This window comes from Oreochromis aureus, linkage group 7 (genome assembly GCF_013358895.1).
Source record: "Oreochromis aureus strain Israel breed Guangdong linkage group 7, ZZ_aureus, whole genome shotgun sequence".
Lineage (NCBI taxonomy): Eukaryota > Metazoa > Chordata > Actinopteri > Cichliformes > Cichlidae > Oreochromis > Oreochromis aureus.
In genome coordinates this window covers 24389850-24625355 of record NC_052948.1, presented here as the reverse complement: position 1 = coordinate 24625355, position 235506 = coordinate 24389850, and the positions used below count along the sequence as shown (strand labels likewise).

At 39.7% G+C, this 235506-nt stretch overlaps 5 protein-coding genes and 1 long non-coding RNA gene across 12 annotated transcripts; 2 read left to right on the top strand and 4 right to left on the bottom strand.

Moving 5' to 3' along the window:
• The first annotated feature begins 1341 nt into the window (after nucleotides 1-1341).
• Nucleotides 1342-42264, top strand: asz1 (ankyrin repeat, SAM and basic leucine zipper domain containing 1). Of its 2 annotated transcripts, none has more exons than XM_031736271.2 (13): nucleotides 1342-1545; nucleotides 2674-2776; nucleotides 2947-3069; nucleotides 15005-15116; nucleotides 23558-23669; nucleotides 23840-23974; nucleotides 24253-24371; nucleotides 28088-28160; nucleotides 28698-28754; nucleotides 30438-30550; nucleotides 36641-36746; nucleotides 36998-37111; nucleotides 41620-42264. In XM_031736271.2, the coding sequence occupies exons 1-13, from the start codon at nucleotides 1429-1431 to the stop codon at nucleotides 41791-41793; spliced, it is 1458 nt and encodes a 485-aa protein (XP_031592131.1). In that variant the 5' UTR covers nucleotides 1342-1428; the 3' UTR covers nucleotides 41794-42264. The 2 variants fall into 2 exon arrangements, with proteins under 2 accessions (XP_031592131.1, XP_031592132.1); XM_031736272.2 differs by having other exon boundaries at nucleotides 1342-1536; nucleotides 41620-42259.
• Nucleotides 42265-43860: 1596 nt separating this feature from the next.
• On the top strand, nucleotides 43861-70658 carry wnt2 (wingless-type MMTV integration site family member 2). The gene is made up of 5 exons (XM_031736274.2): nucleotides 43861-44338; nucleotides 45081-45301; nucleotides 49247-49524; nucleotides 49789-50053; nucleotides 67193-70658. The coding sequence occupies exons 1-5, from the start codon at nucleotides 44256-44258 to the stop codon at nucleotides 67396-67398; spliced, it is 1053 nt and encodes a 350-aa protein (XP_031592134.1). The 5' UTR covers nucleotides 43861-44255; the 3' UTR covers nucleotides 67399-70658.
• Nucleotides 49827-64195, bottom strand: LOC120441106. Its single transcript, XR_005613775.1, has 3 exons — nucleotides 63760-64195; nucleotides 50024-50125; nucleotides 49827-49899 (listed from the first exon to the last, which is right to left on the bottom strand). It is a non-coding gene; the product is annotated as an uncharacterized LOC120441106 (long non-coding RNA).
• A 110-nt stretch (nucleotides 70659-70768) lies between the features above and the next one.
• On the bottom strand, nucleotides 70769-127258 carry LOC116317485 (suppressor of tumorigenicity 7 protein homolog). Of its 5 annotated transcripts, none has more exons than XM_031736266.2 (16): nucleotides 126871-127257; nucleotides 108321-108356; nucleotides 85945-86027; nucleotides 84104-84263; nucleotides 82102-82156; nucleotides 81466-81581; nucleotides 81265-81340; nucleotides 78951-79105; nucleotides 78680-78777; nucleotides 78358-78487; nucleotides 77633-77705; nucleotides 77152-77254; nucleotides 76190-76340; nucleotides 75887-75979; nucleotides 74719-74861; nucleotides 70769-71232 (listed from the first exon to the last, which is right to left on the bottom strand). In XM_031736266.2, exons 2-16 carry the CDS (start codon nucleotides 108340-108342, stop codon nucleotides 71137-71139), a joined length of 1554 nt encoding a protein of 517 aa, XP_031592126.1. In that variant the 5' UTR covers nucleotides 108343-108356; nucleotides 126871-127257; the 3' UTR covers nucleotides 70769-71136. The 5 variants fall into 5 exon arrangements, with proteins under 5 accessions (XP_031592126.1, XP_031592127.1, XP_031592128.1 ...); XM_031736267.2 differs by having other exon boundaries at nucleotides 74719-74858; XM_031736268.2 differs by having other exon boundaries at nucleotides 78358-78472; nucleotides 126871-127254.
• Nucleotides 127259-128032: 774 nt separating this feature from the next.
• LOC116317490 (F-actin-capping protein subunit alpha-2) lies at nucleotides 128033-147205 on the bottom strand. The gene is made up of 10 exons (XM_031736278.2): nucleotides 147065-147205; nucleotides 135772-135835; nucleotides 134110-134161; nucleotides 133688-133751; nucleotides 132496-132702; nucleotides 131639-131718; nucleotides 130357-130435; nucleotides 129898-129969; nucleotides 129603-129665; nucleotides 128033-129165 (listed from the first exon to the last, which is right to left on the bottom strand). Exons 1-10 carry the CDS (start codon nucleotides 147101-147103, stop codon nucleotides 129025-129027), a joined length of 861 nt encoding a protein of 286 aa, XP_031592138.1. The 5' UTR covers nucleotides 147104-147205; the 3' UTR covers nucleotides 128033-129024.
• Nucleotides 147206-160554: 13349 nt separating this feature from the next.
• Nucleotides 160555-226611, bottom strand: met (MET proto-oncogene, receptor tyrosine kinase). Of its 2 annotated transcripts, XR_005613847.1 has the most exons (22): nucleotides 226322-226611; nucleotides 223579-224785; nucleotides 202689-202892; nucleotides 194821-194949; nucleotides 194537-194710; nucleotides 193443-193600; nucleotides 192713-192827; nucleotides 191260-191396; nucleotides 190621-190785; nucleotides 188619-188718; nucleotides 179441-179650; nucleotides 177075-177224; nucleotides 173302-173455; nucleotides 172621-172755; nucleotides 171312-171590; nucleotides 168686-168766; nucleotides 166429-166610; nucleotides 166202-166311; nucleotides 165790-165955; nucleotides 165565-165701; nucleotides 163310-163645; nucleotides 160555-163097 (listed from the first exon to the last, which is right to left on the bottom strand). XR_005613847.1 is itself a non-coding variant. In XM_031736253.2 (21 exons), the coding sequence occupies exons 2-21, from the start codon at nucleotides 224782-224784 to the stop codon at nucleotides 163366-163368; spliced, it is 4272 nt and encodes a 1423-aa protein (XP_031592113.1). In that variant the 5' UTR covers nucleotide 224785; nucleotides 226322-226611; the 3' UTR covers nucleotides 160555-163365. The 2 variants fall into 2 exon arrangements, 1 of the variants encoding a protein (XP_031592113.1); XM_031736253.2 differs by having other exon boundaries at nucleotides 160555-163645.
• Between the last annotated feature and the right edge of the window lie 8895 nt (nucleotides 226612-235506).

Genomic DNA, 235506 nt, shown 5'->3' with positions numbered 1-235506 from the left:
ACAAACGTAGCACTGTAGAATTCGACCCACTTCACAGTTAGGATTTCACGTGAAAACCTAAAATTTAAACTTTTTGTTTAAACATAAATAACATAATAAAAACTTCCGAATCAACAGGTTTTGCAGTCAGGTTAGTCCGGCTGCTGCAGGTCTACTAAGCTGCCTCTGATTGTCAAGCTGTGGCTTTTTATTTATTAGCAGGTACAGTTCCTGCATAATTCGACAAATTTCAAACATTTTTCTTAAATAAAGGTTAAGCACCGTTTCACTTTAGGGAGGGTTAAAACCTAGACATTCCTGAAGGGAACAGAGATAAAGTGTGTAGATCACTTGTTGAAATTACCCTGTGCTGACAGGTAATGTGGTTTAAAGGGGAGAAAATATTAGTGGAGTTTGTGTTTGGAACATGGAAGCAGGGAATTGTTCAAAAGTGCAGGTTTCGTTTCAGGTTTAAAGTAGAAACACAGCTCCAAAACTCCGCACAGAAAACGATGCTGGCATTGATTTCCATAAACCATAATCATATAACTGAAAACAACAAACCAGGGTGTGAGGAAGACCACGGGGAAGAGCAATTTGTTTCACAATAAATAACTAAAGGATTCACTACGAAAAGAAGTAAGTAAATCAGAAAAAAGGTGCTTAGTTACATCATATTTGAAGAAGTAAAGAATTTTGACTCATTTATCACCTGTTTAAAGATTATTTCAGTGTGATTTTTAACCCAGAGCATGATAGAAAATATAAAAGGTAGTAAGGGAGCTGAGGAAAAATACGGAGAGACGCACTGTTGGATGCTTGTAGTTGGCTACAACCGGTGTTGACTTGCCCAGAAGAAAGAGTGACCTCTTCTGGACGATGACTGTCCCTTGCAGCTGTTGTCAATAAATCCTACCTTCATGCAGATTCGGTGATTAGGTGACATTAAAAGAGCCGAGGTTCACACCTGTTTTAATTTAATTCAGTTGTATTTTATTTATACACCACTCGAGGTTCTTTATATTGTAAGGTAAAGACCCTACAATAATATAGAGAAAATCCCAACAATGGAATGACCTCTATGCGCAAACGCATAGTGATAGTGGAAAGGAAAAACTCAGTTTTAACAGGAACCCTCGGGCAGAAGCAGGTTAGGGATGAGGGCGGGAGACATGACAAAAACAAGGCCTTATGTAGCAACAAGACCAGAAAAATTCCTGTTGTAAGACACATTTTTAATTACGTGTACATCGTAACTTTATGAAAACATTGTACTGCTATTTATATTATTTGTATTTTCCTATTCAACTACTACCGGACTCTTTAAATTGGCTTGGTGTCAAACTCCGCCCAACACCGGGTCGCCATGGTGCGCAGCCTCAAACGTCTCTGCAGTGTGACCTGTAGAGTCCACTTGGACCGATGCTTAGCGAGCTATTGCGCTAAATCATGGCGAACTTCATGGATTATGCCTTTGCGGCTGGAGAAGAAAGCGACGGCAGCGATGCTGAGTGGCACATCTCGCCTTATTCGGATAAAAACTCTGGTTGCATTAAGGTTCTCAACGTCAGCGCCCTCCATCTTTTCTCATTTGCCTTTATGCTGCTAATGATAGCATTAACTAGCAACAGCTGCAACCTCTGTGTCTAACATGAGCTAACTTAACAAACCTCGTATTTTCTTTCTTCTTGTTATTTTTTTTGTAGTAGAAAGCTAATTTAACATACAAAGAAAACATATTTGCTGTTTTCTTTAATTATTGTTAAGAGTTCAGTTTTAGTTTTAGTTTGTGCAACTGCCGCTCTTTCTCACCCTTGGTGTTCTTGAATTGCTGTTCGGAGGCTGCTTAAAAATGAACATGGCTGTAACTTGGGCAGGGTTCCTACATGCATAAATATATGGGATAAATGCTGATTACCAGCTAGTTTAAGTGTGGTTTAAGTTACACAGGGTTAAGTGTTTTTAGTCAAATGGATGAAAAAAAAATAGCAGGAAATGGCTGCACTTACCATTTTGAGCCATATAAAAATCGCTACATTTGCTAAAAAAATAGATAAAACTTGAGGCGTGTGTCAGCAGTCAACAGGACACAGACATACATGTCAGGTGTTACAGAGCCTTTTCACATACACTTACAGTTGCTGAAAAAAGTATCATCTCTAGAAGACAAATGGCTGAAATAAAGTAGAGTAGCCCAAAAAAGCAGAATTTACAATAATGGCTAAATAAGGTTACAAAAATGAAAGTTCGATAAGTCAAAATAAAATATTGAGCTTTACAGCTTAATATATACAGCTTTATATCTAGTAGTTCTTTATAATAGATAAATACAGTAAAACACATTGAGTAAAGCAAAGACTGTAATTAAAAATGACTTTTTACATGTACACAATGCCGTTAACATAAATTGAGATTTTTCATTGCTTAAAACGGGTCATCTGAGTTGATTATGCATTACAATTATCCTGATGAGTCAGAAGAGACTTTGTAACCTAACTTTAAAAAAGTGTTCCTGTTATATTTGACTTGAATTTTACCCCACATGAAAGAAGGAAAAAAAACAATATACACACATTACTATATTCTTGTTGATTTTCCTTTAGTGCAAGGCCACAAACTCTTTTGTAGGCACTAACATTTTTTTATATGAAGGAATCAGGTTTTATTGATTATGGTTGTTCCATATTTTTACAGGAGCTGGATGCTGTTCAACAACAAGGAGAGGATAGTGTGTCATTTTTGAAAAAAGCCATCAGTAACGGAGACACAGACACTGTTAAACAGCTGTTGGACAATGGCAAGGACTTGCTTCATTTTTTTGTATCACACATTATAGTTGTCTCTAAATAATGCATTAATACTCTAACAATTCTTCAATTATATATGATTTTTTGTTTAATGTTGCTATTAATCCATATAAAATAATATAATTTGATTGTCTTGCTTGCTGTGGCTTTTTGTGGACAGGCGTGGATGTGGAGACCAGGCTTGGATTTGAATGGACTCCACTTATGTGTGCTGTCAGCGTGGCCAACTATGACCTGGCCAAACTGCTTCTGGATAAAGGGGCCAGTGCCAATTTCAGCAAAGGTCAGAACAATTTGTTCAACATAGCCAGAATTTCTTTGTATTTGCTATATCAGTGGTTCTCAAACTTTTCGCACTGAGCACCACCTCATAAAAAATATGGCTCGTGAAGTACCACGTTATGACCAACAATGAAGTACAGAAGTATAGCCCTTTTTAACGCCACATACAGTTTACACGAGACAATTTTATTTCTTATATGAATGTTATTTATTTTAATTGTCATAAACAGGATGTGACAAGTGATAATAATAATAACAACCGTACTGCATTAAAACATTCACAGCAGGTGAAATATCCGATCTTGAAGTGATGACCTGATGAAACCTGCTTCCGAGTCCAAACTACTCTGCTGTTGTGTTTTTAACATGTTTTAATGCTTTGTATCTTGTTCTATTTAATCTGAACAAGCCCCTAAAAAAGGCAGTTATAACTGTTGGCCTCTCTTGGTTTTTATCATCACTATTCATTTTAAAGCTCCGTTTTTAAAACCTTGCGATGTAACTACAGCCCAGCCCATGCAGCAGTATATTAATGACTAACCTTATATTGCAGTTGTTCTCCTGACTGAAGTTTGGTCCGTTTACAGCATCCTGCCATGCGATTGCATTTGTCCCTAACCTTTGGGAACTCTCACGCTAACTTTTATTGAGTGGAAAAAAGTTAGCGTTCATCCTCCAGCTTCACTGTGTTTATATTATGCTAACCATAGCTGTGTAGCTAGCCACCACATCATTATATACCAGCTAGCCCAACTTCAGTAACCCTACAAACGCCATTGCTGTTTAGTTTTCTGTCTTCGTTTATGTCGGACAGCAGAGCTGTACGTTTGAATTTTTGCTGTGGCGTTTCAGCAGTCGACATTAAATACCATGCAAATAAGTTTATGTGGTGGCCTCGCTGGATCCACTGTCCACCCGCCCTGTGATGACCCTCTTCCGGGATCCTCCCACCCAAGGGAAATAAACCGCTCTCAAGGGGCTGCTGCTGTGGTGCTACTCCCCCTCTGATGCAAAGCGGGCTGAGAAACTCCTCTCTCTCTCCCGGGCCTGGGTGATGGTACCGCTCTCGAGTTTATGGAGAGCATTAGGGCTGCCATGATTAGTCGACTAGTCACGATTACGTCGACTATTAAAATCGTCGACGACTAATTTAATAGTCGACGCGTCGTTTGAAGCTTTGTAAGATCCCAAAAGACGCAGGAATAAGTAGGATTTAAGAGTGTAACGACGGACTGAAACAGAAGATGGCAGCACTGCATGTACAAGGATGCCAGCTGCCGTTAAACCCCGAAGAAGAAGAATCTGTGTCCCAGAATTCATAGCGCGGCCCTGCTCAGTTTCCAACAATGGCGGCAGCTAGTTAGTTTTAATATCACTCTTATTATTCTTTCTGGGTCACAAAATAAACTTTTAACATATTTTCAGGCGAGAATGTAGCTGTGTAAACCTCAAATATCTGCTCAGTTTATCAAGACATCACATATTTTCAAAAGCGCTCCGACGTTTTCCAAGAGCACCTGGCTGCAGCCACTGGGGAGCGCCATATTGTGACCTCCACACTAACCGGAAACACGTGACCTCCACACTAACCGGAAACACGTAACTTCAGTTAAATCGACTTTGACAGCGAAAACTAAATTGTGTTTTTGTTACTATTGATGCTGATAAATAAATTTGATTCTAAGTGTTTTTTTAACACTCTGGGTTCATAAAAAAAATCACCATCCCTTCAGCTTTTTTTTTTTTTTTTTAGAGCACATTGTGTTGTGCGATTGCTGTAGGCCATTGTCAATCAATCTAGTGCCGTGTCTCCTGTACAGCAGCGGTCCCCAACACCCGGGCTCGTTTGGTACCGGGCCGCGAGAGTTGAGGCTCGGGTGTGAAGTGTATGGTTTTCAGGGTTTTTAATCGTTAAGTTGGTTTCCCTGGGTCTTTTCCCGTGTTGTAGTCGAGTGTCTTATTTTGAAAGAACTACTTATGCGTTACCATAGCGACCAGAGAGCGTTAAGGGGCAGAGAGGAGGATGTTACTCTCAATATTGTTGGTGCATTTCAGGAGTACGCTGCTAATAAAGTTACACAATTACACAGTGAATTCAAGTTTATTATTATATTTACAAAATACCACAGTTTTTGTCTTTGTCTGTATCATTTTATTTTGTTGTGCGACACCTTAAAGACCGGTCCGTGAAAATATTGTTTGACATTGGTGCAAAAAAGGATGGGGACAGCTGCTGTACAGTACAGAATGCGTTTAGCTTGTCGAATTTATATAAATCTTCAATCGCTAGCAGTGTGACTCTGTGCTGTACTGTATGTTTGTAAGTTTTCTCCTCAACAAACACAACAATGTCGACGAAACGTGCACGGTTTCATTCCATAATACTGGACTTATGTTTCTATAAAGGTTTGAACTTCATGAGTGTTTAAACAAAAGAGAAAAGTGTGAAAATGTTCATGCATGTCTGAGAAAAGTGTATAAAGCATGTCGTGAGGGGTTTTACAGTCTTAAAACATCTATAAAACATAGATAGATACATATAATAATTGTAAAAAATGAAGTTGGCTACTTCGCGTAGTGAACGTAACTCCTGCGATAAACGAGGGACCGCTGTATCATTAATAGTAGAGTCTGGGACATCTAATTGATTAACAACAACACTGATTATCATGCACTATTATTTTTGTTCAAGGAGAGCAAAAACTATTAAACTCTCTCTCAGCTTGTTTGTTGCCAAAAATGGCCACCTTTTGTGTATGTTCACAAAATGCTGTAAAATGTATATTTATTAAAACATTTATCTACTTTTACCGACTTGACTCTTTAAATTAGCAACAGTCCTTTTCATCAAAACCCAAATTTTATGTTGGCTACATTCTTTTTTTTACTCTTTAAATGCCAGTTAGGTTATATATAGTACCAGTAACGTTTCAGATAAAAAGGTGATAAAGTCCTAATGGTTTCATAAATCTTCCTATTTAATTTTTTTTTTCATATAAGCATAGGGGACAAGGCTGTCTTGCAATTGTTGAGGTTCACTAGTGTGCGCCCTGTTTCTTCCAGGATCACTCTTCATTTGTAGGTTTTAGTGGACTCTTAGGACTGTGAAGTGGTTTTCATGGGACAAAGGCATTGTATTCCAAGATCTGGGAGATTGTAGAAATGCCCTTCTCCCCATCTTTCCAGAAAAATAAGTGATCTGGAAGCTGTTAGGCTTACTTACAGCAGCAGCACTTTCAGCACCTGCATAAAGTCCAGGACACATTTACTAACAGTATGTGTTGGTGTATGTGCTGCAGCTTTGAATCTTTTATTAATATATATTTTGTTAATATTTTGGCTATGGTGTCTTGTTATGAAATATAGAAGAGTAAAAGTGTTAGCATGCGGTCAAAGCTAAGTTTGACTGGGAAACTCAAAGCTCAATAGTCTGTATCAACAAAAATTCACTGCAGCCTGTGTAATATTTGATGCATCATAATTTATTCCAGTCTATCTTGCAAATACATATTTGCTTTGCAATGTCATGTACAAACACACACAACTATTAGATCCTTAAGATCAAACCTGCGTCATTCTTTTGATCCACTGCAGTGTAGTAGTCCAAAAAAAAAAAAAAAGAAGTGAAGTGGCCATAAATGGCCAGGATAGAGCCCAGAGGGTTAATTTGTAAAATGTATAAAAATGTTATTGATTACAGGGTAATACATTAATGTTAATAGCAACTGTAAGCTTTTTACTTTGAAGTTACAAGTATAAACAATGCTGTTACATTTACACTAAAATTTTTTACTATAAGTATGGACATAAAACAAGTGAACAACCTTTTATAATAAGCTTAATTGGAATTCTGTACACTGAAAAAAAACCCAACAACACATAAAAAACACAAACAAACAGCCATTGCCTTCATCTGTCCGTTAAGTGTCAAACATTGCATTGACCTGTAGTCCCTGCTCGTCAGCACATTTAAAAAGAGCTCCATGTCCTCTGCAAACTGAAAAACAAAGAAGAAGCCCCTCTACGCAAAAACACTGCAGATGACAGGCCAGGCAAACATCTATTGACCTGTTTGAATGCCTCCTCATCGTGTGAGCCTTGTTTTTTTTGTAAGAAGAGTAAGACCACAGTGAGGGCATTTCATTTTCATGGACTTTCCAGAAGCCGCAGTTTCATTTACCACAGAGGGTAGAACACATGAATGTTCTACTGAACATTCAGAAAATGGTTTAGATGCTGGAGACAAGACATCGAGAGGGAGATGGGGCTCCACGAGAGTGCAGCGGGAGAGAGGCGGGGCTCCATGGAGAGTGCAGCGGGAGAGAGGCGGGGCTCCATGGAGAGTGCAGCGGGAGAGAGGCGGGGCTCCATGGAGAGTGCAGCGGGAGAGAGGCGGGGCTCCATGGAGAGTGCAGCGGGAGAGAGGCGGGGCTCCATGGAGAGTGCAGCGGGAGAAAGGTGGGGCTCCACGGAGAGTGCAGCGGGGAGCAATCCTGAATGCTGACATGACAATAATCGCCTTGCCATATCCCCACGCTGTATGACTGTCATGTTGCAGAGAGGGCAGTGAAAGTGCACCGGCATATCATTTTGTCTGTAAGAGAGAAAAAAAAAAGAACAACAACAACATGTAATTTAAATTGTAATTTGTATAGAATGCAATCAGTTTATCTAACAATCAGATTATACATATTAACAAAAATATCCAAGCCATGCTCAATAATGAAAGCAAAATGGTGTGGATCACAAGAGCTGTCAAAAAATGTGGTGAACAGGAAAAAATATTTAATGAAAACACACTTTTTTTCTCTTGCTGATGAATGCACTGAACTGTACAATGTGAAAAGCAACTTTTAAGTCAACAGAGAGACTGCAGAAGTGCTGAAAAGAAGGGCATATTTATAACTTTAACTATGAGGTATATTTAATACCAACATACCTTAGAAAGCAAATAATTTTTAACGCGTCCATTTATATGCTCCTCAATCTTTGCCCTGACAGTAGAGCTGAAAGTGGGGCACAGAGGGCAGTGAAAGAGTCTTCTGTAACATGTTGTGCATTCCTGCAATTCTGGCTTGATGGCAGAATTCCAATTTGATATGTGCATCTAAAACAGAGAAAAACAGATAAACACCATATACACATTTAAGTTCAGGTTTTAGCAGAAATAACACGTTACAGTTAGCATGTAAGAGATTTGGGGAGAAAATTCTTTACAAAAACATAATTTTCAAGGCACTTTTATTTGTGACATACATATCTATTGACATATGACAGACAATTTAACAAAGGCTAACTAACATCTGGGCAATAAAAAAGCAGAACAGAATGGAATAGAGAATATTAGTATTTATAAATGTATAAATCTCTTTGTGACAAACTTTACAATGTTGATGCAGGTGGAATGAGAGACATGAATAAAGCGCAATATGCAGCAAATGGAACAACGTGCATTGATGTCAGATAGTGAAAAGCAGTGAAGTGAATTTGTTCATAACAAGCAAAAATCAAATACGTCCGAAACTGACCACTAAATGCTAACCAGAGGTATCAAAAGTACACACATTCCTTACTTAAGTTTAGATACCTCGGGGGTATGACAGTTGTAACGCTAACAAAGTGCCAACGTAATCAGTGTAAGCAAAGTAGATGATTCCTAGAATTATATAATTATTAACGGCAAGTTTATACATAGAAGACTCTGTACCAACCTTTACGATCGATTTGCAAGGTTAATGATCCATGCAGGAACGAGACAAAAAAAAAAAAAAATCCATGCAGGAACGTATTTCCGCCTACTATGGAGGTCACGTGTTTCCGGTTACTGTGGAGGGCCCAATATGGCGCTCCCCAGTGGCTGCAGCCAGACCCTTCTCACGTTTTCGGAGACGTCTGTTACCCACCAGCTCGATAGCTAGCTGGGGTTGACGGCTCACTAGAACCGGTGAGAACACCGGACTCCCGGCAAATCGTTTTCAAACCCACCGCCGTCTTTCGCTACTCAGGTTAAACATATATAAGTCACTTAGATAACTTAAAAATGATATTGTTTGGCTTTTTTTTAGTATTTTATTTGTTCCTGAGTAAATCGGGTTGGCTGAGATTAAAGTATAGTTTTTACACAGCTGAATAAACGTCAAGCAGACAACTGATTATCAGAAGTGTGAGATAATAATAATAATGCATTGGATTTATATAGCGCTTTTCATTTATATAGCGCTTTAAGCTGTAAGCTAATGATAGTTATAGAAGAGCAGATGCATGCTGGTGAAATAAGCTGTATGTTTTACATCCAATGGATGCATGATCTGATTAGTCGACTAATCGCAAAAATAATCGGTGACTAGTCGACTATCAAAATAATTGTTTGTGGCAGCCCTAGAGAACATGCTGTCCTTGCTAGGAACGGATGACAGCGGATTCCTCTTCACTCACATCTTCCTCTGACAGATGCTGGTGCGAGCTGGCCTCGCCAACTCCCCGCTGCTGGCCACGAAGGATTACCCCTCACTCGCAGAAGAAGCAGATCGCATTCTCCTGGCTATCAGAAGGTTTGGCATCCAGGCAATAGTTCCTGACTTACTGACGGCATCTCCCGCGCCCCCACCGATTCTCCTGGGGACCTCCGACTCATCGATGGTGGCTGGGATTGCAGCATGGCGGCATTGCGTAAAAGGGCTGTGTTTTTGCCATCAGTGTGACAGCGCCGTGCCGCCTTTGCAGTTTTAAGGCCCAGAGAAACGAGCTCGCTGGCGCTCTGTAGCGGCTCCGACCGCTGGCAATAAGGAAAGGCTGCTCTTCACGGAGGTCTTGCGCCAAGGGAGATGTTTTCTGGTTGACTTCGGCTCCGAGAAGAGCCTTGGGAACTCTCGTGTCGTCTTTGCATACCTCCACAATGGTATATTATTCAATCTTAAAAAACATTGGAGATTTCCCGCGTACCACCAGAGAGAGCCCAGGTACCACTAGTAGTACGTGTACCACAGTTTGAGAACCACTGTGCTATATTAACAAAACCTAAAACCTTAGTCAGAGAGAATTGGTACAACAGTGGTGGTTATCAACTGTCTTTGTTAATGAAGGCTCTATGTTTCAGCTTCTGTGCACGCCCACTTAAAAAGGGCTTTTTACATGTCATTTGACTCTTCTTCTGCACACAATCTAAATTCAGTTTAAGAAACACCTACTCCGATCAGAGACATAATCAAAAGAACAGGAGATGAAGATGTATAAAATGTTACAAAAAACCCAATAGAATGCAATACTGTGGTTGCAAATAAGTTTAAACAGTAATGTTGCAGAAAATTGTTGATCTGGGCATTTGATCATGACAAGCACACAGAGCTGTGAAATGACTGTATTAACATATTTATTTTATTCCTCAGTGCTCTGGGTTACTGATTATTTCTGATGTGACGGCTCGACATAGCTCTTTAAACTGCATGACATAGACACTTAGTAAAAACATGAGTGCGCATTTAGTGTGCACTAGTGTTAACGGTCTCATTGTCTGCAAATGGAGATGTGAGAGTCATTTCAATTTGTCACCAGATCAAATGGAAATTGACTTTTTTGATGGAATGGGTATTCTTAGTGATAAATAACCCACAATTGTAGATTATTTATGGGTCTGGGTTGGATGGGTACCAGTCTAAGTAGAGATACCCAGGCGTCTCTTTCCGCCGCCACCTTCTCCAGCTTTTCTGGTAGAAAACCAAGGCAACCCCCAACTATTCGAGAGATGTAATCTCTCCAGCATGTCCTGGGCCTGCCATGGTCAAATATCCAAACCACCTCAAATGGCTTCTTTCGACATGGAGGAGTAGCAGCTCTACCTTTGAGCTCCTCCCAAGTGACAAAAGTCCCATTTTTGTTTTTTAGGGTGACCCCAGCCAATTTTCAGAGGAAACTCATTTCTGTTGCTTGTAATGTCACTATTATTCCTTTGCTAACTACCCAGAGCCTGTAACTACAGGTGAGGATAATGACATAGATCGACTGTTAAATCAACAGCTTTGCTTTCGTGCTTGGCTTTACCACAACATTGGCACTGCAAATATGCAAATCACCTATATATATATATATATATATATATATATGTATATATATATATATATATATATATATATATATATATATATATATATATATATATATATATATATATATATATACATATGTGTATATACACTGCATTTCTGTCCATGCAAAGAGCCATTCTGTGTCAAAGTTCTGCGAAAAATGTACCTGTATCATCATAAAAGTGGTGAGATCTCATTAAATGCATCTGGTTCAGCACTTTCATAGCTATACCAAAGGAAATTTAAAACTTAAACTCATGATAACAGCCTTTTATTTTATAATATGTAGTACTTGTAAACTTTTTACACAGTCTTTTAAGAGTCTTAAAATTACATAGATAAAAAAAACAAAAAACAGTTTGGGCAGACTACTTTTTACTGATGGTCAACATTAATATTAACACCCGTAGGGCCCACTGACCCCTGTGCAATCTTTTACCCACTGCTTTTCAGGAAGGGCAGATGGTGTGATTAGACAATAGTCCTTCATTTTGCCTTGCAGACTTGAATATTAAACACCCTGGCCTAATTCCCCCCCCCAACAGTCTCTGTTGCGTTGGTGTCGAGCTATTTTTCCCCCATGGCACGTTTTATCAATTTCCTCACCTGCTGAAGCCAAAGACCAGGAAACCAATCAGACCTATGCACCGCTATGCTTCATCTGACATTATTTAATGGCTGTGACGCCAGTGAGAAACTCTTGCAGAAACACACTGCTGATCCTTTGAGTTCTTTTTAGCTCATCCCAAAGCAAGAAAAATTGAAGGCATCTGTTGGCTCGAGATCAGTCTGGGTGAAACAACCAAGGAAGCAGAACTCCTCCATGTTAAGAGGTTTCCAGTTTTACACTCATAAAACCACGTATCCTCTTGCAGTTCTGTAGCTGGAGCACACACCACAAACACATTTTGTTAAAGAGTTCAAAGAGTGCCGTGTGGTAGTATATATGTATGGTTTTCAGTGGAGAATATGAAAGTTGAGCCTACTTTATTCAGATAGTAATGAATCTGTATTAAGTTTTTGGCAAAAATGTTTTTTCTAGTTGTTTTCCTACTGAATCACATGGAATATAACTTTGTGATAAAGGAACAAAGCTACACTAATTGGGACCTCTGAAAATTGGACTATTTTTAGAATCAAAGCTGCCGCTTAGCATTGACTATGATCTGCTTTTGTGAAGTTTGCTTGTATTGATGAAAGATTTTGGAATAGATTCAACTCTCCCCACAGTTTGAACCATCGTCTTTATAGGAAAAGATGGATGTAGTCATCATTCCTAAATAGTTCCCTGCTTTTTTTGCTTGGGCCTTAAGTCGAATCATCCACAATATAAAGTCATCAGATCTCTCGTGTCTGTTTACTTGGAAATAAATTGTGTTACTCACCTAAAGGCATTATCACTAGCCAGAAATATTAAGCATAGTATCCAGCATACTTGGTTTATCTTATTTTACGTACGGTACATTTTGCCCAAACCCCAAAAATTTCACTCCAGAATTGTCTTATTCTGATCAGCATTCACAAATACCAGCAGACATGTTTTCAGTTTAAAAATACCAAAATTAATAATTACTCAGGTTAAGATAAAAACAGCTACTTTTTTTTTCTCTCCATCCCTGTCAGTTTGACTATAAAATATTTGAAATCACTTCATTCTTAATTTCCCAGAGTGTCCACCAAAAAAACCCTCATCTGTATGCTAAAAGTCCCCAGACCCAAGACCAACGGCACTCGTCAGTGTGTTGATATCTGATATCAATTAATTCTCAGTCCAGAATGCTGAGTTGGACTGTGTGTGACTGATTTCACACAGTTTTCTTGGCAATCACTGCTTCAGGCAGGTGAAGGAAACAATTAAATGGAGTAGATGAGGGCTGACGTGTGGTCGGATCCTGATAGCGTTTGTCCAAGCAGTGATGCTGAGCAGAGGAATGCATTAGTGATTGATAAAGCTCACCATGCTGCTGTCATGCCCTCTCACTTATTCTCAGGGCTCAGATTTATTTACTCCAGGCCTCTGTAGACGCAAACCAGGCAGTCTGGTTTACACCCACACGAACATAATATAAACACACACAGATATGGAGCCAAACATGCACAGCCACAAAGACACAGAAACCCATATACAGATGTAGAGACCTAGGTATTTGCGCACAAACACACATACAGGGAAACATCTAAACGCATTTAGAAGCACACAAGTTAGAGAGTCACTCATTACTGGAACAAACCAGGAATTGAGAGCATTGCCACAGGTCTCAGACTGCTTTTATCAGTTTAAGATAAGGAGACAAATCCTCCAAGTCAAACAGTCCATAAAAGCAGCCACACTTCCTGATGCCAGATAAAACCGCTATCAGTCTCCATTGCTCCATCCAGGTTCAGATATTTTATCCTTTTCTATATAACTGCAAATCATCATAGCTAAGTAATGTAATTATACATTAGAAGCATAGCATAACATTTTTTCCATGAGGTAAATACAGAATTGTGAGATTTAACTACACAATTCTTCAAAAACAAACATGAGACAGAAAAAACACTTGTCTGGTGCAAAAACATGAGCTTCACTGCTACTGGCCAGAAGAAACCATTCAGTAAACAGGTAGGGTACTTTTAAATTCAAGTATTGCAGTTTTCATTACAGCAAAAATGTTGGCAGTAGTTGAGAGAACACAGACTGAAAACTAAGTTTAATTTTAAGGGACTCGATTAGGGTTTTTTATTTACTTATGTGAAAATACCCAAAGTGTTGCACAGCGGTGGCAAGGGGGAAAAGCATTTCAAATACGCAAATAAGATGACCTGACAGATTGAAGGAATGGACACAGATTTAAAGGATGTAAGGAACAGATGAACTTAATCAGAAGTTAGCATGAGTGGGAAGAAGAACGGCGGGAAAGGAGGGAAGTTACCTTCAAAATATAAAAGGAAGAAATCTAAAAGAGTGAACAGGCTCAAAATCGCACACAAAGTGAGAAATGGACAAAAGGGAACACAGGAGGAACCATCATGAACAGCAGCTGGTGACAGTAGTTGTTAAGTCTAGGCTAGGTGATCTCTGCATCCATATGTTGCAGGTTCTGGTTAGCAGTACTATGTTCTCGAGACAGTGGAGGGACTAACTGAAGGAGCAGCTGAATGTTATCATAGATTGCCACAAGAGGAACATGACCAAGCAAACATGCTGGAAGGACCATTCTGGCTGGATACTGGCATTTGGCCTTTTAAAATAAGAGTGAGGGCAAAAGTAAATCAAGGGCCGATAGCGACATTCATTCAGACATTTAAAAACCTAGTAGTAGTAGACATCGGCTATTAATGTAGCCATTAATGTGCCTGGGCAACTGGCCATGTAATAATCACACGAAAATGATTTTGTCAATGCAATAACGTAGTATTTGAGATCTCTAAAATTGGACTATTCTGAAACTGATTTGTTTCTTTGATATCTTTTCATTGTGTTATGGGCATCAGCCAGACATGAATCAGCTTTCAAACCCAGTTAGTATAGTTCTTAATGCTTCCTCTAAAGCTTTACTAGACTCAAACAAGGATGTGTTTTTTGGATGCATGTCCAAGCAGCTGCACCTACACCAGACAACAATGTGCTTGGCATGAGTTTCACACACAGGTGGATTTTGTCAGCTGCAGTCTGTCTGCATCTTCTCTACCCAAGAGCAGGACACAAAATAAGCGAAAAATGTTGTCTTCATTGTCAGTGGCAATCTTTATATGTGTATAATTGGTGCCAGCTTGATATGGTTTTAATGTATTTTTTTAATAGTCCGAGCTAAACTAAATGTTTATTAAAATAGAAGTGACTCTTAAAATTGTTGTTATTCTTTTCCACAGATCACTGGACGGTGCTCATGGCCAGCTGCACAGCATCTGCCAGTGAGGACAAAATTGCACGTTGCGTGGAGCTCCTGCTGTCCAGAAATGCTGACCCCAACATGGTGGACAGGTGAGAGAGGGTGCAGATGTGTTTTAGGTCAAAATATTTATGGGATTTTCAACATAGTACGCACAGTCACACCCGTTTTGATGTAGGCCAAATAAAAACACTTCATACTTTTCTAGAACAGGGGAGGAAAAAAACGAGGTGCTGGATCACATTTCCTTTGATGGTTCTCGTATGTTTAGCTGCCATGTGGTAGCATTATGCACCACTGTGCTCCATACAGTGTGTGTATATTTGTGTGTTTTGTTTGGAATGTCCTGTTATGGCATGTACATGTACAGACGGGTATCAGACAGACAGACAAACAAACATAGAGTGTAAAGGGTGGGCAAGAGACTAGAAACTTTTTTACACACTTTGTTGAATTAAACCCAGTCAGTGTGGTGTTGGTAGTTTGTTGGTCCAAAGCCTTGAAGTGTAGGTGAAAAAACAACGCACAACAGAGCCGGCTTTTAAGCACTGTAGCACAACTGAAATGCTCCAATTTTGGATGCTACCGCCTCTTAGTTACTTTAGATAATTAGAAAATTTGCTGTTGTCTGGGGGTGTTTTTGAAAAATTATTAAGGTCTATGTAAAGTTGACTGAGTTGCCTGGTTTCCCAGAGGTTTAGCATACAGCACCTTCAACCTCTGGATAGCCACTTATGGTCCCAAGGAGATTGCACAGGTCTCCTGGGGGAGACCTGTGCAAGGTGGTCTAAAGTTAATTGCTAACATATTGTAATTTTTGCAGTCATGGAGTATGTGGTGATGAGTGTATCTTGTCTGCTCCATCAAATAATGAAAAACAAAACTAAGTTACCAAGGTTTATGGTATGCAGTTGACTGTAACTTACACAAAATTTAACACCAAAACGCACGTCTTATTTTGTGGCGATGTGTGACAGTTGCCACTAGAAGTGTTTATTTGGAATGAGAGGAAGAGATGTTATCAGAAAGAGTGCATAATTGGCATGGTTGGATTGCTCAAAGCTGTGAGGCCAGTGCCAAAACTTTGGTTTTGTTCTGATGCTCTGAGTTTTTGGTGTCAAGCCCCATGTATTCCAGCTCTGCAATAATACCAGGAGTCTGATGAAATTGAACTGAATAAAAATGCATCATGTTTTCCTTTTTACAATGAGCAGAGCAGGTTCAGTGTTTTAGGCTTTCCCTGTCTTTTCTCAGCAGTGTGCACACACAGAGCAACATTCATGCTTCTTTCTTTTACTTCCCTCATTAGGTATTAATGGAGCCTTTTTAGTGTGTAACATTAGTATGTAAATGTTATAATGAGTCACGATTATTTAAATTAATATTCACAATATTACCAGTCTTGTGCTTTCCTCTTCAGTTACTTACAGTCAAATGCAACTGTATGAATGGATCAACATGCCAGAATTAAATCCCCGGTCTACTGATCAGTATTTCACCAGCTTTGCCACTTAACTTCAATATTTAATATGAAATAATGTCAAAATTCAGTTTAAAGGAAAAATTAATATTACACTAAAGGATATTACTAAGAAAACATTGTTTTGATGACAGATGTTTTTCAGCCTTCCTGCAGTGCATCATCTGCAGTGCATCACCCTATTTTCTTTTTTTCCCTAAACCGACATCTGTAAATCTCTGAACAAGGGAAGGATGCATCTTCTTCCATTTACTGAGATCAACAGCAGACTTTGTGAAAATAATTTGGTTCTGTAATGTAATTTGCAGCATGTTGGGCTGCAAGTTCTAACTGTGAAAGATGCAGTGAATGACCGTCAGGTAAGGGTTGAGATTTCACTCAGAATTGAGGCTGTTCCTCTATTGCAGGGGTAGGCAACTCTAGGCCTCGAGTGTCGGTGTCCTGCAGGTTTTAGATGCGTCCTTGATCCAACACAGCTGATTCAAACTGCTAAATTACCTCCTCAACATGTCTTGAAGTTCTCCAGAGGCCTGGTAATGAACTAATCATTTGATTCAGGTGTGTTGACCCAGGGTGATATCTAAAACCTGCAGGACACCAGCACTCGAGGCCTGGAGTCGCCGACCCCTGCTCTATTCGCTCATCATAGCAACTCAGCTCATTTGCAAAGCTAACAAACTGTGTGTTTAACGTTACTTCAGAGATGCCCTCATAGCAAGGCTTTCTAACTGCAAGATGAGAGATGGCAGCCTTGGTGCACAATTATGGTTTAGTTTCACATAGTGTAGAAAAACCCACATCATTCACACATGCTGCAGAGTAACACTATCTACTGCCAGATCTACTGTGATCTGATACACACATCACACTAGATCTGAAAGTAAATAATGTTTTATGTTACACACAGATTTCAGGCTGCCACAAAAACTCTGTTTGCACTGAATTGTTAGTATATTACTCCCTACATTAACTAGCTGTGTCTTTTTGTTTCTGAATGATACATTTGCTCAATTAGACAGCAAGAGATTTGCAATAGATGGCAACAGATATGACATTTGTCATTGTTATTCATGGACTGTTGCTGTCCAAAGTCATCATTGCAGTTGAAAACAAATTTTGCTTTTCATTTAAAAAATAAAGGTCCTAGATTATGGAGGAGTGGAGAAGCACAGAATCCTAGATGTTTGAAGTGTGAAGTTTGTGCACTCTTTGATGATTCGTGGTGCCATGTCATCTGCTGGTGTTGGAGCTCCTTGGTCCATTGTGTTTTATCAAGTGCAGGATCAACGCAGACAAAAACACAATAGTATCAAATAAATAGATTCTTGAATTGTAAATTATACAAATATAGGCGTGTAGAGCTACAGAACAACAGACGGACCTGGAAGTTAATTAATGTTATAACAATAATCATGGAAACACCTCTGAAAAAAAAAAAGTGTCTTAATTGACCCTAAGGACTTAAGCAGCTACTTTTGTAATTTGACTTTTATATTCTGATATATTGATGGTTGTATGTATTAATACAAGTCCCGTACCCAAGCTGGGTAAGTTTGGTATCCATCAGTCTCTGCAGTGATTGGATATAAACTCTGGTTTCCTGCCTCAGAAAAGAACTTGAAAAATGTCCTCTCATGGAAAAGAATGAGGACAGACCATTCTTGAAGCACTTTTACTGTTACCATCTGTGGAATTTTGCTGTGTCAAAGTGTGGGTGCAGCCCCCCAGTGGCCTTGTTTAGCTTTCCCTAATCCTCTGCCACACTGTCACAGCCAGAATGTCATTACATGCACGACACATGCCACCTGAAACCCCCTGTTGATACAAAAAGACAGGCTGTAGCATTAGGAAATTGATTGGTTCCTTCCCAGACAAAATATTTGAAGTTAAGTAACAAGACACAGAAGGATGTAGATGAAGGGAGGGGGTGAGGAGAGGGGCCAATAGCCCCCAACATTAAAAAAAAAAGAAAAAGAATGTGAGGTTCATGTGGGTGCAGAGGATAAACCTTCCCCTCCTTCTCATCGCCTCTTACGTCTGAATATCAAACCAATGATTAACACCAGCTGCTCATTCCTCCATTTTAGGGTAAACAAGAATTCTCTGTCATCTCTCACAGTCCTGCAGGAGCACAATGTGGGGTCCATTGCCTCCATGTGTCCCCTGTTTTTGTTTTTTTTCCACCTTCACTGTGCTGATCTTTGCTAAACGCATTAAAGGTAATGTACACACCGGATAGGGCTCATTCAGAGACATTTTAGTGGCTTTTTCCTTGCAGTCATTCAAAAAGTTTGGAAAACATGAGGGGTTTGCAAACTTTGATGGAGCAAAAATATTTACTTTGTATTAGTATTTATTTTAATTAGAAAGGAGGCTGCAGAATGTCTGCTGACATTGAAAGCTTTATGAATGGTGTTATACCCTTCTCTGCTTCTCAACAAAAAAATTTTCTACAGAAAGTCAAAATCGAGATTCTTCATTGAGATAGAAGAAAGAAAAGCTCTTACTTATTTCCCAAAAGGTTGATTCTGTTCATCTGGACGTAGCGTTTTTGATGGGGGAACTGGAGCATAAACTGGGTGTCATCAGGACACCACAACATAGAGCGAAAATCATCCCCACAGACACAGCGCCCAGGGAAACAGAAGAACATCACATCAAGAAGGCCCTGAGTAAATGTGGTTATCCTAGCTGGACATTTGTCAAAGTTTGGAAGGCACCTAGAGGAAGCTTCAGCTGATCCAGGAGAGAAGGACAACTGCTGCCTAAGCGAAAACCCTTAGTGATCCTGTATGTGTCAGGAGACCTCAAAGTCAGAGGTCAAGTTTTCTGAAAATCTTGTGAATGCAATAATTTTGAAATTGATACCATAGGTATATTTACTAGGATGCTGAGGGTAACCACTGGACGCCTCCGGTATTTTTTTTAAATTTTTTTTTTTTTTTAATAGTACCAAACCACAACATCACTTTGGTCAGTGACTCCCTGGAAACCAAATCCTTGCAACCTCCAGCAAGCACTAAATGACTGAAACCGAAATTTTCATTTGCTAGGCTAGGTAGTTGCATTGGAGTTTCCTTAGTAACAGTTTTTTTTTGCAGACTGACCTGCAGGCCTGTCTAACTGGAACGTTGCCTAAAATTAGAGTTCATTTTGGGAAAAAAAGAAAAAAGTAGACTGCCATAAGCCTGAAATGTCACATATTCACATAGAGCTCAAATCTGTAGTACTGCAGCTGTGAAAGGCAAAATGTTTGCATGTCATTTAACTTGAAACGTTACCATTCAGACCCCTGAAGACTTAAAATACTTGACTTGGACTCTTTAAGAAAGCACAATTGCAGTAACATCCATTGTCAATATAAACTTTAGGTACAGAAAGTATTAGTGCACTAAAGCTGAGACATGCTTTTGTACCCCGATTTCAATAGATGGGCTTATATATAATGATATATATTCAATACAAGCTGAGAATCTGAAGTCTGGAAAGTCTGCTCATTATTCCCACAAATACATTCAATATATTATCACATTATTGCAATTCCTGAAAATTCCAGCTTGTGGAAGACCTATGGTATTTTGTTTAGGTCTTATCAGTCTTACAAATGTGATTGTTTCTGTTCTTTCTTCCTGTCTGTATTTAAAAGTTGAATCATACCTCTCCAGCTGCCCAAAACAGCCACAATAGGCTTATCTGTGAGTTTTTGTGATTTTCAGTACATGCAGAAGAATCCACAGTCTGGGAGAACCTCAGCTGAGAGGCTTTCTCAGCAGAACATCAGATTCATTTTTTCATCTTTTCCTCTGTTCACATCACCGGCACAAATTTCGGTTGGTTTGCATCACTCAACAGTGATGTGCTTTGAGTTTGTTATAGACATAACATTGGAGATGTTTGTATGACTGCTTCTTTACCTTTATGTAAATCTTAGTGTTCCTTTTTTGTTTTAAACTTTTTTGTTTTGCACTTTGGCTCGCCTGTCCTCACAGGTACCCAAACTATCTATCTATGTGTAGGTTGGGAGCAACAATGAGATACTTTTCCCTTTACTGTCATTTATAGGCTGGAAAGGTGTTGCTCAAGATTCATTATTTGGCAATTTTGTCACTAAAGAGAAGATATCTTTCCAGGTGCTTATGTAAATTCATTCATTGGAAAATCTTAAGATTAAATTGTGGAATCGATTTGAGAGAGCTGACCAAGGTGCAGTGAGTCAGATATTTCTGGAAGTCATTGTTCTTTCTCATAGGAGGAATCATTTTTATACTGAATTGTCTGCATATTGATCAGCCCGCTCTTTGGGAACGGTCCAGAGCTCACAGTGTGAAGGACACACATACAGAGAACACACAGAAGTGGTCTGTGATGGACCTTGAGGCCTGTCTCACACCATAACAACCCTTGGGAAAATAAAATAGGAGAGGTGGAAGCAGAAACTTTATGACCCTCCCTATCTTGTTTTCTTGCCACTCTAGCCACTGATTAGTGAGCACAGAGGCATGTTACTAAAGATGTTGTCATAGCCATTGTCACATTTGTTTGAGTTCACATGGAACATTAACTTGTGATTTCTGGGAATTTGTTAAATGAAGATGTTGATGCGTTTACTGCTTATCATCGTCTGTGTTCAGCAAAAACCTCTGACGTGCTGCATAGATTTAGACTCGTTTCACAAACATCACCTCTGTCTAGGGGCACTTCTAAGTTCAAGATGATTTGCTGGCAGTGATGTAAACACCTTTCCTGACCACAGTTTTACCTTTTAGGCTTACTCACATATCGTGTTGAACTTAAATAAGTAAACTTTTAAGGATTAACTAAGTTTTTGACCTGTGAATCAACTGAAGCATGATTGCATGTGAATTGTGAATTATGGATTATTCCTCAAAATGCCTCCTATTTACTTCCTTATGTTTTTTTTTTTAAATATCTGACTGACGCACGCACGCACACAGACAGACAGACACACAGTTCTCCATAAAAGAATTAAGTGAAGTGATAAATTGGCCCCTAAACTTTCCCAGCCTTTGGATTGATGTATTTTTCTCGCCTGTTATGTTTGAGTCACAGGTGATAAGACAGAGGACATACTTTACTTTAGCAGAAGTTATTTGATATAAGGCCGTGTTTAAGTGGAAGCAAACACATGGAGGCAATAGACTAATAACTAACTATAACTAATAATAATTAACAAGAAAGGTTAAAGTTGTTAAAACCAGAGCACTGTTTTAAGACTCCCTGGAATTTGACGGACATGTTTATAAGTGATCTTCACTTATCACTATAGTGTTTTCCTTTTTCCTGGCTGTTTTTAGTGTGAGTTCTATTGATCAGTCAAGTTTAAGCGGATTTGAAGGTAAATGGCCCAAATGGAGATCAGAAGATGAATTTGCTGATTTGCATTTGCTGAAATGAAATGTCAGCTGCCATATGATTATATATCTATTTTAATGATCATTTTTCAAATCTATCTTCATTCATAAAGCTGATGGATGAGAGAGACATGCGATTCAAACAATCTCAAACTGAAATCTAAGGGTGAACGAACAAAGATGGTAGGAAATTTAACACATTTCTTTGGAACAAGCCAGAAAGCTTTTCAAGCACATTATATCACATTTGTATCCAAATCTGAGCATATAATTTTCAATTTCTGTGCCCACTAAAACATTTTTAACTTAAATAATACTTAAAAATATTTGCCTTTATGCATTTCAAGATGGTTGATTAGAGACGAGACTTGCTTCTAGAAGGACTTTGGTTGATTATACTGCTTTTTTTTTTTTTTTAACTGAGCTTTGTAGCTTTCACTTGGAACGGATGGTTAGTCAGCTGGTTAAGCTATAGGGTTCTGAAATTCTGAAAACTGTGTAGTGATTGTGACTCGGTAGGTAGCACTCAAGACTGATGGCTCTTTTAGCCTGCATGTCATCAGATGACTCTTTAACTTTTTATTATCTTTTAAAACTTTATCTGCATTCATAAATGTTGTCGAACAGACAGAACAGCAAGTCCACTAGCTATACTGCAAGCACTAAAACACTGGCCGTTGTCCAGAGGCTGATTCAGCAGGGTGCTGTTTTAGTGCAGAGTGCAAGGATCCAGACTGTAGTTGTGGTCTTAATATTTCAGTATTATTTCAACTTTTCGATTATCACTGAATTCATTACTTTTATACTTCAGTGATAGTGGTGTTTTAGATGTATTTTGTTGAAATATAAAGCTGAAAAAGTGGCAGTACAAGTACCTGCAGACATTTTGAAGATGTTTGGGCTTAGCTGTGACTCTGGAATCTCTACCTGTTCCCACTGTACTATCAATCAAAAATACTCAGTGTAGGTAGCATACCTATAACAATTCCCCAGTTCTATGATGCCATAGAACTGCTTATCTTGTCTGAATTATAGTACCAAAACATCTAGTTTCTTATGGGTCATCAGCTGTGACTCAGGAGTTTGAGCAGGTCACCTTAATCAACAGGGGGTCCAATCTCTGGGTCTCGATCTCTTGGGAAGATAAGGAATGCATCTGTAGGTGTGTTAGTAGAGAATAAAAGGTATAGAATAAATCACTTTATTGGTAGGTGTGTGTGTCTGTGTGTGAGAATGTAGCTTGTAGTGTAGAAAGCCGGGGAGTGTTCAGTAAAAACAGAAAAGTGCAATATAAATGTGTCTATTAACAAAGACATAAGATCAAAGTAGAAAATCATCAATCTTCATCAAACACTTGTTGAAATGGTGAATGTGCTTGCTCAGTCATGTAGTAGTACAGGCTTCACTGTGGCTCCAACCTGAAGGACTATCTATAACATGGTATCTACTGCACCCTGGTGGTTTTTCCATATACTATTATTACATGTACCCATTTTCATTGGTCACTGTACTTGCCGTGTCCTCATTCAAAAGACCAATGTCCATTTCACTTTTTCTGCTGCTTCCATATATTCTCTCCACCCCCAGAATGGTTACTGGCCCATCTAAATTATTTTCTTAAAATTGTCCTTTTCCTTTGTCCTTATCTTCTCTCTATTTTCTTGCCTGGTATTCTTTTCAGGTCCCAAATGACCTGCTTGATGCTGGCAGCCAGGGACAACTACAGTAAAGTCATCAACCTCCTGGTGTCCCATGGGGCTGAAATCAACGTCCAGGAACGCAATGGATACACAGTGTGTTACTTATGTTTGTCAAGTCAAAGTTCTTATGTGGGAGCCTTCAGTTTAACTGTTGCAGACCCTGTAACAGAGGGCACAGTGTAATATATAATGCATAATGTTTATCATGATAACATTTGTACTTTGACATTATGTATGTAACTAATGTTTTTTGTTGTTGTTAGGCTTTGGCTATAGCAGTGCAGTATGGAAGGGAGGAGGCAGTGCTGAAACTCCTCCAGCTGGGAGCAGACAAAACCATCAGGACAAAGACTGGCAAAAGCCCTGCTGATCTGGCTGAGATCTTCAAACACAGACAGGTACCTAAAGTACTTAGATGCTTTTACATGCCACCTATATGCTTTAGCATGTCAGAATTGCAGTATTATAATGCTTATAAGCATTAATTGAAACAAGGGTTTGGGGGCATGAATCCATCCACTAAAGGGTCTAGTTTGACTCATTGGATGGGCTTATGCAACTTTTAAGGTATTTTAAAGTTACAGTGATGCACTTGTGGTATGCTGTACTATCAAAAACATTTTCTACCATCAGCTGCTTAATCTTACAGAGTTCATGAATATGCGTTTGTTCACAGATTTCCAGGATCTTGGCCTCTTCCTCAAACATCTCTAAGGTCCAGGCCTTTGGATCCATGGAGGACACGCTATCTAAATTCTTCAAGACTAACTCTGAATTTCCATCTCCTAAGGAGAGGTAAGATAACTCTGAATGCCCTAAAAACATTCACTTGCATGCATTTAGGGCTTTTTTTTTTTTTTTACGCAGCAATAGGTAACATTCTTAAAAGGTTTGTCTCGATTCTGAACCCATCATCACAGAAGCCTCAGATTTCTAAAGTGTTTTATCAATATTGTAGTATTATTTTAACTTGTTTGTCTTCTTTTTTTGCTGTTGTTTAATTCCTGTCAGTGAAAAGTTGTGGTTGTACAGGGCTGTGAGTTTACAGCAGGTAAAAACAATATGTGTTCAGACTTGATTGTCAGTGCTTGAGTGATGATGGGCTCTGTTCATACAACTCCTCTTTACACCAATCATCTCTTGTCATTACAAAACTCTATTCCAGTCGTCTCTGTAGCTTAATGCCCCCTGTTGGATTCTTAGTGAACCAGTGTCTGTGTGGCAGGTGTTGTTGAACCATTGTCGAACCAGACATAAACAATAATAAACCTTCTGCATGAATGTTTAGTCCATTCAGGCACTGCTTGGCAATTATCATCAGCCAGAAACGTAATTTTAGACCACGTCTGGCACTGTGAATTAGAGGCTGTAAACATTTTAGCTGCCTTTCTCTCTTGTCGGCTACAAAGACGTTAAAACCCATTTTACACATTAAACATGTTATGAACATCATGAGAAGAGAAGCTAATTTCTGAAGCGCGTCATGCCAGCAGTGAGACTGGAACTGCGAGTACTCTGTGGTTACTCTAATGTGTGTGTACTCCTTGTTGCTCTCTTCTGATCCTGAAAGTAGAAAATGATGTCTTTACCCCTTTGACCTCCACGTCAAATGCTGATTTAGAAAGAATGAAAATGTAAAAAATGCAGATCGATCCTCAAAAGCATTCAGGAGCTTCAGCTTTTTAGCATTGTTATTTTTTGTTGTTGTTGTTGTTGTTGTTTTTTCTTCTTTTAATAAACAGTAGAGTAGTCAGAAAATCTAATACTTTTAGACTCCCGTCCTGTCCCAACAAGTACCGTCCTTGGTAGGGATTCTCTGGTAACAAATTTTTTTATGGTGTCGAATGGGAAATCAAAAAAATTTCACTACCTTTCAAAAACCTTCTGAAAATGAATCACCACGTAAAGTGCTAGTAGTATTTAAACAAAAAAATGTGCAAATAGTTCAGATAGTTCCATAAGTTTGAGTAAAAGCTTGAAATTAAATCAAAAAGCTTTTTTTCCAGTCCAAAATAACAAATTTCCAAAGTTTACAGATGATCGTTCATGGATTCACGACTACAGTGGTTGTGCTCTGGAGTGAGGCTTGCTCTTATCTTTGAGATGATGTTCTCAGCTGCCGATAACCATGGTGAAGGTGCTCTCTTCCATGACTTCAGCAATTTGAGAGGTGCATAAGCCTCTTTTCAGGACAAACTCATCTATACGCCTTTGCTTAATGCAGAACAAAACAGAAATAGAAAAGACTGTTACTAATTACAAATTTGGTTATATACATATAGACTGCCGGGCCAGAAAAAAAAGTCGCCACCTGGATTTAACTAAGCAAATAGGTACAAGCCTCCTATTGGACAATTACTTCATGCGCGATTATTTTTCAGCTGGCAACAAGTTATTTATCCCCGACTGGTGCAATTAGTTGCTTCTCATTTTGTGAACAACCATGTCGAAAGACACATCTCGTCGTCGTGGAAAAGATGTTAGTGTGTTTGAGAGGGGTCGAATCATTGGCGTGCTTCAAGCAGAGAAAACATTTAAGGAGATTGCAGAAACTACTAAAATTGGGTAAAGAACTGTCCAGCGCATTATTAAAAAGTGGAAGGATAGTGGGGACCCATCGTCTTCGAGGAAGAAATGTGGCCGGAACAAAATCCTGAATGATTGTGATCGGCGATGAAATCAAATTGAAGAAAAACAACAGTAGAACTCAGGGCTATGTTTACTACTGCAAGTAAAAGCATTTCCACACACACAATGCGAAGGGAACTCTAGGCATTGGGACTGAACAGCTGTGTAGAAACCAGTAATCAGTGAGGCAAACTGGGAAAAAAAGGCTTCAATTTGCTATGGAGCAATGGAAGAAGGTCATGCGGTCTGAGTCCAGATTTACCCTGTTCCAGAGTGATGGGCGCATCAGGGTAAGAAGAGAGGCAGATGAAGTGATGCACCCATAATGCCGAGTGCCTAGTGTACAAGCCTGTGTAGGCAGTACTATGATCTGGGGTTGCTGCAGTTGGTCAGGTCTAGGTTCAGCAACAGTTCAGCAACCTGACTATACTGAATGACTAGGTTATTCCACCAATGGGTTTTTTCTTCCCTGATGGCACAGGCATATTCCAAGATGACAATGCCAGGATTCATTGGGCTCAAATTGTGAAAGAGTGGTTCTGGGAGCATGAGACATCATTTTCACACATGGATTGGCCACAACAGAGTCCAGACCTTAACCCCATTGAGAATCTTTGGGATGCGTTGGAGGAAGCTTTGCGCAGCATCAATAGAAGCTCTTGGTGACAAATTAATGCAACACTGGATGAAAATAAATCTTGTGACATTGCAGAAGCTTATTGAAACAATGCCACAGAGAATGCTTGCCGTAATCAAAGCTAAAGGCGGTCCAATGAAATATTAGAGTGTGTGACCTTTGTTTTTTTTGGTCAGGCAGTGTATTTATTATTGTTTCTCAGATGGTCAATGCCATTTAATCTGTTTTAACTGACTTAAAAAAAAAGAAAAATTCCCCTGTGGGCAGTTTATACTTTATGCCCCAGTCCTTGGCCTGGGAGCTTGAGGGGTGCTGTCTCGGCAGACAGTATAGGTGATACTGCCCCCATAGCTTCCTGTAGTGTATTGCAATTACAAAAACACATTTAAGTAGTTTTAGTATATGACATGTTGATAACCAAATACAGCGTTGATGAATTTTATAATCCATTATTCAATTCAATTCAGTTTTATTTATATAGCAGCAAATCACAACAACAGTTGCCTCAAGGCGCTTTATATGCCACCGAGTCATTGCAGCCCTCATGTAGACAGGGAGTTCTTCTGGAACTTTAGCATAAATGCTAAAGAAAAATAAGTACACTTATAAGCACAGGAAAACTTAGACATGGCATAGCAAAATTTTGATAAGCACAAAATATAGTGCAAATTCACCAGAATCACAGTGCTACCACAGACAACCTAAAAATATTCTTTTTTTTTAAAAATCTGCTACCAAAGATGTGTTTTATTTTTGAAAAAAAGTGTCCCCCACTAAGCTAACTGGTCATTGCTGTTGAGAAATCAGTTCTTTCTCATAGACTTAATATTTGCAGTAGCTAACATTATACATATGCTTTACAATATATCTGGTAACTTGGCAACCATCTTAACATTTCATTGTGTCCGGTCAACAGAGTACAATGTTAACGTTAAAAAAAACTGTCTGCTAGCATTATGCCAGCGATTTAAAATTAGGTTTTAATAAAGGAGTTTATGTTTAAGGACATTTTTTTTTCTATGGTATCAGATTGAGGATAGCATCTTAGATTAAACAGTAAAATGTGAAGTTTATTAAAAATCTATTAAAAGCAATGAATATTTGGTTGAGAAAGTTGTTTGTGTTGTAAACTGGCCAGTGCAGAAGTGTTTAGTTGACTAGTTGTCCACACTCATAGCCACATGGGTTAATATTGTGTAATAACTCAGTTAGCTGTAAGTCACAGTGAACTTTCTGCCCTGTTCAGTGTAAGCAAGCTTGATGACCTGGAGCTCCTCCTGCATGGCCTTAACCTGGGCTACCTCACTGACATTATGACTGTAAGTACTCTAGTCCACCATGCAATAGGATATCTCTGTATGTTGGTGTGTTTTGCTCTGCTCAAAAATGTATATTTTGAATGCATAGTACTTTTTTTTTTTTTTTTTTTTTTTTTAATATGAAAGATTTCTCTTATCTCATTAATTCCAGGATATTGAGCAGATATGGTGTGTTATTGGACACAATGTAATATATTATTAATGTAATAGGTGAGGTACAATGAATTGAGCACAGCTGCCTTATTGACACAGATACATATAGGCTTATGAATGTGTCTTGTAGTTTACATATTTTACTTGGTACTCAATATAGATGTAATGTTCTGGATTAGCTTGGCCTGAATTAAACTCAGGGCCTAAAACCAAAGCTCACTCTATCTGATTTATGAGGACCAGCTTTGACAGCTGCAGGTGGCTTTCTGTTACTGTATGGAAAAGCGTTATGCAGGTACATCTGCTTCAGGTTGTGAAGTTTTGATTTGGTAAATGGTGAGTGATCTTTTCTGTTTTTGGCTTTCCACATACACACATGCACAGGAAAATGATATCACCTGGAGTTACCTGTTGACCATGGAGGAGGAGGACCTTAAGAAGGTAGAGGATGTCTGTAACATCTGTGTGTCTGTCATCTCTCTTTTCTGGCTGCCAGATTTGATAATGACCCAGAAAGAGAGAGGAGTAGCTGCTGATGTCACCCTTTAAGAAGAGATTAAACTGATTGTACTACACTTACTTCTGCAGTATGGGAGAGAAATCAAAAATGTGTACAAGGTGAATGTATGCAAAATGTTTGCATACACAGTAAACTAGAGGCAATCAGAGAAGAAAAACTGATCAAATTAAATGGAAGCATGATTAAACTTCAGAAAAGTTTACTTTATATAGCATCGTTCAAGCACCGGGTATTCAAAGTGCTTCACAAAAAAAATAAATAAAACTAAAAGAGAGAATAGGGGAGAATGATAGAACATTTAATAATAATTCTATGGTGTAGCTACATCAGTTAACAGCAGTTCTGAGTAATACTGTTTTGAAATTTCTTTTTAAACAATAGCTTCGGTTGAAGAAGATCTCACTTTAGTAGTATAAATGGAATGGTTCTTATATAGAGCTTTTCTACTTTACCTGAGCACTCAAAGTGCTTTATACAACTACTCGCCCCAATTCACACAAGCACTTTCTTTGCTTTTTCTATACAAGTGCTTTCTATCTAACATTCACACACACATAGAGAGCAACTTGGGGTTGATATCTTGCCCAGGGATATTTGGCATGAAGACTGGGGCAGCAAGGGATCAATCCACCAGATTTCTAATTAGTAGACCTGTTCCACCCCCTGAGCTACAGGGGTCCAAGGTTCTTCATACTGTATAATTACAGTATTATTAGTATTTTTCGGACCATAAGGCACACCGAATTAAAGGTGCACTGTCGATTTTTGAGAAAATTAACGGATTTTAAGTGTGCCTTATAGTGCGGAAAATACGGTATACTATACTATATTGTGTGAATGGGGTCTGTAAGGCATATTGATGGTTTAGAAGAAGAAACTGCATTTGCATTACATTTTTGGTGAAGAAATTCATAAAGTCATTGCTAATTAAGTGAATACTTGGCTTAACAGAGGTCTGGCTCTCTGTCAGTCTGGCTCCAATGTGGAAAAGAAACCTGGGGTTGTTCCTGTTTTACTTAATTAGTGATGACTAGTAAGGTCTCCTAGCTTTACAGATGGCATTTTTTTATAATAGAGTAACAACCTATTTTTTCAGACTATATGAAGATCTTCTAAATGAGTGGAATGCCATTTCCTCTTCAGTTTCAGTTTGTATGTTGTCTACCAAGATGTGCATTTGTATGTTATACAAGGAAGTCAAGCATGTGCGATATGTTGCATTCTTCTTTTGAGGTTGTACGCAGTGAGGGTGTAAGAATATTTCCTGGGACTCGCCAAATATTGTGTGTATTCACTAGTATCTTATGATCTACAGCAGGGGTGGGGAACTCCAGGCCTCGAGTGCCGGTGTCCTGCAGGTTTTCGATATCACCCTGGGTCAACACACCTGAATCACATGATTAGTTCGTTACCAAGCCTCTGGAGAACAGGGAGGTCATTTAGCCATTTGAATCAGCTGTGTTGGATCAAGGACACATCTAAAACCTACAGGACACCGGCCCTTGAGGTCTGGAGCTCCCCACCCCCGATCTACAGTATCAAATGCTGCGCTAAGACAAAACCAGTGTAATCACTGTCAGTCAGACTGTCAGTCTGTTTTCCAGATTGGTGTCACAGACCCAGAGGACCAGAAGAAGGTGCTGACTGCTTTGCAGCAGATGCACCTGGACAAAGTGGACCTGGAAACAATCAGGCAACTGGGACCTGCAGACAGTGGGTAAGGTGACAGATCTTAACATTCAGCAAGCATGTTTAAGAAAACAAAAGTTCAACAAATGGAAAAAAAAACCCCCCCCAAAACAACCCAACATCCTGGCACCCAGGATCGGCTCAGGGTAAACATGAGATTTGTGGCCCGCTAGTCCTAAGTTTACCCTGAGGCCTTCCTGGGTGCCAGGATGTTGTTTTTTTTGTTTTTTGTTTTTTTGTTTTTTTGTTTTTAAATATTTTATTTATCAATTTATTTACTTTTTGCTCTGTAAAAACAAAAAAAGTTAGCATTTTATTATTGTATTGTTCTCAACAGTGTATTTAACACCAGAACCAAGTGTGAACTAAGTAAACTGAGAGCCTTCAGTTTTCTGGCCCCTCTACTGTGGAACCAGCTCTCAGTTTGAATTTGGGAGACAGACACATTCTGTACTTTTAAAATTATGCTAATAGTTTTCTGTTTCTCAAAGTTTATAGTTAGGGCTTGATCTGATGACCCTGAACTAGAGCTGGGCGATATAAGATTTTTTCATATCACGATATGTTTTTTTCATTTCAGGCGATAACGATATATATCACGATATAAGCCAAATAACTATATTTGTAAGATTTAAATGTGCCGTTGCTCACAAGTAAAATGTGAAATAATTAGCAGCTTGTTTTAATTAAAATATTTATTTCCCATAATAAGTTCAACAGGGCAGATGTACTTAAGGAACATGAGACTTCAGTTTCAGATAAATAAAGGCAAATATTGCAAACTACACAAAAGGCAGCCGCTAAAGCGTTTAAGTTTCAAAATAGAACAAACAAAACAGACCACTAAATTGTCAATTCCACTTAGAAACAAAATATTACTTCTAAAAACAAATCTTAGGTCGTTTTACAGAAGAACAGACAAAATTGACTAACTTTTGTCAATATCAAATAAACTGAGAACTAAAAGGAAATTCTCAATCTCTCCTTGTTGTATAGCTTAGCTTTTCAAACAGTTTTAACAGTTACTTTAGTCTGACAAAAGCCGAATGACGAATTAGCGCTTTCAGTCAGAGATTGAGCATGCACCGCTTTATTGTATTTCAGACTTGCTTTCAGCACAATTTACAGTCGCGCTACTCTGTTTTTTTGTCAGACTTGAAATAGCGAAATACCTTCACACTCACGGAACTTCTGTGGCCCTTCCGTTCGACAATCTCTCCGGCATTGGAACCATCATCTGTGTTTTCTTCGGTAACCTTCGCTCACGCTCTCGGTTGATTTTTCTCTAGTTGGCAAACTCCTTTCCTTCATTACCCGGGCAGAAAAACAAACAAAAACAAATACACATGTGCACCTTGGCGCTTGTGCTGTACGTAACAAGTCACGTGACGTGACGCTGCGGCTGTGATTGGTTCGGCTCTGCGCTACTTAATTTGGATTGGCTGTTCTTTTTTTTCTTTTTTTTTTTAAGAGGACAAGAGAGATGAGGCCTATCGCAATAGTTTAATTTTTCTATCGAGATAAAGTTATTTCGCAGTACATATCGTTATCGTTTTATCGCCCAGCTCTACCCTGAACCATTCCTTAGCTACACTGCGGTAGGCTGAGGGTGCCGGCGGTTTTATTCCGTGATGCACTGAACCTTTTTTTCTTCACTTCTTCACTATTTTCTGTGTTTATACACCACTCCTCTGTTTTTTGCCTCCTATGGCAAAGAGAGACATTTTGTCCTGTCTCTCTTTGTTCTCCCCTCCCCCCACAACCAGTTGCAGTTGCTGCGCCTTGTTGAACCAGGTTCTGTCCAAGGTTCCTGTTAAAAGGGAGTTTTCCTTCCCACTGTCATCAAGTGCTTGCTCACATAGTTTTTTTCTAATATTTTAAGGTGTTTACCTTGTAATAAAGTATCTTTAGGTGACTGGTGCTGGGAATAGATACTGTATAAATGAAATTGATTTAAATGGAACTGAACTGAATTTGTTAAGAGTTTTTTTGTGATTATTTTTCAGGAAGAGGGTCTTCAACTTAGAGTGAAAATTAATTGAATCAGGGCTTTCTTCACGGTACATAAAAATCATTGTAGAATTTGGTGTCAGAAAACTTCCTGAAAGAATTTGAAAACCTCAGTCTGCCAAGAATATTTGATAAGGAGCAAGACAAAAAAAACATTCACAAACACTCTGCATGAAGACAGAAACAAAGTTGACAGTAGTAGCAAAATTTTAAACACTTGTCAGCCCCACACCTTAAACCCTCCCCCACATTCAGCCCACCTCCATCTTTTTGTGATGCTCCATTTGTCCTCCTCCACTGGAAGTCGTCCATCAACCCTATAAGCATCTCACTGTCCTGGCTCTATCTCCCTCCCCCTTATCTCCATAGCCGTGCCCGAGCTGGGACTTAATGGTTTAAGCGGAGCTGTAATGATTTGTAAGGTGAAGGCGATGGGTGGTTGCAATGAACACAGCGTCAGAGGCCAGACAGTCATCACGCCGCACCCCATCACTTCATGAATCCTCTGCTGAACAGGACTGATTTTCTTTGCCTGTCTCACCTGCAGGATGAGAGACACCCCAGTCAGTCGGTTGATTACTGGGATGAAAATGTTTATCAGGGCTAGAACTCTGTAAAAGCTCCTTCAGGATCTAAACACTGAAAAAAGTTGGATACATAGTTGGCAGCAGTGGTAAAGTGCTTGGAAAGGACTATTAGGAACAAATACTGAAGTAAACTATACACCATAGGTTACAATCTTACAGATGTTTTATTGCCAAGTGGATGCATTTATCACATTTGTGGGTCTCGAGAGTTTTTGTTCACATGTACAGATTCTATTTTCAGCAGAATCTAGCTAAGTAGTTGTAACAAGTCTGAAATGGGGGGAAAAAGAGGTCTTTATATGTCTTTTTTCTTGAATATGTGGTGTAGGTGTTAAGCCATAAAAGGGTTGAGTGCCTACAAAACGTTTGGAAGGAGTTGCTACTCCAAGTAGAGCTGGGCGATAAAACGATAACGATATGTATTGCGAAATAACTTTTTCTCGATAGAAAAATGAAACTATTGCGATAGACCTCATCTCTCTCTTCCTCTCTTATAAAAAAAATCAATAGCCAATACAAATTAAGTAGCGCAGAGCCGAACCAATCACAGCCGCAGCGTCACGTCACGTAACTTGTTACGTACAGCTCAAGTGCTAAGCCGCACATGTGTATTTGTTTGGGAAGCAGCCAGCCGCCGTGCCGGGCCGGGTAATGGAGGAAATGAGTGCCGACTAGAGAAAAATCAACCGAGAGTTTGGGTGACCAGGTTACCGAAGAGAACACAGATGACGGTTCCAATGCCGGAGAGATTGTCGAAAGGAAAGGCCAGAGAAGTTCCGTAGTGTGGAGGTATTTCGACTATTTGAAGTCTGACAAAAACAGAGTAACGCAGCGACTGTAAAATTGTGCTGAAAGCATGTTCCCACAAAGTCTGGAAATACAACAAACCTTTTTTATCACCTGAAGCAGTGCCACCCACTAGAGCACGCTCAATCTCTGACTGAAAGCGCTAATTCGTCATCGAAAACAACCAGGGGAATCCCTGTGAAGCAGCAACAGTCAATTGAGTCGGCTTTCGCCAGCGTCTTACCATATGACAAAATAGGTAAGAGACATAGCAACATAACGAATGCCATAGCTTACTGTCTTGCTAAAGACATGCAACCAATAAACACGGTCGAAAATGAAGGATTCAAGCAGCTAATTAAGGTAATGGATCCTCGTTACCGACTCCCTGGACATAAACATTTCTCTCAGACAGCGCTTCCAAAGCAATATTATATAAGTTGGTCAATTGTGTCTCTTTTTCTGTAAAATAAACTAAGATTTATTTTTAGAATTAATATTTAGAATTAATATTTTGTGGAACTGACAATTTAGTGGTCTGTTTTGTTTGTTCTATTTTGAAACTTAAATGCTTTAGCGGCTGCCTTTTGTGTAGTTTGCAATATTTGCCTTTATTTTGCGTAAAACTGAAGCCTCATTTTAAGTACATCTGCCCTGTTGAACTTATTATGGGAAATAAATATTTAAATCAAAACAAGCTGATGATTATTTCACATTTTACTTGTGAGCGACATCACATTTAAATCTTACATATATAGTTATTTGGCTTATATCGTGATATATATCGTTATCGCCTGAAATGAAAAAAACATATCGTGATATGAAAAAATCTTATATCGCCCAGCTCTAACTTAAAGTATCTCGGGGTCTTGTTCGCAAGTCAAGGGATAAGAAGCTCAGTCATACAATCTTTTTCATTGGCAGTTTTTGAATTTGTCACAGATTGGTATCCTTTGCTTAACCATGCTCATCTATGATTAACATTTTCTTTGATTATTTATTGGTCATACATGTATATGTATGACCAAAAATATTTTCAGTTCCAAAAATCAAATCATAATCCTAGAAAAGTTTAATAATATGTTTTAAGGGTTGTAGTTTATTTCGGAGCCAGATATATTTAAAAGTGCCCCAATGTTTTGGCATGACAATCGGTGACTGAAGACCTGCTGGGCCCGGTTGCTTGCACTACATAAGCCACCTCCACCTCTAAACAAAAAATTGTAAAACCCAGACTGTTCAAATGTAGGCAAGTAAAGTAAAGCACCAGATGTGTTGTTTTTCATGATTATTGTACTGTCCTGAAGTTGTAAATCTAGCTTATATTTCATTATTCATTTATTAACATCTTACTATAACCTTAAAAATAATTGACTTTGATGATATATAATAATTGACTTTTAAAATGATGATAAACATTACCTATGGCAAAGTAAAAGTCTTGTAAGGAAGGAGTGCATTGCTGTTCCGCTGGAAGTTAAACAGCAAACATAAAACAATATAAAAATAATAATTGCTGGTCTAAATCTGCCTGAATATGTTTTAAGTGTGAGCGAAAGCAATTTGGTCCATGTCTCAGTGGTAAGGCTATGTTTTTGTTCAGCTGCTTGAATCAAAGCTGAGTCTGTGCTTCGATTATGATATTGTAGTGGTATATGAAATTGTAAAAATAGTTTCACTGGCCAAACAGCGTATCACTTCACTCCCAGCAGCTACCGCTGAGCAAGGCATTTGCTGGGTTCGGTTTGAAAAAGACAAGGAAGCTTAATGGCTTCCCAACCCTCCCAAAAATCCCCAGATAAATAATTTTCAGTGGCTCTCATGCATCCTCTGTCAGCACTCAAACATAACGTCTGTTATGCCTTCAACGACCTGCCCACCCAGGCCCATCATCACTCTCTTCCCCCTAGATAAACTAACAGGAGGAAGAAGGGAGGAGAGGGTGCAGCACAGGCTGACTGACAGTGTTTACTCGCCCCTGTGACAGAGTGTGAGGAGGGCCGGAGTGGCTGGCTGCCCAGTCCCCTCAACGAGGGAAATGTACCATTAAGATAAGAGCTATCAATATTCCACAGGTCCAGAGGATGGGAATAGAGAGGGACGGCGTTTGATTAATCTAAATAACTAGTCATTTAAGGTGCATGTTTTCAGAGAGGGATGACAGCATTGGGTTAGTGCGAAGAGGAGGTGTGAACAAGGCTTGGCCACCTGCTCGGTTTGCTATAGCGTGCTAAGGTTATCTCGTAGAAAATGCATGGAGCTCGTTAATGTAAAGTTTCATCCAAACTACCAATTAGTCTGCACTATCATAGCAGAGCATCTTCAGCTAATTCTGCCTTCCTTTTTTCATGTGGACCTTCCTTTCAGCTTTAGTTTTTAGACAAGTAAACCACTTGACCTTATTTTTAAATGTCAGAGAGTTATTCATCTGTCTAAAAATTAAGTAGGATTCTTTTTCAGGTTAATAAGTAACCAACCAGCTGGTTAGTATACAACCTTGTTGTTTTTGTTTGTTTGTTTTTAAAATGGAAGGTTTGTTTACAGTCAAATCTGGGACCAATTTTTTTTGATAAATGTCTTGACAATTATTTTCTGACTAATAATAATTGCCATACAATTAAAATGCATTAAACAGCATAACCTGAAAGATATGTACCCTATGTATGAAAAGATTGTTGATAGAAAATTTGTGATCATTTTATCAGGCCTTTCTCATAAGTTCCACATGTTTGCAGGAGTGAGGAGCTGCAAAATTTCCTCATAAGTATCAGTCAGCAGTGCTGCTACCTGACAGAGACCATTCAAGACGTCTTAAATCGATTCCCTCGCCAACCCGCTCAGGTGCAGCACATATCCTCTTTACCTGTCCAGTTATTAGGATTTTACCAACCAGGAGATAAACAACTATGACTGGCCAAATTCTGTGTCTATTAAAAATTTCATAAAATGTACAACAGATCTAATGGAAAATGTTTTCCAGCGAAAAGTTTTCAATTCAGTATTTTTTGCACATGACTTCCTTTTATCTTGTCTTTCGTCCCACTACATTTGTGAAATAAAAATCATCACCATCTCTCTCTGCCTCTGAGAAGCTGGTTTTCTCCCTGGACCCAAAGAAGGAGGCCCGGACCATCTGCAACCAGCTAGTGGTCCAGACAAAAGATCTCCAAAAGGAAGTCACCTGCCTCCGCAATCTGCTTTGCCAGGTTGACACACACACTCATGTACATTTTGACATTATTTATCTTATAAATCACTGAAATGATAAACTTACAAAATGATAATAAATTACGAAATGTATACACAATATATTTGTTTTGAGGCAGTGGTAATTTTGGCCTCTACACACAGCGATACCAACATTGGAGAAAAAATTCTTAGTATTATATGGCTGTATTATTATAGAGTACTACAATATATTACAATATAAGTGACTGTTGTTGTGGATTGGTGCTATGTAAATACAATAAAATTACATTTTTGTTGATTGTAACAGTAAATACAAAATGTGTTAATGCACTGGTAACAAGATAAAAGTATGAATAAGAGTAAAATCTGTCAGACTTGACACTAATACTGATATATATATATATATATATATATATATATATATATATATATATATATATATATATATATATATATATATATATATATATATATATATATATATATATATATATATATATATATATATATATATATATATATATATATATATATATATATATATATATATATATATATATATATATATATATATATATATATATATATATATATATGTATGTATATGTATATGTGATTAAATGATTGTGGCCAGGTTTGAGCACATCCAAGTCAATTTAAATTGCTTCCATACAATGCTCACTGTTATTCTTCATACTACTGAGGATTAAAAGCAGCTTGGAAAAGCCATAGTTAGATGTTGCGTTATATGTATTCTGGCGAGCTCCAACAGGTATGTACAGGAGTGTTTACATATGTGCACCTGACTCTATGTGTGTGTGTGCGTGTTTGCATTTGTATTCCAAGAGGAGAGAGTTGTTCCTGACAGAGCAGAATCCTCACAGCCCATAAGTCAGCGCTGCTGTGACATCGACCTGTCAGCATGCAGACGATGAGGTGGAGGGAAGGCAAGGGTGGGGGCAGAGGGAAGCAAGGAAAGGATTCAGGTTGGCGGGGTGAGGGAGTTTAAAAAGGGAGAAAAGAGCTGACGGGTAGAAGTGTGGGCACGTTGTGAAAAAGGAGGTGGGATAGTAGTAGGTCCAGAACTGGCTTACTAAAAGGTGCCAGTCTACGCCACTGAAAAGCTTTAGCAAGTTTTACAGTGGCAGGAAGAAGGCTTTATTTCTCGACACTTTATTTTGCACCTAGAAGCATTGTGTTGCAATTCAGACCTTGAGGCCTGTGAAGTTAAGTACACTCATGTCAAACTCCAGCCATTTGCGCATTGCCTGCATATCAATTTAGAGTCTTATTATATTTGGGATCCTCTAATTTAGTTGTGGTCTTCAGAGCGACATGCTAAACTAGACAGGCACAGCTACACTGTATTTGGTAGCAGAAATTTAAAGTTAATGCTGAAGGTAGAGGGAAGTGTATGCTTTTACGGTGAGGAGAGGCTTGTGTGTCTTTGCTATGAGACAATCTCAAATATTTTGCATTGCATTTTAAAACACATAGCAACAGAGATATGGAAACGTGCGTGGAACCTTTAGAAAACTACTGAACTGAAAAGAGGTATGAAGCTACATTTTTCTCTGTGCCAATTCTCAAAGTGATGGAAAATTTAATCATAGCAGAGAAACAGATGAGTTAGGCTTTTTGAAATACAAAAGTCATTTGAAATTTTGTTTTGTTTTTTTCCTTCTTTTTTTTTATATGCATCAAATGTTACACCAGAACATACCACGCTAGACTTTATGTCACATGTAAAATACATGATCACAAAGACACTGCATTCATTTTATTTTGAAAATTTCCACACAGCAAGCGAGATGTAATTTTGAAGCATGTGAAACAGGCTGTGTGAGACTTTAGGATTCATTTACCAGGATTACTTGTGGGTCCTAGAATTTCTGAAAGTAGAATGGGAGGCAGAGCTTTCAGGCTCCTCTACTATGGATCCAGCTCTCAGTTTGGATTCCAGAGACAGACACCCTCTCTACTTTTAAGATTAGGCCTAAAAATTACCTTTTTGGTTAAGATTTATAGTTGGGGCTTGATTTTGTGAACCATTTGTATCTTTTGTGTCTGGTTGGTGTCCTATGTCCATCTGCCCTCTTCTCTTAGCCCTCATCCCCAACCAGTCACAGCAGATTGCTGCCCCTCCCTGAGCGTGGACCTGCTGGAGGTTTCTTCCTGTTAAAAAGGAGTTTTCCCCTTCAATTGTTGCCAGATACTTTTGTCATAGTTGGTTGTCTGATTGTCGGGGTTTTCTCTCTAATTATGTAGGGTCTTTACCCTATAGTATGAAGCACCTTGAGGCGAGAGTTGTGATTTCGTTCTTTATAGCTTGAAAACCACTAAACTAGTTTATCCAATTGGAATATGCAGAGCTCTACACCTTCAGCTGTTTTTTTTTTTTCTTGGTGATTTGATCTGTCAGGTGTGAACATGCTGGTTGTCGGCATAAAGGAGTGTTGAGGGTCTACATCAGTTAGTGCAACAGTGTGTACTGTGATATTTTTTTGCTAAAAGCCCGAATAAGAAAGACAAACGACAGAGGCTCGGTACTGTAAAATATCTGAGCGTTCAGTATGTACAATGATGGTACTTTAGTTGTTGAAATATCTTTTTTTTTTTTTAGATGAGCAGTTGAAATCCTTGGTGGTGTATTTATTTTTTGATGAAACGCATCCAGATCTTGTCTAACAGAAGTGCTGAGCGGTTTTGATTTTAAAATCATCAGTTGTTCTGACTAGGGGTGGGTTTAAAAAATCATTTCCTGATTTAAATCGATTTGAGTATAAATAATGTGATATCGATTCATTAAATCCTGACACAAAGGCATCTGCTGTGATGCTTACAAGTCTCACAAGTGTTGGCTTTGTTTTTATACATAGATATAAAATATGGATATGTACTGATAAATGATCAGAATTATGATATTTCTGGCTGAGTCAAAATTGAATCGAATTCAATTGAATTGAAACTTTGTGAATTGGAATCGAATCGATCATTTTCTACATTTTGTTTCCTCCTGCTATTGGACAAGAAATGTTTTAGAACCTTTTTGTTCTTTCTCCTTCTCTGAATTTCTGCTTTATTGTGTGTGTCCCAGTGATCCCAGGACCTATGTTGTCTGGGGTTTTGTGAAATTAGTATATTCTCCGATGGCAAATTGGTCCTGGGTGAAGGCGCAAACAAAGAGCGATTCAGGGGACCCCTGTGTTGGAGAAGAAAGGCACCAGTTAATTCTGCCCAGGATAAGATTCCTTGGGCCACTCACCCTGTTGGTTGAGCCTTAGCCCATGGGCCCTGGTGGATGCAGCCAAAGAGGAGACATGGCCTGGCTCATGTGGGCCCACCACTCGCAGGAAGAAGCATAGGGGTCGGTGCCATAGGGGTTACAGAAGTACTGTAGGGGTCTTGCCATCAGAGAGGGGACATAAAAGCCTGAGCTAGTTTGTGAGATTGAGAAATACTGGCTAGACATAGGTGGGCTAAGCTCAGTGCACAGTTGGGGTCTGTAACCAGTCTCCTGGAGAGGGGCTGGACTCATCCAAGTGTGACTTGGAGGAACGTGACTCGGGAGAACAGTGCCTGATCTGAACCCATCCGGTTTTATTATTGCACCTGTGTGCAAATCAAGTTTATCCTTAACACCATTTTAAAACATAAGTGTATTCAAAAGTGCACATAGCAACAGGACACTCTAGTTTTGAAAATTTATCATCAGATCATGAGATCTGTAATTCCCACCTCTAGCAGAACTTGGACTGCATTCAGAGGTCAGTTATTTGAAAATCATGTTAATCATGATACTGTTGAAAATCATTTATCAAACTGTATTTGTTACGAAGAAAAGTACAAAGATTAAAATTACCATACCCTAAGCTATAGTGTTGTAACATTACCACAAACAGACTGTGCTCCTCTGTTTAAAGAACAGTAATTATGATGTAAATGAGTGGAAAAAACTGTGTATACCTCCTGTTGGAAATAATATCCACTTACCACACGCATTTCCTTCTTGGTCAAACCACAGGTTCCTAAGTCATATTTTCTGGTATTAAACAGAATTTAAGCCCTTTGTATCCTCCAACTTTCTCACATGACTGGGATTTAGTGTGACACAGTGTCACCCTGTAGCTTGAAAAATCAGAGGCAGCATAATTCCTCTGTGACTTGACTTTAACTGATGAATCCCTGAGGATTTGGCACAGGAAGTTTTGGTGACTCAGGTCTGAGTCATGCTGTGGTGGTGAGATGGGACCAGACATGCTCTCACTCTCACATCGAGCTGGTCTCAATTTGATTCCCACCCAACAGTGACTGAGCAGCTGTTTCCCACCCATTCAAGCCTTCCACTGGTCTGACTAGTGCAACTGCCATAATCCGGACTGGATTAGGTTAAACTGACCTGTGACCCTTGTACTTCCTGCATTAGTTCAGATTGGCCCTACCTCAGGGTCTGATGTGTGTTTTTATGTTTACATTCGTATTTATGTGCGTGTCCCATGTTAATCTGACTTTGTCCTCTCTTTAGATGGAAGAATTCAAAGATTCCTGTCAGCCTCCTCAGCCTGGTTTCCATAACAACAGGAGGATGTGGTCTCTGACCGCCAGATTTGCTCTGAGCACTCTCGGAGTCACCTTCCTTGTACTGCTCTACAAAGCTTCCAGTGGCAAGGTTTCCCTACAGTGCAGGGATACTTTTTGATCGCCTCACAGATCTGTGAGGTCTTTTGTGTTTGTTGACTGTAGCTGAAAAGTTGGATAAGTATTGTGTTTATATGTGTTACAAGTGTTTGACAGGCATTCAGTTTTAATTTTGCTGCAGTGTTTTTTTCCCAGTTAGTTTTGACTTGTCACTGAGTTTAATTCTTATTCTTTTTAAGTTATTTTATATTTTAATGGTTTGAACAATTAAAGTTTTTCTTTTGAGAGTAAGTTTCTTGTATGCTCAATTTAAGGTTGAAATCGGGATGTTTTCTATATTGGTGCCTGCCAGTTTTGAAAATAAAGACAAGCAAGTGGTGTATCTGATTGAGAAACCAAGGACACTGCACATTCAACTTGTGGTGACATGCATGCCTATTTGTTTTCCATTTTACACTAAATGTGACAAAAAACTTAAAATGACAGACTGAGACCATAAATTTATCAGGAAAGTTTTTATTGAAGTTACAAGTTTTCGGGGTAGTGGGCTCATTTTTTTTCAAAGGGCTTATTTTTGCCCCCTGCTGATCATCTTAAAGACTGCAGGTGTAAGGCATTGCAGAGTGGCTGTCCTTAGACCCACTGCTTGATCCTTTGTAATATACAGTCTATAAGAAAACCTAGAGGCATGTGGAAATGTGAAGCCTGCTCTCCCAAATATACAGAAGGATGCAATGCCAAGTTTATCAGAGTAGCTAATCAGAGTTTTGTTTTTTGCTCTGGGTTATTTTGTAAGAGGAAATCATCACATTTAAAGGAGCCATAGGTGAATTTTCTAACAATAGAAGGGGCAGAGTTTTTTTTCATTCATTCTGGTAGCTAAACTGACTCTGGGAAACAAGCCATAGATGTGAAAGTGATATCAGTTTTCTCCTTAAATCACAGAAAGAAATCCAATCTGTATTTCAAAAATTATTCAAGTGGAATCCTGATGGTAATGGCCAGATTTTGCTTTTGCTGATTGAATATTTTCAAATATCAAGCTGATACATTTAAAAATCACAAACTCTTTAAAGTTCTTATTGTCTGATTTTGTGCTATTTCCATATTTAGTGTTCATAAACTTTATTGTGCGCGAGTATTATCAAAAAATAGCTTTCTGTCTGTAAAACATGCAATGCAGTGACCTTAATGCGATTTGGTGAGGAAGTGAACAAATTACTCCCATAAAATTGGATTTATATCACAGGCTTATTACAACTACCGCTGCTGCAAAAATAAAGTCGTGTTCAAAGTCCTGATGAGAGCAGTGAGAACGCTCTAAATCTTCTTGTTTTTTTTTTTACGGGTTTCTTCCACGGGGATCATGGGAAAAATCCCAATTTGCCCATTAATCTCATCTGGTCAGGGTCTCTAGACCTCCAGATACACCCCGGGCTAGATCAAAGATGGAGGAAACGCTGTGTGGCAGTGGTACAGACTTCACCGGGACACATCAAAAAGACTGACATGGATAATCCAATTGAAATGGACACATCACCTTTAGGTGCTGCTCTGGGAGAATCGGTGCCCAGTTTTTTCCTTCTTTTTTTAGGCCATCATTCCTGAGTTATTAGAGTGATAGTTTGTATAAGGCTGTAAAAATAACAGTGCGTCATGCGCGAGGAATCTGAGATATTATTCACCTGTGTGGGATATGGCTATGGCAATGGGCGCTCAACATAAACAAAACACTAGTTGGATTTATTTTCTTAAAGGGTCTTTATGATTATCAATTACACCACTGCACCATATGCCAGAGTTTTCCTCTGCTGAGCTGTGCGGAGTCCTGTGAGAAAAACGTTTAAAAATCATCATCTTTATCTTTTGTGCGTAAAAGTTTTTTTTTTTGTTTTTTTTTGTAGCCTGTTTTTTCGGACTGGCACATCACCTCCATTCATCATCCTGTCCCCCGATTTTGAATCTAAGCGGGTTTGGGCATTTTCCCTCTGGTGACTGACATTGGTTAAGCGTGGAGTGTGAATCCTCCCACAGCTAGCTCCTCTGCGCGCGTCTCATCGGTGCGATTTGAATGAAGAGCCCATCAACTTGGACCACATCTCAGAGGTGCGGAGCTCCGGTCTGGACACGGGCCAAACCCGTCTGATGTCAAACCAGCCTGAACAGATACTCTCAGACATCTCGTTTCTTCGCCTCATTCCTGAGACGGGACTCTGCCCACTCCTTGTGTAAAGCAATCTGAACCTGATAGCACAGCATCCGCGTATCTCCCCTGAGAATCTGCGCTGGACTATTAAGACAGTCGCTCTTAACCTTTTCTTCAGAAGCGCTTTGCCGCTGTGCAGAATCCCAGCCAGCCATGACTTTTACGAGCAAACCGTCTGTCCTCCGACTGTCTTGTAATACATTTTTAAAGCGAGTTTAACTCGGCGATTCAACTTTCAGCTGCTGTTTTATTAATTTTTTCCTGTCATCTTTGGAAATGCTCCGTCCAGACCCATAAAGAAACAGAGTTTGGTTAATATGCACTTATTGCCAAGCGGAATATGTTTTTATTTATCTGTAGCAATCTGCTGGCTCACAGCTGAGATCGATGCGTCCTGGTGGTAAGTATTATTATTATTTAAAATTTACATATTTGTTTAAATGAAAACGCTAGTGTAAGACTTTGTGCACTTTGGTTATGTGCTATTATAATAATCTTTCAAATGCGTTGTCTTATTCTGTCATCGGTAAATTATTGGTTAAAAAAAACCGTTCCATATGCACCCTTTTATCTTAACAAAAATGTTCCCACACTGAGTGACTAAATTTCCCCCATGGCTTGCATAATTATTTTTGCAGCTTGTTGAATATTTGGACAGATTAGTTTCCAGGCTGAAGTCATGTGATATAATTTAATTTCTCTTTATTTGCTATCCTTCTCTTGAATCTCTAATTAATATTTGCAAAGCTCCTGTTTCCAAATTCCTCACTTTGTACCCTGTGATACTGAGATGGTATTTGGAGAGAGAATTCCTTTTTTGTTGCTGGTGCTTTGTGTCTTTAATCTTCAGTACAGCCCATCAGTCTTTCATCATCTTGTTCTGCAGGTGAAAGGGAGTGTGGACTTGTTAGGAGTGATTCCAACAGATACCTCTGAAGAATACACCCTCTAGCATTCTTATTTTATGCATTAATATAAAGTAAATGTCTTCAATTACCTTACAAAGCTCTAATATAGCCATAGCTGCCTTTACACATGTTGGGTTACATACAAAATTATTCGATTTTATCCTTTACTAAATTGATCCAGAAACATTCCTGCAAGTGCTCACCTGTCTTGACATTTACCCTCCCTCTCTACAGGTACATGGGCACCCTGGGCTCCCAGGTGATGTGCGACAACATCCCTGGACTGGTGAATAAGCAGCGCCAGCTGTGCCGCCAGTACCCCAAAATGATGCAGGCCATCGGGGCCGGGATGAAGGACTGGATCTCAGAGTGCCAGTACCAGTTCCGCAACCACCGCTGGAACTGCAACACCACAGCCAGGGACCACAATCTGTTTGGACGTCTGCTGCTACGCAGTGAGTTTCAGGAGTGTAAAAGCCAAAATACAGTAGGACCTTCATTCTACCGTAACATGAAAAAAGTAACATTTAAAAAAAGTTTAGATATGAAGTTGAAAGAAGGTCCAGGGGTTCTGCCATGAAAGTGAAGGTTACATATGTTGAGAAATTAAAAATAAACTCACACTTTAGCTGTTTGGACCCACTTTAAAAAAAAAAAAAAAAAAAAAGGTCTTGTCTGTTTCTCTTTGTGCTACTGAATCCAATCTGCAACCATCAGGTGAAAGTTAAATAAAGCTGTGACTAAATAGTTTATCAAATGTAGATAAAAGCATAATTTGACTGTTGGTCACAGATATGCTTTTTTGAATAATTATTTCTTCTTTTTTTTTTAAATATTATCTTCTTGCTATATGTATGTATATATATCTACATATATGCTCATCCTTGTATTAATTATTATAAGATACAGTGAAGAGGGTTCAGTGTTGTTTGTAGAATGTAGAATGTTTATAAAGTATCAGTCTCACGGGCTGTCATTCCCGTAATTGCTGCATAGGTAAGAACACTGAAGCAGACTGCCTGCTATAGCACATGCTGGCTTAGATTACCAGGTCTGCTGGCAATCCCTGAAGATGAACTGCAGCATGATCAAGTGTGTTACCACACATCGAAAACATGTTTGATCATATGTCTTTAAATTAAAGTGACAAATCTGCACAAACAAAAGTTTTTAGAGTGCCGGGCAGATTTACTGCCACTCAGAAGATTTCTGGAAAACTGATAGTTGCTCGGCAGACATGCTCCTTTTTTGTCGACAGAGGTGGATTGCATTCCACACCTCGTCTCACTTTACAATCGCGCATTTCTCACGTCATTGCAGCCAACTGGTTTCTCCCTCATTTTCTTGTGTTGGGTTGCTATCATGTTACTCAGTATTTTGTTTAAGGCCGGTGGACAAATGTCCTACTAAAACAATTTGCCATGGCTGGAGAAATGTATCCGTAATAATTCTGAAATAATAATTCAAATAATTTATTCAACAAAAATGTCACTCAGTAACTGATGAGAGAGAAACTCCAGATTTTATGTCATTTTATTGGAATTTTAATTGTTAGGGTTTTTTTTTAAACTATTGAACAGTTGATTGTAAGTGTATATAAGATTAATCAGTAATAACTAATTAACTTGTTACATCGTTATGCAGATTTCAGTGTCTGTAGAATCAGTGACTGTTAAATTAAACTTTATGACTGATTTGGTTTCATCACAGTGTTTTGGTGTCCCTTCGATTCCCTTCGGCTGCTGTCTGAGCAGAGCTAATTACTCTCCGCTCAGCTCGTTCAAATGACAAACTGCAGAAAATTTAGACTTTTTTGAATTAAAAGTAATCCCACCACTTTCAAGAGCCATGTCAGTTTATTAGCACTGTTTATCCTCTCTGGTGATTTGCAGGAGAAGACATTTGATTTATTGAGAGTTTCAGAAATCCAGAGAGGGCACAGGCGCAGTTTTTCCTCTTCATTTATTTCTGGTCTTTCTGGTGAGAGTGGTGGGTGTGGGGAGTGTTACAAATGACTCTTCCAAAGCGGTAAAGTGTGAACAGCGTCTGAAACCAAGCAGTGAGTAGCAATAAGCTGCCTGTCACTGTTTGTTACAGATTGGAGTCTGAACAGAAGCGTCCCGTCCAATTTGTCATGTGATGGCAAATCTCAGCAGCTAAAATCAGTCTGTACCTCTGACGAGGACAAGTTGAAACATCTTCTTTCTTGTTTTGTTTTTTTTTTTTAAATATATTGCCTGTGGAGGATCATCAGGACCTGGCGACCTGATGTTCCTCTCCCATGCCCCGAGATTTAACCTGTGATGCGGATCCTTCGACTTAGTACGTTTCATGTCTGGGCCTCTAATCAGCCATGTGGTATTTGGACCTCCCAGCCAGGCCCCGGCCGTGTCACACAGCATTATCATGGCACACTGAGGCCCCGTCTGAAGCGCCTTCTTGTCAGTGTCAGTGGGCTAATTTCAAACAATTACACAGGAGCTCTCCCTCCCTGTTGTCATGTTCTCTCAGCGTCCTCCTTATTAACTTTGTTAGGCATGCTCAACTTATCTGCTGGACCCAGACACCCACATACTGATATCACTGTGTGTGCTTGGCAGAGCTGGGAGCTTCTTTTTTTTTCTAGTGCTACTGTGATACTTGAGTTTCATTAGTCTTACTGACTTTGTTTTAACAAATTTAACGTGTTTAGTGGCATCCCTTATAAGTTAAATTAAATGTATTATTTATCTATTTAAATTTATAAGTGAATGAATTAATTCATTGCCATCAATGATATAATATATAATATGATAATATATCTAACATTGTGTTGTTAACCTGCTGTTAAAATAAATTGTCTTTATTTTAACAGCAGTGTACCTGAATGCTGTTTCCTATATTTATTTCTCTTACATAGCAGAAATTTACTATCTTAGATGGAGCTTGAAGGCTGTTTATAAATATTTATTTGAAGTGCACACTGATGGCTCTAAATTATTATACATTGTAAGTGGCTTGTTCTTGTAAAAATAGGCTTTTCATATATTTAGTTTGGCCCTGATTTCTGTCTGCAGGTGTTCCTCTCAGCTGTGATGCTGAGATCATCCTGCATTTAATCCAGCAGGTGAAAACTAAGTGTTTCTTTTGACTTTGAGGTAAAAGCATCAGGGTTGGCTTGTCTTGACATTTAGGAAACTTAAGCTTATGGATGTGATCAGTAGTTGCAGTTCGAAACATGTCACGAGTCCTTCTTCTATTAGCATCACTGTGAGAGCATTCATGTGTGTTACAAGTCCTTGGCAGAGGTTAGATGCAACACACACCCTTTCCCCACCTGAGCCTTTGATCCTGCTCGGATCTTTCATCAGATACATGCAGAAGGAGATAAGAGCTCTTTATCAGGGCACTGCTGGTAAATGTTAGCTGTTTATCCATCTTGGAGATAGGTGAAGTATTTTTTTCATGCTTTGAATAAAAGCTTCTAGCAGACAGCAACAAACACGGGTGCTACAGGTAGCAGTGGCAGCCAAACATTTGAAGGGTTTTTAGGTTTGTTACTGTAACTGTGCCATCAGTGAGCTTCTATTTTAGGATGGAGAGAAGCATATCTGCAACTTTTTTTTTAATGCTGGTCTTTTGACCCTGTCTGGATTGATTGATATCCTAACATCTGCAGTTTCTGGGAAAACATAGAAATTTTGGTGCATGTGGATTGATCATGTATCGTATATAGGCGGCTGACTGATCCACTCTCAACAATGGGGAAAAAATAACAATTCTGAATTATAAATGATGCTACTGAATACATTTGTGGCAGATGTGTAAATGTCAATCATTTTAGGGGGTAAAAAATAAAGCTGATGCAGAAGTGACAAAAAATGCAGTCTGCTGAGTCCCCACAGACTATAATATGAAAATGCCAAGATTTAAAGAATAAACATATTTATAGCCCAGTGCAAAAAAATAAGCAAATTTAATTAAAGATATGCACGGAGGAATTTTTAAATTAAACTCAACTCATCAAATTGTATTGAGAATAAAATTTGTGCATGATTAAGGGCATTTCCAGTATTACTTATCTTTGACAGGTGTTTACTTGTTTGTGTTGAGCATTTGATTATATTAAAGGAAACTCTAAGGACATTTTCATTTTCTCCAATCAGTAATTTTTATTTAATAGTAAGCCTGTTTTTTTCCACTAGCCAATATTGGCGTCTTATTTGTTATTACAGTGAATTACAGCTGTGCCTTGCTAAACTAGCTAGTTTATCAGCACTAGTGTTAACTGACAAATGAAAGACGCCCACAAACAGCTGAAATCAACAAGTTTTTAGCTCCTGTTTACCGATATTTGCGTAAAACCTGAATAATTAAACTTTATTTCTTTGCATAATAAAAATATAATCCTCTCTGTGAAGGTAGCCGTGAGGTGGCCTTTGTCTACGCTATCTCCTCAGCTGGAGTGGTTTACACACTGGCTCAAGCCTGCAGCCAAGGCGAGCTGGATTCCTGCTCCTGTGATCCCACCAAGAAGGGCTCATCACAGGATGCCAAGGGCTCCTTCAACTGGGGAGGCTGTAGTGACCATGTGGAGCATGCCATACGCTTCAGCCAAGCCTTCGTGGACGCCAAGGAGAGGAAGGAGAGGGATGCCCGTGCACTCATGAACCTGCACAACAACAGAGCTGGCAGGAAGGTGAGAAAGCACTGAACGGATAACTGACTTTAAAGTCCTTCAGTTTGGCCTGAGACACTAAAATGACTCCATAATAACTTTTACATTTTCATCCAACATTTTAAGAATCTCAGAAATAGAAACACATTGATAAAACATTCAAAATAAATTTAAATGTTTTTAGATACATAACATCATTACATTTGTATCTTGGGCTTTAAAATCTTAAACTAGTACCATTCACTCACCATTTCTACTAAATCTGTTTACTGTTGTGCTCCCCAGGCTGTGAAGCGCTTCATGACACTGGAGTGTAAATGTCATGGTGTCAGTGGGTCATGTAGCGTCAGGACCTGCTGGTTGGCCATGGCTGACTTCCGCCGCACAGGTGACCATCTACGGAAAAGGTACAACGGTGCTGTGCAGGTTGCAGTGAATCAGTACGGCACTGGCTTTACGGCCGCTCACACACACTTCAAACGTCCCAGCAAGAATGACCTTGTCTACTTGGAGGACTCACCAGACTACTGCATACGGGACCACGAGTCAGGTAAACACTGACCTTTACCACTTTACCACTTGGATCTGTTGGATCCCAGTAAGCAGTGAGTGGAAAACGTACCTGTCAAAAGACACATAAACATCCAGTTCAGACCATTTAGAGGTTTGTTTAATCACTTACAAACTACATGCTGAAGAAATATTGATTTCTAATTGAGTCAAATAAGCCTAAATTCTCTCATTTACTCAATGTAATAAACCAGACCAAAACCAGGGTAAATACCCTAGAATTTAAGTGCATCACTTGAACAGCACAGCTGGTCGGTATCCTTAAAAGAGGAGGTGGTGTGAACAGATTTTCATATGCTTGATTTCAAGTAGCTGGTTGAACTGCATCTCTAAAACACTTTAAATTTGCTGGAATTTCAGACTTGTCCATCTTCTACTTTTACTGTCACCATTGTGTACCAGAGCCTGTTAAAGTGTTTTGTTTTTTGTTTTCATTTTTTTTCCATGACTTTTCTGGGACCAAAGCGAGAACACCTAAAAAACCCACCTCCACCCACACCTGTAGTCCCAGTAGACCGCTGTTCACACCATCACACTGATATTTAATGGTGCATTCGATCCAGTTTGGAAGTTAGAAATTTGAAAGTTGGCAATTCCAGCTTTCAGAATGCGTGAAACATCCATTACTCACACTGCCAAGTCTAAACAATCCACACTGGTGAGTGTGAAAAAGCACTCTTGTTTTGGCAGGCAGCTTCTTGCCATGTCAGCAGAACCATAGATGTTCTGACAAACAAACACTTTGAGTCCTTCATACACAATACAGTCGAGGACTGTTAGCATTATGTGTTTCACAGACCCACTGTCTGTGACAAGCAGTCACTGTGATGTCAACCATTGGTTTCGAAGTCTGCTTCAGTGTTAGGCTTTTGGCTACTGCCATGTTAACTGCTCACTCTAATTAGTACACTGAGTAACAGACTTGCAGTTTTCTATCATTTTAATGTAACTCACTACAACTGAAAACAAATTTCTTGGGTGGGCTGCACCACATGGCAGGCCTTATTATTTCTCAGATAATTCCATTACAAATACTCCAGAATGAGCCTCTTCACCATGTTCCTGCTCCAAAGGCACAAACAGGCTGTAAACATTGTCATTTTAACAAGGGGAGTCTATGGGCACTGATTACTTTTGTAGCCAGATTCAGAGGAGCTTCCGTTTTTTGCAGCTTGGGCATATTTTTCAGCCACCAAAGCTGTTCATGTTCACCTCTACTGATCAAAGTTAGAACAGGTTTTTTCGTGTGTTCAAAAATGTTATTTTGCTGTCCTGTTTCTCAAAACCTCAAGGAAACAAACAAAGTTTTTTTTCCTCTGTCATTCAGATTTGAGGAAGCATCCACACTAAAAACTGATCTTTAACTTTAGATGACATAAGTTGTAATTGTGTTTCAGCAGTTGTTACCATGCTCTTGTTTCTGTGACGATAATTACGGTGGCTCCGGATGTCTGTGTCAGGACATACGCGTGTCCGTGTGGGGGCAATCTGTGTTCGTGTATATGTAAAGCTACAATAGCAGAGCAAGTGTGAGAAAGAAAATGTTTGTGTTTGAAAAGCTTATGAGAGAATGAAGATGAAGAGGAGGCCATGAGAGAGTGTCTTGAGGAGGTGGATGCCTGACAGGAGGCAGATGATCCGTGGCGATCGGGTGTCAGCCAGTTTAAGACCCATTACACACTTCTGTAGGCTGAAATCTTAGAGGACTACACATCATTATAAATCACCAGTGCTGGAGAAACACACACACAGACACACACACACCTGAGGGCATGACTGGCCTGCAAAAAGGGACAGATTTCAGTGGCAGAATACCAAACACACACATTTTAGAGGTGTGTGTGTACAGAAATACTCCACCCAGACATCATTTCTTTCTTTTTTACAATTTAATCATTCATTGAGAAATTTAGAAGTGAAAGACTTGCTGGGAGGTAGAAGCAGTGAATGTACTCTCATGAGCAAAAACATAATTTTTTAATCTCACTAAATCGCAAAAGGTTTTTTTCTGTTATTTTTGTTGTGTTCTTTGTTTTTTTGTTTTCTGTTAGTGACTGATGATAGCTGTAACTTTCACCACCATGTGGCACTGTTTTGGAATGAGTGCTGTTGTTTTATCCTGTGACGCCTCTTATTATGACCCCACTTCCTCAGAAAGCTCGCCCTTTTTCATTACTGCTGCTGTAAATAAGAGTGTTTTTATTAACTTGGCTGGCTGAATCTCTCCAATATTGGTGGACAAATTAATGTTACACAAAAAGTTCAACCGTGCTGTAATTACTATTGAAAAAATGTAAAACAGCTTGGTACATCTGTGTGCTGTACTTCAACCCAGTGCATAGATGTTTGTACATGAAGTCAGGCAGGTTGATTCCTGACATTGTGTTGGTAGTTTTGAAAGTTTGAAACTATTTTTAAACACAAGAATTTCTAATAAGTACCCTTATTCGAAGTCGAAAACACCCAGAAAAATGAAACAATAGTAACTGAAACGGTTCAAGGAGTTTTGTGAAGCTTTAGCACAGTGACATACCTTTTGCCAGTTTTTTGCCAGTTCCGAAGAACTATAATTGACAGCATATACTAAGAAAAATGAACTTTTATCATAAAAATATAATTTCCACACTCAAAGAAATTATTCAACTGCTGAACATCACATGATCTTCTCTCTTAAATAACTGAAAATAAAGAATAATGAGTTTTACCTCAGCAAACAAAAGCAGGTGCAGCAGATTTAGAGAATAAAACAAATGCAAGTGGATGGATGTGACAAACATCTTATTTGAATACATATATGCACAAAAACGTTATGAATGAATTATTATCGCATTCTGTCAGTACTTTATATGCATCTGTTATCACTGAAAATCATTCAAAAACTGCTGTCAGGTCGCACAGTTGTTGGCTGGTGGGAATTCAGAGAACATGGCAAACGTGCGGTTAATTTCTTGTGTGGCTCAAACTAGGGCTGCCTACCACTGCAGGCAACCGACCACCAAAGAAAGCAATTAAATGAAAATTGTCAGTCGACAGTATCCACATTCGCAGCCTCATTGAACCTGGTGACTGGAGAAGCCAAACTTTCCTTCTGACAGAAACTTTCAGAAGAGCTTTGAATGTGAACCAGTGGCAGCAGGTTTATTTACTGCTACTGGAGAGGCAACACAAAAATAACTGCAGCTCATTAACAGCTCCTGCAGTTTATAAAATTTTAAGTTCAGTTTTGGCTTCAGGGCGATTAATAATACAAGGTAACTGAGCTTTGTATCTCAGTGATGCTTTTGTTTTGGTTTTCAGCTCCTGCTTTACGTCTGCCTCTCTAAAAGATCAAATTCACCCCCAAGTGGGCTGTGATAGTTTTTGTTCACAAGAAGTAAAAAATGAAAACTTTAAAGTTGCTCTTCAGAAGATTAGATTTCCTATTGATGCTCATATGAAACGGACAAAAACCTTAGACAACAACTGTAGATCCTCTGACTGCTTGTGCACAGGATCTTCTAGGAATGGTGATTTTGTTTTCCAGAGAATTGATGGGTCAGCGGTTTTAAACATGTTCATCTTTTCTGTCAAATATAAGCTACTCTTATTAGATCTGTAGTAAAAGTTACAATGGCAGGGTACCCAGATAAGGCATGAACCACTTTCCTGACATTGAAAACTCAGGGTTAAATCTGAAGTTATTGCACTAAGCACCTAATCCTGCTTTGTCTAAAGGCCCCTGGAGGTCTTAGGCCCTGCTTTTGGGAACAAGTTGAGGCATTACAGCAGACATGGAAGTTTTATGGGATGTGTACATGTAAGCAGGGTGAGGTTACACACACACACACACACACACACACACACACACACACACACACACACACACACACACACACACACACACACAGTGGGCCTCTCATGAGAACGTAACATACGCCTTCTTTAAAGACCAACTCCCATGAGACAACCACAGACTCACAAACTTGCTCTCAATCATAACATGTACTGTATGCAGACTCACCTGCTCCCTCTTTTTGGTTGCACAACCATGGAAAGTAATCAGCCTTTCTCCCAACACACACACACACACAGACACACACACACACGCGCGCGCACGCGCTCTGAAAGACATGCAAACTCGCCTTCAATCATGGAAAGAAACAGACTAAATCTGTTCTCACACACAAACCACAAACAGGCTCGGGGCCCACAGAGATAGCGAGACGGCCCCTCTGTGCCTCTTTAAAGTGTGAAATCAATTTCCCTCAGCCCTGAGGCTCAGGTGCTAAACTCATCTCTCGGCGCCCCCTCATCTTAATTCAATAAGCAGACGCAGGGCGATCGAGGGCTGTGAGGAAGACTCTGGCCGTGATGTCACCCCTAGCAGCGCTGCATACTTTGGATGACGGGCGGGCACGCTGCCAGGGAGGGGAGGGCTTCGGGTCATGTCCAGACATATTACCTGGCGAGGGAATGGTGCAGAAGGAGCGTACACGCAGAGCGAAGCAGAATGTAAACATGAGCGAATTCCAGAACAATGTTCGAGATGGTACTTGAAGCCAATTTTTTCTAAACCTTTATTTATACAGGAGAAGTCAGCAGAACACACACATGCATTCTTCTTCAGTAACACTTGTGCTTTACAGTCAGACAGTAACAGTCACACCTGCCCAGCAGAGCAGCAGTCCTCTGCTGGCTCAACATCTGCAGCTCAACAGCGCTAAAGTTCAGACGTTTCACAGCAGCTTTATCAAGATGTTGGCATGAAAAGGCTGCGAGATTAAAAGCTACAAAAGACTGCAGCGTTATCGGTTACACTAGAACTACTTTGATCATAAAAAGCTTTTTCAAGCTTCACATCAACAAAATCGAAATTGTGGAAACGATCTTTTTTTTTTTTAAACCACCAGTAAATGGGCCAAACATAAACAATTTCAAAAACAAAAAAAAGCAAAATAAATAAAGACTTAAATGCGAGCTGTTTGAACTAGTAAATATATGAGCACCATTTTCTTCAAGGAGTTAGTCATCAGTTTGTCACTCTGGCAGACGAGGGTCTTCAGCATGATGTTACTGGAGTGCAAAGGTGCACATCCCCTAATGGCTGTGGCCTCTTTCAGCACATCTTATTGTTATAACAGTCTTTTCTACTGTAATTTGATCCATCAGGCCAATTATCAACGTGGTGCATGTGTAGAAGTAACCAGTCCAAGAGATCTAATATCCCCAGGGTCACCTCCTGACAGGACATGGCTCATTCCATATAAAATCAGTCAAATCTGAAAATGACTCCCTCAGAATATGCTCTTCATTCTTATAATAGTTAGAATAATCGGCACATTTGATGAAGTCACGCAATATTTTACCCTCTGTCCTGCAGACCTCTGTCAACCTGCATAGGGCTGGGTTGAAATTTGGTACTTTCCCCACTTTATTTTTTCCAGCTTTTTTTCAATTTTTTTATATTCTCAAGTAGTGTGTCTTTTGTGCTGTCTCCATCCCTTTTAGTTTATTCCAAGGGGGGTCAGGTGGGGGGCAGGCAGTGATTTTCCATGAAATGACCTGCATGTCCAAGAAGACTCAACTAAGAGGCATCTGGGAGGCATCATAGTTAGATGGCCAAACAACCTCAGCGGGCTCCTTTAGATGCTTTGACGCTGAGGAGCAGCAGCTTGACTCAGTCTCTCCTGAATGACAGTCATTCAACTCATAAAAGGAAGAAAAGATGTGAATGAGAATTCAGAAGGAAAGGCTGATTGCACTTTCACCAATGTATGTAATTATGCAACAAGATATTGAACAGAATTACAGAGAAGCGTTGTAAACTATCCAAAAAACAATTTTGTTACACAGAAACATAAATATCTCAGTCAAGAAGAGAGATGAAGTCTTTCTCTCAATACTGTGCTGTCCTGAACTCCGCAAATCCTAAATCATGTCATTTGGATATTTTGAATAACATTAGCAGGTCACAGCGGTGATCACTTGTTAAAAAGGTGATAATTTATAAAAGCCAGGCAGTGAGAACCTTGTTACAATTTAGCGCTCTAAAGGCTTCCTGGATGTCTGCAAAGCATGAAATCAAAACCGTGAAAGAGTATGACTTCAGCGTTGATTGTGTCAGAAAAGCGTCCATTCCCATGTGTTTTATTTTGGCTGAAATCATAGGGATGAACCTTTCCCACACCCGGCGCATCGATGTTTGTTGTGCTGCTATCAAAGAGAAGTTATCTGAAGATCTAGACACAATAACCCAAACGCTCTGTTAGATAGAAATGTGTGAGATTCTGTTGGGTTTGATCATCTAAAGCAGACTGAAAACACTCCTGTTGCTCATGTTTAACATCAGTGGATCAAAGCTGCTGATACTGCTAAAAAAGTCCCTCTAAAAACTCCTGTGGATGGTTTTCAGTAGAATCTGCAGGCCTACACAGTTTCATCATAAATTAAGCTCCAGCTATTCCCTCTGCATACAAAGCCTGGTACGTTAACTGTGTTTGTGGAGATGTAAAGTGTGTGTGTGTGTGTGTGTGTGTGTGGGCAGCTGGAGTTGGGATTCAGGAGAAAGTGAGTGTGTACAGTATCAGTGAGGAGATGGGGCTCTGTGTGTGTGTGTGGGCGATGGATGTCTCCTGTAAAATGAACAGCTGATGAAGTGTGGGAGTGCAGGCTGATGGCGCCTATCATCAATCTCTCATCTCACTTTCGTTCATCTTACTTACCCCCCCCACCAGCTCATCTCATCTTCACCGTACTGGCATTATACTCTGCTCCTATTGGCTTCTAAAAACTAATAGAACTGTTCTAATTGGCCAAATTGTGGCTCAACTGCTGCCAAGTCACATTCCACAATGCTATAGCCCATTTTTTTAAGCATCAGTACCATTACCTTCATGAACACTTTTCCTTTATTCCTTTAGGACGTCCCAGTTATTTCCCAGCAGGGTTGTCACTTCTTTAACTAGAAATCGTGGGCAGTGTAGGTGTTAAACTGTTCCATCAGTAAATCTCCTTTTGGAAGGAAACTACTGAAACATGCTTTTGCTTTTAGGGAGTATAATAGTCATTCAGTGGAAAACTGCAGTAGGAAGTGATCAGGAAGGCAGATCCTTCTGCTGTAGCATGATAAAGTCATTTTTAGTTACTGAAGTAAGTGGAAGCCATTTTTCAAAAGGAGGATTCTTGAAGAACCTTTAATTACCAAGTAGACTTAAACTTGGCATTTTACACTATGTAGCAATAAAGCAGAATAATGTTTGCATCTAATGATTATCATTTTGATTATGTCCATGTTTGTAGTTTCATCACTCGCTGCCTGCTAGCAGCCTCTGTGCAGTAGGGTGAGGAAATCATGTTTATTGGCACTGCAGGTCTTTACTTTGATTACACAAAGATTATGTATGTAATGGATAATGAGGTATTGATTTGTAAAAAAGTGAATAACTTGAGCTTTTAATATAACATTATACTACAGTAGTTTTCTATTTAACTAGGCAGCTAGTTGTCTTTCTCTTGACTTATAAGATCATATTTTGTGGTCAACTTGAAAGAAAGGCAGATGTGAAATGTAAAAGTGAGGTCAGAAGTCTAATGTGACATTTTAAATCTTTATGCCATTCTCTCTATACGTTGAGAATACACAGCACACTTGTAAGAATCATAGTTTCTAAGGCTTTTTGTCAGTTTTCTTCCAATAAATCATTAAGTTCACCTTGAAGACCTTGGTGGAACTATTGTTAACATGTCCCCACTCCACATCCCTAAAAAGTATTCATTCAGAAGTTTTGGAGCTTTCGTGTTTACAGAGTGACACGCACACACTACGCATGCTGTCAGAACATCCTGTCCATCGAGGCGTGGACTCCACTCTTGCCAGTCGGGGCCTCCATGTATCAGACTTGGGTGTCCAGATGAGATCTGAGAAATTTGGAGGCCAAGTCAACACCTCAAACTCATTGTTGTGCTCCCCAAACCATTCCTGAAACACTGTTAAATGGTTGCATTATCCTGCTGAAAGAAGTCACAGCGATTAGGGGAATACCATGGTCTGCAACCATGCTTAGGTAGGTGGTATATGTCAAAGTAAGACCCAGATGGATGGCAGGACCCAAGGTTTTCCAGCAGAACATTGCCCAGAGCGTCACACTGCTGCCATAAGCTTGCCTTCTTCCCATAGTGCATCCTAGAGATGGACCGATCCGATATTACGCATCGGTATCGGTCCGATACTGACCTAAATTACTGGATCGGATGTTGGAGAAAAATAAAGAAAGGAATCCGATCCATTAAATATCACAAAAGCACCTCACAAAACATGGCGCAACTCAGCTCATAACCTTAGCACATCGGAGGAATATGCGTCATGTGATAGAGCGGCTGTGGCGTGGGAGACCTGTCGGAGGTCTGTTTGACCATTTGGAGCCTTGCTACTTGCTTCCAAACCGGCATTTCGTCTCCGAGAAAGTTATCCCAGAGAAGTAAAGCAAGTGTGTAAGTTCATCTCTGAATGTTTGTAAAGCATTCCCACGTTAAGCTTAACAACCGATATATGGAGCGACTGCCTCTCTCTCCCTCTCCTGCTGCTACTTCAATCATGAAACTGATCAATGATCAGCTGATCGGCTTTTCTGTCGCGAGTCTGTCTCTCTTGTTTGTTTATCGCCCACTTTGCGCCAGAAAGAAGAAACCAGCGGCTGAACAACAGCAGCACGTTTAAGCTTGATAAGCTGTTGTTAGAATTTATTTAATATTAGTTTCTACACCAGGATCCTTTTCTATGTAGCTGACAGCTGGTAACTGTGCAGGGGCGGGTCTAGCAAAGTTTAGCCAGGGGGCCAGGTAGGGCATTGACAGGGAAAGGGGGGCACAAAGGCATACTTTTCTTTCTTATTCTCATGTCTAGCTTTTAATAAATAAATATCTGAATCTTACACAAGTTTCCATCTGATGTAAAATGTATAGAAATCCATTATTGTATATAGGAACTATTAAGTCAAATTTATAACCTAGTAAGCTGTAGTACTTTTTCCTTTGGGAAGATACCATGTGTGCAGTCTGCAATTCTGTTGAAGAAAGATGTTGAATCTGTAGCATCCAGTCGAACTGAGAAGGCCAGAACTGATGGTTGTTGAATGACCTTTATTATTCCTTGCCGTGTATCAGACAACGAACCAACGTAAGAGCTAAACAAACAAATAAAACAATTACCATGTTATTCATGTAACACCATTTTAACCGCTCATTACGCTGGTCTAACCATTTTCTATTAAACTATACAATACATATCATGCGTTTCACATTACTCAAATTAAATCATGTACATTACAAACCTTGTTCCCCTGTCGACTGTAGCTAGAACCATTCATTTTATACAATTTAACCGTGTCTTTCTCTCCCTTTTCTCCGTTAGCATTAGTTTTCCGTTTTCTTCCATCTTTTTTTGTACATCAAGCTAGTTACCGTTAGCAACATTCACTTCCGGTCACACAGGAAGTTACCAAAATAAAAGCACAAACGTTATATTACGTGTACATGAGCTAGCTTTACACATCCGCCGTTACACTCCCACCAAATTATTTGCTGTTCTAAACAAAATAAAACAAATAATTTCTAAACAGGTAACTTAACAATGATAATACCTTTTTATATGCAACAACTACTTTTCATTGCACTTTAACTTCTTACAACATTTTGCTCTTCACAACTTCACAACAGCAGAACCAACTTATGAACTGGGCGTTCTACTGTAGACATCTTATGTAAACGTTCACCCTTTTTACTAAGGTTTCTGTCTGCAAAGGTTACTTTGACCTTTCTCACAAGTCCATCTTCATCTGTTATGGTGTCCACAACTCTACCAAGTCTCCATTGGGATCGTGGCAGTATTTCATCCTTGTCCATCACTATGTCACCTACTTGCATATTCCTTTTAGCAGCATGCCATCTCTGCCGAATCCTGATGTTGTGAAGATATTCTCTCTTCCATTTGCTCCAAAATTGCTCTGTTAGGTATTGTACCTGGCGCCACTGCTTTCGAGCATACAGATCCTCTTTAACAAACTGTCCTGGAGGAGGCAAAGCTGTTGTGGTTTTCATAGTTAGGAGATGATTTGGAGTTATTGGTTTCAAACTGTTTGGATGATTGAGATTGTCTGTCGTCAACGGGCGGCTGTTTACTATTGCAGCTGCTTCATAGAGAAAGGTTCTGAGCGATGAATCAGTGAGTCGTCTCTTTGCGAGAGCAAGTGTGGCGTTGAGGACGTTTCTCACAGTCCGAATTTGTCGTTCCCATACTCCACCTGCGTGACTAGCATGGGGTGTGTTAAACACAAAATCACATTGTTTTTCAGATAGAAAGGTTGTCAGTTTTTCAGTGTCTATTTCATTCAGTGCTGCACACAGTTCATTTTTGGCACCTACAAAGTTAGTACCTCGATCACATTTTATTTGTCTGACAGAGCCTCTCAGAGCTATAAAGCACCTTAGTCCATTAATGAAAGCGTCCGTAGTCAGGTCTTCTAACATTTCTACATGTACCGCTCGTAAATAGAAACAAGTGAAAAGGAGAGCGTACCTTTTGTTTTCTTTTCTTGCTTGTTTGGTTAGGAATGGGCGAAAACATCCATACCACAGTATGTGAAAGGCGGAGAGTGTTCGACTCTTTCTGTGGGGGGAGATCTTTCATCCTTTGTCCTTCCACAGCTCTCCTTAGTCTCCGACATGTCACACACTGACGGATGTAGTCTGATACTGTTTGACTTAGCTTGGGAATCCAATAACCGCTGGACCGTATTTCGTTCATTGTGAAGCTCTTTCCTTGATGATTTGTTTTTTCGTGACAGTGAGCGATTATGAGTTTTGTAATATGATGGTTTCTTGGAATGATAGTTGGATGTTTGAATGTGTTAGGAAGCGATGAGTGTTGTAGCCTTCCTCCCACCTTGAGCACACTGTCTTCATCCAAGAAAGGATCCAAGTTGTACATTTTGTTGCTCCCAGGTAATGCCTTTCCTTTGCTTAATGTCTTTATCTCATCTGAAAATGTTAGTCTTTGTAAGTCTTTGATAATCACCGTTTCAGCGTTTTGTCTTTCAGTTACAGTGCTGAGTGACTTTGATTTGTCTCCGAGTAGGAACCGTTTGAGACGTGCTATGGCACTGACAGCGTGTGGCCAGGATGAGAACCTTGTGAGACGGTCACAGAGACTTCTGTGTTCTGTAGTTTGGCTGTTGAGTGTTTGCACTTTTCTCACCTCTGGATCTCCCACCGAAAGTTCAATAGACTCTTTAGTTGGAAGATTTAACTTCTTTTCCCATAAGAATTGAGGGCCTGTGAGCCAGTTTGATGATAGCAGTTCCGCTACTGATGTGCCCCTTGATGCTATGTCAGCGGGGTTTTCACTCGTCGGTACATAGAACCATTGCTGTGGTGCAGTATTGTTACGTATTTTTTGCACTCTATTGGCAACGAATGTGTGGAAGCGTCTTGCTTCATTGCCAATGTACCCCAGTGTGACCTTTGAATCTGTCCAAAAGAACTCCTTCACATTGTCATAGAGTAGCTCTTCCTTTAGCATGCTGCTTACTGTGATTGATACTGCAGCTGCGGACAACTCTAGCCTCAGAATCGTGGTAACCTTTGTTGGAGAGACTCGAGCTTTGCCCATTACAAAACTACAGTGTACCTCTTTGTTTTTGTTTATCAGTCTCAGGTAAGTGCATTGTCCATATCCTGTCGTACTTGCATCAGAAAAGTGGTGCAGTTCTCTTTGTACCACATCTCCAAACGATGCAGGAACATAACATCTGTTTATTTGTAACCTTTTCAAGTTGTGCAGATCTTCTTTCCAGCACTGCCATTGCGGGTTGAGATGTTCAGGGAGTGGATCATCCCAGTCTGTACCTTGGCGGCACATTTCCTGTAGGATTCTTTTGCCGTTGAGAACGTACGGAGCAATGAAACCCAGGGGGTCAAATATTGCTGCGACTGTGGACAGGATGCTGCGTCTGGTCGGGGGTTGGTCCTTTACAGCTATGTTGAATGTAAAACAATCCTTTTCTATGTTCCAATACATACCGAGTGCTCTTTCTGTTTGTGATTCACTGAATGTCAAGTCCTTTGCTTTTGTGTCTGTTGCATGTTCTGAAGTAGGAATGTCTTTGAGTGCAACACTGTTGTTAGACACAAACTTATGTAACCTTAGTCCACCCTTGGCACATAGCTCACGTGCTTCTCTTGTGAGTTGTACAGCGTCCTTCACTGTCTCAACGCTTGTTACCCCGTCATCGACATAGAAGTCTCTGGTTATAAACTGTGCCGCTCACGGGTACTTGGAGCTGTTCTCTTTGGCTAAACGTTTAAATCCGTAATTTGCACAACCAGGTGACGAAACAGCGCCAAAGAGATGTACAGTCATTCGATAAGCTTGAGGTGGTTTGCTCATGTCTCCTCCTTTCCACCATAAAAAGCGCAAGTAGTCGCGATCGTTTGTATTGACTTTGAATTGGTGGAACATTTTTCAATGTCACACATTAGCGCCACCTGATGTTGTCGGAAACGGACAAGCACGCCAGTCAAGTTGTTTATCATGTCAGGGCCATTTAGTAAATGGTCATTAAGGCATGTGCCCTTGTGTCTGGCTGAACAATCGAACACCACGCGTAGCCGTTCTGGTTTCTTTGGGTGATAGATGCCGTGGTGCGGTATGTACCATGTCTCACCTTCAGGTCCATTATCATCAGTCTCTTCGCATCACCCTTTGTATAATGTCATTCATATATGTGACATAGTCCCTCTTGTATTTTTCATCGCGCATTAGTTTGCGTTTGAGCTGATTGAGTCTGCTCTCGGCAAGTTGTCTGTTATCTGGCATTTGTGGCCTTTCTTTAAATGGCAATGGCATTTCATAATGTCCCTTCTCTGTTTGTGTTATGCCTTGTTCAAGTTTCTCAAGAAACCTAAGGTCGTCTTGAGACACCATCTTTTCGCTTTATTTCGTTTTCTTTAAAGTCCTTTTCTAGTGCACGTATTGCATCTGCGGGGAGTACATGGAGGCATTTCTTTAACAGTTATTCTGTGACAGAGACTCCTTGTTGTCTCTAATGCATTGCATGGCACTGAGTTGCCAACTATGCTCCATCCTAAATCAGTTTGGATGGCATATGGCTCATTGTCTTTACCTAAGAGTACTTGTCTGGGTGCCAGAGCTTGGGGACAAGTATAACCAATCAGGAGACTCACCTCACAACTGAGGAGCGGTGGGATCTCATCTACAATGGGCGACAAATGACTCCACAGTTTTGCCGTGTCACATGTTGGTATGTGTTCTCTATTTGCGGGTATGTACTCCTTTGTGTAAGCAGTTGGGAGCCTTAGCACTGTTGCTGAATTGTAACCTCTCACTAGAAGATCACACACCTTTCCGCTGCTTACTACTGCATTTTTACCCATCATTGTGGTTAGTCTGAGTTTTACAGGGCACACATTTGCTTGCAGTTTCTGCGTTACATCCTGATCTATAAAAACAGTGTCACTCTGTGTGTCTAGTAGCGCATAGACTAGTTTTTCCCTTTGTGGATTAGCAGCCGTTGAGACCCATACTGGGACTATCATGGAGGTACTGACTGTGTGTTCTGCTCTAGCGACATTTAACGCCATGGCTGTTGCACTTTCGGGTGAGTTCCCTTGTGTTGCGTTGTCCATACTTACTTGATCTTGCCTTTCTCTTTGCAGACTAGTGCTGTAGTTCTCATCGTGAAGACAGGTCGGGTGTCTCTTGGTGCATGTTTCACAAGTGAGGCGCCGTTTGCAGTCCTTAGCACTATGACCTTGCTTTAAACAACCATAACAATGTTTATTATCCTTTACATGTTTCCTTTTCATTTCCAGGGTCATTTGCAGGAAGTTTGGGCATTTTATAAGTGGATGCAACTCTTGGCACAGTGTGCATGAAGAACTGTTGTGTATTTTAGTCTTTGCATCTCGTTCAGTTGTGTTAATGTTGAATACACTTGCCTTGTTTCTTTTGACTTCTCTTGTGTTTCTTTTGTCATCATTCGTTTCCGTAGAGCGAAGTGCATGTATGGAAGTGACTGGGTTGCATGCTACTTCTGCTTCAAGTGAGAGAAAGGAGGCAAATTCACTGAAGCTGGGAATTCACCACCGTCCATGAGTATCTTTGTTACATGCCTGTTCCATCTTGTGTTTATCCAGTCTGGCAGTTTATGCAACAGTTTCTGATTTTCTTCACAGTCATTGAGTATTTGTAGTCCTTTCACATGAGGCATGGCAAGTGTGCATGCATTCACAAAATCAGCAAAGTTCCTTAGCCCATCAGCATCTCTCGACTGTATTTTAGGCCAACCAGATAACTTCTCTCTAAATGCCCTTTGTAGCACAAATGGCTGGCCATACCTTTGGTTTAACTTTGTCCAAGCGTCGTTATATGCTTCTTCATCATTTCTGAAGAAAGTCCCTTCAAGGCACTTATGAGCTGAGCCAGTTACATACCTTTTAGATAGTACAGTTTATCTGCTGCTGACATGCCAGTTTGTTCAATAAGTGACATGAAAGTGGATTTCCATTCAATAAATTTTATTGGCTCACCACTAAACATTGTTGGTTCTGGCGTGGGGAGTCTATTTATTCTTATGCTGTCTTGTACCGCCTGCGCAAGCTGGCTGACGCTAGGAGGGGCTGTTGGCGCCGGTATGGTGCATGATGGTACAGTGTGTTTGGGTGTATGCTCTGGGTTCACCCTTTCCGTCTTTACTGAATATGCATCATCAAGTTGCGATAACTCTCTGTTGTAGACGTCCAACCTGGCGCGAGCGGCTTCCACCTCCCTTTTCGGCTTTCAGGCGTTCCAACTCTGATGTTTGAACTGCCATTTGTTTCTTATGCTCCTCTTCTAGAGCCTTTATCTTTCCTTTTGTCTTTGTTCCTCTTGTACAATCTTGTACTCTGCTTCTTTCGCTGCTAGTTCTGCTGCTGCATCTGCTCGTTTTGAAGCAAGATGTGAGGCTGAAGACAGTTGGCTACGTTTCGATGCTGCAGTTGAACCATAGATGGATTGGGCATAATCATGTTCTAATAGTCTGCGTGACGTTTTCTTTCATATTCTGCATCAAAGTCTCCATCTACACCACTTATTCTTTCCAGGATGACTTTCACAATGTCATGAGTAACTGCTTCACATGCATCGGTTTTTCTTCGTATGTCTGATGAAGGTGCAATGTGACTTCTCATTTCAGTGTACAACTTTAGCAGTTCATCTTTTCTTTGCTCTACATCATCTGCAAGATCTGCCATTTCTTTCTCTGAAATGTCCAACTTTAATCTTTCTCTTGTTTCTCTTTTCGTATTTTCCATTGTTCATAAAGAGTTAATAGTCTTTTTCTTTTTACTTATCTCTTCTCTCTGATAAGTTAGCATTTTTTCTGTTGGCACCTTGGCTCTTTCTGAACGCCTTGGAATCGCGGAGTCACTTTGAGCTTTATCTTGCAGCTCATTTAATATTTTTTCTTTGTTTGCAAACTGTTCGTTAATGTCTTCTTCTGAATCCTCCATTTTAACTTTATTTTCCTTATGCCTTTCACCGTTTTATTCTCTGACCTGCATCTGCCATCCGCTGGACGTCGTGGGAATTGTCGTTAAACCTTGAGCCTTTGTGGTGTAGCAAAATGGCGGCGGTCAAGCTCTTACTGTAGCATCCAGTCGAACTGAGAAGGCCAGAACTGATGGTTGTTGAATGACCTTTATTATTCCTTGCCGTGTATCAGACAACGAACCAACGTAAGAGCTAAACAAACAAATAAAACAATTACCATGTTATTCATGTAACACCATTTTAACCGCTCATTACGCTGGTCTAACCATTTTCTATTAAACTATACAATACATATCATGCGTTTCACATTACTCAAATTAAATCATGTACATTACAAACCTTGTTCCCCTGTCGACTGTAGCTAGAACCATTCATTTTATACAATTTAACCGTGTCTTTCTCTCCCTTTTCTCCGTTAGCATTAGTTTTCCGTTTTCTTCCGTCTTTTTTTGTACATCAAGCTAGTTACCGTTAGCAACATTCACTTCCGGTCACACAGGAAGTTACCAAAATAAAAGCACAAACGTTATATTACGTGTACATGAGCTAGCTTTACACATCCGCCGTTACAGAATCTATTTAATTATTGAGGAAAAATGATTGATTTCTGTGCATTTTTCTTTTTACACATGCATTAAATTAAAGTTGATTACGTCAGTTAAGCATTATGAGGTGGAGGGTGGGGGGTGGTTCCCTATTTTTCTTTTTTTGGGGGGGGGGTTTGCAACCCTATTAGTTAGGTTGCTTAATATTTCCGCTAAGTACTCTTTAAAATACCAGAATAGGAAGGATGGTGTAGGTTTAAGTTTATTAGATTGATCAGTGTTGCTGAACTATGAAATATTTTGGGTGCAGTGTATTTTTTGCATACAGGTATAACAGAATAGCTTTAGTTTAGTTTAGTTTTTTTTAAACTTGAGTATGAACTTATACAAAATGTAGCAAGATATTAAAAAAAAAACGTTTTATTGATTATAAAATACGCTATATCGGATTTATATTGGTATCGGCAGATATCCAAATTTATGATATCGGTATCGGACATAAAAAAGTGGTATCGTGCCATCTCTAGTGCATCCTGGTACCAAGTGTTCCCCAGGTAAGTGACACATATGGACCCGGCCATTCACGATGCAAGAGAAAAACCTGAATCATCAGACCGGCAGCCTATCACCCCGTCTCTAGTTTACCACTGTTCCTTCCTTGGACCAGTTTTGGTAGATACAACCCACCAGAGCCGCAGTTTTGGAGATGCTTTAACCCAGTCGTCTACCCATCACACTCCAATCCTTTTTCCTACTTCTAACACATTAGCTTGGAAGACAAAATGTTTGCACTCTCTACTGAACTAGTGTTTGGTTTTTATGTTCTGGTGATACATTGTCTAGGTTTTGATTTTCCACTGTTAATAACGTATCTTCTAATCATTAGGGTGGGTCCTACAGATCAAAAACTCATTTTAAAAGAATATTAAACTGTGCTAAATAAAGACATTTATTCTCACTGACCGCTTCTCATTTGCGCTCTCTCCAGGGTCGATGGGGACAGGAGGGCGGGTCTGCAACCGGACATCCCGAGGTGTAGATGGCTGTGAAGTGATGTGCTGTGGCCGTGGCTATGATACGTCACGCGTCAGCCGCACAACCAAGTGTGAGTGCAAGTTCCAGTGGTGCTGTGCAGTCCACTGCCGTGACTGCCACCAGCAGGTCGACGTGCACACCTGTAAGGGCCAGACGTGACCTCGCCACTACTAAACATGACTGACGCCTCATATCGGGCATCCAGAGTCCCCCGTTCCTTCTCAGCTACTTATCTGACGTCTTGTTGCGACAATCCAACTGATAATCTCGAGTCTGTCTTTAGTTCCCAGCCCTCTGAAGGTCTGTTAGGTTTTTAGACACTTTTTCTTTTCCTCCTCACCAAACACTTTCTTTTTCTTCTTTTGGATGCTACGTGGAAAGAACTTCCAGACTCGGAGACACTTAAAGCCTGACTGCTGAATGTCTGTAGCTGTTACTTTCAGAATGTACCAGTCAAATCATGCTTCAGATTCCTGATGAACAAACATGAAAAAATACTGTTGAGACTAACAGGCTAGTATTTGATCTGCCGGCTCCAGTTGTGATTTTTTGGAGATGAACTGTTGATTAAACAGGCCCCAAGGACTGACCAAGTATACACTGAAATATAACTTAAATTATGTGTATTGGCTTTTATAGTTTTGTTGAATCAACATGCATGGAGGTGTTTGGCCTGCTCCTGTGAAGCCTTTAACACATAGCAGCTCTCCACACAGTTTATCAGCTTGTTGTTTAGATTTGTTCTCGTGGCACCTTACACTTGTCAGCAAACCATTTACAACATAAAGTACGATCAGTGTTCTTTTTCCCTGCATGCTTTCAGTGTAAACTGTTGTCACGCCAGTCTCATTCAACACGGTGTTGTTGACAACGTTCCCCAGTTGACACCAATGTCCTTACTACATTTCACTGTCATATTAGCATCTTCTCCTTGTCTTTTAAAAAGGCTAGAATTAAACCATAATGTTGATAACAGACATATCTTACTGTATTTATGAGGAAAGAGTTTTACATTTATGACCTTATATTTTTAAGTATCTACAGGGATCCTGTATGAATGCTCATTTTCTTGTGGTTGCTCCCTTTAGAAGTCATAAGAGAAGATCTGCATCATCTCACCCTAGCTCTATTATCCTCTTCTGTTACACCAACCTTTTCCATATCCTCCTTCACTACATCCATTAATCTTCTCTGTGCTCCATAGTCAGCATTCTTCATTCAGTATATCCACCATCTCTCCTCTGCCCATGTCCAAACCATCTCAACCCTGCCTCTCTAACTTTGTCTCCAGAATGCTCAACCCTTATATAATCATTTTAATTCTGTTCATCCTGGTCACTCACAATGAAAATATTTCAACTCTGCCTCATTCAGTTTCACCTCCTTCTTTGTTAGTCCCACCATCTCCAAACCTTCTTGTAAGCCTTCTCTTTCACTCTTGCTGCTATCCCCGTGTTACAAAACTCCCGACACTTATCGCCACCCTGCCTGTACTCTTTTCTTTTGCACTGTCTATTGCTTTGCATGGTATTTAAAGCAGCTTCACTGCTATACCAGTTCCCCTCTTTTTCACACACTTGGATTCTGTCTTAGTTCTACTGACTTTCATCCCTCTTCTCTCCAGAGCATACCTCCACCTGTTCCCTACTTTCACTACAGATCAGTGTCATCTGTCAATCTCTCCATCACCACTGAAAACACTCTTACAGTCCTCATACGTCCTTCACCAGCTTCACATAATCCCCTGATACTCCAGACTTCCTCGTGCAGTACCGCAGTGCCTCTCTTGGCCCCTTATATCCTTCTCTAGGTCCACAAAGACGCAGTGCTACTCCCTTTGACCTTCTCTATACTTCTGTCAACACTCTCAAAGCAAACATATTTGTAGTGCTCTCTCTCAGCAGAAGCGATAATGCTGCTCACTCATCATTACCTCTCTTCTTAACTTAGCTTTAACAACTCTTTCCCATCGCTTTGAGATATAATTCATCAGCTTTATCCCTCTGTGTTACGGCTCTGCACATCAGCCTTGTTCTGGAAAATCACTATAAGTAATTGATCATTAAGATAGTCTAAGAGGTACTGTAGTCACCATCTTGTTAAAATAAATGCTTGAAAAACCTATTAAAATATCTAGAACTTTCAGTAAAAAAATAACATCAGAAATGCTTTTTCTTGTAGTTAAAATGAGCATTCTGTCGTCGTTTCTTAGAACTGTGTTGATAACTAGGACCTCTGTTTACATTTCACTGTTACTGTGCCTGCTACCACTATTGGATTAAGGAGGAGCAATGTTCGAGTATTCGAGTAGGACTCGGTGGAATCAAACAGCTCGTAAATGACTGTGTCCACTTTTAAACATCCTCAGTGACAAACAGGAGGGACGGTGGCCTGAGCAGTCATTACACACAGAGGAATACAAGTAAAGCAAACCAGCAGCCGTTCTCACCAGTTGCTTCATTAGATGTAATACATGTCCTGTCTGCAAATTGCACATCAGCTGTGTAAGATTAAAATATAACCCTTACAACTGAACTCTATAGAATAAATGACTTAAACTCACACTGTGTCTAGATTTAAAGAGCCTCATGAACAAAAACACATGAATAGTCTCTGATTTCTCTGACTAGTGTTCTGTTAACTGGACAAACTTCTCAAGCAGCTTGTTTAGCTGGATTAATGCAGCCTGGTGATGAGGTCTGTGTCAGAGTTCATCATTAAGATGCATTGCTTTGGCACCTTGTTGAAGCCGGTACACATCCAGACATGCTCGAACATTGCTCAGGTCATTTCTGTGGGAAGAAAATCACGGTGGAGACAATCTGCATAACTAATTACATCACCAACTTTATGGGACCAGCAAGTCCTTGAATGGTGGAAATATGCAGAACCAGTTCAGGACTGGGCACTGGGTTAGTGGGAAAGGACCTGAGTTGTTGACTTGTATTCAGAGCTACATCTTGGATTTCCAAGTCAGACAGCACATGCAAGCTTGGTTAGCAAGCAGTTACTATTAAACATATCAGTCACCATACCTGAAACACAAACTTTTTGCAGCCACAACCACTGTCTGATACTTCCATCAAAATGCTTCAACAGTCACCAACAGTGAGTGGACATGAGGCCCGCCTGACAAATGGAAGCAGGCTTGCACAACACCTTAAGCTTTGCAGTCCAAGTGTATCCTACAACTTTTATAAACTATAGAGAAATAAAAGTGTTTGCACTTGTTGTTTGTTGTTCCAGGCTGTGAATGTGTCTTCTAATGCTGTTTACCATCAAAGTCGATGACGACGGACTTGCAGTAGGCGACAGCCTGAAATGGAGCTTGCTGCTTGTATGACCTCAGTACTCAGCAGTTGCAGGAACAACTTTTCCTCTGTGGAGTGAGCTGTTAGTTTGAGGATGAAAGCTCCAAATATATGATGAATCCTGCAGAGAAACAAAACCCAGCCGGTTGTATCTGGTGGTGCTGGTATCAAGGTCAGCTGATTTCTAAGTATGTGGGGCAGCCAGTAAAAACACTGCATTTTTGCAGCAATACACAAAAAGTCCTTTATTATATTTTTTTTTTTCCTTTTCACCCTTTTAATGATGGCAATTGATCACCTCTTTTTGTACAACAAAAGAACAGCTTTAAATGACTGATAACCCAAAGAAATGCAAACATATCAAATAAAGTCAAAACCAATTCTGGGTGGTGTTTAGCATTTTTGTTTTGCGCCTCTCCTAGGATCCCCGTCTGCTCTCAGTTTGGTTTGAACTTGGCACAGAGGTGCGTCAGTCTAGTCCACTGCTGTGTTCTGGATTTCAGTTCAGCTGTTTCTGTCCAGATAGAGGTCCGCTCTTGGTGCTGGTCCTGATTCCTGGTCCGGTCGGTCCTTCTGTCGGTCGGGGTCAGATGCGGGTGAGCTGGTGCCAGAGGCTGGATGGCAGGATGCTTTCCACCTTCTCCATGATGAAGTTCAGAGGAGCAAACAGCGTGCTGAGGAACTACAAAGACAGAGACAAATACAGTCACACAAACAGAACATGAGCAGGGCAGCCAGCATCTTATCCCTAAAACAGTCAGTCCACGGCCACACTGCAGCCACGCTGCAATGTGGCAACGGGAACTGACTGCATCCAATTCTAACAGATGGAAGAAAACTGTATCAAAGACACGCAGCGGTGTACAGAGCCACTACTTTAAGCTGCGGTTTGTCATCTAATAAAAGCAATTTTACATATGCGCTGCAGCCCTCACAGAGCTGTGGTGTGTAGAAGGAGTCAGGATCATACTATCTGATAACATGTCTCCCTGACTGCTGTTTATAAATGGACAACTGATAGCAAGGCTATCTAATTTATGTTAATATTTGGTTTGTAGACAATCTGATAATTATCTGGATGGTTACTATAAACTTTGTTGTTTTTTTTTAAATGTCAATTTTAAAGCGTGTCTAAGCAGGATAGGGTGGTGGCTGTGTATATCAACTGTACATAAAAGATGAACACTGTTTCTACATGTAGCACCCCTTAACCTCTGACATCAACAAACACTTTCCTGATGACTTCCTGGTTTCAATTGGGTGTTTCAATACAAGCTGAGCAAAACATGAAGGTAATTTTGAAAAATAAAAAAAGGACCACATTTGATAAAGCAGGGAAAGGTCAGCAGCTGTCGATCACAGGTCAAACTTTGATAAATAAGGCTACATGACCACGTGTCTGAATTATCATAAGTTTCGGGGATTTTTCTTTATTTTCAGCCGTGAGAACAAATAAACTTTCCATTTCGGTAGCACGAAGCCTCCATCTGTGTACAGTGTAACTCGGGCCTCATTCTCAGGTTGGCATTTTGACAACAACTAGCAAAGAGGTGGTGAGGGGTGATAGGGGCTCCACCTGAGCAGCTCACAGAAGTTCCTACTGTCTTAGATGTCAGATAAAGGTCACGAAGAGGGTTTGTGGAGGGGCAGAAAGAGACTCCACCTGCATGTGTGAGCCGGGCAGCTGGTGGTTTGAGGATTGCTTCACACATCAGATCTCACATCTCCATTTTAGCTTCAAAGAGCACTTCAAAGTAAATGTGTGTAGTAGTGTTTGAACAGTGTGGGCGGCAGGGAGAGACCTCTCCAAGACACCATGTTAGTATGAAGTCTAAGGTTTTATTGGTCTAGGGAATCACTGGTGACTTATACGTTTAGCAGCTCTTGTGCTGCTTTTACATTCAGTCACAGTGGGAACCCGACTCATTTACCCAAGCAAGTTGATCATCTGTTCAGATATTAAAATGGATCATTGAACAAATGTGGAATTTACATATCGATCTATGAGATCAAAAAGTAAACGTAGCCAGTAGCCATGTATTTTCCTTGGAAGCCACCTGTAAAGTTTTTCTGGAGTCAACTTTAGCTGGAAAACTTTCCAAAAACTGCCAGCAAGGCCTCATCTGTCCACTCACAGTTCCCCATAAAACATCAAGTCTGCCGCAACCACTAGCATCTGTGATTGGCAATACTCTGATCTGGTATGTCTTAGTGTAATTATCCCTGTCTACATACTGGTTTCAGACTAAATGCATGCTGTGTGTGTATTCCTTGCAGTGATCTACTTCTCAGCAGGTAGATGGTATCTGCTGATAGTGTCACATCAGGGTGGGGAGATGAGCTCACCCACATTCCAGGGGAGCAGCACAGAGCTGCAGGTTTAAAGGAGGAGGCAGAGGGTGGGCAGCGCCCTCAACTGGCTGCTCATATAAAAGATGAATGTCTGAAGGTTGCCCCAGAACAACAACAATAAAAAAAGTATACAGGCAAGATGATTGGCTACTATAGCGTTTCTGCCAGTCAGTTGGATCCTGTCGATATTTTCACATAAAGGACGCCGATGATGTGAGGATGTGTATCAGATGGCAGTCAGGGGCAGAGACAGTCTGATTACAGGCTGCAGAGGCTGGGTACTAGGACAATGAACTTCACCTCCCTGGAGGAGGAGTATGGTGAGGTTGAGAGATACTGGCTTGATATACAGTAGCAGGGTTCACCTCAACCCATGGGTTAAGTGAGCTCTGTGTGAAAGTGAAGCTGACGATTCACCAGTCGATCTATGTCTCTACCCTGACCTATGCTCACAAGCTCTGAATAATGACTGAAATAACAGAAATGAGATTTCTCTGAAGGGTAGCTGTGTTCAGCTGTAGAGGTTGGGTGAGAAGTTCAGTCATTCAGGAGGGACTCCCTCCCCCCTGGCCATCTGGTCTGGACTTTTCTGCTTAGGCTGAAGATGGATGGATGGATGGGGCAACTGTTGGCAGTGTGTTGGAAACTAGTTGCAAGACAACACTTGTGGAGGAGAGCTCAAAAGTGTGACTAATTCTCCCACGTTTGTGATTAAAAATAGATCCAAGAGGACAGTAAAATGCACAATGATTTTAGGAGCATGTGCAAATAACACATATAATATGTGAGCATGATGCAGTTATCACATATATAGCTGCTGGTGAAGCATGTTTCCTCTGATGGACATCCAAGAGCCGACACCAGGAGTGTGTTACAAACCATACGTGGGTAAAAGCCTGTAAGAGTCATTTGTCATGCCATTTATTCCAGCGTGGTTTGAAGCGCTCACTTCTCACTCACAGCTAAAACACAAACTGTGTTCACAGAAAGTGTTTGTTTACTCCATGACCTTTACATCTGTCAGATTTCTACTCAGTTTTGCTGCAGGCTGACAGCCATTGCTGCCCCTTCCTCTGTCACTGTGATACCTGTGGCACCCAAGGATGAGTCCAAACAGGGACCACAGGATGTAATCCACGACATTTTTATTATTTTGCACATCATATTAAATTTCATATAATCTACTAATAAAGTGTGCTATAATGTCCTAGCTTAAGCTACCCAGCACTACACACAGTAATGGGATTCATTTTCTCCTCTAGCCAGTACAGTCCTTGCCCATGACACCCTTTTAACCATTGAACTGTGTGACTTCAACACATTCTTTCTATCTTTCTGTCTGTGATAAAAACCTGCATGTCTAACTCACTTGTCAAAAAGAATGCAGCCACAAATTAAATGATAAAAATCAAATAAAAATATCCAAACTGAAAAAGACTACAATACTGACAAATACTACAAGCAAACAAGGAAAATGATTTGTTGTTCCACTTAAACCATGTGTCATGTGATAGGTGTATTTTCCTGAGGGTAGCACAAGCAAAAAGGTCAGAAGTCATCCAGTATGTTATTTCACCCAGTAATTTATTTTTTTAATGAAAATAAAGCTATGGAGAAAAGGTCAAAGGTCACTGAGTTATTCTCTGGAGACTCTCCACAGAGAAGGACACAGTAATCTGGATATTATCTGTTAAATTCAAGTTTTCTCCTCATTTTTTTCCTGTGTGTGTGTGTGTGTGTGTGTGTGTGTGTGTGTGTGTGTGTGTGTGTGTGTGTGTGTGTGTGTGTGTGTGTGTGTGTGTGTGTGTACACTCACAGCCTTAGCAAACACTCCCATAAGTTCAGGGAACTGGTGTGTGAGCAGAGCCAGCATGGCAGTGAAGGAGCAGAGACCAGCTGTGAAGAGGATGAAGAAGGGCAGCTCCTTCTTCGGGTAGACCGACACCTCGTGAAACACTGCTTCCACGCAGGACGGACACACAGAAACACAATATTAGTTCAGAGTACAACATTTACACCTCTTACTCCTCAAAACAAACTCCACCGGGTGCTGATTTGTTCGTTTTTTAAAATCAACTGTAACACTCTCTTGCGGTACACATCCATCAGCATCTTCGAGGATCACGTCAGTTCTCAGCACTAGATGCTTCATGACTAAGCTACCAAACGTTGCTTATTTTAAGTTTCAAAGGAGCTCATTAAGTGTCCTGCGCTTCAACTTTATCCAAGACGTGACAGCCCTGACACTAAAAATGAAATGTAGCTATATCAAATGTGCACATGTATGGACAGACACTATGGGCATGTACCAGTCAGACTTACAGTCCTCCCATCAAATTACAATCGGTATCACAGCTGTCCATGACGTACTCAGCCAAATCATATTTTTAAAGCAAAGGTCATCTTTCTGGCTTTTACTGGATAACTATCAACAAGGTGGCACATTTGAGGGCAGGTATTCTAAAGAAAAACAACGAAGGCAACCTTTTCTGATGAGGAAGTTTAACAAGGTCAAACATATAGCATGCTGTCATGTTTGGTACATAGATTCACCATTTAATTTCTTATTTATGTTCATTTTTAATTAGCTGAAAAAAAAACATGCATGCCTTTTCAGAGAAACACACAGACCGCTGTGCTGCTTCTTGTGGCTGTAGGCCAGCTCAATCAATGAAGGGTTTGTGAGTGAAGACAGAAAAGCTTCTGGGCAGACATCAGGACAACACTCACAATCAACCTCCCACACCCACACACCAACACTCTGTCAACCAAATTCTCAAATTAAAGTGTAATTAAAAAAAACAAAACAGCGTTTTCAGCACAGATGTTTGACATGAAGAAGCATTTTTTTTACAACCTCCCAAAATTAATTAAAGGCTTTTTAAACACAGAAATTTACAACAAGTTCCCTAAAAAATATATATAACATTTTTTGCCCTGACTGCATTACAAAGCGTGTGCGTGCATATCAGAGCGTGTCTTACTGGGTAGCAGCTCTCTGTCTGCCGTCTCTGTGCAGATGGGGTAAGGATAGAACAGGTGACCCTTCTCCAGAGGATATGGGATCATTCTGAAAGCTACAAACACACAAAAAACACAAACAAAGAGCTCTGCAATTAACAACGAGCTCCAGAATCATTTAGAAATAATCACCAATAAAGGTTTTAATACTGTCAGTTTATAGTATTTGAGCTGTCAAAGTGCACGTTACCCAACTTCCAACTCATGGAGCCTGCTTGAATTTAGCAGCCATGATTGTGTGTTTGTGTGTGTTAGCGTGTACTTACTGCCCTCCCAGGTGCAGTGCAGAAGGTTGAGTGCCCCCTCCACCCTTTTCCAGTGCTGTAGGTGGAAGAAGGCGTAGGCAATGGCCTCGCTGTCGCCTCTTTTCAGAATGTGTTCTGGAGGAAGAATCAGACTCTTCATCTCAAGCAGGTACTGATGGGAACAAGGAGGAGGAGGAGGAGAGAGCAACAAAGGAAGAGAAGGAGAGAGAACAAAGCAGACATCTGAATGAGAAAGAAAATTCATTAAAAGTAGCTCAGTGTATCCATTAATAAAGTTCAATGGTCGCATTCAACCCACAACAACGCATGATGCAGAGTTACATTATTACAATTCAATGCACCAAGTGTGAACACCAAGCTGTTTGACTGGGGCCAGCATACACTCTGCTCCAACATCATTCTGAGACAGGGGTTGATACTAGCTTGTGTTTGCACGCCGTTTATGAATGTGCTGTGTACAGCACTGGATAATCATTTATGACCTGGGATCACTTTACATGCACATTTATTTATTTTTTCCCAGTTATTACATAACACAAGGAACAAGGTTTTACATGGACTTGGTCCACCTCCTTTAAGTGAATGTATAAAAGAAAGCACTGGCAGTAGCAAAGGGATCACAGGCCCCACCAGAAGTGCCTCATAGGTGAACTACATTTGGACAAACTGTCAGTAAAGGAAGTAAATCCTGAAAGAAAAGATATGATCAACATATCCCACTTTAAGATTCATCCCACTGAACTTAACTCAACTTCTCATGATGTATTGCTTGAATTTGGTTCTTGTGTGTTTTTATGTGACTGCTGTATTTTGTTTTATGTGACTTACACAGGGGCTACACATGTAAATGAGCAGTTCTGCTAAAATCTGGCATATTTACATCTTCTATTTCTTATTAACACGTCTCTGTTAAACACAAACAATCTGCGTGCGTGTGTGTGGGGGGGGTAATCACAACTCACTTTGGGGACATGAGGGTTGAACTCGACCGCTCTGTGGATGGCTTCTACTGCGTTCATTTCTGCTGTGCTCAGCCCTCTCCTGGACGCGGCCTCTGGAGAGAACCTGCATGTGCACGCAGACGGTCGTGATTCTACATCATGAGGTTACTTTGATCCATACCTCTCATGCATTGATATAGTAACAGGCAAGAACAAACATTTTATGAAGTGTTAAAAACAAGCTAAGTTTAAGCAACTGCAGCATTTATTATACATACCACACCCTGCACCTGAACAATCAGATTAGGCAGAAAGCTCACCTCTCACAGTAACAGCTCACAAACCTTGAGGTGTCTCACTGTTTCTACATCATCACTATTCTCTCATTGATACCGAGCACCTCCCTGGAGCCATTTTCAACCCTATCTTAAACTCTTAAATAGCAGTACAGGAATGTCAGATCCCTTAAGAAGCACTGCATGTGATGAAAAGTAATACTCACTTGTCCGATACCGCCCTGGCTTTGAGCAAGGCTGCTGTGTAGCATATTGTTGCAGATTTAGGTAAGCTAATATCTGTGGAGGAGACAAAAAGACAGACAGAGACAGAAAGGACAGGGTGGAGTTTAATGAATGTGGTAAAAGTTTGGAATTACAGGTAACAGTTAGAGGGGAGGGCTGTATTTAAGAATACTGCAGATGCCCACAGGGGGTTGTGAATGAACTTAATGAGTTTGGGTTTCATGTGTGTTTTGTTATCAGATCTTAGACTTTCTTCAAGTGTGATTTGCTCTCTTTCTCAGCTGTGCCATGTAAATATCTATAGACAGGAGTAGAAAAGTAGTTGCAGAACATGCTGGGCATCAGATGCACTCATACTTCCTGTGTGTGTCTGCGCTCTAATGCTCTAATGAAATGTCAGAAAAAAGATCTTATAAACAATCACCATACCAAATGCCTGCAGATGGTGTGACACCTGCTTTACATAATACATCTTAACAGATGTATGGATTCGCCCCTGCTGTATAAGATATGTGGTCAGAAATGACCCCACTCTGGCATTTTAGTTGTTAAAATAGCTCGGGCTGCTTGAGGAACAATGAACACTCGACAGGGAATGTGGTGTCTATACTCAGCTACCTTCAAGTAACTAAATACAGCTTTGTTAGGACAGTCACTGAGCTGCTCACAGGTGGCTGAGTGTCGCTGAACTGTGTGTGCCACTCACCGTCATACTTGGCCAGAACGGCCTGGACGTCGGCGTAGTTCTGGAGCTCTAGTAGCGACTCCAGCAGGTTTTCGTGGATGTTGAACATACTGAGGAGAGGGAACTCCTTCATTAACTGGAAAACACACAACTGTTGTTACATGTAATACCAGACAGGGGGAGACACATGCACAGTTAGCAGACATGAGCTTTGGGTCATCACTATATTACCTTAAAATACTCTGTATGTGACTGTTTATAATGAACCCATTCAGAAATGAATGCACAACACTGTGTGTGTTTCTGTTTGTGTGTGTTTTCTTCTGGCAGGTTGTGTACTTACATCTCTCATCATTTTAACTGCTTCTCTTGTTCGGCCGAGCTTTCTGGAGCACATGGCCAGCCTCCTCTTTATATACACCAACACGTTGGTGTCTCTTCCTGCAAAAACATAACTTAGCTCAATCAGATCACGCTTACCTGCAGTCCTCTTTATTAAAATGCAACAGAGACTGAGATGGACAAGGACTACCATTCATACTGTTTGCAAACTCCCAGTTTAAACATGAATATTACTGGCTTAGGAAATGTGTTAAAGCATGGATTATACTCACTGTGCTGGGCTTCATATTGTGTACCATGATGTTGGAGCTGTTGGCTGCGACGGTAGCAGCCCTCTCCTGCTTTTAGTGCCTGTTTAAATAATCGCTCAGCCTCCATGATGGTGGTGGCCTCCTCCTCTGCCAGCAAGATGTATGCTGTCGCACAGCTGTAGATGGGGATGAGAAGAAGTCAGGGAGTAATAACTAACTTGCTGCATAGCCTCTTATAGACTCCTTAATTCATTTAACGCCTCTCAGCGGGGTTCCTCGTTTGCAGACAAAGCACGGCTTCCTTGAGACATAAAAATGCTCCTGAGCCTCGTGTGCTTGTCAGCGGCGTCTGACAGATCACTGATCAAAGAAGTTTTCCTCTGAGTCAACCTGCAGTCACGGCCTTGATACAAGCTGGTAGCAACATGTAGTGCTGACACAGTTCCTCTGCACTGGCTTGGCTGTCACAAATGCTCCTAAAAATAAACCTGAATTTCATGAAAAAAAACTAAAGCTGCTTTCCGCTGAATGATGGAAGTACCCAGAAGGCCAGTCTGTGATGAGAAGCTCAGATCTGCCCTTGACACCAACAAAACCTGCAGTTTACAGTTTTCCAAATTATTACAAACTGAAGTCTGTGGACCTAAAAACAACAGTAGTGTTTGGGACTTGGGGTCTGATTCATGATTGTGAGCTAATTTTTTGGTAAAAGTTCATAATATTAGTTTTGAAACGGTTGCAAAAGCATATTTGGTTGTACGGCATCTAGATGGGATATGTAAATACTAAATCTTAAAAGATGTTTGGCTGATACGATCAGCTCTTAGTTTTGACTTTCAGCTCCACAACTGGAATCAGTATAAACAAATTATCAGTGATTACAAGTTATAAATAAATAAAAGCACAAAATTTTCATTTTTACCGACTTTTCAGGGTTTGAGCTAGCATGCCATTTTGTGCACACCAACACTATTGCTACTCATAATCTTCCTACTTCCTTCCTTCAACTTCATGCTCTTCCCCAAACTGAAATTCAAATTAAAGGGTCACAATTCTGGGCGGCGATCCAGAATGCAACACAGATGCTCGACTGAAAGTGGTCACAGTGGAACTTGCAGGGAGAGATGTATAAATAGCAGCCGCGCTGTAAGCATCACAGTGGTGCCCCAAGACACTGCTGAAGAGAAGACTGGCCAAACTCAAATCAGATGTAGTACTTATGGTATAGTCATTTATTATTATTTTTTATATATAGGTTCCTTTGATTTCATCTGGTATGTGCACAACATATGTTTGGAATAACCATCAGAAAATTACCAGTTAAATACAGCCGGTCAGTGATTTGACCAAACTCAATTTGATGATAAAATTTTTTCTCAAAGTTGGAAAATTCTTTAGACTAATTTTCTAGCTTTGACAAATATGGGTAAAATATCAAAAAGCCTTCTGAAAGAATAAAACTGAATTTCTCAAACTCTTGTCATATGTTCCAAGGATGGTCTGGTATATTTGCTGGGTATCTTCAGAGATTACAGGGAACACAACAGAGCACTGCAGTGCTAAAGATACCCTTCCAGTGTTGCTTTGTTGTTAAATTTATGTAACATCTCTAACTGATTTCTTCTTTGTTGTGGTTGTATTTATTCAACACTGTCCACGGACATGAAATGAATTTCCAGAAGGATCATAAACTAAATTGAAAGAGAGCGATCCAACAGTCAAATCGGGGGAGATCCGACTGTTGAGCCAATCCTGTTGCTGCAGTTGGAAAGTCGAGGTTGATGAGAGATTCAGTTTTATGGTGCTGATTGTTCTTGTGGTAAAATGTAAGTTACTGTTTTCTTGGCTTAATGCATTTATCCTGTTTTCAGTGCTCTGTGGGGATGAGTTTAACATACTTTACATTTATGCAATCAATACTGAGTTGCTAATAAAGATGTAATGTTCTTAAACTGTGTGCATCCACAGTAGAAATACAACCTGTGGAGAAAAAAAACAAAACAAAGCTTTTTGAGCAACTCATTAGATTTTACAAGTAATTCTAGACATTAGTTTTGTTTTAGTCTTTATTTACCCTCTTCTGCATTTGTATGATTTAGTTTTATTTCTAGTGGTTTGTCTTTATCAGTCTATATTGTGTGCCATTCTTATTTTGTTCTGTTTTTGGTGATTACTGATATACAGACGATGGCTCTCTCCATATTCATTCAGACAGGATCTCAAAAAACTGCCCTAATATCTACCAAGATGGCTGCAGAGTAGCAAATTCTTTTTAGGATTATTACAATTTGCTTTTATTAACGTCTTCAACCCATGACAAAAGTTTTAAACTCACTCTTCAAGCTCCAGAGCTTCATGTGCTGCAGAGATGCGAGCCTGTGGGTTCCTTTCTCTCCACGCCTTCTGCATGACTGCCACCACACAGAGAAACATATTAACATATAAATATGTCAAAGGGGTCACATTACGCCGTCTGCACTTAAATCAAATCACATGGTTATAAACACAGCATATGTATGAATGTGTGTTTGCTTACTGGCGTCAGCAGGCCGGAGGTGGTCTGAGTCACAGGTGAAGAAGGTTTGATGATCTTGTGCTGACAGGTTCATGTCATAATATGTCAGCGGCTCTCGACCTGTTACCCAAGTATACCTGGACACCAGCACAGACAGAACGACACGCTTTAATAATAAGCTACAGACTGGCTAACCTATCCAAAACACAGAAAATGAACAACGTGCCTCTGCTAAAGCTCAAACGGAAAACAATTCTGATTGGTGGGTTTATGGCTGAAGAGAAAAACTGGATAATTACAACATGAGGAATTAAAAAGTGGGGGATGACTCAATAGAAGGAACGCAGGCAAAGACATCAAAAAGATAACAAAAGAAGAATGGCACATAATAGAGACAGACAAATCAGTAGGGGGAAAGACATAAAAATAAAATCACACAAAGGCAGAAGAGAGAAAATAAAGACCAAAACAAATCTGATGACACTCAAGAGGCAGGAAAGTTGACACGAGAAAGACTGAAAGACTGGAAAAGCAAACAAAAGAGAAGACGCAGATCAGACAGAACGATGGAAAAGAACAAGATTGGAGTCAGAGGAAAACTGACTCCAAGCCAGCTGGGGCTCTTCAGATGCAGGTTGCTTTGCTGTTGTCACTCACCGATTATATTCAGCTCCGCGGAATAAATTCAGTGGATTTCTCCATACTTTACATTCTGCAGAGGGGAGACACAAAGAACACAACAGTAGTGATGAGTGTCAAGGGCAAAGTTGGCACTGAGCTTACTGGGCACACTTCAAAGGGTTCGACTGCGCATTCTGCCATCTCCATCTACCCTGCAGCTCCCTGACTGGCGCGTGGATCTATGTGAGAGCACGGCTGACAGAGGAAAGGCCTTCTAACTCCTCGGTGACCAAACAGGCTCCTGCACAAACTTACACTGCTGGCAAGCCTGTGTTTGAGCTGATGGCACTGAACACATCGATGTTAGTACAGGGCTTAACTATATGGGTTTTTATAATGTGGATGCCAAAACTTTTTTGGAGTATGCACCAATAAGATGTGTGGCTTACAGTGTGCTGATCTCAAACATCAACATGACGAGTGCCGCCGAACAAACTAAAAGAGCTCTGCGTGAGCTGAGACGTCCCCTCACCGTGTCACTCAGGATTAAGTTTTGAGAAAATTATGAGAGCAAAAGTTTCAAACGTGCAGTAATCCCTGGAAGTCTAAAGCTCAGACTGCAGACTGACTGCTTCCGCCTACTTTTGGATCTTTATGATGTCAAGATATCTGAGGAGATATCACTAACGTGGTCATCTCAAGCACAAACGCTTAAAAAGTAAAGAGTTAATGTCTTCTTTCACATAGTGGATGACCTGCACCAAGGCCCAGTATAAGATAAATACAGATTATTTTGAATTTTGAGTTATGCAAAGCTCCTCTTGTAGAGTTTAAGAATGAAAAGATTAAGCTGGAAATCAGAATAAGGAGCTCACTTAAATTTTTTGATTGCCTTTTTTCAAGAAGATTGCATAAAATATCCATGAAAAAACCAACACACGTTGCAAAACTCATATTCTATTACCAACGATTTAAACAGAGAAAATTATTTGTTATGTGTTTATGCACTGATTTATGTACTAACTGAATAACAAACCCTCCTGCCTAAACAAACAAACAAACAAGAGAAAAAAAAAAAACATACAAAAGCCTCTCACTGACAATAAAACAGAATTTCAAAGTCAAATTAGAAATAAATCAATTCTACACGCACAAAATTCACGCTTTACCACATTCAATTCCAGAACCATGACTAATCAATCACGGGTGTTCACTGAAAACCGTCTGCGACAAAGACAAATATTAAGCTGCGACATCCATCTCTGAATTGAGCTGAGAGATTTTCACAGAGCAGATTATTAGCCAGCAAACGGAGGATTAGTACACTTGAGCACACATAATCCTATTTCACTCAAAGTTGTTTGGCTGAAAACAAAAGCGGCTGCATCACGTCTCCACAAAGAGTTCAACGACTGAACGCTCAAAAAAAGCGCCGTTAAACTGACTGGGTGAGCTTATTTAACCAAACTGTCACTGCAACTCTTATTTGCTTCTGATTCTTTAATAGACAGAGGCTGTCTGGACTAAAGCAGGCTGGGACTCATGCTGTATTATGTATATGCTTATGTAGCATAAACGTTTTCCCTTATCACTGGCAAGTAACCAAGGGAATTATTCAGCAGAGACATTTTCCTCTTTTGAAATGAAAGACTTCACAGATGAGCAAATATACATTCAACAGATTAACCAAGATCAAAGCATCACTAATGGAGAAGTCATACGCTCACACAGCTCACTCTGCATGTGGAAGATGCTTCTAGACAACCTTTAATTTCTTAGACTGCCTTTGCTGTAAATCAGCAACTACATTGTTCAACTGTACAATTCTAACAGTACATTTATTTAAAGAATTGTATTTCTCCAAATCTTAATGATTATACAAACAAATCCATTTTCTGCTGCTTATCCGGGTTAGTGGAGCAGCAGTCTAAGCAGATGCATCCTGACATCCCTCTCCTCCACCCCGCTCTTTCAGTGGGAGACCAAGTCACCTTTTTGCACTCTTTATCTATAAGCAGATCACAAATGTAGCTCTTACCAGACACACTTTGCCGACTAGAGTCAGCCTCCCCATTACTGGCGTTTGAGTTACTGGGAGAGCTGCTGTCCACTCCTCCCAGCAGGGGGCGCAGGTGGCTCACAGACACCTGCTCTATGAAGGAGGTCCCATATTTTCTGAAATACCACCATTCAAAGATCTGAAAGAGAGAAAAATGGACAGAAACTCATTCACTTAACTGCTCATTCAATGAAGATGTAACATTCAAGTGTTCACATTTTTTGTGCATATTCTTCTTAAATTAGTACCTCCTAACAAAATAATTCTCTCTTTAACCTGCTTAAAATGGGAGTAAATCTACTTTCAGTGCCAGCCACACCATTTTTAATCAGAACAAAGTAAAGACAATTACTAGCTAGTAAAGCTGAGAAAACACCTCCAGCAGCTAGCTTAGCTAGTCGCTATTCTCCATCTGCTTTAACACATCTTTATTACTGTAATCTGAGTGTGGACTGATTAACACTGTCTGTATCAATGGGAGTCAAGCTTGAACCACAGAGGCCCTGGGTATACTTCACCAGTATTTTACCAATTACCACCTTCAGCCGGAGGAGAGGATCCAATCAGTGAAACCTACTCTTTGATTGGATGGAATTTAGCAGACAAAACGTGGCACTCAATAATAAAATAATAAATAAAAATAACATTTATTGGAGAATTTTAATTTAACTTGATGATGATGATGATGATGATGGTGATTCTGTACACACAGTTGTTTTCCAGTGACCAATGAAACTCAGTTTAGATACTTCAAAACAACTGCTCAAACAAGTGCCCGGAGGCATTTCCATATGGTGAGATTTGCTTCTAGAAGGGCTCTAGTATTACTATCTAAATGTGATTATTTTACCAGTTGTACAGACTGCCATCTGCTTAAGCTGATGTACTGTGGAGCCTCTGCTTGAAGGAGGAAATGACATCAAATTTTGATGGGGCTCCTACAGGAATCTTGGAAAATGAGCTAATTGGGACATAAACATCTCTCCCACTACAGACAAACGAACACTATTGCTTCGATGAAACCAGCTGGCTTCCACATTTCTAAATAATTTCACAGAGCATGTGCAGAGCTCAACACCATTTCCAAGCAGCCTACGCACACTGGCCAATCGCCCGCAGGGGAAGAGAGAGTGAGTTAATTAAGAGAGGGGCTATTTTAAACTGCGCACCAACCACTGTTACACAGTTTGCCATCTCTGTGAAGAACCTGAAAAAGAGATGAAATACTTGGAGCGTCTTTTGTTTAATGCACAGCAATAGAGAGTTCTATTCTCATCTTTTTCCACATCCCAAACAAAACAACCCAGCACGTGTTCTCGGTCATTTAAAAAGCACAAAAACATTCAGTGTGTTGCATTCTGATGCACCAGGCAGCAGAATAAACACTGATAGTGCAGGGAGATAATCTCATGGAGGACCAAATGAGGTTTGATATCCTTCCATTTCAGCTTTATATGACCTGTGAATGTGTGATTAAGCCCTAACAAATTATATCCCAGGCTCATAAAATCACCAGGGGGCCACCTCCGAAAATTAATTTTCTCCTTTTAACATGAAAGAGAATGTCAAGTAAAAGCACACAGTGATCAAGTAAGAGTCATCAAGGATGTGAGTTTTGCTTAAAAAAAACAGATCCATTTAACAGCAGGAGGTTTGAACACTATTTATATTTGAATGCTTAAGTATAAACAGGGCAGCCAACTTAAACACTCCAACTTTGCAAATAAAAATTACTTCTTTATTTATAATAAATTTAAACCAGTATCTGACCAGTATCAGCTTCAACAATCAACAAATATAAAATATAAAGCACATCTTACCAATATGAGTCCTGATATGAGGGAGGAAGTACCTGTCAGAGCCACGTAGAACTTGGGCGTCAGGGTGTTGAGAAACATGCTTACTACAAGGAAGACACAGAAAGAATAAAGGTAGATTAAAAAAGGCCTCCTCTACATCATAGGGGAGGTACTTTTGAAAATATATTTTTGAAATGTTGAATATTTATAAAAAATAGTTCATGTCTATAAAGAAGACTAATAAAGACGGTAAAGAAAGACATCAAAAAGACTGAGAGACATTTATGGTTCCAGCACATGAAAAACACATCATCCACATGCAGTGTTTGGCATTTCCCAGAGAACCCTGCTGCTCACACTTGAAATTACAGAACACTAAGAAACCCAGGTAGAGTTTAACTTCAGGGAAACGGAAACAAAACTGAGCTCAACTGGCAGCCTTAACAGAAATACCATATTTGGAAGCATTTTGCAAAGCTTTGTCATGAAAATGTTATTTATAGCACAAAAATGGAACCCTGGATGACGTCTAAATAACTGTTAAAAAGGTTAATATAGTAGAAACAGAGATCGATTTTCTCAGTGTGGTCATAAACTCTGGCTATAGATTCTTAAAGCCTACATTTTAGTCACACTGACAGAGCTGATTATAGGTTGAGATTCTAGCAAGAGTGCACTGCTGGAAGCAGTCCAAGTGGATTTATTTCAAAGTGAATAGTTATAAATTTTTTACAGATTAAAAATGGTGTACAGTTTAACAAAGCTAAGCCTTTACAAATCAAATGACATTCCTACATTCACTATAAAGAAACTGTCAGAGATGCATACAGAAGCCTTTATTTATCCAATATTTATTTTTAGTGCCTGGGAAATGCCTCTACTCTGAATCGCTACATTTAAAAGCAATGAATAAATAAAAATCAATCAGTGTTTGCTCTTACTCCACTATCACACAGAGCCCTTCACACAGCGATGGCCTGAAACAACCTGAAATATTCTACTAAAATTTGCAGTTGAAGCATCTGTGGATACTCCAATTACTGTGATTAAATATGGAAAAGGGGAATGTCTAGAACCGCATGCACCATAATTTTCTACTAGCAGCAGATTTGGAAAGATCAGCAGAGTGATCTCTGTGCAACTTCAAATGCCTGTTGATCTTTTCTGATTCTTTTAAATGTTTGACTCGAGAAAGCAACAGAGAGCCGTCTGCAGAGCTCAGAAAGAAGCATCTACATTAAAATGGTAGGCTGTAAGATCATGTCCAAACAGCTTCATGTTACTGTGACCACAATTGCCAATATTCTTACAAAGTATAAGGTTCATGGGACTGCAGTCAACCTCCTATGATGTGGAAATGGAAAGAAACTATCCAAAACCATTCAAGCTGAACTCCAAGGTCAACATGCGTCACTTTCTGATCACACCATCCATCACATTTTGAACTACACTTGGTCTCCACTATTGACAGAAAAAAAACACAAGAGCAAAATGCATGTTGACAAGCCCCAAAGTCCTTTGGACTGATGACACAAAACTGGAGCTTTTTGGCCACTCAGATCAGTTCTATGTTTACAGGTGGAAAAATGACACTTTAAAAGAAAATAACACCACCCCACTGTTGAGGGGGGGGGGTTGTTTTGGGGCTGCTTTACTGCATCTGGCACAGTGAACTGCCAAGGCTACCAAGGTGAAAAATACTGCAACGGGATAATGGTCCAAAACAAAAAAAGAAATAGCTAACAGCACTCAAGAGAGGCTGAGAAATAAACACTGGACTATTCTTAAATGGCCCTCCACAAGCCAGGATCGTAATCTTCTATTGAACATTATGTGAAAGATCTGAAAATTGCAGTGTGGAGACACCGTCCTTCAAAAGAGCACTTGACAGGTACTCGGGAAGAGTCAGCCAAACTACTTGTTGGCAAATGCAGACGTGTCATTGTGAAGTACAGAAATCACTTGTTAGCACTTTTGATTGTTGCAAAAGGTGGTGGTGCAAAATCTTACATTTAAATATCCAATTATATCAAGTCTGATTTGTGTTTTTTTAAATTGTGGAAGGGTATCAACAGCTTTGTCCATGTCTGTATATTCGGGGTGCACTGTATACAGTAATGTAAAGTCATTTCAGATTCACTATGGGTAGCACTCATTTACAGACACAGTTTTGTTCACATAAATCCCTCAATCAGTCCACAAAAAAGTGTTACCAGCCATCAAGCAAAACAACACACCCTGATTACGGTTTAACAAGATGATGGCCACACTGCCTGAATCCTGACAGCCTCCAGTAATATTAGTTTGTTTTTAACTATAGTTAAAAACGAACAAACAAAAACCAACTCAATTTTGTTCTTACTCTTAGGTCTACAAATCTTTTCTAGCCTCTTCTCTCATTAAATGACAGTTCAATGGGATAAGAAGGCTGGATTTAAAAAGAAGAAATTGAAGAAGAGAAACATTAAAAAGCAATATTTAATCATGTGTTTTGCCTGTATCTTACAGCACAGCTTTCCACCATCAAAGTGACTGCACATAAAAACTAAACTAACCATTACAGCTGTACCATTTTAGGATTGGGCTCAAAGAAACCGTGTCTATTGTGCTACAAATTTCAGCTGAGCCACTCTTGATGCCTCTGCTCTCTGTCTGAAACTCCATTGCTTTTACTGGTGTTTGAATTGAAACATCAAAATGACAACATAAATTTTGTTCTTTGAAAATAGATGTCGTCTCATGGGCAAATGGGAGGTCTCACAACTCTGCTGAAACCATCTAGCTTCAGTATAAACTTTTCTTTCTGGTGTGTTCTGTGTTAGCGTGTTAGTTTGCAGGTACTGTGGAGTGTAACTGCAAAAATTGAACCAAATATAGACCCTAAAGGGATAAGCAAGCTGAATTTTAAATTTTACAGGGTTAGGATTGGTCTACGAAAAACCCCAAGAGTCCTCTGCCTTCTGTTTGCAATTTTGTTCTGAGAACGGGTGTTACAGTACAAAAGTGACAGCTGGTATTTTGAACTGTGACATTTCTACTCACTGTCCGTCTTTTTTGAATTATTATTATATTTTATTATATATCACATTATTATTCAGACCGGTAATGGACTGCCTTTTATTGTGCTCTAATACTGGTCACATTAAAAGAAAAACTGACCATTTCCAGCTTACCTTGGGACTAGCATGACACACATTTCAAACAATCCTTAATTATTTTCACTGGGCCTTCGTTTAGCTCTTCAGGTCATCCACAGGCTAAAACAACCCTTTTAGCTCCAATCCCTTAATAAGCTACCTTGAATTTAAGTCAGCTTCCTTTTCATATACTGCCCCTCACAAACAAAAGACAAACACGAGGTAGGAGGACCTCCATGCTTCAGATGATCATATCAAGTTTCTACACAGACTGTCAGAAACTGAGCAATTACTGCAGACTGAAGCTTGGGCTCCTGGATCTTGGAGAATACTTGTACTGACCTCATTATTTCTGGCCATGTTTAATATGAGCTTCCTCCATTGTAATGGTTTATATATGACAGCGCAGAGGAAAATAAAAAGGCAAATTTGAGCTGGATCGTTGCAAAAATGAACTCAGTGGAAAAAAATATTGAACTATTTAAGGAAATAACTGCTAACTGGGTGATGCTCACAAAATGGTAGCGAGTTAACACCCCTTAATTAAAAATCTAGCACCTTTAATTAGGGAGCAGAAAAGCCAGAGGCCTCAGCTATGTGTGAAAAAGTTTTTTTGGTTAAAAATTAAATCCAAGAAAAGGAAACAGCACTAGCCTCAAGCCAACATTTCAGACATAAAATAATGATTCACTACGGAGTGGCTGAGGATTGTAGGTAAAGGTAAGTCTTTCCACACAATCATCTGCTGACTTGCTCTTTGTACAGCCACTCTGCACGCATACTGAAGTTGATGATTAAACAGACATAACAGAAGAATAAAGAAACATTTTTTAAAAGAGGGCAAAAATCATAATCTCAATTATTCTGTTTGATACTGAGATCATGATTACTCATTGAATTTGGAAAAATTGTGCCCATATTAAACTTAATCAAAGATTGTCATTTAATTATTTATTTCCACAAACTTGCATAATGATAAATGTGAACTGAAGTAAACCTGTCGCAGCCTGGCAGGGAGTGATCGTGGAATTTAGCTAAAACTAAAGGGAAAGGGCAAAACCCGGGGAATTACTACAAAACAAAAATTATTTAAAGATCGATCGACATGTTGATTATCTGTAAATAGTTGGTAGAAGTCAAGGCTGTAATTAAACACTGAATGGCAAATTTTCCAATACCATCCTGGTTTCTGGCGACAAAGCAGGACATCTCCCTCGTGCATTTGGTGTAAAGTTTAGAGATTTTATTAGCTGACGTAAACAATGCCATACTGGCAACGTACTGTATTTTGGTTGGGTTGTCATGTTAATTTCCTGTGAATGACACGGAGGATAAGAAAGGCGGACAAAAGATTCAGAAACCCAGCCTCATTTGCACTCAGAAACACACACGTGCATAAATTAAGTGCAGCTGGACAGCTATTCATTGCAGTGAAGTGGAGGCTCTCATCCCAGCAGAGAAGCTCTTTCAGATAGGTCTATGGAAAAACAGGCTTAGCAGCTGCTGTAAGTCTGCAGTGTCTGGTCTCTCAACCACTGCTGTCTGGCTGGAAAAGCACTCTTCATCCAGCCAATAAATCTAGCCATAACTAATATACAGTGTGTTCATAATCCAAATGTCACACATTCAAACTCCCAAAACAATTAAAGCTTGACATCAGAATACAACATTTATTTATCCCTGTTTTACATCATTCTGGATTTGGATTTATTGGCTGTCAGAAACGTGAAATGGTTTTTATTAACTAAAGGTCATCACAACAAGATCTATTTTTAGTTTGTACAAAAACTATCCAACTTTTTATAAACAGTATAAACATATATACTTTATATAGTCTAAAGGGCTTCAAGTGGCCTAGAAAAGCATTATGTAAATGCTGGTATATTTTGATTTACCAAAGTTTGAAATGATGGGACCAGTGCATTTACGAGTAATCCTAAGTGTGCACTCTGTAAGGGAGCAGATAAGAGTCAGAGTCCACAACCACCTGCTGTTTAACCTTTTAGTTTGTGAGGGGCGGCGAATCACAAGAAGTTCACTTAAAGGGAAAGGTGCTGAAACAACTTATTTCAGACAGAGGATGACCTGAGGATTACAAGAAGCTGCTCTAGTCAAGTCAAAGAACAAAAAGCTGAGGTAGAAAAGAGCTTTTACTCCTCAGAAAGAGTTAGAGTTATTGTGACACGGTGTTTAAAAGTCGACCACTGATTTCAGCTAGCCAGCCTCACATTACCTCTGTTTTAACAGCTAACAAGGTTCTCTCATTTACATTGCTCTGCGACTAACTACAATTATGAAGCTTAACTGAAATCATGCTTAGTTCACCAGTCCATGCTGTCCACGTCCTGCTGTCAGTAAGCGCTACATTATTCCAAATTCATGTTACTGAATTTACAATGAAAAATGGCTTTGAGAACCTACCATGTTTGACAAACTTTATCATCAAAATCCTGCATACCTAAACTAATGGCTCAATCTAACTCCAATATGAGGAGACAATTCTTCATTCACTAATTTTATTTCTGTTACATTGCCATGACCCAAACCGGTGACACTTCATGCTCTAACTGCACTTTCCTTTAGCCTCTTTGGCTACTACAATTACTACCAAGAGTTAATACTAGCCAGAAAGTAGCGAGAGAGTTGGGTTTGACAGTAAGAAGATGAATTGGAGGGACAAATTCTATCAGGCAGATTCAGGACTAAATGTCACTGGAGACAACAAGAGACGTGACCTTTACTGAAGGGGGGGGCAGTCGGCAGACTGCTGGCCTGACTGGAATGATAAAAGACATGACGTGAGACACACGTGAACACGCATATTCAGACATACACACAGTCTTCTATCTCATATATGCACATACACAATGTGTGTCCATCAGTTACAAGAAAAGAAAGAGTAGGTAAGATGTCAGTTAATTTATGTTTTAAATAAAAATCACGGATCCTTTTAGAAGGACGATAATAAAGAACCACGTCCAAATGGTCAAATACATCAGAATTATAAGCCCCAACTCTGATGAACAGTGCAGTCAAACTCATCAAAGTGCAGCTTTTGCAGCACCTTAATCTCATGCAAATACTTTTTGTTCTCTCCATAGTAGTTTGTTTGTAGCCAAACAAGTTAATATTTATTTAAGTTAATGAAATGTTTCAATTTTTAAAACTGATCCAGATCCAGGAAGTAGGAGGTATTACGTCTCAGATCACCTTTACTTTCTGTGCTCCAAGTGAAGACCTATAAAAATCATAATGTACACTACACAGTCTGATCATGACACCAGTAAGGAAATGGATTCAGATCGGTGCATGCAATCTCATCAACATTCTGTCCTTTTGAAATACTTTCAAAACAGCATGGCTGACTCCTGTGTCGACGGATCACTCTAATCCCATTCTGATTCTTTGAATAATGCATTTATTTATGTGCACAACATACACTGCACTAGGAATTTTAATTTCAATAATATCTTTTCGTCCAATAATTTTTAAAACAATATCAGGATAAAACTGTCATGTTTTTAATGTATTTTTGTGTACAAAGCTCTCAAGTTGTCTTCTCTTATCTTTGCATCATAAATCAAGAACTCCCATTTCCTCTACAATGCCGGCTCTTTCCTCAAAGACGCAATTTAGTTCAGCTTGACGACAAAAAGAACCTTTGGTCAACAAAAACACTCCAGTAAAAGTTGAAGTACTGAAGCAACTTCTTTACTCAAGTAAAAGTGAAACATACAGGATTTATGCCACTGAATTTAACAAGACGTTTCTTAAGCTGTCCATCCCCTACACTGACACTATACTGTTTATACTGTTTCTATACTAGACAGTATACAGTTGGTATAAAGGTGGAATTCGGTGAATGAATCTAAGCAACATCAGCTTAAATGCAAGTTCATTTCTGCTACACTTGACATAGCCTAGCATAACCATGAGGACCACACCCACTGTGCACCAGTCCAAGACAATGCTTCAAACTCACCACAGTATGACAAGCTGTGCAATCCAGCACTAAACTACGCAGTAGTTTTGACATTTGAGTAACACAAAGTTAGTATAGCTTTGTTTTGCAGGACATTTCACAATATTGAAAATACATCATTTATCAAAACACATCATATACACTTCACTGTGCAGTCCTTACCTTTAAATCTAACCTTGCTCTTACTCCCCTGTCCTGTCTGACTTCTTACATCTTTTGTCTTCTCTGACTAAAGTTGGCTTGAATTCTTTTTTCTCCCTGAAACATACAGCTCCGCACCTTCACACAACACGATGTGCAACAAGCTGATACTAGAGTAACGAGCCTGTTTGTAGATGGAAGTAGAAAATAATTTTTAATATGTAGAAGTAGAAAGTACAGATATTTGTGTAAAAATGTAGGGAGTAAAAGTAAAAAGTCATCTGTGGTATAACAAGTAAAGAACAGATACCTGAAAAATTCTAGGTAAATACAATAGCATTGTATTTGTACTTTGTTACTTCCCACCTCTGGTCAAAAAGATCTAAAATCACCAGCCATTTCATCAGGTACACCTTGCTAATATTAGATGGAAACCCCTTTTTGTAAATAAATAAAGAAGTGGCAAGTTTCTTGGGGACAAGCTTTACTGCTCACATATGGAGCTGAACTGTATCCTACGAGTTTCTTCTTTCATGTTGTTGAACTGCTGATTACATTTAAATAGTTTAATAGGCTTGGAAGGGGTTAAGATGCACAAATGCATACTGGATTAGCACTGGGAATAAAAAAGCAATACAGACACATTTTCAGATAGTCTAGTTGACTTGATCTAAAAACAGAGCTGTAACTTTCAGCACTGGGAATACAAGGTTTCCCTAACAGGGTGATGGCTGTGGTTAAAGACGTGCATTAATGTCATGTTTTCTTATAAGAAGCAGTTTGCGCTTGGCATGAGAAAGCTGGGAGGGTCTTGCAGGCCCCCTGCATCCCAATGTGGGCTGTAAGTCACTACAGCTCAGCTGTTCATGCTTGAAATGCTAGTTGGCAGTGCTGATTAGGGAGAGCCTCATAGCCTGGCTCATATTGCAGGCCCTTGCTGATTGGGAAGGAGAGCCTGTCTTGGTCCGACTACCTCTGCTGACCTTTGAGTAAGATGGACATCTCTCACCGCAGCAAAAGTGCATGTGTAACAGGGCCCATGGTTTTGAGATTTTGGCTTTACTTTCGTGTAAATGTGCAGGGTTGACTATATGTCTTTAATGCAGAAAAAAAAAATCCCAAGCTATATGAATAGCTGAGAGCTTATTTAGTGTTATTTCTAACAAGGCTCTGTTACTTATTGCCAAGAGAAATGTTCACAGTAGCTACCATTTGTGCATACATGTTAGATTATTATCAGCACTGAAAAATTAATGATCTTCAAACTTAAGAACTGTGTTAACCGAGGACAGAGACAGCGAAACTCATTTAAACATATGAGGAATCTATTTTGGGTATCTATGGAAACAGTTCAAACAAAGAACGTAGAGCCAAACTGGTACTTTTCCCTTGCGCGGAAGAAAAGATCTAACAACTTAGTCTCTATTAATCAGAAGATAGACTGTATCCATATTTGTATTGTATAATGCTCAACATCCAAACATAAATATGGAACCCATTCCAGGACAAAAACTGAGAGTCATCTGCAATTAAGGTGCCACTTAAACACAGCAGCCCAAAAATATTCATCTAATTTAAAATTGTGTAATCATAATATCAAAAAAGCCAATAATTTTAAGTCAGAGAAAGCATAATTTACATGAAGACTAGAAAGTAAAACAATAAAAAACTTCCAGAGAGATGCCAGCAGAAAATCTGCTTTTTAAGTGTCTTTTTAAGCACCTAGAAGATCATTGTTTTACAAAATTTGTTATCTTCGTTTAAAAAAAAAAAAAAAAAAAAATCAAATAAAATGCAACGTACAAAACTACTTTGGGGAGGCCTTAAATGCATTGGCATTAACATCACGTTCCGTTCATGTCAATATAGCAACTGGAAAAAAGGAGAATAACTGATGGACAAGGTAATTGCTGCTGTAATCTTTTCATACAACAACTGGGATTTTGTGCAGGAGCTTTGTAGATGCTGATACAATCAAAATAACCTTTTTTTTTTCCAATTTAAAATATTCTTTTTAATATCACCAGAGAATAAAAGTAAAACATGAAAAACAAGCACAGGTGGCAGAAGAAAAAAAAAAACCCAAAACACACAAAAGCAAAAAAAACCAAACAAGGCTTATTAAGCCCTCCACAACAGGCCACTTTGTAAACACAGATATCAGCTACAGCTAGCATATTCCTAACACACAAGCACACACAGATACACAACTGAAACATAACACACACACACACACACACACACACACACACACACACACACACACAAAATCAACAGGCCTTCGCCCACGCGCTGAGCAAACAGTCCACTTCATGAATATCAATACAAAATGTACAGGACCACCTGCTGTACAATATAAAGGCCATGTGCAAAGAAAAAAAATCAGAAACACGGCAGCCATACAGTTCCTGACTACACACAGCCCGTCAGCTGCACACCAAATAAAGCAGCACCAGATTACTTACCCTCCATTCCACTGACATATCCACCGGAGCCACCAGCACACTAACAATGCATTTGCTACTTCAAAAAAGTAAAAAAAAATATATTTTTGGTTAAACCTGATGTTTTGTTCCTCTTTCAAATAGAAAAGAAAAAAAAAAAAACAAAGTCTTGTTTCACTGGGAGTCCATATCCATACCCACATCGAGTCAGAAGCTAGTCATCTTTCATAGAGCACATTTATTAGCGAGGGCTCTGGTTTGGTCACGTTTTCTTGATTGGGGCCTGTCTTTGAATGACAGCAGGCCAACACAATTATGAGCCAGTTCTGTCCTCCTCTTCCTCTAGTAAACCAGCAGAATAAGTACAAAGGGGAGTCTGAAGATGCCAGTCCAGCCAATCAATAACATGGATTTTAATAAAGGGAGGTGGGGGAGGTTTGCTCCTTAGTCTCCTCCTGCAGAGGTAACCATGACAACCCCAAATGACCCTACAGGAGAATGGATGAAGCAGTCTTTTAGAGATACCGAAGATCCTTCAATTCTGGTATTAATACAAAAGAAATGATTATTTTAGTTATCCAGGGACACTTTAATTAATACAAATTAATTTAAGCAGCAGCCTTTTTTGACACACACACACACACACACACACACACACACACACACACACACACACACACACACACACACACACACACACACACACACACACACACACACACACACACACACACACACACACACACACACACACACACACAGAGTTATACCCTTTTACTTTTAGCTTCAGCCAAGTATCATGCTAATCATCAAAATGGCCACTGACCCATTTCAATGGAGAAAACTCAGGTTTAAATATTTTTGTCCCCACAAAGCTGTTGAGGGGACGGTTTAACATTATCATCAGCTCACGTCACAGACATAATTTCTCACTTGATCAATTTATTAGATTCAATAACATTCGGGTCATGAGGCACTTCCTTCCTTTCTTTTTTCAGCCTGCTGAAACACTAGAGTGATGATGTGGAAAGCAATGGAAAATTAAAAGGCTGACAAGATTAGCTGCAATATTACGTTTATGGTTGAACAAGATGATGACAAATGCAGCGATTTCCTCTACAAGATGCTGCTGAGCCAATTCAATTATTACTGTGCTTCCTTGAGGATCCACAGAGAGGAATGATTAAAAAAACAAAACAAAACCAAAAGATAGCAACCTTCACCAATGATTTAGTAATGCACTGCTCCTTTACAAAACACGAGCAACAAACACTACTAAGCGTAATGAGAGCCTGATTAATAGTAAATGGACTAGTACTTGTACAACGCCTTTCCACTCAGTTTTGAGCACTTAAAGTCTCATTTACCCTGTCACACGCATTCATACAGTGCTTTTATATTTAGACACCTAAGCATTTTCATGTAATATTCACACACACTCAGATGGATATTCACACACACTCAGATGAATCAATCTGATGGCCGTATAGCTTATGGCCATACTACCCGGATGATAAAGAGGATGGAAATACTAATTTTACCACAATTCTGAGAAGAAAAAAAAAGTTCCACAAAATCCCAAATGCTTGGGAATGACAGCAACTAAGCCATAAAGTGGTAGGCTACATAAAATCACAGAGCAGGGTCAGCGGACGCTGAGGCGCATAGTCAACAGAGGTCACCAACTTTCTTCAGAGTCAATCAGTACAGACCTCCAAACTTCACGTGGCCCTCATGTTATCATGCTTCTCTGTCTGGCAATCCAATGAATGTGTCTGGGTTTGGCGGTTGCCATGAGAATGGTACTTATCTGTTTGGTGGGGGGTGATTGGATTATAGTGTGTGGTTGTTTTTCAGGAGTTGGGCTCGGCCCCTTATTTCTAGTGAAAAGAACTCTTAATGCTTCAGCAAGACATTTTGGACGATTTCATGCTCCCAACTTTGTTCGTTTGGGAAGGGGCCCTTCCTGTTTCAACATGGCTGTGCATCAGTGCAAAAAGCAAGGTCCATAAAGAAATGGATGAGGGAGTTTGGTGTGGAAGAACTTCACTGGCCTGCACAGAGTCCTGACCTCAAACTGACAGAACACCTTTGGGACTAAGGACACTGTGAGCCAGGCCTTTGTGTCCAACATCAGTGTCAACCTCAGAAATAGCTTGGACTCTGTCAGGGTGGGCTGACATATTATTAAACTCTATGAATTACGAATGAGATTTCACTCAAGTTCATACGCATGTTCCTACCTAGCTCTGGAAACCCTGGGTTAATTTAGTGAGTTGATAACCAGCTTCTTGTGACCGCTTATCCTGACTGGCAATGTTAAGGTAAGTGAAAGGATACCCCGGGTACGTTGTGAGTCTGTTCTTTTTGTGGCTGACAACAAAGCTCCACCATGTTTACCTGCCCCTAAAATGAACTGGTAAATACTCTTCACACAGAGTGGTATGAAATTCTGTCCATACCGTTGTGATTCAACACTTATTCGATTCAAGCTCATTCTGGTACCCTAAAAATACTTTTCATCAGGAGCCAAGCACACATAATAATTATGGAGGAGGGCGAACACCAAAAACAGTCATGTTATAATGCGTCATCTCACCGACCAACAGCATAGGGACCAGCTTATCTCATTAAACTGACTCTGCTTACACTGAACCTGCTTGGTTTTTGAGGTTAGTTGCATCCTTCAGAGTTCTCTTGGAGTAATTACAGGTGAATGTTATCCAGACAAGCAGGGATTTAAAGGGATAAGAAGCTTTCAATTGGATGATCACCATGGGAATTTGAACGCCAGTACTAACACTGATAGTGTATGTCAATGTCAGTGTTCAGAATATTTTATGCTTTAAACAATTCAACTCTTAACAACTGCAGAAAAAAATATAACAAAGAAATACATCACCCCTTAAAATTAATATCAAGGATACTCTTAAATTATCCACCAACTGTAATTTAAGCCAAAAATGTTCCAGCGATTACCTATCTTGTGACTTCAGTGGGAATCAAATCTGCTGACATACCAGAGATGAAGGCACTTTAAGCACCAAAGAACATAAAAACAAACATAGTTAAGTACTCAAATAAATCCAGCAATATCCAAAAGAGAGCAGGTTGAACATTTTGAGAATAAACTCAAGAGATGCAGAATTGCCTCACCGCTACTGGTTCTTGCCAAGTCTCTGATTATTAAACCTCAGGATATTCAGCTCTGTTTCTGTTGGCACAGGCTATGCAATGCTGAAGTTATGGATGGCAACAGCAAATGGCCCGGGAGCTGGCCCTGTCTGTTGAATACATTCACAACCAGCCTTAAATCCATATACAGATATTTAGTAATGTGATAAGGTTGGTAACATAACAATAGATGATGTATCTAACAATATCTTGGATTTAGAGAGGACCTTAAAAATATCCAAGAATGTTCTCCGTGTATTTAAAATAAAAAAAAAAAAAAAAGCACAAAAGCAGAAGAGGCAATAACTGTCAGGGAATAGGACGTTCCTACATTGGAGGGTTAATAGAAGTATTTGCTGTTGTGGAGATTTTCCATAATACTGATTTTCTTTTATTTCTTTGTTTGCCTTGATTTGTCTGCAAATGTACATTTTGTACAAGGCAGAGAGAGAGAAAAAAATAAAGCAGCTAATAAAACAGCAAGATTAACACTACTGAGGAAGGCCAGCTTCACAAATTGAAAAAAAAAAAAAAAAAGAATAGCTAAATTTATTAATTCAAATGGGCTTTTTTTACACAGTTTCACGCACCACGTAGTCAAATCGTTTAACAATAGACTGTGGTCATTTAAACTTAGTGGCTCACACATATGTTTCTGACAAAGCATAGAAGTGTCCCAAATGGCAGTTCTATATTCTAATTCGTCACATTGAAATAAAAATGGAAATACGCATGAACAATTATTACTTTGCAAACTTTATTCTTGTCTGCGTGTCAATTTAGGTTTTTCATAAATGTTGGGTTCTCCAGGTGTAGTCAGCTGGAGACATCTGTGCTGAATATGACCTGGAAATCCGGAGCTCAAAATGGCGAGACAGAAGACGCCCCCTAGGGAGGTCGAGAACAACCAAGCTAAGATCCTGTGGGACTTCCACATATAGATGGACAAACTGGTGATGGCTAACCAACTGGACATAATAGTGGTGGACAAGCAGAGGAAGATGGCCATAGTGATATATGTAGCTATACCGACTGATAGCAACATCAGGAAGAAGGAACACGAAAAGCTCAACAGAGAAGGCAACAGTGATCTTAGTGGTAATTGGAGCACTCAATGCAGTGACCCCTGAGCAAGGCAAATGGCTCCAGCAGATCCCAGGAACAACATCGGAGTTCTCTGTCCAGAAAAGCGCAGTTCTAGGAACAGCAGATATACTGAGCAGGACCCTCAAACTCCCAGGCCTCTGGTAGAGGACCCAAGCTTGAAGGATAATCACCACCTGCAGGGGCGAGAGGGGAACTTTTTTGTTGTTGTTTAAAAAAAAAAAAAAAAATAGATAACCGGATGTCTGCTCCTAATTTCCCAGTGTGGCCTTTAGAGATACTTAACCCAGGGGTGTCAGAGATTGTAAGTAACTATGGGGTCTCTATGGCAGTACTGGATAATCCCTCTTTTGCAGTGCTGGCTGTACAACAGTAGACAATAGTTTTACCACTGGGCTTAAGTTCATTTTGTACAGCATCCTATTTGATGCCAGATAACTGATAGTTATCTAGTTATACTGCTAGATTTATGGTTTAGGGTCTTTCTAAACCTTGCACCTATTTAGTAAGGATTTAGGGTCAGAGGTCATGATCCAATCAAATACATTAGTGTTGCTTTCATGGTATATAAGACCTTACTGAAAGCCCATTAACTACAATAAGCCTCATTTTTAGCTCTCTTGACTTCTAGCCACTATATGAGCACAGAAGACCAAAATAGCAGTAGTCAGCAGTTACCACAGAAACCTGATCACTCTGCCGTCTTGCTGTTCTTACGGGGGTTACCACAGCAACAGAGACAGCTGGTTGCCGTCAGAGTGCTTTCATCAAATGGCCATCTTCAGTAAGTACCTTAGTCTGCTCTTGGGCACGGACAATAGAACAGCAAATACAATACACAACCTGAAGTTTCCTGAGGTTAAAGGCCATTGGTGGCTCATCACTGCACTGAAAGATTAAGTGATCCTATCATGCAAACAGCCAAAACAATATCCAGCTTTAAAAAAAAAAAAATGTATTCCAAAATTACCACTGATGAAAGAACATACAATGATGGATTGGTATGACTAAGGTATGGCCCACAGCAATCCTCCCACAATGAAAACATACCTACACATGCCAGCTGCATTCTCATGAGCTCATCCTTATTAGTAGGGGTATTGTTGGCAATTAAGCTTCCAAAGAAATGCCATAGACTGTGTTGATCAGGGGTTTAAAATCCTACTCAGTGTTTTTGCTGCATACTGAAAAACACACTGCTGCCCCTCAAAAAGCAACACAGACTTAACTACACATGGAACAGTTATCCTCATGTGCTGCGTTACACTCCAAAGCCAGGGAGAAAATAAGAAACAACAAAAAATCTGTGATTGTTCTATCAGCACAATACTTTTGTTTTAAATAATGAGACATGTTTATATGTTGACAATGTTTACTTAAAGCTAATGAATTATGTTCATCAATTACAATTGGCTCAATTATTCACTGCTGTACCCTTCTGTTGGTATAGGATGTCTTAATTTTGCTTCACGGCAAATGTTAGAAACAAACATTCCAATGAAAAGAAGAAGTAGTGAGATTTGAAACACAAAACACATTTGCTGTTTTGTAATGTACCAGTCGCTGGCAATTGCTGGGGTGCCAAGCAGACTCTCAGTCTGACAAATATATTTGTTTTGTTCTATTACCAGCCACCCTACAAAAGTACTAGTTCTTAAAAGAACAGCAAATGTCTACACAGAGTCAAATAATCAGTCTTCATCAGGTTATTTAAAACAGCTCTCAGAGTAGAAAACTCTGCTAATTTTCTGGCCCTTGATTTTACTTGGGGGATAAACTCTCTCACCAATAGAGGATCATTGTTAAAAGGTTTATCCTGGTATGCTGACATTTCCTTCTATTCCAAAAGAGAAGTAGTGGATGCTTTCTGGACTCATCAGTTGGGCGGTTTCAAGGATTTGGCTATAGTGAGGGAAAATCTTCAGAATGCAAAATGAGAGCAAATGCTGTCCTGATAGGCTGGTGACGGGCACTGGCCACTTCCTGATGCAAGTCACACAGGTAAGGCTACACCATTTCTTTTCGTAGGCTAGTAATTAGGTGACATTGAATGGTCTTACATTGAGATAGGGATGGTTTCCCCACTATAAAAATACTGGTGGCCGGCAGTACTATCCCCCAGCCTCCAGGAAATGGTATAAATTTGAAAATCCGAGGTGATATTCTTCTTGAGTTACTGCATTCATAAGATTTTCAGAAAATTTGATCTCTGACCTCAACCTTGAGGTCGAAGTCACTGAAACTCGTCTGAGATTTTTAGCAGATGGTATGAATTTCAAAATGCTACACCGTCTTGTTCCCTAGTTATTGCCTCTACATACTTGGGTGTCCATGTTGTCCATGCTGTCCACCCAACAGGATGACAACAATATTCCATTAGCATTTTATATGGCTGATGGGTGAAAAAAAAAAGAAAGAAGCTATTTCCAGAGTCCATAACAAACATGGGATTATGTTTGGGTGGATAGTGCTACATAAAACAAAGGATCGAAGCTCTATTGACATGTAACCTAAATTATTACTGATAAGTACATAAACATAGAGAAGATTCATATACATGGCTGCCTGCTCTGCAAAGCTTATAGCAGTCAGCTGGGCTACTTGCCTAAAAGAACAGTTACAAGTCATTATTACTATACAGAAGTTGGTGGGAGGAGAGATACAACCAGTGCCGAAAGAGACTCAGAAGCTAAAGTCAGTGCAGGACAGGAAATCAAACCATTAAACTTACATTAATAAATATTTTGTGAATATAAAGTAACTTAGAAAAGACAAAAGCAGAAGTCTGACACTGTCTGCTGACTTTTCATTCGCATTCAACACAAAGTAAAGTATCCATATCTTAATAGATGGGTTACTATGCTATTTAAACTGCTGCACCAGCCTGTCCTCAGATGTCTTGACTGACAGCGAGCCAGTGTACTCCATTAATATCCACTGATGGATGCAGGAGCAGTCATGAGGGAAGCTATTATGTTTCTGCGACACCACACTGTTGAAATGTCTCTGTTTTCTAGTCAAACAACAGAAATACTCCAACAGATTTTACTTCTTGGTATCATAACTTCTTGATCCCAAATGTATCTAAAGCCCAGGTGATGATTATTGATTTCAGGCAAAGCAGGCATGTGGCCAAAGACTGCATTATGCATTATGAAGGGGTGGAAATGGTTACACAGCACAAATATTTTGGTAGAGATTTTAATGATTAGCTTCAATTTTATAGGAACACTGAGGTATTTGTGAAGTGGTAGCAACACAAAATTCACATTTTCCCTTCGTGCCAGTCTTTTATCGGTGTTTTATACAGAGGCTCATGTGTTTGTCCTTTATCTGCTGGTTTCACAGCCTTCCTTTAAAAGATAAAAACTGTCTGAACAGCACTTTTAAAGAAGTACTGGTTTGAAACCAGCAAATCCTCCAGAAAACAGTATTTTGGCATTTTGTGGTCATCTATTTGAGGGTGAAATTATTCAGCTGGCATCAGTGTATCCTTAATAAATTTTTTAAAATGTTCATTCCTTCTGCAATTCAGCTACCATAACACTTCAAGCCATTTTTCCCCCATTTGTTTTTTTCTGTAAGTTATCATGTCTAATGGTTATCCCTGTGTTTTATGTTGAAGAGCTGCTCCAAACAAACAGCTGCCAAGGTTCACAATTCACCCTGAAAGTATTGATCACATATATATACTAAAACTTACCATGAACTTAGATCGATAAACTATCAATTATCAATTAACCTGGGAGGAAATCTTTGCTGGCTTAATATGTTCTTACAGTTAGCATTGCATGTACGCTACTTATGCGAGACACAAGGTAATGTTACAAATGGTAGAAACGTAGGATAAGACATATCTGAGCATCTGGGCAAAAAAAATACAATCAAGGGGGAAAAGGTTATCTATACTGTATCATAGTTCCTTATAAGTATCTCCTACATCTACATGTTTGCTTCGTTTTTTGTTACATTTACTGTAATATTGACCAAAAGAATGCCCAAATCACTCTTCTGCACACTCCGTAATGGAGTGAACACTCTTTTGAAAAGGACCCAGAGTCTCTCATCTACATCAACAAGACAGTCAGTGTTAGTTTATCTACATTCCTGTTTCCAACAGTTTGTTCCTGACATATCATCACAGTGACATACCAGAAATGTCATTGTGGAAGCTAGCTATGATTGGTGTAGTCTGTCAGCTGTCTCTCCAAGTCAGTGATGGTGAGCACAATACTCCATCTGGACATCCATGGAGATTAAAAAAAAATTGAAAACAAGAATCACTGTTTGTCCACTGTGTCCACAGCAAAGTAAGTCTCAAGTCTCTTACTTCTTAAATCCAAGGACTATTAAAGTAATAATAACACCAATAAAAACAGTCCTATGCCACTGTTGGTTTCTTCAAGTACACATCCATGATAAGATCATCATGTCCTCCTAAGACAGTTTAACATCATACAATAATTAGTCTCAAGGCTACTGAATGAAGTGATACAATCTAGAAAGCTGTACGTACTGACCTCAATTCTGATCAAGTATAGACTGACAGTAGAACTACTGAACCACTTCCTCACAGCACCCTACAACAAACAGGCCAAAACGAGAGCAAAAAAAGAAGGTAGAACACAGTTACTATTACCTAAAACCTACTTTGCTGAAAAGAAGGGGACAGGAAGGTAACAGCTATTGAGGTCAAATGTATGTACAAATGAGTCCCATCTGTGTGTGTGCGGGTTTATGTCTGTGACACAAGGTAACTGCTCACAGAAGTGTGCAAAGTAGTTGATATTTGCGGGTCCATAAGGTTAGAAATCTAGCTGGATGTTGAAAACTGAGAGGAATGGCTGGTATATTTCAACACCTAAATAGACTTCACTTCCATAACACCTTTGGGAAAATTTAATTCATGATATAAAAACATTAGTCTGGGTTAACAGACTTCTGCTGCAATTAGCACATATTTTATCTATATTTGTTCACCTGTTATAAAGTCGCATTTAATTTTGCTCAGCTGTAAATAAATAAATAAATAAATAAATAAATAAATAAATGAAAATAGTTGAATAAGCAGATACAGAAAAATTACAGCTGTCACATCCATATACTATCCTACATGTACTGCCAAATTAGTTCTACTTTATATAACAAGAATCACTAAATATGGTGTACATTTATTTTGTCTTTTGCTGTACTGAAGAGGACAAACATGTTGGAAGTGATTTCCCAGGCTTTTCTCTCCCGCTACCATCTGTCCTTATTAGAAAGGGAGAACAGATTTTAGAGCCAGAAAGCAATTCGGCACATTTCCCACCAAACCTGAACACCGACCTACAATGTCAATGCTGCACGGAGCTCAAAATAGACTAGTCACTCTAATTACTGCTATGTCTCAAAATATAGCTCATTTTAAAACAGTAAAACACTGCAAAAAAACAAAAAACAAAAAAAAGGATAAAACCATTGACATTTTAGCTCTAAATTAGGATTATCTAGAGAAAGGCAAAAGTTTCAGAAGATGTTTGTTCCTCTTACTTTCTACACCTACTTGAGAGGAGATGATCTTCTGAACAATACGCAAATCAGACACCCCTAAGTTCTTTCTCAGTGCCACACAGTCTGCCGTGAAAGCTTAACAGGACTTGACAAGCCTTTGTGAAGTCCATGTGTCTACAGTAGATAACTAGCTTATGATTTGAAACCAATATCAAAGATGATCACAAGGAATTGAAAGCTTCATTTAGCCCCCAAAATAAGAGATAAAGTAAGATATCCCATGTATTGCAGGATGGTTTCCTAAAATAAATGATCTTATACAAAGGATTGCCAGAGAAAATTTTAGTGTTTCGAATAAAAACTAAAAATTGCCATGGTTTGTTTCCTGTTGCAGTGTTTGTTGGACCCAAGCCGTTTCCACAACAAAGCTATTTCAAAAGGAAATAGCCTATAAAAATGGGTCCCGCTTAACCATGTCAACAAACATTGCTGAGTTTATTACTTAAACCTACAGAGCTGAATGAACATTGTGTTTTTCTAGTCTGTCTGTGCTTATTGTCAGGAAACACTCAAGAAGTCACGAATGATTTCCTACAAAGTTGTGCGGAAAGAAGAATATCCACATCCAACATTAAATATACATTGTGGTGGTGAGAGTATTGTTCAAACAGGAATCAGTGGGATTGGCCAAATTTTACATGATAGTACTTCCAGTTTAATTTGCCAGGTGACCGAGTATGATGACCACAAGGAAAGCACAACAGTTTGTGAATGTGTTTGTTCAAGGCATGTTTACGATCGCGAGCTCTGACTTTTAATTTTAAAAACGTCAGTCAAATGAGTGTACATCCTTTCATAAAGAAATGCAAACACTGTGCTCACGATCTCCTATAATTATATCCTGTGAACTGATCAGAACTATACTCATACTTGACCTCCTCTCGTCTGTGTTATAGATTTGCTGTAGATTTAATGCAGCATTATGTCCTTTGAGTTACTGTTTAAAAACAAACAAAAACAAAAACAAATGGAAAAAACAAACAAACAAACAAAAACACGCAGTAATGCTTTACTAACCGACCTGTATCAAACTGCAGACATGACATAATGGAAAGAGTGGCAGGCCTGTGTCAAAATGGAACAGAACTCAGAATAGTGGGCAGCGAGGAGAAGCTGCCAAATAAAGGTCACAGGTACCATCTCTGCTACAGCAAAGTAGAATTGTTTCCATAAACAACTGTGCATCTGATATAAAATTATTACATCTAATGAAAAGGTAATGAAGCACAGAAATACAAATTACTATCTAAAGCAACAGTTAGCTACAACAGCATTTAATTTGAAATCAGACAGTACTATTGCACTACAGGGCTTTTTCCTGGATGGAAATGCACCATCAGGAGTTGACTATGCGCTAAAGCATGACTGGTCCGTATATCTTTAAAGCAATGAGTAGAGTGTTATCTTATTTATTTACTTTTTTCCCCCCACTGGAAAATAAGTGTATTTTCCATTTTCATAACCCCATTTTGGATGCACTACTTACTTCCTCAGAGGACTGTTGCCAGTTAAAGACGTGCTGCCATTGTAACCTGGAGTCATTTCAGATAAACTAAGCACTAATAATCATGTGTGTATTATTTATTTAACTGGAAATGCAGATGTTGGAGTACGCAAGATGTCTATGCTTACATGCTCTAACATTTCCATTAATATGTTTCCTTGGAAATGGCATGCATGTTCAAAGGCAGGTCAGACATGTTAAGCATCTAAGCACACTTTAAACTATTAGCAGCTGTTGTATATTTTATACAAGTTTCATCTAAGTTGATATTGCTACTTTTCTGATTCATAAAATGACTGCCTGCAATTGTAAATCTAAAGATCTCTACTTTTAATTTCTTTAAAAAAATAAATAAATAAATAAATAAAACTCCACCAACAACAATGTTAAGCCATTACAAGATATTGCACAGTGTCATCCAATCAGCTCCACATTTCATAAACAAAGATTAGGCTCTACTATTTGGCTTCTAAACCACTCCTGGTGCAATTGCCGGTGTGCATGCTAGCTATGATCCCACATCAAAACAACAAGTTAGTTTTAGCCTCGACTGTGCAATCAAGACAGAATCAATGACATAATCTCAGGCCTTCTGAAAACAATGAGCAGGTAGTGGAGTGAGCCATCATGGTATTGATCTAGGCAAAAGGGATTCTTGTAATGGGAGAATCAAGTACACTGGCTCACCTTAACATCAACACTAGTAACACTTCAGAGGGAGGTGAGGGGCTGTTTGGTGTCCAAAGACACACGTGCATACATATAGAAGAGCGGTGTGCTATGCTTGATTCAGTAGCATTTGAGACAGGAAATGCTAAGCTCACACCTCGCAGGGATCTGACTGAGCTGTAAGAAAGAAGCAGAGTGCAGACTGATGCTTCTGGAGACGATGCAACTCTGGTCAAAGCATCCATCTTCCGACATGCTCACTCACATAAACATGCACAAGAACAGATGTTCATTCAAAGAGCAGCTATTACTATGAAGAGGGCAGAAAACGGATAGAGACGGGAGGTGATTTTTTTGTGGTAATTTTAAATGCACACACAGTAAGGCTCAGAGAGAATACAGGGTAGGCGGTTAAGTCAGCATGTCCAGCTAGCTTGTAGTGCCGACCCTCTGTGCTAAAATGGTAGATCCCAGATTTCTCCCCATGCAATCTGCCACCAGCAACCATGGAGGCAAAACAGGAAGAAGACAAGAGAGGAGAGGGAGATGAGGAAAGACGGGATGCAATAAAAGAGGAAAGCTAGCATATTCCCTTTCCTCATCCTCAGATAAAACACACACGCAAGAATTAAAAGGTCCATAAACAAAGACAAACACAGGGCAGACGGAAGGATGGTGATGGTACTTACATGAGGACTCAGTGCCGAACATGGCTGGGCCGGGAGCTGTGATGGAGAGAGAGGAGGAGGAGGAGAAGGAGGAAAGAGAGGAGAGAGAAAGGGGAGGGTGAGAGAGAAAGAGAGAGAAGGGAGGTTGATGAGCAGGCAGCTACACAGCGGGGGTCATCAAAGCAACACAATGCAGCCAGCCGGCCGTCGCTGCCTCCCAGACAGCCAGATGCCCCAGCTCCGCTATCCGTTGCTGCTTTAAAAGCCCTCCTCCAAACACACACAAACACACACAGCTAGTGCAGCTGCCAAAAAAAGGAGGCTTTTGGAGGATTAAATCAAGTACTAAATAAACATAAAATAAAAACTGGCAGAAATCCTTCACAGCCGCAGCAAATCCAGACACGGAGAAGTGGTTGTGGCTAGCTACTGCATCTCTGCTTTTCTGCAGTCTATATCCTCCTCCTTATCCTCTCCATCACTCTCTCACTTCTCATTCCACTGTAGGATTTACTAATGAAGAGAGAGAGCGTGAGATTGTGGGGGAGAGGGAGAGTCTTTCCTGGGGAAAGGAGAGCTAAAAGGAGGGAGTGAAAAAAGAAAATCTGGCAAGGAAGCTCCTGCCACTGTTACTGCAGCCGTTGTAAGACAATAGCTATGCAAACAGAGAGTGACGTCAGGACAGAGGAGGGAGAAAGCTGTCAAAGACTGACTGACAACTACTGCTAGATGGAGAGAGGAAGGGAGGAAAGGAGGAGAAGGGGGGGGGGGGAGAAAGAAGGAGAAACACAAGCAAACTGGATGGAATAAAAGAGCAGATGAGAAAAACATAACAGAGGAAAATACGAGACTGGAGGAGAAACGGGAAAGCAAGGGGGAAGCATACTTAGATGATAAAAAAGGGAAAGAGAGAAAAGGCAGAGGTAGGGCTACAGATACAAACAGGACACACACACACACACACACACACACACACACACACACACAAAAACAATGAAGCAGCGAAGGGGGCAGGGGGCTTTCATCTGTTAGTTCGACAAATTGAAACAAGTATGAAGCAGAGCATTGGAGACTACTGTGTATTTACTTGCTATTGACACACATACACGCACGCATCAGGGAGCCAGAACAAAAATGTTCTGATCACAGCATCATCAATCAAACTTGCACAGAAGACTTTAAAATTAAATCGCAATATTATCAATAATGTGAATTATTTTAGCAATAATAATAACAATAATAATAACAACAACAACAACAACACCACACAGTAGATAGTTATGTAAGATTACAATTAAACAGAGCAACTGCAAGTGGAAATTATATAGAAGACAGAAAGAAACTTCATAGTAGTGTTACTCACCTGCTGTCATGAGACTGCTGTACAGTGGCATAAATATTGGTGTTTGCTCTGTTTGACAGTTATAGGTAAGCACGTATCTAAAGCACAGTAAAAAGTCATTGAAAAATTAAAATAAACAAAAACCTGCAATGTACCAAAAAACCCTTTGGTCAGTGTATTCGGGGCACCATGATCTAAATGATTCAATTTTTTCCTGCCTCTTTTAGGACACACATATACCCTGAGGTGCCCGTTATTGCACACTGTAACACCTTAATGAAGACTGGTACTAAATGTAATAAAATAAACGCAATACCCAGCAACTGTGCAGCGGCAATCTGCCCTGAACCTGCTTTAGGGAAATGAATAGATACAGTCTGCACAACAGCTTCTGTCCAACCAGCCTACAAACCTAAATAGATAGATGGTCATCCAGCCGGACGCTTTAATGGCCCCCACTGTGAATACGATGAAGACAGCTAGCATGTGGATTAGCTCAGCTGCTGAAGAGACGAGCGTGTACTGTTGGAGGCCTCTCATCTTTTGTGTCTCATATACCCACCTCCTCCTCCTCCACCACGTCTTTGTTCTTCAAGCACAGGCAAGAGACCCCTTCTCTAACCCTGCTACTAAGTTAAAATATGTGAAATCAGCAGTACTGAGTCAAAATGTAGTTTTCTTATAAGGAAAATCTGGTGTTAGGTTAGGATAATAAAAAAATATTTTAAGATTTACATCTTACATGAAATATAGCTACACGCATTTACATCTTAATCTATCATATCCATGAACCGTAGCCACACGCTTACCTCTGGCCCACCTACCTACTCATGGAAGAACATAGCACATGTGCCCGTCCTTAGCAAACAGAGTTTAGCCACATATCATTATGCTATTTTTACATGTGAAAAATCACTGCTATTCTGTTACACTCTACAATCTATGTCCAACATTAAAAAAACAAAACACACTTATCAAAATTAAACTGCTGTGAAAAATGTGCTACCTCGAATACCAACTGCCTCCTGGTGTTCTCTGGAGAAAAGCCATTGACCATTAAAACTCCAACTACCATTCAATAGTCAGAAGTGATAGGGTGCTTATTGTGTTACTCTTAGTTAATAGCTAACATCCTAAACACATTTAAAATAGGGCTGTTCTCCTTGGCAGGTGTACTGTATATAGAAAGTATAAAACACTAGAAAATGCTTAATGTAATTGGCCTCCACAGGAGGTTTTACTGGGCATATCCCTACTCTTCCACACTAACATGCTAACACTGCTGCTCCACCATCATCACTTGTCTCAAAGTTAAACAGTGTATGCTCTGCTGACCTACTAAATGCAACCACCCCCCAGAGACTGTCCATGCTTTCTTCCTGTTGAATGCCAGATTGAAAATTCTGTTTTGTGTTGTGCCCATATTAACACATACTTTTTCTAATATCAATAGTCTCATATATGTGCATGTCTTCCAGCTAAATTGACATTAAAAAAAAAAAAAACTCCCTAGATCCCATTGTTTTAGATAATTACAGACCCATTTCCAAACTGCCATTCTTTTTAAAGACCCTTGAGAAAGTTGTCATTCATCACCTCTTTCAGTTGGTGCAGAGAAACAATGTCTTTGATAAATTCTGGTTAACGATGAAACATAGCACTAAAACTCTGTCATTAGTAATATTCAGTAATAGTCTTATACACTAGGATAGAGGTGAATATTCCTTTTTAGTCCTACTAGACTTCTCTGACCATGCCACTATATTAACAACAGTGTTTTCTCATACAGTGCCTCACTCAAATTCCCTCCATCTGAATTCTGGCCTAAAACTGTGGTTCTTAGCAACTCGGTAGCAACTTCTTCAGAGAGGTTAGTCATTACATCAGCTCACTCGCTAGCAATATCAAAACATATGCCAAGAACATTGGCATCATTTTGGACATATCACACCTTGCTTCCAGCAAAATTCAGAAGTCACTTTAAAATTCTACTATTAACATATAAAACTCTACATGGTCAGACACCTGTTTATACAGCAGAGTTACTGAGACATTATTACAGCAGACAGCCCCTCAGATTATCTTACCAACATGTCTGCTCCATCCTCTTATTTTAAAACCAGAAGACACTTTTGGGGTTGTAGCACCAATATTCTGAAATAGCCTTCCTCAGTCCAGCCAGTCCGGCTGTTTTAAATGACTTTTGAAAAATCATTTTTATAGGTTAGCTTTACTTTAATCTTTCTCCCATTACTTGTTGGTCATAGGTTGTGTCTGGAAGTGTGTATGCTGAAGTCTGTATGTTTGACTATGTCTGGTGGAACATGTATAATTATCTTTAATTATCTTTAATGAGTGGCTTCTATTCAAACTGTGAAACACTTTACACTTTAAAAAGAGAACTAGAGGCGTTTTTCTGTTTGTTTTTAAAAAGCTACAGTACTAAATAAACCCAATCAAAAAAGCTGGGAATTTGTTTTTGGTTGATTATTTCTTTATTGTAACGATGTTTCTTGGCAATAAATCTTATACCTTACATCTTATTTCTTCTTGGCACCATGTTTGCATTGAATATTTGTGGGTACAGCAGCACAATTAGGGTGTGCAAATGAAAAACTTCCCAAATCTGGTATTGGCTCTTGTTCTGATCTTCTGCTACCCTAGGCAATGATCATCAGGTGCCTGATTGGTGTCTGATTAGCAGCATCTTTGAGCATGGACGCTGCAACAGTGGTGCAACAGCATGCCACGTTTGACTGATCTGACACAGCTGTAAATGACTCTCATACTGAGCTAAAATGAGAATAGTGAACAATGCCAATACGTTTTTTTCACCCATTCATACTTTTAAAGGAAATTGAATAATCATATATAGTAAGCACTATGTTATATTGAAATATTCAAAGGTTTGATAACAGAACAGATTTGATAAGATGAACAAGCTTTGCAGTGCACTGACAATCCTTCCACTCTTAATAAAGACTCCTGAGATTCTGTTAATTACACAAGGGGCAGCCTGAAAGAGCTGCCCCTTGTGTAATTGGAGAGGTGAGGGGAAGCAAGCTGGGACTTTACAACATGCAGCGTGCTCTGCTCTTATGTCAGATCAGCAAGGTCTGGTATTGCAAACTAAACATACATAAGATTTTCTTAATCTGAATAAACGGAATAGACTAACTGAATAAATTAAGGTATAGAAATCCCCAAAAGTTGATTCTGTTCATCTGGACGTAGCGTTTTCAGTGGGAAAAATGTTTTGCCCCAGCCTTATCTTACTTTACCTTTGCACATTATGCAAATGTACTGTTTATAAGGTTGGAGAAACCTGCAGTCGGCTGAGATTGAAGTCACTTGGTTAAGTGACGAAACGTTTCTCCCCCTGAAAACGCTACATCCAGATGAACTGAATCAACTTTTTGGGAATGCTGTTCAGTGTCGTGACCTTTCAAAGAGGCCTACTGACCCAACTGGACACCTACCCATTCAGTGGTTTCCACATTAGAGCAGGGCAATATGACCAAAAATATTTATCACGATATACATTTGAAAATTTGCGATAACGATATAACTGACGATATAATTGACACTAGACAAAATACTTTACAACTCCACAACTTTATTAGTGCAAATAAAAAAACATCAATGTATTTTCACTTAAACAAGCAGCTGTTTTTTATGTGCATTAAAGTTATATAAAAATGTAACAGTGCAAATGCAAATTCCTCGCTGACAGTTTAACCAAAAGCCATTTCCAGTAGAAACTGGCCGACATATCCTCAGTATAACCATGTATAATATCCACAAAACTTACAAAGAGGTTATACACACACAATACGGTAATATTATGTTGAAGCACAGTACGTATCACTCCGCGAGGCTCCTGCCTACGATAGCCGTAATGCTCCGACAATCCATCAAGCGGTGCGGCTTCATAGCTTAGCAAAGTCGTACTAAAACATTTGACAGGTTTTCGAGCGCCGTGTACCACATAAAATCGTTTTGAGGTCAGTAAACACAACCAGAATTCATACATAAGGCACACGGGATTATAAGGGGCACTGTTGATTTCCAGAAAAATCAAAGGATTGATTTTAAGTGTGCCGTATTTTCCAAAAAATACGGTGATAACGACGGCCCGCTAGCATGCTCTACCAAAAACAGTGCTTTGTTGTGTATCTGACGGACGAAAGCTAAACCAGTTCCACACCACTGAAGTTGCAGCATTTTTACAAACCAATTCCGGTTCATCCGTTTTATTCAACGACCCGCTTTCGCCTTTCTTATTCTCCGTCGCCGCCATGCTTTCTCCGCCATGTGCGTGTGAAAACAAAGGCACTGCGCATGCGCGTTTTACCCATATTCTACCGCGATATTTCATTTTCTTATCGTTGCCCAACATTATACCAGTATTACCATGAACGGTGTGATATGGCCCAGCCCTATTCCACATGCAAAACCACCACTGACTTTTGACAGAGGAATCAAGGATAACTCGATACCAAATACATAGAACTTCCAACTACCAATTCTTCCTTTAAAGAATTTAGATTTCAAGAAATGCCAAACAAAGCAAAAACTTACTGAAGTGACTTGAGGTTCTTTCCATACAGAAGTGTTGCTGCTGGGCTTTTACATTAACATTTTGTGCCTCGTTAGAAACCTTGCTGTGCCTTGTCGTTTCTCCTCAGCTCCCATTTTTGTTTCATTTAATTTTACTGTTCTAATGAAAACTACACATTTTGTAAAAAACTGTCATGTCTCCAACACCTTTGAATGAACTGCACTCATTGGGCAGACTTTATTACGCTTGCAGTGAAGTAGCACGGTGTTGTCAACATGACAAAACTTCATATTCCTTCCATTTCCCTCTGTTTTGTGTGCAAGTGAAACAGACATAAATAGTGGTAGTGAAACAAAGCAGAGAGAAGCGAAACTAGCGGAGCTGTAAATGACTGTGAAAGGCAGGGGGACTCTTGTATTAGGAACAAATGACACAAGTGCATATAAATAACTACAAAAACATATATGAATTGTTTTCTAATGCCTTTTCTTTTTTCTTTCATTTGGTTGATTTATTTGGCGGTGGCCTAGCTCACCCAACCAATGGTAATTTGAACACTTGTCAGGCATTGACTAAAGGAACAATGACATCCTTCAATGAATGCTTTACTTTAAACAGTGCTCCACACTGCCTCTCTTCAGTGGAACTGCATTCATGAGCCATTAATTCCTGAACAATACACACCTCACCTCGCCTCCGGTTCCATCACAAAGTATCACCCCAAAAAAGCATCTCCTTCTGGTTGCTAAGCAACTGAAAATAAGCGTGAGAGGAGTGTGGCCATCCTTCGGCAAGAGAAAAATGAGGGGAAGCATAAAAGGAGGAGGAGAAGGACAGAAGCTCCAGTAGAGTTGAATGTGTTGATAATGAGGTGAAAAGAAGTATGAGCTTCACAAGACAAATATTAGAAAGAACCAAATTGTTAGAACAATGTCGCCTTAGTGGCTGAGTCTCATATGCTATATGCCATCCCACCACTATACCATTTTAAAAAATTACAAGCAGAACTAAGTATAAAAAGAAGTAGTTACATATCTCAAAAGAGTCTGAGGCAGAACTGGGGCAGATAAGCCTCACCCCCTCTTTTAGTTTAGCAGACTTTAGGATGAGACCAATGTCCTTTCAATGTTTCTGCTAGAGTTGACACACCATTAATCCAGCATATCTGTTGGTGGTCAAATTTATCATTTGAATGGTGAAAAGTGGTGGATTTTTCTGGCCTGATGAGAATGAATTTAGAGCACTTGAAGTTAGCTAGAATGAGATAGGACTGTGCCCACCAGATCAAACACACAACAACAGAGATTGATGAGTCTTTTTTAACAACCATGTCCCCAGCTACTACTACCAGATACTCACATGGGACAGGAAGGAAGGTCGGTGTAGTTTTCATTATCTACACATGGTCACTGTTCAAATGCAGTACCATGTTTAGCTAACTGGGTCAGAAATACTGCAACTATCGTTGCTGACATCAACTGATCAAGATGGGGGACTGTTTCCCCAGCATCCTAGAGCTGCAATTACTAGACAACTAATGCAGGGAGAACAAATGAAACAAAATAACTGCATTACAGCCCACTAGTTTCATTTCATAAAAACCTCCCAAAACCTTTAGAGACATTTTTATTTATCAAACAGCAAGATAAAAGGAACATGCTTTTGTGAAAGAAGGTAATTCAGACTGTACCCAGGTTGATCGTGTTTGTATGTGCAGTCGCAACCCATAGGCCCTTTCTGAGCGAGGAAAACACAGGAATCCACTGGTCTTACATGCAAATATGTTAATACAAATGGCAAAAATATGACTAAATCAAGCCCTTTTTAAAAAAAGCTGAGACTGAATTTGCAGATTAGGAGCTCTTCAAGGTTCATGGTATAATTTAGAAAGTCTAAGTAAATCATTAATAGTGTAATTAGAAACACATTTATAGATTTGAAAATGAGCTAATTTGTTGTGAGTGTGCTAATAGACTTTTTATAAATACTTACTGTATTGTAATTTGCGTTAAATTCAGGCAGTTACTGATTATTCAGTATTTTGTGCGACCTGATCTAAAGTCAGGACCATCTATGCCTTATAAAGAGCACTGATAAATGAAACTGGAAGGCCAGCAGGACATTGAGACTCAAAGAAGTCTTAGCTATCTTCACAACAGAAAAATGAAACAGACATTTGTATGATACTGAACACAAAATAACTATTACAAGATGCAAACACAACTCACTTAACGCTGCTAAATAATAAAATTTAAAAGTTGGTTGATTCGCACCCTGCTGCTAGATCATACATTCACTTTTATTTATGCCCGCCTTTAAGGAGCAGGAGGATTCTCATGACTGATATCTGTCACCATGCAGACAACACCGCCACATCAGCGCTGATACTGAAAGAGAAGTCAAGAGGAGAAGCAAACACAGTGCCTAATGCCCCCACCATGTCTTGCTTTCAGGCTGTGTCCAGCCAGACCCCATGGGCCCAGCCACCATGGTCTCTCCTGTAGCACCCATCTCCCAGGTTTGGCTCCATGGTGGCGCCTCAGTTACCCTATCCTGGTCAGAGTAGCCATGTCCCTTGATTTCTTTTTCATCACAGGGGCTTGTCTGAATTGCTGTTAGTCTCACCCAGATCCATAAAATACAGTCAGACAGACTGTAATAATAATAATAATAATAATGATAATAATAATAATAATAATAATAATAATAATAATAACAATAATAATAATAATAATGATAATAATAATGATAATAATAATTTAGATGGGGCTTAAGCCAGATGTAATATTAAACAATGATCATCCTTTCTCAATTTATATTTTTAGTTATATTATAACTAAACTTATATTTAGTTATATTTTATATTGCTAAGAACTGTACAATACTAAAAAAAGAGAAAAGCTCTAGTCGCACTGAGACAATTTACGACATGGACTGGAGCATTACCCAGCTTCATTACTGCAGAGTCCCTCAGATGGTTGCGTTTAGTTTTACACAGAATCTTGCTAATTTTAATCAGTTTGCATAGATTCAAATATGTGCAAGAAGTCAAACCTTAACAGCATTTAAATACACACCACATGCCATGTCATTCATCAAACTGTCTCTGTATGTAAAATAGGAAGCCAGAAAGAGGAACAGAGGGTGGGGAAATAATCACTTGCTTCATGTTGTCGTACTGTGGCTGTTAGCCTTCTCTGATGAACTTCTCTCTTTGGCATGTAGCAAATAGTAGTATAATTAAAAAATAAACTAGTTAATTTAACATTTAGATGCTGGACCCAAATCATGAATTCAGTGCTCTGTTCTTATGTTTCATTATTCAGCCAGCTATGCTGAGAAAATGCACAAACCACCAACCACAAATACAAGTAGTTAATATGTCAGCATCTTCTGTATGTATTATCTTTATCACACCACTACATCCTGTATACAGAGGCTAGTTTCTTGAACTGCTGCAAACACCAACTGCTGCACAAAAGTACTAGTATAACATGATTGTGGCCACAGTTGATTAAGTGGTGTATTTTATAAGGCTGGTATCTTAAAATCTAAACAGTCCAACTTCCATTTTACATACTGATAGCAAAAAATATGAAAAGACTTCCGTCTACTGAGCTACAGCAAGTTCAGTAGATGGAGTCCATATTTCAACTTTGGGAACAAAAAACAAAAAACAGAAACACTTTCTAGCTTCTATGACTCTCTTTACCTCCCTACATTTTTCATCACACCCTTTCCTTCAGGACTGCTATAAATTCTTTGAGTGGATTTGTACAGGACAATGGATTTTACCTGCATTTCCCTCATCAGTGTAAAGTCAGTGTGCCTACACAACAGTCCAAAAGACTTTTCTCATTTAGCCGGGGCAGTTATAGACATGGGAGGTCAGATATTAACCAACCAGCTGTTAGGCCTTGAAGTGTTCTTCTCGAATAACCCTTCAGTCTAAAGGGTGATCAAGGGTTTCTGATGTGAAAGTTCTCCCTGTGTATAGCTCTGTGCAGAAAAACACTCAGCCTGTGGACATTTCTAGGCAGGGTGGAGCTGTATGCTCTGTCAAAGGTAGAGCTAACTTTTCTGGCTGAGATCATGTTACAAGTGTGCTGCACAGGTTCTAAATAAAGGTTTCTGACCAGTCTGATCTGGCTTTGTGGTGAATGTGTGCTGTGGCTGCTTGTGTCACATCGCACAGCTGACTCAGAGCATTTCTTATATTCTTCATTCAATCTGAGACAACTTGATTTTATGCTATAGTGTTTAGTGTGTCGAATGGAGATGTGTGTGTTTAATGTCTCACTACACATATGTCCAAATAAATAAATATATATAAGAGCATATTTGATGTATTTTTGTTGTTATCAGAGTTGTGGACCTTCCTCTCAGTACAGAATCATCATTTCTCTAGCCCAGGCTGACATTTTTGAAACATTTTCACAGTAGGAAAAAAAATTCAGTCTTCAAAGAGATTTTATTTCTGATGCATTTAGTATTTCTCTGGGGAATATGAAGCTTGGGAAAAATGCCCTGGAGAATGTGTCTGAATCCAAACACAATTTATCACATTATCAGCCTGCCAGTATTTCCCACAAACATTGAAGAAAAAAAAAAAAGTTCAATTATAGCTCTACTGCAGTGGTCACTAAGGGTTAGTAAGCAATGTTACACTATCAAAAAATGGTATGTTAATCTTCCCTTTAAACTTCAATTTCTTATACTCTGACATTTTGAGTATTATAGCTGTGCATCAAAATGATAGTGCCCATTCTAGAGGTCAGGACTAATCGTGTTTCAGCAGTTTCAACAGTTTACTGGTGAGGGCGGTCCTCATTACCAGGGGTGCACATAAGTGGTCCGCAGGTGCACAGTCGCTGTCAAAATAAAAGATGTGCACCAGATAAGAAGTTGTAACGCGCGTTTGCATACATAAGATTTTCTGGAGGAGGACAGCCATTTGTTTAGAACTCCTAAAGATGTCGAAGACGCAAGCTCCTTTAAGCAATTACTTTGGTGTTCCTCCACCTCCAAAGAAATGTCAGAAGGAGTCCGAACCGCAAAAGAAGCGCGTATTCTCGGAAAAGTGGTTGCAGGAGGTGAGCTGGCTTCAAACAAATGATGAACGCACAGAGATGTGGTGCAGAATATGCCGTGAAAATCCCACTCTAGTGGACAAAAACAGTGCCTTTTATATGTACGCAAACACGCGTCGCAACTTCTTATCTGGTGCGCGTCTTATTTTGATAGCGAATGCGCACCTGCGGACCACTTATGTGCACCCCTGCTCATTACCATTGTTTGTGCTCTGTAGATTGGTTAGTAATCAAAAACAAAAAAAAAGGCATGTGTCCATCAGTCTATATTTTAGGTGACTTTATTTTACCACTAGTCTAAGTTTTTTCTTCAGTAGGAACATCCCTACCGAGCATGTACCCAATGAATGTGCCAAGCAATCTATGGAATCATCAACACTGGAGATTTTTGGGAGAATCGGGTTGTACATTTTCCCACTATTCCCTTTCTCACACATGGCAAACAACAGGAAATTGCCCACTTCAGACACCTCTGGAAACACCAATCATTGGTTTAGGCGAGGGAACTGACACGACCCCCACTCATTAGCTGTAAAAGACCCGACTATTATTTTCCGCTGTCACAGTCTGAGATCACACAGACTCTGTAAAAAGAAGCTGGCAGAGCCTCCGTTGGGTCCAGATAGAGTGAGAGCTGCTGTGTGTGTGTGTGTGAAAAGACTTAAGTGAGTGACAATTGAGACAAATGCTGGTGTGATAGTTGGTTGGATAAATTATCATTAATGAACCAGATACTCTGCACAAAGCCGTCTGCATAAGCAAATCACAAGCTTGCTGAAAGCAGACGATAGTGTAGTTTTGCCATCTAACACACACAGTGAGGAGCAGGCCAACATGAGCTTCAATTCAGTGTAATCTGCATTAAATATGCCTCAATAGACAGTTTGGTATACTATATATGAGACACAGGTTTTATTATTATTTTTTTTTTTTTTTTTAAACAGAGCAATTTATTACCGCCATGTTTCGTCATCACAGAAAAAAAATGAGAACATGCATCTTATACTGTGAGACAATTCTGCATAATGTTGCTATAAAGTCAAAGTAACATTTGTTGACCTTCTCAGGAAAGTCAAGCAGAGCTGATTAGTGTGCCTTGCATATTTACCAAGCCACATGTTGTACGTGCTACCAAGTTTGAAAGAGTTGAATATGCATTAAAAATAAAATTGGTATAAACTGTCTTTGTCAGGAGTTTTTTTTTGTTCACAGAAGATTTCCTGGCTTCTTCCAAAAAGAGGATTTAGTCACAGCAAAATCAGCAGCACTGTAATAAAATATTTCTCTAAAAAGTTTATAATTGGGGTTTATTATAGGTTTACTGTAGACATTTGTGTTTCCCAAATGCAACAACATGTTTTGTAAGCAGTCTTGCAGATTTTTTTTTTATATTCAAGCAAACACTATGATGAAAGAAGATGCCCTTTATCAAAACATACAGCAACTAAATAACATGTTGTCTCGCTTTCCTACCCACAAAAGGGATTTGCTGTAAAGTTATTGCTAATCACTTTTATCACCTAAGGAAGATGAAAAAGGACAGGTTTAATGAGGGGTGACGGCTATCTAAATGGAGATTAGATGAAGCACCCTGGCCAGTTTTAAGGGAGGGAATCCCACAAGTTCGCATTTCTCATTGTAAAGGAGGAACTAAGAAGAAATATTATAAGCATATACTGGTGTCAGCCAGGAAGAGGAAGTGAAACTGTGTTATCAATTCAACACCTTGCGTGACGTTTCCCATAAGATCAACTGTAAGAAAAGGTCAAGCATGATAAACTGTTTCAAAAATACACCTCTTCTTTATTTTTACTGATGTTTTCAGATGTTATTCTCTCTAACTGACTGCAGATTTTTTTTTAGTTCAACCTCAGATACGTAACAGCACGATGACGAGGGCACATTGTAGCTGTGGGGTTTCAGTTCCATTCAACGTCCCCACTGTGAAATTAAATGAAATAATATTTATAGCCAGCTGAGACTGTATGTATGCCATTAGTTAAATCTAATAAAATGAGGATATGCTGAAGAGATACAAAACCCATGTTCAGATATCCAGTTTGGCTTGACATTATTTTTTTTTTTCTTTGACCACATTTAGAAGACACCAATGTCTGACTCACTGAGAAACTTTTATACATGCTTTTCATAATCTATTGATTGTTCACTTCAAAACCTGCTTGCATGTACTGCAAAGGAAGACATTTTTCAGTTACCAAAAACTCAAATCACTTTGATTAAGACAATAAAGGTGACTTATAATTATTATTATGCTCATCCCCAACTGTTTTCTTCCTAGCACTGCATGATTTACATTTCAAACTAATCCTTCATAGCAGACAATGAGTTAATTTCCTGTCTGAAAAAACCCATTTCAGCTACTCTACCTTTAAGCCAACTTTCTTCTGACTGGCTGACTCTGGCAAAGAGGAGGTTTAAACCATAGACTGTATATAAAAAAGGGATATAGTTTCAGAGTTTGCAAAGGAAGCCAACACAGATGTGCTTTAAACCTGCATTTCTTTCCTTAAAGATAGAAGAAGCAACTCTGGAAGGAAGTAATGGTCAGAACTTCAATAAACGGTAGATGGAAATTACTGATGTAGATAAGAAGGCTAGGATATAAGCAGCTGCTTAAAAAGCTCGACCCAAGATATAACATCCCAGGGCTAAAATTATTTTCCAATTTCGATTTCATTATACAACAATATTGTGAAGCTACTGAAGAGTGACAAGGCTTAGTTACTTTAGCTGCTGTTAAACTGAAATGCTAAGCAGTAATGTTACAATTTTACTGAAACACTGTAATTTTGTGCTTATATTTGACTTATTGTTATGGGGGTTTTTCTAACACATATATAATCGCAAAGTTTCTTGAAGTATCATGGCATAATTTTTGGGGCTATATTGCACACCCCTAATGCCCAGCTGTATAGAAGTCTTTGGGAAAAACAGCCCTTTACTCATTTCTTTTCTGAGATGCTGCAGACAAAGTAGCACTGTGAGTGATAGTAAAAGTGTAGTACGAAAAGCATTTCATGAATGTGTGTATCCTTGAATGCTTTGGTTAGTAAGACTGGAAAAAAGCTACTGTAGTAAGGAGCTACAGCTGCTGTAGCTCAACCCATCTGAAGCCAGGAAGGAAGCTGATAAAAGTGCTGATTGTGCAATTTAACAGACTTGCTAGTGTTACAGTTCTATTATTGAGACACAAGACAATATGAAAGGACACATTAAATTAATATTTAGGTGTGTGTGTAAGACATTTTAGCCTTATTATTTCATTTGGAGCCCTGGTAATGTTTAACTGTCCTGAGAGCAAGTAAAGAATACCAAAACGGGATTCAAATGTCTGCTTAGCCCAATTACAAATATTACACCGTATTTTCCGCACTAAAAGGCACACTTAAAATCCTTTAATTTTCTCAAAAATCAACAGTGCATCTTATAATCCGGTGCGCCTTATGTATGAATTCTGGTTTTGCTTACTGACCTCGAACTGATTTTATATGGTACACGGCGCTCAAAAATCTGTCAAAAAATGTTTTAGTACGACTTTGGTAAGCTACAAAGCTGCAGCGCTTGATGGATTGTCGGAGCATTATGGCTACCGTAGTAGGAGCCTCACGGAGTAATCTGGGTCCAAAACTCCGTCCACTTCAGGTCCCAAAGTCAAATGAACACTGCGGCATCACTGAGAGTTAAAAACTGCCTAGATTCTTTCATCTTTAATAAAATGATCAGTGTTGCTGCTTTATCAGGTGTAACAATTAAGTTTCTGTTTTCAGTCATCCATGAAAACAGAATTTATTAAATTTAACGGAGTTAGAAGTTAGCAGGAAGTTAGTTCGCTAGTTTCCACCTAAACATGATATACCATGTTCTGACTGAGAGATTTAAGATAAGATAATATAAGATAAGATAACTTCTATTAGTCCCACACGTGGGAAATTGTTTTGTTACAGCAGAAAGTGGACAGTGCAAAGTTATATAGTAAAAATTAGAGAACACTGGAATACAATAAGAATAAGATACTGACAAAAATTAAAACGTACAGCTCTGCTATCACTTCCAACATAAATGGAGACAGAAAACTAAACAGCAGTGACTTTTGTAGGGTTACTGAAGTTGGACTAGCTGGTATATAATGATGTGCTGCGTGATCGCTAGCGACACAGCTATGTTAGCATAACATAAAAACACAGTGAAGCTGGAGGATGAACGCTAACTTTTTTCCACTTGATAAAAGTTAACGGGAGGGTTCCTGATGGTTAGGGACAAATGTAATCACATGGCAGGATGTTGCAAACGGACCAAACTTCAGTCAGGAGAACAACTGAGATAATCCATCCACAATACGAGGTTAGTCATTAATATACCGCAACATGGGAATAGAGCAGCTGCAAGAGAATTCAACATTAATGAATCAATGGTACGGAAGTGGAGGAAGCAAGAAGAACGAGTTGAGTAAAGTTTGACTTATCTGACTGTTTTGCTTAATGCGTCGTGTAATCCGGTGCGCTTCATGTATAAAAACAGACCTGTTCATCGACAGTGCGCCTTAAAATACGGTATAAGATCAACAGGTACAAGTACTAGGTGTCCTGCTTGAGAATTATATATTAAAAGGTTTTAGAACACTAAAATAGTTTTTAAATTACTTGCAGCCAATTGAGGAAATAATAATAATAATAATAATTAAAAAAACAGCTTTTTAATCATTATAATTATTATTATTAATATTATTTTAGGATTTTTGTTGTTGTTAGGGATTCCCTAATTTTTCACTCATTTTAAACCTTTTTTAAATTTTATGAGACATTGTATAGCAGGAAATAAAAGCAAAATACTTCAATCTGTCATGTGTTGTTGCACTTTCTTGATGGGAAGTATGTTTTATCATCAGGTAAAATACACCCACCATTAGCAATAGTGTTACAAAACCATTATTTAGTGTTCTAGGGTTAACAAACGTTCGACACCAATACTATCCAGACATTGAGGTATGAATGATCTTCCAGAAAAGTTGATTCAATTTCCCGTCTATAGACAGTGATTTTGTACCTTTCAAACTTATGGTAATACTTAAACCTCAATATTAAGTCTCAATTTCATTCCTTTGTTAAATCATTAACCAGCTGAGTTCAATTTCACTGTTGAATCAGTTGAACATTGTGTTAATCTGTCTGGAAAAAGTGAAGTAAGCTCAAAGGCAACACATCATGCCACAATCTAAAGAAACTCAAGAATAGATAAGTCATTGACATCAGTCTGGAAAGCCATTTCTAAAGCTCCGAGACTCCAGTGAACCACGAGAGCCATTACCCACAAATGCACAAAACTTGAAACAGTGATGAATGTTCCCAGGAGTGACCAGCCTACCAAAACTCCAAGACCACATCAGTGACTCATACAGGAGGTCACAAAAGAACACCCCAAAGAAAACATCTAAAGAACCGCAGGCCTCACTTAACCTTCACTCATTTAAGGTTGCTTTTCATTATTTTAACAATAAGAAAAAGAGTGGGCAAAAATGGGATCAATAGGAGAGACCCAAGGTGAAAAAACCCCCACTCCTGACCAAAAAGAACACAAAGGCTTCACATGCACCAAAAAACATCTTGTTGATCTTGCCAGGGGGGGGAAAACTGGCCACCCTCTGCCAAAATAAATAAATAAAAATTACCCCTTACCAAAATTTGCTTATAATTTGGTTTTCTTATGTACCCATTTTCAATGATATTAACTTTAACAGCAGGAAATGAACTAGGCATATAATTCTTTTCTATAATTCTTGCCATATTTTTCAGCTAACCTATATTGGACAGCAGCATAATAAAACCGGAAATTCTGTTTTTGGTGTGCCACCCCAATATTTTTAGTGGCCCACATATGGCCACCACTATGAAAAAATTCTGGAGGCGCCCCTGTGTGAATGTGTGTCAAAGCTAGACACAAAACACTTTGTATGAATGTGTGTGAACAGGTGAAGGCAAGTTGTATGAAATGCCTTCAGTGCTCAAGTAGATCAGGATGGGTTATGGTTAATTATAAGAACCAAATTACTTTCTCCACATAGGGCCAGGATGGATAACTTCCATCCATCCATCCATCTTCTTCTTCCGCCTATCCGGGGCTGGGTTGCGGGGGCAGCAGCCCAAGCAAAGAAGCCCAGACCTCCCTCTCCCCAGCCACCTCCTCCACCTTGTCCGGGGGAACACCAAGGCGTTCCCAGGCCAGCCGAGAGATATAATCTCTCCAGCGTGTCCTGGGTCTGCCCTGGGGCCTCCTCCCAGTGGGACATGCCCAGAACACCTCACCCAGGAGGCATCCTTGTCAGATGCCCGAACCACCTCAACGGCTCTACTCTGAGCCCCTCCCGGATGGCCGAACTTCTCACCCTATCTCTAAGGGAGAGGCCAGCCGACCTTTTTCCATTAATAAATAAAATCACAATTTAAAAATGGATCTTGTATTTACTCAAGTTTCTCACACCCCATATCCTGCTTTGGAGTACAGAGCGCTGGAATTACTAGCTCAGGCAGTCATCATGGTAAAAGGAAGATGGAATTGCCGTAAGATGCTGTGGATGTTTCTATCGTGATTTCGGTCTAGGTTTAAGGACTGCTACATCCCTGCTTAAGAGAATAATCTTTGATGCCTTTCCAGACTTCTCAGGGAGGATTACGGTTTGTCAGGCAGCCAATTCAGCAGCAGCAGCAGCAGCATTAGCACCTTTCATTGCAAGAATAGAATAATAACCCTTTATTGTACAACGAAAAGAAGTGGGAAGGTGAGAGCCAGCTGCCGGCATGCCATATTAAACCTGTCAAACTAACTTTCTACGCCCATGCTTTTTGTCATGACTATTCACTTTATATACGAACACACACACGAATTCTTCAACCAGCTTATTTGTGCCTACAGGCTCTCCTGCCCTCTCTAGCCGGGGCCAGCTGGCTTTCTGAAAGAGCACATTCTTCCATCTGCTGCTCAGCTCACAGTCACAGGAGACGAATCCACCGGCTGCTGTGAAGGCACGGAGACACAACATGCCAACTACAACCCTGAGCTCGCTGCGAGTGCCCAGCAGAGGTGAACACCTCAGGTCCGCAAGACTAAGCTCAACATTTCTTTAAAAAAACAAAAAACAATATATAACACAAAGTTCGCTTTAAGAGCATCCCTGACAGAGGCGTCTCCTGAAGATAAAGGAAGAGGAAACTTGGCAAACAGTCGCTCTGAACTCTGGAGTCACCGTTAACACTGACTCATGATGGAGACCATTAAAAGCAGCACACTGCTCCCCGCCTTGTGCCGCTTGCCAGGACAAACTCATTCCACGGCAGCTCGGGAGCATCCTGTTCACTCTCCCCTGTGCATTAAACATCAGTCACGCGTGTGAGGGCTTCCATTTAAACTGGGCTCGGTGAGTCGTAGCCACTAACTCAACCTGCTAGCTAACTGCTAACAAGAGCTGCTGGCTAACGTTGGCAAAAACTTTAGAAAGAAAAAAAAAGAGAGAAGTGGAAGCGCTGTGGATGACAGCGTTGACAGGGATCATGTGAGACATCTTACCTCAATTTGCGTATGTAAAGAAACTGGTGGAAGACTTCTTCGTAACTAGCATTTCTCCTGCCAGCACTACAGCATGTGTCTGAGTATCCAGCAGCAGACACTGTGTATGTGTGGACGTGTCTGCAAACGGGGCTGGAAGGCTAACCTTAAAGCTAACAGTTACCAGTTAGCCACCGGCTCGCTAACCTGGACAGTTAGCTCCAGCTGCCTCAAGGTGTCGCTAATTCACCTACAGCGAGCTGCAGAAAACACCGTTGAATAATCATTCATTTAAATCCACCTGTATGTTGGCGATTTCGAGTTTTTAAATAAATATAGCCAGCAAACACTTTTTGGAAAGATTTAAGCTCAATATGAATTATTCCTGTGATTTTTATAGTCTTAACAAAACAATTTGTCATTTATTTTCCCAGTGTAAAAAAACAAATAAAACAATAAAAAAAACTATTATGTATCATAACACTTTGCTTCATGACACCTTGTTTGTAGTTTTAACCTGTTATACACTTATCAACCACCCTGCCTTAGGAATAAAATCAGCAGTCTGTCAGCCGTCAAATCTAATTGGAAAAATTCCCCATACTGCACATGCAGCTCTTATTCTCTACAGCCATATTGGGATCTCTGCCTGCTGCCAAATTTCTGTGCAACATTTTTTTTCTTTATTATCCCTGTTTTGTCTAAAATAATGAAAACAAAATATAAAAAAAAATGAATCACCCTGAGAGACACCTTTAGAAGATATCGCAGATACTTTATTTTAACACGGGTGTACATTTCATTTGAAGATTTGGGATCCACTCCAAGGAAATTTTGAATTTTAGACATTTAATTTCTGGCTATTTTTCTATACCTTTTCTGCATCCATTTATAATGAAAATGGTTTTATCCATATAAAGAAAAACAAAAATTGGGCACCAAGTACCAATTCAGTTTTCTTTTGTAGAACATTTGTAATGCAAAGATTTTCATCTTTAATGGCAGCAGACTGATGGAATATGGAAAAAAACCAGACATACTGATTAATTGCATATTAAAAATCTGAACTTAAGTTAAATCAGTGATGCAGATGCGTGGTGGTTTATCTGTTTTACCCCAACATTATCATTTTCTTACCCATTTATGTCACAATAAATAGCATCAGAAATTATGACTGAGTCAGTAAATAGAAAATTTGTCATTTAATGCAACATAATTGTGACTGAATTACAATTAATCTCATGGAAACAAATCACCAAACTGACAGACAGGATGTTTCATACAGGTATATATTACAATGTGCCTTGTTATATAATACAGTCAGGTTCTGTTTTTAATAAAAATAAGTACTGGAGGAGAAAGTGATATTTTTTTAAATTTTATTGTAAATTGGACATTATGCAAATTACTTTCGCGACTGATGACTTGTTATTTAAGCTTGTTAAGTGGTCACAGAACTCCCTGCGCTGAGTGAGAGTTCAGACAATATCAAGTCAAAAGGTAGCCAGGAGTGCTGCAAGCTGGAGAGCGCACACACAGGACAAAGGGTGAGGGGGAAGTACCAAAATAAGAGAACAAGAACATTGAGTGGCTGACAGTGGTGGCTGCTTGTGCCAAAGATATCAGTCAATGAACACAAAACTTCTTTTTTGGTGGTGGTGGTGGGGGCACGAGGGGTGTGGGTTGGGGAGTTGTTCGTTTCAGCCATAGTAACTGCATTTACAGAGTAACTGACTTCCTCTGTAAATGCAGACAAAAATTCTCCCAGAAATGAATTTGTTTTCACCATTATTGCAAACTCTAACCGATTTTCCATCAAACAAAAAGGTGTGGCCTCACTGATGCAATACTTACTGCACACATGATATTTTATTTCATAAGGGTGTTTATGCAAACAAGTATCCACCCTGTGTCCTATGTCTCGCAAAGCTTCCTCAAGACAGATTTTCCCAAATACGATCACAAATTCAGTATACAGGAGTTAAGAGTGTCTGTATAAAATCAGTCATCCAAGGTGTCATATGATATCTGTGAGACCAAACCTTTCTTTGCCCCCATTTTCTCTAATTGTTTGTACAAAGACGATACAACTATCCAGTCATGCAACATTTTTTTGAATGGGGATGGAGGGGCTGGGGGCGGGGAGTGGGGATCTGACTGTTATCTTTGCTGTTTTTAAGCATTCTGCATCTCTTTGCCAATCTTGTAGCTCAGGATCTTGTTCCAGTCGATCTTGGTGCGTGTCACAGGAAGCTGGCGGCGTAAGGCTTTGAAGGTAGTGTCCGACATGGTCTGGTAATTCTCGTTGATGGCCGTCTACAAGGAATGAAACAAGGATGAAGAGAGAGAGGGAAGTGGATGTTATAAAGAAAAAAAAAAAAGCTACTCAAATAAATCCAAATTTTCTCCAGGTCTGGAGAAGTCTGTTTGCTGTAGGAAAATAGACTTTTGGATTTTTACTTGACTCAATAATGGTCTATAACAGCCAACAGAAAATGTTATAACCACATTAGGGTATGTCAGAGTTTTCTCCAGGCTTTGTTGTGAAAGTGCAGCTTTCTCTAAAAATGTCCAGCTTCATCCAAATGACTCAGCTTTCTATTCATTATCACTCTAAAACTTGACATCCTGTGCTGCAGGTTTGTGAACGTGTAGAATGTTGCTGGATTCATAACTGTAAAATGTTTCCATCATTTGTGAGGACTGTTGATCTGAGGTGAAAGTTCATGTTCCAAAGAAATCTCATGACATACCTGATAGTCATTCTCTGCAGCCTCCATGATCTTAACAAACTCCTTTGCAGTTGCAGCCTCATTCTGAAAACATGACATTCATTTGAAGAGGGGAGAGGACAAGGCATCCAACAAAAAAGAAACTTTAAAACCTACACTGCAACTACTTAGCAGAAAACCTCCCCTGGAAGCTGGCACCAGGTCAAAACTGAATTACTGACATAAAATTACAAGTAATCACCCTAAATAAATACAAATGTAAAAGTATGAGGAATGATCGTTGCAGCTTCTGCTTGGACTTCACAGAAATACTCACAGAAATTGACATGGACTCCTGAACCTCCTTGTGGCTCACCAGCTGGACGTTTCCATCCTCATAGTAATGAACCTAGAAATACGTATGGAAATATATAGTGTATTTCTAACCAAAATTTCTTCTGTGCCATGAAATGATTGATTTTTTTTTTCTACAGCTCCAAACAGCTGTGTGCCAGACAAACAAATCTCAAGAGGTCTAACAAGCCACTCCCCTCCCAAAAGGGGGGGGGGATGAAGGAAACAACAACATATGGGAAAAAGTAGACAAGGGTGCAACAGAAATTAACCAAATTTTGTGAGAAATAAACAAAACAAAGTTTATAAAAAAAAAGAAAAAAAGAAAAAAACTGAATTTGATTACAGTCTACATGCAAATGTTGTCAGTATGCGTGCTGACATGCATAACACAACACAGTGTGTCCGTTTTACGTCAAAGATTGTTGTTCAGATAAAATACCTGGATTTTCATGATTCCTGCCACTTGGGTGGTGGAGGGGGAGATGGTAAATTTCCATTCTGACCTCCAGCGTCCATTCCTAAACAGCGAGAAGGAAAGATAAACACACTTCAGTCACTTTTACTTGACTCAGCTAACTGTCCAGTACACTGGCTCAACTGCCATCACCTATACTGAAAAATAAACAGAAAAGGTATACGACTGTGTGTTTTTGGTCAACAACAGTGACAATACAGATATTAAGAAAACTATTCACAGTATGAAGTATACCATCACATTTCAAGACCAGTTAATGTGCTGTGCGCTTTCATTTAAAGCAATGTAAGAGTTTCTTGAGTTAAGATGACAGAAGAGTTTTGTTAAGATCTATAAACATCTAAAGTGTTACACCTTGTTCACAGAGTTGCTCTGTGTTATGTCAGTAAAAGCATTACTAACGATGGACCAACAGCTATTTACGTCAGTGAACCATCTCCTAATATGTAGTGAACAGACATGGAAATTAGTTTGGATACTCTACTGCCGATTTTCTTAATTTGACTAAAATTTGCATACTACATTGGAGTTCTGGCTTATTACAAAGTGCTCTGATCAAATATGTGGTCTTGAGGTCAGAACCGCCCTCCCACCCAATTTGGCCAACTGGGTGGCTTTGCAAAGGGTGAAAATTGCAGTGCCCATTTTTTCAATAAAAGGCACTTCTATTTTTAGTGTGGGGGTGCAAGCATTACAGAAGAGTGAAAAATGATATTTACAGATTTTGACAAACATTTTGAATCATTAAGTTCTAATATATCTTTTTTTTTAAAGATACAAAATTCTCCATGTGAAGGTTTTGATCCTTTTCACTGTGATTTGCAGAAGAAAAAAAAAATCGATTTCACCTTTGAACTGTTGGCTCCTCATTACAGCAGTCACTTACAGTAGTTTTGGGATTACTACACCCAACACCTATAAGCCCAATAAGACCCAGCAGCAAAGAGGATTGGTGCAGTTCTTATCCAATTAGATTAACCTGATCAAAATCAACAGAGTCTAACAGTCCAGAGTTATGTGCCAATTACTGCAATGTCCTTAGACACTTCAAGAAACATTTGAGGATTTCAATGGTTTTATTGTATTTAACATGAAGTTGTTCTTAAGGTTAAAAATCATCTGTCTAAATACTAGTACTGAAAAAAAGATTCATCTGAAAGCAGAAAGGGAGGAGACACATGAAATATCAGAAAATATAAGGGAGGGAAAAAAATATCACACTAATTTTTAACTGTTTTATACATACCAGAAGTTTTTTGGTTGAAACTGATGGCACTCAATGCACACGATGATGGTCTGATGTCCATCAATGGTTTTCGCATAAATCTGAAGTTAAAAGACAAAAAAGACACTTTCAGATTTCACATGCAACTCAAAGCCACTTTTTTGAACTTTTTACTGCTCAACATGTGCAGAATTGAAACCACACGTTGGTTTTATAGTCAACACTTAAAATGTAAATCTCACAACACATTTCATAAGTAGGACAACAGCTGTTTTGCAAAGTAAAAGGCAGGCTTATCTAAATACTGGCCTGCCACTGCTTCCTGCTTGAATCTGATTAAATTTGACTGTACATGTCGTCTTTGATCACTAATAACATTAGGCTACTTTTAGCTGCTACTTTGTTGCAAGGGATTAAAATGTTAACCTTGAAATGCAAGTGGAAACAAAATGAAGGCCACTAAAGTTCTAATTTTATAGAAAACAGATCTCTGAATGAAGAGGATCACTATGCAAAGACAAGAGGTTTTGGTCCTTAAAGCTCTGGTTTATGTTTGTATTCTGAGCAGTTCTGTTAAATTGTATGTGACTTCTTTTAAATGTATCTGTTTTTATAAGCCTGTAGGAAAACACCAGAGAACAGTGAGCTTCAGTCCCAATTATCAGTCATCTATATTACACACAAGCCTCTGCTGTTAAGTTTAGAGCAATGTGTAGTAGTTGTAATGTGTGTTTTGAACTCCAAAGTCAGATCCTGTGGGAGAACTCCCTCTTGCTTGATGTTTTCATAAACTAACAGCTTTAAACACACAATGAAAAAATGAACTTTCTGAGGTGAGCAGTTCAGTTATTCTGGTAACAGAGTGGGCTTGAACATACGGTGCAGACACCGCTCGGATAGTGCTCCTTGACATAGGCCCTGACGGCAGAGTCCAAAGCACTCCTCCAGCCTTCCAGGGAGCTGTCAACATCATGGGGCCGTGGGTCACTGGCCTCCTTCCTCAGGTGGTCAAACTTGAAGGAGATCTTATTCTTGGGGTCCAAGACCCGGCCATTTCCAAGATCACCATGCTCTGTGATTAAGACCTGAAATATAAAGAAGGGGGGGAAAAGGGAATGAGAAAGAGAGCTGTGGGAAGGGCAAGAAGTAGAAACAGAAGGAGCACTGGAAAAATAAGTAAAACATGTAAGAAAGAAAAATTAATAAATAATCAGACAAGAACATGTATGGAAAGAGAGCAGCACAATAAAGAAGTAGAGCTGTGGTAAATGATCTAAGGAGACAGGAGAGAAGAAGAGGAGACAAAAGGATGAAAAGAGGAGGAAGGAGAACAATAGGATCCACAGGCATCAGCCTGAACTTTCCATCTTCTGCCTTTCACCTCAACACTTAGCCCAGCTAGCTGGGTATCAGACAGGGGAATTTCAGCCCAGCATATGGGAACAGAGGGACATGATGACATCTTTACATAAGACACTGCAATCATTACTAAAGCCAACACAGCCACATTCATTCAGCAGTGTTCAACCTTCACACAAATGCACAGCAAGCAAACACAGTGGCATTAAAAAAAAAAGTGGCTATGTGATCCTGTGTTGCAGAAACTAAAGGAGAGGATTTAGACTTGTTTGATCTTTCATCCAATTTTATTTGGTAAATGGTAAATTTTATTTGTCTCTTTTAATGCCAATGATACAATTACACTATGTTTTGCATCACTTAAACCATAATATATTTGAAGGCCACCATCTCTCTTCTAATCTTTAAGTCTGAGAAAAGTGTCACTTTTTTATTTCTGATGATAGTCTTGGCTGGATGAGCCCAAAGAAACAGATCTCTATAAAACTGTGCTTTTACATTACTGGAACATCACACTTGTGACTGCCGGGTCCACATGGAAAAAGTTTATGAACTGAGTCACTCATTCTTCTGATGTGCATCAACTATAGCAGTATCTAATTGTGTGTTGGAATTATAAAGTGACTAATGCCAAAAGTAATAAAAGCCCTGTTCCTTAGCTTCTGCATTGCTACCATAACCTCAGGGTCAAAAAGCGAAGCATGAGCTCACCTGTTCTTCGTAGCCCTCGACTTTCACAGGGGTAAACTGGTCCAAGTTGTACTGTGCAAATGCACTACAGAGAGAGATACCAAGTTAGTTAGATAGCAAACACAGGAGTCACGCCTCGCTGGTTATTAAAACTTTTCAATTATAATATGTCTTGATTAACTTGTATTTATTCAGCATGTCCAGGTCTAGATCTCTTACATGTAAACTGAATGGTTTCTTCTTGTTGTTAACGTGTTGGACAGGGGAGAAATGGTCAGGTGTAAAAACCTAAGCAACTAAAACTAGTCTGGTCTGTAACAGCTTTAATTAAAAATCTCAAGTTGTAGTCATCTTTCATCTTCAGTTGTTGCAATGCAAACTTGTATTTTCCATCTAACATTTGAAAATTTTTAATTGTGGAAATAGCACAAGGGAAGACTTACTGCGCTGCACCTTCCCTGAGCAGATTGTCATTGTTGAGCAGCAATCGCACATCTAAGAGGAAAAATTGTCATATTATTATTAATGGTGGCAAAAGAGGAAAGAATACAGGAACAGCAGATTATCTCCATGACACGCATACAAACACTAAAGTCAAAGCTGCCAGCAGTCGGTGTTTGCAGCATCTATGCCAGGGGAATGAAGCAGACATGGTAAATTAGCTCAGTGGAAAAGGCTATAATCACATAGAGATGAAAGGGGGGAAGTTGCAACAGGGGACTGTTTTTAGTGTGTGCATATGAGTGTGTGTGGCTGACAGGCTGTGATAAGCGGTAAACAGACAACCCCAAAGGCGTTCCTCTGAGGTGACGACATGTACCGGGCCAGGATGAGTCGTTAACAAAGCCAAGACACACATACACACTGTCTCGAGGGGCACTACTGTGACAGTGTGGTGTCAACTCTGGTGCTACAGGGCGAGACACATTTTGAGCAAAACATCACAGTCTCAATTTAATTTCCTGGTGGCCATAAAATCCAAATAATGGATTCCATTTTAGGTCCTCTGTATTAACTGAAACCAAGACTATTTTAGTGTGAGAAATCTACACAAAGACACAAAACAGTGCTGCACTGATACAGTACTGTAATGTACATTAATGGTGTGTACATGACTTGCTCTCCAATGACGGTTGAAAAGGTGGCCAAATGTATGGACTCACTTTTGTAGTATTTATTTCAATGTAGCCAGCTATACTGTATGTAAAAGGGTTAGGGCATACACAACAGAAACACAAATACAGCATTCTGTAACTCCTGAGCAGTTTGCACTTCTTTGATGCCTCCTGGCTCTGATGGTGACAAAAGCTGTCAAACTAAAAATAAGCACTTACTAAAACAAGTCTCTAATTGTTTACTTAGAACATAGTTGGCACGACTTTAAAGCATGTACCAAAGGCTGCTTTACTGTCTTGGAGCACCTGTGACCAAATCATTTCCTCTAGGATTGATAAAGTATTCCGATTCTTTTTGTATTTACACCAGGCAGTATTTTAAAAATTTCAGCACCGCTGACATTTTATTGGTTGGTTTAGTGACATGTTTTAAGACATGTGCTCTGCTGCTTAATTTTTGATATTTCTTTCCAGCTAACCACAATTCCTCAAGAGGCGCTTGCTTTTTCCATGGGACCAGTGTGAACATACTCTCAATGATTTGGCCATTTAAATAAAGGTGACACTGACTCACTACACCTTCTGGTGGTGCAAAATGGTATAATACCAAAGTACATCTAGGCCCTAACATAAGTTAAAGTTGATATCTCTTCAAGAAAGGACACAGATGATTAAAAGAAAAAAAAAAATGTAAACATCCATATAATTATTTATATCATATTTTCACTGTTTGCCTTTCATGTTTTCACTCCCCTCACTTTTAAATTTAACAATGATTTTTGTCAACACAGAGTTACTGGAAACTGTAACAAAACAAAATTTGCTGCACAGTCTCTTTGTACATAAAAGGTGAGCTATTCAATTACATTTTTAAGTACTTTGTTGTGTGATTGCAGACTCATACATTGCATTAAACTAAAAGTTCTGAGCAATGTAATCATAGTTCATCTTATGAAAGAATATACAGAGGAACAAGAACAGAAAGCTCACCATTGAAAACTTCATTAAATTCTCCTGGTGGGGCGTGGATGACAAAGTTAGCCGCTATGCGTACCTAAAACCAAAGATAGAAGGCAGAGGTTACATGTCAGTCGTCTTATTTAAACATCAGAAATATCAACGTGTTGACTGCATTTTAAATATGGGCTAAAATGTGAAACTCATACTCAGCTCAAATTCACAGTGTAAACAGTGTAAACATGTGTACACAGTGCCACCAACAGAGGGTGTAACGTGACTGTGTCACTGGTTTGGAGGGTGGAGTGAGGTTTTTCTGACATTTCAGTCTCCAGAACATCTGAGCAGCATCTAACAGCCTTTTTTTTTTTTTAACCTCCTATACTTCTCTTCTTCTGCTATACCACAGCACTTCCTGTTTCCAGGTCACATGTCAAACTGACAGCCAGCTGACAGCCCCTCCCTCTCCTGCTTGCTTTACAACCATATAAGGAAATAAAAATGTGCTGAGCACTAGTACACACACGGTCTCTTGCCCTTCCCCTATACATTTCTACCTCACTCTATCATTGGCAGGGGACAGCAGCTCAGCCAGGTTCCCTCTCATCTCACAAGCTGGTATATCAGAGAAAGCGTGCATATGAGAGAGAATGTGTGTGCACGTGTGTGTCCTATGGGCTCTTATTAGTGAGTGTATATACACTACTGCTAGGCACTCACAGAGAGCAGCAGATTGATTTTTGCTAATGAGCAATGCTCAGAGAAAGGAAGGCACTTGGGGAAACAACGTGTGACTGTGTGTGTGTCTCTCTGTTATGCTGAGATCAAAGTTTATCTGCATTAGTCTAATCTGTCATGAGATCATCATGACCCAGTTACATTAAACAACAAAAAAATTCATGTGCATTTGAGCACATAACAGATAAACATAGTCTTTGCTAAACAGATGGCGGAAAACTGTTTGTGTGTGTTTATGACTTGAAATCCCTGCGGGAAGACTAATTTGCATTGGGTTTCCCTCATTATACTGGACGGCAGTGTAAACAGACTGCATCTCACACTCACACACACACACTTTTTCTAAGAACCAGGTTTATATGTTATTTAGTCTAGTTATATCAGCTAAGTAGAAAAACAAAGCCGTCACATTTCCATGTTCTTAATTGTATTTAAATGCTTTTTTGGAACAGACCCTGATGACTGTCATTGTCATATAAAACAGGAGCACTTACAGGATAAAACATGTAAGCACTGGATATGCATGTGATTAGTTAAACTGGATATTTATATGTTGCTGCCCTTGCTAGTCGGCAACAGAAATACCAGTCAGTTAAGCTAATTATTCATCCGTTAAAGTACAAATCCAGTCAACTGCTGAGATGCCATAGGATCAGCAAAGCATATAAGGCAAAAATTACTTGTTTTTCAAGACCAACAGGTGTTTTACCTCGAGACAGAATCATTTGCGCTACAAGGTTTCGGGGAAAAAAAATTAGTTGGGTTTCTTTAAAGCTGGAATTAGAGCTGAGTTGGACTCGTTTGTGGGGTTTCTAAAATATTTTAGGGGACTTAATTAAAAGAGCCGTCATGTTGCTGACTGGACTCTTATCATTTTAGCTACTGGACCCTTCTCCTGTAGTTAAATTAGAATTGACCCAATTTTGAGTACTAAATGTGTTAAGGGGGGAATTTTGATCTGCACTGCTGGAAGTACTACTATATTCACAGATTAATGAAAACACACACACACACACACACACACACACACACACACACACACACACACACACACACACACACACACACACACACACACACACACACACACACACACACATATTAATTACACCAAAAACAAACTGAACTCATTCCAGCCTGATCTGCTTTCAATAGTCAAAAGTCTATTTCTAGTGCTTAAGTTCAGCAGGAGCTGTAATTACAGCTGGACATTAGATATACCATCTCAGTGTCAGAAAAAACACTACATGATGCTATTCTACACTATTTTCATGTCTTGTCTTGCAGTTTTACTGTAATGTGATACTGTAATATCCATAAATCCCCTTTGTGAATGTGTTATTCATGATGACACTGGAAGGGCTGGAGGGCTTCCCAGTATGCCACTGACAAGAAGCAGGGCACACCCTTAACAGCCTGCAAGTATATTACAGGGCTACCACAGTATAAACGTTTACTAGAATGAGCTTTAGTTTCCTCCTTAAGGCTGACATATTCATGAAAAAAACCTAAGCAAATCACTGTAATTTGTTTTCAAATATTTTTCTCACCCTGACACACACACACACACACAAATCTGAATAGAAAACTATTTGAATATTTGCTATAATAACAGATTTCCAAGCACTCAACAACTCAAACAGTACTTCAAATAACGCTGATTCCAGATAATTGAATCTTACTGTGTGAACTTAACACAATTAACTGTGAAGCACCTACAGCTAGTGAGAGGGATGGGGATGGTTTTACAATTACATCATGCTAAAAACCATGTTTTAAGGAAATGGAGATGAAAGTCTAAGACCAAGGGAGCCATACTGTAGTTAAAAATTATTCACTAGCAGGAGAATGGAGACACTCCATTAGTTTACAAGTAAAGGTATTGACTTTAAAAGCTTGTTACATCACCTCTTTCTTCCTTAGAGTACCTCAAACTTGATTTACTATTGCACAGAGTCTCCACCACCCGAGCAACACTGCCTGCAGCACATGTAGCAGAGCATCATCTAACATGTATAGCAGGCTGTGGTATCGTCACTAACAGAATTTTTCTTGTTCAAAGCTGGCCTTTTGGATTTATTTGGGTGGGAGGAAAAACGTTGACATGGACACATTTTGTTCAGACAAGCAATAAGGATGTATTTATGAGCCATTTAAAACCATGTACAACAACAGAGCACAATCATTTGAGAGCAGTTTAGCATTCTGGGTGATCTTCAAAGAACCATTGCATAGTTCCCAGTAAATGTTGACTACTACTTTTGCTTGAAATGCCCAACTCTACTACATACCAAACTTGAAACTGATTCTGCTCCTGAAATCAAACAAAGAGTACCACAAACATAACCTCTTTGATCGAGGTAATTACAGTACGGTTGTTCATTTTATTGTGGACGCAATGTTAACTGTACTCTCAGTGCGTTATACTGGGGCACAGATATGCTGGGACACTTTAAGGCTCTAAGACCTATTTTCATCATTGAGCACTGACTGCTACTGTGCCACGATGGGCAAGTAAAAAAATCTCTACAGGGAATTATATTAACAACTCACAGTCATTAGTGAATGAACTCTGATACACTGCTGTGCAACTAGTTGAATTCATTTCCTGTATACTTTGTGCATATCTTGGCTTGGGGTATTCTGCTTATACCAAGTCATGTCAGGCTCAACTTAAATGTTGGTTTCCTTAGATTGTAAAATAAAATATAGCAATTAAATATGTTAATAATATAAATGTAATGATTTATTAGTAGCATAATAAGTGACCAACACAAGATAAATAAAAAAAATTGATAAAGTATATAGGTGTTGTTTATCTAATTTCTTTGCACCAGTGACAGTCATACTGCATACTGCTGTCATTCACAGTTGCACCTGAACCAAGGTCCTTGAAGCTTCTAGCCTATATAATGTCTGTGAGCAGACACAATAAGATAAAATAAATGAGTTTCCAAGTAGAGGGACAAGCCAAAGCACCACCTACTCTTAGCTTAAGTCATATCAATGCATTTCACAACAGTTTCTGATTAAGTGAAATACTTATGCAATCATTAAAAAAGAAAAAAAAACCTGTTTGTGTAAGAGGTGTGAAATACCTCCAAACTGCGGTCGCTCTGCTTTGACCCAACTCTGTGCTACATTAGCTAAACTACTAGCTGCTGCTGTATGGTGACGTAAACTCAAACAACACAGAACTGAAATGAATAGATCAACCCATTACCACAGATACCCGTTCCATCTTTTTGAGTTAAATAAATGTTGGATCAGTGCATCCCTATTATTACGTATCTTCACAGCTTAGGATAAATCACTTTTTATGATATTTCTAATTCATATCCAATTCCATGCTTACTGCAGTTAAAAGAAAACAGCAACAACATGATTGGATCACAGTCTGATTAGAACCCAGACAAACTTTTTTCTGTGCAAAAAAAAGGGCTTTTTAAAATACTCCTTAACAGTTTAGTCACTTATCTTTCTTATGGCTTTTAGAGGGTGGAGCATGAGAAGCTGGTGGGGAGGCACAAGCTAACCAAAAAGCTGGAACAATAATGCTGGAGCTTTCTCAGACACACAAAGAATGAGGAACATAGGCACCCCCTGTGGAGTGGGATTCTTGCGTCTTTGTACTCTCTTGATCCAGACACCAGCTGGTGTCCTCTCTTTCAACTTGCTCACTGTATATTCATCCTCATAATACCCAACAACCCCGCTTTTTTTTTTGCAACAGACACTCACATCCTGCACCCTCTTAGTAAGAGCCTTTTCTTTAATCCCAAATGACACCCACTAACATTGAAACCACACTGGTCCTAATCATTATCACGCAATTCCAGATACATTAAACTAATGACAGCAACATTAAAAAAAAGCAGGAATAAACTGAGGCAATATATTTACCTTTTTAAGCTCTACAGTGTCTGTGAATTTGATTCCCTTACTTGGCATGCAGCCATTTCAATATCCCAGATTTAAAAGGAAAAGAAATCCCTGGCTCTTTAAATGCTACAGAACAGACAACCCAATCTGACAGGGGCAAATGCTGGGGGCCTGGGTGATGAAAATTTATGAATAATGAGAACACAGCAGGATGCGAGAAAGATGAGGAAGACTGTCAGGTAGCCGCAGGCTGAACAGAAATGTCCCACTGCTGATCAAAATAAGAAGGTGGTGGCTAGTCGACACAAGATTAAGCTGAACCAATAAGACCTGACATCTGTGATGGTGGAGATAAATACCATCAGAGGCAGAAAGGTTTCCAGAGATTATGACTTTTTAAACTAATTATGATGTATGTGAATTATGAACTATGTGCTCTCTTTTTCATATTACCTCTGTCACCTGCTCTAGTCATTTCGGTGAGGGTTATACTAGGGCTGTGCGATATGACCAAAATCTCATATCCCGATATTAAGACATCTATCGTCCGATAACGATATAAATCACAAAAATGTAACATTTTCTGTAAATTATGTGAATCTCGGGCAGCTCGACTTGCGGGAAGTGTTTCCAGCTGTGCGTCATGTAGCTGGAGTCGAGTATTTTAACTGATGCATGAAACTATACATTTTTAGACATAAGTTGTAACGGCCGCCGTTTTCTTTGTGAGTATTTATTACATGGCGTGCTGCGGGGAAAAGCCTGTTCTAACGTTTGAGTCTAAGGTTTATTTTTTAGCACCTGGCGGCTCTTGTTTTGCTTCTCATCCGTAAATAATCTGCTCTTTCACGTGATTGAGTTTATTTTGAAAAAACTCAACAGGATCTTGAGCTTTATTGTGAAGGGTTTATGTGGAACATAAACAAGCGGACACGCGATGGTGTTACCGTCATTGTTGCTAACGACAACGCATAAAAACAAGCGCTTGTCCGTCCGTAGTGTGGTTATATGAAATATAAGAGAGAGAGAGAAATTAAGAAATTAATATAGCCACTACAGTGACCATCAAAACGATGAAAAAATATTGCCGTAAACAGTTTATTTTGCGACACCACGAAACAAACGATAGCGTAAAATGAAACGATAGACGTTTTTATATCGTCATCCGATATATATCGTTATATCGAACAGCCCTAGGTTATACTACTGACTTTGATTCATTCACATTCATTGAATTACAAGGAATGCAGTTTTAGTAAATCTTAGTTAACTCTTAATCCATCAAATTGGAAAACAATGAAAACATTTTTTATTTCCACTAATGAATGTGAAACTTTTCATTTCTTCCCACTGGTGCCTTTCACAGCATTTCTTTGGACTTTATTCATCACCTGTGCTAGAAAATTTCAACCCTGATGGCAAACTAAAAGTAAGTGTCCATCAGTAAAGGCATCTACACCCTCACTTTTTTTTTTTCTTTTTTAAAAAAAATACACATGCAGAATACTATGGCAAGAATCAAACTTCTGGTCGCAGTTAGTGGGTAAACTTTTAACTGTACTAATAGTGAATAGGCAGCTTTGTCTACTGCAGATTATGTCACCTTGGCTCACAACAGGAATAGGGTCATTTTACTCCAAGTAGCCAACTATGTGACACATTTAGTATCATCAGCTTGCATTACAACTTCCAGACTGCAGACCTCCCAAGGTAAAGCTACTCCTTTCTGCAAAGCTGCCTTAACCAGTTTGATGTGAGACAACAGCATAAATGTGAAGCCACACAACTACACATGAGTTCTCTCTTCTGCTATCAACCACAGTTCCAGTTCATTCTTAAGCTTAAGGAAGGCAAATCTTTGGGTCCTTTTCTGACAGACAACCATGCATGGACAACTCTTCCCTCATCTCCACATTCGCTCTTCTACAGCCACATACAGACAGGGACTCCTGAATTTGTCTGTTAAAAATGGAAAAACCACCAAGTTCTGGCCGTTAGTTATGTATTCCCCATGGTCTAAGACAGCTGTTCAAAGCCAAGCTCAGGGACACATCTGGGACTGTTGGGACTTTCAAATTAAATGAAGGGTGATTTATTTTCACTCTTAGTTTATTGATAATAGTAACCTTATTTAAGGTTTCTTTATAGCTCTTTTTACTCAAGTTTGCAAATAAAGCTTTTACATTGGAAAATCTGGAAAAACAAAACAAAATAAAAGAACAAACAAACAACAACAAAACCCCAAGTGAGTTACTGTGATCTCAGGAGAAAATTTGAGTAATGTAGCTCCCAGAAGAGGGAGAACTCTGCAAGCATCTTGTTTTCTGTAATTTATTGTAAAATGTAAATGACTGTAATATTTAAATATTTTCTGACACAGTTTTTTCTGCCATTCTAACCTTTTTTGAGAGCCAGCCAGACAAATGCCCCAAAAATCACAACAGGCTTTATCCTATACACAGGATTTAGTGCATAATTTTAACCATAATGGCTTTCTGCACTGTGACAACATGGATCATTTACACTGATGCCCCAGGTAGGAATCAAGCAACTATCCCTTTTCTGTCTTCCCTGACAATTAAACATGTTAACTTTAATTAAACATGCTCCTTTCACATTTATGGTCGCATCGCCATCAAAACAAATCTGCATTGCTATTCATCCTCTATGGCTCCCATCAGTCTGGATCATCATTCTGCTTCAAGGAGTGCTGTGTCCCTTTAGTGGGCAAAAGGGGGAACTATAACATTTGCTTAGCTTCTTTGTTTCCTTTTGCTCACCAGCATGGGTGCGTCATGTGTACTTGCTGACAACTGAAACACTTGTAAACCCTCAAAAAAAAAAACCAACCAAAAAAACAACAACCCACCAACAGCCATTTTCATAGTGTATAAAGCTGTTTCTTCCCAACTTACAAGAGGAAGAACTAAATACCGAAACTCAAAAATGCTGAAACTACCATGTGATGCTTTCAACTATTGAGTGATTGTATCCGATTAATACTTCCAGTTATTCCTCAACTCTAACCCCCCAAAATTCAGCTGGTCCCAGCTTCTCAAGTGTACTGATCTGCTTTTCATTATCATATTTTAATAGAAACTGAATATCTTGGACTACTAGTTGAACAAAAAAAAATCTGTTTTTTTTTTTTTAATACTACTATTATAGACAAAGGGGTTAATGAACAAAATGTAATAAAAACTTTGGAACCCTATATAAATGGCCTTCGACAGCACCACCTCAGCGGTGAAGTTTGTCACATCTGATTATGCAGCTTAATTCTCTGTCTTGAAACAGGAACCAAAGCACCGAAAGTCAGACTACTCTTACAAATATCTTTTCCTTTTACCATAGTCCTATGACAAAGTCAAGGTAAGTACATGTTATTAGATAAACAGGTTGGCTGGCCTGTGAATTAATTTACTGTGTACTAGATCGTTATCCTAAATGCTGTTAAAAAAATTTTTTTTAAAAATAAATACTAATACGTCGAACAACTTGATTGGCTGGCCACATGGTTCCCAACAGCACAAATCACTTGAGAAAAAAAATGGTTAACCGTTTTTTTCCCTTATCTTTTCTTTTGAAACCAGACTCTATAGCAACAACTTTATAACAGCAAATCCTACAGCATGCACAAAGGAGTCTAACATGTAAAGCTTCAGTCACCAATTGTTTTGTTAATTTAAACTATTAATTTGAAAAACAAACCTGCCAATAAATCATGCTGTTATTAAAGATTAAGCACTATATAAAACTAATTAAATGAGCTTTTTTCCTGTACTGATAGAAGTCTGATTTACTAGCCCAGGGGTTGAGTGAGGATGTTGTGTTGCGCAATAAGCAAAACCATAAAGTTGACTGATAATAGAGTTGACTGCTTTTTTTAACACTTAAGACACCCAGCCACTTAAACTCAGGCAACAGAACTGACTGCTAACAGATTGTGCAACGACAGTTTCCTGTAATGCTGTGTGTTCTTTCTGTACTGATATCAGGAAGCTTGCAGGCTGGTGCCCAAATGACTCAAGAAGTCTCACAGCAGTGCTTGGTAACTGTGGAAGAGATGACTCTTCTCGCTGTTAAATCATTTACAAATGGCAGAGTCTCTTTATTAATTTTCAAACAGGGAGCTCCAGCTTGTTTTTTCTTCTTTATGAATACCAAAATGAGGTTAACGGCCGCAACACAACCAGGACAGAAATTCTTCAATCTCCTGGGACACATATAACAAGTATTTTCCCAGAGCAAAACTCCAAATTCTTTACTGTATATGACAAAGATCCAGACTTATCAAAATAATATGGCAACTCCTTCCACCACAACTTAAAACAGTCACCTCAGTAACATCAGATCAGAGTAAGTGCAGATTCCCACAAAAGCAAATATGGAGATTTGTCATGTAAGAGTTTGGAAAGTACCATTGGTTGTCACTTTTATTCACTGTTACAGTTTCTGGCAGGTCACCAACACTCACGTGGATGAGTTGCTTTTATTCAACAAATCATGACTGGACAGTAAAAGGGATATTCAAACTAAATAATAAATTATAGAAACTATTCCCCACTCTCACTGTGTCAAGCAGAAGAAAATGTTCATTTCCTCCCTCAAGTTTTTTTTCCCCTCAGTGTTTCACAAAACAGGGCCGAGGGCCCAGAGCAGATGGCTGACTGCTCGGAGCTAATGCACCGGAGACGGCCCTTTAAAGTACACTACAAAATGTAGCTGCATTGTTTGCATAGAAAACTCTATGCTTTTAATGGAACGCACCCACCATGAATAGATGCATAATGCATCTTGGCCTCATACCACTTGTATTCGGAGAAGGAAATGAGCAATTTCCCCCCAGGTAAACACTGCATAACACTGGTTGTGTGTCTGGTGTCACTACCAGTCAGCCTGGCAGGAAGCCAATCATCATTCTTTTAGCTCAGCAAAAATCAAACTGTCTGGTCAAAATATGAAAGTGGCTTAACAATTGTCGAAACCAGTGTGGTTACAAGATTAAAGGAGCTCCCATCCTCTTCACAAAACCAACATCCAATGCTGTCAATGAGTTTACCACAGCTTCTTGTCGTGTGAACACACCTGAAAAAAATAATTTCAGGTGATCCTGAAATGCAATGTAGTACATAACCAAAAAGAGAAAAAAAAGAAAGAAAAATACCCATACAATGGCCTCAGTCACTTATAAATTCGAAGCTTGGTCAATGGCAGATGCCTGTGAGTTGTAAAGTGTAACACATTTATACAAATGCAATTGCTAAAATGCTAAAAAGAACTCTGGAAACTTTTACAGTTTGATGTGGAAGAGGGCAAAATGAAACAAACCCTTCTTCTGTTCTTACTCTGAACAGTGTGTTATGTAACCCACAGGATGGAAACAGAAGAGTTATTAAAGATTTATTTTTAATGGCTAACTGCAATATTAACAATGTTTGTGGGAAGAACTACATGTTTATGAGGAGAGCCTTAACACAGGTTACCAGTTACACATTTATATACACCCTTCTGTATGTTAACCTCCAACTATGGCTTCTTCGTACTATCTATTCAATGCTGAGGCATTTATGCATTTGAATCGTGAATACCGGCAAGTAAATAAACACTAGAAACAATGTTAAATACATTTTAAATGTTTACAATAAACATTTGCAAACTTTTATAGTTTAATACCTTACAATATAATAAATAAATTATAAGGCTGACAATTAATTAATAAATACCCTGCATAAAAGGTGTCATATTAATTGGCTCGTCGCTAACTGCTGACTTTGTTAACAAAGCCTATAATGAATCTAGCGACGAAAAAATGCATTTAGCAGTGCAACAAGGATTCGTGCAAACCCCTTAGCTGAGGCACACGTCCTGTCAGCTATGCATGTCCTCTTATAAGGAAATGAGAAAAAGCTGCAGGACTCTTGCATGGGCGTCACTGGTGTAAATCCTGCTTAAATTATGAGTCAGTTTTCTGCTACAGTTTTAGAAACAACACTGGTTGCTATGAGGCTTTCACAGCAGTAGAAACAGACTTTCAAACGAGAGGACAGAATATAAAAGCAGTTTTTAATTTCTAGCATATCCTTCAGGGGAACTCGTAGTTCCCTCACCTTTCTCTGCTACTTCTTAGAGGGACGAGAGTTATCAAACTAGCTAGACTATAGCATACGGTTGCTGATTTTACAGTTTGCTCTTCATAAAATGACCTGGCACTCCACCGCTTCTAATATTTTAACTTCTAAAGACAGAAAAGGGGCATCCAACAGGCGAAAGGGCGTGTTAGTAAGTCTGGCTGTCTGTTAGCAGGCTGCGGCTATGCTACCCTAACTAACCTAGCTAGCGGATCCATGGTGCATGAAAACTTCCATAACACAAGTAAGCAGAGACCCGCGAGTGAAATGGCATGTCCACCGGGTGAAAAGAGGACGGGTGGTGAGCATAGGTGAATTTATAAGACGTCCACGGTTCCTATTTTGAGTCAGGACCGTACAAGGAGCCTCCGTTTGAAATTCGCAAATGAGCGGAAGTTGAGCTAAAAATAAGAGCAGAAGCAGCAGAGGTTGTGCTGAGGCCTGGGTTTTCCCCAAATTTTATAATGCCGATCGACGCCAGGATGCACCGAGAGCCGGGACCACATGCAACTCAAATTTTGGATGTTAGCGTTTCACGCTGTGAGGTTTAACCTAGAATTAAATCGGCATCTTACCTTTTCCTCATCGGATAGCTGCTCCTCATGATCCGCCATCTTTTCTTCCGGCACCACCAGCTTGTCAGAGCCCAGTGACGTCACGGGATGGGTGGGTCCCCACGTCGGTCCGGTTTTGATTGATGCTCCGTCGAAGTTTGCTGTACTGACTGTGAAAGAGGAAGCTCCAAGCCACTGCTTAGTTCACTGATTAATTCCAAAAAAGGTTTCAACTCAGTGTGAACTAATTCACTATCAATTTGAAAACGTCTGGTGAAATGCACTCTACATAACTTTTAAATTATATGGTATTTGTAATTTTTGACTGCTCATTCAAATAATATACATAATGTTTCTGGGGATCAATAGCATATTAAAGGATTTAATGCTGGAGAGTGAGTATATCTGAGGCTCTTTTCAGCAATCAGACCACCAAGGTCTCCACCCTGACCCACAAAGGACTAGACCCCAATAGGAGGATGGTCCTATGTAATTCATTGGGGCAGAATCCAGCCGAGCCCCATGGTCGACATAACCATCATCTTCCCTGGGCCTGAGTGGAGGGTGGGATTCCTGGCATCCTCATCTGGGAAAGGGTTTTGGGGTCCTGGTTCTTATCATCTTGGGGGTCTTTTGGATCAAACTTAGTCCAGCAACTTAACATTTGGTTAGTTATCACATAGCATGGCCCTGAGTAGAACCGCTGTTCATCCACAGTGAAAGGAGCCAGGTGACGGAGTTCGGGCATCAGGACTACTGACACTTGTGTATTTTTCCCATTCTTTAGTGGACAAAAAACTCAATAACGGAGAGGGAAGGACTCTGCTTGTAAATGTGGGACTGTGAAGTTCAGCCTAAATATTAGGGTCTAAGATAAAATAATAATTTTGATGATTACACAGATTTAGAAAAGCCCAGTGATTACCCAGAGATTCTGTCACACTGTGTATGCTGCACATGTCCCCACTAGATGGTGTGCTAACACTGTTCTTTAAAGTTTACAGAGTCGCTATCTGATTCATCTGCTTGCACACTGAAAGCAAACAAAGATAATGTTACTTATTACCAAACCCCCAGGGAAACACAGGAAGGGTCTGAAAGTGACAGAAACACAGAGATCTGTTTAATGTTACCACAGAAAATTCAATCATTCTTATATCATTTGGTTGCTTAAATAATTGAGTGTACTCGTCAAAGAATATAAACCTTTATAAATTAGTTTTTCTGTTTTCTTTTAGTCACTGAAGTCTTGATCATTGGATCTTCCCATTCTATGTAATATTTTATTTGTGACCACACAAACCTACTACCAGTGTGAGGTTTTTTGAAGACACTAATAACTTAGACATCCCCTCTAATTAACCCGAGCCGTCATTACCAAATTAGAAAAAAAAAAGTTGCATTAGCATCACCATAAGAACAAGATGTGACCATAAAATAAATAGTTTACCTTGTGGGGACGTTATTTTGGTCCCCAGATGGAAACAGAGTCCTTCTAACCTAATATAAATGACTCTCATCAACAGAATGTAATCATACATGCATCTGCACACACACACACACACACACACACACACACACACACACACACACACACACACACACACACACACACACACACACACACTTACTTAAACATATGGATGTCATTTGTATCAAGAAATAAGATGTACAACATCTGGCAGTTGTGGACAAGTTATTACTTTTAAATTATAAAGCTTCAACCTGTTAGCAATTCATCGAGTCAGTATTTTTGGAAACTGCAGCTAAAGTTGGATGTTATCAGTATTTTATATAAAACTGAAACACTCAAGATATTCATCTATTTACTTCAATTACAGAATACTTTAATGGGCCAACATTTCTAGCTAATCTAATCAGGTGTCCTAAATACTTTCAGTAACTTTTAGCAGAGGTGAATCTCCTAAAGTTGCACTATTTTGGAGCACAGACTGTGACCTAAGCATAAGACAGTGCTGTGTAATACAGTAACTTATTTCGATTGAAAGCTATCCTCCTCTGCAGTACGGTAACTGAAATGTCTGTGGCTCCACACAACACAACAATTTTTTTTAAAGATCTGTTTTTCTAATAAAATCGTTGCTCAGATGTGCACTTAGAGCTCCCTGCTAAGTCTCTGAATTTGCACTTTGTACGAAATTGCTGCCTAACAGCTAAGTTCTCATCCTTTCTCTCTACCTCCAAACTGTAATTTATCTGTCTGTTGAGAAGATTGAGTGTTCATGCCAACATTGTTGCTCTCTGTTTGTTTAGGTGGGGTCACTTTGGTGTTCAAGTTGAAACTGTATTCTGACACTATTATAGGGCAACAGCGGTGACTTGATAATAGTAATCCATGTCTTTCAACAAGCCTGAGTTTGTCCATCCCTCATGCTCCTTCATCCACGACTCCACTATAAGAGAACAGTAATGTTCTCTAATGCACATTACTATGTCTGCAATCAATCATCGACAGCCCTCAGTTTCACTCTAAAACCATGACTTTTTAATTTGATCATTGTTTTTATTTATTTGTTTTTAAAAATTCATTTTATGAAAAACCCTCAAAAAAAGAGTTATGCGACTTATATTTACAAACTTAACTTATGGATGACTGTTATAATCAGTAAGTCAGTATCTTCTTCCAATAAGGCCTTGTCATCAGGACAAGTGGCTCAATAATTGTGCAGGATCATACTGGGAGCTTTTAAAAACCCTGTAATCTGCACAGGAGTTGAATGGCCTGCAGTGCAGCCATTGTGTCGACACTGGAGCTACTCATCACCTCCGGGGACCAAAGGGAGCACTGAGAACACAGTTTCTCTGCATGTGAAAAGAAGGCTGCTTTATGAATCACCCCCAGTCACTGTTTAGTCACCTTAGATACTCATTACACTGTTCACATTTAGACAATAACCACCCAGAAGACTCAAAAACGGTGAGGCATTAGATGTACTGAAGGATGAACCGTTGTATAAAAAAGAAGCACAACTTTTGTGTACAAGTATCATTTTGGTTATACCATGCTGAGTGATTGTGTCCCTCTCTGTTCTCTTGCCATCTTAATATCAATGTGAAAAATGCTCTCTTGGCAGGTCATCAAAGTCTGAAGAGCTAGAGACTGTATTTCTGCACCTCCTGACAGTATCTAGTAGTCTGTTTTCGTGCCAGTTCAATAGCTGCTGTGTTGAAATGAGGACAGCAGCAGCACAGATGGATGACAGTGTGCACTGCTGAACTAAAACTGAGGCTTAATCCTGAAGGTTAGAGACCTCTGGGTGAAATGAGGATATGATTTTTGGCAAATATTAAAAAAACAAAACACATATATGCAAATTGCTTTTTTGTGCACACTGAATGGGGCTGGCATTTTTTTTTAATTTTTTTTATTTTTTTGCTATTCCACTAGTGGACCTAAATATCTTAAAAACAGCCAGGTGAATTCTTGTTCCCCACAAAACTAAGCTAATGATTATTTCCACTATGTTAATATGAGGTTGATATGTTATGTTTTAGTAATCTGTCTCAAAAGCTGTTTGACTGATTGCCTGAAAGTTGTTTTTTGACATGTGTTTACCTGAAGAAAAATCTCAAAAGACTTGTTTGGTAATCACTTGACTCCTCACCCTTTGCAGTTATAACAGCTTCGACTCTTCTGGGAGTGCTTTCCACAAAATCTTGGAGTGTGTTTATGGGAATTTTTGACCATTTTTCCAGAAGTACATTTGTGAGGTCAGACACTGATGTTGGATGAGCAGGCCTGGCCTCAGGACTCTATGCAGGCCAGTCAGGTTCTTCTGCACCAAACTCGATCATCCATGTCTTTATGGACCTTTCTTTGTGCACTGGTGTGCAGTCATGTCGGAACAGGAAGGGGCCATCCCCAGACCTTTCCCAAAAAGTTGAGAGTATAAAATTTAAGTATTAACGGTTCCTTTCACTTGAACTAAGAGGCTGAACCCTACTCCTGAAAAACAACCACACACCATAATCCCCCCTCCACCATACTTTACACTTGACATAATGCAGTCAGACAAGTACCGTTCTCCTGGCAACCGCCAAACTCAGACTCATCCATCAGACTGCCAGAAGGAGAAGTGTGGTTTGTCACTCCAGAGAACATGTCTTCACTGCTCGAGAGTCCAGTGGGAGCATGCTTTACATCACGGCACCTGATGCTTTGGATCGCGCTTGGTGATGTAAAGTTTGGATGGGGCTGCTTGGCCACTGAAACCTATTCCATGCAGGTCTCTGTGCATTGTAAGGTTTGGAGGTCTGAAGTTATTGACTTTGCAGAAAGTTGGTGATCCATTATGAACCTCAGCATATGCTGATCCCACTCTTTGATTTTATATAGATGACCACTTCGTGGCTGAGGTGCTGTCATTTCCAGTTGCTTCCACTGGACTGGACTTGGTGGCATCCTTTGACAGTACCAACCTGGAATACACTGAGCTTCAAAGAACAACCCATTCTTTTACAAATGTTTGTAGAAGCTGTCTGCATGCTTAGTTGCTTGATTTTATACACCTGTGGCCATGAAAGTGGTTGGAACACCTAAATTCAATTATTTGGATGGGCAAGTGAATACCATTGGCAATATAGTCCAGCCTTAGAAGTCTAAAAGAAGGAAAAATATCTCTTCAGCTCTCTTGATCTGTGACCTTTACATGATCTCAAGCCCTAGTTTCAAGTCTTGGTGAATATTCTCAATTATGGTCCCTAGAAAGGAAATTAAAGCAACATAGTATATTAAGACAGGCCTACTGTTTATAGTTGCCAACCTGTAAATGTGAAGTTGGGGATGACTGTATATGATGACCGTATATAGTAGTAGAGATACTCAAGTCACATTATGCACCATAAAAACTGGTGGTAGTCCCTCTATATGCTCTAACAAAGCTCTCTTCATCTTTATTGCTATTTTTTGTGAAGACTTAATATAAATGTGAGTGCTGGCTTCAAAGCACTGGCTTGCAAACATACTACCAAGGCTCTTAATTTGCTCAAGAAAATCTTTATGTTTGATTTTTGGGAATATTTTGGCAACTCCCCCAAATGGCACTTTTGGATATGTTGCACATCTTGTTTATGAGCAGCTTGAGCTTTCTTAGTTGGATCACTGGTATATTCATAACAACCCTGATTTTGTAACTGCTAAAATCTTTTCTTTTATTCACATTGTCCATTTGCTTTCCTTGTCATGTACTGATACGTAAGAAGTTAAACATTTTTCTGGCTTAAATGTGGAGAGCTACTGTTTTTTTAAACCACCACTCTCACTGCTCACCCTCTGCATGGCCTTCTGGGACTCTGGTGCGCTGCTAAGCCACAGATATGGGCTTTCAACACCAGTCTGGCTGTGATCGCACCCCCTTGGAATTCCTTGGTACGAGTTCACTCCCAGTCCTGATTATCAGCTCATTTCACAGTGATTACATTTTTGTGTGAGTGATTGTAGAGTTATTCTAGTGAGGAGTCAATTTGAGCAATATATTTCTAGCCAAGCTGGGATATAAAGCTGCTGCTTCATTAACTGTTTTTAAATTGTTACAGTATTTCTAATATTCATGATTCAGGTGGTATTATCCTTTATTTTGTTGATTTAAAAAACATTTTTATGCCGTTATCCTCAGTTCTTGTTTTCCCCCTTTGTTTCACGCTGTTTCATGCATGAGACTGGCCTTAGTCCTTCTTTCAGTCTACTTCCTATCTGTTTTTAAAGTTGAGATCCTCATGTGATTTTCTGTGCTTATAGTTCCCTCTTTTATTCTTTTCCTACCTTCATCAGTATTTTATTAAGTTCACCTGTTCCTTATTACTTTACCCTCCTTGTGTTTAGTTGGTTGCTGTAGCGCGAGTCTTTATCAGGTCATCATTTTTGTATACCTCGTCATTAATCTTTTTTTTTTCCTGAATTAATTTTTTGCTCATATAAGGTGTTTTTTCTGCCACCACTCTCCAGCTTTTTCCATCATTTCCTGTCTACTTTTTTCTCCACTGAGCAACATATCTCAACCTGACATAAATGAAAGTCTTTTTTTTTTTAAGTGAATATCAACTACCTTTCTTATCTTTGAAGCAGTGAAAAACTCTTGAAACAGCTCTGAAAACAGGTCACAGCAGGTTGAAAAGAAAATTTAAGATTAAGACACAGTAAACAAGGACTATCTGAGGCAGGAGTGAAAATCTTCAGCTGTAAACTATCAAGATTCTGACTTGGCCCTGGACTCAAAGGACACAAAGGTATAAAAGTTTCACAGCTTTATTGCTGGGTTGGGGGTAAACGAAATTTTCTGCAAGATTTCTCTCCACAGGAAAAATTCACAGATGGCTTGTTACAGAATTCTCCGTCAGGGAAGCTCAGAAATAAATATGTCTGCACAAAAGCCAAAACTATCACAGCATGTCCAACAGTGTAGGGTCAGCTGAGAACTTTCTTCATCCTCAAGTAAAAAGAGGTAACAATGAATTTCACACAGGTGAGCTAATTGACAACAACTTCCATGTGCGTCATCCAGGAGCGCAGGGACACATGGAGGAAACTTCACCCTGAAACAAACTTGCAGAGAAAATTCATGCACACTCACACACATGCGCACGTGCACATACAGACAGGAGAGAAAGAGAAAACAAAGAGAAGAATCAGATAGAAAATGGCATGTCATTACAGGAGGACCAGAGGACCTTGACAAAAAGCATGCCGGTCTGATTTTAAGATGTTCTCAGTAAAGTACACTGGCTGGGCCACATGCTGAATTATGGATTTAGGCCTCACTCAGCTCGCAGCTGAATGTGAAAAACGACAAGGAGCTCACATTTTAGGCGCTGAAGCCAGAGTGGTTTTGATAAATTGAGTCTAGTAATAATTGTATTTTCCAAAGTAAGGTGCTCCTTAATTTGAAAAACACCCTGTGAAAAATGTACATATGTTTCACAGGCAATAAGGGTGTTGTAAATAATGCAAAAAATGCTCAAGTAACGTATTTGAGATTTAACAAGAGAAATACATGCTTTAATGGAGGCATTGGTCATGCTCACAAAAAACACCATGCTTCTCATCTCGGTTCACATGCAACAGCTCTTATGATTTTTTTTAGCAGTTTGTTTCAGAGTAGCATCAGCCTGAAGTGTTAATATAGTGCCCATATTATGATCTGGGTTTCCATTTCATAATAATTCCTCCATCATTTTAATAGATGACAGCAGACATTGTGGGCTGCTGGCTTTATCCCAGTGTAATCATGTTCTGAAATACCATGAAAGGTGACTCATCTGCTGTAATACTGAGTATCAGTTGCTCAGAGCTCCAGTTTTGGAACATGTTACAGACAGGTTAAGTGTCTCTGTGTGATGTGCTTGGAAAGAAGTGGTTCCTAAAACGGTAAGTCTGTCATAAATCTGAACTCTATAAAGCTCAAAATGCAAACCTTTTATGAAGGCGTTACGGGCCACAGAGGTGCTGATGCTGTTCTTTGGGCTTCTTGGCATTTAGAACTTATTCTGCTGGGAGTCGCTCTGCTTTTTCTTTTTTTGCTGATGTTACCTGTGCAGTCCTGATTTAGAGCAGGTTCCTCCTGAGACCAGAGAGACTGAGTCATATAATTTGTGTTCCTGCAGATCACTAATATGGGCAGATGGGGGGAAAAAAAGACAAAGCAGATACTTCTGATGCAAAAATTAAAAAGCAGAGGGAAGAGGGAACAATAATTTAATTTATTTATTTTTTTTACCACAACAAAGCAATGTGTGTAAACCTTTCTGTTCTACACTGATTTTTGCCTCTTTGAAACTGTAAGTTGTCCCATGCTGTTTTATGAACCCACATATCCAGTCAAGCACTAATAGTAGTTTAAAACCAGTAAGTGCTGCAGGTTGGCTGCCCTTCTATGACTTGCTGCTGCAGCTGGATGCGTAACAAATACATCAAAGGTAACATGTTTCTCTTTCATGTGGTGTTCTCATTATTTTGCCCAGTGCCTATGTAAAAGAATCCATGCAAAAACAATGGACTATCAACAGGGGGCGCCAACAACCTAACAACAAGACCCTCTGCTCTGGAGTTAAGTTTTTCTTTTTACATACAAATGAAATAAAGTAAGTTATCAATGTATGCATGATATTTGTGTGTTTTAAGGGGTGGTGGGTGTACTTTACTGCCCCATGCTATCAGCCTCCCTGGTTTCATTTCAAGCCAAACTCATTAAAGGTTTTTAATGAGTGTGAGCTGACTCAACAGGTCAGAATGGCACCGCATGACTTTGGTGATAAGAATGAGTGTATGTGTGTGTTTCTGTGTTACAGCGATACTCATACTCACCCGAGAACTTTCAAGTATCATACACTCATCCTCTGCAGGCCTGACAGAAGACCTTTAAACAGGCACTTTTTGTCACAGAGCATTTAGCTGACTATAACAAACCAATGTACTTTAAATATCAAAACATTTATAATGACATTAAAGAAATTTGAAAATTTGAACTAGTGTAACTGTTAAGCAGTGTACAGATTTTAAACATTTCAGTTGTGCATAAGTGCATATTTTTATTTAGTTTTGATTAATTTGGAGTACTGTTCATTCAAGGTGTCTCAAATCTGGATTTGCTGCAGTAAAAATTAAGCTAAAACGTAGTGGAGTACAAACATGTTACTATTTACTCAAATTACAGCTAAATGATAAAGGTATCATTTAGAATTTTTTACAATGCTAATTCTACCTTTAAATATTCTAAGTCAGTGTTTTAGGTGGTGTATAAATTTGTGCATGTGTGCACAATTTACTTTTTTACACAGATGAAATCAAAGTGCCAATTCTTTAATTTGAGGACATTTTCATCAATATTAAAAGAACTACAGAACTGCTCTTTTACTACAAGTGTTTAGAAATAGTTGGACACTCCATACAGAAGTGTAGAGAGAAAAAGCAACAGCTTATGAGCGATATCGCCTCATCTTCCAAGCATGGCAGTGCATCTGCTATGGTTTAGTCACTGATATTCTCTGATGATTTCACTGTCGACGGAAACAACAGGACGTGCAGCTATATGAGTGAAAAGAAAGAAGATGATTATCACACAGTCTCTGCGAAAGACACAGATCCCCCCACACATTAGGTGGTTGCAGTGAGCTGAATTCTATGTGTCCAAAGTCCAACACCTTAAATGGACTAAAAAATTTCAAGCGTGAGGCTTTAGTTTGACCGGCTCATCACATCTGCATCTGTCCAATTACGTTTGAGTACCAAATCATTCTCACTATTACTTCTTTTATACTCAAGCAGTGATGATTCTGGTGCCCAATACAGAACCTTCTATACATTTCCACTGCATGTTTCTATTACCAGCTTTTTCACAGAAGCACAGCACAAGATATTTGTTAAGCCCACAGTTTTGGGGTTTTTTTGGAATCCCTGTTGTTAGTGATTTTGGGAAGGGCTGCCACCCAGCAATGATTTACAGATGTAGCCTGGGGATGCTGTTCTTTCTACGTAAATTGCCTAACTTTTACTACATAATGGTGTATGCTTGATTCTTAAGGCTGTCTCAAGAATGTGTGCTGTTTAAAGCACCAAGGCAGATCTGGCTCCTCAGCAGAAGGGGAAAGCATTTATAGCAGATAAACGCTATCTGAGATGCATCTGCCCCTTGAGCTGTTCTATCTACTGTTCACTGAAACCTCATTAGAAGTATTCTCAATGAAAAAGGGGCTGTCAAGAAGCCATCTTTAAGCAAGGGAGAAAAAGCTGATATATGCCAAATTACACAAGAACTACAACAATAATCAGCGGAAACAGTGATGAATCTAAATGAGAAAGTAGTTCAGTATGCACAGAGGATTCAGGAGGTACAACAGTGAGTGTCTACAGCCATCGGTAAAACATGGTCGAGGCTCTGGCGTTGGGGTGCTTGGGAGCTCAATGTTGGGAAATTGATGGAATTTTGATGGCAACAGCTTCACTTTCAGCACGACAATCACCCTAAAAACGCTGCCAATGCAGTAAATGCATCCCTGGGTAGAAAAGCACATTAGGGAACACTAAGTTATGGATTGGGTTCCCCAGAACCAGGACCTCCACACTGTTGAAGCAGTGTGGAATCATCTTGACAGAGAACGGAACAAAAGCAGTAACATTTAAAGAATAACTTCACTATATGTAAGTGGAGAAATGTCGTATGGCACAGCAGTGTATCTAACAGGGAATGAACACACAAGTCTGAAATGTGTGTGTTTGAGATCAGTGGTGTCCCCTACATTCCTGTGCTTCTGACTCACTTAGTGACATGCACCATTTACCTTTTTACTGTGATCCTATCAACAGTCCCACCTGTCCTCTTTTTGTATACGTGTGTGGCTGTGATTTTAGCACGTATCACTTACAAGAGGAGACAGGCGAACATATACAGACACAAATACCGGGAAGGGCATCCAGTACAAACACACAAGTAAAAGAGGGTTTAAATTAGCCTGCTGCTGACTTTAGAAGGGATTAATAAGGAGGAGTGGACAAGTTGACTTACAGATTAGGGATAATGTGTTTGTTACCATGTAGGTAATTCTCAGATTTGTGTATCGTTTATTTTTAAATACTGAATCTTGTTGTTTTTTTGTATTTTAGAAGGGATTTAACAAACTACTTATAAAAAAATAGCCTTTGTATCGTTTTAAAACAATATTCTTTCCACTTGAAAGTCAGAAAAAAATATTAGTAGCAGTTGGCAGCTGTGAAAGGTCGTTGGTTTGATTCCAGTTGGAGATACAAATTTCTGCAGAATTGTTTCAGGAAGAGGCATCCAGTGGAAAACTCTGCGAAGTCAAAACATGTAGAGCTTTGCCCCTGGTGAAAAAGGGAGCATATACTTAAAAGCATGATTTTAAGCCAATAAATGTCTTTCAATCAGTCGGTTAACATGCATTCATTTGGGAAGGCTTACACACAGAGGAAAGCATGGCCTCAGTCAGGAAAAACCCAGTAGCATTAAAGGCAGCAGAGTGAGAGACTGAGAGTGAACAGGGATGAAAGACAAGACAAGCCTGGTGCAGCAGGAGTGAGATGAATGTTTAGAGTGAGATGCAGAGGCAGACATATCTCATGCTTGCATTAGCTGGGGCTTAACATGGCTTTTTATTAGGATAATTTAAAGCCTTAGGGCAAAGAAAATAGAACAAGCCAGCTAGGATACCTGCATCACGTCCATGTTCTCCTGGTGTCTTGGAAATTTCCACCATAGCTGTCCTCCTCTCCTTCTTTCTCTTTGTCTATATCGACTTAGGTTTGAGAAAAAAAATGAAGGTCTTATAATTGAAATGAGTAAAAGAAAAAAAAAAAAGACAGTTATACCATCCTAGTATAGACTGACTGAATGGGACTCAGTGAAATGTATCAACATTTATACACATTTAACGTTGTATAACTTTGATGATTTTCAACTTGTCCTTATTAAAGGATGATTTCTAATTATAGGCTAGATTAAAAAACCCCCAAACTTTACAACATGTAAGCTGTTAAGCAAACTTTGGTCCTGCTGTTTCTGTATAATTGATAGATGGTCATAATAATACCACTATTAAATCAATGATTTAAACTATAATCTTATCCCTGATTTCAACAAACATGAAATGCATAAACATACAATAGGACTAAACTGCTTACTAGGTAAAAATCCACAGTGGCATAATACAACAGACTGTGTGACTCATCTTACTAAAGAAAAACTTTAAACCACACCTTCTACCTTGTTGCTGTAGGCCTTAAAAAGTCACACATATTACTTTCAACAAGTACGTTTGTTTGAAACAAATTAATCAAAGTTGCACCGTCAAGCCCACACAGTTTCACTGAGCGCATTCAGTGCAGTAAAGACCCCGAAGGCCACGGCACCTTAATGTATCTTGCAAAGATGAAGGAATGTTTTTCTTCACACTGCAACACATTGTGTTTGTGCGCGTAGACCACCTTGTTCTTATTCATTTACATTGCTGCATCCTAGCATTTTCAAGGCAGCATTATAAATACTGTAGTCACAATATTGCATATATACAATAAAAAGTTAATGTTTTGTAAGAAAAATATGCTTTTTTTTTTTTTTGCAAAAGCAAATGGTTAAGTTTGATCAATAACATAATTTTTGGGGCACAAGTAGTATTTTCAAATTACATATGCAAAGGTATCCAAAGACATCCCAAAAAGTTGGTTCTCTTCATCTGGACGTAGCGTTTTTAGTTGGAGAAAACGTGTCACCACTCATCCAAGTGACTCCTTCTCTCTTAGCTGCCTGCAGGTTTCTCCAACCTTATAAACAGTACATTTGCTCAATGACTGAAACAAGCAGCACTAGTGAACACTGAGCTGTGAGGTCAGTTCCTTGATCTGAACACAGTTTAGATCAACACGGTTAATAATTTTAGAAACATGGCAGCAGCTTCACACAGTCATCAACCACATGTACAAGAAATTTAATAATATATATGAAAAAAACAAACAATATTCATGAAATACATATCCATTCATTCTTACTTTGACCTCAGAAGCTAGTATAGTATAGTTTATTTTGCATCTGCAGGGATTCATGGATTCTAATATAAATACAAACATTAATGCAAGATCTTGTCTGATTCATCGGAATCAGAAATGGTAAAATACAGCTGAAAGCACTTTTCAATCCAAACCTTGTTCACCTAATCACACACTTACACACAAATAGTTTGACACGCAGTCTGTAGTAGCCAGGCTTTGAACCGCTAACCTTTACCCCGTCAGTCATTTCCACCCCACAAATTAAAAGTGACAGTTAACAGTAAAAACCAATAACATGTTGCTGAAGTCAGCACACACTTCACAGTATGAGAATACAGATTAGATCAAATTTACTTTTGTCAAAGACCAGCAACAACCATTTCATCTCTTGAAGATGCTCCCAGTAAAACAGGTTTGTGACACTTGGAGTGGGACTATTTGCTGTGTAACGGCACAAAACTACCCGGTCCTGAAAGTCAAGGTGTCAGCTCAGTTAGACAGAGAAAGAAGGGGGAAAGTCTAGACCATGGTACATAAAATGGCTGAAAAAAGAGGGAAGCTAAAGTTGAGGGGTCAGAGGTCACTTACAGGCAGTGGGAACAAAAAAGGTCTAATGTCAGAACAAAGGGAGTAATTGAAGGCAGGCACTGTATCACTCTCACACAGCTTGAGAACAACTATTCTGCCTGTGCCTTCTGTCTGTACTAAGGATCATTTAAAAAAACAAAACAAAACAAAAAAACTTCAAACAGGTTTTCTCAAACCTGCGTACAGTGGGTGATTTCACCAACAATACCTTTATTGTTCATTGTGGAAGCATTTTTGACTCAATAGCAGCTGCATGTTGGCTACATATGGAAAGCATGATGCAGCAGTACCCTGCGTAGTAATTACAGTTCTCTATGGTTGTTTTATGTTCGCCTCAAAGGACGGTTTGTTCAGTAAAAAATAAGCATGGCTGACTCAACAGTAAGCAAAGGACGTAAAAAAGAGTAAATGAATTCTGATAATATAGCTTTATTACACTGACAGAGTTCAACTGACATTACATAGGAACATGTACCTTCAGGATTTTTTGTTTAGACGAATTCATACACACACACACACACACACACACACGCACACGCACGCACGCACGCACACAGAACACACAGTGTTAAAAACAAACAAAGCATCAGAAAATCACATGATCTAAGAGACAGCAGTCTTTGAGTTTTGTGAGGCGGCTCCAGTTTGTACAACATTCTATATCGTTTTCAAGATGATTTACCAGTAATGAAGCTAAACGAGCATCCACACAGACCCACAACGAATCCACACGTCTCTGTCTGTATTTACCTAACGGCAGTGGTTCATATACAAGTGGTTTTATTCATTGTTTGTGGCATGATTCACTCACCCCTGGTCACCCCAGCGAAGAAGAGGCTCATCATCAATACAAAAATATAGTACAGCAATTTTCTTGTCATAGCAAACATTCATAACTGTCCATTAATGGCCCAATCATATCAGCAGCCATTCAGATTAAAAAAAACAAAACAACGTACAAGCAAAAAACAAAAATCTGCTACATATAGCAATGTTAAAATGGACACTGACCACATGAGTGAAGTTTTAGCCCATTGGTGACAAATTACTTGAAGTGAGAGCTAACTAATTTAAAAATCAAACTGCTGCATTTCTGACAAACTGTTTTTTTCTTCTTCAGGAAACCATTTAATTCCATTAATTTCAGCACACTGTATAACTCAAACTTACTCAAGTTGTATATTCCAGTATAACACAAAAAGAAGTTATTTCTCATTATGTAATAGCCATCACAAATGTCATTACATCACTTGGATTTAGGGACTTGAGTGAATTTCAACGGCAAATTGATGCAGCAATACGTTTTTATACATTTATGAATACGTTTCCCTGCCTACATCATATTACCTTGACTAATTGGCACATTCAAACAGAACATTTAAAATAGTGTTAGCCCAGCCTCTGTCCAGGTTGTCCCCTGCCTCTTGCCCCATGGTAGCTGGGATAGAAGCTTCGAAACAGGTACTTGTATGCTCAGACATACAAGCTAAAGATATAATACTGGGGTTGTTGTTGTGTATTCCACAAACACAACGTGTACAGAGACAAAACCCCACCATTTCTTGAGCTCCGATGCTACTCTGCTACATATCCTGCACAATGTGGTGAGAGAACTGCATCTCCGACTCCACGCTCTCCAGAATAAACAGAAAGAAAGTGATGAAAAATTTCTAAAATACTTCAAGTATTTTGTTCTTGCATTATAGACTGTAAAAAAAACAAACAAAAAACCCCCATTTATACTGGGTTCTACACAGCAATACCAATGTGTTGGTAATAAGCTAATAATAGCTTAAAATATCGGTCCAGCATCAAATTGGTCTGGCTGTAATTTTTATATTGTGCTGAAATGAATAGAAGTAAATGGAATTAAATATCAAACCGTATCACATGCTTCTCAGAAAGTCAAAATTGTACATCATTTGTAGTCAAGAGGCAACAGATTTCTTCAAATACACTGATAGGGTTGTTAAACATCAACACAGAGTGATCATAAAAGAATATACAGCGGTCACAGTTACAGTCAGATAAAATGACAGTCCTGTTTTGAGGCCAGATGAACACGGGGACTCTTTGAAGTTTGATAACTTGAGATTCTTCAGAGCACAACAAAAATGTTAAAAGTTATTCAAGGGATCAAAATATGATCTTTGGGTGAATGAATTAAATGTGAGATAAGAACCTTGTGGCTGCGAGCCCGTTTTATCAGCTACACTGTACACAGTTTTTCTGTCAATAAAATGCAAGCCATACGAAACAGATGCTTGACATACATTTTGCAACAACAACAAAACTCCCTCAACTTTCACGGTTCTCATTTATTACTCTTACTTCCAAGAAAACATCAACGTGAGCTGCATTTTTATTTATTTATTTTTTGATATACGAGTTTCAAGTTAAAAAAAGGCTTTTATTTTACCACCAGAAACATCTGGGGATTCCCCACAGGTGAGCCACATTTCTAAAAAGGGACTTTTTCCCCATCAGAAAGCTAATGGTCCAAAGATAATTACGCAAATAAAGCATCCAGTGATCTGCACACAGGCAGCAGAATTTGTACACATCCCACTGTACACTTATACACTGCCACTAACCTCCAGTATGCCTCAGTTTACTCACCTGAGGCAGAAAACCCATCATAGCATAGGCTACATTGTCTCTCAGGTAACATGAAGTCATGTTTATGGTTTGTGGAGGTGTGACTTTTTTATATAACATGACTACGTGGCCATTTGTCACTCATTCACATTACAGACGCAGTGAAGGTCTGAGCCACATCCACTCATTGAAGCACATGCCACCCACAGAGGAGTAGAAAGCTACCCTGGTTGGTGTGTGGGTGCATCAGTCACTGAGATGTGCTTCTGCGACGGCCGTTTTGTCTACGGAAATCTCCAAGGAGGCATTGTAGTTGTCTTGTACACGATGGAAGAAGTCTGACCTCTTGCTCCTCTGGGTCAATGAAAGGTCAAAAAAGATTGACAAAAGTTGAAAAGGTCAGCCCTAAAGTTCTTGGAGGCCACTGTCATTTGGTGACGCTCAAGAAGGTCAAAGGGCCACAATCAATGTACAGTGAGTGAAAGGTCTGTTTTCCCTCAGCATGCAGTGTCCAGTGTTTGGCAAATACATACAGTAGTTCTCAAACAGAGTCTTCATCACCTCACCTTTTCGTCCTTGCTTCATCCCTCTTTCCGAGTCTCATCCATCACCCGCTCCCTTTTCAGGTGCAGCAGTCTCGGTCCACCTGACAGAAGAGTGGGGAGCGGGATGGCAGGGAAGTGGATGTTGAAGGCTCAGAAGAGGATGAGGAGGAGGAAGCGGTGGAGGAGAGGAGGGAGGGGTAGGGGCTCATCTTGTCTATGTTGACATATGTGGTGTTGAGCAGGACGTAGTGCTCGCCACTGAAGCTGGAGAAGATGGCAGAGATGCGGGAAACCAGCTCAGAGAATGAGGGCCGTCGTTCAGGCTTTGGGTGCCAACACTCGATCATGACCGTGTAGCTAAAAACAGAGAAGAGAGAAATTAAATCATGATGAAGGCAGGACATTACCACATGGTTACACCTGTAACCTTCAAATATACACAGTACAGTGATTTGGCAGTATGTTTGAAATGTCAAAAGCTGGCATCTGAGATGTAGAGGATAAAGACTTAAAAGCTGCTGTATTGATGTGTATACTATATGTAATTGCTCCTCTCTGGGAAGTCTTTGTTTATGTGGGTTCTGAAATAACTTGCACAGCAGTAGAGCCTGACTGATTCAGGATTTTGAGGGTGAAAAAAAATCTATCTATGTATGTTTGTTATATGTATAAGCTACATGATGGACAAGGCATCAAAACAGCCCACAGCACCCTTCTGATTTTTTTATTTATACGTATGTCTGTAAGAGGCCAAAATTCCCTCATAATATCCACCATGATATGATGTAATAGTTGGGCTCTACAAAAGAGGGAAATTAATGGAACATTTTTACACTAATTGGAGACAATTGCTTACTTTACAAATTCTCAAAAGTTGTTTTATTTATTTTTTTTTTGAAGAAGAAGTGCCAATTTAGAAAGCCAGCGTATGAGGGCAGCACAAAAAAATTGTGCAAACACAAACATTTAGTGATTGTTCTGTAACGAGTCTGATTGCTGTTTATTTATGTCCATTAGCGACGAGGCATTTCTTTCTACAAACACAAGAGGTGAATTCTTGGTCATGGCAAACATGAACTGTGTAGCTCCTGCTACAAAAAAAGCATTACAAGGTGTTTGTAATGTTTGATATTTCTGTAATATAAATAGATACTGTAAACACATCTTTTTGGGCGGACAAATCACGTGATCTGTTGTTATGTGGCCCAGCCAATCAGTGGTGGGCTCCCAGCAATCCTAGCAGTTTAGTCAGTTCTAGAGATGTTGAATGTGACTTTGGTTAAGTTATTGCATATTTTTTCTTTGTGTAATGACTTTATTTATTATATCGTAGCTCTAAAATATCCTGCATCTTCTGTGCTACTACTGTTTCTTTGACATTTTTCAGTTTCACTTATTAGAAGGGCTTCATTTCCCTCACATAGTATTTTATAAAGGTTTGTTTTTTTCTCCCTCACAGGTGTTCAGGTGAAAAAAAGTAAAATATTTTAAGGGCTATTTGTATTTAACATCTGTAATTCGAGTGGGCCACATTTTTAATATTTTGCACCGAAGCAAAATAACTGTCAAAAAAACAATTCATTGTTAAGTATTCAGGAACTAACACCTCCTTATTAAAGAGTCTGAGGTATCTGCCATAATATGGGACCCAAAACATCCTGTGAACACTCACGAATGAAAAATTGCACAAATATTTGCAGATGTGCATCATCTCCTGACGTCTGTTTAATTTATAGCTTGGGAAATTTGGGCCTCTGCCTCCCTCTCACCTGAACACTCCCATTCCCCTCTAACGTCCACACACACACACACTATGCACACAGTGCACCTTATGATGTTATCTGGGATGTATGAGATCATTCTTGGCATTTGCTTCACAGGCCAGAGTTTAATGGATAAGAGCAAGTGTTAAGTGAGCTTTGCTGACAATGACTGACTTTTTTTTAAAAATAGAATTTTTTATTTTATTTTAAGAGTTTCAGGCAAGTTTGCTTGAAACAGTCTAAACAGTCCTGGTCTGACAAGTGATTGGCAGCAGATTCTGCCTGAAAAATCCAATGTGAACTGTTCCAAAGAAAACTAAAAAAAACTCGACTCTGTCAAGAGAAAAGGTTTTCTTAACACTTCCAGTAACTCTTTCACTAATGGGTCAGCACTTGACTACAGCAACACGTGCTCAGCAATCAGAATCAAAAAGCCTTTAGAAAAGAAATGTTGTACTTGCACTGGTTTTTCATTTAAATTAACTTCTGCATACTGTATGTGTGCACACTCACAGGGCATCAGGGCAGAACTCAGGCTGCAGCAGCCTCCTCCCCTGCAGGAGGAACACGGTGATGTCGAAGGAGTTCACATCAGAATACGGCGGAGCTCCGCGGGTCATGAGTTCCCATAGCAATACGCCAAAAGACCACTACATGGAGAGAGTTTAATTGTTATTCCTTTAGTGACATACTTGTTGTTCTGATGTAAACAGTTAAACACTGCTAAAAAGTCCTCACCACGTCTGATTTGGTGGTAAACTTGTGCGTCTGCAGACTCTCCAGAGCCATCCATTTAACGGGCAGCTTGACTCCGCTCTTGTTGTGAACGCTGTAATATTCTTTGTCATAAACATCTCTGGCCAAGCCGAAGTCTGCCACCTTTACTGTGTAGCTCTCATCCAGCCTGTCGGGGAAAACAGGAAATGCCTTTCTTTTTACTTCATTTTAACAAAAACTGAAATCATTACCTTTAACTTTTTTCTTTGACTATTTTCTACTTGCCATTGTTATAAGGTACTTATTCTACTCTTTATTGCTCTCTTTGATTCTGTCTCTTCCCACCTGGGTTTACTTCTATTTTCTGCTGTGTTGTGCGTTTTTATATTTGAAACTCCATCACTTTATGCTAAATAGGTAAATGCCAGCTCACATGCAGTTCCTGGCAGCCAGGTCTCGGTGGACAAACTTCTTGCTGGCCAGATACTCCATCCCTCTAGCCACCTGCAGCCCAAAGCCCATCAGGTCCTTAACTGTTGGGTTCTGGAAGAATCAATTAGAGTCACCTTGTAGCACATCATCAAACTTGTGAAATGTGTCTTGAAATGAACAAAAGTTCTGGTGGAGAAATTTGCAACATGCTTTTATGTGGGCCCTTACATGTCCCTCATCACGGATGAAGTTGCGCAGGTCACCGTGTTTCATATACGGAAGAACCACCAGGGGTGAGCCCTCCGGCGGAAGGCAGATACCCAACAGGGAGAGAACGTTGGGGTGGCTGAAGTCCTTCATGATGATCCCCTCCTTCAGGAACTGAGACACCTCTTCCAAGTCTGTGATGCCTGATAAGAAAAAAATAAGTTGACATCATTTTCATGTTAGCTTAGTTAGTTTTTGACTTTTATCATGAAACATTTCTAAAATTCCCCCGTAAAGTCGAAATAAAATACACTTAAAGGGGACCTATTATGGTTTTCTTTTTTTAATTATGAATACAGCTGTTCATCCCCACCCATCTTATGTTCAAACCTTCTGTTTGAACTGGGTAACCAATGAGAAGAAAGTTGGCTTAAGGGGACAGGAGCTAAAAGAGCTTATTTCACACTAAAAACACGAATTTAGTCACTGCATCAAGGCCCAGTATGAAATAAAAAGATTAAGTGGCTGAATAGGCCCTCTTTAAATGTTTTTCTTTGTTTATGAACATTTGACATTTGGCAGGAATGATAATTGTAAGATAAGGTGCAACTCTCCTGTCACGATATCAGTGGGAAGCCCCTTCCTTGGATACCTTTGGGGAATGAGAATGCTGATAGAAACCCATCTAAGAAAACACCCTCCCTGAAGATTCACCCCAGACTTGACCCATTCCCATTTGCCAATTGCATCCCTGCTTCTGGTGTCTTGCACTTTAGCCCTGCTGACTTTGCTATAATCTAGTTAGAAATGGAAGCTCTTTAGCCTTCAGCTGAGGTCAGACCCCAAAGGCAGAAAGAGAAGACATTTGATTTCAGGCTTGATCTTGAAGTTTTTCTGTGAGGAGAATGTCTCTATCACATAAACTACTCGTGCTTGTCATAAAACATATTTGCCATTCAACTAGATATAATAGTAACAGCTACAGTAGGATAAAGGAATCAATTTAAGCTACTGACTGCAACAAAATTCAATTGCACGTTCACTATAATTGTCCTACCACCGAAAATTATCCTACTACCTCCTATCCTAGCATCCTACTGTAGTTTGTGTCCCCTAGCAGCTACACAGGTCCTTTCCCCATATTGTTCCTGCATCAATCTCCCTTGCTGCAACTGACAGGTTACACGATTAGCCGGGACCCTAATGCTGTCCTCACTATCGAATGCTCATTCATCACCATCATTTCAAGCCTGAAAAGGATTCAGGCTTCTGATGAGATGAGATCTTTAATGCCATTGGGAGCGCGGTGATATCATACAATAAGTATGCAATATAATATAACTAGATGAATGATTGAATAACTGTAGCTGGATGCAAATCCGTTTAGACAACAACAGTGTCTTTAGTCTGTGTGTGTGTCAGGTGAGGGAGGGGTCATGATGCATTTTACCCAGGGAAGCCTCACTTTGCACACACCTGACTCTTATTTATTAATTACATTTACTTGGAGTGAGATTTTCAGAGGGAGACACATGGTTATGCTCCTTGGAGCACTTCAGTGGCACTTGTTTACATACTGTACATATTATCTGAATTGAGGCCTAAATATTGGGTTAAAAGTCACAAAAGTGGTTGTCTTTTTACCTGGATAAACCACCGTGGTAACTTTGAGTGAACCCATACGCTGGTTGGGAAGAGGTTAAACTACTCTATGCAAACTGTGTGTCATATTGTCAAAGAGTGTATTAATTAGGTGATGCAGACGATTGATCCGGAGTCCATCTGCCTCAAACTTTAACGTGTTGTGCATTCAGAGGTGGTCTTCTTCATGGGTTGTAATGAGTGGTTATTTGAGTTACTGTTGCCTTCGTATCAGCTTGGAGCAATCTGGCCTTTCTTTTCTGACAACAAAATGACATTTTCCTCACCGCCCCTCACTCGATTTTTTCTTTTTTGGTTCATTCACTGAAAATGTTGTGTGGTTGCTGATTACATATTAGCATTAATGAGCAGCAGAGGCATTCTTAATGAAGTGGTTTTGGTGTATATGTGTGTATTTGTAGTTCATTGAAAGGCAGGCACCTTATTCAAGCTTAAGGAGAGCTGATAAAGAACATAGTGTCGGTGATGTGAGAAACAGTACCATTGGTTTAAACAGACAAAACTTCTGCTGTATAAAAATGAACATGGCATCAGTAAAGACCCTCCACCCCCAAAAAACACCATCAAAACTGCTAAAACCAAACCTAATACATTGATGAAAAGAATCTGTACTTACGGTTCAGGGACTTGACGGCACAGTGTAGCTTCTGGCCGTCTGGCTCAAGCAGCGTTCCGTGAAAAACACAGCCGAAATGGCCTGCAGGTTACAACACGACGTACAGCATTAGTCAATCATCATCGGGGAAATGAAAACCTCGTGTTTAAACCTGTAGAGGACTAACAAACAGCACTTCTTTACCCCACACAAATGACAGTGATAAATGGGATGCAACACTTTCAGGTCCAGTGACAATAGGATCCAGCTGTGATGGAGGCCACACCATTAGTGGTAATAGATCTGTTACCACTGTGCCATAAAACAATGATTTAATCACAAACTTGGCTAGAAAACAGTTAAGAGTTTGTTAAGGCCATGATTGTATAATGGGTTACTTGAACCCTTGAGGCCCAAGCTGACATAAAATTTGACGATCCTGCGTTTCACCGTGACTCAGAAACATAACAAAAGCATGAAGGTAAAATTTGGCGGTCCATCAAAGCAAACTGAGACAAGCAGATTCCAATTGCTTGTGCGCGTGTCTGTGAATGTAATTTAGATCAGATATTCTGCTTCATGGCTTGATCTACTCATAGATTCAGTCAGTAGACCGCAGTTTCTAAATCTTGCCCATAAATGACCCCCACCCACCCCAACTAAATTAACCACTTAGCATTCATCGATCAAATTGATGCAATCAGCATCCTTCATTGATATCATGGTTTAATGAAGCCTTTGTCTCGAAAGAATGATTATAGCCATGTGTCCTTTTAATCGGCCTCACAATCACAGCAGTACCAGGAATAACATAAACATGTCTGTCCTCTGCGTACATATAAAAATTAACTTTTGGTGCAACAGCATCATGGTGATTTGATTGATCCGTGGAGGAAAAAAAGAAAAGAAAAAAACCCCTCTCTCATGTGTTTCACACTCGAAACAGCAAATTCACCATCACACTAAACCTTAGACCTCCGAGTAACTCAGTATGAAGCTTTATTCATTAGTACCCCGTATAAGCTCATAACCAGTGCCAAACCCGCTTGAGTTATTATACATTTTATTGAATTATAACTCTGCTTTAAGACATGAAGGCTTGCCCCAGACGGGGAGGGGTGCAGGAATTAAATAAGCGCGGCGTTCTCCTATCACGTCCTTGCAGATGGCTGAGGGTGTTGGATTACAACTCTCAACAATGGATCCTGGGAATACTAGCTGTGAACAAATCATCCTACGCCACTTTGAAAAACTCCAGCCACCAAATCCAGACTTCAGGGGATAATTCAGCCAAGGGGGCAGAGGGCTGTTGTGGGTGACACGGAGGGGTTTGGGTCTTTTTCTCCTCTTGAAACTGAATTTGATCTGCGACTGTGAGCCGCCTACTTAAATGTCACCATTTGAAGTGATTTTGTGTCTGCATGTCATGGTTGCGGTTTGATAATGCAGGCAATTAAAACCTTTGTGGGTAACTTTAGCTTTTGTATAGCTTAGCATAAATCCTAAATACATTCTTGCATTACAACAACCACAATCTTTAAAATTGCTCAAATTTTTTTTTTACAGTATTTTTTCTCTATTTCAGAAAAAAAGGTATAAGTTACAGAAAGAAAGTGTATAGAAATGTTGAGATTGGTGAATGCTAAATGGGCTGTGATGTCTATACGCTGATGGAACATAAAGGTAAATAAGCACATCTCAATAGACGACAGCCTTGAACCTTACTAAAAAAGTATAGATAGATGCACTAAAGTGAATGTTTTATAACAGAGTAGAATTAATTAATAGCTAATTGGAGCGTGGTGTAATGGATGCAGTGGTTAGCACTCTCACAGCAAGAGGCTTCTGTGTCTGGACCTAAAAGTAACGTAATGTAACGTAACGTAGAGCAGAGTAATGGAATGGAATGTAGCGTAGCGTAATGTAACGTGGCATAACGTAACATAGTGTAATGTAGTGTAGTGTAATGTAATGTGACATAACAAAATGCAACATGATAAAATGTAAATCTGCTGCTGAAGTGTCAAAAACTGTTCAGTTCCTGTAACGGCTGACAAAAACAAGTCAGTCTCCACAAACTTCCTGTTAAAAGAACCATATAATACAAATTTAGATCGTGTAACTTTGGCTGTGTTTATCTTGTTTATATCTGTGTGTTAATTTGTGACCGACCACAAAGGTAAAGCGAATGGATTGATTTTTATGCTTGGAGTCCAGATGCTTTTTTATTTTCTCTATAAATGCAAACTGACACTGGACCAAGACTGCGAGATTATAAACACTGGCGCCGTTTTGAGGTCATTTAATCACCCTTGTATTGTGTATATTATATATAGTGTGCATTATTACATCAGAGTGCACAATTTAGGCATGCTGTACAACACTAACAACAGTCCATTTTGATTTCAGGTTAGTGCTTTTGGTGAGTACTTAATTATCACTGCATTTTTGAATGGTCACAATGATAATGCATGCTCATTTCGAGCTGCAGAAAACAGCTGAAATGAATCAATCTGTCATTATTTTTCCTTTCCTTGCGTTGATGAATCCACCATTCTTCATGTGTTCATTAAAAGACTTGACACAGCAGTTTGCACTGGATCTTCATACACAACAGTTTCTACAAAATGAAATCTTTGCCTCCCACCTCTGCCGATGACCTGGTTGAGATGGAGAAGCAGCCGCTCCCTGGCGATCACCACGTGCTGAACTTCAGTAAGTAGGTCTGGGTGGAGGCAGGATGGGTCAATGTGGACCGGGGCCATTAGCAGGGGTGATACCAAATCACCATCAATTCCCATTCCCATTCCCAGACCCATCCCTATCCCACCTCCTAAGGCCCCCAATCTGGGAGACAGCAGTTCCCCATTGCCCCCATAGATAGGAGGAGGTGCTCGGCATGTCTCGGGCCTGTCGGTGCCCTGATCTGGAGAAGTAAAGGAGATGGTAAGGTCAGGGGTCAGTGACTGTATCAGCAGTGCCTCGAGAGGTCAAGTTGCATTATGTGATCAGAGAAGGATAGCTACGAAGGCAGTAAGAAACTTAACACTGTAATTGAGGTCGACAGAGGTGGAAAAACAAAGGTTTTCTTCTATGATTATAGTACAAGGAAAAGAATTCTAAACTACCCACATTTTATTTAAAAGCCAGAACAAAAAACAGCCAAACGGAGTGGACACAGCTGTTAAGCTCAGCTACTGATCCTACAACCAAACCTCCTCCTACAACCTGTCCCTGCGGGCAAGCGTTAGTTCATTAGTAAGTCTATCTTCTTAGATTTTAAGCCTTTCAAGTCACATTTTAGCAGCTGGAAAACAGCTTTGACCATGACACTAAATATCACGATACAGGCCTCTCTCACAGCCTGAGGATGCAAAGTGAGAGAACAAAAACCGCAGTTTTAGAACCACAGTTTTGCCTGATGGTCAACAACTCTACAATCATGCACCAATTGTGTTGGCTGTGTGTTAAAAACAGGCCATGGTGAAACAGATTAAGAGGTGACTACTAAAAATGATAATTGCTTAAAATTAATATGTTTGGAATGCTAATCTGTATCATGGTAATACATTTAAATTATTTGATTTTTATAGATAGTAACTAATCAAATCAAATGCATTATCAAAGAATCAATCACAAACTAACAGAGAGATGACATAGCTCTTTGGAGCTCTATAGTCTTTTTATTACGAGAGATTAAAATGGTTAATTACCTGTCTGTTTCTAGCGCTACAAAGAAGGTGTTTCTGGGGAGCAATAAAACGCTTCCTTGAAATGGACAAAACTGCTTAATTCATCAAGGCAAGGGATGTTAATTCACAACATGTACAGTAAGGCATGCATGGCTAGCATTAGCGTTCAGCCCCACGGTGAGGGAAGCAGAGTAGATAGGAGGGAGAAAGGTGGAGTAGGAGAAGAGGTTGACAGGTGGGGAGGGGCTTATCTGGTTGACGTACCCTCCAGCAGGGTTGTTCTATAGTCGACTGACTCGTGGGAGACCATTTCGTTAGTGGGGCTGACACTCCTCGCGTTAGCCAGCCTGTCCAGATGCTGGATGTGACCCCGGCCATCATACCACACCTCAGACAGATCTAGAGACAAAGGGCAACGGGATGTAGAAAATGTAATGGAAAATTCAGTGGAAAGGAAGGATGAGGAAGGACAGAAGAAGAGAAAAGATGGGTGTGTGGGGGTGGGTGGACAGGAGGGAGGGAGAGACAAATTACTGAGAAAGGCGAAGCATTTCCACCAGTGCGCCCCTCAGACAAACTTTTAAACGTCAAACCGACCAGGCAAAATGAAACCCAGCAGACACACATGCACACAGGTTAGAAGACACAGTGAAGTTCATTTGCAATTATTAATGTATTATATATGCACATTATTAATACTTTTCTTAAATCACTGGTGAGCTGCTGCAATCTAATCAAACATGTTAAAGGAAAATGGCATTCTAGTCATTTAATAAACTGTCCGAATTTGTGAGTACAAGTCATAATTAAAATAACATTTCGGAGCAGATAACATTTGGACGAGTTGTAAAAATAATGCTGTTATACCATTGTCCAGGGATATCAAATGGCTCTAAGCCTCAGAACCCGGAGTGTCGTGGGCTCTGTGACCCTCTTTGGTCTTACCATCAATGTGTTTGTTCTTCTTCCACATCAGCAGCGATCCCAGCAGCAGCAACAGCAGGCTGACGCACACGCAGCCCACAATGAGGCCCGTGTAGTCCTGCTCCTGTGCCAGCGTCACCTTGCCAAGATGTCTGATGGAGTCCGCCTGACGCCACTGAAAATGGTTCATGGGATAAACAATATGATCAAACTGTCATCCACTAGAGACCCCACTTTGTGCACTTTGTTTGCTTTACACTTAATTAATTTCAAACTTTCTAATAAATATTACTTTCAGTATGACAATTAAAGTGGACATTTTTCCTCAAACAGTTACATGCTGGAAGAACGATGTAGCAGTGTTGGTGAGCAGCAGTGTTACCACTGTGAGTGTAATCGAGTTCCTGACATATCAAATTGGAGACAGGGCTCATTATGCATAGTTTTTGTATGAATACAGCCTTTCTCACCATGTCTCAAGTTATCTTCCTGAAATAGCCTTGCAGCCCTTGCTCTATTGACAAATAGTTTTATATTTATGTCATCATAAGAAGCAGGCATGTGTTTTCTCTTGTGTTGGCTCTGCTCTTTACTCTTTTGGGGTTTATTAACACACCTGACCATGAGGTTGACGAGCATTTTAAACAATAATTAAATACTACTGGGTTGACTGATTTCCTGTACAAGTTTTCACAGTTCGAGCAATTGCTTGAGGTAGCACCTCATTTTTCCGTGTTTCTACGACAAAGTGGTACCATTTAGGTCTTCGAAGGATCATTTTACTGTATTTCTTAGTATAAAAGGAACATTAAGTACAGTACTGTGATTACTTGAGCTGTAAGTGTACATTGATTACACTGATACACTTCTTCAGAGTAACAACCTAACAAAAGATGAAAAAACTCATGACTTCTGCAGCACAACACTGCTGGTGTGAGTGGACTGGAAACCAGGATCTGCTTCTAAATGTTCAACATGATCTCTCATCTTAAGCTTATTACAAATTAACTTTCCTACAGCTGCATAGGGCCATTTTTCTAATACTTATAGACTGCACTATGGTGTCTGTAGCAAGAAGCTTGAATAATAATGACTATCACAGCAGACATGATACATACACTATGTCATGCATGCATATATGGCCATGCATGCCACAAAAGCTTTTAAAAGCATGAAGCTGGCACTCAGTCATACACACATACACACACACACACACACAGTCTGTTGCCACAGTCTGCAGCCAGATTACATCAGTGATATTGCTTCTGCCATTATTAGGTTCTGTGGAAATGAGGTTTCCACTGCTGCTTGCTGCTGCAGATGGGATGATGTGTGTGTGTGTGTGTGTGTGTGTGTGTGTGTGTGTTTTGTGTGTGTGTGCCTGTCTGTCTGTCTGTCTGTGTGTGTAAATGAGACTGTCTGGACATGTCTGAAGGTAGGGGATATATGAATGCGAATATGTGTAAGTGTGTGTGTATGTGTGTGTTGGTGTCTGAAGGCTTGTGGCGCTAAAGGATATTGGCTGACCCTCCCCTGAGATAAAAGCTTTCCTCTGAAGTCCAGTTCACAAGTCAACAGTGATGAGCTAGATAGCTTTCGGTCTGGAGGCGAGTGGATGTTATCTCTAAGGATGACATGAAGAGGTCTATAGCTCAGCAAATTATATTAGTTTGTATCACAAGAGCGGGCATTTCTAAATCTACTATGATGATTGAAGGGCTGTTAGCTACAACGAGGAACACTAAAATTCTCGAGAAACAAATAATTGAGTTGTACTTTCTAAAATCTGTTGAGTAAGAACCTTAACGTGCCATATGATCATGGTGCGATATATGTTACTGTCAGATCGAACAACATCACTTTTACGACACTTTGCAGTGTTGCAGGTTCATTTTCAATCTAAAAATGCAAATTAAATATCTGCAAAATAATTCCGGCCAGATTGTGCTCGGGTGCATACCGTTTTCTTTAACAATCCTGCATGTCAGGATAAAAACCAAACCATGAAGTCCAAAGAACTACATGAGAAACTGCAGTTGAAATTGAAGGACAACATTCATCAGGCAGTTGCATAAAACTCTAATAGGACTGTTCATCATCATCCAATTCCGCCACTGTAATGATGAAGCATGGTGATGGTAGCATCATGCTATAGGTTGATTCTCAACAGCACGAGCAGGGAGACAGGTCAGACGTGAGGGAAGGATGAATGTGGCCAAATAAAGAGAGATCATATGACTTGAAACTGTGGCCATGACAATGCTGGAGTAGCTTACCCAGACTTATGCCATAGAAAATTTGCTGAAAGACATGACGTGACAGACTGATAGAGTTCAAGACTGTCCAAATACAGTTGTGCAAAGCCTGCAGACTTACCCAAGAACATGCCAAAGGAGCCTCAAAAATGTATCAATTAAGCATCTGATATTTAAAAATGCAACATTTTTAACATGACCAAAAACTCAGTGAGCACACTGGAGTGTATAGTAGGAGCAGAAGTGACCTCAGTGCTGATGTATATTCAAGTGACAAGACAGCTGTTGGTTGAGGCTGTTCACTCAACACACTGTGTAAAAGACTCTTTCTGAGCTGTTTTTTATTAGGGACTGCTTTAGAGCAGACTTATTGAAGTTTCCTGTAAATGATCTGGAACACTGAAGGAATGTAGTGTTTCCCATGAGTCCTCCCAGCAGACAATGGACTAATGGCAAAATGGTGTGGTTAAAGCTAACTGATGGCTCCTACAGTGATGTTAATTTTCATTTTATAATTTCTGTTATTACTGCTACTACTAATAAATAATAATAATGATAATAAATAATATAAAAAAACAACTTAAACCTGAGTTAATTGGTATTAAAACAAAATTTTATGAAATATAAATAAAATACTAATGGAAACAGAAAAAAAGCTGCACATACTCTCTCCATCTTTCATCAGAATATATTACTGCTCTGTGGCGAGTCACCCTCGTTTCCTTCAGAAGCAGGTGCTGTTATATGATATGATACCTTTTATTGCTGAAATTCCTCCTGTGAGCCTAATAATACAAACAGAGGGGAGCTTTCACAAAAATGCACCATAAGTGGTTTTATGGGCTTTTGTTGTATCAAATCCATTCACCTCCAGACTATCTTTTAGAATTGTTTCATCATCATCCTCTGGGAACTTGTGCAGGTAGAAACAGGGTTATGACCGGTAAGTGGCTAGTTTGTTACAACCAACATACTTCTTCATCTCTGGCCAATATTTCACTGGAATCCTAGAGATGAGTGAGACGGGTCACGGCACCGTGCATTGTTTTTAGGGAAATGAATACAGACTGAAATATTTAGCTTGCTATTATGTGGGGAAGATGAAGCAGGACGTCAGTGGAAGTGGGGTGGAAGGGGGTTAATGTGTAAGTCTGGTGTGTTGATGCATGTTTGTGTTGAACTCAGTGAAAAAAAAGGTTTTATTAACTGAGGTGTTAACTGACTGTTGGACACTTTGAGTGGAGGTATAGAGGTGCGCTGCCAGTGTACTTATACATGGTGTGGTTTCTCTACTTTTCTCCACTTGTGTCTTAATTTTTAATTTAGGATTTTTGTAGGTTTTAGGGACTAATGTGTAAGTGTTTATTTTTTGTTTTTTGACCATCGAAAAAGCTAAAACTGGGCACATAGGGCTGATAATAAACAGAATATAAATATCATTTTTATTGTTTTTATTTAAACTAACACTTGATTCCTTATTTGTGAAGCCATAACAACGCCAGTCTCTGCCAGTGGCTGTGTAGTGCACATTTTTCTCACCTCCACCTGCAGCTCCTTGGCTGTGGCAACCTGTAGCTCAGTGGGTACGATGCACTCCAGAGTGTTTCCGACTAGAGTCAGACTTTCACAGCTGTGGTTGGAAACGGTGAGGACCTGACAGTTCATTGCTTCCCTGTCCATCCGATCGCCCTGCAGTAGAGCGAACGGGGTGGAAAGAGAGAAAAGAAGGATTAAGGAGGGAGCGAGAATAGGAAAAAGAAATGACATTTAAGATCAAAATTTTCCAAAGGTTGGTCAACTTGAAGATTGAAAGAGGACTCAACAACATTGCACCAAACTTTAATACTAAGATAAAGATTTACATATTTAATTAGCATTAATCAGTTCTAGTAAGTTAATTTTACAGTCCTCTTGTGCATTTGCAGAACTAATTCTCTCGCCTGGAGCCAAATTTTGGAGGCAAACTCATGGCTTTTTTTGAGGGCATACTGGAATTTGTAAGCAGAAGGCACCGAAACCAGAGGAAAGCATGCCAAAGCAAATGAGGTGCATCCTTCTTCTTGGCAGAATTCATCATGACTCATAGTGATTTAAACCAGTGAACACAAACTGGACATCTTATTGGAGCTGATGAGATTAAGACAGAGCAACTTATTCTAGCTGCGTGAACCCTGGTGGGATGACAACAAACACCCCACTGAGATGTGACTGGAAGCACACGCAGCTGCTCACCACGTGAGTGTGAGTGCGTTTAACTGAGTTAGAGAGCATGTGCTCTTTGACGGAAAGCTGTGAGAAAATATTGGCGCTTAATTGGCTCTTCTGTCTCCACTCATTTCCTACTCTAGGATTCTGTTGTTCCCGCATGTTCTCTGCTCGTTCTTGTTTTTGTGATTTCACATCTCTCTCTCTCCCCCTCTCCCTCTGGCTCACACACAGACATAAACACACTTGTTTGAGTGCAGCAGAAGGCAATAAAGAGAATGATCACATTCCTTGCGTGACAGCTTGGGTTTTTCCAATTTGATACAGAGTGGTAGCTCACACCTGTTCCTGCACTCTCACACACTTTCCCTCTTACGCAAACACACACACACACATGCGTGCACACACACACACACACACACACACACATAAAACGCTTTGTCTGAGAATTTGGTAAATTATGCACTCGCTTGCAATTACGTTGCTCACAAAGACAATACAAGTTCATCCAAACCACTTCTAATGTTGTGTCTCCTCCCCATAGCGTGACTATATTATAGACACTGCAAAGAGGGGTTAAAGTTGTTAAAAACAACAGCACAGTACCAGTCCCTCTAAATAAACTGTTGCAATGAAAATTAGAAGTGATCAGGATAGTGATAAGAGCCTGGCCACGAGCCAAAGCCAACAGCCTGGTTCCTTCACATGCTTCACACTAGTTCTGTCAGTCAAAGGTAAATATTCCTTTATTTGGCTGTTATTTGCAGCCATTTGAGGCTACAGTTATCAGATGGTGCTAAATGAGCCCAGCATCTGCCTCTTTAATGGAGGCCACTGCGAAGCAGGGTTATCAGATGTCGTTAAATGCGGCCTGTTTCGGTGCAATGACTGGTACCACCTCCCCGTGGGTAAAAATGGGAGGTTTGTCTGGGCTGAACGGGGGATATATGTTGGGGTGTTGGTGGATTTAGCATCAGGGGCAAGGTCATGTCTGGGAAAAGAGTGAAAGAAGAAGAAGAAAAGAAAAGAAAAAAAAAAACAGCCAGGGTCCCATGCAAGAAGTTCAGCACAGCTGCCATAAACCATCAACAACATAAAAAAAGGGACAAGGGGAGAAATATGTATTTCATTGTGTTCCTACAACAGACTCGGGGGACTGTGGTGTTCAAAAAGCAGCATTAATATGTCAAAAGCTTTGCCCTCAGCAGCAACAACAATGCAAGTCAATAGAGAGCATGCACAGAGAGGTACAACAGTGGAGGAGGGATGGGGATGTTGGTGTGGAGGATGGAAATGATGGGAAACTGACTCTGCATCCTGTTTTTCTTTCAGTATTGTTTCCTTCCCCACTTGACCTGGACCATGGGGGGCTGTACGTGTGAATGTGTGTGAGCACTGGGAGGTAAAGTGCAGGAACTATGGGGTGTGAACTTCCACCTGTCTCAAACTTGTCAATCTAACTTGTGAACTTAACAATACAGAATAGAATACAAACACTAATGATTTCTTCTGTTTTTGTTCTATTTTTCTTCTGCACCTTTGTCTTGCTCTTGTCAAGCGAGCAAAGCATTTCTTGAACTTGAAATTGAAATTTGTTGCGGCACATAAGAAGAGATTTTCTTAGCCGGGTCAATTTTCACTGAACAGTGCACTGAAAGTTCATAATGTTAAAAGTTGGTTTATTGTGCAAATCTCCTCACTTTGAGCTCCACTATGCTCTTGTTGTCCTTAGAAGTGAGCTTAGGGTCCTGGAATAGCGGGTCTTCCACATAGATCATATCCATCTGTTTAGTTGAATAGCCGTCCAGGACAAATGACACCTTGGTGATGACCGGCGGCTGCATGCCCAGTTTGACCAGAGAGGGTGTTGTGCACTGGATGGAAGTCTGATTTTCACCATACACACAGCTCTGGTGGAAAGACAGGTGGGACAATAGACAGATAAAAATGCATTAGACCACTGTGGAAATGCAGACACCTTTCAAGATCATTTTAGTTCATTGAAAAAACAGAACAAAACCAAAACCGTGACTACTCAGGTACTCTGGGGAAAAAACACTTTCCTTGTTAAACTCCAGGGTGTTTCTTTTATTAAGAAGCTTACAAGCTCTGATGTAAGGTTGCAAGGAATTAAGATAATAATGTCTGGGTGATCAGAGACACATGTTCACAAATAAAGGAATCCAAGTTATTTGTAGACACTATATCAAAATATATCTTACTTTGTCCAGATTTATGTACTGTTTCTTTTCTCTGTATCTGACTACAGAGGAACCATTCAAATGATCCAATTTAGATTCATGGAAATCTATCCTCAGCTTGTTGTGACTTAAAACAGTGTATAAAAAAAAACAAAAAACAAAAAAAACAAAAAAACAAAACAAAGGCCATTCAAAAATAGTCCGAACTGCATAAAACCAACTCCATTTCTTGACTGCTAGCTCTAAGCTTAACCTTTAATGATACATAAAGAGCAGCAACCATTAAAAAACCACAACAAATGAGAGTTGATTTTTGGCACCTCTGACCCAGTCTTTAAAATTACAGACACACATCTGCACACATGCAACTCTTCAACTACTCTAGATACTTGGTAATGGTTAAGCTCTTGATTCAGTCACTCTGTAGAACAACGATGTAATAATTCTTCATTTGGGAGCTTCTCTTACACTTACATTACATGGGACGGTGCCTGCTTTCAGCCACTGCTGTGTTTACACGTGTGGCCTAGGGGCACAACAGAGTTTTATCCTTTGTTGGATTCCACCCACATAGGCCTCACAGCTTTTGTGCTTGCTAAGGCCCCCAGTGAGAGACAGACAGCTTGGAAAACAGAAAACAGCCCTTTTCATTAAGGTGTGGCAGAGTTTCATGTTGTTTAACGTTAATAAAGGTATCCAACAGGGATTGAGACACTGAGGCTGACATCTCCAGGCAGAGATCTAAACATGATGTGGTTGACTTAAGGTCTAAAGCTGGACTTTGTGTCTGTGTATATCCATATGATGTTGCACGGTGTGCTTATATAAGGGAAACATGAAATGTTAGAGTGCTACAGACTCACGTAAACGAAATCCACTGCAAAGAAAGTACGACAGAGGTCAGCAATAACCTACTACTATGCTGAACATCTGCGTGTTGGTTTCTGTACTAGCAAGTAGTCTGTTTTTAAATGCTGGGCTTTTTTGTTAACATTTCTGTGCAACTGTTAATTTATATAACTTTGGTCTACTTTATGGTGAACAAAACTTTTGCTTGAAATCTGTCAAAATGTAAAGTGTAGCTCACATAGAGAAACAAAATTCAACACATATGTAACATTAATATGTTGTAAAGGAAACGTAGTCTTGCACAAAGAATCACTGAGCTGTCCACACTTTAATAAAGCATAGGGGAAAATCTGGGATGTGGTATATCACTGCAATTGCAATACTAATCTGAAAGCTGTTTTTCACATGCCTTCACATTTAAGCTAATAGTGATTACACAATGATTTGCTAACTAATCTTTTCCCTGTAACCATGCTGTTTTATTTTTTGGACTAAAGAAGACAACACTGGATTTAGGTTTATGTCCAGACTCTAATACTGAGGTCAAGCTTAGAGGCAGAATAAAAGAAAGGGTTTAGCCATTACACAAAGCAAATACCCATGGAAGTGACAGAAAGCCGTCAGAAAGTGTGATGGCATCATATTCTTCCATGTAGGTGCTCACAAAACAAACCACATTTGCTTGTCTGTGTGCTGAAAGATCAATGTTGATATTTGCTCTTTGGTAATGATAGACTGTGTTTATCTTCTGGGTTACAAAAGTAGATGTGTCCTTGAGAGCAGGAGCAGGAGGTGGAAAAAAACCTGCTGTGCAGGCACACGGATGTTTTTGTGAGTCTTTACTGTCATTTAATGGTGTTCTTTAGGGACACAGACAAGCACCATGGAGATTTTTAACTTCTATTTAATCAGGAAGTGTAACTCTTGAAATAAAGAATCTCTCTTGTGACAGTGTCCTGGTGCAAAATGGGCAGGATATAGCACGCATGGTTTTCAGTCGCTCTAATAGTGCAATTTTTTTCCCCCTGAAAAACAAAGAATCACTTTTAACACTCTTTGTATTTTCAGCCTTGAATGCCAGTTATGTGACACTTAAAGAGACACGTCAATAATCATTGAATAATTACCGAGTAACAGCATAACAAAGAACAGGTGTTAGACAAGACCACAACAGCCAAAAGAAGACTAATATTTCCATTTCAGTAGCACACGTCTGTTCCAGGACTGCCATGCTTTTCTGACTGAATGAGATGAGGAGAGCAGCAACAGCATAGAACAGAGCTGATTAAATCAGCATGAGATGGGTTGCAAAGCAGCTTGCAGATGCACAGTCTTATGATAATGGATCATGGGCCATGTTGTTTATATGTTTGGCTCCTCCCATTAGAGCTAATGTGTGTGTGTCTTTTTCTCCCCATCCTCCAAAGTGTGTGTTTGTGTTGTCTCAGACAGATGAAGACTGCTGACTGGCTGATTTGAATAAGTGCCCGAGGCTGGATTGGATGATTGTATGGATAGACGCCTCACCCCTTGTCTTCGCTACACTTAACCAACAGCCAGCCAGTTGCTAGGAATTTTGAGTCTCTGTGTGAGAATACTGGACTAAAACCTTAAATGAATCCTGCAAATAGTTCACAATTATTTCAGCGGCTCCCAGTTAATAAACAGTAGACTGGGTTCCCTTTACTGTAAGCAACAGGGAAACCTGAACCAGCTCCAAATGCACTTTAAATGGGACCTATTATCATTTTACTTTATTTCCAGAGCCATAGAATGTCAATGACATCTTGCAATCTGAAATTATTATGTGTGAAAAAACCAATGGTGATGTGAAAAAGACAGGTCTGGAGATTTTTTTTTTTTTTAAACTTTGAGACAAACAATTGAAGCAACTGCCAATGAGAGCAGGATACAGGTGATTAGCATATCACCTGGTAGTGCAGACATTAGAGGGTTATCTACACAACTGGAACCTGGAATAACTGCTAGTGACCAACCGTCATCTTCAACGTGATATGAGATGAGTGACTCACTCCCTGTGTGGACTGTTTTTTTTCTACTTATCTCTAATGATCTTGGCTGCAAGATGGTGGCGTGCATGGATGCAGCGGCTCACTGCTCTTCACGTTTGGTGTTTTTTATCTGTCAGCGAGAGCAATCATCTCCATGGGTGTGGGCAAAGAAATCTCCATGCACCCGCTGTTCAAATCATTTGTTTGCAAGGAGCAAAGAATGAGAAGAACTATAGAATAGGCCCCTTTACACTTTAATATTTTCAGTGTATTTTCTTCACAATGGGAGGTCTGAATTCTTAAGACTATGACTTGAGAATAAAGAACCAGCGTTGCTCATGGGGTTAGACCAGTTGGGAAACAATGTATTATAGAGTCAGTATAGTTTATTATACGCAAAATCACTTGGCAGACTGGCTGAAATCTGACTTCTAACATACTGACTGATATCTGCCTCCCTGGAGAGGTGCTCTGACTGCAGGAACAGCAGTACTGTTGAAGTGTGGCTGAAACTTCCTCACACATTTGCCAATCTGATTCCCTGGTGAGTAGCCCAAATGGACACACATGAACGCACGCAGAGGAAATGTGCATCTGCAAATGCTTAACTGCAGACATAAAGGCACAAACACAATCAAAACACAAAAGCAAACATAAAGTGTGTGTTAGTGTGTGAGGGTAGCTCCTAGGTCTCATAACAAAAGCAATCCAATGCACCTCTCTCGTCTACATATCAATAAGGAGCGGACAGAATAGCACGGAGGGTAACCCCCCTCCTCCTTGCCTCCCATGGGTGCAGTGAAAGGAAAAATATCCCGTGAATTAGTGGAAACTGCAGTCAGATTCATTGTTTGGTTGATGTCTCCTCTTATTTAAGGAGAGAAGGTGACGGGCTTTAAGTTGGGAGCAGCTGTGAATACAATTGCTGGGCAAGCTGGACAGCAAGTGAGCCAAGAGGTTTACTGTGGGGTGATGAGAGAACCAGCGATCCCAAAAACCTCTGCTGTCCCCGAAGGATCATTAGTGTAACAGCCTGTGAAAAAGCCAAGTCATAACGGAGCTCCCACGTACAAAAGTGCTTGTCACATCAAGAGTGATTTATACCGGAGCTGCTTCCTACCACACTGCGTTGTGCGGTCATACACTTTGGGTTTAAAGACTTCACTTCAGCTGCGTCTTTGCTCGGCTTTTTAGTGTCAGTTTTATTATTTCTCATTTTGCCTTTTATATAATGCATTTTGCACCCCCTTAGACACTCTGTCTTTTTATATATACTCTTATGTTTACTTATTTCTTTTCAGTTGCTGAAATGAACTACACTACATTAAATATCTTTATCTATAATATAATGAACTCTTTGCTTTATGGGTTATCAAATAAACACAAGTTTATTTGAAATCCTCAAAATCAGGTTTTGGAACTGTTCGTTATGTTTTAGCCCACAGATTGACATATCTGGTATTAATTACCTGTTTATTGTTGACAACAACTGTCTCGTTTTTTCTTGATAAATGGCTTGTACCGCTTTTATCTTACGGCCTCGTATTTTAGCCACAGCGCAGGCCTAAGAGGAACAAATACTTTCAGACACCTACCAGCTGCGGGGGGCCATGGGAAAGTAAAGAAACTCTGTGAGGCATTCAGGTGTCAGCTGGAAGGATTATTTCCTTCAGGATGAGATAGGAAGAGGAGTCTGACACGAAACAAGCCAATCTGTGAATTCAGGCAACAGGTGTCTGGCTGCGGTGAAGCCTCCAGTTAAACCAAACTATCTGTGATGGTGCAGTACAGCAAAGCAGTCCTGGCATCATGAACTCCACTCCCCGAGCTTTGTGTTAAGAGTAATGTGAAAATTCACAGATGACATTTTGCTGTTTTTTTTGTGTGTGTATATGTAGCCTCCTTTGACTTTGTGACCATGCCAGCTTTTCACGATGGAGCATAAAAGAAATCTCTTTGATGTTTGTGGGAAAGCTGAGATTGGCTGAGACTGGGCTTTACTGGAGATCTAAAGGCCAGATATCAAGTCAACACTGGCTGTTTTTTTATGCTCTGGCTCTAGCTGAGACCCCTAAATCTCTGCTGTTGGTTTCTCAGTAGGTCTTGGTTTACTTTCTACAACCTGTTTTAGTGTGAAAATCTCAGAGCTGAAGATCTCATCTGATTGGATGGCAGGTTTTTCTATCAGGGCGAAAGATCATTGTTTAACAGCTTCTTGGACACTAAGCTGATCACATGGAGTTTTCTGAACACAGTTCTAGAGGCATGACACGCCGGCTCACATTACTCTTGGCGATAGAAACTTCTGCGTTGTCCATTTGTGAAAGATCCTTGCAATGAGACACAATGAGGCTTACAATGAGACACTTATACTGTCCCTTCCTAGGCTAAGGCTTAACCCATCCCGTTTACTGGAAAGAATTTAACAGGCGACAGCTGGAGCCCTATGGGGCATGATCCCTTCCTAAATCATTAGTAATAATAGCCCTTTTTATACAAGCATTTCACTTCATGCTTTCTCTTGCCCTTTCCAGAAAGCCTGAAATTTGTCTTTGCTATTCTTTGGTCTGTTATTCCGGTTCAAAATGAACAATAATCTCTGAGGTCGAAGGTTCATTTAAACATGCCTTCAGTCATCTCAGAGCCACACACTGTCACAAAACGTGTTAATAACTTTAAAGTGAACTAAACCATGACTACCCGCGTATAAGCTTCCATTACCGTAGGACCAGGTGACACATAAAAAAACCCCTTTAAAAAGCGAAATGGCCCTACACATCCCATAAAACTACAGATGAAATTACACCCGTCAAATTTGGCTGTAACAGTTTGCTACAAACTGAAACTGATGGCTGCATTTTTCAAAACTGTAACTCAGCAATATTTGTTTTTTGATGTGCACGTGAAGAAAAACGTGATTTAATTAACTAAACAGAGAGGTGGCATCACCCACTGGTCAGTCAAGAATCTACACCCCTGCTAACTGTTCACACAGGGAAGAAAATTACAAAAGTAAAGCAATGTGGCGACAAGAGAACAGAGATTGTCAGTGTAACTCAACAGGCAAAAATAACATGAAGTAGGCAAATCTTGGAACGTGAAGTGGACAGGTCATTTTTTTTTCTCATACTGGAGATTAATGACTGAAGCAGCTGACATTGACATGTGAGGGGATGCTAGAGAAATGCTAAAGAAGAAAGAAAAATAATAAAGGTATTAAAAAACCAAGAAAAAACCTACTGTCTCAGAGGAACTCAGTGGATGTTTGCCAACAAAATACGCAGTGATAACAGCTACACTGGGAGGTCCGTCTACTTGATGGATGAAGTAGGAATAGGAACTAGTAATTTTGGATCATCAGGCTAATTTCAGAGTTGCATCTGCTCGTGCTGTTGGTGTGTAATGAAGCCTGAGCTCCCTTGAGACCCATCAAGTGTTGACCTGAACGCAGGTCAATGACCAGAGAAAGGGAAAATGAAAGATGAGACACTGCAGACTGTGTGTGTGTGTGTTTCGGAGAGTGTGACAGAAAAACAAAGACAGATAAAAGGATATTCTGCCACTAAGATTTGACATGGAGGTCTTATTCCATTAGAGTAGGTGTTTTGTTCAGGTATTCGTGTGTATTTACCAAGCTTATTATTATCTCCTGACTGAACCTGCAGGAGCGTTTCACGATGACAGATAACATCATTACACTTCTTGCCCTTAAACCGCCTCCCTAAAGCAAACATCGCACACAAAGAGACAGGGCACACGTTCCCTGTGTGAAAGGACCTGTTTGTTTGTTTTGAATCACCAGAAAAACACGCCGCGTTTAGTCTCAAAGAACATTTGCTAGAAGCTAGAACATTTCTCAACCGAATATGCAATTGGAGAAGTTACAGGAAAGTAAGAGCAACCGTTTCTGTTTAGTTTCAGCTGAAGGCAGGACGAGAAGAGGTTAAACTTACTTAATTTACTTTCTCTCTTAAAGGAGAAAAAATGGTATCATTTTAACAGCAACTGCAATGAAACCCAAGCCGTGAGACTGTTGTCCAAGTGCACTATGAGAGTGGATCAGAGGATCAGTAAGTTCACATCGTCGGAAACCATGCTGGGTAGTTTATGCGGTCAGCATTGTTACTTCAGACAGGACTGAATTATTCTGGCTGCAACATGAAAACTTTGCTAAGACAGCAAAACACTTGCCAAGAAGTTTTTTTCCCTTTCTCTCGCCTGTGCTTTACATTGAAGAGCTTCATCTTTTTGCTGGGAAGTGAGGCAAAACTGTCCATCCAATTCAGTAATATCACCCATAAAAACACTCTGACTTACAATGTGAAATACTTTGAATGTCATTTTGCAGTGAACCACAGTGTAACTGCACTGGCACTTTGGTGAGATGTCCTAAATGAAAGTGGGGATGAAATTATATAATCTCAGCTGCACACATTGTGGACAAAGTCATTTTAATAACCTGTAGCGTAATGCATGGATAGCGTAATGTCTGCATGGGTAAGTCAGAGCAGTCACAACAATGTAGAGGGTAAGTGGATAGCCACATTTCACTTTCTGATGATGACATTTACTTGGACCCAGGCAGACCCTCAAAAACCCGCAAATGCAGGAAGTATTACACTAAGGCCATGTGGACTGGTAGAAAAAAGTGCTTTTAACCTTAATGATGACATTGTACAGCTTCCCTCTGTTCAAATATGATCCTCTTGTTCAGGTGATATAATATATGAGCTATAAAATGTCATTTATCAAGAGTCTAATAGGCCGGATTAGTCAGTAGAAATGTCACTGTAACTCAAACCAGTCCCTTGCCTTTGACTTATGACCTGGATGACATTTTATATACATTTAACAACTTCTTAAGGCTTTTATAATTGAGCTACATCAATTTTAGCGATTTTAAAGGGCCATAGACAGCGTGGTGAAAGGCGTGTGTGTGTCAGGTTGTATAATTTAAAACACCTCCAGGCTTTCACTGTAAAGTGGTGCGTGTGTGTACGTGTATGTGTGTGCGTATCACTTTCGTGCAATAAGTGGAATAAAACCTGACGGAGGTGAGGTGAGCCAGAGCATCCTAAAGGCTTTGCTTCTGCTACTGTGCGTGAGTCAGAGGTTACAGCTGGATCCTGCAGATCAGACTGTGGATTTTCCATTTCCTTTCTTCTCATGTCTGTCTGAAACTTTAGCTTTTTACTATTGTGGAGAAATCTTTTTTTCTTCTAAGAGGTTTGTGGAAGCGTGGGTATGCATAATGGCAATACCATGCATGTGATAGTGAGGTACTGGAATGTTTATTTTTCTCCATTTCGCCTGCTGCTGTTCATCATGTGATTTAATGGGGCCCAGGATATGAGAAGCCTCAAGACCTAAACTCAGAAAAGTAAATTAGGAACCAAAAAGTTTACTTGACATATTCATGTTTACATTTTCATGATTTTTTTTAAAAACCACAGAGCTTTAAACAGTGGCTTTTTTCTGTTATGTTGATGTTTGAACCGACGTACAAAAAAAAGGAAGGAGAGGTGGCCATCTCCAAAGTATCATCATCTCCAGTCTGTATTTTTCAAACCAGTGGAAAACCAAATTTCAAACCTATATTTCTCCATCTATTTAAATATTCACTGACAACAGCATTTAAAATAAATTCCCATCCCAACTGCTGATATTAATGCCAGTTTCTGCAGTCATGCAACTTCCACAGTACAAGTTCCACCCGACATAAACTTACTGAGTAAAGCTCATGAACACACTTTTTAACTTTGTAATGCAATTAATGGATTTCTCATTTTAATGTTTAACATCCAAACTGTACTTACTACATGGAAGGTCTCAGTATTCTCACCAATGGAGACAAGCATCATGGGTTGAAGGCCGGACTTAAGGTATAAACCATGAGCCGACACTGTGCAGCCTCCGCTACAGTGAGGTGGGAGAGAAAGGATATTAGCATAGCATCAGAAGGAGAAACAGTAGATTCCTACAGGGAGTGACCAGCTGTTAGCGTTAGCAGTTTAGCCACTCATCACCTCCCACTCATTTCCTACTGCTGTAAAAACTAAAGCATCAATCGGCAGTCGAAACGCCAACTCACTCTTTTGTACTTCATCTTGGGTCAAGAAATATATGTCTGAGCTCATATTCGGAGGAAATTTGCTTAGACTGCAAACTGATATCCAAACTAAACACAATTCCACTTACAAAAAAAGATGGGACGCTGGGTAAAATTTAAATAATAACAGGATGCACTGATTTACAAATCTCAAACATATTTTATTCACAATAGAAGATAGAAAAGCAGAAAATGGGAGAGGAATGTTTTCCCATTTCTGTCAGATAGAGGATTCTAGCTGTCCTGCGTCCTGTGTCTGCTTTGTGGTACTTTTTGTTTTATTAATGCTCCAAATGTTTTCAGTAGGGGAAAGGTTTGGACTGCAGGCAGACTGTTTCATTACCCATACTTTTCTGCTATGAAGCCATACTGTTCAAATAGATGAATTATACAGTTTACTGTTGTCTTGCTGAAATAAGCAAGACATTCCATGAAAAAGACTTTGTCTAAATGGGAGCATGGGTTGCTCTAAAACCTGTATATACCTTTCAGCATTGGTTGTACCTTAACAGATGTGCATGCTGCCAATTCAGTAGGCAGCTGCTCCACCTAACCATCAGGCATTTAAACTGAGGAGTGATAACAAACCAGATCAATGCTCTTCTATTTGGTCTGGCCCATGTTTCCAAAAGGAATTTGAAATTTTGATTTATGTGACCACAAAACTCTTTTTCACTTTGCCTCAGTCCATTTTAAATGAGCTTTGGCCCAAGATAGCAGCCTTTCTGGATCATGTTCATATGGCTTCTTCTCTGCATCACTGTGTTGCTATCACTTTTAATCTCCATTTGCAGATGTGATGGTGAACTGTGTTCACAGACAGTGTTTTCTGTAAGTGTTCCTGAGCCCATGCAGTGATTACCACAACAGAATCAGGCCCAAAGATCACGGGCATTCAGTATTGATTGTTTGTCTTGTACCTTGAAAGCAGAGACTTCTCGCATTTCTGAGAATCTTTTGATAATATTACCATATACTGAAAATCTTCTGAACTTTACTGTGAGGAACTTCTTCTGGAATTTTATCACAATTTGAAGGTGTAGTTTTTTTGCAGATGGGTGAAACTCTATCCATCTACACTTCTGAGAAGCTCTAAGATCCTCTTTCATACCCAGTTATGATAATGACCTATTGCCAACAGACCTAATTAGATGCCAAATTATTGTATTGTGTTACTATAGGGTATTTATCTAACAATACAAAGCCCCTTGAGGTGATTGTTGTTGTGATTTTGAACTAATGAATAAAGCTGACAACTGCAGTTGTTTCTTTTTAGCACCACTTACATTTCCAGCCTTATGTTGCTCCCATTGCAACCTTTTTAAGACATGCTGCTGCCCTTGAATTAAAAGTGAGCTAATATTTTTTGTGAAATAGTAAAATGCCTCAGTTTAAACAGTTGAAATGTCTTCTATGTCCTACTGTGAATAAAATATGGATTTATGAGATTTGTAAATCATTGCCTCCCAACTTTTTTTTTTTTTTTTTTTTTTTTTTTTTTTAGAAATGGGCTTAAATATGTAGTAAGCAGTTCAGCTCTGGCCATCACACAGATATGGCTATAAATGATATCAGAATTAATTATGAATCACTTGAACGACTGTTTTAGACATGAAAAGGTTTTTTGTTAAAAAGTTCGTCAGAGCCCAGGAAGAGTAGCTGCAGCTATCGCAGGAGCCAATGGGGATCTTAATACACTGAACTCTAACCTCACAAAGGAGCGTGAGGGCTGGATGTTGTTGATGATCGGGTCTTGGTTGTAGGTGAACTGCATAGGGGCGCGGCGCTCCACCGAATCCACTGTCAGCTTCACAGTTTGGCTTGAGAGAGCAGCATATGGTGGCGTCTTACAGGTCACCTTTTTGGAGGACCAGCTGATGGTGGCGATAAAGATGAGGTCAGGGTGAGTGAGTAAAAACAAATGATGTATTGTTTTTTTTAAGTATGTACAATGGTAAGCATTGTCCAAGAGGCTATTCATGCATTTTTCTCATTGGTCCTGCAGGTAATTCTGCTTGTAGCGCAGAAAAAGGTATAGAATGATGACAAGAGCAAGAAAAACAAGAGATAATGAAAAACTGAAAAACACATAATTTAATTTTACTAGCCTTTGCAGAAAGGCTAATAAAATTAAATGCAAAAAGTCTCCCTAAAATTAAAGTAATGCTAAGGCACAATAAACACTTATTGTATATTATTTTATGATGACATGAAACAAACAAACAAACAAAAAACTCCCCAAAAGCCCACAACTAAAAAAGATAACATGAGATTATCCATACAGACAATATATCTGTTTAAGCCAAACAGAAACCAAAGGCAGGATTAAATAAAAAGAGTGATCGTACCTCTGAACATTGCAGATACCCTTCCCTATTGTCACCTCTCGCTTGCTTCCTGTATCCAGGTTTGCTCCTGTAATGGTCAGCATGGTGTTTCCTGACTTTGGCCCAAATGTTGGGAAGATGTCCCTGATCACAGGGTCCTACAGGTAGAGAAGGAGACAACCACCAACTTTTTGTTTATCTGGAATTAACATTAACATTAACATGTGGTATGATCACTACTGGACTACTAAGTAAAGGTATGAACGTACCCACGATTTATGAAGAACACTTGGAGATTTTAGTGCTCACGATATCAGATTTTCAAATATATCTAGCTGTCAGATCCTCTTTCATTTCCATGGTGCTGCAATATCACCTAAATGGTGTTATTAATGATGGAGGGTAAACTAAATATTTACAAGAGTTGGGTTATTCTCCATATTATCATATATCATGTTGAAAGAGGAGCTCTGAGTTTGGGCTCAGGATTTTGACATTGCTACTTTTACAATTGGGCTTAAAACTTTCCTTTTTGATAAAGCCTATAAGTTAGGCCTGGCTCGGGTGGCCCTGAATCCTCCCTTAGTTACGCAGCAATAGGCCTAGGCTGCTGGGGGCTTCCCATGTTGCACTGAGTACCGTTTTCTCGCAGATCTTTTCACTCGCCATGCGTTTGTACATTTGTGCATTTAATCATTAGTTATTATTCATTTCTCTGTGTCCACAGTGTGTTTTTTGTCCTGTCTCCTTCCCCTCAGCCCCAACCAGTCGCAGCAAACAGATGCCCTCCCTGAGCCTGAGTCTGCTGGAGGTTTCTTCTTGTTGAAAGAGAGTTTTTCCTTCCCACTGTTGCCAAGTGCTCAGTCATAGTCGTCTGATTGCTGGGGGTTTCTTTGTATTACTGTTGGGTCTCTACCTTACATATGAATTTATTTGTCGTGAATATGAGTAATATTAAAATTATATAAATTATTTTTTTCAATATATCAAGAGCTTGTTCATGCGATCATCAGTGATGGCATTCTGAGGCGGTTTGGAAAACTTGAGAGCAAGTTAACTTTCTAGCAGTGTACAAGAAGTTCAGTTGATATTTTAGGACTGCTTACTTGTCTGACATTTGTCACTCCAGGGAAATTTAGCAGTGATGCACCAGTTCATAAGCCCAAAGTTATTACTATCCATTTGGTTTGCACAAGGCTGTAGCCCAAGATGCATTTTAATAACAGGTATGTATAAAGCTTGTGACCCACTCTGTGGGTAAAAAATATATAGTTTTTGAAACTGACTCTAAGAATCGTAAGAACCGAAGAATTACAAATCATCCTAAACAGTTTTAAACAGCAGCTTTACCGTCATCAAATACACTTGGTAACGTGATATTACCATATTCCATTTTTACATGTCAAGAATCAGTTGTGAAGTACTGAGATTTTCAAAACAGTGATACCAAAAAGAAGGGAAAAGGTATTCTTACCACAAAATTGAAACCCCTGAACTTGGTCACATTTTGGCCACTGGTGACCTTCACAACGTCTCCTGATGGGGTGAAGTTCCCATTAAACACCGGGGAACAGTGCATCTCAGTCCACCTATAGCCAAACCCCCCCAAACAACACATAGATCAGGCATTATACCCTGCCAAGCCAGCCGGCATTTAGCTTAATTCAATGAACATCCACTGCCCTGCAGGAATGCACAAAGACACAATTTTCATGGGATTGTGTGGGCAGTGTTTTTATTTTCCCCCCAATTTGTAATGAGGTTGTTTGTAGCAAAAGGGTTCTTCTGAATGGGACATGGCCCCAGTGGATTTGGGAGAGCGGAAAGTCTGCATTCAGCGATTTTTCCCAGCAATTTTTCAGTTAAGGGAGTCATGTGTTGAATGTTGCAGGCTGCAAAAGAGTTAGGGGTGGGGGTGTTTGGGGCTTCTTAACATTCTTCCTTCAACACAATAACCCCTATTAAATGTGCTCTCCCCCTATAGGACACCAGTGTACTGGTCCCTTTGTTTCATAAACACTCACCACTTAACATACACTCTGCCTCTCTCTTTTCCTCTAAAAGGTGGCTGTTCAGATACTGTGTAGAACCAGAGCTGTCTGAATACATCACAGCAGGCCAGTGCAACTTGCACAAAACACATGCACAACATTTATTAACCCTCCCATCCCCAAAAAACACTCTTTAACAAAACACAAGCATACCTGTTGGAGTTTTCTTGCCTGGACAGTTTACAGGAAGCCCCTGCCACCTCCACGGTTACCATGGAAGCCTTGAAGTTCTCTGTCTTGTCGAAGCCAAAGTTCTTGCCACAAATCGTCACTACAGTAGAGCCTCGTATTGGTCCAGAGGCTGGACTAACCTAATGCATTCACAAAGAACATATTTTAAACAATCCCTTTGACATTTTTCTTCCCATAAAATTGAGATATGGACCCTGGACTTAACAGACATCTGCAATACTATAAATATGTTCTGAGATGAGATTTCGAAAGTAAAGACTTGTGCAGTTGAATTCTGAACTTAATTTTGTCCATTTCTAAAACCCACTCAATACCAAGCTTTTTCAACTAACTGGTTTCCTTCTTAGAACAAAAACACTTTGAGCACATGATGCAGAAGAGTAAGTAAGAACCCTCAGAAGGTAACAACCAGGCAACGACTGCTGTGCAAGAAACATCCACTCAGCTTTTCTGTATTGAGGCCGAGTCTTGTAAAAGACCTTCAAGCACAAAAGGTACTTTTAGAGGTACATTTAGGGCAATGGAGATCAGCTGCCATTTTTGTGTGTGTGTGCGTTTAAATGAAGGCAGAGTAGCAGCATGGAGTGTAGCATTAAAGTCCGAGAGAATGGAATCCAGCTGAGCCAGCTGAGCTTAGTTGAGTCTGACAATGCCAGAGCAGAGTTTAGCAGTTCAGTGCAGCTGTAAAACGTCTGCCTCTCAGGAAGCACCTTAACCTTCGTAAGTACTATACAAATACAGTGCAAACACATGCAGATGAAAGGCTCAACAGACAGGCTACATGAACAGTATTTGGCAGGAGAAGAGTAAGAGACAGTCTAAGTAAGGTATGAACACAGCATGGTGTGATTGTATGATACATGGCTCAGGAAACAGAGTCGGGAGAAGTTCCTTAAGTTTGCTTTTTATTCCACAACCACTGAAGAACATATAGAAGAAACTTAAAAACTGAAATATAAATAAGCTTTAACAGTGCTCATTTTGGATGACCAAATCATGCCTGTGGCTAATGATGAACACACGAAACATGCACAAGCTTTGTGTACTGTAGTTACCTTGGTGATCTCAGGTGTGCAGTAGTCCTGGGTCCAGATGGAGGAGGTGCACTCGCTTGCTCTTGTACAGCGTCCATCACACCAGCCACATTCGGTCACTCTTGACGACAACAAACACGAAATGCATGTGGTCAGCTGACCACAGCCTGGGCCAATTAAAGGGACCTTAGTGATCTAGGTGGGCAGAATTCAGAACAAAAGAACTTAATATAAAAACAAACAAAAAACCTACAGGCACAAACAAACAAAAAACGCACAGGTGCATTCCATAATTAGTGGTTTACCTTGTTTCCTGTGGCCATCAGAATGGCTCCATCTGAACGGTCAGCATCGAGCAGTGCTACACTGGTGGTGACAGGTCTGGAGTCCAGGTGGATGTTGACATGGGGAGAGGCAAATCGGGAGAGCAACACCTGAAAGAGGGAAACATCACTGCAGTTATCCTAAAGGGGCTTCAGTTAATACCGATGTCTGACATATACTTACATGCCTGTGACAGAGTAAAAATATTAATATTAGAGTAAAAATATTTTATAAAGGAGTGCTAAAATAGTATGGCCATATTTGTTGGTACCCATAAGGCAACTACTAATCCTGGCATAATATTCATGTTTTAAACAAAGTTTAATTCAATTCAATTTTATCTTTATAGTACGAAATCGCAATAATAGTCACCTCAATGTGTTTTATATTGTAAGGCAAAGACTCTACAATAATAATCTAATAAAGTACCAAACAACGTTTTCAACCTTAATTATCATCACAGGTGTCTTTGAGCTTTTAATCAGTTATTCAGCTTATATTGCCTGTTGCTTAATCAGGTATCACTGTATGCAACATACTGAACATTAACCAGAGAAAGCAAAGGAGACAGCTGTCTGCGGAGCTCCGACAGAAGATTATAGATATTAAAGGTTAAGACTATCTCCAGAGGTTTTGTGTTCCTGTGACCACGGTTGCCAATTTTCTTACAAAATATAAGCCAACCTTCCAGGATGTGTACGGAAGGAGAATTACAACCCAGGTTCATAAGAAGGATAGTGTGGATGGTAGAAGAAGAGTAAAAAAAAACATTCAAAATCATGTCACTATCTGATCGCACCATCCTTTGCATGTTAAACAATAACAGGCTCCATGGAAGAAGAACCAAGTGGGCTCCGCTACTGACGGAAAAATACAAAAATGCGAAACTGGAATGAGCCAAAATGCATGTTGACAAACCCCAAATTCCTTTGGAGTGAGGTAAACCTGGTGATTTCCTTCTGTCAGCTTTAACAAAGGACACCTAGTGTACCTACTGTGAACATGGAGCGTCAGAAAGCTTAGCCCCAGTTGCAGGTTGTGGGTCCTAAAACAGGATAAGGACCCAAAACAGAAAGCTAAAAGCACTCAAGAATAGCTGGAAAATAAACACTGGACTACTCTTAAATGGCCCTCCATGAGCCCGGATCTTAATCTTCTATTGAACATCCATGGGAAGAGCTGAAAATTGCAGTGTGGAGACACCATCCTTCAAACCTGAGAGTGCTTGAGTAGTTTGCTCAGGAAGGAGCAAAGGAAACTAGACCACATGCCAGACTACCTGTTGGCAAATGCAGACGTTTCATTGTGAAGTACAGATATCACGTGTTTTCATTTCTTTAACTGTATCAAATATTTCACTGAATCAGAAATCAAAAATAAAGTCAGATATGTGTTAAATATGGAATAAGCAACACGAGATGCCAGTTATAAGTGATTTTAAGGGATGGTACCGACCAATTTGTTCACGTCTGTATAACGACAACATCATCATCATAGTCCCAACTCCGGTACTGCTTATATAAGCTGAAACTGACTGCAACATGTAACAGAAGAAGAAGCGCCACCCGGAGACGATTATCAAACAAAAATGTAGCCTGACACCATTCGAAATGGTCTAGTAACAAGAGTACTACTTTCTAAGAGAAGATAGAAACAGGACTTGTATTAAACAGTTCTCTCTTTGTTTTTAAACAAATGTACAATACATTGCGTTAGCACCAAACACACACCTGCCACCACTACCCAACCCCCATTTTTTAAGCAATCAGCACTAAGGTCAGATCAGTACACCTGATAAGAAGGTGGAGGTGGGGTTCTTTTCCTTCCGTCACCTCTGTTTTTCATTATTGCTATATTTATTCATAACAGGGGAAACTTGGGAAACATTATATGAACAATAGCAACGCTGGAGGACAGCAATAACTTTTTATTGACATGAAGGAAAACGATCCAGAATGTGTCATCTTTCCTGAGGTAATTCTTCATTTGATTTTGGCTTACTTTAAAAGATCTATTGTGCAAAGCAGAGTTGACACACACACACACACACACTCTATGTATACTCTAAATTTTCAAAACAAGAACTTCACATGTGTAACCAATGGCAATTATAATCTGTCTTAACCTAGTATACCAATGGAAATGGACTCAATATAAATGTTTTCAGCTAATTTCAGAAAATCTAAATGGCTGGACAATTATTTATAGCATTTTGCAATATAATTACCAACACAACCTGTGTGTTAAAATAAATGGAATGCTACATTTCCCCAGTTGATTGTTTCAGTTGGAAAAAAAAACAAAAACAGCCCAACAAACACCAATATACATGTTGATATTTTCTCTAAGAGCTGCGTGTCTGGAACATTATTTAGTAAACAAAACAGCCGAGCACCCGTTTCACTAAGCCTATGCAAAACACAATATCCACAAAAGAGTCTTAAATTAACTCCAAAGGTTTCTCATTAACATGATTTATGTGTATTCAAACACTAACAAAGACACTGTAATGAAACCATAGAAATCCGTGAATGGAGCAGGAAGTTTGCTTACAACAGCTGGACTCTGACAAAACATGGTGTCCTCATACTGAAGTTGCCATTTTTTTTCATCGCTTCAAAAACTTTAGTGACCTTTTGATCTAAATATGACTTTTCAGGAACTGTCTCAGATTCGTGTTTTTGCTACATTTTGACAGTCTGGCAGTACTTCATGCACCCTGCCTTTGTACCAAGGCACTTTTTTCTGCTCTTAACATTCCTCAGGGATTTTGGAGATTTGGCAGATTTGTCGGCAGCACATCCGAGAGACAAATCTTCTGTCCCAGCACATCCCAAAGGTATTCTGTTGGGTTGAGATCTGGTGACGGTAAAGACCACTGTGAGTACAGTGAACTCACTGCCATGTTAAAGTAACCAGTTTGACTAATGCTTGAGCTTTGTGACACAGTTCTGCTAGAAGCAGCCCATCACAATATCTACATACTTGGGTTGGCAGTGGTGTTTGAAAAATACTCACTTAGTAATAAGGGGGCCAAAGTCTGCCGCCTTTATACCACCATGAATATCACCAATAACTGGTGATACAAGCAAGATGGATCCATGCTCTCATATTGTTTATGTCAAATCCTGACCCTACCAACCTGATAACATAAGAGACCCATCAAACAAGGCAACATTTTTCAGTCTTCTATTATCCGTTTTGCTGAACCTGTGTCAACTGTAGCCTCAGTTTTGTGTTCTTAGCTGACAGGAGTGGCACCTGGTATCTTCTGCTGCTGTAGCCCATCTGCTACAAAGTTTGTAGCGTTCAGAGATGATCTTCTGCACTCCTTGTAATGAGTAGTTATTTATTTGAGTCACTGTTACTATCAGCTCAAAGCAGTCTGTATATACACACCTCTCTACATTTAATCATTAGTTATTATTAATCTCTACCTCTCTTCCACACCATGTCTTTTGTCCTGCCTTCCTCTCCTCGCCCCCAACTGCCCTTCCCTGAGGCTGGTTCTGCTGGAGCTTTCTTCCTGTAAAAAGTGAGTTTTTCCTCCCCACTGTCGCCAATACGCATATAGGGGGTCATCTGATTGTTGGGGTTTTCTCTGTGTTATCGTAGCTTTACCTTACAATATAAAGCACCTTTAGGCAACTGTTTGCCTGACTTGAAGTGAAATAAACATAACGGGTTGCTGAAATGTGACTGGATGATTAGATATGAACATACCATGTAACTAATAAAGTGGCCAGTCAGTGTATGACACCCCACTGCTGTGAATGCACAGTTTTCCAAACTTGGGAAGCCAGGGGATTTTACAGATCCTTCCAGTGCTTTCAGGCGCTGTGGCCATAACTTCCAAAAGGTGATGGATGGATAGAATGAATGCTTTTGACACTTTTGACAATCAGTTAGCTTGACGCTTGCAGTAACACATTAACTATTTCATTTCAAACACATTGCTACCAATACACAAAAAATACAATTTACTGTACTTACATGCAATACATGACCACATGTCATCGAATATCAACAGAGCTTCAAGTAATGATCGGAAGCACATCAATTTCCCCACACACGTGCACACGCACCCAACACACCTGGAACACCATTCATCACTTGTGGTTATGCTGCAATTACAGACCTTGCAGCAAGCTGCACAGGTCTCTAATAGGGTGTGCGGTTACACCAGTGCCATTAAACCTTTTAAATAATACACTCACCCACCCACACACATATTTTTCCATATCAACACTGCAACGCTATTTATACTCAAAAAAGAGAGTTGTGGTATTGGAAACGCAACAAATCATATGCAGCATATCCCCCAACACATTGACAGGGCCCTGCAGGAGCAAGGGCTGCGTTATATCTGTGATTTCTGGTTCTGTACAAAAAAAGTGACACAATGCACTATTACACAGTTTCTTCTGCTTCTTGTAAGTTAATTGATGCTTTGCATTTACACTGTTGATATTCAGACCCGCTTCAGTTGAAGCAGTCACATAGAAACACTGTTAGCTCCATCAATCTGGACCTGACATGTAATGACTGGCTAACCATACTTTGTTGCCTCATTTGAGTTTGGTAAGAGTCCCTCAATGAGAAGTTACTGCAAAACGAGAAAACAGAAACATGAATAAATCAGTAAATCAGTCTCCACTTCTGTCCATTTGTGTGGGTCAGTGTCCCGTAAATCCCTACAGTTCTGTGCATTGTAAATTTTAAATGTGATTTTGTTGGTTGGCTGATACACGGCTTGCCCTCACCCTCACCCTCAGAAATGTCTGGTTTTCCTGCATCATTCTTCCCACTGTTTGGGCCTCATGATCAACATTAGCTTTGTATCATTGAATATAATAGGTAGCTTTCCTCTGGGGACAAGGCCATACAAGAGGAATCTCTCTGGAGGGAATGGCGGTGTAAATTACAGCTTATTGTATTAAGCAGGCAGGGGGGAAATTTGGCCTATAAACACAGCTACTGTGTTATTCCCACAGTGGCCTAACTGAAGTCGAGGGAAACACTTCCTGAGCCAGAATGAAGTCCATCGGGGTGAACAACGCTCTTTTTCTTTCACTGCCTCTACCCTATGTTCCCTCTCACCTTGTCCATTGGGAACAACCAGGAAACTGAAATACATGAAAAGTTGACATATTCTTTCTACCGCACTAACAATGAAATGAACTGCTATAGCAAAGACGACTACCTCTCACAGCTTCTTGTTGTTGCATAGCTTGGGCTGAGACTGAGCAGGTGGCTAGAAGGTCATCAGTTCAAATGTACGCCTTCCCAATTTAGGACAAGAAAAGCTAATGAGCCAATGACCCTACAAAACTTTCATGGTAAACACAAAGTGGTTAGATTAGATAAAATGTGGAGTGGGACTACAGTGGTTTGGTTCCAGATAGAGACACAACCTCCCAGCCCATTGTTCAGTGTGCTGGTTTCAGCCATTATGCAAATGTACTGTTTATAGGATTGGGGAAACCTGCAGTCAGCTGACAATGAAGAAGTCACTTGGATGAGTGACGAAACGTTTCTCCCACTGAAAACGCTACGTCCAGATGAACAGAATCAGCCTTTGGAGATTTACTTACCTGGATGATTGAGAATGCATCAAGACAACCTTTTGTGGTTTTGTTAGGAATAACATCTGAGATACCTGATTTTGTGACCCCTTGTGAGAAAGGAGTAACTGAAATAGCTTTGAAGCAGTTTATGTGTCAGAATCAAGTGCATCTAAATTCACAAGCAATGTTTGCACCCATACATTTCCCACCTTTGTGAATAGAAAACCAGAGTTTCCCTCTGCTTTTTATAGGGAAGGTGCTTCTTCTGCTAAAAAATTGATTGATGGAAATTTTTAATCCACAGCAAGCAAGACTGTTGTACTCCACGGGTTAAAAATAGATAAAAGCATGAACGAGAGAGGATTAATCCGAAAAGCAAAAGGTTTACTCATCATTTTTTTATGATCTTACAATATCTTCCTAATGATTTTCACTAAATTTTCTTTGTTCACTTGGCTTTCATGTCTTGGAAATATCTTTTAACCACTATTCCTGATCAGCATCTTTCCCTCCTCATTGTTGACTTTAATGTCCCTCTTTTGGTCCGTTTTTAGAAAAAGATATTTGTACACAATAACAAATGAAATGGCGAGCTTTGCAGTGCATTACAGCTGGTCTCCTCTTCAGACTTTTAGCTAAAACAATGAACCACATCCAATTCAGGCAGCCACAAAAAAGCAAAAACAGAACTGAAGGAGGGGGTGGAGCGGTGGTGTTTGACGGTACAGAAACGCATAGCAACAGCTGCACGGGACGCTCAGGGAGTAGAAATGTGCCGTGTGAGAGAACGTGTCAGTGAAACCCGCCGTTCACCATCAACGTGTCGTTCGACTTGTAAACCCCCCTCACACCCCACTACCATCGTCTCTACCCTTCCTCCATCCTGCTCTGCCTTTCCGTGCAGCTGTCAGCCCTTTTTTCCACATCTTTCTTGCTGTTTTTTTCCATGAGTCTTTTCATTCTTGTGTTTCAAAAACACGTGAGGTAATTTAGCGTTTACTTTATGCGTTTCATTCCATTTGCCACAGTTTTTTGTTGCTGTTTTTATTATTTTTTACAGACACACCAATGCAATGCCACTTGCTGCACTTGCTGTATTTTCAGCTGCAACCCTTGCATGCATAGTTTTATTGTCCGAGTAAATGACTTCAACACCACAAGAAAAATGAAAGTAGCTGCAGATGGTGAGTCACAGTCCAAGATGCAGCTACACAGGCTTGTCATATTGACTTAATTAAGCTGAAAGCCAAAATGTTATGTTTTACCTTGATAATCCGCCCTTGCATGCCTCTAATTAGCTAAAGTACCTCTTACAGGCCAAATCTTCATTTGAACTTCAGGTGCATTGGAATTAAATACTACTAAATGACTGCATGTGGTATTTATTAGTCTTAAATGTGATTTTTTTTAAACTTATTTTTTTGTACTTTTCTATCAAGGCTTAAAGTTACTGTATGCATTACCAGAGCAGCGACCTGTTTGAGATGTGTAGCCACAAAAGTACTGTTGCTTTTGTGGGACTTTTTTTGTGTTTTTACTGCTGCTAGCAGTGCTTATAAGGTATAATTTTGAAAGTATTTTTAACATAATTCTCTGAATTCTCAGAGAAAGTTTCAGCTTTTAGTTTGTTAGGTCACAGTCTAGTATTAAGTAATTTATATTTTATATTTTACTAATTTTCCAGAATATGTGTAACATGGAGATTGTGGAAACTACTTGCTAACCAGTGTAGCCAGCATTAGCTGATAGCTTAGCCCTGCTGTTCAGGCATGGCCATTTCTGGCTTAAAAACCTCTGGCTCTATAACTCAAATCACATATCCTTTAAGAAAATTAAATTAATGAACTGGGAACCTTGAAATTCTGCCTTTCTTTTATAAAGTCATCCAATAACCAATAACATCCTTAAAAAATGGCCAGAGGTGTGGTATCTACTGCTGGTCTGAACACTAATAGCCTAAATAGGGACTGTATTTGCTCAGATGACAGATGAGTTCTTTGAAAGCTCACTGAGCATAGTTCAAAGGTAAGCAAACTGTGCAAACTGGAAGATTCTGGAGCTTGCTCATAGTTTCCCCTAACCTGCTTCTAGTTATGGTACCTGGAGTTGTTTTCTCTATTGTGTCTCCTGCAGGACACTTTCACCCGACATAGATCAACATCCTGGCACATTTACATGAACAATGAGATAGGGAAACTGCTTTAAGATTATGCATGCAGGCCTGTAAAATACATTGCATGCATTTTACAGGCAAATTAAGACACTGCTGGTGACTTCTTTACCTGTATTTGACGCCCATCAGCAGTCCCTAGGTATACCACAGCACGACCGTGGACTGGCACCACAGTAATTGAGGTCACCAAGGTGTTTGTCAAGTCTTTGTGCCAGTATTCTAACCTCTGGAAAAACTGGGTCACCTGTAGGCGATACGTGCTCTCTTTTCCTTCGTGTATTCCTTCATGGGGGTCGCAGTCATCTGATGAAGTCTGCAAAGAAACCACAGGAGTCAGTGGGAGAAAATTTCCTCTAGCGTGCCACAAAAATAATAATATACACGGACATAATAGTGGAGAAAGTACTTTTTGTTGTGGTTATAGACATGATACTGATAGGATATATGATGTAGCCAAGAAATGTCAAACACCAGTGTGGTCATGTTCAACAATGAAAAACATCCGATATGGAACATATAATTAAAATCAGTAAACTTGGATAAGAATGAAAATTATGGCATAACCATGAAAATCTGATTACCAGAAAAATAAAACAATGTACTTTTAAGCGAGATCTGATCTCTTTGTCCAAACAGATCCTAAAAACGACTTGTTATATAATATCATGTTGAGCTATCTTATTTCATATCTGTTCAGTTGGGGGAGGGTCAGGAGCCAAACCTCCTAAGCCCACTCTTAGCTACTCTTTCATCAAACCGAGCTCGTAATGGAGGTCTCAGTGTGATAGTACCTCTAGGGCAAGTACATGCTTTGTTGAACAGAGGTTTGAGGACTGGAAGATTTCATGGGAAACAGCGAGGAGATATTCATGCTGTTTTTCATTCCATGTGCTGCTTTTTCTCCCTCCAACTGGGAAACCCCACCTTTTCTCGCTTTCTCCACCCTCCTCCTGTATTTCTGTGTCCTCATGAGTTTAGAACCAAAATCTCCTAGTCTCTTAGTTTGCAAATGCTGCTGGGTTGTTCACATTGTTGTGTCTGGAGCCTCTGGAGCATACAGTGAAAGCACGGACTGAAGCCAGAGTTGGATTCAGGGTCTTTTCTCTTTCAATAACCACCCCCTCCTCTTACAGCCCAGCGCTGCTCTTGCTGTTCGGACTCTTGTGTTTAGTCATGGCCTTCTGTCCTAGCCTCGGGTTTCATTAATTATTAATGACCCAAAGAGTGGCGGGCCTCTTGTGGCTCTTAAGGTCCTTGACCTGGCTGCTTGACCAGACCTCTGCTTTCTGTTGTTTTCTCAACTTCAGTGGTTGACAACCTTTTCTTTGTAGTCACAAAAGCGGGGAGGCCGTACAAGTAGAATGATTGCTGAAACTTGTAGACAGTCTCAGTGCCTTGGTGTGTACAGTCAGTTAACGTCTACCACTTAATGCCACACAGAAATGTTCATGACTTTGGCAGCGACCATTTATTGTGCATAAAAGAGCAAAAATTTAATTGGCTGCCTCCAAAACTGCTAATCACTTACAGGCTCATTATCGTTTTCTGCTTTTACCTAGAGTAAGCTTGGGTCGTTATTTGTGGTTTGTGTGAAATTTGCTTCATCATTTGTTTAGTGTTAAGCTTTGAAACTCGGGAGAACAATGGTGAAGTAATAAATCTGAAGGTTTTCTGTTCAATTTCAGTGATGTTACTTAAACAGAGATAAACAGGACCTCACGGAGAGGAAGGCAAAGAAAGCAGAAAAACCTGGCTGACTTACAAGCATGCTGCAACAAACCTTGGTTAAATTAAATATCCCCAAGGCCAGTGGTTGCAATTAGAGAGACAATGGCTAAGTCAAAACCAGCAAAAATGTGGAGGAAATTGAAAGCTGGCAGAAAGATTGGCTGTTTTTTTGTTAAGTCCACAGCTGGTAGGTGGTGACGCCAGCTGATATGCATGGAATTATGAGGCTTTAAAGAGGAAAAATTTTCAGAAATGACAGTTTGCGACTGAAATTGATTTAGACTTGGATAAGTACACGGACACGTAGGACAGTCGACACGTAGGCCACTGTAAGAATCAGAGCGCTGAGGCAAGAGAAACACCTCCTCTTCTTCAAACAAGATGGAAGTCTGTTTTTCATCTGTTGACGTGTATGCGTAAGAACACCTTCACAAAGTCTACCCTCCTCATATAATTGATCACAACTCCAAACAGAACATCAATCACACTGAGCATATATGAATCGGCCAAAACTCTACCGACTTCCCTAAAACTACAGCAGATGGAGATGTCACGATCACTACAGAGATTACACCATGCAGCTCCAAAAACAGGCCCCAGGCTGATTATTTTCAGAGCAAACAAACAGGACTTTAGGTGTTTGTTGAAGTGGAATAGGCCGTTGGGTGATAGAGCAGAAAGGGTCTCGGAGGCATTCCTCTGCCTCTGCTAAATTATTTTGAAAGATCAAAGCAATGAAATTGGACAGTGGAAAGACTGTTTTGACAAGCTTCGTTTGAAGCACCGCTGCTGTTATCCTTGGCTGTTTCTTGGCATAGAGACAGAGTTTGCCACAGAGTCAAACAGGTTCTGCAAGAGGTTGACGTTTCCCTTTAAGTTTGATAGAGACCTAAATTAAATATTGTTTCATTCAATAATAGTTAGAAGAAGTGCAATTTCAACAACTGACAGTCAAAAAAAAAAAGAAAAGAAAAAAGTGAAAGAACCTAAGAGGAACTCTGCAAAGAGCACCTTACTATTTCCACAATCAAACGTCAGTATCAATAAAAGTGTTATTAATCAATGACCTTATTAATACTAAGTTCAAAGCAACACTTTCACCTTTTTATTACATTCATCTTTTAGAAGATTTATGGTGTTGGCAAGATGTTCTACATCTTTCAAGCCATTTTGTGAACATGTCTTCCAGGCGTGTAACAGGCACCACGGGGCACATACGTGAGATACTGTACACCTTTTGCTCCGTACTTAACTAGGAGTCATTGTCCCCAAAACAACGGCCCTGCGATAGGGTTTCGGTGCTCCCAAAAGCCTGGGGCACTGCTCAGGAGAGTCAAGAGAGGGGTGAAAGGTGATCCACATAGGCTTCAATGTCACTTTCATATTCTTGCTGTTGCTTCTGGGTCCAGTGTGAAGAGATACATTAATGCCTGAATTATAAAGCATGGACTGGGTTACAGCCGGCAGAGGCTTTCGGTATGACAGTCTGTTCAGTGCAAATCCAGGGAAAACGATTTAAAAAAAAAAAAAAAAAAAAAAGGTTAAAGGCACTTTTGCTAATATAAAAAAAAAAAGTACCGCTTGATGTGGGGATGTAACACTGTATTAGCAAACTTGCACTCATGAAATTCATGAGGTCTGTGTCACTGCTGGCCTCTCAGCTGGCACTCTCCCTCAAATAACCTTTGACCTCTTGATCGCGTGTGTGATTGCACACTCCAGACAGCAGGGAGGTTTGGCTGTCGTTGGGGTGTGTGTGAATGTAGTTTGTAGAGAAAGTGAAAGCAAAGACATGCAATGTGCGCATATGGGCCCAGAATGTCTGTGTACACGTGTGTGCGTGTTTGCAGGAGGGTATTGTTGCAGTTATGTTGGGACACACATTACTGTACCCCACCTGGAGTCAGTATGCACGATACTCTGCAACCTGATCTCAACAGCTGTAACAACCACGATGTGTGTGTGTGTGTGTGTGTGTGTGTGTGTGTGTGTGTGTGTGTGTGTGTGTTAAAATGCACAGGTGGCTGGTACCAACATATAGTCATGTGTTCATTTGTTTTTCTGAAAGTGTGTGTTGCAGAGAAAAAATCTGCACACATAAACAGGTCCAACAGAAGACGGAGAATAATATGTGATGATTGTAGTGAAATGTGACCACGTCTTCTAAAAATGTGAGGCATATGTGTATTTGTCAACAACCAAACACTTAAACCGCACAAGTATGGCATATTTCAGTTTTATTAATCTGAACAACCACTGCATATTTGTAGAGCTTGTGGTTATGTAGTACTCAGAATTCTTGGGCTTCCCCATGTGCTTTGAATCAGTGTTAAAAAACTTTGTTATTGTTTATTTATATATGGATTATTTATATATGGATAACCAAATAAAACAAACAGCAATACATTTTTCAGTCAACTTCAAAATTCAAAATCAAAACTAAGTTAGGAAGATGTCAAAAAGCACGTAGCTTACTCTAAAGTTAACTATCTTGCAATTGTGCCCTACATGCTATCAAAGTTTAATTTTAGTTTAACAGCTGTTGCTAATTGTTATATTACTGTAGAATTTCAATGGATAGTGAGATTAATTTGAATCGCAGCTCAATGCTTTTCTTATTATTAACTTGTCTAAACACTTTGACGAAGAATAACTTGGCCTCAGCAAACTTCCCAAACCATTTTAGTCACCTTTTTCACTTGAAACAATTACTAAAGTGGTTAATGATACTCTAATTCCTCCTCTGTGTATGGAGTATCTCTGGCCCCTGTTCTTCTTATATTTCTTTATATATTACTATACTAGTAATACTTTACTGTGTCTCTCAGCACCGTCTCCAGAGCATGGTGGAGATTCCAGGAGACAGATAGTTACTGTAGTGGAGCTGGACAGGGCCATAGAAGGTCCTTAACCCATCAGTAGGATTGATGCTTTGTGCGAGGAGGAATAGGATGAGCACTGCCAGAGCCCAACAAAATGACCTCCCGCTGGCCACTGGTGTGACTGTTAACCAGTCAGAAAGATACTTCATGAGGGTGGTCTGAGGGCCCGACGTCCTCTAGTGGGCCCTGTGCTCACTGCCCGGCACTGTGGAGCCCGAGTGGCATTTGCAACAGAATGCCAGAATTGGCAGGTCAACTACTCTTGCCCTGTGCTTCACTAATGAAAGCAGGCTAGCCCTGAGCACATGTGATAGATGTTAAAGCGTCTTTATGGCGCCTTTAAAATCGTTCACCATGGTGATGGGTCAGTGATAGCCTGGGTCGTCTTCAGCCGAGGACCCAGGCTACAACTGGGGCTTTTTCATGTAGAGGCGCACAGACCTCTACAGGCTGGAAAACAGCCATTAGGTATTGGGATGAAATCCTTGGACCCATTGTAAGACCCTACATTGGTGCAGTGGGTCCTGGGTGCCTCCAGGTGTACAACAGTGATTGATGTGTACAAGTATGCAGGCAGTTCCAGGAGGATGAAGGACGTGACACCACTGATTGGCCCCCGAGATCTCCTGACCTAAATTCAACAGAACACCTCTGGGACACTAAGTTTTGGTCCATCCAACACCACCGGCTGCACTTGGAGCTCAGTGATGCCATGGTCCAGATGTGAGAGGAACTCCTAAGGACAACATCTGGTGTCTCATTAGGAGCATCCCCTGACGTTGTCAGGCATACAAGCACTTGGGGGGCCATAAAAACCACTGAGTACCATTTTGAGTAGCTGGAATAAAATCACTTTGATTTTCAGTGTATCTATGAATTCAGCCCTCTGTTGGTTGAACATTTTCATTTAAATCAATGTCAAATAATTTTGTTCCTAACACATTCCAAAATCCATATGATTCAGACATCAAGCATGTTTTTCCCCTATTAAGAACCTATTAAGTGTTGCTTTAATTTTTTTGAGCAGTATATCTGACAACTTTTCGATTTCTACAGATACAAGGATGGCATCCATTACATGGTTACATGGTATGTAGCTGGAAAAGCAGATCACCATTGTCAGGATATTAAACACGTGGCTCGCATTCCTGCTGTAAAAAGTACATTTGCAATAATTACTTGGCAACAGAAAAATTGCCAACTGGACCCATTTGACCAGCTCTGATTAACTCCTTAAAACTGTGTGAGTGAAGATTCACACATGACTCATGTCTGGTGTCACTTCAAAATTGAACTAAGTCAGCAGGCTGTGCACTGCTGGAGAACTCATTTAACCAAAAAAATTTAAGTTGCTCAAGAGTTAGCTGACAACTCCACACAGAGGAAAACGACAGTGTTTGCAATGAGATAATGTATCATTCCATGTAAATGAATATCGTTTTTACACTATTCTAGCTCACTATATATTACAAAATTACAATTCATGAAGGCATTTCAGAGGCCATGCCACGCTTAGTGACAGTGTTTGATCCTTTGATGCGAAAGTCACTCTTATAATGAAGAAAGGGGAAAGATGGCGTGATTGTTGTCTTTAATTATCTAATATGCCAAATAAATCACTTCCTGTCCTGACTAAACTAAAAATTCTCACACAATACAGGCAGGAGGATATCATTTTCTCTGCTCAGCCAAGATAATGAAAAAAAATGTAAGCTACTCTTCCTCTCCTATTCTCCATTAGCTGTCCCAGAGCTAAATGTTGCTCCTCATCCCCCTTTAATTCTTCTGTCCACTAACTGCCTTCCTCTCTTTTTTCTGTTTCCTTTAGTTCCCTCCACACACACAGATTCAGTCCATTCTAAATAATCTGCTGGTGTGTGTGTGTATGGTTGCGTGTGTTTTCTCCAACAAAGGAACAATGCAGCTCCCAGTCTCTCAGCCCTAGTAAATCACCGTAACTGTTTGAAACCTGGCTGGATAAATAATTATCCTGTCTCCTCTCCCTCCAGTGAAAGACTAAAATATAATCTCAGAAAACACAGCGAGGGATGATTTTTCACCTCTGTGAGACACAGCAACTTCTTCTCCAGCATGAATCAACATATTTCTCTCCTCTTCTTCTTGGGGATTTGCACAATTCAAAATAAGGAGCAGGATGATGGACTGCCGAGTTTGAAGACTGGGAGCCAAAAGATACTTTTTCTTCTCACTGAGAATGTCTTTGATTCCACCTCTCCAGAAAGGCAATGGCACATTCTTCAGATGAGCTTTCCAGAGTTGACCTTCAAATATACATTTTGGTCAGACTGACACAGTAGCTTAAGTTACAGTAAAAAAACGGGAGATTAAAAGGGAATCAGAAGGATCAACTTCTTAATACATTCTTGAATTCACACATACAGAAGGAGGAGGTTTTGCAATTACTTTACAAGACCAATTTCTGTAGTATTTCAGTAACAGATGGGTCGTTTTTCCCCCATGCGTGACTGATGTTAGGTACAGTTCCATACAGCTCTTGTCCTAGGTGTTTCATAAAAGCTTTGGACATTGGAGATCCAGAACACCATATAAACTTAGGCTTTTCATGCCTGGTTTGCATTTTGTGCATGGAACATCATGTCAAACACTAACTAGACTAATCCTTTACCCTTTGACTTTTATTTGTTAAGTACTACTACAGTTTTAGTGGTAGCTTATTATTCACTGCCAAAACTCCTATTCACTCAAATGGTCCACCCCCCCATGTTCAGAGGCTCTGGTCCCATCAGTGAGGTCTGCCCCACAGTTTGTAAAGCAATGCTTTAACTAGAATCCCTGCCCACATGTCACTTTGTACTTGACAGTTGGTCGCTAGGGGACATTTCAGGCTCCAGTTGCACAGGTAATCCTCTTCCATTCACACCACCGTGTCATATGCTAGTCAGCAGGAATCACTAACCTCAGAGTTTAGATTCATTAAACGTGATTATCCCCCACCAGCCAACAGTTACGCCCCCTGTAACTGCTACAATATCTCAATGATTTTCACTGACATCCCCTGGTCTTTGATAGCCACAGTATGATAGTCTCTTCCTTTGTGAATGTCCCTAGCACCCTAGCACACTATGCTAGTGTCCCATCTTTGCTGTGAGGAGATTTCATAAGTAAAGTTCCCTTGAGGAGAATGGTTACAAAACAGACACAAATGTCACATTTTTCACAGATAATGTAACTTTTTTTCAGATGGTGTAAGCACTACAATCAAAAATCTCCCTCCATGTTCACTGGTTTGAGACATATATCTCAAAACCAAGAGAAATAAACTGAAACTATCTGAAAGTCTGGGTGCCTTCGCAGAAAATATGTATTTGTTAACCTTTGCCTAAGATGAATGTTGTACACACTACAGCACTCATCATTATATAAAGCCCTCAAAGAAAATAGGGCAAGAAGTATAATGTGGGTGCATATAGATATGAACAACTCCAAACACCCTGTCCTAATACTATCTGACGGCGCTGTCAATGAGGAATGACAAAGGTTAATTTTAGGGTGTAAATGAGCACCACATTGCTTTTTGCTTTTTCAGCCTTGATATTAGTCACTCAAGACGTTATTTTAGAGCATTAACGTCTTTCTGAGATCACATCGATCTCGAAGCCGACAGCCGAGTGGAACGATCAGTCGTATTTACTGAAGCAGCTGCCATTTCTACATGTGCTCTTAATTACAGGCATAAATACGCATGAAGGAGAGGCTGATTTATTGTCGAGATTTTTCAGGGAGATTCGAGGAGAGCTAATCATCTACTCACATTATTTTATTAGCATTAGCGTTACCCTTTCCCACTGATTACTACAGTCAGAGAGGCAGGCTTAAAAACAGCTTCACTGAAAATGTCAAAATACCAAGCACTTTATGCTGAGAAGGCCAACATCGGCTTTGAAGCGGGGATATGCACACAAGATTTAAAGTGACAAGTTATTCAGCCAAATATCTTTTTTTTTTCTGAAATTCCTCCTCCCAGCAGTCTGGAATAATCAAATCCATCCACCGGTGCAGACACTTGGCAGAATCTTCACAGTGAAGACTTCACTGTGAACAGAAATTTCCAAAAACGGCTCCTGCGCCCTTCTTGCTACCATTTAAAGCACAGAACATTCTTAACTATGTGTCTCTCTCTGATTCTCATCTTTTTTTTCAGATTTCAGAGGCGAACTTCCATCTTACAGGCAGCAGGACTTACACACACATGTGGAAAGGAAACGGCAGCTGGAGAGCTGCAGCCCAACAGCAGCCGTTGAGGAGAAGCCTGATAACCGAGTCACAGGCGTTGAGGAGCAGCCTGATAACCTTAGGTTGTAAACAACACCAGCCTGCGCTCCTGCAGCAAGACAGCTTATCAGCTGAGGGTCAACATAAGGTCTGCACACGCAGGCCTCCTCAACTCAGTGTGGTCTTGAATGAGCTAAGATCACTTGCACTACAGTGCTGGCAGACACACTGCGCTTCTACACACAGAGATCTCAGATCAGCCTCAGCTGAAGAGGACCAAGAACATGCAACTAAATCTGAAATGGCTTTTATTGCTCAGCTGCATGGCCTTTCATATTTGTGTCTTTTCATCAAGTGACAGAAAAGCAAATATAGAACTCCAGCTGCTTTCGTGATAAAAAGACTAAATATAATCAAGAAATCCCATGAAAACACACACAAAACCTCGTCAAAAAAAACTTCTGAACACAGGCGCTTTACTTTATGGATGCAGATCTTTGTGAAGTCACCATAAAATATTTCATAGTTTGTCGTGACAGCTTGCAGGTGGCAGCCATTTGTGCAGTTGAGACTCAAGACTGCATGACAAAGCAAACAAAAGAAATATTAGCATTGCCTGTGTCCTCAGAGAACAGCCCTTGAACACAACAATGCAGCATTGTGCTACTTTTCTCACTTGTAAAAGTCCTGGAAGTTGGCATCAAACTTTGCAGAGTTGCTCAACCCCCCATTTCCCCTCCTTGCACAAATAAAGATCTTCAGGGATCAGGTTTGGAAAGCCAGAAATTTTTAATGCTAGAACAGAGGATCCGAGTAAGCCTATGCCATGATGAGGGCTTGGTTCCGTGTTTAACTTTGAAAAATTAAGATGGCTGGAAGGTGTATGATGCAGCCTAGCAAACACGATGCTTGTCTGACTCACATGCAAACTAGTAATCAGGTTGTTCCATTAAGCAATAAAAATGTTTATTAAGTCAAGTTTGCAGGCATAATGATGAATAATTCTATATTCACAAACTAAATATAGCAAATTGTTGTTTTGGGAAATAACTTTTTTTAGCTGTACTTTTTTTTAAGAGTCCTTAAACTAAAACGATCAAAACAATCTTGGAAGGCTCCAGCTGTGTACAGAGCGTGGCTTTTAACCGTAAAACACAGTATTCATTTCCAAGAAAAGCTACTCAGCCCTCAGGTGTGAGCTTAACCACTTCCCACTAAATGATTCAAACCATGATCCTTGATGAGGAAGGTGAGATCAAAGCCTGCAAAGACAATATCTGCGGTGTCCCAGGGATTGCCAAGATACCTTTTCTGTTTGTGGTGCATTGTTCAGGGGCACAGCAGGGGGATAAAAGCCATACAAGTGTGCAGACAGTGAGATGGAGGGGAGGGTTTGTTCTCCGACCTCCTCCATTACTTGAGTACACATTCTGGCATAATCCCTTGCTTGCATTGTGTGCGGATTACTGGTTGAATGGAATGGAGGGGGATCAGTCCTAATGTGTGGTGAGACCTTCCTGTTGAATGACATGGTGTCACTTCTGTTAATGTTTTATTTGTAATTTGGAAATGTTTAAAATACAGTTCCCCTCTGTTTTATTTGGGCTGAGTGAAAAATCTGAAAAACAAGTCACAAAACCAATATCTGCAAAGCTTTATAGCCATAATTTATATCCAGTGACAATATGCGTCTTTTTTCTTTTCTTTTTTTGCAGGACTGAAGTCCACACAGGGCCAAAGGAGATGACTCCATGGGTCGTGATTTCACTTTGGTTTGACTCTTTTGAGCTATCATGCATTTAGAGGAAGAAAAGCCTCCGTTTTTCCAATGGGTCTGTATGGTATCAAAGAGCTCATCAACCAGACTCCAATTAGAAAGAAAGAAAAAATAATCTGCACACTACACACTGCCTTTTTCCAGAAATAAGGAGATGAGGTAAAATTAAATTTTTGTCCTGCCAGTTTAATGTGGCTGCAGGCCTGCCACGATCATTTGCTGCTCCAATGAACTTTGCGATTATGAGCTTTTCAAAGGGGGAGACAGACCTTAAGACAAAGCCTGAAGGACCCAGAGTCAAGGAAGTAAAAGTGATCTGGGGTCGAGGTGAGGTCACTGCTCAGGACAGACTTCTGGTCCTTTATTTCGAGCACGAGGGAAGCGGGGGGTGCTCCTGACAGACACATACCTTATTTCATTTCAGAGCAGGATATCACTATGTGGTGACATAGACGAGCAGTAGGCATGCAGCTGATTAGGAAATAGCTTGGAGGCCTTGACTCACAAACTCCACGGAGCAAAACGCCTCCATATTTGACATTAAACAAGTGTATCATGAATGGCTTCTGGCACTGCTGGCAAGTGTCTCCATGCTGGTAAAGGAAGCATTTAAGAAATCAAATCGGAGATGAAAGACTCAGTGGCATGGCATTTGAGGAAAGTATCTAATTTGCATCACTGTGTCAAAACAGAAATTTGACATGAGTGTCACAGTGATCACCAAAGCACTTAGTTTGATTGGTTGGAAAAACAAAGAATTTTGTTCAGAATTATATCAGTGAACCACAGAAAATAATCAAAAAATAATCAATAAAAAAAAAAATACTGGTTCGCAGTTGGGTTTATTTAAACATCAACGTCTAAAAATGGTCAGAAAATTGTTTTAAAAAGCGCACAAAAGAAAGAAAAACACTCCACAGATTCTTTCTCGTCAATGGAAACAGTGTCTCACATGCAAACTGGTCATTGCAAATTTACACTGTGCCTCCAAACAAAATTATAAATGTTTAAAGTCTTAAATTAAAGTGCCGACTCTAAAATTTCCAAAGATACCATATATGTCCGCCCGAATGTTAAAATGATGCATAAGGCATGTAGAATATTTCCATTTGATAGCACGTTTACAGAAAACATATAAATGTGTGTGTTCCTAATACAGAAAGTGGGACTTAAAAAGCAAAAACTTGTAAGCTTCTCCAAGTGTAATCATCCTTGAGATTAAAGGAAGAGTTAAAGTTCACACTGCTGTTCAAGAAGAAATAACATGAATTTAACAAAAAAAACATGTTAAGGGGTTAAATTGCTCGTTTCATCCCCGTGGTAGAACAGTTGTAGTTAGCAATAAAAATCCTAACAGCTGTGGCCTAATTTTACCACTGTTTGGCTGATGTTTGGCTGGTGGTAATTTCCCACCTTGCTTATTGAAAGACAGCTTGCAGGCATCAACCGTTTGCATATTTACTACACCCGTCTTTATCTAGGGAACAAAGATAAGGTGTGCATACAAAAGACTATGCAAAAACAATTTACGCAGTCTTCCATCAAAACAAGAAACTGAACTCCTGGTTTAATAATTAACAATTTGGATTCAAACTAAACATTAACACTGACTGAATGTGAAATCATGTGGAAAATTGCCTGGAAATGCCTGCAGACGTGAACAGGCTCACAATGACCCAACGCTACAGAGGCAAATGGGCAGCCTTTGGGCAAACTTTTGCACAACAGTTTTATCTTCCACAAGCAAAAAAACTGAAAGACAAAAAAAAGATTCTGTAAGGCGATCGTTAGTCACGTATTGGTCAAAATTAATGATTCACAGTAGCAGCACAACTTGTCACGATTGGCACAACTCCAAGGTGAGGTTAATTTGAGGGTAAAACTTTGGAAACCATGACATCGGATATATGTGTTTTTCCTGAGTGGGTGCTGACCAAGCCTCTCCTTTTGAAGAGGGGACCTGTCCCAACATGGCTGTCAGGTGATGCAATGCCCTCCTGAGAATGGAGGAATACAGAGCTGCCAGCTCTTCCCGCCTCACAGCAAATCAGAATATATTGCTTTAGGGCATGCAGAATTTCCCAAGATCTTATGGTACACAAAAAGTACTTTACGTGGGTTGAACATTATTATGGATTCACCCTTACAGCCAAATGAACATCTTGACTATCAGCAAATTGCTTGATTATTTTCTCCATTTTCCTTTTTGCCCATAGATCAGAGTTTCACACAGACTTTGAAATCAATAAAATATATGATTTTCTCATTTTTGAGCAGCTGGAATCAGTCACTTATCACTGAATCATATGTGTGCATATCCTATTTTCTGTTCATTTAATGCTGCTGTGTTCAGTTGATCTGTTAACAAACCTAACATATTTGTCCAGCTCTGCTTTTTATTTAACTGGTGTCCAGACACACACCAAAGCTCTGTGTTAACATATGTAAAGAGATAGATGCAACTTACTGGAACACAGCTCTGATCTTATCCTTCCCACAATCACTCATGCAATGTCTTCTTTATCAAAACACTGGCCTAGGAGCAGTAAAAAGAGAGCAACAGGACAGGACAAGAACTTGCTATTTTCATTCTTTTGTTGATTCTTGTACACAGACGGAGACGTGCCCGCTTGCTGTGAGCAGCGCCGGGTTCTGCACCCGGCTGAGCAATGGCACGAACAGGCCCGGACATGTGAACACAATCTGTGGCATGAGTGGTAACGCAGAATGTGTAAAGGATGGTGGTGCATGTGCCACAAACCAAAAGTAACATAAACATACAAACTTATCAGATACCAAAAAATGTAAGATCATTTCCTTTTATCATATCATCCATCAATTCTTTTTATTCAGAATAATTGGGTGTGAGTACCCAAGGCTGTTGTTCTGTCAAAGGGGAACAATTCACACCCAAGTCCAATTTAGAATTGCCAGTTAGCCTACTGTGCATGTCTTTGGATTGTGGAAGGAAAATGGAGCGCTGTGAGAAAACCCATGCACATTTGTCTGTACTCTGTAATTCTGTTACCGCCACTTCTCTCTCCTCTGTATATGCGGGCACCTGTTACATGTCTGTCTATCCTGGAAGTGAAATGGAAAATTCTTTAAGAGCTAAATCCACCATAGCTTGTAAAGAAAACAGTCACCGATAATGCATTTTCTGGCTGCCAATAGTGGTAAATGTTTATGTATTGTTCAAGTCTCATGGTGTATTAGGTCAACCCTATGGCCAAATGTTTAGGGCACATACCACTGGGGTAAATCTCATCACAGCCAGATGGAGTCGATCCAGCCAACAGGCCTTTACTGCATGTCACTCCCCTACGTGCTCTCCCCACATTTCCTGTTCATCACCACTGTCCTCTGTGAATAAAAGTAAAAATTCCTCCCAACACACAAGCAAAAAAACCCCAAGTGACTTCATTAAATGATGACAATAATGTCCTTTGCTTTTTTAATAAAGCCTGCTGTTTTGCACATCTGTTTCACGCATATGTTTAAATGAACAAATACCAGCTTAGTGATGCCATAAGCAGGTTTGGGCGTGTGGGGCTGAAAATCATGACATTCACTGCAGAACCCAGTGAATCAGCAGCACCACTGAGAGATAAGTCCATCTATTGTCTGACAGCTGTGGATCTAATCACCTGAAACTCTCATTAGGTCAGTGGAAAACTACAAAAAAAAAAAAAAAAAAAAATCTATGAAACATCTGGGACACGTAAAGTGAAGATTGATTTCTCAGTAATTGCTGTCACATTAGATACATTACATTTCTTATGTGTCTTGGTATTTTCTTGACATCATGCATTTTACAGTTTCATGTTTCTTACACATTTGTTTCCCCCCCATACTTAAACCTCTCTATAACTTCTCTCTGTTTTCACAAGCTGTGAATAAATAAAGGTTACCCACTTACTTTGTTGGAGACAATTCAGCTACATCCAGTTTGTTTTGTAGTTTTCAGGCACATTCTTTCAGAAAAGACAAGTCTAATAAAATTACCTGTGTAGGTCATGTGAGTTATTAGTGTTTTTTATAGTTATACTTTTATAGTTATACTATGTTAACCTGTATTTGTAAAATAAAGTAACAACCTCATAAGTGTAAAAGTAGAAGCAATAGAGTTTTTATTTATTAAAAACTGAGGCAATAAGGAACAAAACACTTTCCAGCAGTGTTTGTATTCCATATTTTAATGAGGTAGCTGTTACAATATGTACTCAGTGTTGTATACAAAAATTTTATGTGCAAATATAATGAAATTATATCTCATCTAGCAACTAAATACCTGTACATATCCCTGAAACCACATAAAATGACGTTTACTATTTCATAATCAGACAGATAACAAAATATCACTCGGTGAGTATCTGTAGCAGCTTGTTTGGCTGTTTTTTTTTTCAAGCCACCATTTAAAACCTGTTCATTTAAACAAGAAGCTTAATTAAAATGACCGTCGGTCAAAACTGCCTCCCTCCTGGAATTATATTACTCGCACTATAATCAATCAGGCCCAAAATTCAATTTAAAAGCAATCAGCCTTTGGTGGGTTTTCTCAGATCAATGGTAATCCGATGATAATTTTGACCCCGAATGTGGCTGTTCTTTATTTCTAGTCTCAAGTGTTTCTGCTCCCTCAGTAGACTTATGGAAAGGCTCGAAAATCCCTGCCACGGCCCTGCACACTACATTACCGCAGAAAATGGCTTCACATGTCTTTTTCAAAAGCAGTACTGTCAGGACACAGCACATTCTGGGGGGCGGATCAATAGTTTAAAGAGTGCTTTTGATATTCGTGAATTTCTCTCCGAGGTGGAGGGCAAGTGAAATATAAAATCTGACTAATCAAATTCAATCTTCGCTGAGCTGAGATTACATTTTCGCATATGTGATTAGAAGATAATTAGTTAACAGAACGAGACTGGATGATTAAGCACTCGAAAACCTGTTTGGATTTAGCATGCACACCAGTTCTAATCGTATTTATTTCAATTTTGAAGAAATTAATGGATTCACAAGTTACAAGTTACCTGTTGATTATTAGGAGTTTTTAATTGCTCTATACATCCTGAATATATCTAATTTATTATAAGCTAATATTAAAGTAAACAGCAGTTGCTCCTGGTTGCTCAGTTGTTTTATGATTAACATTATCTATTATTTCTTCAGTTTTATGGTTTTCATGCAACTGAGAGGAGCATGCAGACAGAAATAAGCCTGCAGAAATAATTAAAAAGCAGATTTTTTCTGTCACAAAGACAGCTGAAAAGAGGGCCACTCATCATTACAACATTTATCATATCTTGCTGCCTGAAATGGAGTTAAGAGGCACGTCTGAGCTGACAACCAGCACTTAAAAACTTCAAACATGCTCTTACACTGAGCTTTCAACCTCATCCAGATCCCTATTGGGAGTCTTCCATCAGAAACACACAGTTTGGTGGAGCAACCGACAAAAATAACCTCTTGTGTGCCTAAGTATGAATCCTCCAAATGTCTGCAGTTCATGAATTTATGGCTGCGCTTAACTCTCACAAACCTCCTGATAACAGAGTCTACCTGCCGTATGCCACTGAATATAGGTCATAAATCTATTAAGTGGAGCCATGACTCTACGCCATACTTAAAGCACGAGCATCAGGTGGACAGTTGTTCAATGGCCTTTTGTTGTTACAACTTGTTTCTTAACCTGGCAGCCGAGGACAGGAGGACTGTCAGCAATAAAAGAGAAACTGGAGGTAAAAGCTCTTTTGGCAGCAGCAATTCGCCACTTGAACTGCTGCATCTGTGCAACTCAAGTTTAAAACTGTGAGATACTTTGAAACCCCAGATTTTAATTTTTTTGCAGACGAATGAAAAAAAGTCAACAGTGGCTGCGTGTCTGTGTCAGGATACTAAATAAGGAGCAGTGAGTAAAAACAGTTGCAAAAGAAAGAAACAGGCGCGGTTTTTAAAATCAACTTTTAAATCAAAGTGTCTGCACTGAATGAATGACAAAGAGAAAACAGAAGGAGTCCTCTGATAATTACACAGCACAGAGATGCTCCTGTACCTCCAGCAAAAACTGATGTCACCCTGTAATCAACTGAGTCAAGAGGAAAGAATGTCTAATAATGGAATAGTGCACTCTCACTCAGTGATCAAAACAGCAGTTTTTATGGAGCCCGTCCCTGTCAAGGAGAGGAAACAGACAATTGCTGTTTGTGGTTTTAGGAGAGAAAAAGGTATGCTCAGTGTTTGCCATCTGATAAATACTATGAAAGAAGAAGTTTGGAGCCGAAGTAGATTGAGGCGGGAGCTGTTTGATTTGCAGCAGGAAGATTTTTGTTTTGATCCCATGCACAGTAGCTCAACAGACTTTGTGAGTTTACAGCAGATAAATGGTTCAGGATCCAAATATATTCACTGTTAAGCAGCGGGAAAAAAAATCACATCTGTTCAGCAATGATGCACAGAGCAACAAGGTCTGGTCTGTGGTTTGTTTTGAGTTCTCCATTTTTAACTCCCCCCTCCCGCCCCGCTCTGTCCCAATGGGAGTCCTGTTTTTACAATGACACATATAAACTTTAAAGGCGCATCTTCTAATTTTTAAACACCAATGCACTTTTGCAAATTCGTGCTCATCATGATGAAACGGTTTCGTTGTGGAGGCATTTCGCACTTTCCCACAGGTGCCGGTAACAGGTGGGGGTCAGGGCAAGCAGGGCAGAGACATTGCCAGTGTGGCTGGCTGCCACAGCGGGTTTAGAGGATCATCTTCCACCCAGCTGCTGATGCCCTGTTATCCCCCAGCCATTCATCACAGCTCACTGAGAGTCAGATATGCACTGCCCTCAAATCCCCCCACCATCCCTTGCTCCCAGCATTCCTCACTTTCCCCTGTGGATCTCTGCTGCTGATAGCTGTCAGGACTGCACTGATGCACACAAACACCCACCCACCACGTATGTGCATGTATTCGTAAAGCTGCTTTCAATCTCCTCTCAACCACGTGTCACTCTTCATGTCTGAAGATCCCATCAAAAAAAGAAAAGAAAAGAAAAAAAATCACCACATTCAGAACTAAAAGATCAGACCGCAGATTGGCAAGATGCAGCTTTGCAGATTTTGATCACTTGTAGCACGTTGGAGGAATGTTTTATGGACTACATTTCTGTTCATTTTGCATCTGCTGATGCAGTGGAACATGCAAGAATAAAAGTGTCCAAACAGTGCATGCATTAGGACATGACAGAAATCGTACTCACACCTTTTAGAGTAGAGTATAATACTACACACACTTTGTGTTAATGACTAATGATCTCATCATCTGCCTCATCAGTGAGCTCCTCATCCCATGGATAAGCACCAAACTCTGCAGTCTTAGAATTCAACTAGTGATGGTATTCTTGTTCTCTCGTGCTGTTTAGCAGCACATGACCCAGTTCTCCATTAGTTGTACATTTTGGTTCAAATGGCAGTCCAGTGGATCTTTAGACCAAAAGAACAACTGTTGGCACCTGCAGTTTACAAACCTAGAGCTGGAGATACTCTGACCACAGAACAAAAGACTCTCTAAATGATTAGGGATGCACTGATCCGGATCAGTTATCCTTCTTTGATGAGCTGAATCGGATATTGGTGATAACAAGCTACGGCCGATACATTCAGTTGTCTCCTGTTTCCTTCTCATGGAAGCAGGAGATGGAAGGCTAGCCACCTAGCACTGACTGAATCTTTTTAAATGAGAGCAAGCTGATTGTTCAAAACTAAATCGCAATTCTTAAAGTCTGTGTGAGGGAAATGCATGGAATAAGCATGTATATTTCAGACTATTCAAAAACACAGTTCTGCAAACATGTCATTTCTAAAGGTTCATTAAATAGGATTGTTAAGCCACAAGCATGCAAGCAATGGCAAAAAATGAATGTAAACAAATCTTTGCTCATGAGGATTACACTATATTGCAGACTTGCTGTTTACTGGAATGGGTTATGCATTTCAAGCTAATTTAAACTGTCTGTTTATTGATTTTTATTTTGTGCAAGAAGGACACTTAGAAAGATAGAAAAATCCACTAAAATGTCTAAAACACAGCAGCCTAGTATGTAAAAGTCATTCACGGGAGTACACAGTCTATAACAAAAAGGATAAATTGTGCAAACCTCATCAATCAGAAATGCTTTTTACCCCCAGATATGGCACATGGTTGTGGTTTGCAGTCAAGCGCCAATAAATGTTGCTACTATGAAGGCTAATCCAAAGATTTTAAAGCAAATTCGTAACACAAAAAGACCCTCTGTAGTAACACACACGCCCAGTGTTTTGACAGCAGTTTTCCTCTGGAGTGTGTTGGCTGTTTCCACTCGACTCTCTCATTACTCCTGTGTGTGCTTGCCCTTTGACAACCTATTCACTGCATAATATATCGAGGTAATCCTGTGCCTGACTGGGGACATACAGTACTGACTGATGCCGAGGTTAAGTAAAGATGATGCCGAGGTTAAGTAAAGATGAAGTCACGGAGGGGCAAGCTCTAGTACACATATTGACAGGCCCTTTGTCAGGGTGGTCAGCAGTTAACTTCATGTCATTATTGATCAGATGATTCAGCCGATTGATTGGGCCATTGCTGATAGATCAGAGGACAGAGGCGAAGCAGAAAAGATGACCAGCTTCAACAATTTTGCAACAGCAATGGAGGAGGGGGGACTTCTCTAGCATATTAGCTAGAGCTGACTTTCAGATTTAATTCAGAGATCCTTCCACATCAGATTAAAGGTAAAGAAATTTTACAAAACCAAAACAAATCCGATAGCCACAACATTAAAAACACTAAGTAGTTAGTTAAGTATTTACTGCTACTCATCTTGTTACAATGCAGTCTTATGCTGGAACCTGGGCTCTCATTATGGGGATGTTATTCTGACTTATGCCACCAACCTGAAAATTGCTGCAGAGCAAAGCATCTCCTAACTTGACAACTGCACTCTCTGACAGTAGCAACCTCTCTGAGCAGGAAATGTGCTTAACCACCAAACCTTCTCAGTATTGACTTGAAGAACAGAGCAAAGGGCCCAGGGCCCACAGCATCAGGCAGATGTTTTTAAATGTTGATCCAATCAACATGCAATGAAAATGTAATTGTATTTAATACTTCGGTCTTTTTCAATATAATGACTGAAACTATAAACTCTCTCACGGAAAGATCCACACTGATCTTTTGCTGTTCAACATTTTCTGTTTCTTTCTTATTTTTGCTTATTTTAGAAAATGATGTTTCGTTAGCACACGTTAAGCATATGATGAGTTGGACAGATTGGGCAAGTCAAGAACGTTTGGTGATTTTGGTATAAAAAAAAAATCTACATGACTGTCTTTGTTTATTATGGATCATCCTCCCAACTTGCTCCAAATGTGGAATGAGTCTTTTGAGATGACAACAAGCTGTACACTGTTCATCTAATATGCACGTTAACAACTTCAAATTAAAGCTGAAGGTCAGGAATTTTAGCTCGCTGTCATTCTATAATTTCATGTTCAGTGTGCTGGATTACTGAGCCACAACAATGCGAGAGCTGCCCCTGACCAACAGACTGCACTGTACACCCCTAAAAACAGGTGCCAGAGGTCAAAGTTATGTTTCAATGTCTTGCTCAAGGGCACTTAGACGAGCACAAGTAGATACAACGCCTGTGTGAACCTGAGGCCACCTAGTAACTTACAGTCTCTTCGTCCAACAAACTAAATGGGATTTAGTCTAACAGGTAAAGTCTATAATTCTAAAAGATTAAAATCAGACATCTTTGTAAAACTTCACTGGAACACTTCTAAAACTTCCTTCAGGAAAACTCACTCTAGTCATAAAAAGTGCCAGAAAAATACATGTGAATGCAGCAATAGTCATTGCAGACTTGTACTGGAACATAACTGCAAGAACTATTACATCTTAGAAAGACCAGGTATTTGAAACAATACATGGACATTGTTTTGTTTTTTAATTTAAATGGAGAAACGCTATAAAAAGCAAGACAAACATTATTTCCAAATACATTTTTTCTATTTAATGGGATTGTTCTTTTTTCCCCTCAAAGTCTACAACAGGGGTGGGGAACTCCAGGCCTCAAGGGCCGGTGTCCTGCAGGTTTTAGATATCACCCTGGGTCAACACACCTGAATCAAATGATTAGTTCATTACCAGGCCACTTGAGAACTTCATGACATGTTGAGGTCATTTAGCCATTTAAATCGGCTGTGTTGGATCAAGGATGCATCTAAAACCTGCAGGACACCGGCTTTGACGCCTGGCGTTCCCCCACCCCTGGTCTACAATGACTTTTACTGAACTCTAAGCCCCTCCCACTCCCAACTCTTACCACATTGTAGCAGGACTTCTTGTCTAAACCAGTGAAGTGGTATGGCTCTATGGTGTTGCACTTCTCCATGTAGGTTTTGAACATGCTGTTGATTTGTTTCAGGGCAATCACGCAAACCGCTGAATTAGGTGTTGGGTCTTTAGAGTTTGGCTTTCCTTTGGCAAAGGCAGCAAACAGCACATCATCGTCCTCTTCCACCTTCAGGTGCTTCTGGATTTCCGGGTCAATTCCTGCTTTAGTGACATAGGCTGCCTGCAAGATATTAAACACTTTCACAACTGTCCCAGAGCGCCGCCGTCGCCGCCGCTTATCGGTGCTGATGCATTCAAGGGGCATTTCCACGTAGCGACGAATCACAGAGTCTGCGGAGCACATGCGGACTATGCGGGAGTGGTAGGCCTGAGAGTCCTTGCTCACCTGCTGCACGGTCAGGAAGTAGGTGAAGGGTCCACTCTGGAAGGAGTAAACGTAGCGCAGGTAGTAATTTCCACGTAGAGATGGAATCAGGTCCATGTATGATCTGTTTGAGAAGAAAGTAAAACCATTCTGGCTTGTCTTCATTTTCCGCAGAGAAAGGGTGTGGGGATGTTTTGCACTGCTTGAGATGTTTCTTCTGCCGGGAATTTCTGAGTTCCCAACAAAAAATTGGATAACATTGCTCTCCACATTCAGCACTTGGGAGCCCAAAGGGCTGACTACAACATCTGAGTCATCGGGTTGCCCGGTTTCTAGTTTCTTCTTGTCGGCAAAGCAGTAGACTTCTTCATCTACACTTTTTGCGCTCACGCCATCATCCAGGACGTGACGGCGGCAAACACCGTTATCTGCTGAGCCACAGCTGTACAACCCCTTGTCGTAAATGTTCTCCGCCACTAAGGCAATGTTGTGGTTGTCTACTCTTCCACTGCTGCTTGTTCCGTTCAGCTTCTGGCCACAGGTCTCGTTGGCACGCAGCGGACCTGTGTGGTACTCTGACAGCTTTCTCAAGTTTGGGGCCAGGGCATATATTCTGTTTACAGCACCAACATAGATGACTCCATCCAGTATCACCATGTTCTGGATTGGGAATTCTGCAGTAAACGATGGGAGCTCATAGGTGACAGAGAGGTTGAGTTTCGTATCCTCTGATGATCTATCGCACTGGCCCTGCACGCTGGAGCGAATGGCCCACAGCAACATGATGGCATGAAGCAAACAGAGATTCATCCTGTTCCAGAAATAAGAGACACGGGAAATGAATTATTAAAACATCGCTGCTATAACAACAAGCACTAAAGCATTCATCACATGCCTCTCTGAGTAGGTAGCCTTAATTGTGTAGAGTGTGAACTTCTGGGGAAAAGCTCCAGTTTGTGCTGATTTGGAAGATTCAAATCCCTTATTTAGACTCACAAATAGAACTCTGTCAGGCAGTAAAGTCAGGGTTTACTCACATCACCACAAGCAATTAATATAGTCATACTCAAGTCACTGGAGGCTTTTTGGTGACACAGAACTTTGATATCAGTCTTCTTATCATGGACACTTGAACATCTGCCTTCACTGACCACTGGATGAACAAGCAACAAGACTTGGGCGAGCACTTCTGTGGTGCTCTGCTCTGCTCCCATGTGACCACAGCACAAAGCAAAGTAGTGAATCACCCCGAGAGGAGGCCATTCTACACGCTGAAGCAGGCACTGGCCTAAGTTTAGACAGCAAGTACCCAAGGGAGCAAAGATAAACTCAATTAAAACAAAAGAGGTGGGAGGGAGAAGGCAAGGGGCACCTTCCAGCAAAATGATAAATAACCCCACCAACTAAATGGTAATCCACTGGGAGGGGTTTTTTTTTGGGGGGGGGGGGCAACAGCCACACCAGAGAGAATTGGCAAAATGCGCATTTTCATGCTCTCTGTCTGGATGTGTCTTCATACACACAGAGACAGGCTGTAAACCAAAACAAGCCAATAACATGCTGCACAGTTAGTTTTGGTTTTATATTCATGCCCATAGCTATGCATAAGTTCATTCAGAACCCCCCAGTGTGCGCTATCTGCCTGATTTATATCGATGTCTGAATAGTACGAGCTCATTTGCTATTGTAGAGCAAGTCTGGGGGAGAAAACTCAGCTTTCAGATGCAACATATGTTTCACGGAGAAGATTTTCACACAGACAGCACTAACAGGTGCTTGAAGGCAGAAAACATAAAGCGGTACTCATACATGTTAAAAACGGAATAACACAGCAGGATGACGATAGTGTGCCAAAGAAAATAAGCATTAAACAATGTAGGATTCTATTATAAAACATTCTCATCCCAGGACAGGGTCAGGAGAAGCAAAGACTTGCTTTTTATCTGTTATGAGTAATTGGGGGCACATTAGTGTGCACCTGCACCAAACACAAAAAGATCACAACCTCTAAGCATGACTGTTTCTTTCTCTCTCTCTTTTTTTTTTCAAAAGACAAAAGGCGAGGTGGAAAACAGTGAAAATGTTTTCAGTTTGAAAGGAAAGTGAGTCATGGCTAGAGGCTCAGAAAACACAAATGGGAAGTTGGTGAAATGGTGTGAGGAGCCAGAAAAAACATTTCCAAACAGGCTGCGATATACAGAGCAGGGGGAGGAGAGGGTCAGGGTCCACTCTGCGTTTTTACGCATGAATATACAGTATATACATGAATATACAGAACATACAAAAAAAAAAAAAAAAAAAAAAAAAAAAAAAGCCTGGAAACTAGCGGAGTTGGAAACAAACTTACCTGCTTTTCTGTTATTGAGCAACAGTGCGGTACGTCTTGTTGATTCAAATCATATTCCGCTGGACAATCTCTCAAGACTGAGACTTTCTCAATAAATCCAGAGTGACCCGGGATTCTTCTTTTCGCTTCTTGGTGAAACAAATAAACCCCCTGCAAAGTTTTTTTTTTTCTTCCAATCTAGTTTTAAACCCTTCGGTTTTAGTCAAGCCCGTGGACCTGCTGTTGCTGAAACGCGTGGGACTCAACTCTGGCTGCATCCAGCAGAGAGACCCGCTCACATCTCAGTTCCTCCCGTGGTGCGCAATGCCCCGCCTCCTTTCCTCCACTGGAGCTGCGTGCGGCTCTTCAGGTGCTGCGGAAACTAATCGGTCTATCACTATAAGGCAATGCAGACATGTAAGAAAGAGCTGTTAAACTAAGAATTAACGACGTGTTCGAGCTAAGAATATCAAGCACTAATAAAATAGTTATAATTGTGCATTATTATTGTCTTGTGTCTTCATACAACCTACATTTGTTTAATGCCAGCTCTTGTGCACTAAAGGAATAGCACATTCTTTACAGCCAACATATATATTTTTTAAAATCCATGTTTCCTTTTTGCTTCTTGGGACTAAAAAAACGATATTAAACCAATTTAAAACTGCACACTTAGATTCTCTGATACTACATTGCCTGATAGTAAAACAAAGACAACGTGAACAAAACTCTTTCTAGAAGAAGAGTTCTTTCTTTTTCAACTTCCACCTGACTCTCCTCCAGAACCCCTCTGAGTCAGAGCGCCGGTCGTCGTGTTAAAACTAAGCCATGAATAATGAGCTAAGTTAAAATAAAGGCTAAACCTACTGTGTGTGTGTGTGTGTGTGTGTGTGTCAGCAATGAATCACAGTGGGCAGCTCAAAAAATTCCTTTGTCCCACTTCCTGAAAGGAGGGCATTCGGACTGGAGACTGGAAAGCCTGAAAACAGAGAGTGTGTATGCAGAATTAATAGTTTGGAATCTGCTGTGGATCTGCACAGGTGGTGGCTTTTTGCACTCACTGCACAGTGAGCTAATAGATGGGGAAGAATGTATTACAGTGGTGGAATTTGTGACATTTTCAATGTTAAACTGGATTCACAGCTCTTTCAAGGATGTCAGTTATGAAAAGTAACGTGACAGAGTAATAGTTTCCTCCATCCTCCTAATTTTCTCAGTTTTCAACAGTAAACCTTCCTCCTTGATTTCCCAGAGGACAACATGGTTATCTCTGACAACACACTAGAGAGCAATTAACCTGTCAATGTGCATCATTCATTGACTATTTCTTGTCAAAGGAGGAAAAACTCATAAAGCAACAAAATCCTAAATAACATATACATGACACAGTTCTAAAAAGAGTTCAAAGTTAAAACTGAGAACACCAATTATACAAGTAGAGCATAAAAAATGGACAGCGCAACGTTTGATGCTTTGCGTACAAAATCAAAGCTTTAGGTTGACAGTTTCTGGTTTTATTTTGTGGTGAGCTATTTCACGCACTAACATAATGAAGCTAGAAATCTTAGCAAGATTTATGTGTAATTAGGATCAAGTTTCAGTTCAGCTCAGCTGTTTTAGTACCTTCTGTTGTGCATGAGAAGATAGAAAGGTTTTAGCCTCACATGCAAGACTGTTTCTCATACACTCCTTGGCTTGCTGTAGCCAATGTTTGATGGAGCAACTGTGTTTTGCCATACCTTGGGGCATTTCTGATGCGCTTGGCAAGGGGTGTGTCCGACACAGGGCGTGTGCATTTGTGTGAGTGTATACCCCTGGGGTGTGTCTGTGTGGCTCCTGTGGTGGTGAACTCTGTTTTGGCTCATGTTCTTGTCGTGCTGGGTAGCAGTAGAAGACGATGATGGAAAAGCTCGGTCTGGTGGTGAACCACGGTCACACACAGAGTTTGGAAACCTCAGTGTATGACGTGCACTGCAGGAATGATCTGCATCTGCACCCACAGCACCTGCAACACAACAACTAAGTTCTATTTTCTGTTCATGTGTTCCAGGCTGCACTATGGCTGAGATCAAAACATGAAAGTGAAGAGAAAAACTGACCCTTTTGCTGGTTTAAAGGAGTGTGGAGAAAAAAGTGTTTCTGTCTTCATGTCTTGACAGGTCTCCAGTGCACAAAGCTGTACTTATTGCGAAATGTCAGTGGTACACCTCTGTAAGTGTGGAAGAATTAGAGCCAAGTCCACAGCCATGGTTACAAACTCTGATGGAAAACCTTGAAAAAACAATTTTGGTGTTAGACCAGCAAATCTGAGCCTTCTTCAACAAGGGCTGCAATGTTTGGACGTCAACAAACCTATGACCATAAGGGGAAAAAAATTCTGCAGGGCTGGAAACTGCTAAAGTCGAGTAAAAAAAAAAGAACATATTTTTTTGTTTGCCAATTTTGATTGCACTAAACCATTTAAAATCTATTTCATCTATTTCAATCTATTTCAGTCAGTATATCTGACTTATTATGACGCCATCTGCTGGTACTTGAAGCAAACAGGCGTCTTTTCTTAAAGCATGAATTGACCGCACTGCCAGAATAATTTACAAGCTACTGAATGGAAACTAAAGGGAATAATCTCATAGACAAAAGCGAGAGACTACCAGGGAGGTGGATCATTCTTCTGCACCTAAATATAGTTCAGTGGAGGTTATTTATCACCTGCACAGTCAATAAAAACCCTGGTTCAGCACTGATCAGGACAGTAAACTCTGATTGATGCTGTTGACCCATCAAAGGTCCCGGCTGTTTCATTCTCCAGATGGAATGTTTACCTCTCTGAGTTCTTTACCTCATGGAGAAGAGCTGTGATTAAGTGTGTGCCGCTTTGATCACTCAGTTGATCAGAGGGATCATTCATAAAAGAAAGCAACAGAGCAGTTCATTACAGGTTGAATGAACTCAGGGCATAATTCTTAGTTCAGCATGTTGATGCCTGAAAAAACACTAGAGTGGAATTTGTCTTGCTTCTGTTCTTAAAAATCTCACATCTTGTCACCCTATTTGTCTGTATGTACTTACATTAGTGCATTGTATGGCTAATTATGATCAGCTTGGAAAACCCTGCACAGTGCTATAAAGGCTCTTCCTTCATGTGTGTTAGAATATCAATCTAACACACATAAATCTTACATATGTTACATACATAGCATATTACAATAATATCATTGCACCATGAGCCTAAGCAATATGGCACATGGATTTATTTTCAGTCTGCAGAAAATAAATAAGCAGACTGCTTTAAAAGATGCCAGGAAAATAAATTATTTTAAGGCGGTTAATTATCACCCTGATACTTTAAAGTGTGTTTTTTTGTTAATCAAATCCAGTTACTATCAGAAAGAGAAGATATTGCACAGTATCGCTTTTAACGCTCTGCTTTCTTCTATAAACACTGGTCTTGCTCATTGTTAGTCATATTGTTTCCTGTCTAAAATGAACCTTTAGTCACCCTTTGGTTACAGTGCTTCCTCACCAGCTATCAAACCCCAGTGCTGGAGGTCCAGACTCCAGATTTTCAAATATAGAGAGAGACAGATCAGGGCTCTCATCTTCCACTACCCGTCTCTCAGATATAAGGGTTGTTAATGAAAAAGGAAATCAAAAGATTAAAATCTCACACATCATAGGAAATGGTTCTCGCAACAGATGGGCAGGACTGCCAGTCAATAAGCCGTGTTCTATATCTGTATCTGCCAATCTGTCTCACCATGGATGGAGTCAGAACATAGCTCATATCCACACACACTAAAGGCCATCAGTGCAGGTAAGAAAATAATGAAGGAAAAGGAAATAAGCATGCCCAGTGTCTTCAAAATTTAAACCACGTAGTTCATCAATTTTTCTACTGTGTACAAAACAAACAAAAAACTTTGTTGATTTAAAATGTTTGCATCCTTAAGACATGCTCAGATTTAAGTCTGGAAACAATCAAGAATGACTTAAAATATACAAGTGCAACATTTTAAATCCCTTCAGTATGATATCTCCTACGTCTATAAATGATTACAAAAAATCCTCTCTTTCTCTGCTTAAGTAGTTTGACTCTACTTTTAAATTCTCACTCTCCTTATTCTTTTTTCGCAAGTAGTTTCTACAATACAGTCGAATTAGATTGCAAAATTCGTCTGTTTGCAAATTTCTCTGTTTTCATCTCCATTTCTGCTGCGTCACACTCTTCTTAAACAGTTTATAGAATGATTCAAGAGCTCTTACTCTCCCACCCTGGTTGTTTATGTGTGGAAGCTTTGACTAAAATAAACTATACTTAAGAGCACGTGAAACTGCAGCAGAGCTTCTGGACTTCATGCTGCATGTCCATTTGCTTTGTTCGTTTTGATTTGTTTTTGTGGTTTGCACTTCAGGGCCACCGTAGGGGGGGTTTGCAAAAATTAATTTGAAAGCTAAAAATGTGCAAACTTTAGTGGTAATTCATTTGGTAGACTGCTTTACGTGATTCTACATCCAGCTTATCTTTGTGCTTTAGTGCCTGAATGAACAAAAAGTACTTAAGTCTGCTTCAGACAAATTCTTAGATGAGGATAGTGCACACTTTTGACAGTTTTTAAGATAACAATAGGGTTTCAAATCAAAATGTTTTTGTTTGCAATACAACCTTCTGCTTTACAAATGGGATAATATATTTATATTATCTAGCACACAATTTGTCGTTCTTCTTGCACTATATATGTAATCCTGATATATACTGTAGATTACCTAAAACTGCCTAAAATGACTTCATATGTTTTTCATGTGTAAGTGCTCAATATTCAGTTTGTGAAAGCTCTACAGTGCATGGTAAGAATTATTGTAAGAAGAAAACATACAGAAATGTGGTTACTGATAAAATAAACAAATAAATGCTAGCATAAACGATTTGCGGAGTTCCCCAAGGTTCAATGTTAGGCCTGGTATTATTTTCTTTATGTTCGCTTTTGGTGAAATCACACTAAAACTCTTGCTTTTCATTTCAGTGCAGATGATATCCAATTGCATCTCAATCCCAATAATACCTCTGACCTCTCCCACATTTTTCCTTTTTTTTAATGGCTTAATCTTTGAATATCACATTAGCAAGCATTTGTGTTTTAAAGAGGCTGAAGTTGTCACATATGTATTTGTGTCATTACAACTGGTACATGTGACTCAGTAGTTACCCTACAGATATAATTAAGCACAGAATTACAGCCAGTTAAAAAAGACTAGAGGACTATAGCTTGACAGTCAGATCCATTAAATGTAAAACTCAGACTTTACAATGACAATCTTCTTGTAAATCATATTTGAGAAAAACAAACAAACAAAAGTATCCCTTATTCAGTAAACACTTCTGTGCTTTTCTTGTGTGTGATTGCACATTTTTTTAATTGAATCTTATTTTATCTTCTTGCTTTGTCCTCCCCTTCACAACATTGGCTATATAAGCTCCTGTACCCGTAGTTGTTAGTATAACTGTTCAGGATATATCAAGACCAGTTCCAAGGATACCGTGTTTTCTCAGTGTTTGATTGACAGGTAATTACTGAGAAGTACAAAAATATCAAAGAAGAAGGTATGCATGGCATAAACGAAGATGCCCTGGATTCAACTTGTAAGCTTTAATGGATCAAGTTATGTTTTCTTAAGAGCTATGCTCAGATGTCTAAGTGACGTATCGTTTCAAATAGTGCAGTCACTGACTTATAGAGACCAGGTGTGCTGGAGTGAGGAACATCTGTAACAAGCTTTTGTGGTTGAGTGGGTGGTTCTCTGCCAGCCTTTTTCTTGCTTGATGTCATAGCATGCTTCATCAGTTTCAGCATTCACTGCAGCAACAGCTGACAGAGCATAAGGCCAAAAAACAACTCAAATTCCTCCTGTGAAAAAAATTATACGTGTTTTTTCCCTTTGTGTGTGTGTGAAGTCTTGTTTTCATTCAAGAATGGCTACAAAGGAACTTCTGTAAACTCACTGACCATGGCAAAATTAGGAGGCTCGAGGGAATATGTTCTCTACAGGGCAATAAAGGGGATCAAATAGAGCGTTCCATTAAAATACAGTATGAGTGTCTCGTTTTTCTAACATATGGGGCTCAGAAACCATCAGAGATGCCGCAGCAACTGCCACACATATAAAAACGATGTTGATCAAATTGAGTGATATTTTATTAAATTAAAGCTCATCTTTAAAAAAAAAAACAAAAACAGATTTTTGTCTTTTGGACAGACAAATTTGACACCCTACAGGCAATCAGCCTGAGAGCTCATGTGTGAGGTTGGGGCAAACCAGGACAGTAGCAGCTTCCCCGAGGAGTTGTTTGCTGAACACACACGAGGAGAGAACACAGAGGATGGTGTTTACGATTTGACCTGATTTATAAAAACCCTCTGAAATTTGTTTCAGCTCCAGATGTCTGTTAACAGTTCAGGACAGCAGTGAAATCTCCTAGACAAATGTACATTCAGTCACAGTATCCACTGGTGGTTTGGGGCCAACAGTGACATTCTGCAAGAAATATTATGTATTCTAGGGGGGGAAAGCTAAAAATGTTTGGTAGACAAGTACAAGGAAAGAAGACTTTAAAGAAATTATTAAATCCTAGAGCAATATAGACTTCCTACAAGGAATAGAGTTAAAAGAAATTATTTAGACTAATTTCTGAATTGTCTTGATTGCTTTTCATTTCTGTTAGCTTTGTCTTCAGAGGATTTGAAGTCTTTTGTATTTTGTTACTCACCCCAAAAGCACTATATAAATAACTGTCACTTATTTGCCAAAGTATTAAAGGAGAATGCAAAGCAAATAACTCTTCTTTGTAAGTTTATTTCTGTATAAACCCCTAAAGGTGTAGCACCTTTGCAGCCAAGAGTCTTAAAAGATTTAATCTAAACAAGTGTAGAGGTCAAAATATCATCTTCAGGGAAGCTGAATGTCTCACTCTTGATATATCCTGACAGCAACAAATCACAGAATCGCCAATGACTTTGTGCTGTGACAGGAAACAGCTGTTGATTCTCCAGCCCTCCAGGTGGTTTACTTCACCTGGTCTCCACCTTTCCACTGACAAATACTTGTGATGGTGATTAGTCATTCTGACCTGAGGAGAAGAGAGGAGACTGAACCTCATGTCTAAGTCATGTCTGATACCTCATTCATTTACAGCTTATTGACAGCTGTTCATTTTTTTTCTGCTGCAGTTCTCACTTTGGAAAAAAAAAAGAGTTTATGTATGCTTAGCCAGTAATGACCTAATTCAAGTGGGAAAATGATTTAGGCAATAGCTAGAGGGCACTCTCATGATCATAAGGATACAGATTTACTCATTCTCAATAGTCAAAACCTCTCAAATATGAGCAACAACAAACAGCAAAAGTAAGATCAAATAAATTAAAACCATCAGTGCAATTTTTGTGGTCTGGAATGTTCTAAATATAAGTGGAAAGACCTGTACACCAGTTCTTAAAACATGTGTGAAAGCCACTTATAGATAATTGATAGACTGATTGCAATTTTTCTGTCTTGTATTGTCTCAGTTACATATTTTTTGCAATGGATGGTTCACGGTTTTAGGCAGTATGGTAGTGCAAAATTTAGCACTGTCACTATACAGCAACAAAGTTCCTCTTTGAACTTTCTTGTCAACTTGGGCCTTTTGTGTGGAATTTGTATGTTATGTGCCTGAGTGGGAAGTCTGACCTCCTTAAACAGTTTGAGGACATATTTGTTAAACAATTAGTCATTTTCCCGCCTCGGTGTCATGTGACTTGTTAGTGTTACAAGATCTCAGGTGTGAATGGGGAGCAGGTGTGTTAAATTTGGTTTTATTGCTCTCACACTCGAACGTGCTCAGTGTCATATCCAGAGGCTGTCTTTAGAAAATAGATGTATTAGTGCTGCTAGCATTGCTTCAGAAGTTGAAGGGATGGGGCGGTCAGCCTGTCAGTGCTCAGACTATATGCTGCACAATGCATCATTGCATGCATTGGTCTGCATGACTCTCATCCCAGAAGGAAGGCTCTTCTAAAGATAATGCACAAGAAAGCAGAAACAAGGCAAAAACCGTTTGCTGAAGACAAGCAGACTAAAGACATAGATTACTGGAACCATCTCCTGTTGTCTGATGAGACCAAGATGAAATTATTTGGTTTCAGATGGTGTGTGGCGGGAACCAGGTGGAGAGAACAAAGACAAGTGTGTCCCTACAGTCAAACATGGTGGTGGGAGTGCCATGGTATGGGGCTGCATGAGTGCACTGGGGAGGTACAGTTCATTGAGGGAACCATGAATCCCAGCATGTAATGTGACATACTGACATAAAGCATGATCTCCTCCCTTCGGAAACTGGGCTGCAGAGCAGTATTCAAACATGCTAATGACCCCAAACACCCCCCCGAGATGATCACCGCCTTGCTCAATAAACTGAGGGTAAAGGGTCTTGACTGGCCAAGCATGTCTCCACACTTAAACCCTATTGAGCATCAATTGGGGATGAGGGGAGGGAGACACGACAAAAGATACACGATACAGTGCAATATTTGCAAATCTCATAAATCCATATTTTATTGACAACTGAATATAGAATATAGATTTTTAAACTGAGAATATTTAACATTTTAAGAAAAACATTGGCATGCTTAGAATTTGAATGCACCAACACGTCGTCTCATAATAACTGGGGCAAAAAAATAATATTTTGTAATTATTTAACACTTTATGTTAATTGTAATACAAAGTACAATAATAGATCAGGATAAAAAATCATGAAACTAACTTCAGAAAAACCGAAAGTAAAATAAAGGACATAAAAAAAAAAACCCAAGTCAAACAAGATGAATTATTAAGTCCTGTTAAGGTTGAAGACACTATAAAGGTGCAGAGCGTTTCGTGTTCGATTGTCCATCTACTTTTGACCACGTATTGCGAATATGCACTTCTCTGTGTTTTCCACTAGAGGAGGCTGTTGCATTTTAAAAGCTGAGTGATGCCGCTCACAAAGTGAGTCGACATACGTCAAACTACATGTAAAACCAAACCGTTCAAAATCACCCTCACAAGAACTTTAAATTCATTTTACACTTTTGAATTTGCATATACTCAAATGATGCATTGGGCAGGAAAAAAAGGAAAAAGCATACAGGATGCACCCACATATATGGGGGTCCATCTTAACCTCAGGCACA

Bases quoted from the DNA above. Each gene is read 5' to 3' on its own strand.
- wnt2 (XM_031736274.2), top strand. From the start codon at position 44,256: ATGCACTTATTGCCAAGCGGAATATGTTTTTATTTATCTGTAGCAATC. The intron at 44,339-45,080 runs GTAAGTATTATT...CCCTCTCTACAG, and splicing joins GAGATCGATGCGTCCTGGTG to GTACATGGGCACCCTGGGCT. The intron at 49,525-49,788 runs GTGAGAAAGCAC...TGTGCTCCCCAG, and splicing joins ACAACAGAGCTGGCAGGAAG to GCTGTGAAGCGCTTCATGAC.
- met (XM_031736253.2), bottom strand. From the start codon at position 224,784: ATGAATCTCTGTTTGCTTCATGCCATCATGTTGCTGTGGGCCATTCGC. The intron at 192,828-193,442 runs GTATGCTTGTGT...GTTTGGCTATAG, and splicing joins AGGCAAGAAAACTCCAACAG to GTGGACTGAGATGCACTGTT. The intron at 177,225-179,440 runs GTGAGGAGATTT...GCTCTACTGCAG, and splicing joins AGAGCATAGTGGAGCTCAAA to GGCGATCGGATGGACAGGGA.
- LOC116317490 (XM_031736278.2), bottom strand. From the start codon at position 147,103: ATGGCGGATCATGAGGAGCAGCTATCCGATGAGGAAAAG. The intron at 132,703-133,687 runs GTGAGCTCATGC...TTTATATTTCAG, and splicing joins TCGAGGGCTACGAAGAACAG to GTCTTAATCACAGAGCATGG. The intron at 129,666-129,897 runs GTGAGTATTTCT...TCATGTTTTCAG, and splicing joins AGGAGTCCATGTCAATTTCT to AATGAGGCTGCAACTGCAAA.
- LOC116317485 (XM_031736266.2), bottom strand. From the start codon at position 108,342: ATGTTCGGCACTGAGTCCTCAT. The intron at 81,341-81,465 runs GTAAGCAAACAC...GTGTGGTGGCAG, and splicing joins CCTCCGGCCTGCTGACGCCA to TCATGCAGAAGGCGTGGAGA. The intron at 78,778-78,950 runs GTGAGTATAATC...ATGTTTTTGCAG, and splicing joins ACAATATGAAGCCCAGCACA to GAAGAGACACCAACGTGTTG.
- asz1 (XM_031736271.2), top strand. From the start codon at position 1,429: ATGGCGAACTTCATGGATTATGCCTTTGCGGCTGGAGAAGAAAGCGAC. The intron at 2,777-2,946 runs GCAAGGACTTGC...TTTTGTGGACAG, and splicing joins TAAACAGCTGTTGGACAATG to GCGTGGATGTGGAGACCAGG. The intron at 24,372-28,087 runs GTAAGATAACTC...TGCCCTGTTCAG, and splicing joins TTTCCATCTCCTAAGGAGAG to TGTAAGCAAGCTTGATGACC.